The sequence below is a fragment of the Vanessa tameamea genome, chromosome 16 (genome assembly GCF_037043105.1).
Source record: "Vanessa tameamea isolate UH-Manoa-2023 chromosome 16, ilVanTame1 primary haplotype, whole genome shotgun sequence".
NCBI lineage: Eukaryota > Metazoa > Arthropoda > Insecta > Lepidoptera > Nymphalidae > Vanessa > Vanessa tameamea.
In genome coordinates this window covers 7,021,298-7,246,994 of record NC_087324.1, presented here as the reverse complement: position 1 = coordinate 7,246,994, position 225,697 = coordinate 7,021,298, and the positions used below count along the sequence as shown (strand labels likewise).

At 32.8% G+C, this 225,697-nt stretch overlaps 19 protein-coding genes across 30 annotated transcripts; 7 read left to right on the top strand and 12 right to left on the bottom strand.

Annotated features, from left to right (window-relative positions):
• Positions 1–5,920: 5,920 nt before the first annotated feature.
• On the bottom strand, positions 5,921–11,601 carry LOC113403067 (SNF-related serine/threonine-protein kinase). The gene is made up of 10 exons (XM_026643510.2): positions 11,358–11,601; positions 10,849–11,075; positions 10,458–10,663; positions 10,049–10,384; positions 9,674–9,964; positions 8,643–8,763; positions 8,374–8,532; positions 7,192–7,495; positions 6,709–6,890; positions 5,921–6,068 (listed from the first exon to the last, which is right to left on the bottom strand). The coding sequence occupies exons 2-10, from the start codon at positions 11,062–11,064 to the stop codon at positions 5,937–5,939; spliced, it is 1,947 nt and encodes a 648-aa protein (XP_026499295.1). The 5' UTR covers positions 11,065–11,075; positions 11,358–11,601; the 3' UTR covers positions 5,921–5,936.
• An 813-nt stretch (positions 11,602–12,414) lies between these two features.
• Positions 12,415–15,972, top strand: LOC113402963 (probable ATP-dependent RNA helicase DDX20). The gene is made up of 3 exons (XM_026643354.2): positions 12,415–12,719; positions 12,838–13,008; positions 13,583–15,972. Exons 1-3 carry the CDS (start codon positions 12,539–12,541, stop codon positions 15,448–15,450), a joined length of 2,220 nt encoding a protein of 739 aa, XP_026499139.1. The 5' UTR covers positions 12,415–12,538; the 3' UTR covers positions 15,451–15,972.
• Positions 15,973–18,764: 2,792 nt separating this feature from the next.
• On the bottom strand, positions 18,765–23,164 carry LOC113402977 (protein disulfide-isomerase TMX3-like). The gene is made up of 8 exons (XM_026643379.2): positions 22,922–23,164; positions 22,425–22,674; positions 22,084–22,267; positions 21,058–21,202; positions 20,633–20,855; positions 19,909–20,125; positions 19,534–19,729; positions 18,765–19,012 (listed from the first exon to the last, which is right to left on the bottom strand). The coding sequence occupies exons 1-8, from the start codon at positions 22,959–22,961 to the stop codon at positions 18,990–18,992; spliced, it is 1,278 nt and encodes a 425-aa protein (XP_026499164.1). The 5' UTR covers positions 22,962–23,164; the 3' UTR covers positions 18,765–18,989.
• A 2,069-nt stretch (positions 23,165–25,233) lies between these two features.
• Psa (Puromycin sensitive aminopeptidase) lies at positions 25,234–32,532 on the top strand. Its single transcript, XM_026643338.2, has 12 exons — positions 25,234–25,769; positions 25,872–26,833; positions 27,236–27,425; positions 27,492–27,605; positions 28,346–28,480; positions 28,825–28,917; positions 29,109–29,258; positions 29,397–29,674; positions 30,680–30,899; positions 31,138–31,260; positions 31,450–31,666; positions 31,771–32,532. The coding sequence occupies exons 1-11, from the start codon at positions 25,371–25,373 to the stop codon at positions 31,660–31,662; spliced, it is 2,877 nt and encodes a 958-aa protein (XP_026499123.1). The 5' UTR covers positions 25,234–25,370; the 3' UTR covers positions 31,663–31,666; positions 31,771–32,532.
• A 2,922-nt stretch (positions 32,533–35,454) lies between these two features.
• On the bottom strand, positions 35,455–40,222 carry LOC113402974 (F-box/LRR-repeat protein 16). 3 transcript variants are annotated; one of them, XM_026643374.2, is made up of 7 exons: positions 40,158–40,222; positions 38,108–38,771; positions 37,916–38,038; positions 37,663–37,831; positions 37,240–37,435; positions 37,025–37,173; positions 35,455–36,746 (listed from the first exon to the last, which is right to left on the bottom strand). In XM_026643374.2, exons 2-7 carry the CDS (start codon positions 38,681–38,683, stop codon positions 36,598–36,600), a joined length of 1,362 nt encoding a protein of 453 aa, XP_026499159.1. In that variant the 5' UTR covers positions 38,684–38,771; positions 40,158–40,222; the 3' UTR covers positions 35,455–36,597. The 3 variants fall into 3 exon arrangements, with proteins under 3 accessions (XP_026499159.1, XP_026499157.1, XP_026499158.1); XM_026643372.2 differs by lacking the exon at positions 40,158–40,222 and adding an exon at positions 39,854–40,009; XM_026643373.2 differs by having other exon boundaries at positions 35,456–36,746; positions 40,016–40,203.
• Positions 40,223–40,615: 393 nt separating this feature from the next.
• On the top strand, positions 40,616–55,289 carry Nup160 (Nucleoporin 160kD). 2 transcript variants are annotated; one of them, XM_064217272.1, is made up of 27 exons: positions 40,616–40,915; positions 40,993–41,098; positions 41,298–41,514; positions 41,593–41,698; positions 42,245–42,440; positions 42,528–42,697; positions 43,103–43,266; positions 43,504–43,597; positions 43,768–43,919; positions 44,068–44,207; positions 44,467–44,548; positions 44,618–44,756; positions 45,109–45,305; positions 45,388–45,514; positions 46,015–46,111; positions 46,186–46,326; positions 47,128–47,340; positions 47,478–47,596; positions 47,783–47,955; positions 48,125–48,220; positions 48,315–48,447; positions 48,778–48,939; positions 49,095–49,261; positions 49,486–49,567; positions 52,235–52,368; positions 52,846–53,058; positions 55,148–55,289. In XM_064217272.1, exons 1-27 carry the CDS (start codon positions 40,822–40,824, stop codon positions 55,259–55,261), a joined length of 3,828 nt encoding a protein of 1,275 aa, XP_064073342.1. In that variant the 5' UTR covers positions 40,616–40,821; the 3' UTR covers positions 55,262–55,289. The 2 variants fall into 2 exon arrangements, with proteins under 2 accessions (XP_064073342.1, XP_064073341.1); XM_064217271.1 differs by having other exon boundaries at positions 46,186–46,335.
• Positions 55,288–57,301, bottom strand: LOC113403024 (peroxisomal membrane protein PMP34). The gene is made up of 3 exons (XM_026643437.2): positions 57,021–57,301; positions 56,877–56,937; positions 55,288–56,734 (listed from the first exon to the last, which is right to left on the bottom strand). Exons 1-3 carry the CDS (start codon positions 57,072–57,074, stop codon positions 56,013–56,015), a joined length of 837 nt encoding a protein of 278 aa, XP_026499222.1. The 5' UTR covers positions 57,075–57,301; the 3' UTR covers positions 55,288–56,012.
• A 1,037-nt stretch (positions 57,302–58,338) lies between these two features.
• Positions 58,339–64,585, top strand: LOC113402953 (WASH complex subunit 5). The gene is made up of 11 exons (XM_026643333.2): positions 58,339–58,497; positions 58,714–58,816; positions 58,914–59,105; positions 59,236–59,447; positions 59,855–61,272; positions 61,355–61,614; positions 62,141–62,268; positions 62,373–62,768; positions 63,329–63,555; positions 63,779–63,929; positions 64,351–64,585. The coding sequence occupies exons 1-11, from the start codon at positions 58,376–58,378 to the stop codon at positions 64,490–64,492; spliced, it is 3,351 nt and encodes a 1,116-aa protein (XP_026499118.1). The 5' UTR covers positions 58,339–58,375; the 3' UTR covers positions 64,493–64,585.
• A 559-nt stretch (positions 64,586–65,144) lies between these two features.
• LOC113402990 (leukocyte receptor cluster member 1 homolog) lies at positions 65,145–66,497 on the bottom strand. The gene is made up of 2 exons (XM_026643393.2): positions 66,333–66,497; positions 65,145–66,243 (listed from the first exon to the last, which is right to left on the bottom strand). The coding sequence occupies exons 1-2, from the start codon at positions 66,353–66,355 to the stop codon at positions 65,409–65,411; spliced, it is 858 nt and encodes a 285-aa protein (XP_026499178.2). The 5' UTR covers positions 66,356–66,497; the 3' UTR covers positions 65,145–65,408.
• Positions 66,498–67,785: 1,288 nt separating this feature from the next.
• On the top strand, positions 67,786–74,047 carry LOC113402955 (uncharacterized). The gene is made up of 5 exons (XM_026643337.2): positions 67,786–70,299; positions 70,375–70,550; positions 70,680–70,887; positions 71,091–71,234; positions 72,866–74,047. Exons 1-5 carry the CDS (start codon positions 68,077–68,079, stop codon positions 73,022–73,024), a joined length of 2,910 nt encoding a protein of 969 aa, XP_026499122.1. The 5' UTR covers positions 67,786–68,076; the 3' UTR covers positions 73,025–74,047.
• On the bottom strand, positions 71,233–72,233 carry LOC135193693 (uncharacterized). The gene is made up of 3 exons (XM_064217283.1): positions 72,138–72,233; positions 71,756–71,935; positions 71,233–71,678 (listed from the first exon to the last, which is right to left on the bottom strand). Exons 1-3 carry the CDS (start codon positions 72,231–72,233, stop codon positions 71,244–71,246), a joined length of 711 nt encoding a protein of 236 aa, XP_064073353.1. The 3' UTR covers positions 71,233–71,243.
• A 661-nt stretch (positions 74,048–74,708) lies between the features above and the next one.
• On the bottom strand, positions 74,709–84,793 carry LOC113403021 (uncharacterized protein). Its single transcript, XM_026643435.2, has 2 exons — positions 84,664–84,793; positions 74,709–75,051 (listed from the first exon to the last, which is right to left on the bottom strand). Exons 1-2 carry the CDS (start codon positions 84,681–84,683, stop codon positions 74,736–74,738), a joined length of 336 nt encoding a protein of 111 aa, XP_026499220.1. The 5' UTR covers positions 84,684–84,793; the 3' UTR covers positions 74,709–74,735.
• Positions 75,000–82,775, bottom strand: LOC113402961 (general transcription and DNA repair factor IIH helicase subunit XPB). Its single transcript, XM_026643349.2, has 15 exons — positions 82,752–82,775; positions 82,554–82,636; positions 82,170–82,317; positions 81,869–82,009; positions 80,025–80,219; positions 79,730–79,884; positions 79,177–79,328; positions 78,437–78,603; positions 78,177–78,347; positions 77,795–78,015; positions 76,882–77,065; positions 76,475–76,818; positions 75,829–75,971; positions 75,650–75,733; positions 75,000–75,432 (listed from the first exon to the last, which is right to left on the bottom strand). The coding sequence occupies exons 2-15, from the start codon at positions 82,609–82,611 to the stop codon at positions 75,250–75,252; spliced, it is 2,346 nt and encodes a 781-aa protein (XP_026499134.1). The 5' UTR covers positions 82,612–82,636; positions 82,752–82,775; the 3' UTR covers positions 75,000–75,249.
• A 2,332-nt stretch (positions 84,794–87,125) lies between the features above and the next one.
• Positions 87,126–125,372, bottom strand: LOC113402996 (protein TMEPAI). Of its 7 annotated transcripts, none has more exons than XM_064217375.1 (5): positions 125,126–125,372; positions 100,688–100,803; positions 93,144–93,244; positions 90,272–90,456; positions 87,126–89,860 (listed from the first exon to the last, which is right to left on the bottom strand). In XM_064217375.1, exons 1-5 carry the CDS (start codon positions 125,231–125,233, stop codon positions 89,588–89,590), a joined length of 783 nt encoding a protein of 260 aa, XP_064073445.1. In that variant the 5' UTR covers positions 125,234–125,372; the 3' UTR covers positions 87,126–89,587. The 7 variants fall into 7 exon arrangements, with proteins under 7 accessions (XP_064073445.1, XP_064073444.1, XP_026499188.1 ...); XM_064217374.1 differs by having other exon boundaries at positions 90,276–90,456; positions 125,126–125,317; XM_026643403.2 differs by lacking the exons at positions 100,688–100,803; positions 125,126–125,372 and adding an exon at positions 98,789–99,231.
• Positions 125,373–125,640: 268 nt separating this feature from the next.
• Positions 125,641–183,087, top strand: LOC113403010 (uncharacterized). The gene is made up of 6 exons (XM_026643424.2): positions 125,641–125,716; positions 180,348–180,443; positions 180,648–180,754; positions 180,830–180,943; positions 181,439–181,577; positions 182,761–183,087. Exons 2-6 carry the CDS (start codon positions 180,361–180,363, stop codon positions 182,885–182,887), a joined length of 570 nt encoding a protein of 189 aa, XP_026499209.2. The 5' UTR covers positions 125,641–125,716; positions 180,348–180,360; the 3' UTR covers positions 182,888–183,087.
• Positions 168,761–171,331, bottom strand: LOC135193698 (uncharacterized). Its single transcript, XM_064217330.1, has 4 exons — positions 171,190–171,331; positions 170,705–171,097; positions 169,988–170,386; positions 168,761–169,621 (listed from the first exon to the last, which is right to left on the bottom strand). The coding sequence occupies exons 2-4, from the start codon at positions 170,733–170,735 to the stop codon at positions 169,233–169,235; spliced, it is 819 nt and encodes a 272-aa protein (XP_064073400.1). The 5' UTR covers positions 170,736–171,097; positions 171,190–171,331; the 3' UTR covers positions 168,761–169,232.
• Positions 183,088–183,805: 718 nt separating the features above from the next.
• Positions 183,806–191,603, bottom strand: L(3)72dn (lethal (3) 72Dn). Its single transcript, XM_026643356.2, has 11 exons — positions 191,368–191,603; positions 190,917–191,296; positions 190,649–190,830; positions 190,368–190,558; positions 189,857–190,012; positions 189,307–189,646; positions 188,545–188,728; positions 188,208–188,431; positions 187,253–187,435; positions 184,341–184,430; positions 183,806–183,966 (listed from the first exon to the last, which is right to left on the bottom strand). Exons 1-11 carry the CDS (start codon positions 191,466–191,468, stop codon positions 183,850–183,852), a joined length of 2,148 nt encoding a protein of 715 aa, XP_026499141.2. The 5' UTR covers positions 191,469–191,603; the 3' UTR covers positions 183,806–183,849.
• Positions 191,604–195,333: 3,730 nt separating this feature from the next.
• On the top strand, positions 195,334–205,260 carry LOC113403001 (type 1 phosphatidylinositol 4,5-bisphosphate 4-phosphatase). 3 transcript variants are annotated; one of them, XM_026643410.2, is made up of 4 exons: positions 195,334–195,507; positions 195,719–195,900; positions 196,434–196,643; positions 203,824–205,260. In XM_026643410.2, the coding sequence occupies exons 1-4, from the start codon at positions 195,465–195,467 to the stop codon at positions 204,106–204,108; spliced, it is 720 nt and encodes a 239-aa protein (XP_026499195.1). In that variant the 5' UTR covers positions 195,334–195,464; the 3' UTR covers positions 204,109–205,260. The 3 variants fall into 3 exon arrangements, with proteins under 3 accessions (XP_026499195.1, XP_026499197.1, XP_026499196.1); XM_026643412.2 differs by having other exon boundaries at positions 195,335–195,507; positions 195,734–195,900; XM_026643411.2 differs by having other exon boundaries at positions 195,336–195,507; positions 195,731–195,900.
• A 2,924-nt stretch (positions 205,261–208,184) lies between these two features.
• Positions 208,185–221,360, bottom strand: LOC113403007 (tubulin polymerization-promoting protein homolog). Its single transcript, XM_026643419.2, has 4 exons — positions 221,173–221,360; positions 213,420–213,570; positions 212,090–212,371; positions 208,185–209,954 (listed from the first exon to the last, which is right to left on the bottom strand). Exons 2-4 carry the CDS (start codon positions 213,552–213,554, stop codon positions 209,763–209,765), a joined length of 609 nt encoding a protein of 202 aa, XP_026499204.1. The 5' UTR covers positions 213,555–213,570; positions 221,173–221,360; the 3' UTR covers positions 208,185–209,762.
• Positions 221,361–225,697: the final 4,337 nt, after the last annotated feature.

Sequence of the window (225,697 nt, the reverse complement as noted above, 5' to 3'; positions counted from 1 at the left end):
TCTATCGTGATCTATCTTTTAACTTAATACTATCTTTATTTTACAGGATAGCCTTTCAGTAACTAAGTTTCTTATGGGCTAACCAGTCACGTGTGCTTATTTTATTTAATCTCAGTGATCAATGCTCGACGGCAATGGATGCATCAATAGGCGACCAATGAGCGTTCAATGTTCATTAATAAATTAACATTTACTCGTTATATCAGAAACAGACCTAATCTTTCTTTTAATCCTATAGACGTGACCATAATTTTGTAGTGACATTGTATACAAAAAAAATTAGCACAAATGTATATGTATTAAAATAAAATAACACAATTCGTTTCTTTTTTGTAATATAAAACTCTTAAATTGTCTATCTAATATTTGTTTACTCATCATCTTACCTTTGGAAAACTATCGACTATAATAAATAATCATTTTGTTTTTATTACTAAGAAGCTTTTGTAATAGCTGATTGTAATTATCGTAGTGGTCATCACTCACTGACCTACAACATACAATGAATACGACAACAATGCGTTTAAATAAAACTTATCCTAGCTAAAGACTAAAGCACGTACATAATTATTTTTACAACTTCGAGTCTCACGGCTGTTTTGCTGTTTTTACGATACACACAATGTAACCATATTTCCATGCGACCACGCTATACATCGGAAAACTAACGGCTATTTGACTAGTTACAATGCGGTTATATAAAGAGGAATAATATTGATATTATAGTTACATATGAATCATTACGTAAATATTGCAAGTTTTCAAATGCAATAAAACTACGAAATTAATTATGTAATAGCAATAGCACCAAAACAGCACAACAATTATTTTACGAGCAGGATGCGGAACAGTAATTACATGATAGTATCATATGAAATTAAAATTGGACGAAACGTCAGAGCTATCTTGAATTATGCGACTTATGACTGGTGGATGGTGATTCACTATTCGTTTTGTTATAAATTTAAAGCTGTTAATAAAGAATGTAAAAGTATATTGTGTTATAAATTTTAAGTAAAAATGTTAATTTTAATTTATCTTCAGAAAAAAAAAAGATATTCAATGAGTGACTTACACCATTAAAATTATTACAGTTTAATTTGGTTTCTATATAGTTGTGCCCGTAATTTTCTTTGCATCGGCTTTTCTAGCTGAAGACAATTTTTTGCACAATTTCTCTGACTTGCGAACAAAGTATGCGAGCGGCAAAACGTCGATGGTCATAAAATTTATATTAAAAAAAAAACCGTTTTCTTCTACTTTTAAAAATATCGGTATTATCTATGAATTGTACATAATTTTATGAAGGAGACGATTTCATCCTATATGTTTGAACCATCAAAACCGTAAAAATGTTGATCTATAAGGAAATTTGTTATATTATCCATTCAAATCTTTCCAATAATTAATGGTGGTGTTGCATATTAAATGTCTATGTAAGTCTGTCTAATACGGTACGTGTACGTGATCCTTCTAAAAATGTTTATAAAACTTTTATATTTTGAGATAAAAGTTTAAAGTATTTGGTTATAGTTATTTTACGAATTTTATGATAATTTTGAATGCTTTAAATTAATTGTTAATTGTAATAATATTTCCATTTCATACATCAAATATATTATGAATTGTAAATAGAATATCATTGATTATTAAGGTGACTAAACTGTAGGTACTGTTAAATTATATAAAGATACTTTTTTCCCAACATGCTTTCAAATTTGTTAACTCGCTAATAAACAACCAAAATGTCAGCTTCGATACCATGCATATATGTACCCCATAGGTTACCAAGCACGATAAACGCAAAATCGAACCTGACCGGATAAACACGCATTGAACAATATAACACGGCATATGAAGTGATACGATTATTATTTGCTATATGAAATGAAATGTTTGTTCGACTTTACATTCGATTAGGGAAAAAAGGATACAGAAAGTTAGCTAGTCATAAATTGTCTAATTCATTACTAATTTGTTTTTATTCATCATCTTATTTTTGGAAAACTATGAACTATAATATATAATTATTTAGTTTCGTCTGCGATCGAGCACGAGAACATCGTTGCAAGCAAATATTATTACTTATATAAACTACATTTCTCAATGTTAACGATATGGCAATAAATTATTCCAAGGGACCATTCATAATTTACATTAGTTTCAATATTTGACGATATTCTTAGATTTTATTTTATCAGCTGACTATAAATTTTGACTGTAATTTGCTCATATTTATCACATCAAGCAACTCTTAATAAGCATAGAAATAAGCCATAGACGCGATTCCAGGTTTGAGGAGACGCCCGGAAGTTACAAGTTAACGTGATTGCAACGACAGACAATTAAGGTTCTGCTTGATCGATTGAAATAATCAGCAAGCAAAAAAACTACGGAAAGTTAATTTTTTTATGGCAAAGGAGTACAAATAGTTTGTAAAAAAAAGTGATCACAAAAAAGAGCGACATTGTCTTGTACGTTCTATTCTATTTAAAACTATGTCGTTAAGACTATAGAATAGATGATCAGTAAACAATAAAACTATGGCATGGTATAACGTAATTATACCATAAACTATATACCGCGGGAATAGGACGGCTAGGTCATAAGCTAACTCTTGAAAACGACCGACGATGGTCGCTTCCCGCACAATAAACGTGTTTATCCAATCCTTAATCAAGGCGTGATAGTTAAATAATAATGGAAGTTGATATATAAACCGTATCCATTTTTTCCGCGATCGAAGCATTTTACAAGAATTCAACTATATTCAAATTTATACCCTTTTTACTTTCAAGATGAAAATATACCAGCACTGCGTATTTATGTATAACGAAGAATTGTTATCCGTTTAATTTTTATTACTAGGTATATTTCAATTAAAAATATATATTTTTGACATAGGTATTAGAAAAAATTCAATGAACACGTTATAATGTTAACACGTATAGCCTATTCCAATCTATGAAGGAATAAAGATAAACAAACCTTACATTTACGTTTGCGTTAAGATTTGCTTGTAACGCTAATATATTTATGCACTATAAACAGTTCTTGATTAATATATCTGTAAGCATGTATACTATTCCACTATATACTTTAATTTTACTTTCAAAGTTCAAAAAGACATTTTTTTGCGTTTGCGCATAAATTCGTTGTTGTTCATTTGCATTTATTCCTATTGTGGTTGAAATAGACTAAAGTAAGCAATATTACTGTACAAAGTTATAAAAAAAAAAGTCTTTATAAAGATGTTTTCTTTAATTTTCCTTATTTTTTCATCAATTTGTTTATAAAATTTCGATTTACAATTGTATTAAAAAAATATAAGTTTATTTAGATAATTAATAGTTATTAATATTATAATATACCTAGTAGATAATAGTACCTATAGTGGATATTTCTTTACAAATACTATTCCTATATTTTTTTATATTGCGTAAGATAAAATTGAATCTTTAAATAATTAGTTATAACATTAAAAAAATAAGTTACAAACTACTTTCTGAAGTTTGTCATAAAAACATTAATAAATAATTACTATTCTTAACAAATTAAATACAAAATATGTAAATAGAAATTTCAATTATAATTTTTTATTCCAAACTAATTCAAGTGTAAGCAAGTTAGTTTTTGAAAAACGACACATACAAATATATTTGTTCCAGAACAACGTATAACGTATTCCAAATGCCACAATCACTTCCACCCTAAAACTAACGTCTAATTTTTTTATTATGGAAAATGGCACAAATGATTTCGTCATAAGGGAACGTGTTAATAATTGATTAACATGCTAACACTATATAACGAAAATATATGTTTAAACATTTTTTATAGCTCGAATATTCAAAATAAAATAAAAATTAACTATTACTACAAAAAAAATACTTTTCTTGCGTTTATTGCAATGGACTGCATCAGTCATCATAAACTGTGCATAAATACCATGAAATAAAAAAAAATATTTTCGAGAAGATTACTTAACATAACTGGATATACCACCAGTGGTACACCAGTGTTGTGTACCCTACTTGACCTGTCAAGTGATATGTTTACTTTTATTTCATCTTGAAAGTGAATAAGGTAAGCAACGTGTTACATTTTCTTGAAATGTTATGAAATAATTGACAAATATTAAATAACAGTGAATTTTATATAACGGGAAAGAGCAGAAAAACAATACATGATTGTTAAGTAAGCTATATAAATATAACTGTAACTATAGTAATTAATAATTTGATCGAAGATGTAGTGTTCAGTAACGTAACGTCCAACGCAAAATTATATAGGAAAGCAGTCCCATACCACTTTATGGACATATATGTCCATGCAGTTAGTAGTTTTTTACAGGTATTCGACGTTTTTGTTATTTCCAGTTGCATTTAAATTTATTATTTTCATGTGCAACAGCGAGGAAAACATAAACGATCATAAAACTTTATTGATTAATCCATTATTATTATTAGTTTGAATAAAATCGAATACGTTACTAAATATTATTAATAATCTGTGAAAAATTAAGATTTTAACTTAAAATTGCGTGATTCACGAGATCGAGAACTGGTACTGGTAGTTTAACAATACTTTTTTAAACGAAACCTTTAGAAAATTAGTAGTCTTAGCACAAGTGGAAGCATTGACGGAAACTTGTGACAAATTCCCTGGGATTTCCTTAGGAATCATGTAGCAAAAAGTTTTAAAAACAGACTTAAATTTAAATCGGATTAAAAAAACAATTTAATTTCGCATAAGCTTGGATTCAAAAACTTTTCCACAAGCTAGGTGTAACAAAACTTGGCCGCACACGTCCTACTGTATGCTTCGATAAGGCACTGCGTAGATAATGCCTGGCGGTAAAATAGTGCTCAATAATTAAAGAATTACAAAGTTAATGTTACAGGTCGTCTTACGATAATGATTCAGGTTAAATATTATATAAAGATAAGTTTACACTACATGAAATATATTGCATTTTAGTTATATTTAATGATTAATATTACTAGTAGAGCTTGAAACTTCCTTTGTTGATGTTAGCGTTTCTTAGATAATTTATCTTGGTGAAAAATGTTTTATAAAATTCAGTTCTTCATTACTTCGTCACTTTAAATTTTTATCGTCGTTAGTAAAATTAGTAGATACCCATGAACTGAATTGTAGAAACCCTGTTGACCTAATATTTTCTTATAAATGTTACAAATGCCTTTTATTGTTTGTATTAAAACATATCCAAGATATAATGGCCCCATGCAGATTGTCCATGATTATATTAATTTAACGAAAATTCTGAATTTGTTTTATTGATGTAAGAAAAACTGCTTAAAAAAAAGTATCAGTACAATTATTTGGCGTTTTGAGGGGCAATTACGTTTCATGGATTAGTCAAATGAAGTCTTATTTTATATTTTAAAAAATATTATATACCAAATGCGATAACCTTTTGTTTTGTAACACGAGACGTGATGAATACAAAACGACTAAAATACGAAGTATGGGACAGTTGCCTTAAACGAGGTATAAATTAAACATTAAGTTCTCTTATAGAGTATAACATCATCGGAGATTGGAATAATACTCATTGTCAGTCTACTTTCTTACTTTATACCAAGTGTATACACACTTCGCCTCTTAGCCTTAAATATAACGTATGCTGTGACTCAAACAATCGTAAGAAACGGAGCGTTAGCACAAAATATCTCAACACGTGAAGTGAATCTTTTCAATTACCCTTTATATAAAAAAAACACTAATATATCACGCATGCTAAACTGTGAAGAATAATTTTTAAAAAAATTATCGATTACGATATCCAGCATTTTTCGTATCTTCACAGAAATCATTCTCGTATATAATTGATGGATGAACGCGCCGAATCTCTAGAAGATGTGGGGGGCGGGAGGGAGAGCGGGAGAGTGGGGAGTGCGCGGCTGCGGCGCTCAGCACAGGCCGTGCAGGCGGCGCGCGGAGGGCGCGGGGCGCGCGGCGGCCAGCAGGCGCAGCAGCGGGCGGCCGCACAGCGCCACCAGCCCGCCCGCGCCCGCCCAGCGCGCCGCGCTCGCCTCCTCCACCTGCGGCCACGACACACTCACGAGTCTCGTATTACCCTGCACAGAAGCTGTTGGGCAGACGGTCCCGAGCCGCCACTTTCTTGACGCCGACTCTCCTTAACAATTCTTTCGCTACCGAGTCGGTTCCACCTCCGATGATATCGATAAGAAGTAGTGTGGTATCGATAGATGCGTTTAGCCAAGAGTCTATTATTCCGCTCCCCCCGGCCCGCCTATTTCAACCTGTGGGTGTCCCCTCGTAGAAATAAGCTGGCTCTATTCTACTCTAGCCGTCTATACATATATTTTAAACGTGTTCAGGTCCAGTTTAATGATAACTGACTACTGATTTCTTATAGTATGGTTTTTGTATAGTTGAAATCATTACCATTCTAATGGGACTACTTAAGTACAAAGAAAAAGGTGTGATCCCGATAATGTGCTTGTATTCTGAATACACTCTGTAAGTGTTATATTGTAACATATTTATTTATATGACTGCACAAATAACTAGGAGTGATTGAAAGGATACCATTCTGTTTAACTTTACATAAAATAAATCCAATCACACTCGTTAAAATAATTTTGCTATATGCAATAATTGCAAATTTTACTCTTTTAATTTGCATTTCGATATGCTCACAATGAGTTTTAACACTACCTCAGCGATGCGATTGAGCGAGCGCGACTCCCGCAGGCGACTCTCCTTACGAGCAGCGCGCCTCCGCCGGCCCCCCGCGCCGCCGCCCCGCGCGTCCCCCGCCGCGCCCGCGCCGCCGCCGCCCCCGCCGCCTCCGGCACCGCCTCCGCCGCCACCACTGCCACTACTGGATGAGCTTCCCCCTGAATTGTATTGATAACTTTTATCAATGTTTAATTATGACCCATAATACAAGGATATGTCAACCGAACGATTCAATGTCAATGACGATCTGCATCAGTCATCCAAAAACTATGTTCAGTAAAAATGTAAAACGAAACTACCCAAGAACCAGAATAGAGAGTGGTCGGAGAAAGTGTGGGGACAGTGTTATACGGCATCACATAGTGTACCAAATGAACTACAGCCTACATCTATTCGATAATCGCTGACTTCACCGGTCATTATTTTGGAGTTAAAATATTTGGATATGCAGAACAGTACCGTGCGCCGGCGCGGCGGGCGGCGGGCGCGGCGCGGGCCGGCGCGCGGCGCCGCGCTCCTGGCTGTCGCTGGAGTCGTCGTGCGAGTCGCGGCGCGCGCGCTCGCCCGGCGCCGCCACCTGCTCGCCCGCGCGCTTCTTCTTCTCCGAGTCGTCGTCGGACAGATCGGACGAGGAGCACGAGCCGGCGCGCGCCCGTCTCCGGCGACACTCGAGCCGCTGGCGGCGCGCGGGCGCGGGCGGCGGGGGCGCGCGGCGGGCGCTCTCCGCGGGGGGTGCCGCGCACGCGTCTTCGTCGAGATTCACCTGCCGTAGCGACGCCGAATATAAAACATCATGCACGAGTGTGAATATTTTAATTGTAATATTAAGTGTGAGATTCGTATTGTATCCATATGTATAATATTAGTATCCAAAATTTGGGGGGCGGCGGCCTACTCCTCTATATATATGTATATATACAGAGTTATTGGTAAATCGACGTATTCCCGTTGGGAGGTGATAGGGGTGATTATTTGCGACAATTTTAACCCCCATATGCATGATACAAAAGTGAACCATTTTTGAGTTATAACGTTTTTTAGATTTTTTCAAAATAAGTCAAAAATGAAACTTCAAAAATTTATTTAAAAAAAAGTATCAATTAAAATATATTTTTTTCTTCTGATTTATAAAAACGAATAAACACTGGTTATTTGTCAATATTAAAACAATCATTATCGGTGCAAATTTAATAATGCGAGATGGAAAAAGATATTATTTCAATTTTTTTTTTCCACAAAAATACCTTAAAAACAAAAAAAAATCGTTATGAAACTTGACCTGCAGATTATTTTAAAAACATAACCGTTTTATCAACTCTCCGACAATGTATAACAACTAGAAACTTATTTCACAACAACCGAAATAAAATGACCACAAAGGACGCTGGTGGAAATTCGTAACCTAACCTAACGGGAATACGTCGAATTACCATTAACCTGTATATAAGATAATGCTGCGCTATTCTCGTCGTCTTTTTTATTTATGACGTTATTAAGCAATATAAACTTGTTTTAATATTAAATGAATTGTTAAATATTTTTTGGACTAAATTCTCCTAACACTCGTGGGTTAGTGACGTTAAGGTATTTCAATCGCAAACGATCTTACCGTCTCGTCGCGCAGGATGCAGCGCCCCATACCTTGATGAGATTGTCGGCGAGCTGCGCGGGCCGCGCGAGGTGCAGTCGGCCCTCGGAGCGCGACCCGCGGCGCGCGTCGGCGGCGCGCGCCGCGCTGGCCGCGCCCGCGCCCTCCTCGTCGTCCTCCTCCTCGCGCACTATGCTGCACTTGCGTGATCTCTGTTCGGTGATGGATAGTATACATTTCTAACAATTTTCTTTCTATTTACATTTTAAATAATAATCTTGTTTTTTCTAATATTAAATTGACTGGACTATTTAAATTGTACCGGAGGTACGTCTTGTGGAGTGCGAGGAGCGGCAGATAGCTGTGGAGGAGCTAACATCCCTCTCGAGGTCCGCGACACGCCGAGTACTTCTGGTCGTCGAGCACTCTGTCGCGCCTCTTGCCTGGGAAATATAAATCGTCACATCTATGCCGTTAAATTACTAAAAAAGATATCCATGAAAGTTATTTAAAAAAAGTTATATTTAACCAACACACTTCACAAGCCCTGTTAGATATCTTAATAACTAGACCTTTAATGAAACATGATTGTAACTATATACAGAAACATATAACTATATTATTTAATTTTTAATAAAGTCAAATTTTACGCAGAAAAACATTTAAAAATGTTATACTTTGTCCACCTTATTTACTTTTTGATAGTGGTTGCGGCAACGTAACATATTTATTATCGATTCGAATATTAGCACAAATTGATATGTAGCACCGATTATCGATTTTTGCCGTTGAATAAAAATAAATATATTTGAATTTAAAATGTCTTCGTTTTGTTGTGAGCTTATGTGCATTGTGCTTATTATTAAATGAAATCAAATACAGCAACTATTTCAATTTTATATTCAATTTTGCAGGTTTTTATGACATTTGTTTTTCGTATCAATGATGTAGTAGAGTATAAACATTAATATACTAAGTATTAAATCACGATGTTTTTTTTAATTAAGCTTTTTTTATTTAAATAATATACATATATATAAGAATTATCTATTAATTTAAAATATTCAAAATTATTAATTATAAATTCATTTACTTGATGCGATTGTGGAAAAGGCCGTCTAGGTAGTTACCACCCACTCTTCCTATATTCTATTGCAAACAGCAATAGTTTATATTGTGTATAAACAGGCACAAGGGACATAACATCTTAGTGACTAAGGTTGTTCGCGCATTGGCGACGTACTTCTTACAGCTACGATATCTATTGGCGATGTTGACTACTTATCATCAGATGACCCGGTTTCCCGCCCACCTACCTAAACTATGCACAAAAAAACAAAAGTCATATACTACCTTTTAGACCTCAATTTTCTTTCTGCTAATAAGTAATATGTAGCAGTAATATGATTATATTCATTTTTCTCTAATTCTTCCAAAATGTGTTCCTTGGTGCCAATAGCACCATTCACCATCCTCTGTAAGATAGCAGCACGATCATCTTCTGATAAATCTTGTTTGGCTACTAATGGAGTATCAAAATCTTCTACAGTTACACCTTCGCCAGCTGTGACCCAAGGATCAGTCGCTATTTCTGATAATGTTGCCCGCTTTTCTGGTTCTCTTACTAACATTCTTCCAATAAGCCTGATAAAATATATAAAAGAATGAAAGGACTATGTTAAATATAAATCAAATTAATAATGAAAACAAAGTTTATTTATTTAATACCTTTTACATGAATTTGAAACATGATTTGGCATTGTGTATTTACAGTCCATTATCATTGTCAAAGTTTCACTGTCATTCGCTTCTTGAAAAGGAGCTTGTCCACACACTAACATGTACAAAATAACACCAAGGGACCATACATCCACTGCAGGGGCATCATAGGAATCACCTAACAAAATCTCAGGTGCTGAGTAAGCTAAAGATCCACATGATGTTTCAAGTTTTTGTCCTGGACAAAATTTGTTACTAAAACCAAAATCAGTCAATTTCACTACTCCTAATTTTTCAAAAAACACCACATTTTCTGGTTTTAAATCTCGATGAACAACATGTAATCTAAAACAAAGTGAAAAATTTTAACAATTGGTAAATTAGAAAATAAACATCACTTAAAAACAGTTTATTTTACCTGTGACAGTATGAAATAGCACGAACAATTTGACGGAAGTAGTCACGAGCTAGAGATTCAGAGAGACCAGATTCATGTCTCATAATATAATCATACAAATCACCCCCATCACCTAATTCTAATATCAAATATAATTTAGTCTGTGTATCAATAACTTCGTAAAGTCGAACTACATTGGGATGTTGAACTAGTTTCATGCATCGTACCTGAAAGAATATGCAATATTTAATTATGAGCCAATAAATAGATAAATCATTAAGCAGATTTCTATTATGTTTTGTTACTTATATGTTTATTTGCTTTATTTCACATAAACATGAAATCATAGTCAAAATATTCTGGGTACCAACTTATTAATTAATGTTAACTTACACCTTAAATTACAACTTACTTCTTGGAATAGATGTGATTTCGAGACTTCATCTAATTTACTTTTATCAATAACTTTAACTGCAACTTTTTCACCCGTAAAGACATGTCTTGCCAATTTAACAACAGCAAAATGTCCTGAGCCAAGCGTGTCTAGCAAATCATAAAGGCCTGCTATTTTAGCATCATAAGCTCCTCCTCCAGTTCCTACACCACCACCAACACCACAATTATTCATGTTTTTGTTACCTAAAAATAACACTTTATTACAAAAAGTCTGTGAAATGGACTGTTACAAAACGAATTTCAATAAGCTATTATAAAACAAAAAACAATGTTTTATTAAAAAATATTTAACATTTTTTAGCGTTTTTATAATAATAAATATACTAATAGTTGGGCACTGTGATGACCTATATGATAATTCTGAATGAACTTCAATTCATAATGTATATTAATAATATTACAGAGCTTTTGAAACAAATAATATGTGCTTTCTATGCCATAACACCAATATACTTATATACTTACGAGGATAAATTTGTAAATTCGAAATTGTACATGAAGTCCCAACACTGATTTCTAATACAGTCAACTGGTGTCATTGATATAAAAACAACTGTGCAATGTTTTTAAAAGTAATTGATGTCGTTTTATAATACAAATAGGCTGTCAATTATGCTTTATTTCGATTCAAATTATCAGCATCGAACACAAAATACATGTATCAAGATCTTCAATTTCGCCATTTCTTATACGTTTTTCGTTTAGAAATTTTTATTTTGTTGTTATAAATATTATAATTTTGATACAATGATAAAATTTGTTATATATTTTATAACAAAAATAAAATAAAGCAAGATTTCAAACTTATCTGAAAAAAATAATGCTTAAGCCAATGATTTTTTACTTTAAGTTCAGTATTTCTAAACAAATGTATTAACGTCAAATCTATCGAATATAAAAGATGTATAAAATATAAATAAGTAACTACCAAAGAGTATATATTCAATACGTTCTACGTATCAGTTTTATAAATAAGTTTTAAAATTTGTAATTTGTATAATTTAAAAAAATATATATATTAAAATAAAAAACTAATAATCCACTCTACAAAATAATAAATTATACTCATTTATTATTTTGTAAAGTGGATTTACTAATCCAGTATTTATCATTTACGTTTTTCATGAATCGTCGCGATTTTTACTGTTTGCTAATTCAACCTTAATCTCAAAAATTCACTCTAAAAACTATCTTAAATAATCATATTAACCTTATATATAGGGAAATTTAATTTAATATATTTTTCTACAAACCAATCTCAAGTCCAATATCAAGAATACCGAATCTGAAAATGTAGTTAAATGTTTAAAAAAAAAGTAATACAATAATTAATTTAAAATCAAATAGTAACATATACATTTTAATAAATGTTATGTACGTCTGGCTTCTTAATTGCTCATTAGCTCCAGTCCAATTTTTTTGATAAGTTGGACAATTTTTTTTATTTAAAATTATTATTTAGCCTTGCCATTAATTGTAATATATTTAATCTGTGCATGTCAATAGTGTCATTATGTATGTAAGTTATGACAAAACAGGATAAACACCGGCAAAGTTCTTGTTTCGTACTTCTTTTTCGTAACTACTGTCTCTAAAGATTGTCAATATTCAGCTTGATTAAATTAAATTGGCCATAATCAGAGAAAATGGTGTTAGCTCATAATATTTCTAATAGAAAGAGGACAACTGACGTACAAATATACCAAGATGTAACATTCGATACCATGCTTCTTTCTAATGATACGTTAAATGGGCTTAAAGAAGCAGGTTTTTTCAAACCTTCTCCAATACAATTGCATGGTATTCCCTTAGGAAAGTGTGGATTTGGTAAGTAAATATTTTATGGATTTACTAGCGAACTTGCTAGATTGTAAGATTGCCCGTTTTTTATATTGATTGCCTTACATACACACTTTTGTGGTTATTGAACATTATTTGTTTTTAGATTTAATGTTAGAAGCAAAATCGGGAACTGGTAAAACTGCTGTTTTTACCATAATTGCATTAGAAAAATTAGACCTTAATAAGGGCATACAAGTTATAATTCTTGCACCAACTCGTGAAATAGCGGCTCAAATATGTGAAGTTTTGAAACAAATAGGATGCAAATATGATGGTAAGTTAGTGTTCATAACTGGGATTTTCATCTTGTAGAACTTAATTGTATAGAATTCAGCAACTTCCAATTTGCAATCAGTACAATTTTCTATACATATAACAAAATTGGAGTGTCTGTTTGTAATATTAAAATAACCCATTTTTACTACATGAATATGTATGTATACACGGTACATATACCAAAATAACATTTTTTACAATTTTTGTCTGTCTGTCTGTCTGCCTGTTTGTTCCGGATCTCTGGAATGGCTGAACCTATTTTGACGGGACTTTCACTGGCAGATAGCGGATGTAATAAGGAGTAACTTAGGCTACTTTTATTTTAGTATTATATATAGAATAAAAATAAAATCACGCTACAATATCCAAATAACTTAAATTCAAACAACGCGTCGCAGGGACAGCTAGTAATAAATAATATTGTTTCAATTATTTTGTTTTGTAGTATTGTATTGTTCAAAAAATTTTTAAACTGTGAAATATTAAGATATATATTAATTCTTAAATAAAAATAACTTATAATAAATATTGAAATATTTATGTGCTGATTTTAATTATATTTAATGTTTCAGGCTTATGTGTTGAAGTTGTAATGGGTGGTCTACCAATTCAAGATGATATTAATAAATTTAAAGAAAAAAATGTACATGTTGTAGTTGGAAGTCCAGGACGGCTAAAACATCTTGTTCAAGATAAACATATTGATATAAATTCAGTGAGACTTTTAATTCTTGATGAAGCTGACAAATTAATGGAAAAGAGCTTCTTGACAGACATTCAGTTCATACATACTTTTTTACCAAAACAAAAACAGGTAATATTAAGTAGTGCTACATATCCTGAAAACTCTAAAGAGCTTATTAGTCAATTTGTTTGTGGTGCCCAACATATCTGCCCTAATAGTAATTGTGTCCTATTAGGAGTGGCTCAGAGAATAACGTATGTAAAATATAATAACAACATTGTAAAACAAACAGAATACAGATTCAAAGAGTTGTTAAAAATTTTAACAAAAAAACAATTTAAACAATGTTTAATTTTCTGTAATTATCAAACTAGAGTAGGAGATTTACATAAAATGTTGACTAAAGAAAAGTGGCCTGCAGAACAGTTATATGGTAAACAAGAACAAACTGATCGTTTAGATGCTATTAAAACTTTACAAGAATATAAATGTAGGCTTCTTATATCTACTGATTTAGCAGCTCGGGGTATTGATGCATCAAATGTAGATCTAGTCATCAATTTTGAACCTCCCTTTGAATGGCAAACTTACTTACATAGAATAGGAAGAGCTGGAAGGTATGGATCTTATGGCATGGCCGTAACTATACTTAGTGAAGGTATGGAAGCAAAAAAGTTTTTAAATTTGCTCGAAGCTTTGAAAACATCTGTTAACTTAACATGTCTTTGGAACGATGATGACACAAATGAGGATGTTGATGGAAGAGAACCAGTTGAACCAACCATGTCTGAATATACATCATTGTCTAATATTACAAAAGATAACAACTACATAGACTTTTGGGAAATTTTATGTGATAAAAAAGATCTTTTAGAAGTAAATAAAACTGTAGAAAGCTTTGAGGAATTATTTAAATCATTTGAGGTAGTAGAAATGGACAATATAAAATCATTTTCTGATTTGCTTATGTCTTTTAACAACAATAATTTACCAGACTCTAATGAAAACTACTGTTGTCAGTACAAATGTATTGATGCTCCAAATATACTAGCTAAAGATTACCTTGAAAGAATAAATAAAATAAAACAGAGTATTCTTAATACCTCCAAAAGAAAACCTACAGAGTCCAGTACTGAACATAAAAAATATCAAGCTGCTAAAAATCTTACAATTAGTGAAATGGATATAGAAAATGATAATATTAAAAATAAATGTCAATCAGAAACACCAGTTAATGCTTATAATAATAATAATAAAAATCTAGTTGACAATAATAATAGATACTTTGAAAATAAAAATATAGGACTAAATTATGAGGCAACCATTAGTAATGAAGTTTTAAAATTGGGACTTCCAGAAACTTTCAGTGGCTCAAAAAGTAAAACAAAATTAGGAAAAAGTTCAAAAGAGACGGTATCAAAAGGTACTCAAAAAAAAAAGAATTCTATTTCTGATGAATATTTGAAAAATGAAAAAGAATATGTTTTAAATAGTCAAAGTTCAGAATCTGAATATAACGAAATGAATACAAAATCCAAACATAAGGCTAAGTATAATAGAAGAAAACAATCCAATTATTCTAAACAGAATTTTACATCCAAAGATTCATCTTCAGATATTAGTAATAATGTTTATTATGAATGCAGTAGAAGAAATAATGGAACAAATTCCTATACAAACTGGTATAATCAACTAAAATTTAATGTAAAACAAATTGAAATAGCAGTTTACATTGATGAACTTAGTAAATTATAGATTAAATTTATGGTTATTATAATACAGCTAATAATATGGTAATGGAACCTTTTATTGTTTACACAAATGTTTGTTTGATGTATGAAAGCATAAATTCGTTCAACAGCAGCACTTTTGGTTATATCTATAACCTGTTCCAACCACAGAAGGTGTGAGGAGTAAAGGCAAATATATCTTGGGTCAAGATGGTGAATAATCTATGGCAGCCATTCTCAACTTTTTTCTTTAGTAAATCATGTTTATGAGACCAGGTTAATACATAAATTGTAGGAATTGTCTCTAGTTGAATTTATTACATAACTATTTTTATCGTAAAATGAGTCGGAACAGTATTTTGAGAATAACTCCGATTCTCAAAATACTGTTTTTGACCGCCATTTTTCCAACATGGCGGTGCGAGCGGCAAAGTAAAAATTTGAAAAGAGCACGTCGAAATCTATAAAAACACCAATTTTCAAAATTCCCAAAAACTTTCCAAAAGGGAACATTTTAGCACCAAATGACTGTCTGCTATAAGTTGTAACAACTTTTAAAAGAGTTTACTAAAACATGATTAGTCATATATAAATTAATAAAATGTTAATAATTGGCAAAAAATAATAAGTTTTTAAAAACATCCTGTCTTGTTTTCTTTAAAATACTTGCATCTCTCCTGTTTATATTTTAAATAATACACTCACATTATAAATTATTATATGTTTATTCATTTATTTTTTCAATATAAAAACATTATTTTGAGATATAAATCGCAATATTTTTTATATTGCGATTTATAATTTGCTTTAATTCACAGGAATAATCAGGCGAAAGCTGTAGTACCTGGCGAATCGGGCGATGAATGTATTCGTTACTAGTCTACCCGGCGTTTTGCTATCTGTCAAGCGATGCAAATATTCTATGCGTTTCGCATACATACTATTCTAAACTTGTTATATTTAATCGTAAATTTCTAAAGTAATTCGTCAGTTTTCTTTCTTTTACTTCCATACTTATATTGCCACTCTCTGACTCTCGCACTCAATTTCTTTCTCTACGTTTTGGTTTGTTTTTTTATGTTCGTGTCATATGAAATGAAGTGGTGTCCATGTCCTTTAGTTAAGCAAAACTACCATTTTAAAATTAATATATTTACCTTCTATTTGTATGTGTCCCAATGATAGAGCTTTTCCGTACTGTCAGTTTTGTCACAGGCCGACTGTGGGCTTTATTTTGTACACACGAATTTAGAGGTCAGACCTCTAAATCCCTGTGCAGTTCCAATTTTAGTCAGGTTGTTTCAATAATTTATTGCAGAACAAATAAGATTATTTAACAACCATATTAAGATATAGTAAAATAAAAAAAATACACGAAATTAAAAAGAACATTAGGAACTTTTTCTTTCGACAAAAAAATCGTTGATTATTCCAATGAAATCCATTTTCAATGCTGAGTAGTAATAGAAACTGTTGTACTTCAAGGTGCAAACTTTTTGTGAATACGCTAATAATATTCGACTCGAAAAATCGCGAAATTTCGGTAGGTTAATCAGAGCCCTATGTTTTTTTAATTCTGTTATAACATACGCCAATACACATTTGTCGGGACGATCTTGTCTCAGACCAGCTTTAAGGAGTATAAAAATAAAAGGCGTTAATATAAAAACGTATTTAATACATTTACATTTCTAATGGATTAATTAAATTATTGAAAGGACTAGAATTCGCCTTATAATACATAAATTATTATTATTATATTACTTACAATAGATTATCCGAAATATATGATTTAAGTGATCCAGATCAGGTCTTTGAAAATAGAAATGACATCACACAACTAAGTACTAACTTCCTATTAATCCTTTTTTTATTTTTCCTTATTAATTACAATCGATTATAAAGCCACTATTTCACAAATCTGAAATTTTGTTACAGATGTTTGTATCCTACAAAACAAGTATAGATGTAAATAACAATATTAAATGTTTGTATCTAGTGCAGAATAATAAGTTTTGCAAAACTTCAGTACTTTTACTGAAATACAGTATTGTTAAGATTCCACAAGTTTTATTGAATGTCCAGGAAACGTCGTTAAGCCCTTTGGATCAAATACATTGCTTTTCATTACTCCCAAGTAAATTTACAGATTGTTTCGTCATGATAAAAAGTATTTATAAGTATATGTATCATATCATAACCGGGACGAAATAAGGTTTCACCACCGTACTGTCTGATGGACTAGTTGACGAAGAAACAGTCGAAACGATGAATTTCTTCTGGCGAATTTGCGCCAAAGGAAGACAGCAGTTTTATTAAAAATATTTCTTTCACTCTTATAACATTGCCAGTGCCATAAGTTAACCGAAGGTACCTGTGAGTCCACCAGAATGTAAGTAGTATTCTAATGGTTTAAGAATATTACCTATATACCCCCTGCGCCTATTCCGTTTCCATATTTTAAGATGCTGCGCACTGGTTGGGAAAAGTATAATGAAGCGATAAAACACGAAGGAAAAGCCTGATGAAGGGCTGTCCAAATAATTTAAATGAAGATACATAGCTGTAGGTTCTCTCATTTTAGCTTAGTATACTTAATTTAAATTACGTTGAAAAACATATATTTACTTTTTTTTAAATCATATTCTTTTTTTTAAATTACTTATCATGAGCTCGATTATTTTATAGTATTATCATACTACATAAAAATAAATAGTAAGGTTTTTGCCTTCTTATGATCAATAAGAAAAATTATATCTATATTGAATTTATATAAATAGACGACATAAAACGAATACACATTAATATACGAAAACATTTAGATTTATTTGTAAAATGATAGACAATTCACACTTTGTGAACAATAAAACAAATGCAGTTTTAAAATATAAGAGATCTTAGTCTATTTAAACAACAAAACCAAAATTACCTTTATATAATTAATAAATACGTGTCAATGATATATATGACGACGTAATACGTCGTCGACTGAGAGGAAATAAATTTTATATATAATAATAATATTAATTAATTCTACGTGTTTTTAGTTAAGTTTATTTTTGAATTCTGGTCAGATCCAGTTGCAATATTTGAATGAAAAGCACTCTATGTAAACTCTAGTAGTACCTTACCAAGATTTTTCGATATGACACTTGTAATTGCAATTTTGTTCTTGTTATCTGTACCAAAAATAACGTCCAATTATTTTAAATATCAATTATTATTTTTATTATTTTAAGTACATATCTATATACGAACAAAACATACCTCTGTTAGGTTATATTTTGTAAAGCTTTGTGAATTTATATTTATTCGTGAATTTGACATTAATGATGATGATATATGAAATGGTGATGCCATTTCATAGCTTCAATATTGTTTGCACAACATGCAATGTTAATTACATGGTAGTTATTAATTAAGTATAATTAATCAGATTTCTGCTATTAGCATATTTTGGTGTTGCTTATTTGATTTTCTACAATAAATACAGTTCTGTAAAAAAACTAAACTGGAACATCATTTTATCTTACATAGCTATTTTAGCGTATGCTATCATCAACTTCAATCCTTTTTCTCGTGGGTTTCTGTAAAAAAATAATATCGTTATACTATTTTGTAAGTATTAAAGATACATATTTTATATCAAAATTAATCCGAGTTACTGGAATATAAGGAAAATTTGTAAAAATCGTTATGTTTAGGAAGTACTCAGAAATATAATTAAAATATTTTTTAAATAATCCATTGTTTATTGCCTTTTAGTTTCAAAGCGAGAGTATTGTTATAAGATTAACAAAGACGCAAATTAAAAAACAACGTTAGATTAAACTAGAAACTAAATCAGCATATTGTTATTGAGGTTTATGGACATTTCAGTAATATAAAGTGCTTATCAATAATGTACTGTTTAAAGAGTAAATTGAACGAGTATTGCACGTGATCGAAATTTGCCCTATTTTGAACCGAATTCGAATATTTTTTTTATTAATAATTCGACAGTATATTTATTGATGTTAATTTTATTTAAGGTTTTTAATAAGATATTTTTCAAAAAGTATTAATAAAACTTTTCGTTTTAAACTAAAATTTATAACTAAATAGTTACCGGGAGTTTCCTCCTCATCAGCGTCAAGTATGTCAGCGCAACATATAGAATAACAAATTAGGGAAAGAAAACCCAGAGGCAGTCCAAACACGAGAGCTGTTAGTACAGGATTGCCTTGCCACATATTTATAAGAGTCGTCCTAGCTTCAAAGAATCCTCTGTACATCCGAACTAACCAACTATTGCCACCATATGTCTGAAAGTAAATACAATATCATAATTATTCATTCTATAAATGGAATAAATATATAGTAATATATACTGGTCACTTATATATTACTATATACATCTTAGTATACGTGAAACAACTAAGAGTAAACGGAGCAAACAAATTTAAAAAATAAATAAATTAATATATTGTAAAGGGGTACTTACGGGTGCCATTTGATTATGTATTAAATCAAGGAATATCGAAACTGCTTCTGGGGTCATAAGCACTGGGTCATCATCTGGCATATGGTGATGACTAGTAGTGGAGTTCAGAACTATCAAATGAGGTACAGTCAATTCTGACATGGCTATAGAGTTAGCCAGCTCAGGATTCCCCATCCAGCCAAACTGAAATCGATGATGGAGTTCATGTTTCCTATTTCTGCAATGCAATATAAATGGTTTTTATAAAACATTTTTTTTTTATTATCCAATAAAGTCCAATTAACAAATTTCAAATCAATGTTTTTCAGTATGACAATTAATATTGTGTTGTGTTGACATTTTACTTGGCTTATTGTGTATGCATGCATAATTTTTGGTTACAAGCCAAAGAATTCAAATATTTTGCCTTTGCTATAATATAATAACTTGACCTTTAGTAGCACTGCACTGCTCTTATATTGAATGGTATTAAGTATAACAAATTTGATAACAAAAATAAAATTATAAAATATTTCATTTGAATGAATTGCATTAAATTGTTATACAAGCAAAAAAAAAACCAGATAATTGCATAAACACCTTTAAGATTATTATTTGTAAAACTAAAACTTCATCACTGACTTTGCACAAATACTTTCAACTAAGTCATAACAAATAAATGGCAAAATTTCATCAATATAATCACAATAAATTAATAATAGCAATGCAGTAAATATATACAAACCTTATTATATTTTCAATCATATCCTTAAAATCACGTTCAGTCTGAGATATTTCTTTTAATTTATTTTCTGATACAACAGCAATAACAATGAATTTTTCAGTATCCATCAAATCATTAATGTTCGATCTTGTTATTTTTGGGAAGAAACCAAATCTTTCTGAATTAACCCACTTGTTTAAAGTAACATTTAAGGTATCCCTATCTTGCAGCAAATCAGCATTAGCTAAAATCAATACAATATTTACAATACATTCCAAAAATAGTTGCTAATGTACTAAATTAAACAAAATAATATATTATTTATTTTTTAATAACATTAACATTCAAGGGAACTTATAATACATTATACTTTCAATTATAATCAATAGCTGCAGAAAAAACGAAGTAAAGGTAATATTTTTTGTAAATGATAAAAAAATACTAACGCTTAAAGTAATAAATTTCTTCTTCCTTATACACAAACACAGCAGTCTCGTTTGGAGGTCTTAAGTCTTTTTTAGCTATTTCATAAGACAATGCATAAAACCAGCTATGTGCTTGATATTTTTCAGCATGAACAGAAAACATTTCCTAAAAAAAATGTTAATTAGAAAATGGTTGAATAAGGTTGTCTCAAGTCATTACCAAGAACAGCAAAGATCAGAATAATCACAATGTACTCTTAAACATCATAAAGGTTCCTTAAAAAAAAAGTCAATATTATATTATATCATGAAGGTTTCATTACAAAATCAATTTAAATCAACCAAAGATTACATTGATCACAACAAAAATGTAAAATTTATTGCAGATTAATCCAACTTATATGAGAGATACATGAACTTGTAGGGCTTTGTGTTTGATTAATTTAATTTATTTCACTAGCTCTTTCGATCATAAATCAAAACAAAGCAATACAAAGCTTTCAGCTACACTCAGATATATCTAATAGTTACTTAGAAATCTGGAGTGCTGTATATAGATTTTTCTAATTTTACTCACAGAGTCAGTTAATGGATCTTTAGGATCACGAAATAGTAATTAAAATCAAACTAACACTTTGACTCATATTGATCTAAGAAGGAATAACGATAAAGATACGAAAGTGCCAATAACTACTATGCAGACTATCAAGAATGTTATCATATCATAGTTATAAATTAACTGCTGCCAATAATATTGCATCAATTGAATGTCAAAGTTGTTTATTTTTCTATATACCTCTAGTAGTTGAAATAGACATTTAATGGCATATATGTAATTAATGCTAAAATTATGTCTCTAAGATTAATCAAGTTCATCAACTTTCTAATTGCTTAAATAATCATTGGGACTAGTTTAAAGAACACTTCCAAGTATGACTAATTACTTTTTTTATTAATAGTAGAATAACTAATTAATGGATGGTACCACCACAAGCTCTATTTATGCAACAGTTTATAAGTAAATTAAAAAAATTAAGAAAATCATACCCATAATGGTCCATGCTGTTTTCCAATGTAACCAAAAAATACATTGTGTGTTTCCTTCAAATATCCCAAACTGTCAGCATGAGATACTTTTTGTACTGCTGGTTGTGCCATCCTCATTGCATAATTTACCATATCATCCTCAACCCTCTCACCTGAGTAAACATGCCTAAATTCACCTTTTATACTGGAAGAAAAGACAATAAAATATTTGTTTTTAGCATGATTATTAAAAACAAAAAAATATAAAATTGCATTTTTATGAAAATAGTACTAGTAATAGTAGTATTAAAGTTAATTTTATTTTTCTAAATTAAAATATAATTATACAGAATGGAACTTACAACATTATGGTTGGGTATGCTCTTACTTTAAAATGAGTGGCTACTGCTGTAAATCTTGTACAGTCTACTTTTGCTACTTTAATTGGGGTGTTGTACAAAGACTGTGCCACATGTGCCCAGATAGGCTCCATCCTTCGACAATGAGCACACCAAGGTGCATAAAATTTGACAAACCATACTCCATCATTGCTTATATCAATAAATTTATCACTTAGTTCTAATACTCTAGAAGATGAGGTGCCAGTTAGACCTACAAATAAAGTAACGAAATACATATTCAAGTTTAATAATAGACATCCGAATTAAATTCTAATAAGTTTATATTTATCATATGGATAGGCATACAAGAACTAAAATTCTAAATAAATAATTTTGGAAAAATATGTACATTCCCTTATATACAAATTGTTTCAATCACATTAATTATTCTGCAAAGCTAAAAAGTTTTTTTTTTATAATTTATTATACTAATATTATAAAGTTTCCAACATACGTACCTAATAGAAAAATTAAAATAGCTCCCACAACTAGATTCATAGTTTCATACAAAATACAGCAGTTAATTGGTTATTTAGTTAACTGCAATTAATTAAAGCAAATATTTATTTATGATATTTTGAATATTAATAGGATCGAAGACAGCAAAACAAAACACTTAAATATGAATAGAAACTAGAAAATAGAAATACATCTAACAAATATCTTGTCTTATAGCTGTCAATAAGACTAATTTAATTTAGAATTTTAGACTTCAATAGGGTTGCAAGTAATATCGATCTGCCAACATCGATAATAACAAAGCGAAGGTATCGAATATCGCTAAGGGCACGAATAATAATTTTATATTTTTATTATTGCCAAAACGCTAATGTTGGTAATTGGTAGTATTTTTGATATTGGCGTAATTGCCTCCTCTATGATGTCGACTTTTAAAGAGGCAGGAACTGAGGTGGTAATCTTCAAAAGTAAATGGCAAGTAGCTAAGTAAACTATTTTTTTTTCTATGCTATACGTGGCAAGCGTGCCGAAAATGATTACCATCCTTCATGGGCTTTTGCAACATCGTGGGGCGTTCAGGTAAGTTAACGGCCTTTGAGACATTAGAAGACTCTTTTCTTGAAAGTTCTTTAGATATATCGGCTTGGGAAGACCACTGGCGAAATTTAGCTCCACAGAGTGGATGTGCAAGGCAAAAAATGCCTTAAAAATCGCATTGTTGTTTATTTCCGGACATTGAGGTGATGTGGGTGAAATTTGGATTTCTGATGCGATAACCGATGATGGAAATTTGCGGCTGGGATTTAGCCAAATAATTCCTCGGGACATTCTCCTAAAAATGCGCTAAAGGAATTAGAGTTAAATCAAATCTCTACGAAGAACCAACGATTCCAGCCTATCGGAAACAGTTTAACTGAATTTTGGTAATGTGTTTTAATTTTATTATTATTCACAAAATTTAGATTTAGACATAAAAGCCTTGGACATTATCGTTGTCTGTATGTTATCGAACTATCTATCTATCGATATTAAAATTATACGATTTAGATACCATAAGCAATAGAGCAGTAGAGCACTTATTTTACTGATTTGCATGCGAATGATAAAAACTTCTTCCAAAAAAATTAAAAGTGTTTAAAAATTACAGGAGCATTGTTGGGTGATTGTATATATACCTACTTTTTTAAGAATATAAGATAAATCCAAAATAGGAAAAATATTATAATAAAATAATGTATTATGTTAGTCAACTCTTCTGCATTGTTGCTACCCTTTAAGAAATTGAATAATTAGAGATGTTTTCATGTTCTCCCCAAGGACATCCCTCAGACTGATGATATGTAAGATGGGGGGCATTCGGGTAAGGAGGAGCCAGGGAGTTCACGATTGAGACAAGTCTTTCTATTCCTTTGAGAAGTGTTCTACTAAATAGGCGCGTGTCGTGATAAGGAAAAACATCGGGAAGAGGAGTTGTTAGTGAGCAAGTCTCATTTTAGCCGGATATTTTCGTAGGGAGCCGGGTGCCTAATGAATGATTCTTTTGAGTAATTAAGTAACCCACTTGTGTATAGTAGAGATGAAGCATATATAAGAAGGCTGAATGTTACCTCAGGGTAAGCTCATTATTGTACTTTGGCACATCACGTTGAATCTTAGATTTAAGCACTAACTTCATATATTTTCATCTTATAATTTAACTGATATCAAAGTTACAGTTTATCTGTTTGCGCCATAAATGTTAATTATATCCTTTGGAAACCTAAGCGGCTTATTTTTGGAATCATTAAAACTGTAAAAAAATTGTAATGTCCTCTTCCTGAACTTTATCGAATATATACAATCTAACTGATATTGTTATACTAGCTATCCATCCCGGCTTCGCACAGGTAGAATAAAGGTCTACAGTGTATACTATAATACCGACATATAATTACCAAACCAGTAGGATTTACGTAGCGTACACAAGTAAAATTCATAATGGCATATTTTTTTATCTGATATCTTCTAAAATGTATACAAAACATTAATAGATTGTACGCAAAAACCATCCTTGTGAATCACTCCGTTCATTTGAAAAAACTGTATGAAAATCTGTTCGGTAGTTTTGAAACTATCGCGTTGAGACAAATAGACAAACACGAATAGCGGGCACCTTTTAATTGTATTTCCGCATAATGTAAAACTAGACTTTATATACATGTTACTATCCTAGACCAATTCAAAAAAATTCGCTTGTATGAGTTTATGGTTTCTATTTGTATTTATACACAGATAATTTATAATCAGTTATTCATAACCACGTGAATGATGGTAAATCGAGAAACATCAAAATCGAGCTAACCCTATTGTTTAAACTGCTTTAAGTGAAAACTGTATCTGGCAGTAAAAAGTTCTAACATAAATATAGATGGAATAACTTTCACTGATAACGTCATTTAATCACGTTCCATGACGCTGCAACTGCTACGTGGTGTGCATAATTCATTTGCATTTCGTTTTCAAAATTATAGTAGTCATCGTAATCTACGCCGCCATTGCAACTTATTACGTAGCCAATACCGTTATACGGAGTGGGGAGGGGGACACAGACGTGCGAGGGGAGTTCGTATCAACGGTGCGGGTGCGGTTGGAGGCGTTGGTGCACGAGTTTACTCTGTCAGTCGGTCATTACGGTATTTCTCTGTAGCGCGTCCCACATTTACGATTTTGAAAGAAAAAGTGACAATGCCAGAAAATAAACCGTTTCAACGTCTTCCTAAAAATGTTGTGCCTAAACATTATGAACTACATTTGGTACCAAATCTTGAGAAATTTACATTTACAGGAAAGACTAGGGTGAAAGTATCGGTAAGTGGAAATTTCATCACACTACATTCTGTCGTTATTGCAAACATCTTATTTCCGTGTTAGGTACAAGATATAATGCTATAATGGCGCGTATATTTTCAGATTGTAAGTTCTACCAAAGAAATCGTGCTAAACAGTTTAGATTTGGTATTAACGAATGTCAAATTGCAATACGATGAAGGTGATTCAATTACTACTCTTAATCCGGTAGAAGTACGATTAGAATCGGCTGACGAAACTGCAGTTATAATATTTGAAAAAACTCTACCCGTCGGCGACGCTGTACTGCATTGTGAATTTACTGGTGAAATTAACGATAAAATGAAAGGTCTTTACCGTAGCAAGTACCTTACTCCAGGCGGTGAAGAGCGCTATGCTGCCGTCACACAATTTGAGGCAACTGATGCCCGTCGATGTTTTCCGTGTTGGGATGAACCTGCTATTAAAGCTACTTTTGATATAACATTAGAAGTTCCGGCCGACCGGGTTGCTCTATCAAATATGCCTGTTAAGGACGAAATAATTAAGGAGGATAAAAAAATTATGGAATTTGATACCACACCGATTATGTCAACATATCTTGTAGCAGTTGTTGTTGGTGAATATGATTATGTAGAAAAGACTTCACGCGATGGAGTTTTAGTGCGTGTTTATACACCTGTAGGAAAAAGTAAGCAAGGCTTATTTGCTTTGGAAGTTGCAGCAAAGGTATTGCCTTATTACAAGGAATATTTTGATATAGCTTATCCTTTGCCTAAAATAGACTTAATAGCAATAGCAGACTTCTCTGCTGGTGCTATGGAGAATTGGGGACTTGTTACTTACAGAGAAACATGTCTCCTGGTTGACGAAGAGCATACATCCGCAGTTAGGAGGCAATGGATAGCTTTAGTTGTGGGACACGAATTAGCTCACCAATGGTTCGGCAATTTGGTAACTATGGAGTGGTGGACTCATCTCTGGTTAAATGAGGGCTATGCATCATTTGTAGAATTCCTTTGTGTCAATCATTTATTCCCTGAGTATGATATTTGGACACAATTTGTAACAGAAACATATATAAGGTAAGACATTTATTTAATTAAATATTTTTATTTCAATTATGGTAAAATGTTGTTTATCACAAAATGTTTTATTAGTTTCATAATTACTGACTGCAATATTTGTTTAATTCTTATCATATTATTTGTTATACAATGTAAAGACTGTTTGTTATTGACATATAATGATAAATATGATGTATGAAATATCTCATATTCTTTATTAATTGTATAAATTGTGAATTTGCCATGTCATGTACAACAAACAAATGAAATGTAACGTGGAACAGTGCCAGAAGTCAGTAACTTAAAGGGTCAATCACCTCAATGTATTTGGCAATTATTCAATTATAAAGTATGATTACAATGACAAATTCAATACACAAAGAAAAAAATAAGTTTAAATTGTTTTTGTTATTGTTACAGAGCGTTAGAATTAGATTGTTTAAAGAATTCACATCCTATTGAGGTGCCAGTGGGACATCCCTCAGAAATTGATGAAATTTTTGATGACATTTCATACAACAAAGGTGCTTCTGTCATACGCATGCTACATAAGTACATCGGTGATGATGATTTCCGTAGAGGAATGAATATTTATCTTACAAGACATCAGGTATTATATGAATGAACAACATGGATTAGTTTTTTGTAAACAAATAGTAATCAACTTTTCTTTTAGTATAAAAATACTTTCACTGAAGATTTATGGGCAGCTTTAGAGGAGGCTTCTAAAAAACCTGTGGGCGCAGTGATGTCAACATGGACTAAGCAAATGGGTTTCCCAATGGTTGAGGTATTATTTCAAGTCATTACATTTCTGTCTTACCTTGTTTATTATCTAATAACATTTTACATGACATTGTTATAAATACTCATTACATTATCAGAGAAAATGAATGGCCTTGAATAAATGATTCTACATGTCAAATGTTAATCACTCATTGTTATCAAAGCATGAAAGTTATTTTATTGTCGAAGGCTAAATATATGTAATCATGAATTGGCAATGGCATAACTATACATATAATAATTTTAAATAAAAAATAGTAAATTTTTGTTGTCCATTAGTTTAATTATTATTAAATTCTTTAGTGTAAGTTCATACAAACAAGTATCTTGAGAAGTATAACATTATTGTATATACATTAGAATGTTCAACATTTAGTTTAATGGTAGAATGCCTTGAAACTAGCTGTATAAAGCTTGGATTGTAGTAGAATAGATTATTTGAGTCAGGGTCATGTATGTTGAAAATAGAACTCCTTATATATACGAAGTGTATGAATCAATAATAAATAAATAGTTTAAAACATTCCTCCACCTAATGAATAGTTGAAAAAAATCGAAATAAGTAGTTAGATATAATTCCAAATATGACAATGTTTTCTTACTTTAACAATTATTGCACTTGAACAAATTATAGCCATTATGTCACTATTAATAAAGTAAACATAATTTGAATTTAGTATAAGACATAAACTTCATATACAGTATGTATTTATATTTCCTTACCTAATTTATTGTTTATTTTAGGTCAGTTCAGAACAGAGAGGTGCAGACCGTGTTTTAAAATTGAGTCAACAAAAGTTCTGTGCTGATGGCAGTCAAGGAAATGATATATTATGGATGATACCAATTACAATCTCAACTCAGGAGCAACCTTCAAAGGTGATTTATATTTTATCGATGATATTATTGTAATTTACTATATTCATGGTCAATACAAAATTATTCATATCTCATCACTGATGTAGTAACATTGACACACTTTCTCTCTGATTTCCTGTTATGATAAGAGATTGTAGATATGATTGTTAAAGTATGTACTTTGATAAGTAGTACAATTTAAAAAAAAACCTTTCTAGATTACAAACATTAATCAAATTAATCTAGTACTAGGAAACTTTCATAAAACTGATGATATTTCGTAATTTCAATAAATACAATATTTTGAAAGATTATATTCGATGCGAATGAACAGGATTTATCTAAAAATTATTTTATTTTGATAGGTAGCATTATCTACAGTTTTGGAGAAACAATCGCAGGAAGTTGTACTGAAAAATGTTGCTGAAGATTCTTGGGTGAAACTCAACCCTGGAACAGTAAGTTATTTAACTGCAATCAATGGTGCTGCAATCAAACTCTTTTCAATTATACCATAAATTATAACATTTCGGATAAATATAAACTTTAATAAGTTAGTTCATACATTTTGCAAAAATTATAGGGATAGCAAATAATTTATTAGCAAGTCATCTATGAAAAATAAATAAAATGAAAATAATAATAACAGGTGGGGTATTACCGGACGCGCTACCCGGCCGCCATGCTGGAGCAACTCGTTCGCGCCGTGCGCGACGGGTCGCTGCCGCCGCTCGACCGCCTCGGGCTGCTGGACGACTGCTTCGCGCTCGTGCAGGCCGGACACACCAACACCGCCGAGGTAACGTAGCCGGCCAGTCTCTGGCGTGGCACATGTACACTGATCTGGAGGTGCTCATTGTTCGTTCTTTATCGTATTGTGCCTTTTAAATGTAATATACTAAAACATTAACAATGAAAACAAATATGTTTCTTGCAGTCTCTTAAACTTATGGAAGCATTTACTGATGAAAATAATTTTACCGTATGGTCATCAATATCAAATTGCCTGTCAAAGCTGAGCGCGCTGTTTTCACACACGGCCCTCGACAAACCTCTTAAAAACTATGGGCGAAAATTATTCTGTAATGTTACCCGGCGATTGGGCTGGGATGCTGAAGAAAAAGAAAGTCACCTGGACACACTGCTTCGGAGTTTAGTTTTAAATAAAATGATAAGCTTTGAGGATCCTGACACCATCAAAGAAGCTAAGAGTCGGTTAGTAAATCTATTAAATATTCAGTTTTGACCAAGGCTCAATTTTCTACATTAGATAACTTAAGCGCGTTTATGTTGGATTAGCCGTTTTCACGAGTTTTTAAATGTCAGTTTCATAAACAAAAAATATTTTACAGAAGTTTTGACTTATTAACAGAATTCTATTGAAAAAATCCTAAATAAACATAGATATTTCACAATTTATTTGTAAAAAAAAACACATACAATTCAGTTATGATTTAAACATTGTTTTACTCATAAAAATGGGTTTTATTTTATTTTCATTAGGACAACCAACAGTAGATATAATATCACATCTAAATAAAAAATATAATACATTTCAAAATTATCCAGGCAAAAGTTCTACTACTTACAGGTAGTCTCACCATGCATTATCATATTACACAATGTAATTATTGTAAAATTTACGATTATTACGAGTGACAATCGATTATAATATTTTATTCACAGTTTTTTATTTTTTATATATTATTATTAACTGTGTGTATATCAAATATATTATAATTATTTCAGTAATTTATTAGGATACGTATGTTATTTTATTTTCTATACAATAGGAAATAAAACTCATAAAAAATATATACAGAATAAATAATGTAATAACTTGACGATGCTTTATATCGATTGGATTGTCTATAGTAGTTGTAATTATACACAAAAACGAAGTTACACGCAACAAGTTTAAAAATGCCAAAAAATTACAACCGGCAATTGGAATAAGCGCTCTTAAAGAAAAACCATTTAAAAATACTGACAATATATACAGGTTTTTTTTGATAATGTTAGTAATATATACAGGTTTAAACCATAAGATGTAAAAATTGAGTCTTTGTAGTAACAAATAGTAATCATTCGAGTTTGTGTAAATCGTAATCATTTAAACTAAATAAAAGATATATAGAAACTATGAAAATTGGTTATTTATGTAGTGATTACTGCGTTCGAATGTTCGTACTACGGAGTAAATGAAATTCAACTTCCCAGGTTCGAGAGGCACTCGTCGGGCGAGTGCGCGCTGCCGGCGGACCTGCGCTCGGCGTGCTACCGCGCCGTGCTGGCGGAGGCCAACGAGGCCACGTTCCAGCGCTTCCTGCAGCTGTACCGCGCCGCGGACCTGCACGAGGAGAAGGACCGCATCAGCCGCGCCCTCGGCGCCGTCAAGGACCCGGCGCTGCTCAAGCGCGTGCTCGAATTTGCCGTTTCGGTAATTTTGCTTTTACATTGCATATTTAACTTATACTAGAAATCTTCAAATCTGGTATTTTAATGTTAACAGTTAAATAGCAAAAAAACAGCAATAGCAGGCTAGTTTTCTGATACATTAGTGGATTAAGAAACCGTTAATTTCATGTGCAAATAACTTCATTTCATTTAAAGTAAAGATGTTCTTCTCAGCAAAAAATAAGACAGAAAACTTCTAACGTTTTTTTTATTCCTTGAAGGATGAAGTCAGGGCACAAGATACTGTTTTCGTTATTGTGTCGGTGGCAGTTAGCAGAAATGGACGTGACCTGGCCTGGCAATTTTTCAAGGATCATTGGCAGGAATTTATGGATCGCTACCAGGTATCTAGATTATTTTATGAAAAAAATTTGGTGTATTTTTAAACTCAAATCATTTTGAGAATCATATATGAATAGAAACAAATTTATGAAAAAGAAGTCCTTATCCTTTCGGATTGCAATTTTCAGAGGACTTAAAAATATTGATCATATACATATATACATCGATAAAACGATAATGAATTTGTACAGGGTGGCTTCCTCTTGGCGCGTCTCGTGAAATCGACAACAGAGAATTTCGCATCAGAGGCGTGCGCCCAGGAGATCGAGGAATTCTTCCGCACGCACCAGTCGCCGGGCACCGAGCGCTCCGTGCAGCAGGCGCTGGAGACCGTGCGCCTCAACGCCGCCTGGCTGCGGCGCGACCTCGCCTCCGCCACCGCCTACCTGCAGCCTTACCATTGAGCCCGTAGGTGTTTCGTGTTTTTAATTCGCGTAAAGTGTGAATCATTATTCCAGAATATTTTGTGCTGTTGTAGATTCAAAATTTAATTTAATTTATTCTTTTTACAGGACCAAATAAGAAAAGACTGAAATTTCAACGAAAATCGCAAGTTTATTTCATTCGAGTAAAATGTATCTAAGGAAAGTTAGCTTATTAATTTAATTATTGACTTAATAATGTTAACTTTTAAAGTATTACAGAATATGTAACTCGAGTTAAGTTTTATATCAGTTAACTGAATTATCTTAACATTAAAATCTCTTTAAAACTTCTGGGTTTGTAATAAAAATAAAAAACCGTAGTTTTGGTGTCACTATCATCGGAATTCTAATATTTCTTTTTATCATGTATAGCATTTGTTATTGTTATTAGATTTGCTATATTCTATAATTGTATGTAGTCATAAAATTGTTTTACATATTACATTAAAAGAGAGAATAAACTTGAGTCTCTTGATTGACGTTTGTAAGGCCATACCAAATAGGCATATTGTGTAAATGTGTAAAAAATAATGTTAATCTATAATTATTTTAGTTTTGTTGGTGCTCAGTGCATTTCTAAGTTTGTTTCACTAAAAATGATAATATATGCATACATTGAAATATGTCATAGGTTTCTCTTTTGAAATTGTTATTATGAAAAATATTTTTCTATAACTTTCAATATTCCTTAAGAGAGTTATTGTGTCGCATTACAATGGAATGTCTTCAAATTGTGTGATGTATGAAAGAATTATGTTGAAAGTTACCATCATTTAGGTTCTTGCTTGTTGTCATGATTTTTTTGTAAAAGCTTGTGTTATTGCAATAAATCGTACAAAAGTACCTGCACTTGGCTTTTTTAATTTTTAAAATAGATTTTATTTTAATTTTACATTACAATAGACATGTTTAACACAAGATACAATGAAAAATATAGAAAACATTTACTTACTATAAAATATTTTAAATATGCCACCATAGCTCTTAGATACACAAAGCATTATTAGAATACATATGAACTGAAAACAACCCGTTTCTGGTTTTAATGAATTTTCGAAGTACCCTTGGTTCTAAATATTTTTTTTTAGTTTTATTAACTGCACCTCAAAATCTCCAAAAATCTATGAGGTTAGACATCAATGCTAGCTATTTCGTTAATACAAACATGCCTTAGTAGAAATAAAACGCTCCTTAAAACAGTACATCTATATTGCACTATAACATCTCACTTAGCATTGTACAAATAAGGTGTTCTTATGAAATTTGATTGAAAACATTAAATACCTACTATACACAAACATCACACAACAGTACTAATACTATATATTAAGTGCATTTATTTAACAAAAAGTCAAATAAATACTCTTAAAAGGAAAAAGATACAAAAGTTTAAACAAATTATACAAAAAAAAAAATACGCTAGCTTAAACAATTTGTTATTAATCACACATTTATATTTATAAAAATATAATTATCTAAACACACAAAGTTTGAAATATACTCTTCCGAAAGCATTTATTTTGTAAAATGAATATACAATGAAAGTACAATTTAAAAAAAAATGTTTAAAAAAATTATAATTTCGGGAATAAAGTTTTATTGCTTTATTGTTTTCATTACAACCATCAAGAAGGTATAAGTCACATCTTTTAACAACTTTATATCTATTATTTATTACAATATTAGACTAATTACATTTTTCAGTATATAATTGTATATATACATAAAGTGCTTTTAGTATTTTTTTATTTTTCTAAATAAAACAGGGATTTCCAAAGTTGCAGCCACTTAAATCATATACACTTTTAGTTTCATAAGGCTAATATATTAATTCTCAAATTTTGAGATGCTATGTTCTAGCTAGCTTCCGAAGGCACAGCTAAGAAACTAGATACGTCGCTGTCTTCCGAGTGTTAATAAACTTTGTATTATTAAATGTGCTTTCTATAGTTATGACTAGGTAATCTTTTAAATATTACTTGTTAAAAAGGTCTATAGCTATTCGCAAATTCGCATTTATGGATAGTCGATCTGGGAATCATTTTGTCAAAGTGAAATACATACCTTTTTTTTAGACTGACTCAAGAAAAGCTTAAGCTATATTCTTAAAGACGTAGAGAACATAATATTTTTTGTTAAAAAATTACATTCAAAATATTTTATAAATTGTAGATTAATTATAAAAATCTTTTGGATTATAATTAAAAATATCCACTATTGGTTTAATTAGTTGTTGAGTATTTATATCTTCATTTATTAATTGATATAATGTGCCCTAAAATTGGTAAGATAGGGTTGAATCATATCATTTATATTATTTTACCCAGACCTAAGTTATAATGCACTACAATCACATTAAAACTAAACACAATCAATTTATAACAGACAGAGATCTTTTTTGCGGGAAGCCAATTCACATAAATAACTTTTATTCTATTTGTAGCTATAATATCTGTAACATCTAAACTAGAAATGCGATGGTTTTTGTGCTTTTCTTCTAGCTACGTCTATGCTCTACATTATCAGAAATTATTCACCATACACAGTCATTAGCATTCGGTTAGGTACTCATTATATTTAACACCAGCTCTTATAAAATTTAATAAATTAAATTTATCAAAGGAAATTTTTAAGTTACATCTAGAATATATGAATATACATTTAAAACACACGCACGGACATGCAGAAATTTTTCGGACGGTATAGTAATTATAACACTTCAAAGGTTACAGAACTGGTACATACTATATTTGAGAGAATATACAAAAAAAAAAAAAAAACATTTTCGTAGTAACGAAAGTACTCTTAAAGTATAAATATGTTAACCGTAAGCGTGTAAGCCGTACTGCACTATTACATTACCGAAGATATTTACGAATAAATTTAAGTAAATATATTTTAATAAAATTTATCAGAATTTTACTATAATTAATACCTATCATAAATTATAAGCGATGAAACTTGCTAAGGCAGAGTAGTTATAACTAAAGAAAATTTCCTATCTATGTCAAATTTCGTAGAGATTATATTAAAGCCAGCATATTAGGATTACATATTTCAAATGCAGCCTCTTACAAGGACTTGTAAATTACGATGGGATATCAAATTTACACCAGTTTGACTAGAAAAGAACATATTAGTATTTAGTGTAGTTATTTTAGTCTTTTGAGTTTTGTACGAAAATATATTTATAACATATTATAAAACCTCGTTATCTGTATTATTATGTATGTATAACATACTTTATGTAAGTTAGAAATTCGACACAGCAACTGCAGGAAAAATAAGACGCTTTCCATGAAGTTTGAATATATTTTTGTATAGGCAGATGTTAAGGTCAGCACCAAAATTGGCAAATCTTTTACAATTATGGAAATCCAATATACTTCTCAAATTGTATGATTGGCAATCGAAATATCTTCAAAATCTATGGAGTATTATATAACGGTTTACCTGTAACAATTCACGGTTGATCTTTGATCTCAAATTTCTATCTCAACATAATAAACTTAAAAATATTTTAAAGAAATGCAATTTATTAAAAATGTTCTTATTTATGATATCCAAGCATCACTCAGTTTAAATGTAAAAAAGAGGGTCAGTCCTAAAATGGCGAGTGTATTATTTCTGTAATGTACTTTATCGTTTAATATAGTTGAAAATTATACGTTACTAAATAAATGTAGGTAGGAAAAAAAGGGATTCAATGTAAAGAAAGTTATTGTAACTTTTGTTTGTAAAACACCGATTAATTATTTATAATAATGTTATGACTGTTACTTTTATTTTTATTAGCTCAATTTTCCAAAAATGACGTTTAAACTACGAAAGTTTAAAAAGAGTTTATTTGCTAATCTAGTTTCACACAACTTAAGAAAATCTGAAACATATTTTGCTTATTAAATTACTTTTAAGTAAATAAATATTATAAGAAAAAGAATTGATTTCGATATGATATTATTGTGGACGAGTTGCATAATGACCAATCGTTAAGATGTTATATTGCTATAAACATAAATAACATTATTTTATTCACTTTTGACCTTCTTGAACTGATTTCGTAAAGCTTCGGTCACAAATCGATTCATACAATAGTTCAGTATAGTTTGAAGTTATTTGGAAATCTTACATCCGCCATTCTAACCGATATAAAAATAAAATTATATGAAGGAGAATCCATAAATTAGATGCATTTACACTTTTTATAACATCGAATTTTCATTTTTGTTTTACATTCAACCATCAATTACATAAAGTTTGGTATGAGTCTTTTGTTAAATGAAATAACTTAACATTATGTTTTCATATAAATTACTTTTTATAATAATTAGAGATTATATTTTAAGTTAAAGGAGAAATTGAGCAATTATTGGGTCTTTATTTATTATGTTTGTTAGATTATATTCAATAAAATCTTATAAACATAATTAATAACTACAAAACTTTTAAACTTCTTAATGCTTACATCATTAAAAGATCTTTTTGGCATGTCTAAATCAAAAATTAAAGAAAATAATAAAAATGTATTGAGATCAAGGAAAAAATTAGCTTTTAAATTACCGAGCTAGTTACTCATTTGAAAATAAATTTGGTAGTCGGAAGCTTATGAATATCAGGTATACAAAGGACGACTGTGTACAGTCCCGTGCATCATATATAATCGATATCCACTAAAGCGGAGATGTTATTTCACCTTTTCTCTCTCCTCTCCGCCTGAAGTAACTATCCCTACTATTCGTTATTTATGATACATTCGTCCTCCCCTCTCATTTCCACTTTGTTGGATACAAGTCTACAACCGAACAAAATCTTCAAAAGCCGGTAAACGCGCAAACGTTACAAATTGACTGAGATTTTCTTAGTGTATTATGTACAAACAGGCCTCTATATACATATCGACTGGTCCGTCCGTGCTCACTCGACGATGAGACACCGCGGCAGGTGCTCGTGCAAGTAGTCGAAGAGCTCCGGAGACGCTCCCGGGCAGTTGGTGAGCTCCAGCTCGCGAAGCTGGCGCAGCTGGATGAGGCTCGACAGCCCGCCCGACGTCAGCAGCGGGCACCCTACATGTTGACAACTCCTCATTGTTAGGGTTTAAATACACATTGTAATATATTTATATCAATAGTTGTTTTGTTTTTGTTATAATGATCGACTGAGGCAATAGTTTGCTTTGTTATATTATTCCGTTGTTTTTGCAGCCATATATTAAATAGAAGCATGTTTAAAAAATTCAACTTTAGTCTTAACCTTAACCGTTATTTTAATAAATCTTTAACGAATGGAATTTTATAAGTTTACTGTCAACCTCATATAATATAGAAGAATGAAAATCACCGACCGGCCAGAGACAACAGCTGCAAGGACCTCATGCCGCAGAGGTGTTGTACGCCGAAGTCGCGCACCTGCGAGCACCAGCGCAGGAATAGCGCCACCAGCGACTGCATGGTGCTGATGTATCCGACGCCGATGTCCGTTATGTGCACGCATCTGAAACGGAAGGGCGATATGATTTCAATCGTTCACGATTCTGAATATCCGGTGGCTGGGCGTCACCTGTCCAGCGTGAGCTCCTCGAGGTGGTTGAGGTCGCAGGCGATGTACTCGAGCGCGTTGTCGGTGACGCGCGGGCACCAGCTCAGGTCGAGACTGCGCAGGCGCGGCAAGTTCTCCGCCAGCAGCTCCACGCCCTCGTCCGTCACCTTGCTGCAGCCGCTCAGCGACAGCACGGTCAGGTTGGGCAGCGAGTGCACTGATAGGACGGGAAGATGTATCGAGCAATTCGTTTTCGAGAGGATTAAATATCTAGGAATCTGTTCGTAGCCCTGTAAGTTACTATTTAAACAAAAAAAATCTGCGATAGATGTTATAATTGAAGCGAATGATTTTAGTTTTTTCCGTGTTAAATGCAAGAACATTAGAACTTAAAGTTACAAAAATGTTTTGTTTATGACATTTCTAAAAAGCGACAATTATTACCGATGTTAACGACACCATGGTTAGTAAGTTCCCAGCAGCTGTGTAATCTCAATATACTGAGTGAAGCACTTTGCTTTGGCGAGAAATAGCCGAGAGCTGCATCCGTCACATGGTATGCTTGTAATGAAAACTCGTACAGAGACGGTAAAAGCTGAGCCACCGCACCGACCTGCAGTTGTTAATTAATGAATGTAGATATAATTATTGTTAAGTGACAATCGCGTCGTCGATGAAGTGAAAGAAATACACTTACAGCCTCGTCAGCAATGTTAATGCAATCAGTAAGCGTGAGTGAAACAATCCTCGGAGTTAGACATGCCCATAAACCAGCCTCTGTTATCTCATTGCAGCCCGTTAGTTCAAGTTCAAAGAGAACCTAAAAATAATGTACGGTTTAATAGGATCTTTATTTTTGTAAGCAATATTCATAAGACATCTGTCTCACCTGTAAATGGTCCAAAATAGCTTCTAATCCTCTATCTGTTATTGTGCATCCTTTTAGTCCAATAGCGTGTAAGTGGTGTGCTGATAGGGGAAACTGCTTAATAAGCTCATTTATATCGTCATCGGTAGCAGATATCAAAATAACACCTCGAATACCTCTTCTAATCACTGAATTATAAAACCTTTGCATACAACAGCCAGATTCGGAGCGCAGTTCGCGACAGTCTAATACGGCAGCCAACCCGGACCACCATCGCGGGGACGAATAGAGAATGTCGCGCCATTTCGTGCACACTTGGGCTAACGTTTTTCTTTCATTAGGAGTGAAATAAAGAAAAAACTTCTCTAGAAATCTTTCTTCTAATATAAACTGACTCCAAACGAGAGGTCGAGGAGATGGTCGACGCCGGCGGGGTATTCTAGGTGCTGCAGTGGAAGCGGGACCGCACAGCGCATTCGCCATACGTTCCACTACCCCGGGAGAGCGCTTCCGGCCGCGGAGCCCCAGGCCGGTAATGCGCCGCGACAACTCGGCCGAGGCGCGCTCGACGACGCCTTGCGCGGATACCGACGACATCTTCACCTTGACGCGGCGAATGGTGTCGGCGGGCCGCCCGCCGCCCGAGCTCGCCCCGCCCGCTCCGTGCTCGCAACCCGCCACCGTGCTGTTTCAAATTAACATTGAATCAAACTAATCTTTTTAAAGTTTACTCGGGCGAGATTCGACCTCCCACATATTTTATTCAATTCACAAAATTTCATATGCCTTTTTTTAATATTTTTTTACTAGAAATTTAATGACAAATACAAATATTATACAATCACTATCTTGCCTCAAGCATTTAATCCAGCCATCAAACCCAAGCTATTAAGTCACTTGATTCATCAAACTACATGTTTATTTATGTTTTCAAATTTTTTTCATAACTATGGAATAATTTAAAAGAATTTTTGATTTGACTGATTAGACTGGATCATTACATTTTATCATACTTACATAATATCTAAAATACGGTGAATTGTAATTGTTGGATTTCTTTAACTCTCATAATAGCAGATTAGTACTAGATTATTAATTAATAACATTACTTACATTTTGACTTTAAAATTTGTAAAAAAAAAATTAGGTCTTAGACAGTACATTACAACTATGATGTCAAGCTTTAGTGGTGCTATAAAAACTTGAAAGTGAGTTGTTATAATGAATGAAATGATCTCATGGTAAACCTTTGATTTCTAGAATTAATAATAGTATAATGATTATTACAATCCTTTGTTTCGTCTGAATTTATCCAAATGTATCAATATGATAAGGTTTTTTTTTTATGTCTCATTAAAGTAGTTAGTAATTTGCAAGCAAAATTTAATTCATATACATTTAGCATCTAGTTGACTTGAAATATTTATTTTAATTTTAAATGGCACTTTTGTTAAAAAATAAGTGGCGATGAAATGTCAAAACAATAAGATATGGCAAGCATTTCAAGTTAAATATCTAAATGAAAGACACAACAATAGTAGAAATTGATATTATTTAATTATTCATTCGTATTGTAAGCTTTTGATAATAATAAAATACCAGGTATTTGTATTCAAAATAAGCCATCTAAGATTTAAAAACTAGTTTCTAAAATACATTAATTAGATTTTATTAGACACAAATTGAATATGCAAACTACTTCATTATTTTTCTAAATAATAAAGAAGATTTTCAATTATTTTATCATCGATGTAGAGAAAAACTTACGTAAATCCTTCCATATATTAGGACAAAACGTAGTCAGCATATTTTTTGAACCAAATTTAAATAATATATATTAAATCATTATTATTCAAAGCTCTGTAATATTTTAAAATAAATGGACTTTGAAAGCACGAAATAAATACAAAAATCGATGGCTTTACAAACCTATAAATTTGTGACTGGGGTTAAAATCACCATATTATTATTTAGTGGAGAACTATTTTATTATTTGTTACCGTATATAAATCCATATACAAAATTATTATATTTTGCTGTTACTTAGAAACTAAAAAATTAAATCACGAACCAAAATTAAGAAAACTGAGGAAAATGACGCTGTCATTTGTGCACTATTCCTGTCTCTTTCTTTTATTTAGAGACTGTATAGAGCTAAGCTATAGTATAAATTGTGACGTCAAACTTATAATAATTTAAATGTTGGATTGAATTTGTAATGTTAGATTACATTGTTATATTATTTATCCACACTACTAATAAATAGTATTATTTCATAGTTAATAAAAAAATATTCTTACATTTATATTGATATCTTGTATCGATTTTCAAAATCTAAAAATATTTTATAGTAATAATATTTGTTAAGTTACAAATGTAACTTAACAAAGTATAGAAAAATTCAAATAAAATAAGTGAGTAATAATTTTTCGTAGTTAGTTATGGTCAGTGTTTACTTACTGTACATATGGCTTACCACACTAAAAATAATGTCAACTGATATATTGTTTGAAAAAAGTCAAATTTAAAATAGTCAATGTCAAATCGTCAATGTGCCCGCTTTAAATAAATCCGACTTCGTGTATATTCAAAAAACTTTTGTAATAAACGATTATTATATTATTAACGCAATTAAATGTACCACAAAGCATTAAAGTAATTATTCAGTTTTACGGTATATCTCGTTCTATGTGACAACTTCTTGGCACATTTAGTTCATTGTTTATCTTTTTACAATGGAGTTTGTGGAAACCATACCGGTTACTTTTAAAGAAATCACACCAAATTATAATATACCCGAGAAATGGAAAGAAATTGTTCTTAATACAGGTTTATATCATGCGTGAAGACTGACTTTATATTAAGTTTCAATGTAACTCTAACTAACATAAAATTTTGATTTGCAGGGGGCACACATAGTACGTTACAAGATATTAAACTACCCCATAAAGCCGGCGGTTATTGGTACAGAGACTCTAAAAAAGCAAATACAAGAAATCGATTTATATATTGGTAATAAAACAATTAAGTTTTGATAATTTGAAAGTAACAATTACTATTGTACACTTTATTGTATTTAACAATGCATAATATCCATTTACATAAATATCTGATTTTACATTTCAACTGAGTGACATAAATAGTCATTGAAGTAAATAGAATGTGTACACCGATAAATAACATAACAATATCATATTAATTTATATTTTAGGCAGACAACATCAGATTCTATAGAATTATCAGAAGCTTCATTGGATGTTAATTTATCATTATGTAATTTGAGATGCAAAGTTGCAGCTGGAACGCCACCTCTAAACAATTTAGCATTCTATGAAAGAACCTCAACACAGCAATTGGTTATATTAGCTGCTACAGTATCTTCGGTACATAGATTAATATTTCCTCACCCTGATGTCTTAGATCGAAAAGTAAGAACTCTTTTTACAATATTAGATTATTATTCTACAAAATCACTAACTAGATTACATGTTTGTTCTTTTTTACAGTCTACTTTTGGACCAATCGGCAGTGTCTCACCTTCAATTTTTCATGACACAAATGCTGTTAATAATCCAAATAATTACCACATTCTTAATCAGTATTCAAATACAAGTAAGTATAAATTTCTATATATTACATATCTTTTGTATGTGTGTACACTCCATTCCAACTAAAAAAGGTAAAAACCGATATAAACAACATTTGATAGCAAATTGACACTATAACATTGGTTGAGAGCTTGATTAATCTATAATATTCAGTATATATTTGTGACAAAATGGCATTTTGAACACTGAGGAAACTGTTATCAGAATTTTGGAAGTAAAATTAAAGTGGAAATAAGTGGTTAAGTCTAATAGAATTGTATTATAATTAAAGATATATTAATCATAAACTCTTAGTAGTGCACAATATAGCTGAGTTATTAGCAAATGAAAAATGTAAATCTAAGATTTGTTTATTTTTTTCCTACTTCCATTGGAATAGGCTATATGTAACTGAATTCCTAAATGGTTTTATATAATTTTTTTGTATGTATTTGAGTGAAGTCAAAGTTGAGACAGGCAGTTAACAAATATATAGTCATATAAATTTGACTCAAAAACAAATAAATGTATATCAATATTAGTATATATCCAATATTATTTATTGTAACAGACACTGGGGTAGCTCATTCCTGTGCTTCTCTACTGCGTGATAATGGTGAAGCTGTATTTGCACTTGCATTTGGTTATGGAGGAGATGGAGGATTACTGTTGGTTAAATTACCAGTCACTGGTTCCGCTGTGACGACAATACTTAAAAGAGAATCCACTGTACCTAGATTTTTATCTGGAATTACTGGAGCATTGAGGTAAAATTAAGGAACTTTTATTTAAAAAAAAAATGATACTAATAAATATTGTCATGGTTATTTTTAAAATGTCCTATACATTTTTAGGGGCAAAAGTGGCGATGGAGTTGATACTTATGGAGTAGTGCTAATAAATGGTTTAGCTGTAGCTGTGTGTGGAGATACATGCCTGCGTGCTTGGCTCATAGATGAAGGTGGATCTCCTACTGCAGTTTCAGCTCCTTTATCACAGACCCTAATGAGACCTAAGCCTCCCCGTAAGTGAATTTTATTTTGTATGTAAGGATGAGTTTTTGTTACTAGCGAAATAAGAGAAATCTATTTTTAGATTTTTAAAGCCGAAGCAATTTCTCATTGTTATCTTTGTTAAGTAATCTTAAATAAACTGTTTGTATATAAGTTTAAGACATAGATATTTTGATTTAAAATATAAAATAGTAAAGAGGCTACAAGCTGGATAATTGACCTCAATAGTATAGATTTCAACACTATTCATAAAAATTGGACCTGAAACAACTCAAAGGGAGTTGTTTTACTCTGTTCTTTTTGTATTCCTCATGAAGTAGGATTGTGTCAACTCTGGGAAATGTTAAGAATTTACTATCTTGTTGTGTACAATTTAATATAGATCTATTACAATGTATGACTCTAACTTCCTGCAGCTCATGGACACATGCTGCAAGATACAACTGGGTCTGATGGAAGCACTATCCTAGTGGCTTATTTATCATTCCCAAATGAGTGTGAATTTGTTGTGATGAAAATGCATGATGGAGGAGCTGGTGCTGTGAAATTTTCACAGATATGTCAAATTTTTGGGCCGCAGGTATATATTGATATTATTTGAAAATTGTATTTATAGTAAGAACAGATGTTAAGATTTTAGTTCTACACCTGATTTTACAAACTACCTGAGACACAAACATGCAATTATAGTCATTAGTAGATGTACTATTTTGTTATCTGTTTGAATGAAGTGTAATGAGTTTCGTTTTTATAAAATTCTGCACACATCTGTTACAAGGATAATTATCATAATTTTTTTATTTTTGTTTCATTTTAGTTAGACCTTCTTGATTACAAAATTGGGTATGGTGAAGGTAACCATGTCATTTGGGCTCTCTGGACACAGCCTGATGGAGACGCCGTTGTAACAAGTAGGTTTTAAACAATGAAAACTTATTTTAAAAATGATTTATATTTAATTTACACTGTGTTGGTGCCCTTGCTGGTCCATTACGTAAGATTGACTCGAGTGGCAAGCCTATAGCGTCAGTATAGGCAGGGATAGGGGTGTTTACGTATTGTAATATTAGTGTGTGCGCAGGCAGCGCGCTGGGCGCGGAGGTGAGCTGGCGCGCGGTGGCTGCGCGCGAGCCGCCGCCGGCGCTGCCGCAGCTGTCGTCACACCTCCACTACCGCGACCGCCTGCTGGCGCCGGGCCTTTTTCCCACCGCCGTCGTCATGAAGGCTCTCGTGGTAGGTTACTCGCGCTGTATAGCGTACTCCGAGTATGTTGACCATAGTGAGAAACATTAACAATTGGCATTGAAGAAAAGCATTCTGAAGATTTTTTTTATGTATACTATTTTCTGAAACTTTTTACTCGTGACTTTCAAATCAACAGATCTATCGCCGAACTTGGGGAGGCAGTGAGGCAGGTGCGGAGATCGACCTGAGCGAGTCGTGTATGAGTGCGGTGCAGGCGCGCATGCGCGGCCTCACTGCGCGCGCCGCGTCGCAGGACCACTCGCATCTTATGCATAAGTAAAAATTTCTTATGTAAAATTTTTAGCTTACTTTATTATTCGGCTATTTGAACTTTGTCGTTTAATGGCCGTCCATTAATCACATAATGTTTTGGTGAGACTTTCTTTACTAACAAGTGGATATGCAAATCAGCTGTTGGCACATTGCTTTATTGAAGATCTACACAGTACAACTTTTTTTTTGTTGCACTGCTTATCATGTCTTTCTAAACGTTTTTTTTTTCCTTTAAATAAAAAAGGCCAATTATCCATTACAGATGCTGGTCAGATTTATACAGTTGGTGTATGCAATATATGGAGGGCCTTCAAAAGCCGCTCGGTCTCATGGTATCGAAACATGTGAGTTATCGTTTTTGAAAAAATGAATAGAAGTGAAAACATAAGTTGAGTGAGTACGTCGGTGCGCAGAGCGGCGAGGCGGAGGGCGGCTGGTGCGGCTGGTGGTGCGCGCTCGTGCGGCGCTGCGGCGTGTCGTTCGTGCGCCAGCTGGAGCCGCTCGAGCGCATCATGCTGTCGCCCGAGGACACGCTGCCCGACGTCGTCATGGGTGAGATCCCCAAATTATTTGAAATCCTTATTGGATAGATAGATATTTCCAGTTTATGTAACTAAACATTTTCTCTAACTACAAGTATTCTTAATATTCTTAATTCAAATGATATCGTTTCAAATGTTGCTGATATAAAATTAATGGCAGTATGTATAATATTTTTGTGGAAATCTTAGTGTAACGTCAGTAAAAAAATCACATACTTTCATGAGAATAATTTTGTTCAATTTATTAAGTAATAAATTTGAGTTTATTTCAAATAAACTACCTACAAATGTACACCACTAAACGGCCCGCACGACCTGACTCGAGAAACATCGGTCGTCATGGTATTTGGGTTTCCGTGAAGGCGGCGAGGCGGGCGAGCTGTCGGCGGACGCCGTGCGCGTCGTGGTGGCGGGCGCGCGCTGGGAGCGGGCGGCCAGCGCGGGCGGCGCCGCCGACCTGGAGCGCCGCCTGTTCGCCTGCGCCGCGCCGCAGCACCGCCTGCTGCCGCGACTGCTGCACTTGCTGCTGGCCGCCGCGCCGCAGGACCATCCCGCCCCGGTAACGCTACTAATGAATAATTACTGGTGTTTGTTTTGGCCCTTCTTTTATGATGTGATATGTAATCGTATTTATATCTCAGGTTCTGACATCAGAGCAGATTGATGAGATAACATCAATTTTGGAGCCCATCAAAGATTTACAAAATGCTGTACTCGAATTGAATGACGCATTGAGATTAGACGTACCGGAGATTGATACCTGCAAGAGTAAGTTTATGTTATTATTATAATTTATAGATTTATATAAGCATGTTGCTGATAGTATACTAGTAATAAGTACCAATATTGTTAGAAAATAACATAATCAGCCTGTAAATTTCCCACTGCTGGGCTAAGGCCTCCTCTCCCGTTGAGGAGAAGGTATGGAGCATATTCCACCACGCTGCTCCAATGCGGGTTGGTGGAATACACATGTGGCAGAATTTCGTTGAAATTAGACACATGCAGGTTTCCTCACGATGTTTTCCTTCACCGCCGAGCACGAGATGAATTATAAACAAATTAAGCACATGTAAATTCAGTGGTGCCTGCCTGGGTTTGAACCCGAAATCATCGGTTAAGATGCACGCGTTCTAACCACTGGGCCATCTCGGCTCTTTAGAAAATAATAATACATAACTGAAATATATATATATTATATTATTTCGCTAGTATATTTTCTACGCAATAAGGAATATTTATGTAACGAACGTGAGTAACTTTTCCAGGTGATGATGATGAAACGAGCGAGTACGATAACTTATTCGCTAGCGACTTAGGTGTCGCCGTCGTCACAGAAGCCATCCGTCAAATGGCCGAAATGAGGTAAAAAGTCTAAATTACGACAAGACTGGACTCGCGAACGCTACCGAACGTATCTAACGCGCGTGGTGTCGCAGGGCGCGCGTGGTGCGCGGCGCGCTGGCGGCGCTGGGCGCGGCGCGCGGCGCGGGCGGCGTGCCGGGCGCGGGCCACTGCGCCGTGCACTGGCAGGCCTACCGCGCGCTGCTGTGGCTGCGCGCCGCCACGCCGCAGCGCCCGTCCGTACCGTGAGCGTATACTTCCCCGATCACATCATTTGCCGCTATTTCAGCTTTACCATCATCCAAGTTTATTTTTCCAACTCCATCGTGAACCTTTGATGAAACATTTTTTTTGACTTAATCCGATTGAAGTATTACGAGACCGCTACTAGCGGTGGTCCCCCTCCTCTTACCTTTGTACTAGCTGAACCTTTGTGGCGGAGTAATTGACTTCGATTGAGTAACGATCATCTAAACGTCTGATGTTTTAATCACTATGGATAACATCAATTTTCCGAATTCGCAAAGTTAATACATCCTTCCTGGGTCACGGTATTCGTTTCTATAATAATATTCATTTATTTTTAACATGGCTTTAAAACTTAACTTTTTTAAAAATAAAAATGCTTGGAGTTAATATTTAATATTTTGTAGGCAGAAAATATAAAAAAAATGTACTTTGTGGACGGATGTCCATAAAATACAATTTTTTCTCTAATTAAAATTGTGGAAAAGAGTAACTACTAAGTTTCTTGTCGGTTCTACTCGGTAGAATTTACTTTTCGAACCGGTGGTAGCTATAAATTAAATTCAAAACCAAATGATATGGTACTCTGTAAAGGACTAAGGGATAATTTTATACCATAAACTGACATTATCACAGTACTTAGCCATGTGAACCCACTTCCAAAACCTCTTCTTTTCTTTTCTGTTTGACTGAAAATGAATAAATTTAAGCGAAGACAGAGCGGATACATTATTATAATAGTCGTCGGTAGCTAACACAAAAAACATGGAGGTAACAGGCGATAACAACAGGACGGCGGGGTCGTCGGAGGCGTTCCGGCTGAAGCTGACGGCGCTGGGCGGCGAGAGCGCGGAGGGCGCGGCGGGCGCGGCGGGCGGCGCGGCCGGCGCCTACGTGGCGGCGGCGGGCGGCGCACGCGCGCGCGCTCACCTGGCCGCCGCGCGCGCGCCCACGCACTGGCACCAGGCGCTGCCGCTCATGGCCTACCACCTCGCGCACCAGCTGTATCCTTTGCCCGACGGTCTTCTTAATTCTGTTCATGTCGAGTACGTTCCGGAAACGGTTCAGGAAAATATGATTCGATATTTTTTGGAAGGTCATAAATGTATCCGTAGCGATAATGGTTCCTAAGCAAAAACAGTTGGGCGGTGAGTGGTGGATTTGAATTCGGCTGGTGGTTGGCTTCGATCAACCAGCCGCGTCTGGTCCAGAAGTACGTCGCGCTCCTGGAGCCCTGGTGCGAGTGGAACGCTTGCTCGCGTGAGTAAAATATTAACACTATTCTTAAGCCAAGCGCGAGTCGGACTCGCACTTGGCTGGTTTTTTCTTTTGTATTGTTGTTGCTTGTTTAGTTCTTCTTTAATTGTCATAGATCGTTCGTTAAACATGACTTTGAAGTATATCATTTCACAAATTATCTATACAGTTTAACTTTGTCGCCAACAGGTCAATTTGTCCTGGGCTTGGCTCTGCTGGACCTGGAAGACGCAGAGGGCGCGTACACGGCGTTCTGCCGCGCCGCCAAGGGTGTCAGCACCGAGCCCTTCCTGCGCCACCTCGTGGCCGCGCCCGACGCGCGTCTCACCCAGCACCAGGCGCTCGTGCTGTATTACATGAAGGTGACACGCGCAATGTGCCCGCTTACTACTTTTTCCGTTTCGCTACTTTGATTTTGGTCTCGGGTAAGGCGGATCTTAAGCTGTTCATTTTTTTAAGATCCAATTGTTTGATATTCTTCTGCGATACACTGAAATTATTATACAATTTTATTATATATATATATTTTAGGTTATCAAGCTATTCGAAATACACGACGCGGGTGCATGCGTGGTTCGCCTAGCCGAAACTGCCATAAGTATTGCCGATAAAGACGACCCCAATCTCGTGAGTGCAGAAGAACTTTATTTTTGTTCATCGTGTTTGTCTGGTCATTTGCCATACGATCTGCCTGCGTACTGACCCGCCCGGTGCGTCGCAGGCGATGTTCCAGTGGGTGGTGTTCAAGTGGCACCTGTCGGGCGGCCGCGTGTCGCGCGCGCTGTCGGCCGCCGCCGCCAACCCCGCGCCGCACGCGCGCGCCGCCGCCGCCGCCGCGCTGCTCTCCGCCCTCGGTATGGCGCGTTCCCCTATAGCCTATTCCAACAATATTTATGAGATTCATAGATTTTATTCTAGATTTTCGAAAAAATTAACGATAACGAAGCTGTTATCGGAAGTTTGAGAGTAAAATTAAAGTTAAGTGGAATAGTGTTGTATTATTAATAATGACATATAAATTATGAATAATTAACAAACCGCATTGAATACGTAAATTTAAAGTCATCTAACGCCGATGCGTTTAGTTTCTTAGTACTGAGTGTACAGCACACGTATACCTAGTACGATGGTTTAAAGTAAACTAACGAGAGAATGGTTGATTTAAAACTTTAAACATCGCGTAGCGGAGCGCAAGCAGCTGGGGGCGCTGGTGGCGTGCGGCGCGCTGGCGGCGGAGGCGGAGCGCGCGGCGGCGGCGCGGGCCAAGCTGCACGACCCGCACCCCCACAACCCTTACTACGACTTCCTCTACGCGCTGCACGTCTCTCGTCACCACTACAGGAAAGGTGAACATTTTTTAAAAATGTGCTTTCGACACTTCCCTATACTATTAAAAAAAGCAATGGCAGGGACCAGTAATAACAAAAATATGTAAATGCAATAATACTAAGATAGTTATGGAGTAACGTGTAACGTGTAACGTGTGGTGTGTGCCCGGCAGCGGCGGCAGTGATGTACGAGCGTGCCGCACGCTGCCAAGCGGAGCGCGGTGGGGCGCGGCGGCGCTGGCTGGCTGCGGCGCTCACGTGCCTGCGCCTGGCGCGGCCCGAGCACGCCTTCCTCGCGCGCCCCGCGCCGCCCTCGCCCTCCGCCACCGACGCGCTGCAGGTTTGTGCTCATCATCGTCATATACCTATGTACTGTATAGATATCTATACACATGTTGTATGTCTAGCATACTAATCTCGCATACTGAGGTTTTGTTCATGTGCAGATAATTTGTTTTCTATCTATCCAACAGAACAATGTGAAGTTCTTACTTGGGACATATATCATTTATAGATAGATTTAACGAATATTCCATATTTTTAATAACATAATAACTGCCATAGGTGATCGGGCCCGAGGATTTAGCAGCCGAGTTACGTGAAGAAGTTCCGGAATCTTTAGATCCAGTCCAGCAGGCATTACTCCGTGAGTATAAAATATTTTATTGAATATATTACAGTATTATTCTTCATTAAAATTGGCATAAATTTCGTTAGCATATAGTATAATTCATTCTGCAATAAACGAGACAATAGCTCTAACCTACAAATTATTATATATTTAAAAAGTAAATTAACAAGGAATATTCCACTGCTGGAATAAGGCCTCCTCTCCTTTGAGAAGTATACATGGAGCCTACACTACCAAGCTGCTCTAATGCGGTTTCGTTTCGTCACGATGTTTTTTTTATCGCCACGCATGGCATAAATTAATGAAATGAAACAAATTAGGCACTAGAAAAATCAATTATGCTTGCCTGGGATTGATCTCGCATATTATAGATTTATTTGCCTAAATGATACATTGAAATTATAATTATGTGATTAAGAGGACTACAAGAGCTAAGTGCCCTTGAGAATCGCACGTACACACTTACAAAATCGACAAAAACGGCAAGCCCGTGAACTAATGGTTAAGCGAGGTAATGAGGTTACGCCCATATATTCTAATAGATGGCGCCAAACCGAGCGAAGTAAGATCAATCATAAATCTCAAAAAATAGATAGGACAACAGAATTATTTTTATTTCTTTCGATGTTAGTTAACAAATGATTATAAAAATAAAACTGATTCAATTAAACTTACAATATTTTTATTTATATTTTGTATACAATAAAATAGACAGTTAGTTTTAACCTTTTTTTTCTTTTATTTATATTATTATACCACAATTAGTTCTTATACTAAATATTAAAACATACCAATTTTTAACATTTTATAAAATTTTGATAATCTATTTATATAATAAAATCGTAAGTGTTCGAAATCGGTAGTGTAGTAACCGTGGGGTAACATATAGCGTAGTGTTTGTTCTTTTTATTAATATCGGTTCACAAAGAATATATATATATATATTCAATTAAAAAATAAAATCTAAATATTTACTAGAAAAAAATGTCGTCAAGTCGATTTGGTTGAATCATTGGTTAACTAGGTTAATCATACTAGGTTTAATCATAAATCTCATAAAAATTGATAAGATATTAGAATTATTTGTATTGCTTTTGACTGTTATTCGAAAATGATTAAAAAATAAAACTGATTTAATTAAACTTAAAATATTTTTATATATATTTGGTACTACAAAAAAAAACATTTAGTGTTAATTTTTTTATTAAAATCTTTTATTTAATTTCACTTGTATGTATGAATGTATGTACGTATGTCCTGGAATCTTGCAATCAATATTACACCCACTTCCACTTAAGCTATGGAGCTAAAAGTTGGCACACGTATTTAGTCTCGATATTTGTTACTTTACTTTTTTTTTTATTATTAAAATTAGTTCATACATAACTTTAATTCCTAAATAAACAAAATCGATAAAATTAAACTCTTACACAATATAAATAGCTTCCGTGTTATTGTTTTCGACTTTCTTTATTCTGTAAAAAATAAATATATGTTAGTAATTATATTTTTATTAATTATAAAAGTATGTATCTAAATATGCCCCATAGTACTTTTAATGAAAAATATCATATTGCTTCGAGTTCATGGGGATCGAATGTATGTAGTCACTCTCAATTGATGTTTTCCTTACTTTGACCAAATACTCTATTGTAATATTTAAAGAATAACTCGAAAAATCTGATTCTATGCGAACTGATTGCACATTTTTTTCTAATAGATGTTTTCAATATTCATAATTTATAAAAAAAAAAAATATGTTTTCAAATAAAATACTCTTACCTTTTAATATCGTTCATATGTATGTGCGGCGCTTAATTTATATAAACGTTTTTTAGTTTTCCTCACGCGTTTCACTTTATTTCCCATATTTACATAATTTAAATTTATAACAAATAATATAATAAAAAATAAATGCCTAATTACTACTACACTATTGTAACTTAATATATTTATTTACAAGAAAGAATAATATTTATTATAAGAAAACATGAAACAATGAATTTACAATTAAAATTACAAAAAATATCTCGTAACGTAATGATGCTCGTAACGAAAAGATCGACACGTCTGTATAGCATCAGGCCTCGGCCGACAATGTCTGTACACGGCGTTTACGCACACATGCGTACGCATTTTCTTCGAAAATAAGAATATCTGATTTAAAAAAAATCTATTGATTTTACTAAAAAAGTGACGCAGAGGTAAAGTAGTACATTGCTTGTAGAATAATCTGACAAAAAACCAGAATTATTGAATGTATATAAGTATAGTTATTATTTGATAAAAGATTTTGTTAGAGGTAACTTTGCGATTTTTTTTCTATCGTACCAAATTAATTACATCATGTTTTCAAAATAACAAATAACTAGCATGTATCCTCAAGATTATCATTTTTTTTTTTTTCATTTGGTTTACTGCATTGGATCATATACTTTTTTGCATTATTAAACTTGCATTTAGCTCATGTAGAGTCCCCTTAATAGAAATAAGTGCGACGTTACTAAATAAATATAAAAATATTGTATTTTATCAATTACCAAGTCATCCCTTCTTTAAACATAGTTTTTTCCCACATTGATAAACAAAACGTAATGATAAATAACTATTTGTAGCTTCTATTTTTTTTTTAAATGAAAACGTTTGTAAAGTATATTAATAAGACTTAATCTTTTGTTTTAGGAAATGAAAATATAGATTTCGAGGTCTTGTATCCAAAGTTAAAAATGGCAAATGCGGAGACTTTACTGGCCGTAACAAAGCGGGCTATCAGTACCGGACAATTCTTCCCTCGTTGGTTTCTACAAAGGTTCATGGTAATAAATAAATAAGTAATTATTCATAATAGTATTTCATATATTTTCTACAATACCAGGTAGGATTTACCAGGTTTAAAATTAGTGTATTAGTTATATATTTCAAAAAATATAATAATTGAAGCTAATTCAATTGTATAAACTTTTATAGACCACAGAATATAGATACAATAAATATGGATATATAAGACATTAAAAGTTTATAATAAAAAAAAAACAAAAATAAATACTTACTGCTGAAATAGAAATCTTTATGTGCAAGATCAGTTTATTAAATAATGTCGTAAAGTGTTTACAGGTTACTAAGGCAATAAAAGATATTTTATAATTCTGTTTAACATATAAAGTATAAATTGCGTATTGTTCGTGCAAGTTAAAAAGTACACACACACTACACAATGTACACACTTTTCCCACGTGACACGTGGGCGTGTCCGTTATGGAATGTCGACATAAGGTGTGCGTGTGCGATAACAGGAAGTAGAGTGCGACACGTGCGTGCGCGCCCTGCTGCGCGGCGGGCGGGCGCTGGAGGCGGCGGAGTTGTGCTGCGAGGCGCTGCGGCGCGCGGCGTGCGCACTGCAGCCCGCCGCGCCCCAGCCGCGCGCCTCGCCGCTCGCCCTCGCTGACCTGCTGCTACTGGAGCTGGCGCAGCAGCCGCGACACGCGCAAAACGCGCACGCCGCGCAGGTACTACAGTGTAGCTTCCCCTACCTCCATAAGAAATTCGTGGCTTCAAATTCATTTAAGTTTTCTTTTACATACATTGTGTTCAACATCTCCTTTTGTTCATTGTGTTTGTTTGTAGCTGTGATCAGATTCTGTTGGTCCATTCAATTTAATGATTTAAGAGCTAATTGTTTTCATTAAATAACTGTCTTGCGTTTATCTTTTCAACAAATATAACTTAAGGAACAATATCTAAATCGCTAGGATTTTGGTAGTATTGCATATCGATAGTCCAGTTAAGGTGTTAGCGATAGTATCGATAGCTCCGATGAGCAATACTATCGATAGTTTTGCAAAAACCATTACTTTTAACCTAAACTATCGATAGTCTAAATGTATCGATACTAGCGATAGTCAAACTATCGATAGTTCTGCAACGCTAGATTGTGGTCAATGGCTAGGTTAGAAGATGACGTCAAAAAAATAGTAAACAGTAAAATTATATCTCTAATACCAATAAAAATATAGGACAGTATTTTTTTATATATATTATATCTGGGCTAGTGGTAGTTAAGGTAGGTATAAAATAATCTAAATCTGGATACAAATTACCTGTACAGATCGGCACCCGTATCAATACACCCATATATTTATACATATACCCATATATATTTGTATAATTTTTTGTCAACATTTTGTAGTGGGTGTATGTGATCTTTTGACATTCCAACCTTTGCATTTATAAGGTTAACCTAGCATCGAGCTTGGAATATTTTACCTCACCATTTTCAATAAATTATAATAAATTAAAAACTTACATTTAATTGAAAATAAGTAGCAATATATATATATAAATATAATTTGTTTCCGAATACTATAAGTCAAACTGTTTTTCAAGTAAATAATTAATAATACTAATTTTACACAGTTATTCCTCGATTGGGCGCCTCTTTCTTATATATATTTATAGAAACAATAAAAATGTTTACAGTCCTGGTAGAAAACAACCATAAGATATAGGACACGTGTTGATGGAACTTGAGTATCAGTCCTCGGTTTACGGACGTATATGGCCCCTTCTGTATGTTTAACGCATTCGGCTGACTTTCAGTATGCCTTTTTAATCGTTTTTGCATTGGTAGAGGTAGTGTGGATGGAATAATTTTCGCTTTGCTCTATTTCGCTATTATGATCACGCACTATTACTTCATACTCTTGTTCGTTTTCGGATGCACTATCTTATCTTCTTTTTCCTATTTATAATTATTTTTATGTATAATATACTCCTGTTGGATGTATATATATATATATATATATATATATCTGTGTTCCTACCAACAGGAGTATATTATACATAAAAATAATTATAAATATATATATATATATATAATTTTAAAAAATCATCTTTAAAAACACATCTATTTCATGTATAGTAAAAAAGATATATCAGAAGATGACATATGTTATTTAAATAAAAATAAAATAAGATTTTTAGTCAAAACTTATAATCTTAAGATATAATTTTATCTATTTATAAATTAAGAAAATTAACCAATTGAAAGTCAAGGCAAAATTAGCAACTACAATCAATTGTAATTATATAAATTAGCAAGATTAAGTATTTATGTACCTGGGCGGTTCAAATCACGATAAGATAATTATAAAGTGAAAAATTGCATTTTTTAGGAAATACTTGTTGTCTATGTACATATAGATTGGAAAAGCGACACAACCTTAATCCAAATTTATGAACAAATTTGACCCAAACCCTTAGAGCCATTTCTGACATACAAATTAAATTTAGGTATATACAAGAATTGTTCATCTGATATTATAAGATTAATTAATTTTTTACCCATCAGTAATGAAAATGCATAAATAGATAATTCAAACTTATAAAAAAGGCAATTTATGTGAAAATGATATGGTCAATGAGAATTTTTTCTCAAAGATAGTTAAATTATAATCTTCTGGGAAGGCATTATCAATTTATTCTTTTTCTTAGAAAAGCAATGTATTTATTATGTTCACCAGGAAATAAAGTGAAAACAAACCTTAATTAGATTATTTTACATACATATTCTAATTCTTAACTATTTCCTTGTTTCAGGTTTATAACGAATTAAAATCGGTAATAGAAGAATATACCAAAGTAATCATTCGTACGTCAGATGACATGAAACTCGCTCAAATAAAATATCCAGTTATGAATCAATCAAATTAAAAATCTTTTTTGTCAATCATTTATTAAAATTAAAGGAAACAATTGTTTTAATTAATTAATTTATCCCCTTCCTTATTTCCTTAACCCGTACAATATTACATTTTATAACTAATTGTTATTTTTTGGAAAAAATATTTGGTTTTAATCACAGTTACTTTATAATTTGTAACATTTCATTTAACTAAAAGAAATGCATACATTATTATAAATTTTACAAGAGCCCAAACAACTCCTACCGCCTTATATAATTGAAAATATTTTTGTAATATGTCCTGTTGGTCATTACTAGCTGGTAAAGGAAAATGTGTATTATATACTATAACATTTGCATTTTATTTGTACATAAAACATAACAAACAAGCACTGTAAGTATGGTCTAAATGATTTACAACTTATATGAATTTGTTTTAAGCTAGCAAAGTATATAAATATCATTTTTAATTTAACTGTTACAAATATAGATAATTTATGGCATTAGTTTTCAACTCCACCGTAAAAAAAGGTATTTTAACAAACAAACATTTTATAGGTTTGTCTTATGAATATAACTTCGAACTTGGACCATATTACAATAAAACCATAGAAACATATTATTTATTTAAATATTTCACAACACCCATTCCAAAAGCTAAAATATTTGTACCAGCCACCAATAGTTTAGGTAATTTTTAATATTGATAGGAAAATTTTCATATAAATTGACACAACAAATACCAGAGAGCTCAAATTGGTGCTTAATAAATTATTTGATTCATTTTTTTGCTACCTTCACTCTCATTATAGTTATAACTAAACCTACAACCTTCTCATAAATTAAAAACATCAATGCTGCGGTCATAACAGTTTGCAACAACTTAGCTTCCAAACCACGGAACATTGACAAAGGTTTTGATTTCATGTTTTTGAGCAAAGGTTTAACACTTGTACCAGCTCTAAGTCTTGATTGAATGAGCTGCAAGGGATATGTTAGAGTTGTAGCAATTGCTTTAGCTATGGCACCAAGTAAAAATGCAGTGTAAGAATCAAAATATCCCTTAGACACAATTTTTCTCTTTAAAGATTCATACACCATGAACTGAATAGCTGGATTTGAAACTAATAATAAAGATGGGACTGTACCTGACCATAAACCCTTACAACCTTCCTCCTTCAAAATAATGTATAGACCTTCAAAAAGATTTGAGTAAGAGTTATTTTGAAGCTTCATCCTGGTGTTTACCACCCAGAGGGGAGAGGTAAGGAGAACATTAATACTACCAGCTAACATTCCAAACATTAAATCTCTTAGTGCTGAAGTACTGTTCATGGCTGCTCGTCTCAAAGCATGGAATGTATAAAAGTAAACAAAATTTGAAATAGATAGAGATTGCAGAACAGGATATAATCCACGATATAGGGAATGAATACCCTCTTTATGGGCTATTTTGATCAATAGCTCTAGTGATGAGCCATGCAGTTTAATGGAATCGTCAACTGTAAAGAAAAATACTTTTTAAAATATAACCAAGAATTATCATTGTATGGATACAATATTTTAATGAATAAAAATTTCTATATAAGATATTGAAGTAATGATACCATGCAATAAGTAAAATGTAAGGAAATTAAATATTACCTTGTATCCTTGATCTCAATGTATCTAAAGGATAAAATGCAGCCATTCCAACAACACTGCCCTGAAATTTAAAATGTTTTTTTTGTATTTAATTTATTTAATAATTTTAATCAATATAAATATAGTAAAAATATATATACAAACCGTAGCTCCAGCAATCGCGTGGACAAGCGTCTCGTAACTTAATAATGACGACATAGTAGTAGTAAATAGTAATGGTAAATAAGGTAAAATTATATATTAAATATTTTTCTCAAATAAAAATTACTAATGACTTTGGCTTCATATATTTTTTAAATAAATACCATCAATAATAAGCACTACATCATTAGACAAGCTTATACGTACAATAATTTTAATGCATGCATAAATGGCTTCAACTCATATTTTACAATAATATTAAACTGAAAACACTTAAATACTTTTCAGATTTTCAACTACACTCATGTCTCAGCAAATGAGCAAATTATATTTGTATTTCCTACTTTGAACTTTCCTAGCCATATCCTCAGTGTTGCAGTTGTATCTAATCTAGTAAATTTCGAAACAATTTTTATGATGATAACATTCATTATTTACTTTAATAGATGAATTCAATATGAAAACTTTGTAAGATTTAATACCACTGTCCAGTGTCCATTATTGGTTGCTAGAAACCTCGCAGTTTACGTCATGAGTAACATTACATGATTTTTAGGACAGTTATAATGATTGCTCCAAGGTAAACGAACTCTTAATACTAAAATCTTTAAATAGCTTGTTTGATAAACATGTCGAACAACTTAGCAAAATAAGAAAATAATAAATAATGTCTGCCAAATTCTGAATTTTATTTTACGTCAGTAAGCCTTTATAGCAATTGACCAAATAAATCAAAAATATTTTGGTATGTACTACATACATACATTTTAGTTAATACAAAAGTTTTCTTATATTATCGCCGTTTGTACCATTATGATCACCTTACTTCATATAGTAAGTTGATTCAATTCACAATAGCACGTCAAAAACTATAGAGTGTATTCCATAGTCCATAATCCATAACTACAGCCTAATGTCAAATTTCGTAAACTTGTGTGACAATAACTGTCAATCTTTGACAAATAAATAATCAATTCCATGCAAACATCATTCAATACAAATAAAAATCATCCTAAGAGTATATAAATTTTCTATGGTTAAATAATTATAAGATTATGAGATAGTGAATATACTTGTGTAGATACATGCTAGAAGAAAAGCTAAAACTTAAATGTTAAGATATACTAGAACAAACTGAAATTGTTTTGTGTTTGATCCTATATATGTGGATGCTGTTTCATGACTCAATAATAAGTTTAATTAATAAAGTATAATATTTAAATAAAATAATAATTTTTTTCTTATAATAACTTATAATTTTCAATATATTTATGTGATAACTACTGCAACACAACATTTATGGTTTCATAAAGTTCATAAGTATAATTATCATTATTAGTAAGGACTCAAGGAGAAAAATGAGGGTATTTTTAGCGGAAGATAATATTTGTGCTCAAAATTTACTCAAGTTAGTGTCTCACGGAAATGCTATATTAGCTGAAATATTAAGACTGAAAGACCATATACCAAAAGTTTTTCTGTAAGTAGTCATGATGATAGTAAATAAAAAATATATAAAAAAAAATTTTTCTTAACAATATATGTCTAAGTAGTTACCTTGAATTACTATTTAAATTAATTTATATGAATATTATTATTTTACTAATTTTATAGTGGTTATCTCATAATTGTCTATTTCAATATTTTTAATACTTTTTTTTGTATTGACATTTGTATTAATAAAATATATTTACAGATTTGATACTAAGGAAATTCAGCAACAATATCAGGATGTTCTCATGGACTTTAGCTACTTTAAGATCTCTGAAGCACAAGAAAAAAAAATCAATGTTAATATTGTAAGTAAACTAGGAAATAATTAGTTATAATATGTATGTACCATGAATAATTTATATTAAATAGTTAACAAATTATATATATATTTTTTCATTTTAGAAACTACAAGATTTGGATGATGATCTTAAAGAAAAATATTTAGAATTAATCACTCGTTTTTATTTACTCTTTGAAAATATCTACCAGTATATTGTTGATCTAAATACTTTCGTGGAACAATTACACGATGGAGCATTCATTCAACAAACAATTGAGACAGTAATGAGAGATATAGAAGGAAAACAACTTTTGGTACGTATTTCAATCTTTAGATCAAAGTAGATTAAGCTTTCTAAGTTTTTTATTAAATTTATGTATGCATAATGTATATATAATCCAAATTTATAAATTTTCCTTATAGTAATGATTTAAAATTTTTCAGTGTGAGTCATTATATCTATATGGAGCTATGCTCCTTTTATGTGACCTTTATATACCTGGATGTGTGCGGGAGAGGTTATTAGTTGCATTTTATCGCTATAGTACAAATCAATCACAATCTAATATTGATGATGTTTGTAAATTATTGAGAGAAACTGGCTATAATCAAAATCAGTCCAGAAGACCACCGGACTACCCAGTTGAATATTTTAGGTAATATAATGTAATTGATTCTGTATTATTAAATAGCATATTGTTTTATATTTTTAAATTTGATTAGTACATTGATACCTAACTTGACTAATAGTTAATTTGACATATAAAAATAGTAACAGTGTCTCAAAAAATGTATAAAATAATTTTCTTCATTTATTATAAGTATTGTAAATGTAAACAGTATCACCACCTTTGTTGCAGTTAAGTAACAATTAACAATATGATATACCACTGTCACTGTTTGATGTCTGTATTATGTTTCAGTCTGAAAATGCTAGTATGAATTATACATAAGTTGTACTGGTTTCCATGTAATTATAAACAGAAAATTTTAAATTTAGTGAGCTTATAAACCGAAAATAAAAATGTTCTATATTTGTATTAAAAAAATATTATTTTTACAGCCGTGTTCCAATTAATCAGGATTTTATTGAAAAAGTAGTTGGAAAGTTAAGATCTGAAGATATTTATAACCAGCTCGCTGTGTATACTATTCCGGAGCATCAAGCTTCTGCTCTTGCTTCACAAGCTAGTATGCTTGTAGTATGCTTATTTTTCACACCACACTACTTACATAACGATACTACAAAGATGAGAGAAATTGTTGATAAATTTTTCCCCTGCAACTGGATCACGCCAATTTATATGGGTGTCACCATGAACATAATTGATTACTGGGAAAATTTTAAAGCTGCTAAAAATTCACTAAACAATACCTGTAATGCAAAAATCGTAAAAGAAATATATTCGAAAAGAGGCGATGCAGTTCACTTGCTTATTAATAAAACTCATCTCTTATCAAAAGAAGGTACATTAACTGATGACTTTGTTTTAGACAATATTGGTAAAATAATTAATGTTATTTTAAATTGTAACCATGTCTTGCGCTGGTTGCTGTTACACAATAGCGATGTTATATTTTTTGATAATAATAAAAAGAGCAAATTGCTAAAAGATTTGGTTATTAAGGAATCAAATTACGATCCGCTGAAACTACTGGAATTACTTATAAGTACAGCTGAGCTGGAATTAAAGATTAGAGAGTCTCTGCAAAATGTACTGGCATCGAGAAGTGAAAATTGGAATAAAAATAAAAGTCTTGCTTTAGAAGCGATTACTAATTTATCCCAGTTATTTTCTGGAGCTAATCCTTACACAAAAGTTACTGAAAACGAACAATTGAAACTTTGGTTCGAAAAAATAGCAAAACAGGTTTCATCTTTAAATGAACCCATCACATCGAAAACTGTGAAAAGCGTAACTCAGCTCATACAAGTTCTAGATAATGTTGAAGAATTTCACGGTATAAAGAGCACTTCAACTGTGGTTCAGTTTCTTTGTGAAAGCAAAGAAGCGTTAAAAAATGTCTTAAGAGCAGCCTCCCTTAAAGAAGATGCTCTAGTTACACTGGAAACTGTAGCAGATTTCAGTTATGCTTGGTGTACAATTGACTTATACACGACATATATGCAAGACAGCATCAAAGAGAATCCAGCAGTAACCAGTCGACTTCGAGCTCTGTTCCTTAAATTGGCAAGTGCTATGGAAATACCATTATTGCGAATAAATCAAGCACAAAGCGATGACTTAATATCCGTGTCACAATATTACAGCAGCGAGCTAATAAGATACATTCAAAAAGTGTTACAAATTATTCCAGAAATGGTTTTTAACATTGTTGAGAAAATAATTGAACTGCAAACTTGGACAATCAAGGAAGTACCCACAAGAATAGAAAAGGAAAAATTAAGGGAATATGCACAATTAGATCACAGAATGGAGGTCGCTAAGTTAACACATTCAGCATCAACATTTACGACGGGTTCGTTTAAGACATTTTTACATTTTTTTTTCTCATTATATTGTGCAAAACATTATTAAAAAGTAAATTTATTTATTTTTAGGAATTCTTGATATGAGATCCACGTTAGTTGGCGTTATAAGAGTAGATCCAGCACAGTTATTAGAAGAAGGATTGTTGAAAGAACTTGATGGGCATATAAGCAAAAAAATCTTTGAATTTATCGAGCCACAAGTAAAAAAAACTAACAGCTTAGTTCCTCGACTTCAAAAACTTGCGGAAAGCATGGACGGTTACAAGAGATCCCTGGAGTATATTCAAGATTACATTAATATTCATGGTCTGAGAATTTGGCAAAAACAGGTAAAAGTCGCTTATTATTTATTCTATATATATTAAAAAAGGTTTTTTTTTTAAATTACATTTGCTCATTATAATTACTCTGACTTATTACAAAGTATATAATTTGGAAAGTTTGAGTAAATGTGTGCAAGAGAATATTATTGCAATCATTGACTCTAACTAATATTATAAAAATGAAAGTAAGCTTTTTTATTCGTTATGCTTTCGTGTCATAACTACTCGACCGATCATCATAAATTTTGCAAACACGTTGAAAAGGAGATACCTACCAAGCAACTAATTCCTTCAAAGAAGGGTGGCACCTATTTCATAATAAAATATAGAATTGGATTTTTAATCTATAAGTTGTATGAAACACACTTAGGTTTAATTTCACCCTTCGAACCGCAGCACAACAACGCAAAGTATTGCTGTTTGAATATCTGATGAGTGGGTGTTCCTACCTAGATGGGCTTGAAGAAAGCCCTACCACCTAGTAGATTATCATTACTATTAATAAAAACATTAATTTTTATTTCAATCGCAGGTGTCCGCTATTATAAATCAAAGCGTGGGAAAGGAAATAAGTATTCGAAAAGGAGTGACACTATATGGACCGTCAGCTGGCTTCATGGGAAGCCTCGCCCGTCAAATAGCTCAACTGGCAGATGCAAGGTGAATATGACAATAATACATATAAGATTGGGTTCAAAGCAATATATTTAATAAATTATTCGTAATTATGTGTTTGTACTTTCTAATTTGAAAAATATTTACAGAACTTGCGTTTATATAAATATATGCGCCGCCTGGTTCGACGTCAAGAACCATAACGAGGTGATAAACACGAAAACCTTCGCTAAACTAAATAATGCCATTGGTGTAGTTGGATTGCATGGATTAGATATTTTATACGGCTATATGATTAAGAACCAGTTACATAATGTTCAAAGTATATTCAGGAGTTCTAACGACAAGCTTTCTATGACCAACTTCGATGTTAAGGACCTGGATCAAACGATCACAAAAGGACATAAAGTATATCAGCAATTGTCTGATATAATAATTCTTATAGGAACACTACAACTCCTCAGGAAACACATCGCATTTCAGTTAAACACCAGTTGTAAATTTGACTCAGCACATTTGGAAGCCTCCTTGCGGACCATGAACGAGTTCGTATACAAATAGTTCATTCATTAAATCTTCTTAATAAATTTTTTTTTCCTATCTTTCTGAATAAGTCACCCTTCTCCGTTTAAGGAGAAGGTTTGTATCCTATCCCTCCACGCTGCTCTACTGTTTGTAGGTGCATAGTTTATTCCAATCGAAGAAGGTAGACATATAAACAAACCTTAGATTTACGTATACCATGCGATTTGCTAATAGATCAGCTATATTGTGTACTACTAACAGTTCTTGATTATTTTTGTTTATAATACAACCAATCAACTACTTATATCCACTTTCGAAGTTCCGATTACAGTTTTGTCGACGTTTAAACCACAAAATTAAAATTTCGCAAATCCAAATTAAATATGTAGATTATGCAAGCTCTGGACCAATTATTATATCACGTCAATCAGATGTCAAATGCTGTTTATTTGGCTTTTATCCTTTGGTGGTTGGAATAGACTATAGTGGAGAAATTGATGTTTTCCAGTACCTTTCATGAGATGAAAGTAAAAAATTTTCAAAGCTACATACTTTTTAACGATAACATTGATTTTTATAGATCACTACTAAATGAGATAAAAAATAATAGCAAAATCGACTCGCAAACGATGCCAGTAGCGCTTATGCGAAATATAGAAGAGTATTTGATTCGATGTGGCATAAACGAGCCTTTTGAGAAAATATACGTTAAAAATGCTCATGAGCTCGTGAACGCGGACATGGGGCGCATAATGGCGATTGTTTTGATTGCACAATTGCCTAAATTACAATTATGCTTAAATACCGGTAAGTTACCGTAGTTTTATACCTTATAAAATTAATATAATGCAAGATTTTATTAGTCAGTTTATTAGTTCAGAATAAAAAAAAAAATTCAATTTTGAAATTTTACACTTATTCGCTCATAAAATAGGTAAGTTAATCTTAAAAATCTGTATATATATTTTTTATTTACATTGATCCTAAGTAAACTAATTCACAATAAAAATCATATATATCCTTTTTCCAGGAGATTTAATTACGAAAAGACCTGGAGAAAATATAGACGGTTATCCACTTTTGGTAGGAATTTATACATTACTGCGCCAGTCCAAGACAGAAAATGTTGAAATTTTCATTGATTTCTTATGTAAATCAGCTAAGACTATGACTATTGCAAAGTTAGTACAAAATATATTGATTAATAAATTTAGACGAACTGGCGAGCATTATTCGTGCTGTCACTACAGTAACCTTTAATATTTAAGATACTAAACACGCGCTGCCCACAGATTCATAAAACAAGGAAATTGTGTAACAATAATTAAATAGACTATTAAAAAGTTTAGAAAGATTTAGTTAAACCATAACTTGTACTGTGCTTAGTTACTTACATTTATTTATAAAATATTGTCTAAGATGTCCACGGAGTCCATACTATTATGCCATTACTTACATAAGGTAAATTGCACCTCTACAATAATTGTTTAGCGAAAAGCAGCGCTTTGTGCTGTTCACAAATATTCTCACGTATAATAAGCTAATAAACGGATATTGTTCGTAATTTTATAACAATATAACTTGTAGTTACTTATTTTGCAGGTTGAAATCTGGGGAACCTATGACAGAAGGGCTTCTTATTATAAGGATTTTACAATTATTTTGCGAAACATTTAATTATTCCTTTGGTAAATTAGAAGATAAGTTACCAATGGTTTTGTTGACACACGGACCGCCAAAATGAAGATTGAATGTAAAATGATCTTGAAACAATTGTTGATTATTCAAATTAAAGATGTATATTTGTTTTATTACATTAAATATTTATGTTAATAGACCTATTTTTCCCTAAATAAGCAAATAAAACTTGGCATTCGACTTGCAGCATAAGAAGTGTAGTCTTAAAAATAAGAGAGATATTAAATAGCTTTAAAGTGTAGCTAATTATATAACACTATTCTTGCAATCCTACATATAAAAGGGTTTATTTTTGGGAAAAGTTAGAAGTGTCTGTGGAGCCCCACCACCAAGTAAGTTATAATTACTTCATTGCCTCTTCTCATTTTTATCACATATGGGCCTTTAATGGGTGGTAGGGCTTTGTGCAAGCTCTTATGGTTAGCTATTCATCTTATATTCTACTGCAAAACTTAGTATTGGTTAGTTCCACTTTGAAAGGTGAGTAAGGGATATAATGTCTTAGTTTCCAAAGTTGGTTGCTCATCAGTGATATGAGGAATAATACCGAAACTTATATTGGAAAATATAAGTAAAGAAATGCTATGTTATATTAGTCATATTTCTTTTAATTCTCATTTATATAAATTTATAGAAATTAATTATTCACATAGCTCTTTGTAATTATTGTATTATGGAAGTACAATGAAGCATTATTTTTATTAAGTATATGTTGTTTTGGTATTTTTTATCAAAAGTTCACAATTAATTAATATATGACTTTACAAGTATATTCTTATATTAAAACACCTGTATTGGATTCATCCAAAAGGACAGCAGTTATATACATGTTAGGATGAGGAATCTTTGATATTATGCTTTATCAGCTTGTTGTTAAATTTATTTACAAAATAAATTAATTTGTATTTTTGGCTATTAATTTAATAAAATTGACAGAATGTACAAACCATTTGGTCCCACTTTTATTTATAATTCTGCCTTGCAATTTCTGGATTGAATTGTGAATTATATTTTGGTTTAATTTTAGGGATTTTGTCATCTTTTTCATTTTCTGGAGCAGTACCACTAAGCTTGGATAAGAACATCTGTGTTCTATACTTCTCTTGCTGTTCTCGCTTTAACCTTGCTTCTCTTAATTTTTGCAATTTTATTTTGGAATCATCTTTTTTATCTTTATGCTTTGATTTATTATGATTTTTCTTTTTATCAATTTTCTTTTTTAATTTTTCCAGGTTTTTTGAATTATGGCAGAATGACTTGAATGAATTCATAGGATCTAACCGTTGTTTTGCACTCCATGCTATCTCTCCATCTTTTTCGTCGATAACCTTTTCTTTAATTTTACCATCTTTATCTTTTAATGTGAGTTTCTCATATGTATCTTTAATGTCACTAGAACGTGAATATCTTGTTGACTCTGGGACTACATCATACCAATTTTTCTTGCCTAAAGCTTCATTTGTATCTTGTCCTAAATATGTTAAATATCCAATTTTCTTTTCATACTCTTCATTTTTCTCCTTAATTTCCTTATCATGATCTTTATTGGTTGTTTGAATAGCATGCTCTAGATTTGCAAATAAATTTATATGCTCAGGAGTAGCAGTGACCTGATCAACTGTTTGAGGTTGAATATCAAATTCTAACAACTTTTGTTTACTTTTCTGTTTTAAAACATTAATTCGAGCTTCACGGTTTGCATTCTCAATCCTTAACTGTTCTTGTCTCTCTTTTTCTGCAGCTTCTGCTTCATCCTTTCTGACTCGTGCAATATTTTCCTTTGTCCTTACATGCCATCTGCAATACCAAATATAACACAGAATTTCTTAAATAAAATCGTAATATGAAGCTGTTATAGTTTTCTTTTATTGAATGCCATACTTTACCTTTTCTTAGGAAGAATATTCATTTTTTGTCTTTTTTTATTTGGTAAATATTATAATGAGAAATAATATTTGTTAAATTAAATTTATAATTATTACATCCATTTCTCATTCGTTCTATATAATTCAATTCTTACTTTAAAGTTCCTTTGTATACATTTAATATTTCTTATGTCAAAATTCTGTCAAACAAACTATTTCAGATGTTAATTTTATAGTGCTAAGTGCTAACTATTATAAGATTTCCATGCTAGAAAAGGAGCAATACAACTAATATGTCATTGTTACCACATCATAATGAATATATTATAATTTAAAGATTTTATTCTTTTACATATATAGTTTAATTTTACTTTTTCATAAATTACGTTAAAAGAAAATTAATAGTAACAATAGCTTGGGAGTTATTGATTAATTATTTGAGCTACCAGTTGAGCCGCCGTTGATCAAGTTTATGGATTCTCAAAATTAATAAGTAACATATAATGGAAGTTGCCTTATTATTTTAATGATACTATGCATCAAATTAAACTAAAGGAAGCATTAATATTATTGAACTAAACTGAAGTAAAATTAAAATCATATAAAAAATATGAATAAAATTTCTAAAGACATTTGTCTGGATATAAAAAATAATTATTATTGATTCATTGATTTTTATTGATGGTAATTATTGAAATAATTTGGGAGCAAAGTACCCATTAGTACATTCCATGCAATCGAATAGAATAGTGGTAACGTATTATGTGGAATCTAAGTTAGCTGAGCCCTTGAATGTCACGCCTCTAAAATCGCAAAAAAATAATGAATAATGATTATATTAATAATAGTTAAAATAAATATATCCATACATATATATTAGTCAATTAAGAGTTAACACTAAATAAAACGATTTTTATAAATTAATTAAGAATAAAGAATATTACATAATATATATGTATATTATAAATAAGATTATCATATATAAATATAATATATTATATAATAGTTGTATAATAGGTTTATAGCTGTTTTTATATTGCATTATTTATTGTTTAAATAGATAAACTTAATTACTTTGATCATTAAGATATACTTGAGACAAAGATTAGATGTCGCTAATCTAAAAACATGATATCATAAAATCGTAAAAAAAATTTCATACTATCTTAACCAAGACAATTAAGATAAATAATTAAAGATTGAACATGTTTTTATGTCCCATCCCTAACAATAATGTGGTTCTTCCACAGACTAACAATTACAGTAAATTGACATAGCTACCAACGTGTAACCAAGAATTTAAAAGAATCGTATAAAAAATATGGCTAAGAAAAATAAATTACAATAATAATGTGTTGTATTTATTAAAAATGTGATTATTATATTTTTTGGGACTCTAAAGTTACTATGTTTTATTATATGTAATTAATACCAAGTGGATTTTTATTGGCTATGTTAAATACTATGAACTATCTTTCATTTATCCACGTATATATGGCGACCCTTTTGCTAGGGCATTAGTTAGACCGACGCTTGATAAATAGAAAATTGAAAAATCTAATGAGATTTTTAAACCTATCAGTACAGTGTTTTGCATTTGTTTAATTATATTATAATTGATTTATGAACTACTGTATCGTTAACGATGTATTTATATATTATAATGTAAGCAAAAATATCAAAGTGTAATTGCGTTTATTTGATTTATTTATCAACACATTAGGTTATACTAAAATTTAGTGTCGCGAAATACACAATTTATGAAATGGAAACTTTAGAAGAGCGTCCAGTAATTAGCTCGGTGGTTGAAATTATAAAAACGAATATTGTAGAGGAAAACAATGTGGATGTTGAAGAAAATAATGTGTGTCACAAATCGAATGGTGTCGATACCGACAAAAAAGACGACGATGGAGTTCCAGAATTAACTAATGATGTTACAGAAAACGAAACAGTTGGAGACATTAGCCACGAGAAACATGAAAATATAGATGCGTCAACTACACCCACTGTTGTTGGGTGTACCCAAGAAACTGATGTTTCTTTAAACACTGAGGTGACAGAAGTTATAGAAACTCCAACGGAAAACGAAAAGGTTGTACAGCACGAGGCTGAACTTCCTGAAGTGGTAGAAGTCGCTGCTGAAAATGTAATTGAAAGCATAGAAAAAGAGCCCTGCAATGATAGTGAAATTATAACCGAAACCATAGTTGAAATGAATAATATCGAAACAGTAATGAGTGACCAAGTACAGTTCGAGACTGAAATATTAGTTGAGAAAAATGATAATGACGTGAATGAAAATTTACTAATTGACAACCCAGAAAATGATCCTACTAATAATATCTTGAGTGAGTTAGGGCCAAATATAGAATTAAGTGAAGTACTTCGTTCTTCAGATATTTCTGAGAACAACAATAGTACAGTCAGACAAGAAGTATTTAATAAAGAAGAGCTGCTAGATATTTTGGAAGGCAATGATATGGAACACACTGTAGAAAAAGTTGTTGAAATCTCTCAAATTAATCAAAATAAAATGTCAGAAGCTCAAATTGCTTTGCAACAATTATCTAGGCTTAAAACTGCAAAGAAAAGGAAACCTTATACAAGTAAAGGAAAGAAAGTGGATAAAAAAAACATTAGCATTGACTTATCAAAAGACGAGCCACAAACTATATCTGATAACACACAACCATCAGTTGATGTTAAGTCTGAGATTGTAATTGAGAATAAGGCTCCACAGACAGAAAATATTGTTAATGTGCTGGTCATGGATTGGCAAGATGATGAACCTATCGAGAGTAATTCTAATAATATCCTAGCCGATGGTGAACATTTATTAAAGGATTCTGAACAAATTAAAGAAAATCAAGTCCAAATCATATCCTCAGAAGAGTTAATAGAACGCACTTCTCTAGATTCTACATTGAGTGAGGATCAACCACAGAAATCAAGCAAAAGTGGAGATGAAAGTGCTCCACGCAGATTAAGCAGGGTAATAAAGAAAAAAGTTATATTTGACCCAGATAATCCAGATACTTTCACAAAAGGCAAGTCTACAACAAGGATCAAAGAGATCCAAGTCACAAAAGACCAAACTCCAGCTAAGAAAGTAAAAATAGAACAAACATCACACAGGTCAAAATCTAAATCTCCATTGTCTAAGCTACAATGGAAAAAACCATCTCCTAGGAACAGCAAGCAATGTAAAAGACTATCAGAAGTTGATAAGCTATTAATGGATGAAGGAGCAGTCAATATGATATATCAACTTACACCAGAGGCACCTAAAGGTAGGAAGAATATGAAAACCAAAGCTGAGTTTATTAAAAAACTCCAAAGTTCTACTCCAGATGGTAAGGAAATGAAGTTTAGAGAAAGAAAAAAAGAATCCCTGAAGTATGAGGATGGCGAAGCTAAAAAAATTTTAGGTGGAAAGCATCGAATTTCTTTAAATAGTTCTGTAAAATCTCCTTCTGTTAGTGAAGATTTTGAAACTCACAGTGCAGATGATTCAATTATTTACAGACGCCATTCCTCTAGCTCATATTCTAGTAGTTGCATGAGTCCGCGTCGTTTGAGTGATGTAGACACTAGTGGTGCACAAAATGTTCACAGGTCATCCAATCAACTCATTTCCTCGGACAATCAAAGTCACACAAAATCTAATTTGAATATTGAAGTTGAAGAAAAAGGTAGAGAGGTCTTTAAGACTGAAGCAGGGATTATATCTAATAGTGAAATTATTAATAAAGATGATTGTATGTCCATTAAAGAAAAATTAAACTCAAAGTTATCACTTGCTTTAAATAAAAGAAAACGAGAAACAACTAAATTTGAAAAGCCAGCAAAACAAAAAAAAGCTTCTAAGCCAGGAGACAACGTAACTCTTATACATATTGACCAATTCAAGTTTATATCTGTTAATATTGATCAAAGACTAGCCGTCATTAGTGTACAAAAAACTCATCTCAAAATTTGTGTAGAGGTTTGTACTCATTTCTAAAGTATGTATTTATGTATTATTTCTTTTGCAAAGTACATACAAAAAATAAAATTTCAGGTGTTGAAGGAGTTAGAGGAAGCCCTTAATTATGTCGATAGCCGACAGGACATATCAACTACCCTATTGGTGTCTCAATGTGGAACACTCTGTTCAAGTCTCGATTTAAGTCTTCTGTTGGATGAAAATAAAGAAATAAGAGCTAACCACGCTTTCGAACTGGCTGAATCCGTGAGGTAACTCAAACTCAAAATATTATTATTGGTTATAATTATCATACTGTGTTACTGATACTGTTACATGTGTAACTGTAGAGAATAAGCGAGGCTACCTATGGCTAGCGAGATATCGGTATACGATTGCAGGTGTCTGCTGAGCTCGTTGGTGCGGCACAGCAAGCTGGTGTGTTGCGGCGTGTGGGGCGCGTGCGCGGGCGTGGCGCTGGCGCTGGTGGCGCTGAGCGACGTGGCGCTGTCGTCGGAGCGCGCCTCCTTCTCGCTCAGCGCCGCCGCGCCCGTGCAGCCCGGCGCCGCCGCGCTCACTGCGCGTTGCCCGGCCCTCCCGCAGGCGATGGTATGTGTGTCACCCCCCACAGGAATGATTCTTACTTTTGTCTTATTGGAACTGACGACTCAATTACTCGACAGCTCAATGTTTAAAATAGCTGATGAAGGTTAAAATAAATATGCTAAAGAATTTTTTTCTCGACATTTATTGGTCTTATATTACAAAATTTTAAACTGTAAAAGTTTTGCTCAGTGACATTCTTATTTAAGGTTAACGACTTGGTGATATTCGGGCAAAGACTCTCTGCGTCGGAAGCGCTCCAAGGTGGTCTAATAAGTCGCGTTTTGTGGCCAGATCGATTCGACGAGCAAGTATACAACATCGCCAAAGACATCGCCGCACAGCCGACACAAGTATGTTCATCAATAATCCTCGTAGTCGTAGTCGTCGCTTACAGGTTGACAGTAGGCTCTCCAGCCCTTGCCCCGATATAACAATTCGGATATTTGCAAGTGAGTGGTGCCGCCGTTATGAACGCATATGTGATTCCTGGGACACAAACAAGATTGATACAACGAAAGCAAGTCGTAGTCGACATTACCACAAAAATCACCCGATTTGCACGGCGGCAACGAGGCGCACTGATAAGACATGGTATCGTTCTCTTCCCTCTTAAATTTCCAATAGGTCGGATAGCGACAACGGCATCTGAGCGTTATATTCGGCGGAGTCAGTCGTACGCCTCGGTGATGCAGCCGCTCCAGCTCGTCCGGATCCATCCGCTCGTCCGACGCCCGGAGGGACAGCGGAGTCTCGTCGATCGCACACTCGGGCCAGTCGGACACGGGACTACAGAACTGAGAACAGAAGACGACACGAATGTTAGGAGACGGATCGCGTCCGGCGTCACGCGGCGCGTCGAGTTCGCAGCGACCTGCAGGTGCACGCGGTCGTTGACCGGCAGGCGGCGCGCGGGCGGCAGCGCGGCGTCGCAGCGCAGGCGGCGCGCGCAGCGGCACAGGCGCAGCAGCGCGGGCGCGCGCCAGTAGCGCCGCAGCAGCGCCGCGCACGCCTGGCGCGCCGCGCACGCCGGCAGCCCGCGCTCGCTGGACTCCTGCCGTTGAATAAACATACATTCATGTGTCAGCTCTCTCTCACTGTTGAGGTCGATCGGAGAGATATCCGAGACGTATTACTTTAACTCAATATCGACTCCTGTGCATTGCGACCATCGTATTAAATGTTAAATGTTGTGCCCCTTAAAGTATCGATTACCGGGCAGTCTAAAGCCACGATAGTCGAATATTGATACTCACTAGACCATAGTAGTATAGAATCGGCTCTTCGCTTTCGATGTCTGTTCGTACATAAGTAAATAACGATAGTGGAATTAAGAAGTAACGTAAGTCCATTGGTACGTTTTAATGTATTATTTGACTAATATTCAGAGGCAGACCTCGTGGGTCATAACCTACATTTGTAGATAAGATAATATTACGTTGACCGTGTACTGTTGTTAGTTCTGATAAATATATATTATAACTAAGTTTACGAGAATAAAGTTCAGATGAGATTTTCTTATTTTTATAGATATTGATATTTCTTATATTCATTCATTCAGCCATCTTTAGCTCTAGTCCAAAAGTTCTAAGGCACTCAGCAACGCGTAATATCTTCATAATTATTAGAGCAAACAAAGTAGAGTTGGTTTTAGTGAAATAAAGTGTTTTAATATATTATATTACTTACAAAGATATATCAATGTTACTATTAATAAATTAGATAAAACTTAAAGTGTTACCGTGGCACACCTGTATAAAATTGTTTATAAAACTTTTCACGAATCCATAATGAATATCACAGATTATTCATACTCTCGACCAATGATATAGCGTCAATTGAATGTCATAGTCGTTGATGTCTTTTCTCGACCTGTAGTTGGGAGTAACTATAGTATTTGTACATTACAGCCTCTTCCAACATATATACTACTCTTATGATTTGGTTTACATACGTGCAGTAATACCGGTTTTTTTAATTACAGACTGTGTTGCTAAAGAAGAAACTTCTTAGTTTGAAAAAGAACAGCGAAGCCGAGCTTACATTCCTTTCGTGTCTTGAAGCAGAACGAGATCTTCTCGTAGAGTATTGGACTTCAGTAGAAGGTCAAGAACTGCTTCGAGCTACACTTGACGTCGCATGATCCGTTGAATAAAGTAACTGTAGGCTAAAATACCATTATTTTTACACCTTTATTATTCTCATTTTCTTCCTTTCACCAATATTGTTACAACTTTGATAAACATCTGTATCATTTTTTGTTGAATCACAATGTCTGCAAATAAATTTTTAGTATAATGTAAATAATAAAATTATACAGCAAATTAAGATATTGAATGTTAGATATTGAATAAATAATTTTTAAAAATGCAACATAAGTAGTAGTGTTCTGTGGTGATAAAGGTTTAGTATAATATTTGGTAATAATTTAGTTAGTCGTATCACGTATGGCACTTGACTGTTAGTTAAGTTGGCGTGACTTTATTTTTGTCGAGAAGAATAATTGTATGAAATATAATGATTATATTCGACTATTGATAGAGGCATTTCGGACGGGCTAAATGTTATATAAAGTCTTCTATCCTATATTTTAATCTCACTTTAATGGGAATATATTATAACAATAATTGGCTGAAATATTCGTACTACTTCGTACTGACTAATGAAATATAACTAAATTATATACACGTATATATGTATGTATGGTATTTTAATACGCAATTAATAATATTTAAAGAAATGTCTATTTACAAGTTTGCGATTTATGAAAAGTAGTTTTGTATAACTGGTTAAATTAAAATAATTGACTTTAAAGTTATGTTTAGTGTTAAATTGTTTATGTCTTTGTTTTAGATGTTTGAGTTTATCTATATTAGGTAGATTATATACTTCTTTTTTAAGCCAAAGTTCAACACTGAATTTAAAATTTAAATAAATGTGAGCACTTATTTCACATTAATATAATTATTTATGTTTTGGTAGGTACAATTTTCATTCCTTTTTACGTACAAAATTTTCTATTACTTTAAATAATGTATTGAACTTTACTTTTCGAATTGGACTAGAGTTTATTTAGTGTTTAATTAAAATAGGTTATATACATGTAAGTGTAGCAATAACTTATTGTCTGTTTCTTGAAAAAAAAATAAAGTGCCTTTCATAGTAAGTTTTATACTATAATTTAACTCGAACCTTGAGTTCCAATTAATAACGTTAAATGAAACAAGTTAAATATCAACAACTAAAATCTCATAACTAGCTAGTGTATAGTTAAGATTAAGCATAGAATATCAACTGCAGATTATTGTTATGCCAGTCTCACTTGATTAAATATAATTCTACTAATATTTTTTTTTAATAATGAGATATAAATCTGACTTCTAAATAAAATATATTTGCATAAGAACAACAGTTTACAGCTTATATCAACAACGTAGCTGTGTTTTGTAATATTTGTCACTCATAAGCTTTGTCACATTGGAGAGAATTGACTACCGCGTTTTGATAAGGTTCTTGTGCAAGCGACGACGAGTAAAACGTAATAAGAGATGGAAGCTGTTTTCAGTCATTATCCTTCGTCTAAGTTGAAATTTTATTATTAAAAAATGCCGGAAAAGTAACTGTAATTGTATAATATGATGCTGTTTTTATCTAATAATGTTGTGCTGGGGAAATTCATTGCAATAATGCTCACGCATATTGAAAATCTTTCACTTCGTCAGACTTTTAATCATTTATATACTTTGAAATTTTGAATAGTTCTTTATTATGTTTAAGAACGAAAACTCAAAAGACTTTTACTTATATCTCAATTAAAAAGAAACAAATGACTTTTAATACATATTTATTTAACATTACACTCTTTCACTTACATTAGAAATTATAGGTTTTGGTCTCGATTTAAATAAAAGTTTTTTCTTAACAATGGCCTTTACTCTGTAAGAGACTTTGTCTTCTTCGTTTACTTTTTCCATGACGGCCATCGCCTGCTCCAGCTTAACCTCCTTCCCATTGAGCACGTGGTGGCCGAGCACGAGCACCGGGTGACGGCTCCTATTGAAGTAATGTAAGTCGCCGACTACAGTAGGTCCGTTTCGTTTCTCCTCCTTCATTTGAATGAGACCCTGCAGTTCGACTAATGCCCATTCCGGTACGCTTCCTTCCGACTCGCTGGAATCGTTAAAACAACTATAGGCTCACTCGATCCGACGACATGTCTGGCGAGGGTCAGAGACGAAGGAAACTAAATGAAACAAAGAGACGCGTCATAATTTTATATTCATATACGTTCGGAACCAGCATCGATCCCTCCATCGAAACGCTCGACTGGTGCGGCGGCTGCAAAACAAAAAAAAAACGGTGAAGCGCTCAGTATCGGAACTTCTTGAAGAGCGGGTGCTTGTTGTGCTGGCCCGAGCGGCGGTGCTCCAGGTACAGCGCGTCGTCGGCGCCAGCCAGCGACGCCAGCGAGCCGCCCGCGCGCCGCGCGCCGCCGCCCGCCAGCGCGCCCTCGCGCTCCTCCTCGCAGTCCGTCTCCGACGCCGCCAGCACCTGCAAGCGGCACCCTCTCCGTCGCCGTCAGTGATTCGCAGGCAGAGCGCCATGTTCATTTTATTTGTGTATTCGCAAGATAACTTTACATAGTTAATGTTATGGCGATCTAAACTTGTATAAAAATCTTATTTTATTTTTGTCCTAATGGGTACAAAAATATCAGCACCTCCGCGAATAAAGTACTAGTGACGTTAGAAATGTTGACACAACTCACTTGCTGTAGTAGCATGCCTTGCTCTTCTCTAGTGCCATAGAATAAGTCTGGTTCTTGATCCATTCCTTTTAATTCTGTAATAACCTGTAAGAAAGTTGACATTCATTATTATTATATCGAATTCCTCCTGTTTAAAAGATAAAATATTCACAAATCGAAGTGATTTGTATAGAATATACCTTGTAACTGTAACCTTGATTAACGAGAAACCGTTGTCTTTTACGACTGTACGCCATTTCCAAAGTGTCCTGTGACACTAAAGTGTAGAAAAATGCATTGTATTCTTCTGCTAGTGCTCCTTTTTTCGCTCTCAAAATTCGACCTGTAATCAATTAAACACGTAGTCAACTGTGACAGATATACATACATACATACACACACAGATGTGAGTGTAAAGCTAATTACTTTGCTGTTCTTTAACTGTTACTCGATACAGCAGTGCTAATATATAAGAATTCACTTTGATTCTCACTTGTAAAATGCTGATTTTATGAAAAACCGGCTTTTTTGCTTCGATCCTTCCTTATAATACATATTTTTAGATCGTTTATCTATAATATAGCAAACATAATGTCGTGTCTATTATATTGTATTTTTCATAAAATTGACTCGTTTAGTTTTTCGAATGGTGGTAGTTTAAGTTGACAATCAATAAGTAAGTGCTCTTATGTTGAATAAAGGAATTTGATTTGATTTGAATCGAATTGAAAATATAACAAAGGAATTCAATGGTATAATCAACCTGGTCGAGTTTAATTAGGAAGTCAAACAGCTTGCTAATTTGCTAATTAAGGGGTAGTCTGAAATGATAATATGACAGCTAACCTAATCGCTGCGCCTCTTGTCTTCTCGAACCTCCGTGCGAAGATATCTGTATCAAGACATTCGCTTCCGGTAGATCAAAGCTGGTATCGGCGACTTTGCTCACGAAGATCGTATTCACTTTGGGATTGAACTTGAAATTTTGCAATATCTGTATCCTCTCGCTCTGCGACGTCGGCCCATAAATGTACGGCTTATTCATTTTGACGGCGTAGTGTCGCAGCGCAAACACGTTGTCCGAGAACACTATGGTCTTGTCCCCTCGTCTCTCGTGATAGCGGACCAGGAACTGGCACGCGCGGAACTTCGAGGGGTTCATCACGTACAGCAACATCTTCTTGTTTATCCTGAAAGTACGGCGCGTGTTACGGGGGAACCACAGCGCATGCGCACGCGGGTCGGGGGCTCACTTCTGCACGAGGTACTCGCGGTAGAACTCCGGCGTCATGGGGCACCACACCTCGGCGCACTGCACGCGCGCGATGTAGCCGTTGGCCTGCAGCTCCAGCCAGTTGGCCTCGTACAGCTTCGGCCCGATCAGGAAGTTCAGGTCGGCGATCTTGTCGTCCTCTCGCAGCAATGTCGCCGTCAGACCTGTGCTTGGACAGACAGATATTTCATGAAATATCTGTATGTGTATTTCATTGTTGTAAATTTTCACACCAAACTTTGGTGTGAAAATTTACAACGATACATTCTCAATACACTCTCTCTCTCTCTGATAGCTGTTTTGTTATGAGTTTATTATAATTTAATATACTATATATTATAACTATAAAATAATTTGTAATTATGCATCTTCACACGGTACATATACGATGATGAAAACTACGTTATTCCCAGTTCTTCAAATCATTTGTGGCCATTTTGATTAAGCAAACTATAAGCAATATAATAGTTTTAAAACTCTGAAAGTGTTGCACGAAATTTGAAAGCGATGCTCTATCCTCATTGAAGTGACGGAATTACCCTTTAAGATCATTTATACATTTTACTTATGTTTGCGGTGGTTATTTGTGTTTTATTGGTTGTTAAATGGGCCACCTGATGGGAAGTGGTCACCACTACTATTAGACATTGGCACGGTAAGAAATTTTACCATTCCTTACAACGTCAATGCAACACCAACTTTGGGAACAAAGTTGTTATGTCCCACGTGTGTTATAGTTACACTAGCCCACTCATCGTAAGCCGGAACAACAATGTTAAGTATGTAAGTAGATGATTTCTGCTTGACAGTATATTACCTACTGTACCTACTGGTACCTACCCAGACGGCCTTGCACAAACCAACCTCCTACTGCAGTCTCGTGAGGTACTGACCGAGCTTGGCGTGCGAGTGCACGATAGTGAGCACGCGTCGGAACATCTTGGCGGGGATGGTGTGCACCTCGTCAAGCACCACCAGCCCCCACTCCTGCGCCTGCAGCCACTTCATGGTCTGCTCGGCCTCCCACGAGCGCCGCTGCCCGTGAGTGATCATGGAGTACGTCGTGATGAGGATGCCGGCGCCCATCGGCTTGTCCTTCGCCTCCGACGTGAATCTGCAATCGTGTTATACATAAGACGATCACATACCAAAGTTGCGACACAATCGGGAGTTCGAATTTTAACAAAAACGAGTATTTGTGACCACAACGGTCACGAACTAGAATATCGTTAAAGACCGTTATTTCAATCGAGTCAACCGCGGCTCGGGACCGACCGGCAGATCATGCTGTCGTCGGCCGTGGACCAGCACTTGAACTGCTGCTTCCACTGCTCCACGGACACGCCGGAGTTGCACAGCACGAGCGCGCGCTTGCGCACGGTGCACACGGCCGTCACGCCCACCAGCGACTTGCCGGCGCCGCACGGCAGCACGATCACGCCCGACCTGCGCGCGCCACGCGTTGCGTTATTGACGTAGAAACGACGATTCGACGACAAGTGGTTGTTAGTATTTAAATTAAAAATATAAAACACCTCGCTCTTCCGTTTCCGAACATTTTCCGAAGACTCTTCTCCTGGTACGGACGAAGTACGGCGGTCGGTTTCAAGTCAATATTTATATCGGGATTCACTGTATCGTTGCGGAAATCGTATTCGGCTAGCAGCGGGTACTCCAGTTCGATGCATCGTTTTTGTATCACCTGGGATAAAATTAAATCGAGTTTATTCAACGTTCACGTGGCTTACTACGTGCAAATTGAGTTGGCCGTCCTGAAGTTGGCTTTTCGAGGCATTCACAATTATACATTTATTAAAACCATTCACAGCATCGATGAATACTAGAGATGCGCAACTTGCTACTTATATTAATTACGGAAAATGTCGGTTATAAAAGAAGGAAACAAATTAAACCGAATTACTAATTATACTAACTAATTATTCAAATACACAGCTTTATTAAATTAGTACTGGGATATTTAATTTATAATAAAGAACTTCTCAAATATGTTATTGAATAAAGATAAGATTGAGAGTAGGACAGCACCTTAGATATGTTCAGTAAAATACTGAACGTCATGCTTTCGTTCATTCAAAAATTTAAATTTTTTTTAAACACCAATAAAATATCTCGATTTTTAATCGATAATAAACGACTATTGAACGACTATTGCCCCTACAAAATAAGTATATTGCATATAACATACAATAATTGGTCTTAAGTTTTTGTCTTATATCTGAGTCTAAAGGTCACAAGTATAAGTTAAAATAAATACTTCAATCTTGTCGGGGTCCACTTCGAACGCTACGGCGGTGTTTTTGGCCGTAATGTCGGTGTTCTCATCGTCATCATCGTCTTTGTCCAGCTGCTGGTAAAACTGACTTATATCTTCTGGAACAGCTCCGTTGGCTGCCGGCTTTTCTTCACCTAACATTTTGTAATCATCATTATTATTATTGACAGGGTTCTCGTGGCGTACGGGAGGTGAGGTGACCCAGTGATTGGAAAATGCGAGCACGACAGTTTTCATATGATCGTGTTTATTTATCTCGTCCTCGGTGAAGAAGTGACATATCGTGGGGAAAAAGGCCCGTGTCAGATGAGAGTCAGCTAATTTCTCCTAAAGTGAATGCCTTTGTCAGGCAGTATTCCACATAGTCTCTCTCTCTCTAACTCATTATTCGTAATTGATACGTATTTCTAGCTGCACTATTATTTTTTACGGAACTACTTTGAAAATTGCTTTTAACACAATTTCGATCAGCCGATTGGAGAAGCAAATTAGTTGTAATTGCGGAAAATGAATCGTGGCGACAGTGGCGGCGTACCGGGCTTGCCGGGCAGCGCCAGCGAGGCGGAGGGCGCGGGCGGCGCGGTCGGCAGCAGCTCCTGCTCGCCGTCGCGCCGCAGGCGGCACTGCTGCACCACGGGGTCCCGCAGCAGTTTCTGCAGCACGTCCACGTGCTTGCTCTCCACCAGGTATCTGAAATTGATATATTTTTACGCACTTAAATAGGGCTAATTTGAGTAACAGTAGATAGCGAGTGCATGCCTGCCTGCTTCGATTACGTGTAATTTAAGCAAGCATTTTGTTGCGTTTGTTTAAATGAACTTTTAACTCACCTATTATGTTTTAGGACGAGCTTCACTTTGCCGTAAGACAGAGTACAGAGTTGAATAAACTCTATAATACCCGCAGGCACAGTGCATTTGCTGAGCCTCTGCAAGTATTCTACGATATCATTCGTTTGCAGCCCCACCGATACGGCTGCATATAAACTGTATGCTGTTAATTTGTACTCATGAATATGTTGAGGTCTAAAACAAATTTTATAATTAATTATTTCATACTATATATCACCTTGATTTTCATATTATATTATAATTAAGGATTTGCTCAAACGCGGCAACTTCACATAACGGAGGTGTCCTTGCATCATGAAGAGTACCTGTACCATCCGTAAATTCTTTATATAGTGTCTTGCGTCTAGGGTAGCCCATGGGAATATTAAAAAAAAAACGATCGTTAGAAATGCTCGTATGAAATACGGGATGAATTAAAGTGAGTTTAATCACTAGCTGAGCAGTGCACATTTTAATAAACGATCAAGATTTGGAGCGCAGCGTAAGAGAATAGGCTATTTGACTGATTTTTAAAATCAATTTTATATATTTAGTAGAGGTTAGGAACCCAGTAAAAGTTGTTTTTTTTTTTTTAATTCTAGTACATATTTTCTGAAAAATATCAAATTAAAAATTCCTAATTTTAAATAGCGCGCGAAAACGCTACTTTGACAAAACGGCGCTGCACTGGGGTCGGTGACGTCACTTGCCTGTATTGTAATCTGTGGCACATATAATCCACATACAGTAGACAAACGAGGTTAAAAAGCAAGTGACGTCATCATAAACCCGACCAATCAGGAGCGTTTTGTGTCACGTGACAAACGTTTAAAGAAATGCATTTTTATTTATGGATTTTTGAATAAATTGATTATTATTTTCAACTTTCGTTAATAAATAACCATTTTTAAACTCATAATATATACTGATTATAATAATTGACACTTTATTTTTCGCATTGTCAAATAGCCTATTGGAGTAATAAAACTTGTATTAAGTTTGTGAACCTCCAAGGGTAACAAAAATAATATAACCTGCCGATTTCCGCAAGAAAATAATCTTTTATAAAATCGGGTATAGTAGAACAGACTATAGTGTACTAATCGAAATACACTATTCCAATTGAAGAAAAAATAATAACAATCAATAAACCTAAGATTAACATATTCCATGAAATTTGCTTATGTCTCTGCTATATTAAACACAACAATCAGTTCTTATTTAATATATTTTTAGATATAATACAATACTATTCTACTGCACTACTAATATCCACTTTAATTTTACTTCCATAGTTCCAATAACAAGATCTTGACAATCAAAATGTAATTTTTATGAAGCGATAATGAATATCATAAGATTATTTATTGGAGATTTTGACTAGTGATATTACATCAATTGGTTAGAATAGACTATAAATATTTTATTATATATATTTATTATATACTGTTAATATTACTAGACTTTTAATATATATGGCACTGTAAGATTACAAATATCATTAGATATAGACTGTGAAATATGATTGCAATTTAATACATTATTTTTATTTTTATTCTATTGATGGGAAGCGGGCAATTCACGGTTCACAATATTTCGACAGATTACAATCTGATGACATAGATTGTAATCTAACGATGTTTGTAATCTTACGGTGACATATATAGTAAAGTAATATTACAAAAAGCAAATAACTCTTTAAAGGTTTTTAAGTGATGTCAGTCAGTCTTTTATATTACATTAATAACATATCTAATAAATTATTCACAACTTTATCCTAATTTAAAATTATTAATAAAACACAGACAAAATTTCAGGAAATGAATAATACATAAATGACATACCTAGAGACAGGTTCCGCAATAGCTATGAGGAAATCATGAGCATGTTTATAAACAGGTGAAAATGCTTCAAGAAATATGTGGCCGTTGGGTGCAACCCACAGGGGGCGACTTGCATTATCCGGTTTAAGTTCCATTTGGCTTCTGTTAAGAAACATATTGAGTATTATCAATTGCATTCAATCATAATTTAAGAAATGAATGAATGAATAACTTTTGCTATGTCTATCTAATGTCTATCTTCATTTAAAATAACATGTGGTAAGGTAAAATGGTTATTTTCCAAATAATTTCTAAAACAAACCTGTAATCTTTAGCACCAAATTCATCTTCTGGAACTTGATCATTTTTCTCTGCATCTTGCATAGCAGCACCCGGTACACCAGCATTTTCTGGATTATCATCATCTACAAGGTCTATTGTTACGTCTTCTTCGACTTTCTTTTTCTTGCCTAAAACATAAAATTAAGTCTGAATTAATCAACTGACAAAAAATATAAGTAGTCTGTAGAATGATTGTGAAACTCTTTATCTTTATTTATTTATTATTTTATTCTTTATGATTCGAGTATTTTTATAACATTAAAATAGTAAGAACTTTAAAATATATTATTTCATCCATCAAAATGATCTCCTAATTCTAAACTGGTGTAAGATTAATAAACATAATATTTATGAAGAGGCTTACCTGATCTGTCACTTCCACTTTTAGAATCGTACTTTTTAATTTTTTTAGGTGGTCCCATAGTTTTTTTTTACGACTAGAATTTGCTGAAATTGAATTGTATAAGTATAATTGTACATTGTACAATTAAATTCAATACTATGTAGTGCTTTTTAAAATAATGATATAAATTATTTATACTACTAGTAAAAAGGTACTTACGTCAAAATCGTAAACTTGTTAAGCACAGTTGGAAAGTGCAATAATAGTTATTCAATAAACTCTAAAAACAATAGAAATAAGGAACTTAAATAAAATAACGCAACAAATTGTAAAAACTTATTAAATGTTAATATATTTTTTTGCACTTATTCTTCTTTACTATGTATCAGACATAAGAGTTCCAATAAAATTTTATTTTTATTTTGTAATAGTTTACAATGAACTCCTTATATCAGTAATCAAAATATTTTTGATAAGACAGTTCACAGTCAGTGTCACTTGTTATATTTGGCACATACTTCAGTGTTGCTGTTATCTAAACGTCCTTTAGCTCATCAAATCATTGACGAAATGTAAATTTACATCATTCGTTATATAATAAAAAACTATTGGTATTGAAATCAATTTTAGCAAACAAGAAAACATTTATACTAATATTATAATTTAATAATAATATTGAGGCGAGATGGCCCAGTGGTTAGAAAGCGTGCATCTTAACCGATGATTGCGGGTTCAAATCCACGTAAGCACCACTGAACTCTCATGTGCTTAATTTTTTATTTATATTTCATCTCGTGCTCAGCGCTGAAGGAAAACATCGTGAGGAAACCTGCATGTGTCTAATTTCAATGAAATTCTGCCACATGTGTATCCACCAACCCGCAATGGAGCAGCGTGGTGGAATATGCTCCAAACCTTCTCCTTAAAAAGGAGAGGAGGCCCTATCCCAGCAGTGGAAAATTTACAGGATCTTAATGTAATATTATAATTGCGAGAGTAATTCTGTGTGTTTCCTCTTCACGCTTAAAGTGCTGAAGCAATTTCGATGAATGGAGATAAAGGCTCGTTCTAACAGCCCTCAAGGGGGTAAAATGGAGGGTAACGGTTTGTGTGCTATAGGTAAATTTTTATAAATTTTGCGGGGGTTAAGCGACAGGTTCAGCTAGTATATTGTAAATTAAAATATAACAGGCAGGCATAAGGGGCATATAAAAGAAGGAAATATTTGATCTGTAACAGATCTATTAACCTATGAATTATCATATACCAATACTTGTCTTATAGTGAAAATAAATAGATATTTTCAACTGTTTTTGATTAAGGTGAGTTGAACTCACTTATTTATAGTTGGTATTTGTAATAATAGAAAGTTCTTAATATAAAAATACCATACATCATATAATCAGTATTTGCTGATCCGGCATTACCCCAACATATTTTACCAATCAGAAAAATACTGTCACATTGAATTATACAATAAAATTTAGTCACATATGCCCATTTTTGTATGTATTTTTAGTAGTTATTTTATTATGGTGTATCCTTAATAAATCATGGGAAAAGTTAAGGTGTTTAATGTACAAAGAAGCTTGGCAACAAGTCAGAAAAAAAAATATTGTAAGCCTCTGATGAAGCTTAATTGTGTTGTTATGTATGTTTACTAAAATAGTTGGTATTACAGATAATTATTTTTAATTACCAATATCAAGTAAATTAAAAAGTTTGATACCACATACATAATTACCTACGAAGTTTTAATAAAAGTGAGGTAATAAATGTTTTAATGTAGATTAAATTTTAACATTAAACATCATCAAAGATTTGCAACGCTAACACCACTGACTATTCATATGCTTAATATTTGTGTAAAACTTTATATAAAAATAGTAATAATTGAAAATATACTACAAAGTAATGTTAAGTGGACTGTATTATTATTTCTGTAGTATTATTAATGTCTCTATATTAAATCATTAATATAGCTACTATTATTATATTTTCTACTAGGTACACTACAACACATTCTAGTATTTTTATTATTTAATCCTAGTAAAATATATAATGATATATGATAGAAATATGATTTGTAGGTATAATAATACATATATTAAAATAAACTTTTTTTACCTACCACTTAACGAAAATCTGCATCTCCTCGAATAAATTAGTATCTTACTAATTTAATTTGTAGTATTATTAAAATTCTATTTAATCTTAAGAGTTCAGGTAAATAAGGTTATGTATTTAATAATATTATTTCAAAATAAATAGCAGTTGACATGTGACAGTTAATGTCAATTTTCAGATAAATATACGGTCAAACACTAACATGTCAGCTATTAACGACATATAAAGAAAAAGTATTAAAGTGACCTACGAATGCCATTCAATTAAATATAAAGTCAAAATTCCGAATTTATTTGGATAATGGTTAACCATTATTCTAATGGCACAATAGCTTAACAAAACAATGTCTAAATAAAAATAGTAATATCGCCACTTCTTATACTTTATATTATATCAAAACGGCTAGGCACGGTCCTTTTTTTATGGTTTTATGGTCCTTTAATGGAAAGAGAGTGACCAAAGTCTACTACGCTGTGCCAGTGCTGAAGCAAGTCATATCTTCGAAAAATAAGTTGTACATGCAGAAGTGGGATCAAACTTATGAGACTTATTAATTGTAATAGTGATAGTCTACTTCCTACTAATTTAACTGTTTATATATTGGTAATTCGACGTATTCCCGTTAGGAGTTAATAGGGGTGATTATTTGCGATAATTTTAACCCCCATATGCATAATGCAAAAGTGAACCATTTTTGAGTTATCACGTTTTTTAGATTTTTCCAAAATAAGTCAAAAATGCAACTTAAAAAAAATATTTAAAAAAAAGTATCAATTAAAATCTATTTTTTTCATTTGATTTATAAAAACGAATAAACACTGGTTATTTGTCAATATTAAAACAATAATTATTGGTCGAAATTTAAAAATGCCGGACGGAAAAGATATTATTTCAATATTTTTTTCCACAAAAATGCCTTAAAAACAAAAAAAATCGTTATGAAACTTGTCCTGCAGATTATGTTAAAAACATAACCGTTTTATTAGCTTTCCAAAAATGTATAACAACTAGGAACTTATTTCAAAACAACCGAAATAAAATTACCACAAAAGACGCTGGCAGAAATTCGTATTCGAACAATTAAAAAAATATATCTTGATAAATTGTCTGCAATGAATGAGTAGCTTTATTTATTTTAAAAAATAGTATTCGACTTTATCCAAAACTACGATTACGTGGTGGCATTTTATAAATTGCCATGGAGTGGCGCTGAATTTGAATTCAGCACTGGTTACGAATAATATAAAGAATTTTCAAAGGCCTTTATTAAGGCTCTCTTAGAACTTTAAACGGATATTTGAAGGTTTATTCCTGAAGAGGTTCGAAAATTAGATGAAAAGTAGTCAGTTTTTAAGGTAGAATAAACATCAGAAATGCCGTTTAACCATCTTTTTATATATGTCGCAGGCAACTAGCTTAATTAGAAAACCGATTAAACGCCTAGCTACTTTACTAAACGGTACTGTTCATACAGCGTCTTGAATGACACTCAGCCGGTTCATCTTTCGTTTATAGAACAGGGTAACTTACTTTACTCTCTTCTTTTTAAAATTGGTTAAAAAAGCTTGACTCTAACTCTATTTGGTTGTTTATCAACAATTTCGAAACTAAGCGGCCTTCGAGATGTGCATCACTTTATAAATTCAAGCCTCCGAGAAAATGATCAAAAGAAATCTCAACAAAAATATTCTTATAATCAGGGGACAGGGGGATTTTGTACGGTGAAGTATGTACTTATATTTGTCTCCGCTACTAAAGCATAAAAAACTAGGACTTTATCAAAGGAGGCCTGAGATTCAGCTGATGGAATCCGCAAGCCTAAAACTTTTACAAACTAATTTCAAAGCTGCTAATAACGTGATATAGGTTTTTTACCCAGAAGAGTCAGTAATATATAAAAATCATTACGTCATAATTACGAAGGGTAAAGTTAGCAAAAAATTCGCTAAAACTAAAGCGGTCGCTGTTAAACTCTGAGTGTACGGTGTATTTACAAATTGCGAGCACAAGTTTACAGGGACTGCATCTGAACGACGTTGAAGCATATACTAGAAACACGAGACTGTTTTCCGAAAAATTCTGCTATTTCGTCACCAGTTACTTATTATTCATTTATGCCTCTAGATCTTAGCGTGGTTGTATAGAGTGGTGGATTTATACATCTTATTATTTGCTATTTAATTTTTTGCCGCAGTTAGCCTTTTAATTGATTGATTGATTTTCTTGGTGATAATGAAATATTTTTTGGACATATTTTTACAACTGTCTAGTGTTTCAATTATTATTTTACAACTTGAATTACTTAGGCGAGTATTACAAAACGATGAAAAAACGTGAATTTGTGTAATATATGTCATTTAATAAGATCTTCATATGTTGTACTTAAACCACGATGAAACTGCAAATAAAACCCAGTATTGAGTAAACTGTACTCGGAGGTAGGTTTTTCAGAAATAAAATTACATGTTAATTATTGGTAGGTCATAATTTAATGTAATTTTTTTTTATTAAAAATTTGCTTTTGCTTTTACTTATTAATATGACAAATGGAATATTGTTTGATATCTAGATTAAATATCTATTCTGTGACACTATTTTAAACAACTTTTATATTATACCAGCATTTTGTACAAGGACAGCTTTACTACCACCTCTAAAAATTTAAAACTATTAAGATAGTAAGGTACAATAAATTGGAGACACACATTAAAAAAAATAGTTTACAATCATTTTTAACTATATCCTTCATGACAAAAATTTGTTTAATTTTTAAGTTAAAAATAATCATATCTTTTTTACATTTACGATTGATTTTATTAATTAATATTTTTGCCTTGCATAGGAAATCATATGACAGGATCTAAAACAACATTCAACATCATGTTCCTAATTATTTAAAAATTATCTCAATTCTAAGAAGATAACAAATTTGACAACAATTTTTGTTACCTACTTAACTAATGAATAAATAACAAATCAGATGTCTCATCGCCATTTTTAAAGCAAGAATATTTCTTTAGTATTCATGAAATTAGTGCTGTCTCTGGTTTAATTTGGATATATTATAAATATTAAAAAATAAAAGACACTTTTCAAATCCTTTATTTTCGTAATTATTCTTGAAAATAATTTAAATTTTTGTTTGGTTTTCAATTTCAGGCTATGGTCTGACAAAAGTCAAGAAATTAGAATCTTTCTATATATTTATATATATCTATTTACTTATACATTGTAAATTATGTTTAGTATTGCATTTTATCAATATTATCAACAATTATTATTATGTTTTTTGTATAGAATATTTGTCAGACAATTGAATACAGGGATACAATTTAAATTTTACAAACTGCAACTTATGTCAAATTAATACATATTCACCATAGATATGACCATTTAAAAATTTGTAAGCTTTACCGGTAATTATTATTGGTTAATTACTGTTACGATATTATCATCATTAAATTATTTTAAACATTCGTAAAAATTAAATAGGAGACTATAATAAATGGCAATGGGTAAAATGTTTTACTTTTAAAGAAATAAAGCAAATTCACAATTTAAATTTATATTTTCATTAAGCACCAGAATTTTTCGAGATACAGGCCAATTACTATTATCTAGCTATGCTTACAAGTTTTTATAATTTATGGACTAAATTACAGGCCTATAGCAGAAAATATGCGAGTAATTTAACAAATTTTAGCTAGGTATATCACGTTTTTAGATGACTACAGTGGGAAGTTTGAATAATTTATAATAGGAATACAATTATATGTTATCTCAAAATATATTTGAGCCTGCAAGCAGGCCTCTAATACCTGACCTTATGATATAATTAATAAATACATATTTAATTTAAAACTAATTCAACCAATTTTTATTTAATTAATGACTATTCTCTAAAGAGATTTATCTGCACTGAAAAAATTACTCACTATTTAATTATTGTCAGCATGACATATTTTTAGTTTAATGGTAAAGACCAAGACGGCAAACTATTTAATCAGTTTAGTGGGTTGTCGGTTGTCGGCAGATAAGCAAGAATTTAAAATATTTCAACATAAATATGGAATGTAATAAACACTCAATGAAAACGACCTTCATATTTTGACATTCGGTCATTGCATAATCTAACATTAAATTAGAGACAATATTTACAATAAAATAGTAACTATGCTTTGTAAATTAATATTCCTTGTGATTACTGTACTGATATGCATTATTTTATACATTATATTTAAATAAATATAAAAGTTGTTTAAACACAGATTTTAGCTGCTGGATAGAAATTAAACTTTAAAATAGGTTACTTAAACATGAACTGTACATTGCAAGACATTAATAGCATACTATTGACTGACCTTTTTCATAATATACAATATCATCGAAGGTTACAATCGAAAGATTCTTTAAATATTTTAATTGTTTCTATTTGAATTAATTTTACCTAAGACAACATATTCAATGTAAACTTTAAAGTGTTATCTTTTTTATTTATTTCAGTCTTAGTTTTCAAAAACTCAAAGACAGTGCGAGGAACACAGACGCACACTCAATGCAACGCCATACACACCTATAACACGAATAGCGGGCAGTGAAACCTCGTCTAGTTTCATAAAATTTCAATAGAAACAATTATCTCTACGTCTAAACCGATTAAAGTATCAAGACTAGTTACGCTCGCGGCGGCGGCGGTCGGTCGCCCCGCCTCACTCCGTACGGTCTGCACTGTCACTACACGACCCTGTCGCACATATCACAAAGCACGCGTACGCGCTCCGCAGCCCGGTCGGGCGGGCGCGAGTCCCAAATAAATAAATTATCAAGTCTATAATACTCCGGGACGCGCGTGCACTCCGACGAGTCTGATCGTCCCGATAATGGAATGTAAGCGTGATATGATAGAGAGGTGCGGAGATGCGGCGACGTCACGCGTCGGGCGGCGGCGAGGGCGCAGCCCGGCGTGGCACCATCACGCAGGGCGGCGGCGCGCTGGCCGGCAGGAACGTGGGCGGCGGTCGCGCGCCCATGCGCACCCACCATCGAGTCGCCTTTTGCAGAAGGCCGTCTTTCTTGCCGCCGCCCCCGCCGCCCGGACCCCGACGCCCCGGCGGCGCGTCCGCCATTCCCGCCCACTCGGGCACGTCGCTCACGCACTTGTTCGGTGGAGGTTGAAAACTGCTTCTCGTCAGCTCGGCTTGCTGGAAAGATATTGCACATATAATCATTTTGTTGCCAGCAAATTGTGATTCGATTGGTGTGTTTTAGTATTGTTAGCTCTGAACAAACAAGTCCAAAAAGTCAAGATTGCGGTAAGGATTCGGTGGTCGGTTTAGCACTGCCTGATTAAAGCCTTTAGCTAAAGTGTATTTGGAGAATATACTTATTCCTAATTTTCTTTTATTTATAAGTAGAGAAAAATAAAACGCAAGTAGTGGCTGCAGCAACATTAGTTATGTTAAAATAATGAAGTATAAGACGAACATATAAAACGACTGTCATGTCTTTTATATTGATAGGTTTGTTTGATTTCTCAAAAAAATAATAATGTTTAAGAAAATATTGATAAATGGCAATTTTTAAATTAATAAAAAAAAAAAGTGAATACTTACGGACCTGATAAGGGACACGTAACTGTAGATGCGCGTCTTGACCGTACTCGCCGTCGGGAAGCTGTATGCTGGGTGGTAAACCGAGGCGTTCTGCGGCGGCGGCAGACCGCGCGCGCGTCTCCTGCTCCACCATTTCTTGCAAGCGACCAACCATCGCTTGTAACCTCTGTTGTTTCTCCCATTCCCTGAAACAGAAATGTTTGTATTTTAAATGAAAAACATTGAATATGTAAAAATAGGTAAAAATTTCATTTAATTTTGATGTTTATTACTTTAATACTATTGCTTATTACAATTTACGCCATTTGTATGTCATTTAATTAATAATTTGTTCAGTGCTGAGAAAGAAAAAAAGGAGATGTTCTTTTTCTGTAATTTCTTGCTACTTGTAAAGTGGTACGCATTATTATGTTATTATATAGATCGGACCAAATGGTAGACACTAATGCATATCTAGTTATTATAAATATTGTGTGACGTTTTATTTTGACGCCTCGTTGGTGTATTTACTAGATTGTTTTCGAATCCCAGGTCTTCATTGGGTTTTCTGTCAATAATATCGCAGTAACAGCTCGGTATTTGGGTTCTACTTGGAAAGTATTTAGATTCCCGTAAACGCTTCGTCGTTAACGCCATAATTCCTGCGGCTGAACTCATTTTGATCGTCTCGATAATGAGAGTGATTAAATGGAAAGAGCGTATAAGGCCACCGTGCCTGAAATCGATCTGGAGGACATTATCATGATATTAAATATGTATATTGTATAATATCGACTCTTTTACTAAGTTACTTCAGTTAAACATTTCAGTGACACAGGAGGGAAAGGGTAAAAAGTAGTACCAAATAAAGTAATCGATAACAACATACCTTTTTTATAAACAACTTGCTCTATAATTATAACCATAGGTAAAACATCATTACTTTAAATGTTTTATTTTTCGGCTATTAATATAATAACGTGGTGTCGTAAATCTAACACGTACCCACTATTTATACTTTGAACAGAACGGTATAGATACTACTGTGTTATGTGATATATTTTGTAACAAAAAAAAATCAATATCAAACCGGAGTGAGAGAGTTAGCAAAGTTAGACTGCTGTGCCTCGGAAAGCACGTAAAACTGTTGGATTGCCTCTGATAGTTCTCCCGTCGGATTCCCGCCGCATAGGATCATGAGGGAGTAGAAAGTTAAACTGTGTTCGCGCAAGGAATTTCACTTTGACATGCCATATTAAACGGAAACGAAAATTCTACGAAATCGATGTATTTGTATTCAACATCTCAACCGTTGGGCAGTTAATTTGGTGGGAAGTTTTGAGACTCCACTGAGAAAAGTGTTTTAATGATATGATATTGAGATATTAAAAATAACAAAATCTTGATTATTTCCTATTCTATTGTCATCAATACTGATAATTATAAATTTCTAGCATTTTATATTTTAGCTTCAGGTAAAACTTCTAAGAAATTAAATAGTATGCTGACCTCGATGAACAAAACATTGTGCTTCGTCGTGATTTTTCTTGGCATTATCGAGCAACAGGTATCTTTAAAAAAACAAATGACTATATTTATGTGTGTGGTGTGTATATAAATAACTTTGCATATTACAGAGAAACGGTAGATCTCTGTGTTATCCGTATTAACATGACAAGTGTTTGCGAAATGGAGTGACCGTAATCATTAAACGTTTCGAACTTTTTTTTAATACTTTTATTCAAAATTTATTTGACATCGCTAAAGCTCATCAATAGTTAACAAAAAAAAAATCGGTTTACAAATAGAGGAGAACAAGGTAATGAACTGTCTTTGTTTGTTTATATATAGATATTTTTAATTGAACAAGTTTTAGATACGTACTCTATGGCGCCATAGTTTTTATTGAATGGACGTATTATGTACCTCGTTAGCCCACTTTCTACGTAAATAATAACTATGTTGTTTTTATAGTAATCTGCTTTTACAGGTCACGAGTACGCAATGTGTAAAATTATAAGTAACATTTCATAATACACTTAAGAATTAAAAGAGTATTATCCTGATTAATGTAAATGTGTGTAACAAGAAGTTTCTGATAACTACCGTTGCCGACCAAGACGCATATACGAAGCTTGCAAGGATCTGACATATCGAAACAAGTCAACACATAGCTAAAACAAATATAAATAAAGCCCAAGTTTTATTATGTCGAAGTCTTTTTGGTCGTATGTGATTGTAGCCACGGCGGCCTTTGTCTAGGTGAACTTTGCGTGGCATACTATAGTTCACAAATGTGTGTACTATATATATAAGTGCAATCTCTATTCCTTAACTCTCATAATCAGATTTGAAAACCGCCACGACCGGAACGGGTCCAACGGGTCAATCGGTCTGGGAATCCAAACAGTGCCAATTTCCTAATTCCAGGCTACGAAGAATTTATTGACAGGAAAATCTCTACATCTTTAGCCTTATAATTGCTAGATCGCCAGTGATGCTTTTAAGCCTAAGTTAATATACATAATATGTGTTATATATGTTCCTACCACCATGATAAATCGAGTCGATACAAGCCTCTTTTTAAATATCTGATTTATAAGCCTACATTTTGCTCATAATCAAATCTATCCCTGATTCTTCTGCAGTAGATTTTTTTTAAATGTCCTAATTTTAAAATATAGTAGTAGTTATATAACAAGGAAATTTCTGAAAATCTGCTTTTTTCCAACATTTTAAATAAGAATTCAAAGAAGAAGGCACGATTATTATCAAATGTAATTTTCACTGATGTTTTAGTATTTAATTATTGGTTGATTTATATCCACAGAGATTATTGGAAAAAGAGGTTTATAAAAAAAATAATTGTAAAATTTGCAGTGATGTTACTCACAATGTGGAATGATGGTGTCTGTGGTCGTGCCGCAGGCGCGGTCCCCCCGGCGCGCCCAGCCGCTCCATGCCCGCGCACCCCGGCACTTGTACCGAGAGCATCTGTAAATCACAACACACTGCTCTCACTTATGTGGCCCTCCTCACAGTGAACACTATATTCAATAAGCAGTTCAGTAGCAGACTCTCAATATCACTATGAATAATTTAAAAAAACTCGTATTATTATGTCTTTTTGATTGTCTTCTTTGGCAAAATACAAATAAGATTACTATATATAAAAGCTTGGGCCATGTTTCTTTTAAAAACCTCGATTATAACTGAATTATTGTTGTATTTGTCGATATAAAAATAATTTTGTTAATGTATTGTTTTCTAATTGTTTATATTAATGACACTTATTTTTTTAAATAAGTATGAAGTCACTGTTATGGAGCAAAGGCAATGCTATAATAGAATTCATCAACATTTCATGTTTTGCATATTGCACATAATTTTATCTGTCGACGTGTCCAAAATTTTGAAAGCTTCGTATAAATATAAATAATATGTTCTTTTTGGTATATTTTTATTAAAAAAATTAAAGTGGTATTGCGACTCTGGCATTAACCTTGTTATTTCTTTATAAACTGTTTGAATGGCTAGGGAATATTCCACAGGCGACTCGAAGAGGCAGCATCCGACCTCTGTGGGGTCCAAAAAGACATGGATGGAGTGTGAGGAGGGATATGAGAGAGATGGATGCGAACGATCAGATGACTAATAATAGAGGAGAATGGAAGAAATACACATGCTGCGCCGACCCCATAAGTTGGGACAAAGCAGGGAAAAGGATCGGAAAGTGTAAGAATGATCATGGGCTAGAAGTTATCTGCAATACTTCACATGTGAAATTATTACAGACTACATCTACGAAATCCTACTTTAATTATTTTTTATAAGGAAGTAAAAAAATCCGAGCATTATAGTGATAAAGAGTTCATAAGATATTTTTTTCTTTCGCTTTGGCATCTATCTACACAGTTAAGAGTAAAATAATCGTTCATTTGTCATTGTCACGTGTGATATAGAAAACAATATATTAAGTAATAAAATTTGTTCGTCAATAACGGTTTTACTACAAGACGACCCAGGTCAATGGTATACTGATACTTAGTTCATCGTATGAAACAATTATATTTTTCTGGACGATAATCTGGTAAGCAAAGGGTTTTACTGTTTATTTTTCTGAGTACACAAAGATATTACTTATTAGCGCATTTGAATGATGAGAACTGAGCCTAAATATTGTATATATTGATCGTAGTCAGCATTAATAGTACTCGACCCGCACATGTTGGGACATCCTGTACCATCGTGTAGAGTATTAAAAACCATGGTTACAGGATCTACAACGTTACCATGGTTATTGCCATCTTTTTAACATTTCCAGGTTGACTAATAATTCATAATAAATAAATAAGTCTTATTGTTATATCTTATGTATTAGGTAACAGCCAGTATTTTAAAATAATTACGTTTGCAGATTAATCATTAATATTGGGTAAAAAGATGTAGGATTGTTGACGCCTTATAGGTTGAAGTATCATTATTAATTTTTGCACTGACATTTAAGAAAGTTGATTGAAATCGCGATTTTCGTTTTCTTACGATAATTAGAGCAATACCACATCCCTAGGCGTCGAGGTGTACAAATCAGAGGTTGAAAAGGGTTATTAAGAGATTAAACAAGTTACAATAGTGAGAAAAAAAATTACATACTAACTTTATACTTTATAAAAATAATAAATAGTTAAATTTTAAGGACTGTTGGTTTAAAATCGACAATAAAAAGTAAGTATTGGGTGTAAGAAAATCTTCATAGAAAATTTATACAAATAACACATGTAAGTTAAGTAAATAAGGGAATTAATAATATAGGCTAAAGATATATATTTATGTTATTTTTATCGAAACTAAGCAACTAAAGTAATTAATTTAATAATTTAAAAAAACATTAAATTCATTAAAAAACAATGTATTAATATAAAATCATTTTTTGTATTTTGGGTAGATAGTATAATGTATATGGGTGGATAGTAAAATATTGTAATATTTTGTCCCATTTAATTTTTAGTAAACTATTTGATTTTAAAGATATAGTATGTAATAAAAATATATCAATTAAATAAAAAAATACTTTTTAGTAGTTTTTCTTTTTTGTTTTTTAGAAATTTAATACTACATAAAGAAGAAAATTATTTCTGTAGGTATAATAAACTTGTAATTGATATAGATTTAAAATAATTGCAAATTCTATTATAAAGTAATAATGTTTAAGGAAATGTCCAAGTAACATTTAAAAAAAAAAAGAAAAATATACTCAGAATTACTTCAAAAATGTACTTTTGTTAAATATTTTTTATAAGTATGAATGTGAATGAATGTATATGCATTATTCACCATGACAATTGAAATGCATTATTTGAATAAATTGAACATAACATTTGTAGCCTGGGGATGTATATATTGTATTGATTGCAGTCAGAGCAGATGGCAGTCTGCCGTTTGTGTAAAAGACAGTGAAATGAGAAAGCTTATTTAAAGAATTATGAACAAAAAAGTTTAATATTCTTTATCAAATATATAATAAAAAATCTAATCTTTAAATGTATAGGTTATTGGTGTTAGTGACAGTTCTTTTTAAAGACACATTTTATAATTATTTATTACATTATAAATTAATTTTTTGTTGAAAAAAATTCATTTGTTCTTTATACTTAATATAATACCAAATAAGGTGGGTGGACCGTGGAAGGCCACCTTAACGAGTAAACACTTTTTATTCGTTAATTAACTGGATAAATGAAGGAATCAAATTTTTAAGTAATACTTTGTTTTATTGTGTACCATATAAATCACTTTTTTTTAGCTAGCTTTAATCACTTTTTATTAATATTAAGTTTTATTAAGCTCTTCCAAATGGCCTTGCAAGGAACACAGCTCCAAACAAGGCCAATATTATAATATTCATATCATCAGTCGTTTGACTTAATAATAAAATTGTAACAATGAATATATCTGCTTTTACTAAAATTACATAATAAGCTCTTTCATTTAAGCGAAACATTAAATGCTCAAAATGTTTTTATCATCTATAAAAAATTCAACGAACATTACTTGAACACCATCCTATAACTAAGAATATATTAAGGGGAATTATTTAAAAATTGTATTAATGAGTATTATATTGACATCAAATAACTTGCTAATGCGTTTTATAATAAAATTTAAAACTTTTTTTTACCTAAAATGACCTTCTTATGGGTCCGTTCTTTGTAAGGCCAAAATGTTCCTATGAAGGCCAAACTAACAATTATTATCAATTACTTTTTTTAAGAAGTGAGATTCTTCAAAATGGTGTTTTACAATAGGCTTATTCATTTCTTGGGATTATTTGTTGGGGTTTTCTTTTTGAAATAGATGGGTTTCGAGCCAAAAAGATATTGAACCATTTGTGTACGGCCATTCTTGTGCATACATATTGAAAGTGTTCTTGATTTTTAACCTCTTACAAAATAAAAAGGCTCGTTTTCTGTTAAATTTAGGCATAAGCGGTACACCCAGTTTTGCAAAATGTTTGATTCGCTGTGATAAATCCTCTTCTAATAGTTTTGTCAAAATAATTTTGAAAAAGAGTATTCAATATGACTTAAAAAATTTAATAAACCTTATAAATAAAAATATTATAAATATAAAACATTGTTTTAACTGTAACAGTACATATTTATAACTAAAAAGTAACTGTTCATATATTATATGGTTTGTAGAAGTTCCTTGTAAGGCTCATGTATCCTAGCAAGGCTAACATTCAAATTTTTGATTGGCCTTATAAGGAACCAACGACTTTCCTAAGAATACCACCAATATTTTAACTTATATAGAGGCAAAACTATTTTATTTTTCTGAAATACCATAAACATATCCTTATATGATAATTTACAGTAATAAATATGAGATAATAATACGTTATTAAACTAAAAACCTTTGTTTTTCTGTGCGCGCAATTAACAATTGTAACGTCGACGACAAAGGTAGACTTTGTCGAAGCATGAGATCGCATAGCCACAAAAGCAGCGCATGCGACTTGCTGCTGCATCTGTGGCCTTGATTTTGATGCATCTTAGTGTATAACAGAAGGAATATGTCTTTACATGACAATAACTACGAATTTTCAATAGTTGGCTTTCAAAGGAGCATGGCCTTCCATGGTCCACCCACCTTATGTATAATAAAAAAATTATATTAGAAACTAAAAAGACAACTAAATTGTAATAAAATCAGGGCTCGATTTATGGTTAGCAAACTCCCTGTTTGAATAAATAATACCACTCGTTTTTAGATATACATAGATAAAAACATGTAAAGACATAATGACTTTGATATATTGTTTATACAAAGGTACCATTGGATTAACAGTGTGTCAAAGAATATATCTTTGAATCATTTGCATTATTTCTATTAAAAACATATGGTTAATTGTTGTATAAAGATTTAAGTTTACCGAAATTGATTATTTGAATTTATTTTAGTTTACAAAATTGTTAAAATTCCCAATCTTTCTATTTTTTTGTGAAAAGTAATATAGTTTTTTTTTAAATTTTGTGATTGATCCATATTATTTAACTCAAAGATTGAAATCATACTCTTTCTTAATAAAATGTATCATAATCATACATATATAAATAATCATATCCAAGGGTTTCATGTTTTAATGCTTATGATTATTATGTCTAAAGTAGGTGCACTTAGGTAAGAGGCATGTTATTATTATATTGAAATAATAATATTACACATTATTGAATAAGTACTTAATAAACTTACAGTATAAATATATATATTATTAAAATTTAAGTTAATGTTTCTTTTTATATTACAATTATTTTGGTTTGATTTTTAGGACATTGATTATGAAAGAAAGTTTGTCAGTGCAAGTAGTAGTTTTTAGAGTGTTGAATTTTGTTGTTTAATTATTATTCAAAGTATATATTTTAAAATAACTAATATTTTTAAAATATATTTCGTAAATTCAATATTGTAAAGTATTTTTATCAGAAATATATTATTTTATTTATAGTTAGAACTATGGTAATAAATGTTAATTGATGTTGATAAATAAAAAAGAAATAAACTTAATTTTTAACAATAACATATTTATTGAATAAGTTGAAAAATAAGTAGATCCAATCGAGTATAAGAAAGCAAATGTTATCGAGTTGGCATGTCACGACTATCGCGAGAGGTGATTACGGAACTGTCTGTCATGAAAATTTATTTAAATTCACACAAACAACGTCTGGGCGTGACGTCGCTATCGGCGCGGCTCTTATCACTTGGCACGCTCCCGCCGTCTCGCGGCCGTCCGACTCTCAGCCGCTTTGACTCGCGTCTCGCAATCGGTAATAATGCAAACATTTTACTCAACCTCAATAAAAATTATCGTCTTACAATGTATTTGTTTTGACTAAAATCATTACCAATCATGGAAGTTGATACAGTAGCAGATATACGTATTAATATAGTGTTTTCAATATACTTAAATGAAAACACCAGTTTCATTTGGTGGTGTTAGAGAAGTAAACAAGGAGATGTATGCTTAAAACTTACTATTTGAATTAGTGTTGGCCACAATTGTGTACGTTTCCAGTACTCAGGATTGTTTCTATCAACTCCGATGACACGCCGTTGGTTTCACTCGTAGATAAATCGATCACACTACCATGGTTAGAACGAGCTTGTTTTTTATTACACTGCCACTCATTTTGCAAATTTGTTTAAAAAGATTAAAATATTTTAAACAAAACAATCACAGGGCAATACACGGAGATTACAACACCCGTAAAACGCTTTTACAATAATTAACTATCATTCACTAATAAATAAAAATATGGTTTTCAATGTAATAACACTATAAAAATAAATATTTTATAAAACAAAGATAACATATAAATTCCACTATCGCGAATTTTGTAACAGAGTTACTTAGCACTCTTTTTTTCATATTGGCAGGAAGACGCCTGCCATCGAGCGAGTCTTGTTGTTCAATGACGCGGACGCGGCCGCGCCGCGCCGCGGTGTTCGCAGTCGCGTAGCGGGGAGATCGGGCGGGTGACGGTGCACCGGCTGCCCCGTGTCGGCGCACACAAAGCAACAGCGTGTAGTGTTAATTTCGCACACATTCAAAGAATCTGTCTAGTTGCATTCGTGTGCTCATTCGAAGGCCTGATGATATGATGATGTAAGAATGTGTGAGTTGTACCAACGATAGCGAGTGTAGCACATGTGTACATAAAGGAGAGCACACATGTATAAAAGACTCGATTGCTGCCAGTGCCACCGCCTCGTTTATGTATGCGCACCTATAATTGTAAGCGATGACGCGTTTTGTCGGCTCGTGAGACGAGACGGTTGGTATTGCTCAATGATTGAGCTGTACTCGGGAGTCGTACGTAACAACTAACAAACACTAACATAACAGAAAAAAATTAACATTGCTCTCACATTGAACTGAATAAAATGACTGAAAAGATTTACAAGATTGTGTAGAATGCGACACTAGTCTTCTAAGCATTTTCTCGGCATTTTGCCAGGGTTTGCTTATTACTCTAATCCAAATGTAGCATAACATGTCACTAGTGTTTTTTATTAAAACAATTGTTATCTGACCTGTGAAATTATTTTATTAACAAACTATTTAAGAACATAAATATATTACGAATCACCTACTTTCCTTGGAAATAAATATTTTTGAATTTAACATAATTATGTTTGTGCTAATACAACTAGCAGTGGGACACAGAGCCGGACCGTAAGTTTAGGGGGCCCTGGGCTAACACTACCTAAGGCATATCTGAACGTAGACTTGAATTAAATTAATTGAAAGGGTTTGATTAATTGCAGGATTTGCAGGGCTGTAAACCATACGATCTGTTTAATTTAATAACTTTATGGATTCTTTTGCACTATCATCTATTTTTAACTTTGACTTGACTTAGTTGGGGCCCCCTTGAATCCACGGGACCCTGGGCTGAAGCCCAAAACGCCATATGGTAGATCCGGCCTTGGTGCGACTAAATATATTTAGAAAAATACACGATAAAATTACTTAAAACATATTTATAACTCAGACCTTTATTTATTGTGTACTTTTTTTTTACAAAATCATGGTTTAGGTTTTTATTTAATTTAGACGACTTTTAAGATAATAAATTAGCTGTAATGCCTTATGAATTATGATCATTGAGTGAATAATCTACGGTTGGAATATATATAGATGATATAAGCCGTTGGGAGAGATCGCTTGACAGTTTTAAATAAAAATATAATGTTTCCATGAGTACATTGCATTAATATGTTTTGTTTTATGCATCATATTGAAAAGTAAAATATTGATTTTTAATAGTATTAGAAATTATTAGATTACGCAGTCAGTTCAATTTACAGTATTTTTTTTAAATAGTTATACAGCTATAACTATTTAAAAAATAAGAATGTTGTATTACTTACGGGGTTGGCAGCGGCGGCTGCGGTGGCGGTGCGGCGGCGCAGGTGCGGGCGGACCAGCGCGCCTGCGGCGCACAGCAGTGCGGCGCCGCCCACGCATGCGCCTGCCCACCACCACCCTGAAACCGTAAACCAAGACAAAGCTTTAATACCACGTACATAATTATATTATCGATCAAATCAATGGCCATGCACCATATTTGCTAAATTTTTGAGTACAAACAGTGCCAGGTGTTTTTTGTTTATAGATCAGCATAAGAATGATTGTAATAAATTAGGCATTCGTGTAAATGAGCAATCTGGTACCCGATGATAAGTTATCTATTTTGTCTAAATATTAATTTTGTACATAACATCAAATCACTTTTACTCTATGCAATTCTAAGAAACGCTTGTATAATTTAATAGGTACTTGTTCTTATTTTATTATAGTGTATATTTTTCGTTATATAATATTTAGGCGGCGCTTAGTTTCAGCCTTTAAGTGAGGCCGTACATTCGAAAATCTTATCTATTCTAAAATTATTTTATTAAGTCCTAATTAGGACTCAATAAAATAATTTTAGAATTAAAAAAAAATTAAAAAAAAAATGCTAGATTCCTGAATTTAGGAATCTAGCATTTTCTTACATTACATTATTTGAGAAGAAATTTTCATACATTTGTGTTTTTATTATTTCAGCTTAACGCACAAAAACGTCAACGATTACTTTTTAAATTAACCTATATGTACATAAATTATATTTTAATAATTTATTATTAGACGTTTATGATAGCAAACCCGGATTTACGGTTTACTCTTTTTTTACCAGTTTATTCCTTGATTTGTATTATGATCGGTTCTGTGGTTTAGACGAAGTATATGAGGTAACAAACAGACGGAGTTACTTAAGAATTTGTAGTCTGATTATCGGAGGACAGTAGACAGTCAAAACAAATATCTTTAAGACCAAAACAAATAAGAATGGAGTTGAACACGCCACTCGGCTTTTAAATACAAGTTCGCTGCGGCATCGCCAGACATTGCTTGTTATAAAATAGTATTTATGAGTTTTTGTACTTATTGTTCATTTTCTAAGCATTCTCTTAGTTTAAAAAGATGAATTATTTATTTATATTTGGAGTTTATTAGCTATTTTTATGGTTTAGCTTCGAATGTTTTATTTTAATTGCGTACTTACTTTATGCAACTTTAATAATGTATTTACTTTACCAACTCTACGTATTTTTGTTGCTTTATTATAGAGTATAAACCCAGCACATTTAGAAATAAATACATGTAATTTATTTAAAATATTAGTTTGTTTTATTATTTTACTTAAATTAATTATAAATTGAACTTATGTAACTATTTAATTATCTGTATCTGTATAGATATGTTTATAATACATATGTATCGGTACTTATTGTGTTGGTCTTATAGTAAAACGTTGTTCTGAGGGTCATATGTAAGTTTTTAGATACAAAGTCGTATACATTGATTTGTATTTAATTTACCTTTTATGATTTTTGTGTGAAATAAAGACGTTTGTATTCCTAGATTCTACACCCACTTCTTAATAATTTACATGTTGTTTTTAAACTGATTGCAAATTTTCAAATATAGATTTGTTTAAGGTACTCAGTTACCAATGTCAAGAGTCTTTTCAGTTTAACAGATACTTATAAAGATAATTTTAATCAGTGAATACGTCATAGGTAGCATTTATATGATACTTATATGTTGCAACCAGATTAATTATTCGCTTATATTTAGGATAGGTAGAATTAATATGCTTATTACGGTTAATATGTATGTTATTTTTTAGTCAGGTCGGCACTTGAGAAAACTATTGGAACAAAAGTCGGTCCTCTGTCGAAAGCTGCCCAAATGCTATACTTATATATATTTGGAAAAAGTATTGTTTAGGTAACTAAATTGTCTGCAAAAAGATTTTTTTTATTCTGTTTAAGTAACAGTAATTTTATGTTTATAAACGTGTTAATAATAATATTTACGATAATATTAGCTCAATTTATTTGTCAATCATATTTATCACAATCTTTGTCTAAAAGAATATATATTGAATTTAAGTATATTTGTAAGCAAAAAATAAATTTTGAGTACTAAATTAATTTCAGAGATATTTTAAGATGTCAGAAGAAATAAGATATGCAGCAATGTTCTAAGAAGTTGAAAATAAACTTTGAAGTAAATATAGCGTATCATTTTGTTATATGATTTAAAAAAAAGATACTTTCAGTAATTTGACCATAATTAAAGCAACATAGTTTTGACCAGCATCGCAGAGCTATGGGTCTAAATAGACAATGGTATGGTTTAGAGTACTACCTTGCATTTTGTGTATATGCAAGCCCAGCATAATATAATTCGCAACATTCTACGTATAGTACAGTGCATATAACGTTCACACCGTCTTGGTTAAGCAAGACTTTAGAATGCACTGTGATATATGAATGCGTCATACTTTCGTATCTATTATGTTGTCCGTCTTGTAGTTCCCTCATCTGAGGCGAACCTCGAGCGCAGCAGTTATGTCATGTCAACTGTCAGTATCAGCAGCTATGAAATGTATAGTATATGGGTTATCACAATTGAATGCGTATACAAAAAACCGTGTTTTTTTTGCAATTGCTGAGGAGTTTGTTAGTCAGGAGCCGACATTTAGTGCAGTAGATATCCTTCGTCTGGAACTAATCCTGGGTATAGTATCAGGTCATGGTTACTATAAAAATGCATTGTCATTAGAAACAATATCAGTTTTTAAAACTACAGAGTAATGGGAAGTGGTTCTAATTCAATTTGCAACATATTACCTCAACAAAAAATTGCAAGTTAAATACCAGCTTTTGAAAAATATCTCTTAACATCCCTTACATCATTTATAGCCTGACAAAGTAATTTCCATGGAATGTCACTACTGCACTGACCTCAAATAAAAGTGATCAGGCAATGATACGTAAGTTTCCACTAAAATGAATTACCAAAATCGGCCCACAAACAAGCTTACTGTTCAGGTATTTGGATACATGGATCTTGCGGGAATCATATAATATACTATAGACCAGATAGTGTTGAGAAGTTAAATAAAATGTATGTGATGTAATTTTAAATGTAAAAGCAGGTAGGTTATGTACCTAGATAACGATTGCGAGGCTACGTTTCTTAGCGAAATATAAATCTCTTAGAAATGTTTCATTCTACCCGCCCAGGCTATGGACGGGTGTATATGGTGATTTTATTCCATGAAATTTTATAAATAATGAGGTAAGATATTAATAATTATAATGAAATTGTAATTGCGTTACATATAGGATGACGAGCAAATGGCCACCATTGTAAGTCTTCCAGTAGAGATTTTCCATTTTCCTTTTTTATTAAAGAGAGCTATTCTATCTACTACCTCTCTATCCTCAAAGTTATTCTCTTCAAACAGATTCATTACATTTTCATCAAATGAAAAAAAAATCAAGACCTTACATTACATATGTAAAACAACTGACGAATCTACCTTTAGAGTTGACATTTTTCTTTGAAATACATCTTACATCTACTACTCAATGATCTATCTAATAAAAAAATGACTACAAAAACCGATTCAAAAATATACATAATTTATAAATGGTTACTAAATCGGTTAACAAATCACCAACTAAGAATCTCGAACAATTTATAAAAAAAAATGCTGTATCAATATTTTTCTGTTGTTTGAAATTGGCTAATCCCAAGGTCCTGGGTTCAAATTTTGCGTTGGGCTAAAAAACATTATTTTTTCTATAAAGAATTTTTCTGCAGCAACCCGAAGTGTTGAAATTGGTAGAGTTAACGCTTCTCTATATACCTAGCAAAATATGTAAACCCGTTGCTTCTGCTCCTGAATACTCTACACCAGTGATTCCCAAAGTGGTTCAGGTGGACCCCCAGGGGTCCACGGGAGACTTGCTGGGGGTCTACATAGGCGTGAATAAAAAATGGGGGTCCATAAGATTTTTAATGGGGGTCCACGAAAATTTATCTGTTTTTGATAGTAAAGAGCAAAAATGTAAGCATAGTTTTTATAAGGGCCTACCTACTGTTACTTGTCCAAACTTGCGTATTCGATATTACGTACAATTTCGTGTACAGACTTGCAAAGTGCTATCCGCCCGACAATGCCAAAGGTTACCTTTTTTTTTTGTAAGCATTATATATCCTTATAATGCTTACAAATATTATTTTGAATTAATTTTTTTTTTACTTGAGAAGTCGACGTTGGCAAGCTAGTGTTATATTTATTTAAATATTACAATTTATTACATAATTATAACAAAAATAGCAGAGTAGCGGTGCGGTGTTGTACCTACATGTTTTTTTTTTATTTGCAATATCTTTGTCTATAGTGTAAAAGCCAATAATACAGGTTTTAAAATATGGTCAATCTGTTTGGAGACGCATCGCGCAGAGGCCACGGGATGAATGAAAACTCTCGGTATGGTGATAGTTTTATCAAACTCAAAGAAAGCTTCTTTCAATCAAAACATTTTTTTCCATATCGAAATTAAAACAAATTCACAGACATAAGAAAAGAATCGGGTGAATATTGAATAACTTTATGATTTATTTATTTGTTGATCTAGTGTTAAATTTTATTTATGAATTCGTTTGACATTTTGACGATTTTTGTCCTCATGACCTTTTTCGGTCAAGGCGTCCATTAAAACGAGAATAGTAAACTGAATAAATAATTTATTGCACAAATGTATATGCAAACACAGGTGCAATCTCTATTCTTTCAATTATCAAACAATCTTAACCCGATGGGGCGGCAATCCGGTACGACCATACTTATATTTTTTTCAAAACATGCATTTTAATAACAGTTAACGGAAGATTGCTAAATCGTTCCTTAATCTAATAAAATTTAAATTATTATAATTCTTGTAATTTTTTTTTCGATTAAAAAAATGAAAATAAGAACCTGCGAAATATCCACCTGAAGTGGATATTTCGCATTTCGGATTAACTTATTCAGTATCTCAATACTGTAGTTTAAACAAGTGTATTCACCTTCAATTGTATTTTTATTTAAATGAGATGCATACTTCATGTTAAACGGGATTTGAGGAAAAATAGCACTACACGTGCCTGTGTCATTCAACTTTAGGTATATACTTTCAATATTGAAGAATAAAAAAAACTTTTGTATTCTAAATCTATTTTGAAATCTTTTAAAATGTCTATAGACATAATAAGAGGTCTGATTTTTTTCTATTCTGAGTATTTTTCAATACTATTTATCATCCAGTTTTAGTAAATTATTTTATAAGAAAACAAATACTGAAAGGCTTAAAAAAGCCTAATTCATCTTCACAACTATTAGGTACTTTTAAGCTGGGTAGCTTTATGATTATATATTAAAAGTCTTAACATAAAATTTTTACTTTTTAAAGCTTTCCAATGTAAATCATGTCGGTTTTATTATGTTTTATTTTATAATAATTATTCAAACTATTGTACCACACTTTGAAAAATATATATTAAATTTATATTTAAATTAACTTCTTCATTTTCATTTAGAAATATTTTATTGAAGATTTTCTGCTTATTAGTTCAATAAGGTGTCCCAAAGTATTAAAGTATCGAGCCCTCTTTACTAATACCTTCTACACGATACACGTAAAAGACCTACTCTATGTCAATAATGAATAACTAAATTTACAGCAAGGAGTTAGAAAAATATTTCCAAGTTAAGAGCCTTATTTTTTGAAAACATATTAAAAAAAATGAGTATGGATTTAGTTTACTCTTTTTAGCCTATGTTGTTAGGCATTCGTTTAATTTAGTTGAGTAAGTAGTTATACACTTATTATGATGAAGATGCCTCCTACATGATTTTGGTGGCATTCTGATGAAAGGTATATAATATAATATAGTATTATCTGCTGCGCGCATTTATATCGGTACGGTACACATCGTTTATGCAGACGTGCGTGCGAATACAGGTGCACTCTCATAGTTCGATGAGATGACGCGACAGAATCGGACGGAAGAATGATCGCTTTACATCCTCTTCGTGGTTTATTAGCTCTGCCAATATTTCTACTCTATAATGCTACTAAGTATTTCCTATCATAAAATACCCAATATTTTTTCAAAGCTCGAATCTCATGATCTACATTCGTTCAACCATGTAGCTACAAAATTAACGTGGCATTTATATGAGAGTGTACCTATTGGCATTGTGTCGCATTTTACAATAAAGGATATTGTCTAAAGCCACAATAGTTACACAAGTGCACTGCCTTAAAACAAAGGCGATAAACATGGACCAATAGTTAGCCGTTATAGCCCGATCAATTGCTTGAAGCTTTTAAATTTGTATTATTACCATATGACCAATTTAAGCTATATGATCACAATAGAAGAAAATTTCCAACAACTCACTAACTGTAGACAAACCTGTAGCTATTTTTCAAAAAAACCTAATAATTACTCTCGGTAGGTTAGGTAAGTTATTAACCAAAGTGGTCTTTACGATATTGTATATATCTCTTAAAAGAAATCTTTAACGAAAAGACTTTTTTTATACGAGGGTAGTCCCTCAAATTAAATAGCTTAAATAGCATATTTGATTCTAGTCTTTGGTAATTCAGTTTTGTGTTTTATTATAATTAAATGAATTAATATAGTGTTAACAACCTTAAATTTTATTTTGTTATGTTAATAAATTAATATACTGTTGGCTTAATATCTCGCAATTCGAAAAACAAGTAAAGTCGCTAGTCTCGCTAGGCTAGTTGATTACTCTTCGGTTGTGTCGGATTACTGAAAATTCTTTTTTTTTTGATGAAGCTTTTGATTAAAATAATAAAAAAAAAATGGAAGTATATAAGTTACAATTAAATTTATATATATATTAATAATAACTTCGTTATCATTGTCATAAGACTAGTTTTACCTTAAAAAATGGTCATTCTAAAGTAAGGTTTCATAAAAATGTTCCAACCAGCAGAAGATATAAGTTCTTTTTGTATCTGAATTTTAATCACGAATGTTTATTAACGAAAAAGACAGTTTAAGGTTAATAAAAATGTTTTGATTCTTCTTACTGCGACCGCAACGGATTCGTTTTCTGAACGCGCGTTTATTTCGATTAGCCGTTATGTATAATATGTGACACGTCTTGCAACATCGGCGAAAACAAGATCCACGTGAACCGGATGTTAAATGAGATCACAGTAGCTACAGTCCCGCGGTCGAAGGTTGCGGCCAGTCTCTTACGCCAAAACAAACGGCATGAGGACGCGCGTACTCGACAAAAATTCGACATCGTTCGCCCAAGAATGCACAGTGCGGCTATTTTTAGAGGTTGGAAGAGCGCGGGGGCGGCGGCGACGTCTGGTGTCGGTCTGCCGGGGCCTGCCAGCGATCACCAAAATAGCTTCTCCAGCTGGCAATACCTGGCCACGTGGCAAGCTCACGCTGCTGCTTACCTGCTTCTGGGCGATTCAGCTACCTTGTACCTTAAATGTACACTTGGTCTTGCAATTTTCACAGATAAATGCTTGTATATATCTGGACGAATTCGAATAATTCAATTGATCGACCGTAAAATAGTTAAATTAACTTTATTAAAAATAAAGATCAGTAATGTAATCGTATATTTAATGAATGTTAAACGAGCTGCTTGAATATTGATGGTACAGGTGGTATAGATAATAATTATTTATGAAACAACTCCGATTCTGTTTAAATTTTGTTAACATGTAGGTATGCATTTTGTAAATATACAACTAAGATAAGATGATAATCATTAGAATGAATGAAACTTTTAACAGCGTTGTAGGCCCATTTTATTATTAATTGCCTGGTAGCTTAGAAACATATTTAAGATTAATTGAAGAACTCTTTTCTACGACGAGGACAAGAGGGGTATCCGATTCATATTAGTCTAGTTATTTATTTACATGTCAGTCTCGGTGGGATTGAGGGGCAGGCGGAGATAGCTTTACAGATTTACTATTCATAAGAAATATAGATTTAAAATTAAAATACATACATCAATGTACCATATATTTTATTATAGATATAATTTAAAAATGGTTAATCAAGTAAAGGTAAGTATCAAGAATTTTTTTTTCAATGTGAAACACTAAATCCAAATGCAAATATTAAAAAATAAAATAAAAAACGTTCGAAATGATGTTATGCAAACAAAATAATTGATCTGCTAATTGGAATTTAACCTGCAACTCTGACCTAGAGACCTATGTCTTACCAGAGCGACAAATGTACGCTATGATATATTCTTAAATTATCCAAGCTACTATACGATTGCACACAGAAGAAAGCTTAGCTAAATAATTTTAATATAAAGCTGTAGAAGCACGGTTGGGAATGAAGATACAATCTAATTATATGACATATATCTTACAACAAAATCAAAAAATACTAGACCCGCGCCTTTTTTAATCATCTCTATAAAAATGTTATTTTGACCAAATATGCTTAATATATTAATGTTTTATAAAATTAACAAGATTAAGAGCTTTGTGCTTCAGTTAAAAAGATATATAAACAAGACAGTTATAGCGAGACTTCGGACTGTACGCGCATGTTTTTGTGTTCTGGTGAGGAAATAAAATTGATAGTTTGGTCCAGCATTTATTTAAATATTACTTTTATGTTTACTTTTTCAACGAAAAACATAGCGAGACAATGTTATTTTCTGAAAAGACAAGCACCATTATTTCTCAGAGTACCTATTGAAATCAGGGTAATTTTATTTTAGTGTTATAATGTTTTCCTTTTACTATTAGTGTCACTTTTCATTATTGAAGATTTGAAAAACAACGTGCGAGCGTCTTAATTTCATTTAGTGTTTCTGTTGGTATGTGAGTAATTTCTAGTGATATTTGGTAATAATTCAAGTTTTATTTAAAATTTATAATTGTGAGAAAAAGTTCAACCATTCCTTATTACTAATACTTTGTATTGTGGTAGTTAATTGCAGTCACTTTAGATTGATAAAAAATATTTGTAAGTTTTTTATGATAAGATATACATACATATACTACTAATGGACTAACAATATGAATGTACTTATCGGCTATATTACATGCACGTGGCAATTCGTTTATCAAATGATATGGGGTGGTCAGAGGGGAAGGAGGTGTCAGGCGGGACGCTGCGACGTCTGTCTAGACGGAGTGTAATTAGGAAGGTGAGCGTAGGCAGCGGCGGCCGGCTAAGCGCCTCACTTGCGTCATATATTCTAATTAATTGTATAACAGGTAAATTGGTCATACTTCATCGTATGCAATGCATGACTAGTTACTGCACAATAGAAAAGCGTTGCCCAGTATTATAGCTGTACCTTAAAGTGTCCACATGACGATTTTGTTAGTCAAAATTAATTACTGCTCTTCTTAAATAATATAATGTTAGGATAAATAATCGAACAAGAATATACTTGTTAATTTTTAAAGTTTAATGTTTATCCTTCAGATGTTGAATCTGGAATTTTTACTTATAAATAATAGTTACTTTTAAAAGAACTGAGTAGTTAACAGTAGTTAAAAAAAAATCAAACTAGAGTGAGACTACGTATCTTGATCGATAATAATTCGTATATGACTTAAAGTCTAAGTTTAAGTAGTACAATTAGTAATCATTCAGTGATGGGCGTGTCTCAAGCGCGCAGCAAGAGTGGTGGAAGTTTGTGTTAAACTTAGGGTTGTTTGTCAACGTCGAGTAGTGCTGATGTACGCTGTTACTCGCTTTCTATAAATAAGTAACATGCAGCCGTGCGCTGCGTCAGCTCGCTTGCCGCAGCTGCGCCGCGAACAATTGTTTACGATCAATGCTCCGCTACTTACTTAGTCTCTATTCAATGATATCAATACGTTTATTGATTGATGTGTATCAAGTATTTCTTCTGGATAACAAAAAAAAAGGTTACATTGTTGTTACTTAAATCAAGGTTTGATTTAATGAAATGAAGCAACATTGTAATCAATTATGTGCTGTGTTGCTTATTAAATTAAATATTAAGTAAGTTCAAATATATTATTAAGGTTATAAATTTAGTATACGGAATATTTGTTATTTTTAGAGTTTTGTATCCTTTAATCTTGTAAACAGTAAGAAGTTGTTTTGAATTTATGAAATTGAAATCATATGTTACGTTTCATGCAAGTGCTATAACTCTTCCAAACCTAACTCGTATCGCCTGTTTTGGTTAGTAGAGTATTCAAGGATTATTAATATAGGAGTATTCTTGTTTTTTTCAAACGATTGCCAACGCCTGCTACTGTATATTTAAGAGGAGATACATATGTACATATACTCACATACATACATGTATAGATATATTTATGTATAAGTCACTCCTTAAATTCCATTGCACTTAGCTCGCAGAATAGCGTTTTAATCTGGGAAGTCTGTAACCAAAGTTATTTCTATCAAATGCGCTCAGTCAACAATATATCTTTCGTATACGATAACATTGTTCTCTGCTGCAGGACTCTATAAACCGCTATGAATGAAATTTATTTGAATATAAAATAAAAATTGAAGTTTAAGCTTCACTTGTGAATAAAAGAGTCTCAATTTAAAAACAGTTCAAGTTTAATAAAAATTAAAAACCTTTTTTAATGATAACAATAATTTTAAATTATAAAGGTACCTCGTTTATATTTATTTGTATGTACTTGGAGGCAGTCTGGCTAATGAGAACCTGAAGTAGTCTCTCAGATAGGCGTCGTCATTGTAGGAAGTGTTAACCATTCCATAACCTGTTAATTTGTTGCCAATTGAACTTAGATGATACGCTCTCTCTTCTGCCTCTACTCCACTGCCTTCTAACAACGTCACATTTAAGAGGGTAGGAAGTACTGATGAGTGGATGTTATCTAGGATAACGGGCGTCCAGATAATGACCTATAAAACATTTGTTTTTGTAAGAACCAGATTCACTTATAAATCAGTAAATAAATAAATGGAATTGTGCTCTATGATATTGTATTATTCACTTTTACTCTCTATAAATTTGTATTACTTAAATTGCGTTAAGTTATTGTTATTAGAGTGATACTGTTTTTTAAGAGCGACAATTGTCATCTCAGGTGCTTTCTAAACGAACGCTGCCGAATTTATTTTCCATAATCATAACTAACATCATTTTGTAATATACATATAATATGAAACTATAAGTAACAAGTAAATTGAAATGAAAGTCTGCTGTTTATACTTTGTACCTAATTGAAACCAATACTTTCGTAACCCGCTGATCACGAAATGAATTTTAAACACCAATTTATCACATGAAACTTCAGTAGTGCTTGCCGGGCTTGTCTAATCTTAGGTTAAAAATCACGTGCTCATCAATGAATCATCTAGTCTTGTGGAATAATTATATGAGATACAATACATGATATTGGTGGTAAGATATTTATTACTATTAGAAAAGTACAGGGGAACAGATTGTTTGACTCGATATTTATTGTGTAATATTTGTTTATATCATCATTATATGGGGTATAATAGTTGTTACTGCCTTCAGGGCCAGTGGATAGTTTTTTTAAGGTTAAAATACCAGTATAGGATGTTATGAGAGATATTTTTCCTATTTTTGACAGGTAGGGCACCATAAATATTTATAAAAAATATTAGTTTAATGCTTCAAAGAAATAAGCGCACGAATTTCGTTACTAGTAAATATGAATATTGTTTATGAAATGATGGTTTGTAAGTTTTTATCACATGCTAAGATCATAATATATTCATGTTTTCTATACTTAATGTGGTCTACCTATGCTTTAGACTCTTCATGAACCTTACAGATGATACGTTCTGGGTTAAAGCTTAAGCAAACAATAAAAATTAAATTGGTTTTTTTTTATGTTAGGTGAGACATTTATCAACCATAAAACGATTTTTAACGCAACAAATATAAATGAATGTAACATAGTTTATATTTTATCTTTAAAATTTTGCTGATAACAGTCTATAGAAATAAATATGATTCAGAGTTTTTATCTAATTCCTGAGTTTCATTGTATTTACATTAATAAATACAAAGCACAATATTGCCATAGTATAAACAAAGGCGTGGGGGCCGAATTTTAGAATGATATCTTTGACCATGCAAAGTATAAAATGTAGTAAGTATTGTTCGTAGCTAGTAACGGTATACTAAAACAAATCTTAATATTACTTGTAATACTTAGGTGTTTTTTATAGTACAATAATTGTTAATTTTCTTACATTAAATTTTTAAATTACTGTGATATATGAATACCACGAAAAAAATATAGTTCACAAGTCTATAAACTTTAGTGTAGCTGGCGATCTATTTTAAAGAATGCTTTACTTAGACTACCATGAGGCGAGCATACCAGACATTCATTGAACGAATACATGTTTACGAACTGTTTACGGTAGCTACCTACGTGCGTGCTGTTATACGCATGTATGCTACATAAATCCACGATAAAATAATCTTACATGAATACTTATAATGTGTAGAAACATGAGATGGGGCAAGGTTAGACGCAGGAAAATGCTCTTAAGAGACTATCCATCAATTTTCAAAATTATCAGGCAGAGATTCTGAAAGAATAGTATGGTCAATCGGCAATTTCCATAAAACTTTACTAATGGTATTGGAGTAGGAGAAAATTTGAAATCAGTATAAACTTTTGCTACTTATTTTAATGCAAAATAAAATGAGAGTGATTATGAAGTGAAATTGTTTTTTTATGTCTTGGAGGCAACTGTTTTAAAATTCGAGTATTAACAGTTATATGTTTTTAAATACTCAAATAACATCGTTAAAAAAAAGTTTCAATTTGTAATTTTTCTAGATAGAATGATTGATCTCATATATTTTATGTACATCATATATCAGATTCTACATGAATGACACTGATTTCTTTAGGTAGTTATCCATTAAAGTTCAACGAAATCTTGAAAACAATTATATAACACAAAAAGTAAAATGAAGTCATGGAAAGGACTTGCTAGTCTTGCTTTTAATGAAAAAGACCAAAACGAAATATTATTTAAAGTAGCTTAACTCTAAGATGGTGAACTCTCTAACCCATATAACTATACTATCTAGTTTAATTGAGGCAAAACTGCTAAACACTGAGAACCTATTGGTATTGCTCGTACTAAAATACCTTGCGTTCAACAGCTTGTAAGATACATTAATAGCTCTCACGACGCCGCTAGAGAGTATAAATAAGAAGTTGTAAACAAATATTAATGAAGCCTTATATATATTGTCCTCGTAAATAAAGTAACATTACTCTTTTGTGATATTTAAAATTTACCAAATTAACTACTTGTATGTCGCAATAAATCAATGAGTTATAGTTTTGCTTTCTAAACCGAATTTTTAATAGATCCTGTATACAGCACACGGGTTCAGTTCTCTAACGGAGCTTCAGACGTTGAATTAGCACTCTATCTGTGCATATTTCCCTGTCATTTTTGCGCTCTCGTGAGGGCGCAAGCGCGGTCTCAATTGTTTTCGTCGTGTTTCGCGGGTTATTTCGGGCGCGTGCGGCGGCGCAGCGGTGCAAGCCATTCGTATGTCCCACTGTCCTCTACAAAACGTTACCACTACACCTTGATATTCAATCATCACTGCTATTGACATATTACCATAGAATTGTCGCATTAAGATACTGAAAATGTAACTGAAATATTTCAAATTTAATTTAATTCTTGATATTGTCTAGTGTACATAAAATTTTACGTTCTAGTTATATAATATTATCTCTGTAACCACAAAAATAATGGATTCAAATATTATGATAAACTAAAAACGAAATCGACAACGTACCGCAGTGACCAATTTTCTGATGAATGTTATTTTTGCGTTCATCTACGTCAGTTTTTTAATGTATATTTAATGTATTTTAAGTTTAGGCTTATTATAACCATAGGTTTTAGTGGACGTAATGACGATATAAAAATCTTCGGCGGTAAAAGTCGATGAAATTTATAAAATACTTATAAAAATCAATGATAATGATGATGTCGTCCTAAATTACGCAGGACATAATATTATCCTACAAGTGATAGCACAAACATAGGTGCACTATTCGTATACTCTCATTATCAGATATGGTACGGCAAATCCGACAAGGCCGGAAAGAGTTCAGGACCAGTTGCTTCTTGTGCTTTCCCAGTCAGTAATCCAATAACATTTGTCGGCACGACCTGGGGTTTAAAACAATAATATAATTTATAGGAAAACTTATAAAAAACCTGCATGTATCCAGAGGATCTTGGTGATTTGTTTAATCCATACTCTTTAATTTCTTAATTTGTGTTTAGAATTCATCCCGCCTTGAGCTCAGCAGTAAGTCATTTAAAAGCAATTAGTTTATTTATTCTTGCATTCACTTTTCAAGCATGTGAAAAAACTTTGCTGTAAAATATTAATTTAGCAGAGGAGAAGGTTTTTAGACCATATTCCACCACGCTGCTTCAATGCGTGTTGGTGAAATACACATGTGGCAGAATTTCGTTGAAATTTGGCACATGCAGGTTTCCGATGTTTTCCTTCAGCGCCGAGCACGAGATGAATTATAAACACAAATTAAGCACATGAAAACTCAGTGGTGCTTGCCTGGGTTGAAACCCGAAATCATCGGTTAAGATGCACGCGTTCTAACCACTGGGCCATCTCGGCTCAAAAACCTTCTCCTCAAAGGGAGAGGAGGCCTTAGCCGAGCAGTGGGAAATTTACAGGCGGCTAATGATTAATTTAGCAGACTCACGTTCTTAGCATGCTGTTTTGTCACTCACTATTCGCCTGGCAATTATTTTATTATGAACGTTACTGTTTAGGGGTGGGCTTGTACCATCTGGGAATATCTTTATTTTCTTTTTACCCGATTGCATCAGAAGAAAAGGTATTGTTTTTCCGTGTGTGATGTGGATTGAACCTACAAGAATATCGGCAACTTCCGCAACCTGTATAGATAACGTGTTTTGTAATTGTGAGGCCGTTAATAAGGAAATCTTGTCAAACCTAACATCGGATCACTGTGGCCAAATGGTGTCAATAGGTATAAAAGAAAAACAAAAGAAACGGAAAATCACTTGTAGGCCAATTAAACGATCAAATACAGTTCTCAGACTGGGCCACTACCGGTATCTATATAAGTCGAAATAGATTATATGAACTATATGAACTTAAGAAATATAATCGTTTTATAAATTTCTCAATTTTGTTAAAAAATATTCCAAGTTATTTAAACAAGTTTGTCAAACAGCTCGTTCGTTGCATATTAAAAGTAGAATCCTAAATTCTAAAAATAAAATGAAAACTACTTGGGATATTATAAGTTCAGAGACAGGCAGAATGAAGTTTGATGCAGGGCAATTAACCCTTAATATAAAAGGGAATATTGTAAGTGAAGATTTAGATGTGGCCAACTAATTCGAAGAATATTTCTCTAATATTCCTTTGAATACTACTAAAGGACTTAATGCGTCACCCAATGACGCCTTAGACTTAATTAAATGTTACATTCCCCAAAATGAGTTAGAATTTTCTTTTGAGAGTATAACTCCGTACGATGTATTAAAAAATTTTAAACATTAAATCTTAAAAAAACCGGGGATCTATCAGTTACAATTATTAACAACGTAATTGTCGATTTGGCTCCTTGTTTAACTATCATCTTTAATAAATGTATAAAATCTTGTATTTTTCCAGATCTATTAAAATTAAGTAAAGTAATCCCTTTATTTAAGTCCGGTGATAAAAATGACCCAAACAATTATAGACCGATAATGCTTAATCAATTGTTGTTATACTTTTAATTCAAATAAGCTATTGCATTCTCAACAGTTCGGTTTTACTAAAGGTCGCTCGACTACTGATGCGGGTATAGCATTTGTTGAGCACATTTATGATGCGTGGGAGAAGTCACAAAATGCTATTGGAGTTTTTTGTGACTTATCAAAAGCTTTCGATTGCGTTGGGCATGATATTCTTCTAGAAAAACATAAATATTATGGAATCAAGGGCCCTGCATTGAAATTAATTTCCTCCTACCTTAATGAAAGAGTTTTGAAGGTTGTTGTTAACGGTGCAAAGTCAAATGGCGCTCTGGCGCAAATGGGTGTACCACAGGGTTCAATTTTAGGACCTCTCCTGTTCTTAATATATATAAATGATTTACCTTATTTTGTAAATAAGACTTGCGACATTGTACTATTTGCAGATGATACATCCCTTATTTTTAAACTCGACAGAAAAATAAACAACTATGACGTTGTAAGCAGTGCTCTGTCGTGGGTTCTTGGTTGGTTTGACATAAATAATTTGGTACTAAATGCCAAAAAGACTAAATGTATTTTGTTTTCTCTGCCAAATGTCAAATCAAATTCTTCTGCCGTCATTTTGAATAATGAAAGGCTTGAGTTTGTTGAGTCGACGGCCTTTCTAGGAATAACCCTTGACTCCAAACTTCAGTGAGGCACCCATTTGTATGCCTTAGCAAGGAAACTAAGACAATAAAAACAATAAGAAAACTCACGGACATAAGTACTGCTAGACTAGTTTATTTTAGTAATTTTCACAGTCTTATGTCATATGGAATGTTGTTATGGGGTAATGCAGCAGATATTGAAATAGTATTTGTTCTGCAGAAAAGAGCTATCCGAACTATTTATAATATTAGCTCTAGGACATCATTACGCGATAAATTTAAAGAAATAGGTGTATTAACGGCTGCTTCACAATATATTTATGATAATATAATGTTCATACAGAAGAATATACAAAAGTATCCCATAAAAGCTGATATACATACTATTAATACAAGAAATAAGAATAAACTTGTAACCCCTACTTTCCGTTTGCATACGGTACAGAGAACGTTTTTGGGCAATGGTATACGCATATATAATAAGATACCGGGAAATGTAACCAATTTACCATTTACGAAATTTAAAAAGTTTATTAAGACTAAATTAATAAATAAGTCTTATTATTCATTAAATGAGTACTTTTTAGAAAAAAACGCCTGAATTTAGGCTCGGGTTCCATAACAAGACACTCATTTTTGTAAAAAAAACAGCATTGTAAATCTGTTTATTTGAAAAGAGCAACTATGCGAGTTTCTTGCCGTTACTTCTCGCTGGAGGCTGCTTTCCGAAACGGTGGTAGTTTTTTAATATCGACGATTCTAAAACGCTTCGTTGTGAAGTTTACTTGAATAAAATTGATTTGATTCGATTTGATATTCATATTATGTGTTACTTTGAAAAGTTTTGTGGCCTATATAACTTGAAGGAGTATGACATTTGATGATTCGATTTCGACTGTGGGTGTGACAAGACGGCGATATTGGATTTCCAACGGAACTAAAAATACTAACAGCGTTCAAGCGATTTATCATAGTAAATTTTATTTCCATAACATAAACACAATAATATATAATTTATAAGATAACTTGAATATTACAACGGGCGTAAAGATGAAAACAAATTAAAAATATAAATTATCGTATTAAAAAAACATAAAAGCGAATGGAAATATATAAACTATATAGCTTTAGATTCTTGATTTAGAAATGTAAGAAGCAGTTGAAGTCATGAGGGTTTGCGTTCTAGTTGATTATGTCGAACTAGATACGAAGTGCATCTGCCTTCAACTACAGGTTTAATTTCTATCAATATTTCCAAATCAAGAATCTAAAGCTTGTTTTATCTTACATCTATGTGCGCACTCCGGTATTTTGTTTTAAAAAAAAATCTATTTATATTGTCCTGGTATCTAAGTGTAACTTTTGCCCAAAGGAATTGAAAATATAACTTGACTTTAGCACTTCTTATATCAATATAGCAATAACTAGTATTATTGATTTGTAGTAGAACAGCTTATGATATATATATTCCTTGATAGACTTGCAGTATTCTAAACTATAGTTGGTGATATTTATGAGTTGTGGTTGTAAGAATATTTACACGCTACAAAATAAAACTATGAATGTTATTTATCTTAAAGCCTTATAATAATTATGTTTTTTAAATTATTATCTTTTTAATGAATTATATCAATTTGAATTCGATATTAATTTGTAGCAAAGATACAGGGCAACGTCTGTCGGGTCAGTCAGTTAGATGAAGATTATTATGTAAATTGAGTCTATATATATATATATATATATATATATATATAGACTGAAAGTAGAACTCGTATTAAGTTATTCGATACTTTAATATGTAAGTATAGGTTTCAGGTATATAAGGAGCATAAACAGTTCTGGAAGAAATTAGATGAACGACCAAGTTATTGGAATTAAAACAACAGATTTATTGCGTATATAATTAAAAAAAAATTTATGTTACCATACTATATATGTTTTGTTATGGTATTAAATATGTCCCTTAATATAGAATATCTCAACAGAATAATTTACTATACATACACATCTTCCCGAGTGTCTTACTCGAAATTTACGCAGAGGTTACGTTTTTATAATAGGAATAAGATTGTGACGATTTTCGAACGTAGCGCGGAATTGGCGCAGGGGTAGCGAAGCGGTTCAGTCGGCTGGCGGTAAGGCCGAGCTCGGGCGATGGCCTCGCGACCTATTTCCCCCGCCCCCTCACTGCTAGGCCTGCCCTCCCTCATCCTTTATCAGCCTGATAATAACAAGTCTCCGTACCTCGACGCACGGTCGATACCACTTTCTTGTATTACTTCTATATTATTTTATTATTCATACGACCAGACAAGTGTAAATGCGTTAAACTAAAATAACATAATCAAAAACCGAACTCTTTAGGTATTAGGTGATAACAATTAAGCGTCGTAATCAAATTCAAATGTTACATCCAATTTCGCGAGGAATTTGTTTAGCATGACGTCGAATTGAATAGTGCATTGTTGCGATGACCCCGATGTTTTGTTTATGAGACTGACTGTCGATGAGAGAAAGAGACACATTTGTATTTTAAGTGATATAAGAATGTACAAATCAATGCAAAAATACCAATTTCTTCAGAGTGTAAATAATTAAAAGAAACGTGTCTGCAAGACTACAATAAATGTTATCTATTTACGATGCATACAATGAATCCATTAGACCATCGCCAGTATAAGACGATTGTTACACGTTTATATATATTTCTCGTATAAGCTAGATTGGGAGATTGGCACAAAGGCTATGGTTTCGCGGGTCTATCGTCCCTTGGGCGTCGCACGTCAGGCGGCGGCTGCGTCTGCCGGCGGCAGCGGCGCGCCGCGTTCGACGACCTGCCGTCTCAAGGCCGCTCTTACACGTGCCACCGGCCGCTTCCTGCCGCCGCCATAACAAACCTCTCCCCTCTCCACCACCCCGTTTTATTTAATGCCGAGACACTAAAATGTACCTAATCCCTTATTCTAGAAATCCGCTTTCTAAGGATTCGAAGAAGTTAATTTCCACGAAATGGGCAGCATTTAGCAATATTCCATTTCGTTAATATCATTCAGCGTAGGATTATATATTTTATGCTCGGCTACTGATTGAAAATTTATCTTTTATTATGTATATTTATTCGGTGACAGAATTAGAATCAAGTCAATGAAGTTTTGAATTACTAATATTACAAGTTATGAATTACACATCACAATAATTATTCCTGTAAATTTGAATATTTTTTTACAAAGTTCTGTCAAATGTATTCCATGTTATGACGATGTTGTTAGTCGTATAACGCTTTAATATTATTTGTGATGATTCATTATTTATATCATTATTTCAGCTGATGTAGTTTAGGGTAGTATTTAAATAAACATGTATGTATTCCTTTTTTGTGTTTTATGTACAATTTCAGGTAGATGGCATAATTCTGAAGTGATTGTCTTGAAAATATTAATCCTAACTTCAATTTTATTCGCATGGACATGGTATGGTATCTTGAAATAGGATTGCTGTAAAATATTGATTCACAGGGCCGGACCGTAAGTTTAGGGGGCCCTGGGGTAACACTACTTAGGAGCCCACCTAAGACATATCTGAACGTAGGACTTGATTTAAATTAATTGAATGGGTTTGATTAATTGCAGGACTCGTAGGGCTGCAAACCATACGATCTGTTTAATTTAATAAAGTTATGAATTCTTTCGCATTATCGTCTTATTTGACTTTGACTTGACTTAGCTGGGGCCCTCTTGAATCCACGGGGCCCTAGGCTGAAGCCCAATAAGCCATGTGGTAGATCCGGCTCTGTTGATTCAGTTACATGTTTATAGGGCTTTCTCTTGGTAGTAGGGTCTCTTTGTGCAAGTACGCCTGGTTAGGTACCACTCAATACTTAACTGAAAGGTGAGTGAGCCAGTATAACTACAGGCAAACGGGACATAATATCTGAGTTATAGAGGCGGGCGGCGCATTGGCGATGTAAGTAATGAATAAAATTTCTTACAGAGTCAATCTCTACGATCGGTGGTGACCACTTACAATTAGGTTGCCCATTAACCCATCCGCATTTATATAAAAAATGGAGTGTAAATAGATTATTTTAAGCACGCATTCACATTCTTAAACTTTAAGTATCGAATACAGTTTTATTAGTGTCGCTTATAAGAATCAAATACTGGAAAGATTTTTTAATCACACAACGATGTATATTATAACCGCCATATCATGTCTTAATAAATTCTTAACAGAGGCTGCAGACTGACAAACAGCACAACCTAAGGTGGTGATCTTAGAAGCTCACTTTAGTGCGTTAAATAAGGGAGCGGAGAAGGTTTGTCCTTTTTGAAATTCGTGTATAAAGTACTATTTACATATTGAAGTTATGCAACATAGTATATGTAATATATCGGGGGTCGAATAAAAACGTATGCTTGTCTTGAATGAGCATTATAGTTTTAGTAAGAAATATGAATCCTTGCAATTTGTAATTGCAATTTTGTATTTTTTCTTATATATTATAATAAAACAATGATTTACACTCAATAAAACAATTGAAGAGATATTGCACCAATGTTTGACTTTTTATTGGATATCCAAGCAATTGCTACTGTTTGGGTACTGTTTTGTACCTTCGTAAATATACCTACTTTATAGTAGATGAAACATGAATTCTGTAATTCCACATTGATTTAATAAATGGTGAACTATTAGATCTAGTAGATGTACTATTTACCGATGAGAGTTCAGTGAACTTCTTTTTTGAAATGGTATCGTAAGTATAAAAAAAATCACTCGTGAAACTACAAGCCGCTAATGCGGCGCAGACGGCTCGCAGTATTAACGATGTGTATAGACTACGAATCACTGATGAAAGCACTGTAGTTTTTCAGGTTTGATTTCTCTTGTTCAGGAAATACCCTCAACGATGAAACTGAATTGAATGTGAATTAGAAGCGGACTTATAGAAGGTAAGTAAGGACTTAATTTATAGCAGCCCTGGCACTTTATCCGTGAGGTTTTATTATTAAATTTATCAATTTTTAGATGTATGGATTTACATGTAAAGATTGATAATTATATGTATTATATATATTCTTCATTATATTTATTTATTTCCTCATTTAGCGAAGTCCAAATAAGAATGAAGCTTTTTGATAATTTTTACGCGAAAGCTTTTGTAGTCATAAAATAATATGACAGGAGGAATTGTCTTGGTGGTGAATTAGGAATTTAGATATTTATTGATTTATTCAAATCGTCCAACAAAAGTAACAATAATTATTCTATATAAATCTCATAAAAAAATAAAGACAATTAGTAAGAGTAAAAGACAAATAAGTTTAAAATTTAAATAAAAATCTAAGTTTAATTTAATTTATGTATCATATTAATATAATGTAAGTTAATTTGGATAAATATTAATCGTCAGCACTGGAACTGTGACGGATCAAAGAATGGAAGTTAAAGTGAAGTACGTTATAAGAAATATATAGCCTCATTTGTTATTTGATGATCACAAAGATTATATATTAGGTACTACAAATATTAATAAACAATAAATGGGTTGCCTAACTAAAACACGGTCCAATACTTATTAACTAAACTTTCAATTAAACTTGAATTAAGGTAGAAAGATTCCTAAAATCCTTACTATTTCTCAGTACAAAGTCCTCTCTGGACATTGGAGCTGTCATAATAATGTGATCGATGTGAGCCGATTTTGTGTCTAAAATCAAGCCCATATCCCAAATTATCTTATCTGTATCTCTATGAAGTAAGGACATAATTGCGTATTCTTGTAACATTGTGTCATTAAATACCGCTGCCAATATACCTTCAGTCTTGTTTTTCCTTTTGCTTGCTAATGTAAGTGTGAATTTTGTTTATCTGAGCTGTTATCAAAATAAAATTATAATTGATGTGTGGTTGTGACTTAATAATAATTCATAACCAAGTGATTATTTTTTGTACGCTCGGGATCACTATTTTTCATTCCGACTACCTAAGCGTAAAACGAATATTTACGTATATTACACCCATATTATGATAAAGCGCTGTAAGAAATATTAACCATTTCTTACATTGCTAAATCGCCATCAGCTTGAGAGCTAAGATATTATGTCCCTTGTGCATGTAGCTACAGTGGCTCAATCACCCTTCAAACCGGAAAACAACTATACTAAGCATTGCTTGGCGGTAGAATATGTAATGAATGGGTGTTACCTACCCAGATGAGCTTGCACAAAGCCCTGCCACCAGGTGGTTTCCGGCTCAACTCTAGAATTCTGGATCTCAGGATCTGCAGGTTTATTAGTTAGCTACTAGAACAGTGAGAAGTTAGTTTTCTCTTTTACATGCAGTTAAACTTTCTACATTCTTGTGTTTTATACTAAAAAGCATATGTTAACTATTGAAATAAACTATGTAATTTTATGATAGTTTATTATCAGGTAGTAATTTCATGAAGGAACAAAAAACGAACCGCGAAAACGAAAACTGACTTCAGTGTCTTTGTTTAATCTTTCGTTCACCAAAGTTTTATTTTTGTCAATATAACCATTTGGATTTAACTCTTATCTCATAATTTAATGTTTTGCAACTCAAAACAAGCATAGCTAATATATACAGTTAATTTACGCGTTAACATCACCACCACGTAAACGTTTTCTAAAACTGTTGTTCATAAATCATCATACTTATAGACAAATGAAAATACATTTGTCCAAGTGATTCATCATTATTTTTACAACTTAAATATAAAGAAGGTGAGAAAGACACTCGTACAATTGATTTTAATCTGTTTTTGTTTGGCTTTAGAGTTATCAATATAAACAATTTGGATATAATAGTAGAAATAATATTCGAAATATGCAAATTGAAATATATATTGAATAAAATATGTTTTCCAAAAATTTTCAATAACGATTATTATTGATTTTCGTCCACTCGACGAATTATAATCGCACAATTAATGTAGTGAAAACATAAGAGCTTAATATATGTACATTTACATTGTTCCCACTTATCACAGCAGTTGAATGGTTATCGCAGCCGCTTAATTGTCACTGTGACCTGTCTACGTGATAATATAACAAGTATCGAATTCCAAGAAGCATTACGCAGCAATATTGTAAGTCTAGATATCAAAATGAGCTCCGAGCTCTTGTGTTGAGGACCTCGTTATCTGCGCAATGTGAAGTCAAGTCTTATATGAGGGAAGAGGGTGGCAGGCTTCTTAGTGCGAGGGGTGTTTGCATGCGACGGAACCTTCGCTCTGATAACCCACATTGGTGAGCCCTTTGCTAAAATACTGCGTGCTTTTATCATACACTTTTTACTACACCTTTAAGATTACCTTCCCATCTTATCGCACAATATTGTTTTGTCTTCGACCATTCGTTATCTATGTATAGTTTTATTAGGTGTAGTGTCAGTCTTGATAAAGTCAACCGACGTGTGGGCGGTGACTGAGGTTCGTATTGATTTTTTTACAGTAGGGCGCGAGCGTACTGAAAAGTTACTCTGGTTATACATATGTATATAATTTTAAATCTTTATACTACATCTCTATACAATGAAATTACTTTCCATTTCAAAGCTATGATGAAGATTCTTTAAGGTGGTTATTTATGTTTACAAATTGGCTAATCAACATAAATTAAATCAGAGAGTTGCTGAATGTTTTTATATTATATACTTTTTGGATCTCGGAGAATGCTAAATCCTTTGCTGATTGGTGATTTTAATAATTTGTTGAATCGTGGAATTTTTTTATCTACTACTAAACTAGCATTATATAATATTAAGATTTAAATTTAAATGATGTTTCTAATCTTAATATACTCGTTTATTCATTATTTGGTGTTTGTAACGTTAAACTTTTCACAATTTCTCATTGAAAATTTTCAGGTAATTTAAAAAGTGTTTAATGTTGGTCACATGTTGATACGGTACGGATTTTTTATGAATATTAATGACATGATATGAGTATAGACAGTTTGAGCGGACAGAATTACTGACCGGTGTGTGAGGGCGGATCGACCGCAGGCGGCGACGTCGGCGGCGTCGGTTCGGTAGCGTTGGAGGACGCACCTGCGCAGGCCGCGCAAGCCGGCGCCGAGGGCGCATCTTCCGCGGCGCGGGCGGGGGAAGGCGGCGGCGGCGCGCCGACGCCGGACGAGCCGGGGGGAGGCGCGCAGAGCGCAACCAGCCGCAGCAGCGCCACGCACCACCACCAGAGCACGGCGGCCAGCGCGCGGGCAGCGCGCCCGACGCGGCCCGGGGCCTCCTCGCGACCGAAATACGCGCACCGTGGAGCCGTGCAGTACGTTCGTGCCCTCGCTCCGTCGGGCGGGCGTGCGTGCGGTGACGCAGACGGCGGTTAGGACGCGACGCGGGTGCGCGCGCGCTGCCACAAGGCGACTGGGGCGCCGCTTCCGACGGCGCACGACCGCGCCCGAACACTATTTCGGGAGCGACGCTCCGCGCCGCCGCTGCCCGCCCGCCGCGCGCTGCCAATTTTACGTGAAATTGCGGGCGGGCGGTGATGCGATATGTAGCGCGGCCGCACGTATCGACGACTTAACTGCGGGCGTCGATGTCCTCTTACAGGTTGATTATTCTTTCATTAAAAGAGCTTGACCAACGTCCAGGCTTTAGGAGGACCTGCAACGCGTTTTACCGCGCGACATGTGCGCCGGTTCTCCACTTAAAATAGTCGTCGGCAAACGTGGTTCGGTCCGTGTCAATAGATACAATGTCGCAGCAATTGGCAAGGAAACAGAGACTCGCACTATCTCACTGTCTCGCGCACTGTGTTGTGAATTCTTATGCATGGTTTATATTTAGACGTAAAATTATTTCTGATATAGATAGGTGTTTGACATTACGTTGAACTCTCATACGTCGGGAACTTCCACCTGTATAATTATTCTTTACGAAGAAAAAATATCTCTATTTTAATCAACTTTTTTATCTGAATTTACATTCAGGTTTACAATTTATGAAAACTTATAAATATGGATACGTTGTGATAATCCATTGATGATTGTAGCGAATATAACTTACAATAATTTATTTATACAATCAGAATTGAATTAACGGTTTTACTCATATTATTAATAATTAATTTTTAAAATAGGTTTATATACTAATCTATTAACTGGGGTTGTCCAAAATATGCTAGTTACTTCTCAGTTCCTAATATTTATAACGATAATATTAATATGACAAAATATGAATATTACATTGTTATAAAAAAGCATAGTATGATTTGGTATGCCAACAAAGATGACTTTATATTTAAGGGCCTTAGAGACACTATTAATACGGTATCATGGTTTGCAAGAAATATCTGCTCGATCGTATTTAAAGAAAACTTCGCAATCCGTCTTATAATTATTTTTTTAGTCGTTTTATTTATTTTCCAAATAATGACTAGTACTGATGTATTGCATTAAAATTTACTTAATTACGAGTACATAAGCTTCTTTTACTATTTTTACATTATCTGGTTATTCGTGTAGCCCAGAGCTTGGAAGTTGGCAGTTCGGGTCTGGAAATGCAAGTAGAGCCGTTACGTAAAGGCCCAAGTCCATAACAATTTTGTCGTCGTCTTATATAGATGTACCTATATAGTTTCTTATTTTTTAAATTTTAAATAGATAGGTGAACTGACAACCTAGTTATTTAAAGTGAGACAAGGATGCAAGATTGTATGATATAACATGTCGACGATTATATGACAACTCTTAATGAATGTGGCAGTGTTAGGAATTTAATTAATGTGTTTGTATCGTGTTGTGTCATTATTCAAAGCTTTTGTTTCTTTCGAAATTGATGACACAGTTTATTATTATGAGGTTGGTTAAGGTCGCAATAATGATATATTTATGATATATTAGCATCATCAATACATAGTAAATAATTATTAATAATATCTCTTCTTATTATTCTAATATTTCTATCTTTTTATTACACAATTATTGCCTATTATTATTCATTTAAATAAAATTATATGAGACTTTCAGCAAATTATTAATATGACCGTCTACTTTCAGAAGAGCCGAATGCAGACTATTTAAGATATTGGCTGAATGTTATTCAGCCCACTGATTGAACAGCGCCGCTTAGTAAAAATGCAAAGGCAAAAATTATGATAGTTGCCTTGCGACTACAGATTTAGAGTAGGCTAGATACCACAAGTCGTTCGACCAAGCGTGCCCGAGGTTTGTGCTATGCACAAACTCGACGCGCTATCTTATAAACTCTTCTAGGGTAGTAAATCGAGTCAAATGGAGGTAGGGCTTTGTGCAAGCCCGCCTGGGTAGGCCTTACCATCTAATCTAATAATCTAATCTAATAACTAATGAGTGGATCCACTCATTAGATATTCTACCGCTAAACAATACTATACGTGTTGTTGTGTTCCGGTTAGAAGGGCGAATGAGCCAGTATAACTACAGACACTAGGGACATAACATCTTAGTTCCCAAGTTTGTTAACGCATTGGCGTTGTTAAGAATGATTAATATGTCTTTGGGCTGTGGTCACACTTAGCATCAGATGGTCCAATTACCCTTCCACCTACCTATACCATTAAAACCTTCCATCGGTAATAAATTTTGTTACACAAATGGCTGTAAGTAATTTTATAATCATGTTATGATGCTCAAGTGTAGCTGGAGTGACGTCATTGTAGTTTAAAAAGGTGACACGCTCGGTTTTCACTCTATCTAATGAACATGCGGTATCTTATAAACGGTTATTGTCTTATTAACGTATGTATTAGTGAGAAAATAATGACATTTTTGTATAATCGATATTGTAATACTGTACCTACAATTATAATTAGACATACAATTTTTTTTCCCTACAAGCACGAGTCTATTTTCCCTATAAATTAAGAAGTTACTTAATGAACGTATGCCTTAATTTAGTCAACTTAAGTTAATAACTTTCAGACATTATTAAATGTTATTCTTATTGAAGAATAATATTTATTTTTAAGCGTCGAATCAGCAATGTTATTGTTTTGAGCTGTGCTATTTCTAAATGCTACGAGTATGTTGCCAGTAATTTTAATGATATAGAATATACATATTAGGCAATATTAATCTATCAATATTTAAACATACGATTATAAAATCATTTTTGGCATATGCACGATCTACACGATTCTACGTGTTATTCACAAAAATATGAGGATGTTCCTTACAAAATTTACTTCCCGTTCAAATATCGAATGCTGAAATATTATTTTTAAACTTGTTGTTATAGAAATATAGATATTTTTATCATGTTCTCTTTGATTCTTCTAATAAAAAAGTAATAAGTCGAGAAAGCAAGAAGTTTTACTAAGATTTTCATAGCTAATTTTTGATATCGTGGGAATCTGGATCATTATATTGGTTGTCATGGTAATTGGTTAGTTATAGCGTTAGTTACTTCGTAATCTAAATTTAACATTTGTTTTTTATATTAAACTAAATTTACCATTTGTTTTTTATAAAATTTTACTCGTAGTAGGCAGATGGACATTACTTGATGTATTAAGTTTTACGTGATATGGATGTTTCGTATCTGTACATATACATGCGGGCTTGTGACATAGGCTACAAGCTGCACTAGAGGGTCAGTGCACCGAGGTCGCGATGCACCGGAGCATGTGGCCACTGCCCCCGCCCTCTCGCCACCGCACACCCTTTCACGATGTCTGACGCAATTCATAAACGATACGTAATTTTGACTAAAATAATAAACAATGAAATAACCGTCTGAAAGCATTCACAGTTTTTACTAACTCGTAGCATAGTTAAATTAAACAATATCATTAAACATATACGGAATTATTTTATTGATAAAAAACCATTTTTTACATTTTTAAGTGTAAGATAATTTAATCTTAAGGTAAATAATAATTTTATTACCAAATAGCTTTTTCTAAAGGTTATGTAATAAGAGCCTTCTCATGAGGAGAGGAAGCTTTGTCTACGAGTGGGACGGTAACAGGCTTTTACATTTTTATTACACATAAACAATATGGGTTTGATTAAAGCGTGCTCAATTTGTAGCTTATAACTTGGGTAACAATGAGTGCCCGCACCGGTTACTTTAAATTTTCATTAGCACGGGTGCTCGGCGCGCCGCCGCCGCTCGCCGCCAGCGCCTGCAATTACATTTTGCAATTTACGAATTGTCTTTTTATTTACGACGCTTTTACGGACACTTGCATTATCAATGTGATATGCGAACCCTTATCTGTAATTATTTTCAAGTAATGTAAAGTTTTATATGCAATAATTGAATATTTTTTAAAATAAAATACCCTCATTTACTTTTAACCTTAGCATTTATTTGAAATGTATCATTTATAATTCGTTGGTCATAAATGATACGAAAAACTATTTAAATATGAAACCATATAATTAAGTAATTAATTAAGTAATTGAAAATCGTACATTTCTATAAATAATAATGTGTAAACCTTCAGCTATCGAATATTGTAAAGGTTATTTTATGTTATACATTATTCTACCTTTAAATGTCAAAAATTTTAAACCTTAATATGTCAACTCGTTGATGTCTTTTATACGACACATTACTATTACGCTTAAATACGTGCAAACCAAATAAAACTAAATATATATAAAAAAAGCAAGAAGAAAATGAGAATTTTCCTAATGCTACAGCTATATGATGACTACAAAGAACGGCGAATAAATGCGCTATAAGGTACGAGATTTCTTTCTTAATTAGATTCTTGTGACCTAAATATACCTTCAGTAAAACTATTACAAAATTCAATAATCTAATATTTCATCTATTTACGGTCTAGTCATCTACATGTATCCACTCGTAAGAATACGTATGCATATTAACAGCGTATAGTAAAAGTTTATATCAGATTATTAAGAGTATTTTCAACATTTATCATGATCGTGAATTGTAGAATATATTCAAAAACTCTTAATTTTTTTTAATTTAACTCAATAGGTTTTCTCTCTACCAATTGATAATAAACTTATTACTTTATTAATAATGGGTATCAATTAAGTTATAAGTTATAGTTTACAAAAATGACCTTATTAAAATTTAACTAAATATTATTCTTTCAAATCTTGACCGTATATTATTAATCAAATAAAAACACATGTTTAATGAAGCGATGAAATTAAGTGATATGTAACTATGCCGTAGCTCTGCGTAACCCGATGCTACGGTAAAGTTTTGGCGTCATGCTGAAACGATATAAATTATCAATTACTACAACGAAACAGCAACATACAATAACGTACAAGCAGATTGTCTGACAAATAAAATCTATTAACGGGAAAGCTACGAAAAGACTTGCAATAATTTATTTAAAAGGTGTTCTTAAAAACATATCACAGTTCAATATTATTTAATGGTGTTACCATATAGAGAAACTCAGAACACAAGTGAATTTAAAGTGACAATATAATTTTAAATACTAATATTGTATAATAATATGTTGTTTATTAGTATATGCTAGTATCTTAAATTTATTAAAATATTTTGAATATTTTCGTTTACACAACTAATGGTAAAAACTAAGACAAAAAAATAATAATGCGTTAAAAATATGTTGTTGTATTTTTTGTTTTTATTGATATCATGTTTGACGATAATAAGGTGCACAAAATTATTCGCGGCGTATTTCGTTTTCACGGTCTATGACGCAAAAAAAGTTTTATTACTGGCACCCAAGCTAAAACATGGCGGTTTTTTTACTCGAAAGTAAAAGTAACATTAAACTTTCTATATATTTTATTCATTTATAGATCAAATATTTGATAGCACATTTGTCAGGTAACAAGTATGTTATGACAAGAACAAGAATATGGTAAGAAATTTGGGCACTTTTATCTTAGTATTGTTCCTCAATGCAGATCACTTTTATTCATCTACTAGCATGTGCACCGGTTTTGTTAATTATGGAACCATTATTTATATTAATATTAGCCGAACCTGCGGCTTTACTCACGCGAAATTTATCAAACACAAACTTCCAAACCCCGTTTCACTCCTTCCACCCTTTAGGGGTGGAGTTTCATAAAAACAGTTCTTAGCGGATATCAAGTTTGTAGGTGTTATAGTTTCTGAGATTTCGTGATTAATCAATGGTATTTAGATATAGATTTGTGAAATGGCAACAATAGCCTGTAAATGACTCATTGCTAGGTTAAAGCCTTCATATATATCAAGGAGAAGGTTTTCATTCCTTTATTGGATTAGGTGAAAGACACATATGGGACATTTTTGTCTGAAATATACAGGTTTCCTCACGATGTATTCTTTCATTGTCGAGCATGGGAGAAAAGATATGTGGTGTTTGCCCGGGCTTAAGCCCGCAATATTTGGTTAAGACTTATGTTTTAGCTATGACTTGGTTATATCAGTTCTGTGACTCCTTATTCAAGTTTTTTTTTATTAAAATATATTTATGTAAGCAAGATAAGAGATAAGCCCGTAAGGTATTTAAAAAGTAAATATTCAGGTGGAGAAATAAGATAGATTTAAATAACATAAGAAAACCAACTATATCTATCATTCTCACCGCTTCAACGTTGTGATACATACGAATTTAATATTTGCAATTATTATTTATTTATTCGCAACAGGTATCACAACACGCCTTATTTTTTGCTTTGACAAAATATATGTGCAATAAAAGGTTAGAAATTACACAATGCATAATAATAACTATAAAGGCGTTCATAAATAATTTATTGACTTAATGGATCCATGAATAATTCAAATAGTGCCCATAAGAATGAAGAAAAACATTATTGTTTTATAAAAAGATACTACGATTTCATGTTTTAGATTTTACTTTAAAAAGTAATGAGTTCAAATTGTGCGAACGATAGTCTTAATTTAACTTACTTTTAATTGAAAATGTATAAAATACACATACCCATTTATGAAATTTAAAAACAGGATACAGAAACTATATTTTATACCAATATTTCATTTACTTTTACGAGATACACTTTTTTCTACATTTTGGATGGTAATAATTAATTGTCTTAAAGAATGAGTTATACAATATTCACCGGTTATATATATTTTACTGCGAAACAGGAATACTTTATTTCGCTTATGTGACAATTTATTTATATTTAGTAATTAGACAGACAATGCTTTCATTATCAGTGATTAGGAGAACCTCATATGATCAGATGATCTATTTGATCGACTGCCTAAAATTTAAGTATGTATTTTCATTTCAAATGCTAATATTAAATAAAAAAAAAAAACAATTTAACGCAAAAACAAACATTAACGGCTTAACCTTTAAATATTGTTCAGTGGTTGATTAGTTAAGCAATGCTGTGTCATTTTATTTGTATATAGGTGTATATATAAAGGGAGAAATCAGTGTTGGACTAAATCATCCGCTAAAGAGCCATTATATCTAAGGTAATGATGATGATAAAACACAGATGGATAGGTTATTACCTATAATTACGTCATTGAACATGTTTCCATAATAATAAATGTTCAGTCATTACTCTATACACACAGATAGCCAATACATACAAAACTATACATGTAACAAAACTGTCTGTCTGTGCACGCATGACGAAGCAAACTGGTTGGATTCATTAAAACTCGCCATCGTGAGTAGTATTTGTATCCCGCGAAATAAAAGTTTCCAGGCTATAGCGAAAAAAATGTTTCCTAGTTTACAAAGTGACCACGGATAGACTAAAAGGATGGTATGCTGACAACATGAATCACAATTAAAACGTACTTACATAGTTTATTTGTTATTTCTAATCGAATAATATTTTTGAAGAAGTGATCTCAAGAAGATGAAATATTAATATTATAGAGAATAATAAAAAAAAACAAAACGTTATAGTTTGTTACGCGGCTATATTGAAATGTTTTGATTTTAATGCATACATTTTGAACAGTGATTAAAATTTTAGACAAGTGTCTTTAATAATAAATACCATCACACTTTTTTATTAGTAAGATCATAGTCAAGCGTACCACTATTGAAAAAAAAAGTGAATTATATTGAGAGTTGGTAGCGTTAATCAATCCACATTATCTTTGTGGCGAGCATCGACCCGTTCGTCGCCGGTCTGTGTTGCAACCATGGCATTATCGTGTAGCATTCTGTTGTTGTCTACTTATACAGCACTAGCGTTGAATGATAAAAATGATATTAAATGCACTTATTTAGTTTTTTAGGAATCCGATATCTGATAAGAAAACTAAACTCTTTCGAAATTTCAAATTCTAAAATAATGAAAAATGTATAATTATTCAAACATATTATTTTATTTTAAACCATATAAATACAAAAATTTAAAGTGCATTTTAGAAACGTTTACAATTGAACAGAATTATAACAATTATACGATATTATATATACACTAAAGAGATTATATTCAAGTTGCATCGCATTCCAAATGCAAGCCTATACCTGCCGGAGCAATAATGAAAAAAGTATAACCAACCAGACTTCCTGTTCAGATTCCAGCTCAGTCCCGACTTCGCAATGTGATACATCCAGTTACGTATCAAAATCTATAGATCTCTTTTAATTTGTGAAAAAGGAAACGAATCGTTCTTTTGTTCTTGTATTTTTACCATACACACAACATATTTTTATTGTTTCTAATGTGGCAGTATTAAGAATGTCCAATGCATTTTGCTTTTAATATTCAAGATTCTACTTTAAAAAGTTTAAAAGTTATTTATAATTTATCATAAAAATATTTCATATTTACGTATTCATTACATTAGGTGATTAATATATTGGTGATTAGTATTTGTCAATTAATATCAAAAGTCTAATAGGTAATTAAGTGGACGATGGATCATCTTTGAGAAAAATAGTTTAATAGAGATCAAAACTGATACATTTTTAGTCCGTTTCGTAGGTACTTCATATATTTGTCAATTGACTTTCTAAATAATAAGTGTGATAAAAATACAAATTTTAAACAGTCTCGAATGATAAATATGTCTGTGGTTCAACTCTTCGTCATTATTCACAATACAATATCGATTCAAATGCCTTACTTATACACGTTATTTAGCGGATGTTTATTTAAACAATGCTGTCTCTTTCTGTCATCATTGATGTCAAATGACAGAAGGAGAGAATTCAGTGTCTATAAGTAATACCTTAAGTGAATAAAGAAAATAAACATTCTTTAGTACTCTGATTAGAATACAATTTTGTATTGGCTTAATTCGTTTAATTTTTTCAATTTAAAAGTAGTTTTGTAAGACAAGGCATAATAAAATGATCATGGAATAAATTGAAAGTTCCGTTGTTTTGCCATCATTGAAGTTTCTGCGGAATATTAATTTTTTGTAATATTTTCTGCTTTTCTAATGTGATTAAGTCGTACAATGAAAACATGTTTAGACGTATTACATATATAGACAGATACTTATTTATTTTCAGTCGGTTGCTCAGAGTTTAATAAGATGACTTCGTCATTATCACCTCTTGAAATCATACCTTTAACCATACAATTAATATTTCACTTTAGTAAAAGCGAGTCATGCGACTGAAGTAATGAAAATGTAAATATAATAAGCGGGATAATTGTTCATTTATGTTCATTGTTCCCTTTAATTGAAATTAAATTTACGGTAAATAAAAACTATTTATTACAAGTTCTTTTTCAAACTATAATTTAGTAGAAAACAGTGGTAAATAAATTGCATCACTAATAAATAACCTTTATTAAATATATATAAAAAAAAAAATGATGTGCATTCCAAACATGAGATATCTAATTAATCGATTCTAGATGCATTGTACTTTGAGTGGTAGAGGTCACTACAACGTTCTTGTGTGCCACTGTGCAATGTAACAGAGCGATGCAACGCGCGAGTGTGTGCGTGAGAGCCGGGCGCGGCGCAGCCTCCGTGCGTCTGCGGCCTGTCTAGACGACTCCCTTCCCGCGCTGCACCGCTTCGTTCCCCACATACTAACCTCACCTTCCCCGTCGCGAGCCCCTCATTCCCCACGGCCGCTCCTTTCACTGCACCGACCACCTGCTGTTAGTGCTGTCCGGCCGGCGATGCCGCTTCAATGCCAGATGAGCATATTATGCAAGAAACATTTAAATTGTCAATGATATTGTTTTTTTTTCAATGGATTGAATACAGTTTTCACAATTTTGTTGATTATAATTAAACGATTACCGAAGTATATTTTTATTAGTCTCTCGTGGTAGTACCTATGGTATAATATTTCTTATCTCATACATGATTTAATTTTCAATGAAAACTTTGAATGTCAAAACGAAAACTTCTATAATTGCTTAAATGAGTTATCATGAATAATAAACATCATAATTGTGTCTAATTCTACAATATAATAAGTATTAGATATAATACAATTGAATCGCTTTTTGCTAGAACAATCGATGATAGCTCCGAGCACGGCAGACGGACAAAAAAGTAAAATGCAGAAATTATAAGATACGAGACGGCTCTAGCGAGTTGGACGACCACACTGCGCTAGCACAAGTAACGTAATAAATAAAGCAAGCCAATGCACCACAATATTGTATGTGTGGTAAGGCTATAAATAAGTGGCATATTAGTGCATGAGTGAGAGGAAACAGCCACCTGCCGAAGGCACTCGGCGACTAGACTGCAACCAGGCAACCATGAACACACAAGGATTAAACTCTATAAAGGTTTTAAGTGATAGTTATTTAAATACATAAAATAACTTTTCTTGACTGAGTTACTGATTAATTAATAAGTACAGACCAAACCACTGGACCTAAATAACTGAAAATTTGACATCACTTTTTTATAATGAGTAATATAACCACTAAAAAGATTGTTTAATGTTTGTGTATAAAGGTTTCTTCATTATATATCATCAAACATTGTAGTAACGTTACTTTATTTTTTTATATTTTATGACAAATTAAAAAATATATTATAATAAAGTAAGGTTATAGAAAAATTTAGTTTATTTGTCGATCACAAGTGTTTCCTTAGTCTGTTTTATACAAAAATTATTTCATTTGAGTCTGCTAAACGCGTTTCTCTGATTCCAAGAAAATGCAGTCGCATTACGTCACATCGTGCGTCATATTCGTATTTCTTTCCACATAGAATGACATAGTACATCGTTTTATTTAGGGCAAAGTAAACATCGCACATTGTTTGTTAATTACGTCACGACTAATTAGGTCGTAAATTGTATGATTTGGCTTAACACGTGAAAGCGGCTGGCCCATGACCTCCAGGAACAGACGTCTAGACACATAGTCATAGTCTAGAAACGCGGTTGGTAAATAGCCGGGCTTTCCCCCGCCGCCGTCCGTAAAAAGCTGATCCACGTATGAGCTAGCGCACGTCATATTGTGACTACAGTATTATTGGTAGATACAGGTTTACACTTACATTAGGTTATATTATCATATTGATATAAAAATAAATTAGGTTAAATGTATGCGTTCATGTATGTATTTAATTTGTCGGATTACAAAAGTTTGAAATCTGTCATTGTATACAACTCCTAGGAAATGAATAGAAATCCTAAAATAGGTAGGAAATATATGACTTGTTTTTAATATGCACTTTTCATAGGAAATCATATATTTTTTAATTCCAATAATAATTTAATTCTTCAAAATGGCGTCCGAATCATATATCTCGCTTTTGAAAGAACTTTTTTTTAATGCTTTAGCATAATCGAGGTTTTAAAACTTGGTAGCCTTCGGCGCTAGCGGATGTGTAGCACATTCGCCTTGCGTAACAAAGTACTGGCATGCTGCATATGTGCACCCTCTTCGTTCCATCGGTTTCATAAAAAGCACTATAGTGATAAGACCGACAAGACCACATAGAGTTAGAGTTAACAGAGTCGATATTTCAGAGAAGATTCAGTTTATATATTTCCTAGTATCATCACGGAATTGCATTACATTTTCTAGGAAATACGTACATTTCACATAAAATGTGTGTATTAAATAATATTTGAAACATTATTTTACACATATCCTAAGTAGGCTGTGTAGAATTCCTAAGTTTCATAGATTTCTAGTAACATATTGCAATTTCATTGTACGCAAAACAAATAGTCTAATAGACAGATTTACTTCGAATGATTCAGTTTTTAATAAAATAAATGTAAAATTAATTACATGTGTTTAAATAATAAAGTACGTTAATTATAATAATAGTACGTTTTAGGCGAGTTATATTTTGTATTATTCTAAAAAGTATAATAATTATTTTGCCTCGTGTCATCGATGTGGCGTGTCAAGAAGAATGCATGCCAATTAGGTAAAAATAATATATACAACTCCATATATTATTATGGAGTTCTATCACATTCGACAATTGTCAAATATAAAAAAAAATATACCGATATTTATTTGTTTTGGTATGTTTAGGAACGCGAACGGTGGGATTAAGATAAGTTGGAAATGACGAGGGTTGTTTATGAAATGCTTCTTTATTACGAAAATAAAGATTCCTCATAATTAAAGTGACTATGTCAAGTGTGCCTGAACTCTATATGAAAACTATAATCTAGAAGATAAATGGTATCAATAATAAAATTAGAAAACCACGTAAGATATAACGCTAGGTGCCTTGAAATTTCAATTTCAATTTCAACGCACCTAGCGTTATATCTTACGTGGTTTTCTAATACACTACATATATTGAAATTGAAAGGAAATATTACTTAGGATAAAAGTAAACATTGATAATAATAATATAGCCCTTTATTCGGATCATAGAAAACAACATATCAAACTTAAACTACAAAAAGTATTACATAAAAATAATATTAATCTAGCAATTACTTGATAATAGATAAATAAACAACAAATATTTATTTACTAAATATTTTCCAACATTTCTTGTTTATTTATCGTTTGCAGATCCGTCTGCCAATCGGCAAAGGCCTCTTCCAACCTTTTCCATTCGGCTCGTTCCTGAGCCACTCTACTCCACGTCACTCCTGCCACTTGTTTGATGTCACCATCCCATCTTTTCTGAGGTCTACCTCTCGTTCGCTTACCTTCTCTAGGATACCAAACGGTTACTCTTTTACTCCATTTATCTTGGCCTCTCAGTGTGTACCCTGCCGATCTCCATTTAATTCGTTTTTATTTTTAATGTAATATCAATAGCTTTTGTCTTGTTTCTAATGTCGCAGTTTTTCAATCTATCGGATTTCTTAATGTTGAGCATACTCCTCTCCATTGCATATTGACAGGTTGCAACCTTATTTGTCATTTTTTGAGTCAGTGTCCATGATTGGCAGCCGTACATGAGAACAGGTAATATACATGTATTAAATAATTTTATTTTCATGCTTACATGGAGTTTTGTGTCTTTCATAGCTTCTTTTAGTCCCTAGTACCTCTTCCCGCCATTAGTAATTCGTCTCTCAACTTCCTTTTGCATAGGCTCTCGTTAAGTTATTAGGTGCCCCAAATAGATGTATTCATCTGTGTAATGAATTTCCGTATGTTCTAGTTGTATTGCCCTTTAATTTCCATTTGTCATTATTTTAGTTTTTTCTGGGTTCAGTTTTAAACCTACTTTATCACTTTCAATCGCAAGTTCACTTATCATTCTACGTATATCTTCAGAAGTTTTGACGAAGAGCACAATGTCATCAGCAAATCTCAGATGCGTCAGCATCGTCCCATTTACATGAATCACAAGATGTTCCCAATTCAGTTTTCTGAAAATTTTTTCAAGTACCGCTGAAAATAGTTTTGGTGACATAGGTTTATATGGCCGAGATGGCCCAGTGGTTAAAACGCGTGCATCTTAACCGATGATTTCGGGTTCAAACCCAGGCAGGCACCACTGAATTTACATGTGCTTAATTTGTTTGTAATTCATCTCGTGCTCGGCGGTGAAGGAAAACATCGTGAGGAAAACTTCATGTGTCTAATTTCAACGAAATTCTGCCACACGTGATCCTGACACATTTTTGATCACTTTTTATTACAAGATTTTTATAGGACTATAAAAACTTTTAGTTGAGAATATTTTTAAATCAATAATAAAAAACCCGCATTTATTGCTGTATTTATAAATTATTTATAATTAGATTTCATGCTGTGGATGTTAGTCAACACATTAGATATGCTAATGTACATAGAGGTTTGAAGTTCAATTATCACGGATATTGTGCGTGCCTTTGTGTGATCCCCAGACACTACTGAATCATATTTATTGATTATGTAGTTATTACTATATACACTTTTGTTTTAGCTGCACTAGGTCATTGCATGATATTAACGTGAAGGGAATATTCGATGTATGTGTGTATGATATACACGTGATATTATATTGCAATAACTGCTCAAAATTACATGTAAACCTAACCTATATATTTTACATATGTTTGCTGATTTTCACGCTATTATTTTCCAGCTACTGCTGTAAATTTACCATCCCACTTGGATCACCACCTCCCTGGATCATCTTAATAGAGACTAATCTTTAGTATTTGTATATCTGATGGAAGGAAATCCATTTCCAAAACGTACTACACTTCCGAAGTGATTTAGTTATGGATAGTCTAGGAGTACTGTCTAGGAGTCCCGTATAGCCTAAAAGTGTAGGAATGCTGCATAAATGCATTTTCCGGCTTGTCATACCAAACTTTTCAGTGGTTCGATATGCCAACCAAACGCGTGTATGGTTCAGCCGTATCTTTCGTGTTAGCTCTGTATTTACCTGGCTCACCTTTCTCTTCAGGGTTCACCAATAATAGCACGCAGTCATATGGCTCTTCGAGTTCAACAACACCATTTAAGCTCGTTTGTACTTCTTATACAATTAATGAAGTGATATTAACCACGTACTTTTGTCCTCCTTTCAAAACTTACATATTCCTACCGGAATTTAACCGGATCTGTAGAGTAATTCTTACTCTCTCCATACTTGTTTCTTTCATTATACCAATATTCATCTTTAGATTTATAGTTGTACCTTTTTACAATTTGCTAGCCATTTATTCTTTTCTTGCCTTTAGGTTCCAAGTCCTAGACATTCAAAATAATCCGTCCAACGCTTATTTATGCCGTTTATCATCCCGTCTTTATATTTTTCAAACTTTTGGCTAACTAGTAGACTTTATTTTAAACTTATAGAGTCTCTGATGAGCTGAAGAAAAGCCATATTTCATTAAAATAAAAAAAGTAACAAAAGAAAGTTGCAATAAAATAACATTTTAACTGTAAAGATAAATTTTCATCAATTAATCAATCAATTATTACGATTTCTGTTAATTAAAACTGTTTCACTTATAGTAAAATTTTATAATCATCAGTTTATTTGCGCAGACTTCAGATAAAAAGTATTAGTCCAGACAGCTTGTTATTTACATATATTATATTGCGTGCGCATATTATCGTTTTAACTTTAACGATAATGTAATGGGCATTATAAACACTCGGTTTTTATATTCAGTGACTAGACACGTATGTATTTCGCAGTTACCTAGCCGGGGACCGCGGTCGAGTCCGTATTAAAAATTCGTCTGCAGTCTGTCTAGACGCGCTCCGCTTACATTGTGACGTGACACCTTGAATACTTAGAACATACCTACTTATGTATAACTCACTAAATCGTGACAAAACAAAATTATTATTTCGTGATATTTCCTGTAGGTACTATGTGTATTGTTGCGGTCGAAGACATTCCTGTTTAAACTATAATTTGAACACGAAATATATAAATAATGATTATAATATTTGATACTTAATAAAATCTAAATTAGAATATTAGTAACACTTGCGTCAATGGTGTTAATAATGACGTTACTTTCTGATAGGTATATTTGAAGTGAAATTAGTTTTCAGAAACAGCAGAATACAAATTGAATGAAACCTTCTTGTCGGTGCTGCACTAGATGTGGCAGGTAATTTAAACTCTCTAGACGTTGCAGAAACGCAGCAGTCGTTCTCTCCGGACAGCTGTACGTTTCAATTAGATAGTTTTGTCTATTTACTCATTAGAATATTGTAAACTTATACACTAACGAAGAAGTTTAAAAAAAAAATCTCATATTGTTATAATATTAAATAACATTTTAACAAATTATGTTTATTTTACTTTACATTTCATTTTTAAATAAAACAGACCAGCGTGTTTTCACCTTTCTTATCTTAAAAGGGTTCATCGTACTTTTCGTATCAGTGATTCAATTGTTTAAAAGTATATTTACAATGTATTTTAAACGGTTCCATACGACATATAAAACTATTCGATACATAACAGTATTATTAAATTATTGTTATTGTATTAATATTTTAATACTACTTCAATTAGATTAAATTACTTCCAAATAAAAAAAATAAAAAACATTTTTATCATTTTACTTGCTGGTTTTATGCAAGCCTGTCTGGGTAGATACCACCAGCTCATCACATATTCTACCGGTATATAATAATGCCTTAGTATGTGTTCCGTTTCGAAGGATGAGTGAGCCAATGTAACAAGCGCAAGGGACAAACGTCGTAGTTTCCAAAGTTGACGGCGCATTGGTGATTTAAGGTATGGATAATATTTCCTACAGCACTAAAGTCTATGGGCGATGGTGACTGTATTGTTATTACTATTAAGTTATTGCCTTGCCTTTAAATACTAATTACATTATATGTTAATTATTATTACGTAGTCCTCTGACATAAACTACTCAAACATAGCCTTCTGACGTACTGTTAAATATTATAGGTACTATAACTATCTAACTATTCAAAGAATTTGATTTAGAAACAGGCTTTACTACTTTTTACTAATTGTTATATTTCCAATGAGACCACTTATTATTAGCTAGCCCATTTACCAGCACGCCTAGCAATTTTATAGTAAATATTATAATCAATTCAATATTTCCTGGGCTCTAGGCTGGTCTGAATGTGAAATTCATATATACAACTGAAAGTCAATTAAAATTGATATGGACATGACTTGATAAAAATGTATGTCATTAAGTTTTATTTTACTATTGTATGTGGGCTAAAGGCCTACAATCTGTTTGGCTTCCAATGTTCGTAAACAATCAAGGTTCATATATGGTTCATATATGCGTTTCCGTGACTTGCTACGCCTGTATCACAATTACGATAATTTTACCCGAATTTTAGTTTGCGAAACGCATTTTTCAAATGAATAATAGTTCATTATTGCTATTATATTATTTGTTGTTTTATCGACTTTAACTTGAATGTCTCTTGTTAAGTATATTATATCTATTTGCAAAATATTATATCTGTAATAAATTGTTGTAATCCGTGTAAATACTTGTATTTATACATTACGCACTAGTTATATCGTTGTTTATTGTGTCGCTTTACTTACATTCCATGCAAACTAAGGCTAATTTGTTTTCGTTCAGAAAGAAATTAAACAAAGTAATAATAACTGCGGTATTACAAAATAAAAAACAACAATACATTTTATTTGTCAGTTGTAATTAGAGATAAACGAAGGATTTACTTTGTATTTAAATTAAGCTTCTCGAATATAATCTCTGTGGAAAATACTACACAATCACACAATATGAAGAGTTATTTTTATTCCGGCCCCTTTATGTACGTGTAACAAGTCGGTTTTCATATGTTATACTCACTAAGTGTCTGGCAGGTGGTAGGTATATAGGGTTAGCGGCTGCGGGCGCTGCACCTTGTGGTGGAACTGGTCGTGAGGGTTGGAGAGGGGCGCGCGGGGCAACTCAGGGCTCATCGACCTCTCGGCGGCGCTCGCGCATATATCGGCGCCCGCTCAGCAAAAAGCGCCTAACCTAAATTTCGGTAGCTGTCTGGCGCAATCTCTCCCATCACAGGTCGCAGGCGCATTCTTTTGTATGTAATCGGCACGCGCGTGCACATTCGACACCGCTAATTAAGCGAGCAACTCGGATTTTATTTTCCACCCATCAGAATAACTTATATCAATCAATAAAGGTTATTCATTTATATTATCTCACCCATGTGTGTAATAGAGTGCAAATATTAGATACGCAAGAAAATGACTTTCGAAATCTAATAAAATATTTTAAGTATATTTGATAGTTCAATGAAATTACCGTTGATAAATTTCATGACAAAATTTGGTTTCTTCTATTCGGAAGTTCATCCAAAAGTCCTATGAAGCTTACAGAAATGTCTCATGCCAAATATTATAACACAATAATACTTATTATAAAATAAATTTAGACTTTTATAAATAAGTAAGAAGTAACCTAATCATTTAAATTATATTATTTGTTATTTAATTTAATATTCATAATATGTTTAATACTTAATTCATTTATATTTGTTAACTAAGAGTGACTCACTTAACAAACATCCGCCTCTGGTTTGAAATGAAATTAACAACATTGTACAAATATTGTAATATAGTGACCTAACTGATTTTAAAATAATTTTTGATATAATTAAATGTCAAAATATCTGATTACTACCAAGTCACATCACATACATACAAAGACGTAACGAATGTTCATTATCTCAAAATGAGACGGTTATCATTTTTAACCTTGAACTTGTATTGAACCGACGACGTCTGCTTTTGAACCTACGATTATCGTAGGTATAATTTAGCATTGTCCATTGTGCTTGACGCTAGACGCGCGCGTCAGCCTAGACTTCCGCGCAAATGGCCTTCATATTTGGTCTAATCAGGTGACATCCAAGCTTGTAATAAATTAATCCTAATGTAAATGTCTGCTAAGATATATAAGGATCTGAATTTAAATAAACAATAATATTTAGAGAATTAAACGAAAATACATTTTAGCAAGTTTTGCTATCTATGAGTACGTTTTGTGTTTATTTATTTTGATGTTCAGAATTAATCACCTGTTAAATACTTTATACCTAAGAATATACATAAATCTTCAATAAAAAACGAGATTTTAGATTATTAGTTATCTCTTATGTATACCAGTGTTTACTTTACATGAGTATTCTTGTAGTTTTGTCACATACATAACTGTCAATCTACATGTAGATTGTGCACATGTAGATTGCCTCACGATGTTTTCCTTGACTGCTGAGTATGAGATCAATAATTATAAACAAAATTGAAAAGCAGTAGTGATCGCCTGGGTATAATCCATCTTACCGTACTTTATATCATGATTCTAAATAGCACGGTTGGTATTAAGTCTTAATCTATCCTTCCAATATTGTGACGATAAGTTAATTTGTATACTTATAATACATAAAGAAAAGTATTGTTTTACATATGAATTACACAATAATCTAAACTTGTGAATGGACACAATTAGTTTTGATGTATTCGATAGAAAGGTTCTTCTAATAATTATACGAATTTAATTTTTATATCGTATTATAAAACCTGAAGAACATCAACAAGCGCAGAAAAACGAACATAATATGTAGTTTGATTTCTTTAATTGTAACATTTAAATCTTGTTGGCTGACAATCTTCTTATATAATGATTACTGTTAAATATATGACTGAAAACGCTTTTTTTTTATTATTTTCATACACCACTAAAATGATTTTAGCGTTTTAATCATCACAAGTGTATCTAATATGAAATAATTCAAAAATGTATTTGAACGCGGATAGTTTAATTGTCTAGCACACAATTATGGCCCAGACAGACGTGATAACTGACTGTCTAGGTCATTCGTTTCTGCCTCATATTATGAGCGAGAATTAATGTTGATGTTTTCCCATTGTGATTGTTGATCTCGTTACAATAAAGAGGTGGCCTGACTTATTACCTACTTTGATTACGTTTGCTACTTTTATCTCTTCAAAGTAATGTAATTTACAAAAAATATCTTTATGACTCATGGCATGATAAATGGTGAGCATTTTGCTTTAATTTGTGTTTGTATTCGCCATTAATTTCTGTCGAGACTGTAAATTAACGTTTTAAGCCTTATTAAATCCAATTACGATATCTTAAATAGACAGAAATCCTAATGATTCGAGTAGTCTATATACTTAATGACGCGAGTCAAACTAGATTGAGTTAAGACGTTGATATATGATGACAATTACAGAGAGCGCAATTTGTTGGTCTCTATCATCCCATAGCTTATTATCATTTTTATTGCTCGTAGTTTCGCGAAGTATAATTAAGATGATTAATAAAATAAATTTATTTATATTCGTGCTAATAAGTAAAAATTCTTAGAGGTCGTGATATTTGTCGCGGTCGCAATTCAATAAAAAGTAGCCGATGCAACTGACAATACCAAGAAAGTTTTTATGAAAATCTTGAGTCCAAGGCGTCACTTTTTCATTTAGACTCTGGTAAATATTCCGACTACTATATTTAAAGCGATTTTAATGAGCATCTTTTTCTATGTACATTTATATCGTTAGTTACCATCGTCAATAACATGTTGTCATTGCAGCAAATATGAAAACTCTTTGCACTGTAAATGTTAGGTTGTGTACCTTTTGTCCGTAATTACATGGTTAACTTAATCTTCTAACCGGAACACCGCTATACAGAATATTGACGTATGACGGTAGAATTATTAATGACTGGGTGGTATCCGTCCAGGCGAGCCCTAAACCGTAATAGGTAGGCCTATGAAGAAGATACATTTTTTTTATTTTTTAGGTTTATTTTAACAAGACTCATTGCGGATTTGTAAAGAGTACCCATATAATTTATTTAAATTCTACATTACTCGATATACGATTGCTATTGTGGTTTTAGCATTTCAATCCATCCGCCAGTCACCCGTTTGTTCCGGAAATCGCTCCGCCGTCTGCCCCAGATAAAATATTTGTAGCATTTTTAAATATACTTAAATTAAAATTTGATTTATTTTAATATTTATCATAAATAAAAAAAACTTGTATTTGTAATTTTGTCTTAATCTAGTGCAATATATTACAAAAATATTAAAAGGTATATTATAGACGCTTCGAATTTTGAGTTATGACTTTTAAAGACACAAGTCGTCAATGATGCCATAACTTTAGTGGTTGGCGAAACATTAATTTACACCCTTGTAAGGAATGGTTCATATCTCTTGCTGTGCCAATGACTAGGGGCTGTTGTGACTGACCATTGACTATCAGATTGCCTTCCATTAAGGATTAAAAACATTTATAATTATTATCTTATTAAACAAAATATTCTAAAAATGTGAACCAACTTTCTACATGTCCTACCTTTATAGTTGATTAATCATTGCGATTGCAATTACTGTATACTCGAACTATTCGCATCAAGGGCGACGATATTGAAACACTACGTAGCTTTTTATTTTTTTTTTTCTATTGAGAAACATACATCATTTTACTTTAACCTAGCAGACTCAATCAAATTCTACAATATATTAAACAATAATATTTAATATATAAAAATACAAAATTAACATAAGAATTTTATTTAACACTAAAATGTATCGCGTTCGAGTCAGATGAAATGTATCGACCTCGGAGTGGCTTTACCTAATTCGTGTCTAGGCCGATCGGTGATGCATCAGAGGCTTTATGTTGCAGCATTACCGTTTGGAAAGATAAACCGGTGCTCGAGTGAGTGCATGGCGGCGGGCAGCGGGCTGCGGGGGCGAGGGCGGTCGCCGTCTAGACGCTACGTCACGCGGCCTCGCGATACCGCGTCTGTAAACAACAGTGTGCACTGACCGAATATGGCACCCGGCATCCGCCACGACCGCCCGCGCCGATCACCCTGCGACCTGCACAGTGCACGCCCACTAACTGTTCTCTGTTCACCATCACTTTGCCCTTTAACCTGCACCAATGTGTAATTGTAAATTGGTGCAATTTTGCAGGCACCAGAAAAGACGACAAAAACAATACTCACTCTCCACACATACAACCAGATGCCTATATCTTTCTATTCGTTAATTTAATTTTATTAAACTATAAAATATTGTTATTAATTTCAGTTAAAATGACGGCCATGTCAGTTAAATAACTGTACTCCGACGATCTCTTATAAAGATAAAAAAATATATAATGACAGATTTTTTAATCAAACTTGTTTATATAGTATATATCTCCATCTCAGTATATATGTATGTATCATTTATTTTTCCCAGAATATGCGTCAATGGCTTTTGCAGTACGTACGAATACAATCATTTTATAAATATAAACACGGTGTATAAATTACTAAATGTATTATATAATGCAAATGATTATTATCTATATTTATTGGAAATGTATTATTAAATACCAGTCTTACAGGAAACCACTATTTAGTTATCTACAGCTGTGAGTGATTTTTTAAGGTGACGATGAATATGAAAATTTGTCTATTGTAAAATTTCATTTAATTAAATATTATCAACAACATTATACAAAATACGATTATGATTAATATATAATCACGACGAACGTATATGATATTTATGATAGATTTTATCTATTTATTAAATTACACGTATGCCTAAATATTTATATTTATGGATATTGGACGGTGGTCCTTTGACATGATAAGTATTTGAATTAAAAACAAAGGTAAACGTGACATTACAGTGACGGAAATAATATTTTTATATTGAAAGTAATAACTTTAACTTAATTATTATGAATAACGATATTAATAATGTAATAAACGATTGTATTATTAGTAGCGGAAAGGAAAATAAATAAAGCTATTACCTAACAGTTTTTACTTTTTTCGTTTCGTTTACTATGAAAAACGATTAAATCAATTTGAAGTGAAGGTTATTATAGCGTTTTCGAATGTTTTAACTGAAAGCGTTGGGATTTGCAATAGGGAATAGAAATCAACGATTTAATTAGCTTTCCAATTTCCATATATGTTTTTTTAACATTATTGTTGTGGACGCTATTATCAATACATGACGTTGGAATATATTGAGTACCACTTTAAATACACTTTTGTAAGTACTAGTCGATTGACTTTTTAATTTTTATAACTTTTTATTTAACTAACATCAATATTATTATTAATTAGGATCAGTAATTTTGAAGGTGCTCATCACTGGAAGTGTCACTCCGATTGAAGGATCAATTTGTGTTCGTTAATCTAGGCAGGTTGTTGAAACTTCACACTCCGATCCTCAAGGAAACCAACCATAAACAGCAACCGATACGACAAAATGCAATTACCAATTAGCAATAAATTTGTTAAAAGTCCGTATTAAGTGCAATTATTTAAATTAATTCCTTTTATATTTTGTGCTGGTCCATGTTCAAATTAAAGCGTTAACTCATTATATGTATCTATAATATAATATTTTTGAACATCAAAGAGGAAAATTTACATTTCAAATGTTCGATATCTCTGAATGAACGCATTTTCTACGGTTCAATGAACATGATCACGTAACTCACTTCCGACGTAGGTTTATTGAACATGGCACTTGTAGCCGTTGGACTGGATGCGATATGTATGCAATGAAGTGCACTCGCTGTCTAAACATATCCTATTGTAATCATTCTAACAATTAATGTCAACTAAATACAAGATAAATATTATTGATAGTTCACTAAAGAATTCATATACTACTAAGATACTGCCTGTTTATAAAAATGTGGAGCTAGAAAAATAAAAAAAATACCATTTAAAGATAGATACAGCAAAAGCAGGGGCAACACATCTGTGGAGATACAAATATAACAATAAAATATAACGATTTACAAAATAATAGTAGGTTACCTGGAATTTAGTTTTCCCTACGGATAAATGTTGTATAGTAAGTATATATAATTATATACAAATATAATTTTGAAATGTTTTGATGTTATTATTTAAACAGTGCAGACAGCCGTGACTTCACAGCTATGCTACGTGCAATCGAAATTTTACATTGTAATATTCTAGAACAGAAACATTGGATTTCTATAATTACGCGCTAGTTTTGTAATTATATTATTAATTATTAAAAATTTCTTAACTTCACTAACTTCATTTAAACTATCGATAACTTCTATCGATACCGAACAGATAAATTGAGTTAAATGTAAAATTAAACTAGCAAAAGTGAAAAGACTTTTACTTAACTTCATAAAAGAACGTATTTACGATTTAAAAGTTTCAAAAAAAGATTACCCACTCGAGCACTTAGTCTGTAATGAATTATAAACAAATTACGCATGAAAAGTTAGTTTGAGCACTTGCTGGATTTTAATCCGCCCTTCTCGGTTTTTTAGATTAATTTTACTTAGTTTTATGTTTGATTAACTATAAAATAACTTACACTCAAATTTTATAGTTTTATTTGTATATTACAAGCCGTATACCTGTTGCGATATCCGATCTGAAATATTATACATAAACCCGTCGAATATTCATATGTTGTAGTTTTTTTGTAACCTTCGTTGTCTATACACTATTTCTCATGATTTACATTTCCTACATGTCATAACTACTAACCCCAAACAAATCTTAAGGGATGAATTTTATAAAACATAGTTACGATTTTATTTCTTCATAAACAAAGACATCATAACCAATTCGTAATGACCAATTTACTAACTGCAAAAATTATGAACTTCCATATGAACTGTCATTCCCATTCCTTTATTATAGATTATTAAAATTGTCTGTCTTTAACTCATAAGCAGTAATTTTCCTCTTTTTTACATCAAAGATGACGAACAAGCAAACTTTCGTTCCCCTTTTGACCCCTCTATCTTTCAGAAGTCTAAATACCGAATTCCATATTAAAACTCCTTACACCCAAAAACGACAATCTTCTATACTAATTGAAAATTGTCATCCTAGATTTCACTCTCTTAGGAAATTAATTTAGAAAAATCCTTCATTAGTACTCAACTATATCCCATAATAAATTTCTGTGCAAAACGTCATCCTGTAACACCCACCGGCTTAGACATCACGTTGTATGTCATTGTGTAATTTTAAAATTTTATTAATTAGATAGTACTATAATTATTACCTATATAGATACATGTTATATATGCGTAATATTACCTCATTTAGCTGATTGCCTCAATGATTTAGTGGCTTAGTTCAAATCTCTGATCGGGTCAATTAAAAATTAATTGAATTTTTCTATCAAGAAGTCAGCAACAGGTTGGAGTTAAGAAGCTGGTAGTTTACTACACTCCTGTCCTCAGAAAACATGCGAAGTTTTAGTCGGTCTATGTGCTGATATCAATATCATCCAGACGGACCTTCCACAGTCACAGTGACCGATGTTATAATTTTCAAAACTAAACTCTTTTAGTCACCGTAGACAATGTTATCAGCACATAGATTTCATATTAAACATTTTTTTTAAATCTGAATAATATTCCAACATTTTCAAGATATCGAATATCGATATTAGTAAAATGATATATGTATGTCATGATATAAAGATAGGCAAAATTGACTGTTTCTATTTTAGTTTCTGTTTCTATTTTGTCCAATATAACAAATGTCACGCACTTTTGTTATCACTATCATCAAATTAAACAAATATATTTTATTACTCGTATATGACTATTATAGAAGACGCTAGATAGATCGCAGTGTCACTGTTACGTCAAGTCAAAATAATGTTTGCGTTAATTAGTTATTTAATTTATTCTTACTCAGTATGATCCAAAAAATATACAGAAAAGGTAAAAATGTATTTGTAATGTAGGTATATAATGATTATCACAATCTGTTGTCCTCAAATAATTATAATTAAACGTAATTAGAAAAACCCGATAAGTATGACACCGAGGCCGTAGCGATGAGTTTTTTTATAAAGGCATTAGCACTAATTAAGCAAAGATATAGTATAGAATAAGTATGTACATATTAATCATAATTTTTGTTGTACTTGATTAATGGCATTTTATAATTGCAAATATTTCCTACTGTATAGGAATACGCCTATTTCGTCATATAATATAATATATTATTGAAATATTTTAGTACAATTTATTTAGTTACAATTTTACAAAGCGATTTGCTCTGTTCGTTACGCTTATTTACTTCGGCTTCTAGTAAATAACGTGTGCATGGAACTAACGACCTGAACACCGCATTAGTATCTCGCAGTCAATTTAACATTCACATTACATTTAAGTATTTTACAAGATATGATTCAGAATAGGAAAACTATATGTAATAAATTTAAGTAAATTATATAATTACAGTAAACAAGTGGTAAGTACGAGAAAAAATGTAGGTACACTTGTTCATAAGGACATTTCGACACCGTTTGGGTGATTAATAAGAAAGTTGGGATATATTATGTTTTACACGCATATATTGTTTTTAAACTTTACACTTTCTTACAACCATCTGCGAGGGCATGGCAGCATATCAAATTCTATATCGTTAAGCCGATTGCCATGTGAATTGGTAGATACACATTACAAACGCATGAAAACACCTGCCAGATTTTGGTAAATATACTCGTATATGTATATGTATTATTTCTGTTGTACTTGTTCCTATACTATTCATCCGGTTGAGTTCCTTTTCACAGTTGTTATTGACACCTGGGTGAATGTGTCTTTTAATATCAATAAACATACATTGAGTAGCACGCGAGTCGTATCGGATAATTGATTGAAAAAATGTGTCGGATAAAAAAAACGATATTAACTGCACCAGAGCGATTTAATAAACACAAAAGTGCCGTAACAAACATTCCGATGCTTTTTTACTTTTTAGTATGGGTCATTAGGCTACACGCTTTTAAGGAAATCAGGCGTGACCAGCGTGACAAGAACTTGTCTGAATTGATTAATTGTTCAATTTATATACATCTGAAAACTATATTTTCAATTGTCTATAACGTAAGTGTATATTCTCACTATTGATATTCATATAAATTCATGTCATTTCCATCCACGTCCCGTGGCTAGACGATACGCTTCGGCGCCTGGGAAAAATGAGCCTAGCTGTTGAACATAATCAATAGAATAATAGTAGAACTATGCAAAAGAACCATTTCGTGTGTCAAGAGGTCGTTCACTAGTATTGTTGTGTTAAAACATTAGTTTGTGAGATATACTGAGTCACATTAATAAATGTTTTTATACATGCTAAATGTACATGTATATATTAAATTAAATCTTTATAAAGCTTTTTAAATCCAAGACTTTATTTGATTTAATAAATTGTATTTAAATTTATTATCAACCAATAGACAAGATACTATTTTAGTTATGAGTTTTAGGTTATTTTGCTTTGTTAATGATGTATATTTAACATAGTAGCTATTATTGTTGGAACATGTATTGCACACAAATGATAATACAAGAAGTAAACCTAACTATGTATATACGAAAATAGAAGTGGACAAAGGAGGTATTTTCTCAAGAGATATCTTCCAACTTTTGAGGTTCTAAGACGAGAGTTCTCGGGAATAGTGATTTAGAAATTATTTAATTTTTTAATGAAAAATAAGTTTGCTTTTATTCTCAATTTTATAAATAATATTTATTGCAACACTTGTTCAATATAAGATTGTTGAAAAGTTTAAATTTTTAACTTGAATTCCACGTTCTAGCACAGTTATCTCAATGTTACATAACTGTCTCGAAACATAAAATATATATGTAGATTATCAAGTTCATTTTTTAGATTTACGATAATGATAGTTTATCTAATTGTAAAAAATGAAGGACACATAGTTATCAATACAATTACGTGGTACAGAGACATATGTGACGTACTAGCATGATTGTATATTAAAAGTTCCTCGAAGATAAATTATATTCATTTTGATAAATAATATTTTTGATAATCGCAGTTTTATCAAGCAGGTTAATGAAACAAGTGGTTTCAAGGGTAATTGAGTCCATAATATTTATTCAAATACACAATAGGTATTCTTCATGTGCTCAAGGTATCACGATATCATGCCAAGATATTTAATTATCTGTTATCGTAGTTGTCTTCCGATAAGATACTTAGAACACTAGAACACAAATATAATGTAATGCTACATTTTTTGTAAGAGATTTATTATCTAAATTATAGAAACTGTTTCTTTTAGTATAATAAGTTAATAATAAATGTATCTTTTAGTAGCAGTAAGTTCATAATAAATCATTTTATATGATTTAAATTGGATTTAACAGTTTTTTTAGAACATGTCTAATCAGCACTTAATTAAACAAGTTCTATTTTTGAATATATATTTAGAATGCAGCTTGGGAGAAATAGTATATCTGCGATGTTAGAAAGGTGATTTTAGCGATAGAGTTTTGATTAGCATAGATAATTTAATATATGGCAATTTAATCGGGTATTAAGATCGTATTTGGTATGTTAATATGTTACGTTGTTATGTATGTTGATCATGTAAAGAAAATCATTTTGAATTTATATATTTACACGTTGTTATTATTTATGTATTGTATTTTTACTTACCTACTTTTTATATGATATATAGCCATTACATGTTTCATAATTTTAAAAGAAACAACGATATTGTTTCTATATGTGGCTAAGAACTTAAAATAATCTGTCACACTAAAATATATTTGTCTCAATGACACATTTAAATAACATTTATTATCGCTGGCATTATACCACAATATAAGTCTATACATAATAAATATATCTTATATAAGTATATCACATGATAAATTAAAAAATATATCGCTGCATAAATTTCCTTTGTTTTGAATTTATAAAATTATGTAAATTTCTATTTTTAAGTATAAATATTTTATTATGCTAAAATATGAACTGTGTATAAAAAAATAATGATTTATAATTTGGATATATTTTATTTTGCAGTTGGTAATTCGAATGAATGTGCTGTGTGCGATGTGTGCGATGTGCGCGACATATGGTAGGCGCCAGACGTCTAGACGTTGGCTCCGGCTCGTCACCTGAAGGCTCTTCAGGCAGCTAGCACCCAGCCGCAGACGCGACGAATAACCAGTCCCACTTTCTAAGTGTTATAATTTCGACAGTTAACGATTCGTCTGAATTTAAAAGTAACTTTTCTAGCTGTATTTATTAATATTAAATTAAAACAAAATATAAATATTTGAAATTAGCACAGTACTAGACATAAGTATTTTTAAAAATAAACTAGTAGCACTATTCACTATATAATAAAAGTGCAGTGTAAAAAAAAATATTTTATATGTAGATAAGAATTTAAAAAGGAGAATATTTTGAAATTGTAATTTATTTAATAAAATTATTGTGCTTATTTTTTATATTATATTTAATACGAAAAACGTAAACATTCAATTCATTTAAAAAATATATAATAAAATAAAACGAACGAACGTACTTTGAAATTGATTTTTTATATGTATAATGACGAATGTAAATTATACCAATCTTATCTCTCCTTTTAATTACTGCTATTTAATCCATAATTTATTATAATATTTTGGGTAGGTTATAAATGTCATAATACACACACGCAAAACGCAGTAATTCTTTGTAACATGAAATATACATATATACATTAATTAATGTCTTCATATAGTGTATATATGAATACGTTTGTTTTATTTTAAAAGTAAAAATACAATAATTTGTTTTACTTGTGGTTATTAGGGGTTGGTCATCACGTGCTAGCGTCAGAGTTCAAATTTGCTTCAGTGGCTACGTCGTGAAAAAGTAACAGACAGACAGACAGAGATACACTCGCATTCATATATAAATAGTTTCGCAAATATTATAGAATAATTTTATATAGCACATGTTTTATTTAAATTTAATGTGTGTATGTATCAGGGCAATGACCTATTTTGAAACTATGAATTATAACAGCTGTTGTAGAGATATACGTAGATTTATCTATAATTTTAAATATGATTTAAGATAAAGCGAGGAATATGTAATCATCTAATTTATTACTATCGAGTAACTAGAGGATAGACGAACATACGTTAATGTGAGCATACAAAATGCAGTAACCGACAATTTAAAAATTTTAATAAATAATTAACAAAAACAAAACAGATAATTATTAAAATTAAAACAAGATTAAATTGATAAAAAAAATGTTTACCGTCTAACTATAGAAGAATAATATTTTTCATACTAACTTCTTCATGAAGGATTAGCAAGTAGGTCGCAAGAAATATACTCAACAATCACAAACCACTTGCATAAATTTATTCGGAACATAATGAATAGGAAAATACATAAACAATCAAAGTTTTACATATCGTCTTGTATTATGAAAATTCGCACCAAGCATTGTTCAACTTAAAGGAGACTAAGTTGGGTTTAGATGGATAAATGAATTAATAGAACCAAACTATAGCAAACCATATCATAAAACGTAGAAAGATTATGGTAGAAAAGGGAGAAAGTGCTTACAAGATTTTGATTAATTGAAATGCGAACTAAATTTTCGAGAAAGTTTTGTTTTATTCATCCACGTTGATCGCGGATTGATGGATATTTTGATAGAATAAAGTCCGCAGATGCAGATTTAATCACGATGTTTTCTTTTCACGTCAGACATTTGAACTATCAACATGAATGAAAGCATTTATTTAGTTCTCGGCCGTCTTTGTTCTTGTAATCTTCAATTGAGAGCCACGTACTCTATGTACTAGACAATCCTTAAGAAAGTAGAGGATTGTTGATAAGATTAGGATACATCATTAAAATTGTTGTTTCTTATGTTTACTCAGAAACCGATGAAAAAAGCAAAATTATATTAGGAGTCTAATAAGATTGACTACTGGCGATGACTGTGTACCAATATTATAAAGATGAAGAGTTTACTTGATTGTTTGTTCGAAAGACATCCCGTTTAGGCTCTTCAATTGATCAGTTTTATTTACCTTCTATTGTATTCAGTAATAATATAAATACATATAATATTTATAAGGCAATTTCTTTGCTCAGCAATTGTTCATGCAATAATAGCAATTGTTCATGCAATAATCGCATGATTGTTGTCTATTATAGAAATATGGCAACCAAAAATTATTGCGGGATTAAAAATAATGCTGATTGTGTTGTGAACTTGCAATAAATATTTAAAAAGAAGAATATTTATGTTCTTCACTAATCATTATCTCCATCAATTATGTGGTCCTCAAATGGTTAACTAGGAATTTGTTTAACACTCGATACTGATACTTGAATTCTATTCTAATAAAAAAATATATTGAATAACTTAAGAAGTTTATCTTATTTGGCAAAACCCAAAGCGGAAAAACAAACATTAAGGGATTTATCGAAATGAAATGTATTTCCAAATTGTCACTACTTTAAATTTATTGAGATTGAATCGTACATGTCAGTACATCACGTTCATTTTTGTGCCTATACGAAGGACAATGATTTGTAGTTGATATTGGATTTTGAAGATCAAGGGCAACGACTATTTCCGATATATGTGTCATTCATTCTAACAACTTACCGACTCTCAGTCAGGTATATCTTGGACAACTTCAACTCATAATACGTTGATGTGTCGCAGAAATAATTATACGCTGTATGTATAACTATATGAAATAGGTCCGCTATACTCCGTTGACTTATCGTGAACAGATACGGCGGTGAGACTAAATCTTCGTCAAAAGCCCAAAGAGAATCAAATTACTAACATCTCAAGAATGACAGCGATTTTGTCACTGCAGAAAGTATATACTTACAACAGCAGCATTTTCTCCATGATGAAGATGCGCCACCAACCTTAGGAACTAAGATGTTACGTCTCTTGTGCCTGTAGTTACACTGGCTTACTCAGCCTTCAAACCGGAACACAACAATACTGAGTACTGCTGTTTGGCGGTAGAATATCTGATAAGTGAGTGGTACATACCTAGACGGGTTTGCACAAAGCCCTACCACCAAGTAAGTCATACCTTTTTTAAATCATTGTTTTAAAACATGTGTCGTGTAAAGCAATTTCTAATGGAATAACTTATTTATCAACATTATTATCTTTTTTATTTGTTGTCATTGGTCATGCAGAGTACTTTCCAAATAAGTGTTTACTTACTGCGATTTAAAAAAAAATAGTTATCTAAACATATTTGTAATATAGGTAACATCATTGCTCCTACACTACATATTCATAAAAATAAATATGTAAGAAGTAAACATAATAAAAAATACTGTTTATTTTCGCAAAGGAAAAGCATTCATTCAATAATTGTTTCCGCCATGCATCCTGGCAGATGTAGACAGGTTTACCTCGGGGAAGGTTCATTGTTTCTTCGCTGTAAAAGAAGTTCAGTGGGGAGTATAATTATTTATTTAATTAGGAGCAACATGTCATGCGGGTGCGGGCGTCATAAAGTCGGACGGATCACAGTGAATTGTAAAGAGTAATTGGAAAGAAACCCCGCTGAGCTCCGGCGGCTCTTTATTCTCGGGGACGTATTCAGATTTGCATGCTAATGCATATATGCATAGGTACTAAAATATATAGTTATTGCAATTGGTTATTACTTGCGCATAATATTTCTTTGTCTTTGTATTAGTTTGCTCTTCGTTTTATCTAAGTTTTATTATTCTGTTTATTACAATTTAACGTACAGTAATTATTATTATCAAAATTATTATAAATTTAATAACTAAAATTATTAGTCTCCATTATTATAACGTTATTTAATAACTATTTACGAATTATTAATTAAATATGACGTGATTCTCGACTTCGTTTCGTTAATTACTTATAAATTACTTATAAATCAGATTTAAATACTTATATATTAACTGTTATTGATTAAATTTAATCCCAATAACGTAATCTTTTAATTTCGAAGCTCCAAAATCCTATAAATAAATATTTTACCGCGCCTAAGCAAATCCATTTTTATTTTATCGAAGTTAATATCTTTACTATTTTCTAACGAGATAAGTATTATAAATATTTATTTAAATAAATTAAAATCTTTAAATTATATTGGCTCTGTATTATATATCTACATGATTGTGTAACATAGTAATTAGCCAATATTTAAAAATACTGAACGTAAACAGTGTGTTGCATGCTCTATAAATACACATTAATCGAGATGCGTGTACGTTAGACACATACTTGGTAATAGATAACCTTATAACAGGTGAAGTTGACCTTATTAGACAGAAACAACTATGCTAACATTTACCCAGACAAGCTAGAGTTGTCTGCAAACGAGTCGTATGGGCTTATCAAGTGTTATCACTGCTGATAACGTGATATTGACGCTAAAGATAACACCTATCGAGACATACTGAGCACTTGCAATAATCTACATGCCTGCGGACTACGATATGACTTAATCACGTGTTGGAACGATTTCATTGCTCTTCAAAATTGCGTGACGCGTTATACTGCTGTTATAGAAATACTTTCCGTAAATAGCACATTCGTGGAATTTATTATCAATCAAACGAATTACTTTTATGAATTTAATATAACACTAATAATCGATGGAAAATATGTATTGACGAGTTGGTTATGGTTAACTTGCCTTTCCTACCTACATATTGTTAGGAATGCAAAAATTAGTAAAATGTCTAAATCGCATTGTTTTTTATTCGTATGATTTATCAATGAAATAAATAAAAATAAATAGCCGTTTAAAAATTAAAAGTCATTCAAAAACTTATTTGAACAAGTCACAACACACAATACGCGGTAAATGTCCTCCAGGTGGGCAAAGGTCTCCTTGAGGAGAAGGTTTAAAGGTTGAAGTTTATTTCATCATGTTTCTCCAATTTGGGTTTGTAGATGCACATTTGTAAAATGTCATCCAGTACACGTGGCCGAGCACGACAAGAATTATAAAAACAAACCAAGCACATGATAATTAAGAGGTGTTTGCCCTACTTCGATCAGCATTTTGTCCAACTAGGCCCAAAGTTCATAAACACCGTTGCCGCCCTGGACCGCCTTGTAACCATCGTAGAAGGACCGGAAACACCTTGCGTTTATAAGCCAGTGTGGTGCGCTACAGGATTCTGTTTGGATCATTCTAAATGAGTGCACATTTAGGTCGACACTCTCACTGCTCGTAACAGAGCTGTTCTCCGAGTCCACAGAGAGTCATAGCTGTGAGAACGATGCGAGGCTACCGTACGGTATCATGGGCGGTGGTAACACTTCTCGGGGGCAATCCACCCGAGGGACCTCTACGTGGTCGTCCTCGCGGAATTGTACCAGTTCCGGGTGGAAACGATAAACTTCCGCGGAAGTTGATGGAGGTGAACGAGTCTGGACTGCGGCAATTATCAGCTGAGACCTTTCGCTGCCGAGCGTGATAAACGCGATGCTTGATAGTGTGAGGAAGGAGTTGGTGTTTTTTTGCGTAAATGTTATGTCGCAGAAGAGGGCCGCAGAGCGGGTGTGAGAGACGATGCCTCCGTGACCTGCTCCAGCAAAGAAGACTTGGCAGTGAGTATCGCTGGTTTTTTAGTGGGTATTCCGGATTAATCAGCGCCGATGAGTCGCACATACTTTATAGGAGAACCGCCTACAAGCGTTTTTACAGCAAAAAAAGCCACGTTACTTATATTAATATTTTATCTATTAATAAACAAGATTCACAAATACATATAAATACATTGATTGACTAATTAAAAATTGCATATAATAAGAACAATAATTTTAATTAGTGAGAAAGAAAATATAAGTACGAAGTATCACGTTGGTTCTTCGCGTTGAAATCTAGATTCCGAATCAATATGGCAGCTTTATATTTAATTATGATGTCTTACCAATTATGATGGTACTTATATATTGCTTTTACGTGAGGCTTTACTTGTGTCTCTAAATTTAGATTTTTTATATACTTTTATATCTCAAAATGAGCGATCCTGAAACCGGTCTCGGTATTGTTATACTTCACTAACTACTATCCACCAAGAGACTATAGCTATCTACCTATCTACTCAACGATGTATCCATCCATCTGTCCATTCAAAAACCTATCTAATTATCCCACTAATAAACCTATCCAACAATCCCCCTCTACTTAACATTCGATTCATCCATTCTCCCCTGTAACAGTCCACTGTTTAATTCATCCCCATATTCATATAACCTGCTATCTTGCTATCTATCTGACAAATCCATTGATATCTGATATATTAATGAAAGGTGATAACTTTATGACAAATCATCAACTGACGTAACTTATTTATCGCTAACCGATCCATTATTTATAGCAACTTTTATTTATTATCTATTAGTATAAGACTAACTTTTTTCACATAATAAAAAGATATATTTTTAGAACCAAAACAGACATCACGTATGCAGTTACATAAAACAGAGAATATCATGTCTGCTGTTATCTTAATAAATACATACAAATAAATATTAGTAAAAATTTTAATAATAAATGATGAACGATATACACGTCTTTAAATAGAACGAAAATGCTTAAATTATTTGTGATATAATTACGATTGAATGAAGATGAATCGGTTGTTACACAAACTAGACGAACAAAATAATGCGAAAAACGAAATAATAACGAAATATTCGGACATTGTTAATATAGTCTTAGGAACATCAATCAAAGTTGTAAGGATCTTAGTTGAAAAAAAATATCTTAATAATATCATTAGCGAAAAAATTAAGACTACAGTTGTATTTATTATAAAATCTGGATAACAGTTGATAATTAAAATAAATAAAATAAGCTTTGTGTGAAAAAGTTATAATAAAGCTTTCATTAATATGTAATGTAAGGCTATAAGATTATCAATAGACTTACTGAGTACATTACTTAGATGACACATTTAAATAATTTTGTAGTAGTCTTTATTAGTTCTATTTATATATCATTGGATAAAATATCACGACATCAGTGTATAGTCAAAAGTTATATTCACAAAAGTTAATATTCATTAATATTATTAAAATAAATTGGCCGAGATCAATCATCTGAAGACTCGCCACCCGATAGTAAGTGGTTATCACCGTCCATAGACATTAGCGCTGTACCAATGCGCCATCAAGCTTGGGAACTAAGATGTAATGTCTTGTGCAGTTTCACTGGTTTAAGCCGGAACACAGTACTAAGTATTGCTGTTCGGCGGTAGAATATCTGATGTGTGGCTATCTGCCCAGACGGGCTCGCACAAAACCAAATAAACTCCTGTAGAATCTTTGCTTTTGTTAGAGACTGTTTGACTACGTTCAAGAAGATATTAAATTGTCTATCACAGGATACCGGCTTCCATCAATCTAATAATAAGTAATGTTTTATCATTTTAATTTTATTTTTGTTCAATTCCATTGAAAAAATAATGAAATAACTTGATGTATTTTTAGTTTATTATAAAATGCGTGCTGAAACATTTCCAGTTCAACAAAAAAAAAAAAAGGACCTACCTATTTGTATATTTGTTTTTAAATATATTCATTGTACATGCATAATTTCCTGTTTTATTTATATTATTTTATCTGTACTTTATAAGATAAACGTAAATATGTTAACGATAACATTCATTTAGATATTTTTAAGTAAGTACTTAAAAATACCAGATTACCAGATTGTGGCCACGACGGTCCAGTTCTAAGATTAGAGACTGCGCAGGAGATATTATTATAATTCATAATAATAATAAAGCAAGTACATACCTGCGTTTGCACACGTAGTTGTGTAGCAAGCAGACTACATGCAAATGGATAAGTCCATTTGACAATGTAAGAAGTATAAATTATTTCTGACATCGTATGTTAAACATATTTTTTATGTTATTAATTGGATAAAGTATAGTTGTCTTGGAATTTTATTTTAGAAACGACAATCTTACTCTGAGAAGTATATATTGACTTCGTAGACGTGTATTATAAATTTTATTATAGGTAGAATTTCAAACGGCATATACCGGTTTCCGGACAATGTTTTTCTTCATCACTTTTTTGTATATTTTGTGTCTATCTACCTATCTCTCTACCAAGACCTATACGGTTAAGATCTACATATTCCGACTCATCTCGTTTCGCATTTTACAAACTACTAACCAAGTACGCAGGAGATATTGTGTCACCGGTATATTGCATAAGTGTGTGCACTAAGTGTGTAAATACCGGAGACATATCAGGTGCAGTGTGAGTCGATTCGACGGGAGTCGATTGTTTAATCGAATTTCCAACTCCGAACTACTGAGATTTTATTAAAAGCAGAACCCGTAATTACTTTCATTGGCGTGGTCCAGCAATTGAACACGAGACTTTATAGCTGCTTTCGTGGGAGCAAGACACTAGGAAATGAGGGATTTAAAAGTAACAAGTTTAATATGACACTATCATAACACACTAAAAAAACTGAACCTTCTTTATATCGCATATAAACAGCACGTCACGTAAGGCGCTAAATAATAATTAAGAGTAAAGATCTCATCCTGAATCACGTATGTAGGGCTTGTTATTTAGGTCTCGAGACATCAATTTAGAACTTTGTTGCAGTTCATCATAATCACTTTGTTTGTGTTTTTTCTGTATACATGAATGCTTCTAGCATTTTTGCCAACATTCCACGCCGTCAAGATTTATACAGTAACTAGTTTTAATTAATATTTGTATATAATTAATTAATTAAACTCATTATATACTTTATTTAAGTTTAAACTTAAAACTTAAAAGAATAGAAATAATCTTCGAAATTTAATTACCAATACAAGTATAATTTAGGTACATAAATTACTGTCTGCAAATAATTTCAAACATTTTTGTATACCTGAAAGTCATTATTTAATTTAAATAAATTGAAGTATTTCGATTTATTTTAGCCAATTTACTTATAAATATTTATTGGTGAAACCTATCTAGGCTGTCGCGCTGCGCAGCGCGGTGCAGCGAGACGCGTGCTAGTTGACTCACGTCTGTCTGCTATTGTTTGTCGATGCCAGCACCGCGCCACTGAATGTACACGGACTATTCACATCATTTGCTTCAGTAAATAAAGCTAAAATAGTCAACTATACAAACAATTCAATATATGTATCCATCGTCATAACTTAGAACGTACTTTGTCTTTCACGGTAGAATATTTATTTTTACTGAAACAATTATAACAAGGATGTAGAAATAATAATCTTATTGTCTTATAAATAAGGAACGTTGATCTTATATTAAAATATTATTGTTAATTTGTAATTAAGTAGATAGAAGTAGATAGCGTAATGTTTATAAGGAAATCCCATATATTATGTATACAATCCCTTACGCAGTCCGTAAGAAATGATATCGAACGGTCAATGTTAAAGAGGCGGCGCGGCGCGGCGGCGTGATGTGCTACGCGAACTAGGCCCGCGCCCTCCCGCCGACCTTGTCGCGATACGGATTCATTCGTGCGTCACCCTAGGCCGTACAGTGTACACTGTTACGGATTACACTTCGAAGTTCGAGTTGCGTGCGAGTTTGCAGAGATGATATCTACTAGAACGAATTTTATATATGACGAATCGTTTAACAAAATTTGACCGGATCGTAAAAAACTAACGAATGAGATATTATTCGCCAATAGAATTTTACAAAACACAAATCAGCTTCAAATTCTAAATAAACTATCTCTCATCCGTTATAAAATAATCCTTATGTTATCAAGCTTAAGTTTCGTTTTTATTTTTACATGTATTTTACAACGTCCAATATTTACATACGGATTTTTTACGTCATGAAACAAATTTCAAGAAAACAAAACTGCTCGACTAAGTCGTTGAAATGACATGAATTTTATAATAGGTCTTACAACACATGGTAGCTGCCAGACGTCTAGACATTCTGTCGCGTCAGCCTGAAGGCTCTTCAGGAAGGCCGCCGAAAAACCGCCTCAACCCCCGATATTCTCCTTTCTCGCCCAGGCCACTCCCCTACTACGATTACGCAATATCGGCGCGCTCAACTTGTTCTAAATTTAGGGTAGAAAGTTTTATGAACGAAACAAGTCTGAGATACAATTAATTTACGAATAAGTTTATTGTTAATGTAAAGTTCAACTTCATTTTTACGTTCTGATACTCTTTCACATATCGAATAAGTATTCATTGATTCAAATTTCGATATCGTTTCATTCATTATAATATATTATATACAATTTCTCATTAATGATTTAGGTTTCGAACAATTCAAAGAAAACTCATAGAAAATGGTATTTATATAATAGTTTTCTTGCAATATTCTTTCGGTTGAGACAGCAGAAGGTATCTTAATCTTAATATAAGTCTTTAACATGTTTTGATTAACTAAAACTCAAATTACAGTTTTGTGTAATTACATGTCGCTCCCTAATTTAAAGCCACAGATCCTGATATTCTAACTTATTTGGCTATTTTAATTTTTTTTTGTAATGGAATTAAAAACAGACAATTTTTGCTTATTACTTAAAGATATAATATAAAGAGGAAAGTTAATAAAATAAATAAAAATAACAACGGTTCTTTGCTCGTATAAGCGCATGTTGCAAATGAGAGCTGTCGGTGTTGGTGACGGCACCCAACGCGATTTTCTGCATTCGCAACGTCAATGTACGGATTATTCGAGAACTCTGAATTGATGTATGGGTATTTTTATCTTTCGCTTAATTTTTTTTACAATTAATATTATCATAATGATTAATAAGTGTTAATAAGTGTTACAATGTTACGTCATCATTTTATTCCATTATAAAAAAAATAGCTTTGATTACTTATAATGAGGTCTATACGTAATTTTTTCATGATATCATCAAATTGTAAAATATAATATAAGTAGATCGAAATGTATGTAAAATATATAATTATTTATTGTTTTAGCAATTCAAATATAAAGATAAATAAATAAAAAACAAACATATTTGTCTCTTAGAGGTAAGACTTTATTTCATTTTACTTTATTTTTTATTCATGTTGTTATTGATACTTTATTCCTGAGAAAGATATAAAGAATTAATGATTATTAAAGAACATGTATATACCATATAATTAAGTATGAAGATTAATTAAAAAATATAATTTTATGCACCATTATAATTTAACAACTGTCATATTGACTATGGATGTTGGTGTTAATTTTTTTAAGATATTATGGATTGTGTCAAAATCTGCAAGTTACAAAAGGTAAATGGATTAACGATGTATGTGGGTGAGAGGGTGGAGGGAGGAAGAGGGGGTATCGGTGCATTCGTTGCACCGTGTGCAATGCACCGATCGCCTCCACTGGCCATTGCCACCGATTTCGTTAACATATACAAAATTTTATCCACATAACCAAGCGGTACAATAAAGTGAATGTTCTGCACAATTCCAGTTTTATTCATTTAATACGCGATCAGATTATACATATATAAATAGGTATCAATTGTTGATATACATAAAGCATAGCCTATGTATACGTATTTCATAAATCATTTGATACAATTTCACTATCATATTACAGACGCGATAAACGCATTACCCTCGTTAGTAGTGTGTTTATCCAATCATTATAAATAAATTAAACTTTTCTTTATATTATATAAATATGTAGGCACTAGCTGCGGTCGTGTAAAATAAGATTCTACGTATACCGTTTATATTGAAAGACAAATTTCAATCATAAAAGTAGAAAAGTTTTGTTTTTTTTTCTAAGAACTTTCGCAAGCGTAAACGGAAGAAATCACAAATTTCAACACAATCGGATCAATAGTTAAGGCAATAGGAAGGCATAAATGTCCAACAAACAAACATTTTTTACTAGATAAAGATACATAAATAGATACGAATATCTTGTGTGTTTAATTTCCAATGTGTCAGTTACTTGTTCTTGTATCGTCCGTTCCAGCTAAAATTTATCTTTTATTTACGCTTCCGTGATATTATTATCTGATCTACGCAAAATATAAACGTATATTTTAATTTTGAGGTAAATATTTAAAAAAAGTACAAAAGCAGTTATACGGCCTGTATAACCATAAAAAATGATAAGGAAGTCCGTTAGTGGAGCGGTGAGATCGAAGTCCTGTTTGGGCAGTGTCGCGTGAAAATGTGGTGAGAGGCCGGATGGCGGCTAAAACCTGAGTTGTGTTCACCGCTGTACCTACGTTGTGCTACTTTTATGTTGCGTAAAACAAAGTCTAAAAATGATGTTATTAATGTGTGTTTTATCCACCTTATATTATAAGTGTTCAATAGAAGAAGAGTATGCGTTCGACAGTATAATTCAATTGATTTTTTTCTATATTTTATGGAATTAATCCATTTTTTGCTATATCCAGTTGTCTCCAATGGTTTTAAATTTTGTCATTATTTAGCTCTGATTTTCGGTACCTCAGATTGCGTTTTTCCCGAAATATAGTGAAATAGACCAATAAAAGAATTAGCACATAGTGAACAAAACAGCGACAAAGGGCTCCTTATAATGTTGAGAACATTATAGGGAGCCCTTTGTCGCATATAGATTAGATAAGCCTAATAATATTTTCTGCCCTGGTAGTGTACACGTAGTGGATGATTAACTTAATACAGGCAATATTTATTACACTACAGCCAATCCATTGAAGACAAAGGTGTTGGATGAAGATGGTCTCTTTCTGCGAATGTTGTTTGTTACGGAAGGAACTGCGGACTGGGAGCGTGAGGTGAGTGCCACCGCTAACCCGGTACGTTTACATGTGCATATGTATGTATTATTCTATGATATATTTACTAATTTCGTAAAGAATACGTGACGATATTAATAAAAGTAAAACGTTCGGTTGTTCTATTATTTGCAGGATATAATAAAAAAACATATGAATAGCCATAGTTTTGTTGTAATAAATATTAAAATTTAATTAAATAATATTTTAAGTTAATAACATACAAGACATTTATTCGTATTTAAAACTTATTTTAAAGGTAACACACAAAAACAGCCTAGCTCTAATCGCAAAATCTAACGATTCCATTTTTTACCAGACAAAACTTAGACCGAAACTTTTGTCTTAATGTAACTTAATGTTACTTGATATTACAATAAAATTATTTACGTATTTTAATTTGGTCGGCATTATTTAGGTAAAGTCCAAAAATTGCAATCGTTCAGAAGATCTCAAAGTAACAAAAAAGGACAAGGCTGCATTATGAGCGAACGTTAATATGATGCGATTGCAATACGGTCGTCGCCGGTGATCTGATGACCTTGTTGTGACACCGGTACAGTCACCAACACGTCTCATTTAATACAATAAAGCGAATACCAAGTAATAAAACTAAAGTAACAGCCTGCTAATATCTTACTGCTGGATGAAGTAGGTTTGGATCTTAATCCACCAGGCAGATCCAATGGGGTTCATGGATACATATGGCTAATTTAGATCATGTTATCCTGCACCGAGCACAAGGTGCATTTTAAACACAAATTAAACACATGAAATTTCAGTGGTGCCTGCCTGGGTTTGAACTCGCGATCATCATTTAAGTTTACATGTTACCAGTGGGCCATCTCAACACTTAAACTGTTTACGTACTATTATGTCGGAATTATTTATTTTATGAAAATTTTGCATTGAAGTAATGACAATCGTATTTTAAGGACAATCATGAATCATGTGAAAGTTACTGAAATATTAAATATTTAAATGTATTTGAATCGCTAACAAGACGATAATGAATTAGAAAGAAAATTAATTTAGTTGTAAAATTAAAGATTTATAAAAATAATTTATATTTATTCCTTTGCTAGGATAATAATTTTTGTAATCAAATCACTCATTTCATTATTGTTTCGTTTTGTTAATTGTATTTACGTTTTTGTATATTAATATTTCTTATAATAATTTCTTAACGGTTATGTTTTCACAATTGCAAGTTATTCAAGTACTAGTCCACTTGGAATTTAGATGTCCAAATCGTCTCAGGTCGCGGCCCAGAGGTCGCACGGGCGTGGCGGACGGCGCAAGGGCGCTGCAGGCGCCCCCGTGCCCTTGCCGCCTTGCTGCCAGACGGTGCATGCACTCTGCACTGACTTACCCGCAGTGTTACTGCATTTTATAACTGTTTGTTGTGGAATTGAGATTCTTAATTTTGGAGACCACCATATCTTTTATTTTTATTTTGTTTTACCTCTACATTGGAGTATCTTTGTAAGGACAATTAAAGGTCAGACATGAAAATCATAAAGCCTCGGTAATTTTAATATTTATTTCAAAATAATTTAAAAAAAAATATATATATTTTGTGAACAATTATGAATTATTTATGACAATGTGGAATAACATTGTTCGCCTGTTTGAATTTGAATATTTGTTTGTTTGAAGTCTTTAATAATCTATAAACTCCTTCGAGTGCATTGTAACTTCATGCAACGAATGTCTGAATAACTAATGCCATTTTACTTTAAGCCTTCATAAAAGTTCAATTTCCAATCCTTGTCTGGCAGACCGGATAAATTTATCGTTTTGTACATTTTGGCCGAGTGCGGTTCGTCATGTGTTATTTAAAGTTCGAATGACCAAGTTGAAAACTGTGAATTATTTTATTTATTACAGGAGATTTTTTATGTTTATAACAAACTAGTTTTCACCTGCAGCTTCGCTAGCGTGTGTGCGGGGAGGGGAGCTGTTTGCAGTCTGCAGGTGGTAGGTATCCTATGTCCTTTTTGTTCAGAATTTAAAATTCTGTGTCATAAAAACTTTTAGTCAAGAATATTATTAGCCCTATCAAACATGCGCTTAAATCAATATTTTTGTGTGTGCGTTGAATGTTTTAAAATGCTTGTATTCCAACTAAGTTATATAAAAAGTCAGCATATCAGATTTAAATATTGAAATTCTTGTTTGACTGAATAATGTTAATCGATTATTATTTAATTAAACTCGATATTAAAGACAGAAACAAATATAATATTTATTATATATAAAAACATGTTCAAATTTTTGATGGTATCTTTAGGTTTGCCGTAAGACTTTGCTGTATGATACTCATATGTCAAACATATCACGTTCAACAAATTGATGTCAACGGCACCTTGAACCTCTACTTCACAAATTTAATTCACAATAAGCAGTAACACTTTTGTATGCGCCCGCGCACAATACCTATTCAGATTTATTGAGGAGCGCTGAATCGGTAATCGGCTATCCGCTCGGTCGCTCACCCTAAATTATAAGGATACTTCGAAGAGGACAAGTGATTTGGATACTTTATTATAATAACATTACATATTATGTATTAATAAAAATTAGGGTCCTACATATTATACTATTATTTTATTCAGATATTTATTGTGTTTTATAACTCTTGGAAAAGGCTTATAATGTCATTTGCAGGAGAATTAAAACAATACCATAGCGCCTATTTGTTAATAAGAGCATCACTGTAAGTTATTGATTCATCAATAGTTTTAAGTAAAAGTTTCGATTGTTTTACTAAATCCAAAATGTTTTTAATCGTTGATCTAGGTGCGATATTTTTCAGGTTTTCCAACCTTTCTCTTTCCTCATTAATAATTTGCACAACAGCTTGTTGAATAGGCTTTAAATGAGCTAAATTGATGTCTTCTCTTCCAACTTTATGTATCAATACATTTAAATCATTAAATATTTTTTGCCAATCGTTTGTTATTTCAATAGCAGTTTCATTGAATTTGATATCGATCAGAGTATCTACGATATTCTCTGAAGACTGTTCAACAATTTCTTCGAAATGTTCGTTTGTTCTTCTCGTATTTCGTATGAGAAACTCTGGAAAATAAAACATGTAAACATTACGTAGTCAATAAATTTACACGAATAATTTAATAATGTAAAGATATTGTATTAAGTAATTAATTTGTGTTTATAAAAAAATGCATAAATGTTTATTAATCTGTATAATCGCCCCTTTTGAGACAAAAAGTTTAATTTAAGTCCGAGGAAAATTTTGCTGCATATCTGTTTTTATATAACGATATAATAAGCTATCTCAAATTGTTTTATGATGAAGGCATACTTTATATATATTTTAAGTCTGCACATCGCGAAGGTTTTATTTCTAATTTTTACAAATATTATTTTCAGTGACTGTTTTTTATTGTTTCTGTCAATTTAAATAAGAGAAAACTAACTCACCTTCGCCACAACTTCTACAATATTGTCCGTATTTTTCAACAACTTTATACATTTTTAGTAACTTTTCATCTATTTGTATGCTTAATTCTTGTATAGAAAATACCTCTGTTTCTAAGGTAGTTTTGTTTAAGTCTTCTGCAAAATGATGATATTCATCTTGTAGAATCAAAATATCGTACATAGTTCGTCCAAACTCCTGTAATGCTTTATCCTTTAGGTTGTTTTTAATGTTATCAATAGATTCTTTATAAGTTTCGTTATAAATCGACAGTTGATCAACCATAATATTTTTCATTTTTTCAATAATTTCCATTAATTTTTCAGTGATTTTATCGTGTAGTTCCTCTAATGAACTGCAATAATAATCATTCTGTATTTCTCGTTTGACTATATGATGATCTGAAATTTAAAAAAAAAAGGTTACAAGCATTCCAATCGATACTTAGGCATCCAAATGACACTGGGGTAATGATTAAGCTCCAAATCTTCTCCGATTAGACCGTTACCGAGCAGTAGAATATTTATGGACTGGCAAATACGCTACCTGATGGAAAGTAGTAACCACTGTTCAGAGATATTGACGCTGTAAGAAATAGTAACGATTCTTAACATCTCCAATCCCTTGTGTCTGTAACTACTGGCTCACTCACCTTTCCAACTGCAACACACAAAGGAAGGCTCTTAATTTACTATTATTTATTTGTAGTTTCATATTACCTTCTGCTCCCCCACAATTGAAGCTGCACATAGTCTCATATCTCTTTTGTACGTTGATCAGTTTACGCAATTTATCTTGTTTTTCGCTAAAAACGTTTGCTAATTGAGGATAACTTTTCAATAAGTCAGCTATTTTGTTGACATTCGGTTCTATATGCTTTATCCTTACTTGTGCTAAGCCATATAAAACATGTTTTAGATGTTCCGGCTGATGTTGAAACCATTCAATGAATTGTTTAAGATCTTGTATATATTTATCTCGCACTTCAGCTGCTTGCGATTTATAAGCTTCAGATAACTGTTCATCTACAGATAATTCCTCATATATGTAGTCTATCAAAACTCTAATATCATTTTTGCTGTGCAAACTCTTATCCGGGGAACATTTATTTTCTGAAATAAATAAATATATCTTGCATATAAACGCTTAGTCTTAAAGACAAATGATGATGATTTATATAATTTTAAAAGAAAAACATCTGTACCAGTCACTATATCGTTTGGAGCAATCTTTAACGTTGTACTTTCACTGGCAGAATTATTTTCGTGTAAATAATATTTTTGAGTAATTTGCCCGCAAGCAAAACTTTCAATCAAATAGTAACAAAACACCACCTTCAACGACAACATTTTGTACATTTCAAATTGCCAATTTCAAATTCTTTTTATATGATTTTCTGGAATTTGAAAATTCCAATGATATTTATTACTATCGTTAAAAGTTAAGATATTTCATTTATTTTAAATAATAAAAAAAACATAGAATTATTCAAATGTTTCCTCTATTTGTGTTTATTTTACAACTTACTAAAACTTACCAATAAAATACATCTATACACAAATATCGAGAATATATATAAGTATGTCCACGGTTATTGTTAAAGAAGCACATTATACAAAATGCGTATCCAAACACTTTTTAAAGTGTCTATCTCTCTGCGTACATCCTAGAGCGCGTAACACAGAAACCGCTAGAATTTTAAAGAATAATCGAATCGAATAATGAATTGGTCCGACAATTCATCTCATAAATGCAAATGATAAACAATATTTCATATACAAAAAAAAAATAAAGACTGGATGTACGCGAACAAACTCGACATAACACTTAACCGCAGCGTAACTTTCAAGCGCCTCTTCTCCTGTAACGGTGGTTTGAAACTTATTCCATCGCGTAAAGTTTCATCCGACATGTAGGTTTACTCCTCACAATTGTTTTTTCTTTCCCAATTTGCGCAAATTAAGCACATATACCAGTGATATTTGGTTAAGATCCACATAATACATTCCCCTGGCTAATATAATAATGGTATAACTAAACTGTGGGTATATTGTTCATCATTATAAAAAATATAAGTGATCCACTTTTTGCTTTTATTTTACGCAATATAATAAGGTTCTACATAAAACGTTCACATATATTTCTTATAACTCTATTGTTTCACGCGGAGCATGCCTTTGGAGCTCCCAGTCTGCACGATTTTTTTAGACATCTTTTACAATCATAGTTATAATTCAGCTGATTTCCACGAAACCTTAACTCATCTTAGCCTACCACATAAATCATTCCGTCCATTGATGAAAACCGCATGAAAATCCATTAGGTTGTTTTTAGTTAATCGCATTCAAACAGACAGCTCTGTTATAAAAGAGACATGTTGAAATTTTAAAAAGCATGCCAAATTGTGTATAATTTATTCTCCTAGTAAAAGCATCTTGGTACGCTACGTGTTGGAAAATGTATCCAACTGTCTTTTCCTAGAAGCATGCAAATTCCTTCACTCAATTGCATTTCTGAAGGGAAGTTCATTGAAAAACTCTAGAGGAATTTGGGGCTAGCAATAAACCTCTTAATATTTTATCTTTTTGAAAATTAAAATTTTTATTTTAATAATAAATAAAATTATAAATTAGGTCTTCTCAAAGTCTATGAAGTACATTCCTATATAGTCAAAATTTTCTTGCAATTTTTCTTCATATTTCTCATAAGATATGTATTTGATAATATTTTTTATTTAAAATTCAAAATATTTTTGGCATGATTATATATATTTTAGGACTTTATATTTTTATATTGAGTTAATTAATACGCTTGTATGTATTTATTAGTTTCTTCAGATCTACGTCATTTGATCAATTGGAACCATAATTTTCATTTGAAAAATGTAATATTTAAAACTTTTTTTTTTGTTTAATTTATTTACTAAAATTATGTATGTATAATAGGATTTTAGTAAAAGGATATTTTAATAATGACTAGAAAACGTGAAGGCTTAACAAAACGAATATTGAATTAAAATTGAATTTCAATCGAAACCCTGACAAGCGTCATAGTCGATGGCCTTTTCTTTTCTCCTCTTGAGGAGATGTGGATCGCAGACACATGCAGGCGACGTTCTCCTTATGCCTTTGAAAATCAAATGACAGGATTTTAAACTTACGAGTACAATCATTGTTTAAAATTCAGGTTTTCTAACCTATCATCTAACCTTCCTACATATTGGCTATGAATATCTTATAAAATCTAATAAATCTCTTTGTAAACGTAACGTATATACACTATAGACATACATTTATGCTAAGAATTTTGATTCTTACAATGAAAAATTAAAGATTAATAAATACACCTACGTTATGCAATATTGCTCGTATTTGACATTATAACACTGTTCATTTATGGGTGTAAGGTATTGGGTGGTTGGTGGTAGGAGGCGGGTGGCAGGGTGGCTGGGACGCTGGGGTCAGACGGCGGCGTTCAAGGTGAAGGCCAACCTGCCCGCCGCCACGCATATAATACACCTAACTATATAATGCACCTGATATTTATCTTTTACAACTTTCCAAGATTAGCTTTTAATATATATTTTTCTAAAAATTGTTATGCCTTATAATATATACATTTTATACTTATTTTATTGTTCAAAAGAGAAAATAATATCAAAATCAGTGCTGTATCCGTCAGCTCACGGTTTGAACTATTTAACCTACATTGATTTGTTTTAAATTAACTTTTCTATAAGGTTTATAGATATAGCTTGTGATCGTATCATTATTTTTAATAACATCAAGTTCAATGAGTATAAAGCGATAATAAAAAATAATTACATAATTAATAAAGTTCAACGAAATTATTTTATTTTTATTTACCTAAGTGTTTAAATTAGACATCGCAATAAAAATTAATGACATTCAAACAGTTTTCACGCCTATTTATTCTACAATCGACATTAATGTATTTAGACATTCGACCGAAATTATGGTCGTGACGGTCATTCAAAGAAGTAATCAAACGTACTGAGCGCGAAGGGCGCTAGTGACAAGCACGATATTTGCCAATCGTTGCAGGAGTCACGTCTACAAATAAACAGTAAATTAAAAATATATTCAGATTTTTTGATCTGAAATATTACGCAAAAAGGACCCCTAAAGTCAATACAAAAAATCAAACATATAGTCAACCAAATCATATTACCATAATTGATAACAAAGTTATTTATTTAATTATTTTTAGTGAAATAACAAAAAGTGATGTCGAACAATAATTTATGTCATTTAATATATATTAAGAAATTAATATTTTTATTATTAAATGCGTTTCTGAAGCTAAATACTTAAAGTGGTTAATTGAGAGTAGGTTACTATTTGTTATACTGTTGACAATTTATGTTTTTTTTTTTATTATTACTATCACACTAAGTCACATATATCATATCATAAATTTTACATATAGGTAAGTTTAGATTATGTATAGATTACTTACCTATATATAAAATTCTATATAAGAGCATCCGCACATATCCTATCCACGTAACTTACTTGTTATACGAGTAAAATAAATATAATCTTGACATACATACTAAGATAATTCTGTAGAAAATTATAACGTTTATTAATTATTTGGGTATATTCCTAACAATATTGTTTATAAAAACCGTCTAAATTTCGTTAGTTTATTCAAATATTCAGCGCAGCTTTATTTTATATATTTGAATTGCCTACTTTTTATTCGAGCATATCACGTAATAAGAATGACCCATTGAAAGTGCCTTTGGAATTTCTCCCAATAGGCTATTGATTTGCACTTGATTTTGACTGAAGTGTCTGTTATTGTCTCTTACATAATTCGTGTTTATAATAGATACTTATAAAATGTAAGTCATATTTTTTTCTATCAGCTGATGTAAATGTCAACCTGAGGACAAATTGATAATTAGTCAATATGTATTTGGTAATACTGCTCCAAGTGAATGCGTCATTATTAAAAACGATTTGTGACGTTAGAGATGCATGCAGGCGTGTCGAGCGAAGCGGGCAGACTGTTCGACGCGCTCAGACAAGAAGCTATTAGGTATAAATGTATAGTGAGTACGTCACAGGCGACATTGTATGGGTCATGACTAGGGCTGCCATCGTCCAGGTCTTCCCAATTTTGCTTTAGTTCAAAAGTATACTGAAAATTTATTTCTACTTTAAACTTTAAAAATTTTCCTCTCTTTATGTTAATAATATTATTCATGTGAAAGTTTGGATAGATGGATGTTTGTTACTCAATCACGCTAGTACGGCTGTACGGATCTGAATGAAAATTGACATAGACACTGATCATAGTCTGAAACAGCTCATAAGTTAATTTTTGATGCCGGAAAATGTACTTTATGTTTGCATAAATACCCCACCGACCGTCTCACGCCAGCGAAATCACGGGAGGAAATTGGTTTGGTATTTAAATTGTACGTGTCTTCATCTCTAATTTAATAGAACTAATCATTGTCTTTGATTAGTTCTATAAAATTTTACAATAGACCTTACTCTTACTTAGCCGCTTGGCATCACCACATCACAGCCGACGGAACATCACCTTCCGATTTACGGAGATAATGACCGGTCATAATCGTTTTTGAAAATTGACGACGATGTGTCCCGTCTGTGTTGCAGAGTTCCGAGTGAATTGCAGAGAGGTAGATCCTGGCCTATGAGGTTAGACGAGACCTGTCCCTATGAATCGTGGCGATGGTCCGCAGGAAATCGGCGTGAAGGGCCGTTTCTGTGAAACCGTCATGGTCCATAAGGAGACGAAGGAGCGGAAACGGGAAAAGGCTCGGCGGAGACAAAAGTCGAAAGACCACGCTTCTTCATTCAACATCAACAATCGTTAAAGAACACAGTCACATTATAATTCTTATTTTAAATTGTCGAGACTAAACTGCATTTGACAACCTTAGTCTAAAGGGACGCAATAGTAGAGCGTTTACCATTAGTTATGTAAGTGCGTACACAATAACAATTATTTGATGCTCCCATTCAGCCTTACTTTGATTGTTTCATTATTATTCAACCGTTTTGTAAAATAGACCAGATATTTCCAAAAAAAACAATTTGCAATGAGAGTAATGATGTCGTGCGATATGTGTTGTGTTTTAGTTTTAGATAATTAGGGATTTGTATTAAATATTGATTACCTTAATGTAATAAATATAGTCATTTATTTTTACTGTGTAAGAACGTAGATCTCTTAATGAAACCTATTTTGTTTTATCTATTAAATATAAATTAGTGAATATAACCGTTTATGCCATTTCAGTTCCTTTAAACGCGCTTCGTATGAAAGAGTCATGCTCATGGGGAATGCCGGGACGTGCGTTGCGCGTTCTTTTCCACCGTCCCGGGCGACGTGAGTCAGACACGAGCTGGCACGACGGAAATGAGTCCTTCCTCCGCGCTATCGGCCGGCACTTTTGTTAAATTAAAATGGATGAGGTTTAAAGTGGAGCGGCCGTAACTAACGGTTGCCGCATCGTCAGTTCGCGATTACGACAATCTGCTCCACGGCAAAAAATAGGACGTTGAGCGACGCGTGGGGTCGAGCTCCCTACTTGTTCGTCCTCACTGCGACCTATTAAAGAATATGACCCAAATTGTCCGATATCAACAAAACCACAACTTATTTTTCAAATTCTTTAAAAAGTTTACAGTGTACCTACATACGGATATTTTACTACTTTAATCGTAAAATAAAAAGCATTCGTATAATATATGACATCATTTTGTGGAATTGTGACCATTAATTTATTATTAAAAGAGTCATAAACTTTCTACATCTGAAATGAAATATTTTAAATATTTTTAATTCTACATAAATAAATGTAGATAAAAAATACAGTATTTAAGAAATAAAAGTCGTAATATTTTGTACATTGGTTACTATTTGTGTAAATCGTCTAGGTATATAAATTTTCATAATGCAATTCGTCTAGACTGAACAAAGTGCTCGCTCGCGCGCCTAGAAAAGGCACCGTCTGGAGGTGAACCGAATAATACTTGCAGTGCGCTGCACTTTTTACTTTACGTTATGTCTGTTTGAAATGAAGTTATATCTTTGTTTAACCTATACAAAAAACGATCACGTCACTGCGTATGCATTGGTGATACATTGTCATGAATATGTAAGATTGATTGGTGAAATGTAATTGTACCTTAATTTTTACGATGAGATGGTTACCATATATTTGACAGTATGACAAAGGACGATAAGTGAATATATGCGTATAGAACTTTAGTTAATTGTCATATATTCAGATATACATACATATATATATATAAATTTTACAATATCTTTTACCCTAAATATATTTACAATCTAATATGTCAATCTTTAATGATTTTTCTAAGCATAACAGTATATCTCAACTACATTAATAGAAGATATGTATTTTTATGATATAATATATAAACAAAACCGTCTTTTTATTTGAAAAAGTACATATATATAGATACTAAAACCTGCGAAACGTGCTGCATCTTCTGATATAAATTTTATGAATGATGGTTTAGTGTCCAAAGTCACAATATAGATTATAATATTGTATTCACACTAAACGAAATATCCAGACTATGACATCCTTAAACCAAACAATTCGTAAAAAAATCTATGTTATTTTATAATGTCACCTTAAGGTATTACTAAAAAAAGTGTTAAGGTTATAAAGTCGATTGCATATCTCTCGATTATGAAGCTGACGTAAAGAAAACTCAATGTTCTTTGTCTGCCTAGTCTGTCTAGACTAGACTTTACATGCCGGAGGACAACAAACGAGCCGTGCAAAGCGTCTGGAGGTGAGACGAAGGCCTCGGTCCTGCGTTCTAAATGCATCATAATTTTGTTTGCATGAAGTTACAGCTTCTACTTAAAATACACAGCTACTCGAAATATATTCCAATTTTTCAATAAATTATTCATGTCTTTTCATATTTCTTTCAAATTATCATAAATGCGGTTTGAAATATGAAGTAATGAAAGCTCTCATCGCTTTTTCAGTATTCAAAATTTCCGATATGCATAATGAATAAACTTATGTGTTTATATATAGCATTTCGCAATGAAATCCCCCAGAATTCTTACCAAGCTGTAAAATATATAGAAGCTATTTTTATTTTTAGAAATATAAAGACCAGTAAATAATTTTCGCCTCGTTGTGTGGCTTGCTTATAAGTCTACATATCTTAAGAACCTGGCTCCAGTCTCGGGGGCGGGCCACTAATTACCTCAGAAAGCACGTTGGATCGCCATTTAATTTGATTATGAAAGTGCACTTTTGTTTGCGCACACACCTCTGCATTTTGTAGTCTCTCTTGAGGAAATAGAAGGCTAGAAGGCTTAACATTATTCTTAACGAAATCAATATTATTTAAACAAGTATTACTTTTTATATTCATTTATTCTCCAATGATTCTAATTTTAAAATTCAATGTCTGTAAAACTCTTAGTTGTTAAACATATTCAAGCTCGCCATAAAATGAAAATATAATGTTATATAAAGTTACACGTACAAATATATTGCTACGTATGTACGTGAAACGTGACCCAATTCTGTAAAAGTCTGCGTTGAAGCGAAAAGGTCGTGAAATTCTCGGTGCGTACCCACAGAGCATTGTAACCTTTTCCGCACGCCCCCGCGTCTAGACTAGACCGTTTATATTACACACCCTGTCTATGTATACTGAATCGCAATCAGTATAATTACCAACGTGACCTAGAACAAAGGCTCGAATTATTTTCACGATTAATATAATAAAGTTTCACAATTATACTTAAAAATATAAATACTTAATAATAATTAATTGATTATTGCTTCTGTTATAAAAAAAAATATTTTTATTCGATTGAACTGTATTGCATTGAATAAATGTATTACTATAAAGTTTTAATAAGTTCGAAACCAAATAATTCGTTAAGTTTATTTCCTACGACCTCATGATAAATCACGTATTAATGAGGTTATTTATTTATTCTAGGAATATGTGTACTCAATTGAAAAACATAGTTTAAGTATAACCTAGTAATTAGTAGTAGTGTAAAAAAAGTAAATGTTTTACTGCTGGACAAATACCTCCATTTCTCCTGAGAAGAAAGGCTTGGAGGTTATTTAGCTTCGCTGAATAAATGTGGGTTTCCAGTAATGTCGTGCACAAGATGGGAATTAAGCACATGAAAAATCAGTAGTGATTGACCGGTTTTGAATCCGCAATCTTCGTTTAAGATTAACGAGTTCGAGGTAGCGGGCCTTCAAGACTCTTTAAAAATATATTGTTTAATAAACATAATTAAATAGGAAGTAACAAAAAGCTGCATTATAAGGTATGATAAAATTATAGAAGTTTAAACACATATTATTTTATGCCTACGTCTAGACGTGCGTAATTATGAACCGTGTAGAGCCGTTGTAATGATATTAGATGAACGTTTTGCGCTATAATAATTGCAGGAGAATTATTAACATAAGACCTTTTTACATCTAAGTTTCTTTGATTTTATAATAGCCTTGCCTAATTTTATATTTACCTACATCTTTGTCAAGAAAAAAACATTACATTTAAGTTATTGTAATACATTTTTCTTTGGGAGTTCTAGAAACGATGGTCAAAATAATACACCTTTAGTATAATTCACTTATAATTTGCTTTAATGAGGTTTTTGCGGGTTTTACCTTTTTGTGTAGGTAATTAGATCACGGGTGCGAATTAAAATGATAGAATTTTCGCAATCATTTTCGCGGGGGGATATATATGTTAATGGCGTCGCAGACTTTTTCCAACCACATTAAATGTTATAAATAATTGTTTAGTAAACTGCGTAATACCCTTGTACCTAAAATCAAAGTATTTTGTGAATTATAAATAAATAATAAATATGTACCAAATTCAATTTGCATTAGGTGTACAAAGTCACGAAAACATTTGCATACAAATTTAAATCGCGCCCGTGATCTAATTACGATTAAATACCGACGAGGTAATTTTTATATAGCCAGAACCCGAAAGTACCAATGACATAACATTTTAATTTGCATCAACGTTAATTTAAATTGGCGAACAGTGCAAGTTGAACATTGATAGGTTTTAACATAAAGGCTAACAAAGGCTGTTCAAAAGGATAACAAAGAGGTTTATGTTTTGCTTTCATTTTCTTTAAAGAATTATAATTCGGAACGAAATACACTTTGGTTCGTTTCTATATCCACCATCGGTAGGGTGACGAAATCGTTTGATCAATATCTATTGTATTCGTAGTTAGGAAAAGCAAAATAAAACAGTCCTAATACAAATAAAATACAGAATTTAATTTTAATCAATTACCTATTTATAGCTAACAAGTTCAAATGGAAAATACTACACAAGCTCCTACAGGTGTTGGCATTCGCCGAGAACCTTCTATCGACCCAGTGAAAGCACAGGGAATTCTGTAAGATTTTTATAATTTACTAAAATGTATATAATGTAATAAATCGCTAAAACATGCGTGTTAATCTCTAAGGCTTGCAATGAACTAAACTGTTTTTCACCATACGATTATATTTAATATTTAAATACCAGTAAGGAACATTCGTTAATTATTTTATTTTTATGCCAAATAATTATATTCAGAAAATGTGCGTTCGTTTTACAGTACATCAGTGAGTAAAAAAGAGAAACACGCTGCGCGCCTTTGGCAGCAACGATGGGGTTTCCATAAACACGTTCGAGAAATGCAAGAAGAAGAAGCACTTAAAATAGGTCTGTTAAAAATTAAATGTTGGTAATATATGAAAGATTACCCTTTTTTTACTATTTTTTTAATTTTATCTATAGGAATGTCCCTTGACGATTACCGAGCAGCAGTTCGTTCAGTCAGCTGCAAGCCTGATGAAGAGCTCGCCGTCAAAATAGACCCGTCTCCATCACAGCTACCAGCTACTAGTTCTGGTAAGCTATGTTTTCTTAAATTAGTAATTATGTATTCAAATCTATTGTATTGTTTCTTTCAGGAAGGCAGACAAACATGCAAAACTTTATATGGTAATAGTAATAACTTTCGGCAAAGATAGAACCGTCAAACGCATATACCGTCAATGCAGCAACCAAAGGATCTTAAATTCATAATAGTGCCGTTGGGAATGACATATAGCGGATGTTTGTCAATAGAACCGTTGATGACGAACTGAACTGACAGATGATCCTGCACAAGGACCTATAACTAGACCTAATTTCATTAATACGATTTATTTAAAGTTAACATGAATATATGTGTTATTGATAAGAGATGATCTAGAAATAAAACGAGCTATTGGCTTAGTGAATTTCGCGCAAAGATCGAGGATTCAATTTCAGATAGGCACCTATAATATGTATTGGGGCTAAAGTGTTTTTAATTTGTGTACATGATTTCAGTGGGATATTACATTGGTTGACTTTTACTAGGTGTTATTGGTCGACGCGCACGCTGCTCGCTGGAGAAGTTTGGACCAGTAGTGAAAACTTGCCGCGACTATCCTATCCGTTCTCCGCTACCGCGCGGACAATTATATGACCCTTACAAGCAGACCGTCATGTTTTTAGGGTTAGTATGGAATTTAAATAAGTTTACTAAGTTATTAACTTTTCATAATGCTGACAAATATATATCTAGAAAATTTAAGAAAATTGTAATACTGTCGAATTCGTTTAAAATAAACACGATATACGTATGTATATAGCTCCCAGGAGACGTCGATGTGTTCGAAATGAAATAAGATATATATATGTAAATTAATCATAGCTTCTAGTTAATTACAAGACTTGCAAAATAACTTTAGGAACAAAATCAAAACAACAGAAGTGCTGCGTGTAATACATGACACGTTTTCTGTGTACCTTCTCTAATAGCTCTACAAGTCTTATTTTATATCCCCTATAATAGTAACATTCCTCTCTCTAATACGGAGCAGTATTTCTTATGAGTAATCATTGTACATCCGTTATCAACAACGTTTAGGAAAATATCAAATATTTATCATTTATCACATACCTACATAGAATTAATATCATCACTCTACATTAAAGTTGCTCTACTACATTACAAACTCTTTGGTCTACGATTACTACGATTGCTACTAATTAGTTATTGATGAAATGGACTCTCTAATATTTTATACGTATACGTGAATTGCCATCATTTAATTAATATTAAATGATGGCAATTCATTCTCATCACATCATTTTTTTTTTAATAATTTAAATTAATATAAATAAATGAGTGAAGTAATAGATAATTACGAACAAAGATCTGTATTTCCTTTGTTCTCCAAAGCTATCAATTTTTTTTATTGACATGTGCATTTAAAATAATATTACACCAAGAGAACATTTGGTTTATTTTTACAATATATATTTCATAAAAATGTAAACCACTATTTTTATGTAATCTTGTTGCAACCCATCTGATGCCTAATAAATCAGTGTGTAAATTGACCATAAGCATTTTAAAATCGACTTTTGACTTGATCATAAAAGAAAATGAAATTAAAATATAGTTTATTTATGAAACTTCATAGTATCACTGGTAAATTATTATTTAAAAAGTAAATTGTAGCCATTATTGGTTCGGAATATATGTATTCCACCGAGGATCGGGAAGAAATTAAGCAGATACTTTTTTTATTATCACACACTTTATTTATTACTTACAATTAAAGTTACAAGTTATATATCAATATCATATTTTGTAATTTGTTGTTACTGTAAGATAATAACAATGTTTTCAGGAGTGTAGATGGAGATCCAATATCCTACAAGTTGCCGCCAGCGAGGTGTGACGTCACAGATAAAATTTGGGGATACCCGCAGCAACAAGACGTAACAATATTCGATTTTGATTCGTTATTGTCATGATCAGGCGTCTGTTGGGACTTCCCCACTTTTGTAACATCAGTGACCAGGGATGTTCAAGTTGACGCGGTTAATAACTATTGTACTAAAATTCGCAATATTCCTTGACGTGTATTAATTATTAGAAATGACTACTCATACATTAGCCATTGCCGTGCTATAACTAAATTGTATAGTGATTAGTTAAGACATCATCCTATTAATTACATTCTAAGACGCTAATATAGACCAACAAACGTGTACTACTTCGGCTTTTTTATAGTTACAAAATAAGTTATACTTTTACAAGCTTATATCTAACTTAAGCTGTAAAGTGTATGTAATCTTGTAATTGAATTTTATACCAGACTCATCCGAACAAATGCGCTGAGATTTTGCACAAGTTTTCGGTACTAGTGACAATACAATCTACCTGTTCGGTCACTGAGAGAATTCGGTCCTATCGTGTGGCAGTAGGTCATGAGTCAATGAATATACACTTCAAAAATATACAGTTGTATGTCAACCTTGTACTAGTTTATATACGTATATTATGTATAACAGTATATGCACACAGAATAAAATAAAAATATCGTTATCTTATTTATTAAAAATAAATTTTAGCGCAAAAGTATATATGTGAATTATTATAATTTTACATTACTATAAATTTTATAACAATAATAATTATTCGAAAATTCTAACCATTTTCCCTTCAACACGAACTTGTCAAAAATGCATTCTATCAGCGGCTCGATATTATGTGTACATTTTATTTATTTTGTAACATAATTAAATTAAATGTCATTCTTCAAAAGATTTTTTAATTAGACAACTCCTCAATGTTTAAACTTTAACCTATCTTTTAAATTAAAGTATAATACTTAAAATAATTGTTGTATTATATAATACATTTATAAATAAACCAAAAAATCAAACACATTTTAGAAATAATATAAGTACCTATATTTTAAATATATTTACGCTTATACATTATGTCTCTTAGTAGCTATCACTGGTGGGAGCTGCGATATAATATTTTCGGGTAAAATTTCTAACGTCACAGCTTCATCGTCTCCAAGCCAGTGGAAATCAGCCAAGTACTGTAACAATTAAGAAAATACTTGCTTTAAAAATTCAATCTTTTATATAGAAATTTTGTGAGTCCCGTATTCTGTAAGTGCATTTTAATGCGAATTCAATGTATATGAATTAAGCATTTTTTTTTTAAAGTATATACATATGTTTTCAAATATATGCAATGTATATAACACTGAAGATATTTGTTTATTTAAATGCAATCTTCCCGGAAATTACCTGACTGATTTAAAAAATCTCTACTTTATAGCTCACAGATATACATCCCATCACGTTACGGTCGACAGGTCACGACCCCATAATGAAAAACGCGGGTAAATATGTGCGGTGCGTAGTTTAGGTAAGTAATATTTAGAAATATAATTTTGATTAATATTACCTTTATGGGAATGATTCTAATTTGGGAGTTAGGATTTACAGCGTTCTTTTTTTTATTCTTTTTCTTTGGTGTTGGCCCCTCGGCATCAGCCTGAAATTAAAGTAAAAAAATAATAAATTAATGTATGACACACAGAAATATTATTTTAGGTGTTAAGTTGATTATGCCTACTGATGATGTCCTGATCGATTGCGGCCATGGTGGTCAGTCTCAGGGAAGATCAGTCAACTACGCAGGACATATTATAGTGCACGTTTGTGCGCGAACACAGCTGCACTCTCTATTGCCTCAGCCTCATATCCGATGGGATGGCAAATGTGACACGAAAGAGTTCAGGAACAGGACCAACAGCAGATTTTTTGGATAGAAAAACTTAACAACTTTTTTTTTTTTTTTAGCAAGGCCAAAGAGAAGGCCAGGGAGGAGCTTCTGGCGGGTCTCAATCGAGACCCGTGGGGGCGCCCGTACCGCGGTGTGCGTGGGAAGTTCCGCACCCAAGGCGCCCCCATCACCGAGACGCTGCCGCCGGAACTCCTCCTGCGCCTGGTCGGGGAACTCTTCCCCCTTCCAGGCGAGCATGTTCCTCCACAGATGGCCCCCCGCTCCGTGATCGAAGACGCAGTAGCTCCACCACTGATCACGGAGCGGGAGATGGAGATGGCCCTCGGCCGTTTGAGGGCCAAGAACACGGCGCCGGGTCCGGACGGGGTTCCAGGGCGTGTTCTGTGCGACGCCCTGGAATTCCTCGGTGCAAGGCTTCGGGAGCTGTTCGACGAGTGTCTGTGCAGCGGGCAGTTTTCGAAGCCTTGGAAGGAAGGGAAGTTAGTCCTGTTGCCGAAGGAGGTTCGGCCGTTGGATTCTCCTTCGGCATACAGGCCAATAGTGCTGCTGAATGAGACGGGCAAACTCTTCGAGAAGGTCCTCGCAGCCCGTCTCGTTCAGCACCTCGAGGAGGTCGGTCCGGGTCTCTCAGACGCTCGGTACGGGTTCAGGGCGGGCCGGTCGACGGTCGACGCCCTGGACGCCCTGAAGACTCGGACGACGGAAGCGGTGGCCCGGGGGCAAGTCGTCCTGGCGGTGTCGCTCGACGTGGCGAACGCCTTCAACAGTCTCACTTTCGAGACGATACGGGAGGCACTCCGATACCATGGGGTGCCTACCTATCTCAGGAGGCTGCTGGAGGCGTACCTCCAGGACAGGGAGGTCCTCTGGGCGGGGGTCGATGGGAGGTTGGTCCGGCGTCGGGTAGGCTGCGGCGTTCCACAGGGGTTGGTTCTCGGCCAAATTCTGTGGAACGTCGGGTTCGACTGGCTCCTGCGAGCTCCCGTCCTTCCCGGGATGGGGGTGTTGTGTTACGCTGACGACACCCTCGTCACGGCGACTGGGCGGGACTTTCGGGCTCGCCTCGCCGAGGTCGGAACGGCTCTCACCGTGGACCGTATGGGAATGCTGGGCTTAAGGGTTTCCATATCCAAAACGGAGGCCCTCCTAGTCCACGGTCCACGGAAAGGACCCCCACGAGGGGCGAGTATCACCGTCCGAGGGACGGTGATCAAGGTGCAGGCCCAGATGAAGTATCTGGGCCTAATCCTGGACGGTCGATGGAGCTTCGGGCAGCATTTCGTCCATCTCGGCCCGAGGCTCATCAACGCCGCCGCCGCTCTCGGCCGCCTCCTTCCGAATGTGGGGGGGCCGGGATCGCTATGCCGGCGTCTTTATTCCGGCGTAGTGAGGTCGATGGCGCTGTACGGTGCCCAGATCTGGGTCGACGCCCTCACCGCTGACAATCGGGCCCTGCTGCGGAAGCCGCAGAGGGTCATAGCGGTGAGAGGCATCAAAGGGTACCGTACGGTGTCGTGGACTGCGGCGACACTTCTCGCGGGCGATCCGCCCAGGGAGTTCCAGGCGGAGGTGCTCGCGGAGGTGCTCGCGGAGGTGTACCGGTTCCGGGTCGAGGCGAGGAACCGCGGCGACCGTCCAGGGTCGGCGGAGGTCGGGCGGATCAGGGCTCTAGCCCAGCGAGCCCTGATCGCCCGATGGCAGGAGGATCTGGGGTCACCCACGGCGGGCCTGGCGACAGTGGAGGCGATCCGTCCCCACTTGAGTCGCTGGGTCGAAAGGAAGAAGGGCACACTCACCTTCAGGATGACACAGGTACTTACCGGGCACGGAGGCTTCGGTAAGTACCTGCACGGAATAGCGCGGCGGGAGGTGTTACCCTCCTGCCACGAGTGTGGTGCGCCAGTCGACACGGCGCTCCACACCCTGAGTGAGTGTGCTGCGTGGGGGCCCCAGAGGCACACCCTGGCGGCGACTATGGGCGGAGACCTCTCGCTGCCGAGCATCGTCAACGAAATGCTCGGTAGCGAGACGTGCTGGTCGGAGATGCGCTCTTTCTGCGAAAACGTGATGTCGCAGAAGGAAGCCGCGGAGCGGGAGCGGGAAGAGGACGCCGCTGCAGACCCGCTCCGGGGAAACGACCGGGGAGGAGGAAAAAGCGCTACGCGCACCTTCTCCCCCCGCCTCAATAGGCGTCGCAGGGACTAGGGGGGGTCTCAGTACCCCGAGAACTAGACCTAGACCGTCAGGGCGTCACGGTAGCATGCGCAAGCGATCCCGTGGCGCCCGCCGAAAGACGGAGTGGGTACCGCTGGTTTTTTAGTGGGTAAACCGGGCGTACCTGGGCGCACTCGGCGTCCAGGGCTCCGGGGAGTCCCACACCCCCCCCCCCACCTTCCATCACGTGGGAGAAGCGCGTAATGCGTTTTAACAGCGAGAAAAAAAAAAAAAAAAGAGTTTTATGTTATAGAAACTTATCTTCACAAATTAACAATAATTTAATTACAACACATACATGCATAGTCGCGAAAGGTGTGCGTTTGCACATCATTAAAATGCCAGTTCCGCCTCACCTGCGGCGCGTCGCTCCGCAGCAGCCACAGCGAGCTGTCGTCGCGCGCCAGCAGCGCGGGGTGCGCGGGGCGCGCGGGCGGCACGCACAGCGCGGCGGCGGCCACCGAGCGCGCGCGCCACGCCGCGCTCTCCGCCACCGCGCTCTTCGCCGCCCTCGCCTTCACCAGGTCGTACTCGATCAGCTGGAAGTTGTCGTATGATTATCGACGCACACTCCGAACGAACGCGTCGTAAGAAAACACATCGGAGTTGCGATATCTTTTAATAATTGCGAAATCTTATTTCATACAAAACGAACACTTTGCGGAGGCGCAAACTTGGTGATAAAATCTTAACATTTTTTTCTTCTGTTCGTGCGGTGAATTTTTGAATTCTTTGAATGAAATATGACGCAACGAGATAACCACTTCGTTCTCAACACGGTAACTATGATTTATTTATCTAATTTTATTATACCCCATAAGTATAACTTTACGAATAAAGACGGCAGTATCAGTTTTAAAGATTTCGAATAGCTAGCGCACTTGACAACGGTACCTTTAAAGTCTCTACCATCGCCGTTATACTTTACGCGAAAAAAAATTAAAGCTTGTATTACGCTTCTATATATATTACACGAGTTTTCATATAGGCAAGCATATATTACCAACAGAAACAAAATTTGGGTAGAACATTAAATCTTTCTCTATTAGTAGGGTTGTCACATGAGGATATTTATAAATAATTATTTATCTGATTATTTTACGTGCATACTTTATTAAATGCCCGAACCTGGGAAAACAGGTTTTAAGCTCGGACAGTGAGGGAGCACACATACCGCTGCATTTCGTAGTACCAATAGTTGCGCGATTGTATAAAAGTGAGGAGGTATTTACTCATGTGGTATTATTGTTGGCCTTAAGCGTCATACTCGAGCCGAATGCTAAGACTAAGTAAACTATCGACAGAACGTACCTCTTGATCGACGTAGGCTACGATGAGCTTCTCCTCCTCGTTATCGAATGTCAAAGCGGAGGGTACGCATCTGTATTTCGGCAATGAGACATAGAATCTAAATTTATTGTCTTTCTTTATCCAAACAGCGATATCGCTCTGCGTGTCGGCCGCCACTAGGTATATCGTTTTTGATGGAGTATCTTTTGATATTTGGAGATGGAGAATACATTTCGACCTGAGGTCTGAAAAATTCATAATTTGTTAAAGCCCAATCCACCATCACAATACACTTGATTAATAATAATTAATTATTCTGCAATTTCTATTTTATATATTTTAGGTAAATGTTACTTACATTTTTCACAAGCTATATTCTGCACTATAGTAGCGCCTGCTTCAGGGTCCACTTGTAATACTTTCAACTCTCCATCCTTGTAAGCGACCATCGTGCGCGAATCCTCAGTGAAGGCCACGCGGTCACAACATTCAAGACCACTCACTAACACTTTTGCTAATGATATATTGGTTTGGTCATCATCCTGTAATTAATTAATATAAACTATGACTATCTTGAATCTTCAACAATGTAATGTATATTGACACGTAAATGATAAGAATTTTGTACTAGTTATTGAGTGCTTAGAATTATTATTATGAATACAATACCCGGAGTATGTGACATGGTGGATTATAGCAATATGAAAGTTTTTTGAAGAAGTCATCGAACAAAAGTTGTGCTGATAGTTGTATTTCGTATTAGTAATTTGGTCCAGGGATATTTAATGTCTTACTGATAACTCTGTATAATTTCAATATCTGTATGTGCAATTTATGTAGGAATTTCAAAAGAAAATTACTAAAAGATGTAGATTCACAGCTTTGTTATGTTATAATTATTCATTTAATAAATATTTTATTACAATTATGTATAATAAATTATACAAAAAATATTTTTTCTTACAATACGAAATAAATATATATTGAGACCTAAATAAAATTAGATCATATTGATTTCAATTGTATCTATATGAAAGATTAGCAAATCATATATCAAAATGCTCACCAGCTCCCTAGTCTAGTCATTACATTTTTAGGTTGATTTTAAAAAAGAACTTACACATTCTAACTTCAACAATGTCATGTTACTGTCAGTGGAGTACACAATCAATTCCCCACTTGGTGAAAAGTCACAGCATTTAATTTGTTTCTTTCCTTTCATTTGAATCGACACAAGTTTAATTGGTGCTTCTGTTAATTTCAAACTCTTTGCTTGATGTTGTTTTTCCGATTTATTGTCAGTTATACTTAAAGCATCTATTTCAGAATCTTTTTCTAGTTCATTAGTACTGTCTTTTTGTTTTAGACTCTGATTCAAATTGACATTTGTCACTGTTACATTACCACTTTCATTTACCGCATAGGAACCAAGTTTCCAAACTTCAAGATAGTTGCTGTACCTGAAATGAAATCTAATATGTAAGGAACTCAGAAAAAAAACCTACTGAACTAAATGAGAGAATTCTATAAAATAATTGTAATTTAAATTTTTGCATCACATCATACATGTAATTTAAATATAAATATAATGATTACTATTAAGTAAATATAATGATCAATGTTTATAACAGTATATTTATATATTTTTAACATAATGTTTAATGCTATACCTTAATAAAAGTAATTTCTTTTGAGGACATACAGCTGATCTTGGAGCTGGTATCATAGGCGGAATCCTCATCACCCATTTTGGTGGATAACTTGAAAGAGTCAGATAACCATCTGCTCCAACAGATATCAACTTATCACCATATATCACAAGAGCCCTGGAAGTAATACAATTGCTTCATATACACATAAATAAAAAAAATTAAATTGATCCACATCATAAATGTTTTCCCAATAAATGAAAAGCCTAAATTATGATTGAAATGAATTTGTGTATATTATTCTAATTTTTAGTGTTAAAAGGGTTTTGGAACTTATTCTACCATTATGATCTCAATAGATTTATTGATAGTCAAATTCTTTTATCCTGGTTTCCTAATATCTATTAAGCATACTCATTGCACATATAAAAATTTAGTGGTTCTTGCCTGGATTTTGTGCCGGGGTTATGAACTACATGCTACATGGACTATCTTAGCAGGCAATATATGAGTATTTAATAAATATCAATACCTGACATCATGTTCATGTATATTTCTTTGCACATTTTTCACCCATTGCGCACTCGATTGCTTTCCAGAACTACAGTTAACTTTGACAAAATTCATAATAACTGGATCAACTCCACTGCAGTACAAACTGTTTTCATCATCAGAAACTGCTATTGATAATATATTAGATTTGTGGCATTTGTATGACTCGATCTGAAATTAAATAAATATACTTTGCTATAGTTTAATCATTCATTTTAAAAAGGTATGACTATTGTGTTGGTATTGCAGTAGGTCTATTACCTGATCCCCTAGATTACCATCCCAAAAAGTAAGCCTTCCGTGACTATCTCCTGAAATGACAGTATTATCAGACAGGACAGCGAGGCACCACACAATAGTTTCCTTTGCCCTTCTACTAACAGACATTCGACTTGTTGCATGACCAGTTTCAACATTCCACACTCTGATTGTGTCAATAGATCCTGGAAAATTTAGTAATATCAATAAATACTATTCTGTAATGTAAACATAAAATATACTTTAAATTTATATATGTTTGATAAGTTACCTGTTACTAACACACTGCCTGTGTTATTAAATTTGCAACACAAAATCCTTCCCTCCTGTTTATCAAAAATCTTTTTGTAAACAATCTCATCATTTTCCACTGAATATAAATTGATATAGCCTTGTTCAGTTCCTACTGCTACCAGAGTATTACTGGAGTTAACATCTAGACACCATGCAGCATAACCAGTTAGAATCATTGTAAATTTTATTGAAAGAGTCTCCATATCCCATTCTAATAAAGCTCCTCCAAGGCCTGTCGAAAGTAATCTATGATTAACCCATCCCAGAGCTTCTACAGAAGTATTTGCTTCACCTGGTTTGAATTTAAGAAGGAAAGGTGCAAAGTTTAAGTCCCATATTTCAATAGATGCATCCTGCCTGTAACAATAATGCAATAATAAACACCGCGTTCTTAAATTAATAATGGTCTATTTAGAAACAAAATTTACCTTGCTAGTGCTAAGAGTTTGCTTTTTGTATTAAAAGATACACAGTTTATTTGCTCTGGTTTTGGATTATAAAAACGAACACGGTGTAGTTTGCAAGCCATTGTATATTATTTTTTGATAAATACAAATGCGAATACTATTATAATGCCTCTAGGGCGTTATATACTATATTTAAACTGCTCAAATTAAATAATAATCAACATGCGGTGTCGCACTGCGCACATGATAGTGACAGCCTGACAGAGGACAGTCAATTCAATTCTTAGTTTAATGGCTTTTAGTTGTGCCGACAGGGCACAGATTATTTCGCCAATGTCACGTAGGATGGAGAAGACACGAATGAGATTGATCGATATGGGTGAGATAACAAACTCAATTAAATTTTAAAGCCAAGTATAGTAGTAGTAATTTCCTTGTTAATCCGTAACCTAGAACAACACAAACATTAAGGGTTAATAATAGGATAAATTACAAATAATTGTTAGTATTCTAAACTATATATAATAAGATATATCACTTAATTGGACTATTCACAACTTAATTTTTTTACATTTAATATATTTACACAAAAAAGAACAAAATGGACTAAACACAAACGTCAACAAACATTCAACATTTATAGGACGAGGAACTTTAGGAGGGAGAACGTCGTAAATGGGATGAAGAAGTTTAGGACAAAGGAACAGGATGTGGGTAGCGGAACCTTCGTCTAGGCCACATTCACACAGCGAGTGATCTCGAACTCTTATCTTTGCTAGGTGGGTAGGTGTGCAAGAATGGCCGAGGCGTAACCGACAGATAGTGGATGTGACCCAACGGTCAGCGTGCCTGTGAAGTGAAAACCAAGGTCGCCTCGGAATTTCAGGTTGTAACGCCGAATAATACTTACCTTTAACCGATTTTGATGAAATCCAAAAAGCATTCCAGGATTTAACCATTTGAGCTTTCGCAAGAGTGAGCAGGTCTCGAGAGGAATTGACAAAATGCTCAGATGAACCAGATTGGATGGCAATCTTAGCATATGAGTCAGCCATCTCATTTCCAATAATACCGGAATGACTTGGAATCCAGACCAGCAAAACCTGAAGGCCTTGTTGGTGACAGGACAACAGAGCCTCTCTGATCTTAAAAACGATAGAAAGTCTTAATTTGCTACGAAAAGGATTTTCTTTAATGGCCAACAGACAGCTTAATGAGTCACATAAAATAACTGATTGTTGTATGTTGTGTGACTGGGCATACATAATAGCTTCCAGTAAAGCAATGGCCTCACCGGAAAATATAGAGGTTTCAGGGGGGCATTTAAATAAAAGGGCTATTTTATATTTAGGTATCCAACAAGCTGCGCCAACGCAGCCGGTCGGTGAGAGTTTAGAGGCATCAGTATATATAGGGAGGTGATTTGGCCAATTTTGATGAAACATTTTTTGAAATTGGACACTAGTATCAGGGGAACCTTTTATAAGACCAAGGTTTGTAATAACGGGGGTATTATAAATAAGAGCTTTAAAGGAGGTGGAAAAAAGAGGATTAGAAGGAAAAGTGGTAAGGGGATGAGGGAGGTTGGTATACTTGAGGAAACTGTTTAATAGGAATGAGGATTTCGGTCTGTCTGGGTTGTAAAGGTGGGATAATTTGTTTAATCGGGCCAATAGAGGATGGGAAGATAGCTGTAATCATTTGATGATAAAGCGGTCACATAAGTATTGCCTCCTTATATGTAGAGGAGGGTCAACACACTCAACCTGCAGAGCATTAGTAGGAGTGGATTTCATCGCACCCAAGATTATGCGCAAACATTTAAATTGAATTTTGTTTAATTTTTCTGAAGCTGATTTATTGAATGGATCTAGAACAAACAGTCCATAGTCCAAACGACTACGAACTATTGCGTTATAGATCAGCTTCAATGTATAAGGGTGAGCTCCCCACCAAACTCCAGATACTGCTCTAAGGGCATTAATTGATTTTTCACATTTCTTGGCTAAATAGTCAGAGTGTGAAATTCCGTTCAGTCGGTGATCGAGAATAATACCAAGAAATTTTGTTTTGTCTACAAAGTTAATGCGCTGACCCTCATAAAACAAATTAAAGGTAGGTATATATGGGCGCTCGGCAGTGCTGCCATCTGTTGTCAATATATGTAACAAATCGAATAAAACTTATAATCTGTAAAGCGACATCTATCAAATAATTTGGGACTTAATAATACAGGAAATATTATTATCTACTCTTAGCAATAAAGTAATATGTAGAATAATAAATTGTAATTCGCATTTTAGAATCAATCTTAGATAATACTAAGTTATATTTCTTATTTTGGAATATATAATGTATCAAGCAAGTCATTAACATTTGTTTTGTACCTATGGCGTTTTAAGCCTATGATTTCCGGACAGATTTATTATAATAAGTAAGGAATTAAATAAATTAAGATTTAGTAGAAGTTTTGGTTATGGCAATTATTAACTAATACTGTTTAAATAATTTTGAAATATAAATATGATTTCTTTTTGTCAAGAAATGTGTGAATTTGATGTGTCCGCTATATTTTTAATATAGATAGTGATAAATAATTAAGCTAATTACAATATATTTAGATTTTTAATTAAGATCAAAAATCATTTTATATTATTTTTTTATTATTATAAGCCATTAATAGTTACTATGTTTGTAACAAAATAAATATGGTCTTGTTGTTGATATAAAAAAAGGATGTTATAGTTTAGTTAGTAGAAAAGTAAGTTCAGGCGGGCATTCCTCGGACAATTGTAGAACCAATCACTATACAATTATTACTATTAATATTAAATTTATTAATGCAAAACAAAAAGTGTTTTTCTGGATTTCTACATGAATCCCGGGGAGAATGCTGTCGAATCGCCGACATATACGTACACAGAGGACAGTGCTAGTGACATTAGGCTGACATCGAATAATAGCTGTCAAGACTCAAATATTATTTGGGTTTTTTATTTTGGTCTTACATTTTTTGACAGATGGAACTACAGAGTACGCAACTTAGCATTTGGAAGATTTGATTAATGGCATTTTTAAATCTGAACCGATAATTATTGTTTTACTATTGACAAATAATCAATATTTAATCGTTTTTAATAATCAGAAGAAAAAAATAGATTTTAATTGATACTTGTTTCAAATAATTTTTAAAGTTGCATTTTTACTTATTTTGAAAAAAGTTAAACACTTGATAACTCAAAAATGGTTCACTTTTGCTTTATCGCAAATATCTCGCATCTCTATTGCCTCCTAACGGGAATATGTCGAATTACCAATAACCCTGTATATTAAAATAGAATATTTTTGGCATTTTATAAGTTTTAAAATATCAGAATGAAACCAAAAGTAGAGTATAATGAAAAAACTATATCATTGATAATTTCGGATTGGACAACATAACATAATTAAATTTAGATGAAGACTCGTCATCAGACGAAAGGGCTATGTGTTTTAAAGTTCTGATAAACAAATAGCAAATGTTGGATAAATACAGAAAAACTATAATTTAATTGATTAACTATATAATATAATTAATTACATTTTATTTTAGAAACTACTATGGCACTACGGGAGTTTTTTTTTTTTAGTGTCGATAACATTTATTTTCGTGTCATTTGCCGTAATTTTCTATGAAATACCTACTATTCAAATATATATATGTACAATACTATCAATAATAAAATTACAGTTAATACTGCAAAATCATTAAACATAATATTATTGTTATAATAATGGGTTGTATATTTCGCAAAAGATTCGTATTGGTTATAAGTAAATAATTCACGGTCTTTTTATTCCTTATTTTTAACAAATTAAAAAATAATATTTTGTAATAAAACAATTATTCATTATTAAAACTTTCACCGGTTAAAATAACTAACTATATTGCTACGAATTGGATACATTTTTATCTGTGCTTTTTTAAATTTCTATAATACTATTTAATTTTCACTATCTGTGAAATGTGAATTAGTTTTACGATCGTAGTAAAACTGGTATGTTAATTTTTATCGAAAGAATTCTTGATTTATATAAAGTTATTTACATCTTGTGCTGTAAATCTGTAGAGTGTTAAAATGGGCGACGGACAAAGCGAAAGTCAACCACTTCTAAATGATGGTAAGTAATTGCGATTTTGTTGTTTTGACAGCTGATGATTCAACCAAATTTTTATTTATTTTATTTGTTGCTAAACAAAGTAATAAAGATAACTTGATCATGAGCAAGTTGTCTAGTAACTTGTTAGGATTATGCAAGTTCAGGTGTTACTTAAAAAGTAGTAGTAACAATAGTTACGTATTTTTATATTATTATATTTTTATATACACAGGCTTTTTCACAGAAGAGGAGAATGTCAGCACAATCTCGCCAATTGGGCCTGACGAGCTCCCTCCGCCGTATAAACAAGAAGGGCTGCCGATGGTAACATGTCGAGTTTGTCAAGCTATGATAGATATTTCTGGGAAAAGAGAACAACATGTTGTAAAATGTTCTGATTGCAATGAAGCAACGGTGAGTCTTTGTAGATTTAGTAAAGAAATTTTGCGCATGAAATGCATGCCCTAAATATATACAGAAAATATTAGGCTTGTAGATTCATTTTTACTAAATTGCCTCATTTTACACCTCACATGCTAAATATTAAATTAAAAATTTAAAGCTAAACCTATAATTAATTTAAAAAAAAGCAACTATTGTGTAATATTTTTGGCTATTAATGTGTGCTTCTACATAATCCTGCCGATGTAGTCCTATTTTTACATCATTTAATACATAAGAAAATCTTTCTAAAACCAAAACTATGTAATAAAATTACCACATTCTATAAATAAAAGGATCTAAAAACAAATGAAAGGCAATTAAATATAGATTAATAAACAATTTTACATGCTACTTGCCAAAGGAACTGTATTTTTCTTTTTTTTTTGGCCTTAGAAACATAAGTCATACTTAAGTTACTAGGATGTAGATTTGAAAAAATATAATAATTTGAAAAAAAATATAATAAAAAGTAATTGTTTAAGAATATTTTTTATGTCTTGTAGCCTATAAGAAATGCACCACCAGGAAAAAAGTATGTCCGCTGTCCTTGCAATTGCTTGCTGATCTGCAAGTCGTCGTCGCAGCGTATTGCATGCCCACGAGCTGATTGCAAGAGGATCATCAATCTTGCTCCGTCGCCTGTGACACCTCCTGTGCCCACTTTACCTGGGATGTGCAGGGTCATCTGCGCACATTGTCAAGACACTTTCCTAGTAAGTTACCTTTGAAGTTTGATAATAATTAATATATTTTTTTAAGTACATATGTATACCCATTATGCCACAATAAAAGCTTTTTGTTTTAAAATTAACATGCTTATCTACTTTTTAGTCACATTGTCACATTCAGACCAAAAGATATAAGGGTCTTAACTACAAGTGGATAGAACGGAAATCATATGTATATAATTAATACAAAAATATTCAATTATTCAATAGACATGAATCACAAAATACTTGGAAAATATTTTATGTTGTAAATTGCAATATTGTTTTTCAACCCATTTTCAAGCCATAATCTTAAATAAATTTAATAGAAAGATAATGAATAGCATGTGTATTAGGTTTGAAACTACTTGTCTGTTTATTATTTGACAACAATACCATTTAATGAGGCTGTATAATAATATGACTTAGACTTCCATAAAAAATTTAATATATTTTCAATAGATTATTAATGCTTCTAGATATTATATAACTCTTTACTGTTGTGTATATAATCAATATGCAGTATTAATATTGCATGGTTTGCTGACCACTGGAATTAATAGCGTGCATTGTTATTTAAGCTAACTAGAAAATATTATAGATTTCACTTTCATATTGTTATTAAAAGGTTTAATATAAATATTGTAGTTTGAGAAATTTGTTATATACAAATAAAAATTACCGTTCTGTAGTATCTTGGTTCAAATTTTGTAATCGTATTTTCACGTTTTTCGTATTCATATAAATAGTGTACATGTTAGTCATATCGGTTCGGAAAAACCGCCGGCGAAAGCTGTTTCCATAAGTGGTTGTGCGAGGCAGAAAATGTCTTAAAAATCGCGCTGTTGTGGATTTTCGGACATCTAGGTGGTGTGGGTGATATTTTGAATTTTGGCGAGATGTCCGAAGGTGAAATTCAGCAGCCGGGATTAATCGGAACAATTCATCGGAACATTCCCCGTGATAAATTCTGTAGAAGATGCAGAGCGATCCAACATCTCTACGCAAAGCCAAAGGATCAAGCAGATCGGAAAGGGCTTGATCGTCGATAATTCGAGCCGCTCTACGTTGGATACGGACGAATGGAAGTAGCTGGTACTGGGGAGCACCCGCCCAGAGGTGAGAGCAGTACTCCATGTGTGGCCGAATTTGTGCCTTGTAGAGTCTTAGACGATGGGCCGACGCGAAATACTGTCTTGCCTTGCTGAGCACACCGAGCTTTTTTTGATGCCAATTTGGCTTTGCCTTCCAATTGAGCGCGGAACTGAACGAGGCTTGAAATATCGACGCCAAGTATTCCTATACTAGCTGTGGCGGCTAATGGAATGTTCTCAAATAGTGGCGATACGACAAATGGTGTTTTTTAGCAGTTAACGCGCAAACTTACGTCTTTTTGGGGTTGAATGTTACTGATTTGCAACAAGTCATTGATATGCAGAAGAAACAGAGTGGGTGATAGAACGCAGCCTTGTGGAACACCAGCATTGACGAATTTTAAGTCGGAGCATGCACCGTCGACAACGACTGATGCTCCGATCTGCCAAAAAAAACTGTTAATCCAATTGCATAATTTCCCGGGAAGCCCATAGGAAGGAAGCTTCGAAAGAAGCGCTTTGTGCCAGACGCGATCGAACGCCTTCGCTATGTCCAGACTGGCTGCTAATGCCTCCCCCTTGCTCTCAACTGCTTCCGCCCATTTATGAGTCAGGTAAACTAGAAGATCACCGGCGACCCCGACGGAAACCGTACTGGTGGTCGCTAATCAGCTGGTACTCCTCTAGGTACCGCAGGAGCTGGCAGTTAATAATGGACTCCATTACCTTGGAGAACAAGGAGGTGATGGCTATAGGCCTATAATTAGACGGGTCTGAGCGGTTGCCCTTTTTAGGGATCGGATGCACCAAAGCAGTCTTCCAGGAGTTCGGGACGACGCCGAATGCATAGGATTGCCGGAAAAGACGCGTTAAGACCGGTGCTAACTCGGGAGCACAAGTCCGTAGTACGATTGGAGAGATGCCATCGGGTCTAATGGACTTATGAAAATCCAAGGAAAGAAGTGCTTTACGAACTGCACTTTGCCGGAATGTAACCTCCGGCATCGTGGTATCACACCGCGGGATTGTTGGTGGTGACTTTCCTCGGTCATCTAGAGTCGAGTTCGCCGCGAAGAGAGAGCCTAAAAGATCAGCTTTCTCCTTCGCGGTATGGGCCAATAACTCACCGTCTCTGTGCAAAGATGGAAAAGAGGACTGACAGAAATTCCCTAACACAGCCTTAGCGAGAGACCAGAACGCACGTGTTCCTGAAGGGAGGCGCATCAATTCTCTCGCCAATTCTGCCAACGTACTCCGTCTTCGCCTTAGCAATCACGTTTTTGAAGAACCTAGAGGCACAGTTATATTCCTTTCTGAATGCGCTGGTATTTACATCACGAGACGCCGATGCGTTAGCCCAGTCTTGGTAGCGTTCCCATTTTCGGCGTGAAGCCGTTTTGGAGAAACGACCAAACCAGGGCTGGGACTTGCCACCGATGGGGACCGCAGAATACGGAATGAACAGTTCCATACCCTGAAGTACCACATCGGCGACAAAGTCAGCAACAACGCTCGGATCATCCGGCGAGAAACAAACCTGCCCCCATGGGTAGGATGCAAAGAAGGACCGCATTCCATCCCATTCTGCTGACTTGTAGTGCCACACTCGGCGGCAACTCACGAAACGAGGACGTGAGTACCGCGCCACCGGCACTGTACTCCGGACGAGACATTGGTCCGACGAGCCCAGAGGGGGATCGACGATAACCTGGTAGCCATCCGGATGGGAAGTCAGCAGAAGATCCAACAGGGAAGATATATGATCCTCCACGTCCGGTATTCGCGTTGGCGAGGTGACCAGTTGTGTCAAATCGTATGCTAAAGCGAAGTCGAGAACAGATCTACCCGCATGATCGGTAGTGCGTGATCCAAGCCATTCGGCATGGTGGGCATTAAAATCGCCAAGAATTACGATCTCTGCGGATGGGATCTGCTGCAGCATGGAATCTGTAGCCACTTGGACGTGCTCAACCAGTCGGTCGGTTTCGGCATTACCGCTATGGGACCTATAAAGGCACGCGTAGATTCGCGGATGGTCGTCGCAGTCTACACGGAGCCAGATAATCGATACGTCCTGCCCCTCAAGGCTGCCGAGGCGTCGAGAGCAGATATCATCTCTGACGTAAACGCACACCCCAGCTCGTGGTACAGAGGAATGTTCCAATTTGTACCCGGGGTAAGAAAGAAATGTCGTATCGGCAGGAGAGGATATCTGGGTCTCGGTAAGAAAGAGCAAGGCCGGATTGCCTTATGATGCCTGCTCCGCTTGCCCCGAACAGTGGCGAGCGCAAAATTGCCCCCCCCCCCTAGAATTCGGAGGGCACCCTGGGCATCCCTGTTCAGGTGGTGTACGTCCTGAGCATGGATGCCCAGAGAGGAATTCTCCACCACAGTCGCTGATGGTACCCTCCTGGGGTAATGAAACCAAATTCTGCACAACCATTATGTTTTGGGGGGATGGGGATCGGGCTTCCGGGACTCTCACATACCGGACGAAACGCGGTAGCATAGCTACCACTTTACGCCGATTTTGAGTGAGAGAGTGGTACTTCCCCGGGCGTGCCGGCCCATTCGGCTGCAACCCAAAGGTATGCAGTGTGGCACTACCACTAGTGATAGATAGTCTGGTCGTGTCGGACTTTCTATCTTATCCGATGGATGGCTAATATATACCCTGGTCGAAGTCAGTCGGGAGGAGGGACCAATACGATAATATACGATGTATAATATACGATTTATATTATCGTATTGGTCTTAGTAACAATCTTGATTTTGGAAGTAGATTTAGTTCACATGCAGCTCATGAAGCTTTTGGTCCTGCAGCTGAATTGTTATTGGTTATTCTAAGGCCGAATTAGGACAAAAGTAATAAGTATTATTGTTTATTATTTTATAGTTATACCGGAGACTGATGTCATGATTCTAATTTATTAACTGTAAATGAAGATTCTTGAAACTTGTCTATGGTGTTACTTATATTAAAAGGACATTACATCACACGTATCAAACGTATTATGACATTTAGAGAGCAATCGTATTTCTGCGTGCAGCAGCAGCAGGCAATTGGATGTCATCATTTTCATAACAAAGCATCCTAATTATTTGGCCATTTGATGAATTGCTTCTAATCTTATTGATTGATTTATAATTTTCCATTTTCATTATGTTTTTTGTAACCGTAAGTACATTTGGTACTGCATTTCTTTCAAATGCACTATAAAATTTGGCGACACCCATCAGTAGCATAATTGTCATTGCTGGCGAAATTACAGAACAGCACCACAGTAGCTGGCATAATATTTCAAATAGGAATTTCTTTGTTTTAAAAAATCTTTTCACGGTATTAAATATGTACAGATTCTCTTATCCAGATTCATGTTTTTATGATTATTTTATCCGAACGTTTAATACCTATAATTATAGGAGACCTTCGTTATTTGGTAGAGTTAATTTGTCAAGTTGGAAAATTAGCAAGTATTTAATCGATCACATAATTCGGTAGAATCATGTGATCGATTAAATACAAATATAATAATAAGAAACGATGAAATAACATAACACGTGGTAACGTATTATGTTATTCATCGTTTCTTCTTTGCACTGACTGATTACTGAGACACAATAATATCTGACAGTGTATTACGACGAATAACTTTTATTTCGTTGAATGGTTTTCTTATTATTCTCTTTATCAGTATCTATGTTTTATTTTATTTAATTTAGCTCGTGGCCTGTCGTGGTTCATATATTAATTTGGAAAACTTATCAGCAAATTAAATGGTTTGTAGAAGGGTACGTATATACATACATAATTCAAATATTCAATACTGTATTGTAGGCATATGTTTTAGCATTGTAGATTTAGACGTCTGCCATAAAAATATAATGTAATGATTTCTAGCACTTATCAGACTATTAACCACGACTATATTTATCACGGCGAAGTATATTAAGAATTAAAAAACATTGCTAGTGCTGTCCCTTTGATCTTGTACGCTTATTTACTGCATTGTCATGACGGCGCATAGCTTCGCCATCAAGTCATTTCAAACTCTCAAATTGTCGAAACATGTCGAAGTGAATAAGCCGTGTATGCTCCTACCAACCTGCAAGGACTTGTCAGCGGTAGTCTTTCTATTCAAAACCAAGATAATTTAGGTATAGGGATACCTCGTTAATTATATTTGATATATCGACAACAATAACGAGCAAAATAATTATTAAATAAAATAAGTCGTAAATATTCGGAAAAAAATTAGTGATTTATAAATTAATTTGATATCAATAATAAATGTTATTGAAATCATAGAAATAACCATGATGGCCGCACGCAACCTTCTTAAAAACGCATAATATTTTTTTAATTATTTTAAAAATGTTTACAATCGGAGACCAAAATGTGAATATTTAAGTCAATTGATCGTCGGGTGACTTAAAAAATAAGTTATTTGATAATTATTTTCCTTTATGTGGTGGCTCGGACGAGGCTTCGAATTTATCGGACAAAGGTTAAGCTATGTGTAATGTCTTGTATATCAAAATGAAAGTACCCTCCAAATTTCAATTATCTATATCTAGGCATTACATTTTAGTTTGTTTATTCCATATCTGTTAGTCAATTACGGTATATTGTCTGCGGCTTTAGGAAATCTCATTGCATATGGTACATTGGACTCTTTGCAAAAAACAAATATTTGAAAAATTTTTAGGCAACTGGTATTGTTTTACAGTAAAACAATTTATATTTCTATTGGTTCTATGGAATTTGACGAACGATTCGTTTATTCTTTATTCAATTTGAGTCAAAAATAAATATTTAAATTTTATAAGATAATAATAACGCCGTTTCCACTAAGGGGAATTTACATTCGTTTCTGTTGCTTTTCTATAGTATATACCGCGCGCTCCATTTGCAATCTGTTCTATAATACTGATCAGAGGTTTCAGATATAGAATTGTAATTGCTATATAGGATGCTCATCGATGCGTGTCGAGTTTTTTAAATTTCACTCAAGAAATAAAAATAATATTTCAAATCTAAATTTAAAGTGAAAACAGCATACCAAATGATTAAATATTTTACACTAACATAAGTTATTGAATCGGTTATGGCAATTCGGTCACAAACCATGACTAATAAACAGCATGCAAACATTTAAAAAATAAACATACTTATGTCCTATAAGTCAATTTGCTTAAGCTTAATTCTTTTATTAATACGGTAATTTTACAATTTTATTATTATGTAGGCACTTATACATATATTAGCTACCGAGTTACAAATTGACCTGGCTTGGAAACATAAAATAGCATTATTTTTTTCTAAACTGGTTTTATCAAAAACCCGCTTAGCTTAACTTGATGTTTTGAATTCCTGCAGTCATTATGGTATAATAATATTATAATCTACACATAGAACATTTCTTTTTGAAGTCCAGCCACTGCTTGTTTAACGAAATAGGTTAAGGCTGTTAGCCGTTGTACACAGAAGTAGGGCAAATACATTACCCTCGTACCTGAGCTGTTGTCAGATTAAAAGTAAAGCGTATTATTAAATACTAGTTGTCGCCTGACGCTTCGTTTTTGTTTTAGGAACTGGTCGTCAGGTTTTATGTATAAAAAGTAGCCTATGTAGCCGTGTGGTTCAAGCTTACTTCCTACCAAATTTTATCAAATTCGGTTCGGTGGTTTGACATAGTAACAGACAGACAGAGTTACTTTCGCAAACAATACAGTAAAGAAATGCTTAAACTATTTAATTAACACCTATAATTACGATTTCAAACAATAGTGACACTGTGTGTGTATGTATTACGGAAAATAATAAGTAGAATTAGATATAGGTACTTTGTATTTTGTCGTCGTATGTAGGAAATGATATCGGGGCCTGTGTTGATACTTCTAAGAGTTATCTATTTATATTGTAGATGAGTCTAGGAGCGCTGTCGTATTTATAGTCCGCAATTTAATGATTCCAGTATAAAACACACGTACAAACAAATACACGTATAAAATTTTTATTCATCCTTTGAACTATTATATTATTAACATTTCTTTAAATACTTAAACGAAACTGTTTTATTTCATTTCAGTATCAAACTATGAAAGACTCACCAGTGCGGTGCCCTCACTGCCGGAAAGTATCTTCGGTGGGTCAGAGCGTGGCCCGAAAGCGAGGCATTAGATTCGCGGTGCTGTCTCTGATGTCCTTCGCCATCGCGCTGGGGGTGACGCTCGGCACGCTGTCGGCGGCCAAGACGCACGGAGGCGGCGTGTACGTGGCGTACGTCGGGGCGTTCTTAGTCGCCTTCATTCTATTCAGCCGGGCCATATATTATTTCGCTATGAAAGTGAGTAAAATCGAAGGCCCGATGTAGATCCTCAACGGAACGGCTTTGGTTCTTGTGATAGTATGACTAGGAAATGTCTGGATTCCATATTGCATTATGTATACATATATTTTATAGGATTTGTTAGATAAAAGTGTAACCATTTATATTGATAAAGTGGACTGTGGTATTTTGTTTCGAATTGATTTTATGACAATTACGTAGGTTTGTATACTTTAATCGCTATAGATATTTGCTTGGATTTATAAATATAATTTTAACGCTTTGACTGCTACCGAAGTAAATTATTTGGTAACCTAACAGTAGTTAGTATGCATTCCGACATTAAAACTATGTTAAAATAAAATCTACATGGGTGATGTAGAAAACGATAGTACTCGATATTGTAAAGAATATTTGTTTTTGCTAAAGTGTGCAGATTAAAAATATTTGCTACAGAAATTTGTATGCGGTATAAAATAAGCTCTGTAATCTCAGATAATTGGTATTTTACAACTAGATAATACTTACGTACACGTTTCTATAATTTGTAGATTTATTTATCGACTTTGAAATTATTTAAATGAAACTTGTAAATTGAGATACGTGTAAAGTACATCTTTTAAAAATACCTTTAAGGTTTGTGCACACGAGAACGTACATAGATTCGGTATTGAATTCAATGAATGTGTCAACAAGATGAAAACGTGTCTTATAGTCAGCGAGATACGTTTCTAATTTGTATGAAGTATTCACAAAATAAAAAAAGTTGTCAGAGAATATCTGAAAATAACTTCCTTTACATATAATACTTGTTCACAATAAATAATATATTGTTAGTTGTCTTAAGATTAATTAGTTAATTTCATTCGACTCTAAAAATAAAACTATATAAAAAATTAAGTTTATTTCAAATCAGTTAGATGAATTTGATAAACAAAAATGAACATAGTATATGTGCTAGGTATTAATGAAAATATAATGTATTGTACTACTATATACCTGTATGTTATTGTATTAAGTAAACTGAACTTTATATTACTGAATTTATTATTCTTTTTAACATAATCTTCGTTGTGACCATGATCCGAACGGATTTAACCTGAAAATTTAAGCTTAGATTGTAGTTAGTCAAAATTTAGCTTCGATTTTGTATTCATGCTAACGAATAATTCCGAATATTATATTGGATTTAATCTGCATTGCCTATTAATTACAAATACTTTTTTCTTACAGATTATAAGTTTTTTTAAATTTATGATTTAAACTAATATTAAATGCAGCAACAAACATTTTAGTTATACAATTTGTCATTTGATTAAACAGCTACAAAGTATAAATCGATATAATAGTCGAATTAATCAACTGCTGACTGATTTATCATTCGATTATTTTTTGTCATAATTATAAAATATTTGAATAAAGACATCTTTATTCAAACAATTTTGTGACTAATTAATTTTATCAGGCGTCCATTAGACTAATGACTAAATTATGGTCTACACACAAAACTGAAATTGGGCGCGATGCAAGAACATAGACAGATGCGGCGTGAATTGCTGCAATTTCGTACTAAAACATGTGCGCGTAAATATTTACATTACCAACGAGTTAATCCGCAAGTTCTTGCATTGCATTGCTTTTTATCAATTAAATTTATCAATGAAACGAGCCAAACTAAGCAAAATTTACACCTCTTTCCAACATTCATTTATGTCTTAAGACTGCTGGAGTTGACTGACGTCGCCTTCCTAACGCACTCGACACATTGTTTATTCAGTTTTAATTTTATCGATATCGAATATAATGTGATAGCGTCGATTTTTTTTTTAATTTGTTGCCGGTACCGATCGTTTTTTTTTTAATATATTCAAGAATATTTGCTTAATGAAAATCGGATGTAGGATGACGAAAAATCGATTGGTATTTGATATTAATGAAATTAATTTACACTTGTCAATTTTTGAAACACAAAATATAATGCTTCCGCAAGTTGGCGATGGAACTGATATGTTTATTAATTGACAAGTTTGTGACTATTCATTTATTATAGAAAGGAGTCTTAGTATTAAGAGTGCCATTTCAGTACGTACGTCTATCGATTTTTGTCGATAAATGTTAACATTGAATCTTTACATGTTACATGTTATATTCAATAATAGTAACAGTTCTAAATGTTAGGATTGAATCTTTTGAAATAAAAGACGTTAACAGTGAATTCGAGTTATTTTTTTTTTGTATTCTATTAATTAATATTATGTATATCTAAAAGTCGTCCTCGAATAATATCTGTAGGGAAAGAGAGTAAACTGGAATGGAATGGAAAAAAAGGAATGTGTGCAATGAGTTGAATAGAAAAAAGTTAATTAACTTTTACAAATGATTTTAATATTGTTTTTCCCTTACTAACGAAAAAGGTATATTTTGTGTTTTTCTAAGCCATTGAACAGTTTATTTATTACACCATTACATTTAAAGAATTATATGTCCGTTTTACTTTATAAATAATAGTGCTATATTTCCGCTTATTTTTATTGACACTACACGTATCACTGCCTCGTAAAGCAGTTTCAAAAGAATATATCCCTTTAGCATTTGGAACAGATAAAACACAAGTCAGAGTCGCTATGATGAAAGTTATGTTTAATATTGGAATATTAAAGTAATATAATGTTCGAAATCCACATGAGAGCACTCGTTCGAGGTGAATTGGTTTTAAGTTAATTGTCATTTATTATAAATTACTATAAATATTTTTTATTTCGTTTTATGTAAACTTTCTATAATTATTCAATCATGTATTGGTCTTCCTATAAAACATGAGTCGAACATGCGTCACCATTCAACAATAGTCACAGGTGGAACTGACTCATGTAAATTGCAGATCAATAATTACGTGTCATAAAAAATATTTTTATCCTTAGTTTGTTTTAATTGCAAAAATGTATATAAATAAACACAAGAAACCTAGTGTTTATAAACATTCTAAAGAGATAGATTAAAATTGTCGGACTTTTTCAATACTATGTAAATCAGCTGAAGTTCCATATTGAACAGATAATACATCCTATTGATCCTAGTTACATTGAATTGAAAAAAAAAAAACAATTCTAATGGATATCATATATCTCAATAGAAAATTTTAAGAAGCTTTATGGTTTAAAGTAATATATTCAAAATATTTAAAATTAATTATGTTATTTTAACTAATACTAAATTAAAGTTCTCTCGTCGGAATTAAAATGTTTATTTTAGATATCACTTGGTTGCAGCTAAAACGATCGCTTTTAATCTTTTTCCAGAAAATATGTGAATTTGTTTTTTGGTTTGTTTAAAACTAAGCCAAGTTTACAACAACAAAGCCTTAATTGATATATTTGACTACAGATTATATATTAGATTTGTATTATATATATTTTTAAATAATGGCAATTAATCTTATTTTTATCGAAGATAGTAGAAAAGTCCAGGAAGCACAGTTGAATTTTCATGTGCTTATTTATATTTCATCGCATCGAGGGTGAAGGAAACTCACACATACAAAAGTTACATACAGGTATCCTCACACCTGTATGTAACTTTTGTCTCATATGTATCCAAACAATCTGATTTTAAAGAACCTGCAATAAGCCACAAAACCTTGAGAGAACCCTTATCCAGCAGTGAGATATTAACAAGCTGTTACTATCATATTATACAATCGAAAAAAAAATTTGTTACTTTAATTTTACCTAAGTAATCTGTGAATTCTATGATTTTTTTTTATTATTATTGACAATTTAAATAATTTATGACGACTCCTCTTTCGTGAAACTCATTTTGATCTCTTGAACCCATTTTGCTCTTCTATTTCTCGTATTTAAAGAAAAAAAGTAAGAAAAGTTCGCAATAAGATTTGATCGAATTAATTGCAATACGTTCATTAAATAAATTAACTAGATTGTATTGTCACCTGCACTGAAAAGTGTATGAAATTTTAATGGCTCTCACTAGTTAAGTAGACCTCATGTAAAATTCTGTTGCACATTTGACTCACGTATGTCTTTAGTGACGTCAAGTTAAAAAAAAAATCTTATAATAATTAATGACTAGTTTTCAAATCCAGGTCAACGTGAATAAATTACTTGTTATTATTATGGGAATAAACTTTATTTATTAAATAAATATTTGATGAAAATGTGTTTAAAATAATACAATATTTTCAAATGTTTTATTGTACATTATATGGGTACCTACAGATACTTATAATATACTGACGAATCATTCGTCTTACAAAAATATCTCATGACATTCAATCGTAATTAAATTCACTTTTGTTTTTATTATAATAAATGTTTTTGAAATTGTTGTAGCTTTACGTATAATTAGATTTAAGACGATGAAAGTACCTTAATAAATTTCACTTGTTTTCACTTACAGATCAATAAATTATGGCTTATATAAACTGAGCGTTTTACTTGTACTTTCAATTTCAATAAGTATTCCTTATTTGTTTCATTGGTTTCTGTGAAGAAAATTGTAATAAATTTCAATTTATTACGAATATCCTTCCGTTTATATCGTTCCGATTCCGTTTAAATAAATTGTGGATTTTGTATATTTCGCCGTAAACTTTTAAATGTATCCGTTAAGCACTAGAGTATCATAGAAATAAGAGAAAATAATTTTGTATGTCGTTTACGTTTCATAAATCCAGGATTGATAAAATCCGGCTATGGCTCTTATGTTGCTTCGGGTAATGTTTAATCGTTTATTCGTTTGACATTACGGCTGTTTCCAATTTCCATACGGCCCGCACAAGTAACGACACTATTATTTTCGTGTGATTTTGCAACGGTCGTAATTCTTAAAATTTTTGAAAGTTAAATTTTTATTTTTTTACGGGAAACGTTACAGCGCCGTATGAAATGATCCTTGAGCGCTTTCGCGTAGACGATAAAAGGGTAGATACAGATAGTCACGAAATATCATAAGCGTGACTTATATTAGATATTTTGTCCATGCTTTAACAAAATTTTGACTTTATTATTTTTGGTTTAATATTGTTTACCATAAATAATGGAGTAAAGTTTCAACCACGATCGTCTACCGTCGTCGATCGTTACGTGTAGCCGGACCACAATTAGTCTTACATTGCACTAAGCTTTGAAATACTTATCGTGTTGTACTTTAAGATTGTTTGAACTATTAATGTTATGACGTTCATACAAAAAATAAATAATACATGTAACCCAAAATTTTCTAGCTGATTAGTGTTTTAAAAATACCTGATTTTGTACAACACTTTTGCTATTAAATTTGTTTTAATGTAAAATCTAAACTACTCACGACTAGACATTTAAGAGACAAAAACAGTAGTATCTTAGATCCTAATTAAATATTGAAATATTTACGTCATAAGGAATGTTATAGCAGAAATAGAAAACATGCAGTGCATCGAAAACAGTATCAAAACAATATAAGTATAACAATACAAAAAATAAAAGGCACGTAACGTTTTCGTCAGCTCCTGTCGTATATGTTTCTATATCCGGCCGTAATTATTCTTTTTACATTATCTCCTTTTTGTCATAATAACATTTATCAATTAAATATTAGGGCCTATAGTCATTTAAAGATTCACATAAAAGTTCCTTACATACGAAATCATTACCAACCTACGTACATAAATGAACGGGATTATGAGGATAAGATTTATCAAGCTAATGAGACTTATTGTAACTATCCTTGTGTTGGTAGCCGGTAACATAGCCGGAATTGTCGACGAGCTCCTTCCTGCCGGCTATGCCTTTTCCTTTGCCTGCTTCGTCAAATCGTTGTTTGTGCGAGCCCGTGTATTTGGTCGTGTCTGTCAATCTATCAACGGCCGCTGCTGCAGCTGCAGACTTTGTCAGCTATAAATGATAATAAAATACATATTACGACAAGTAATATTATCAGCAAAATGCAATGTTTTTAGGTTATTAATCTTAAATTAAATTACAGTGAAGACGGAAAATGGATAAAGCTAAAAACGATAGAGCTTATGTTTGTTAGGAAACTTGAATTATTAATTAATTAAGCGTTTTTCGAATTTCATAATAAAAAATATTTTAATAATAATTAGAATTTTTAAACAAATATTAAATATATCCACGAAACGACGGATACCGACAGTCAGGTATTTTACGACCGCTTTCAGTGTCAACGATATTAATGTATTGTAAACGATATTATGTATGTATAATTATGTATAAATATATATATAAATTTTGAATATTTTTTGAAAATATTCTTATTTTGAAACTGCTTTTTTATCGTTTAGATTGAATTGCTTTTTAATACATTAGTAAGAGTTCTAGGCAATAAGTACGTATGCCTCGAACACTTCCATAAATAATGATGTACGTATGTGTATATAATTAAGTACTTTATATCATAACAATAGCTAAACAAATATATATTCCCATGACTACTTTTATACAATATGAGTTACAACATTAATATCAATAGAAACATAATATGAGGTGACCGCATTGATGACTAATTATTGCAACATTTTTTTTTTTCCTTAAAAGTTAATTTGTAATAAACTTATGTTTACTTTATAAAATGTAGAGCTACTTTCTCTAAATCAATCTGCTTATCTCGAAAACCACTTGTCCCTAATCACTCATTGCTTTAAACGTGTCTAAGTTACCGTTTGCATAATAAAACTATCATCTCTAAACATGTATGTAGTTTCAAATCAAATCAAATTCCTTTATTCAATATAAAAGCATTACACTTACTTATAGATTGTCAAATTACACACTACCAATGGTTCGGAAAAGATAATACCCTGAGCATATAAGAAGAACCGGCGAAATATACTCAGCGGGTCTTTTTTTGACAATTTTATTATTTACAAATATTCAATATCAAAAGAAATAGCCTGTAGGGAATCGTTTCATTAGAAATAGCCAGGAGGAACTTGTTATATAATGTATTACCCAATGTAGTTCAATACACTAGAGAAAATAGCATGTTGACGAAAATAATATTAATTATATCAATCGTATTTTGAAGTCAAATAGATTAATATTTTAAGCAGACATCATGACTATGACCCATAGTTACCTGGTTGGCCAACGACGTAAACTATTGTATTATGCAGTTATATAGGTTTGAAATAAACTATAGTTCGTGTCAAATTAACGTTACGAAATTTAACACCTATTCTAGCGACGACATTATAAATATGTACTACTTTGTTCAATCAGCATTTTACTAAAAAATAATATGAAATGAAATGTTAAAATAATTAAACTATACGACCACTGATTCGGAATGTATCTTCTGCTGAAAATAACCTATACTCTATTCTAACCATTAAAGAAAAAAAAGCCAAATAAACATTTGACAGCAAATTGACGCAATATCATTGGTTGTGAGCTTGATTAATCTATGATATTCACGATTTGCGAAAAAATGGCGTTTCGAACTTCGACGAAACTGTTATCGGAATTTTGGAAGTAAAATTAAAGTAGAAATAAGTATATAAATAAAGATATATTAATCATAAACTCTTAGTATACAATATCAGCTATATTGTCGTTATTAGCAAATCGAATGAAATATGTAAATCTTTGTTTGTTTATCTTTTTTCCTACTTCCATTGTAATAGGCTATACAATCACTCATCTATAAAATAATATAATAAAATATATACACTCATCTATAATCTGTTTTTTTTTTTAATGTAATTTTGTTAAGCATATAGCAATTGATGACTGATAGTGAACTGTACGAAATATTAATCATACGTTATATTACAAATGCGGCGTCAACCTTGGGAACTAAGATGTTATGTCCCTTGTGCCTGTAGTTACGCTCACTCACTCACCCTTTAAACCGGAACACAACAATACTAATTTGGCGGTAGAATATATTATGCCTGGGTAGTATCTGGTAGGTGATACCCAGACGAGCTTACTTAAAGCACTACCACAAAGTAAAAAATAGTTTTAATGTTATGTAAATTAGGTTTTTTAACATAAGAAATACTTACGTGTGTTGATACTCCTGGTTGCCCACAGGTTGTTAATTTTTTCTTTATTTCTTCCAGCTCAATTTTCTTGCTCTTTGCCAAATCCTCTAAGAATTTCTGGTAATCTTCAAGACCAAGTTTCACCGACTTTAGTTTCTTAAAATGTATTGCAGTGTCCGTTGTAGTAATTTTTTTCCCGTCGATCACTTTAGCTTGCTTCATCCATTTATCGCTTTGAGACAGCGTTATTTGTCTGCCATCTGATTTCGGGTCTCCGAATTTTGAGAACATTTTAAAAGCATCCTAAAAATAAAAAAATAAATATTTTTTACAAATTTAATTGCTATAATAATAAATTGAAAAAAAATGATCCTTAATATTTTGCAAGATGCTAAGTGTATTCGTAAACTTGGTGTGGTTTGAAATCTTTGTCGTTACATTCATCGTCTTTCATATATTTCACATTTCTGAGCTGCTGATGTGAATATTTACCTTTCCAACACGTAACTACAAAGTATCCGATAATAACCGAGGGCGAGCTGTATGCACCAGTCACGACTCGTGTTAGATATGCAACTTGATTTGTTACTGTTGTATAAACGAGACTACGTTCTTTATAGTCCACAATATAATGGACAGAAGTAACTTAGTCAGGAATAATGACAATGTAAATTAAAAGATGTGATTATTTTATGATTATTATCTTGTACACAAAAAAAAGTAGGATACAAAATGTAATATGAATTGGCTTTCTATAAAGTATATAAATTATGTTAGTAGTTGAATTTTATTGTACATAAATACTTATATATACTATTCCAACTTCAACAACGGTTAAGTCTCAGTACTCATGAAGTATAAATAATATATATAAGTATTTTATCTACAATAAAATATGACTATATATATATATATATTTATGTAATAGGTAGGTCGGCAACCTGGTGATATAGATATAGATATATATAGACATTGGTGCTGTTAGAAATTTTACCTAATTTTCTTACATCACACCAATGAGACACCACCTTTGGGAGGTGCCTGGAGCGATTCACCCTTCAAACGGGAATACAATTATACTAAATATTGCTGTTTGGCGGGAGAATATTTGATGAGTGGGTGCTACCTAGCTTACACAAAGCTCTACCGCCAGTACAAACGTAAATACGTCAATATTACATTTGTCTTATAAAACAAAACATTGTTCACTTTCTATATAAATACTCTTAGAAGCGATTAATTTATCATTGGCATATTATCTTTGTGGCTTGTGCGGCGTGAGCTATTCTATTACACGTCGGTTTTGGTTATATTTGCTTTCATTGACAAGGGTAATAATAATATAAATAACCTTAAACGGTATGACACTGTCATCGTTCTTGTTCGGTGTTCCGTTGGCTGCCCCTGGAGCCGTCCCGTTTTCGAGCTTGATGTCCTTCACATCCTCTGCCACCTGCTCCACGGCTTGCGCGTGATCTTCAGACATTATTGCCGCTGGAAAACTATATTATTTTTAATGTATACACAGCGTTTAAACAACTTCATTACATGTAAGATACTACTTATAAAGTCTTATCTAGTTTCTATTTGAATAAGTTAATTGCTAATTGTAAAACGAAAATACATTGTTTTAGCATAACTTGTTATAAAAAGATAATATTAGTTTGTATATTAGAAGATTGCTCATTGGAGCCCAGACAAGCACCAGAAAATTTTCATGTGCTTAATTGGTGTTTATAATTCATTTTGTGCTCGGCGATGAAAAAAAACATTGTGAGGAAACCTGCAGGTGGCGGATATGAGCCACATTTAAATATGTCCACCAATTGGCATTGGAACAACTTGTTGGGATATGCTTTAAAAGCCTTTCCCTGTAAAGAAAACTCCTTAGCCCAGCAACGGGACATTTTAAGGCTGTTACTATTTTAGTTTGAAATTATGAAAATGTATAAATTATATAATCTTGTGCTTTGTTATATGGTTAACATATATTTATTATTTGTATGTTTATTACCTCAGAAAAAAATTACTTAATATTACTAGAATGCTGTTTTTATTTTAAAAATATCTTGATATACAAGGAATTTATATTTCAAGAACATTATAGAAGTCAATATTAACAAAGTTTTGATGCGTTTGTTACCTTCAACTTCAGTGTTGCAAAGTTTAACATGATGTCATAGAAAAATAATCAAACAAACGTTACTAACTTAGCTGTTAGCATTATTGACGAGTTAGAATCACTGCGTCTTATTTTCGCGCTAAAAGCGGCAATTACATCACCGACCTTGTCGAATAAACGTTATACTACGTATATACGTAAATATCAGCTGAGATTTATCCTCTTACGTGAATCTATAAAACATGTCTAACGAAAAATTGAATGGTTTTAGTTGCTAGTAATACAAAACCTGTTCGTAAATTCATGCCTCGGAAAGCAGGTAAGCCGTTGGTTCTGAGCCTGAACTGTACTTCCATCAGAATAGATAGTGCATCATGATTTGAACAGTATTATATTTCTCCATTGCGAATATAATTCGGTCGCCATGACCAAAATAAAACAAAGGAAATCATCAACTTTATAGAGAGATAGAGTTATAATTGTCTAAGAACGTCTGGTTACTAATTAATTGGAAATAATAATAAATATAATATTTTTGTTTGTGTCTCCTTAGTTACAAAATTAACTATTTATATAGGTGTGGATTTTGCGTTATAATATTGATATAAAGCAAGTATATTAAATGAGAACCTATCAAATATTATAAACGATAATTTCAAAGTGCTTTTATTATTCCTTCAGATATGATTGATGACGTAAAGATAAGTTAATATGGTTTAAATTCTCCACTGTATGTTTATCAAGCTACCTACGAATACTATACCTAACAATTTGTAGCTACGCAACAATTTCCTTTATTTAAATGATATCAATGAAATTCGTTAAAGCATATTTATATAATGATATCATTCCCGGTTTGGTAGTTAACCTTGAAGACTAAATTTGTTTGATAAAATTGAAGGTGTATTTGCAAAGTGAGAATTTTGTTATTACACCTCCGCGAAGCTTGCTGTGGGTGCTCTGGTCTATTAAATCTAGACTAAACGATCTGACCCAAGAGTGAAGGTCGCACATATCTCAAAATAGTACATGACACGCATCCACCGTAATAGTATAAACTACAGGAATAATAGAAAAAATTAAAATATAACTGTTTATCATATAAATACTATATAGAAGTTGGTATATAACTTTGTTACAAACATGTTATAGAAAATATAGGTACTAAATAAAATTATTCTTAACCATTACGCAAGAGTTGGATAGATACATAACAGGTTTAGTTAAGAATTTAAAAAAAAACTATGTTTTTCTGCTGTTTAGATAATTTTGTCGCTAAATATAATTTAAAATATCTAAAATTATTTTAGTAGATACATCTATGTTTAAATTGTCATAAGTGTTTTGTTTAAAATTATAGATAAACGGTTGATAAACAATATAAAATAGTATAATATATATTATACATAGGGTACGTATGGTATATTTAAAACACACAAATCAAATTGCAGGAAAGTTTATTTTATCAACGATTTCTAAATTTCGGTTTTTAAAAAAATACTAAACTTTCATGCCCTGTTTATCCAACCCTTTTTATGGGATAGATTTTTAAACGGCTGGAAAACTGTCAATTCATTTTATTAATAGAAGCCTAACTATTGATTTTTATATTTCTAACATATAAGACGAATTTCGAAACAAATTTTACATCACTTTATGTTAGTCAGTCATTTTCAAATTTTATTAATGATTCTTATATATTATATAAAGATATAATGATTGAAAGTAACTTGCTAACTTCTGTATTATTAAATTTCCTATAATATGTACCTACTACCTTATGTTGTAATAAATAAATAGATAAAAAAAAACATGACATATACCCACACTAAATTAGTTTTCTTATGCCAATAACACGAAAAATATTTTTTACGTATCCCTACACAATTTCAATTTACCATCCCCTAATGGTTAATTACGTTTTTAATATAAATATTTCCGTTAGGGGTGTGAACGAGACGAGGCGTCACATCACCTCGTGACCTACTTACTAGTTAAATATTAATGCAACTTCAGCTACACTTCACGTTTATTTTCTTGTGTTTAACTAAAATACAATAATACCTTGAAATTATACTAATTAATAATTAACTTGCAGCTATGTAGTGTTCTACATCAAAGAAGTCGGCTGTAAAATAAGTGTCTTAAATGTTTAAATGGTAATTTTTCTAGTTCATAACATTTAGAATAATAAAATTTGGTCCTTATTTGTTTTACGTTATTAATTATGAGAGCGACTAAATTCTTCTAAGCTAAAACGTTTATGCAGTAATGACTGTTCCCAGTCTTTAGGGAAGCCTGAAACATACAATAAACAAATTCTGACCTTTATGTGAAACAAGTCAAGCAAAAATAATAATTTTAAGAAAACATAGGTATGCTATATGCTATATGAATTTGCATGTTTCGATGTTTTTTCTATGCTTATTTCTAAGGTCTACGAGACGGAAAGTGACTACCGCCCCCCAGTGTTGCACATGTATGTAACATGTGCAATACTGGGGGGCCTGTCGGTTCGTTACCAGCATTTGAGAAATGAGTAGGCTCAGCTAAAGCGAGAAGTTCTGCTAAAGCTTACTACTGCTAAATAGGTACTAAAAATAAATAAAATCAGTTGACAAGCATATTAAAAAAAATAGATGGCGTCTAAATGAGAATACATGTTTTATTTATAACGGCAAGTTATAAGGGAAGTACTAACTCTATACACACACACTACACAGTTACACTTGTTACATATTTAGTTTTTTTACTGAAATAAATGCGGAAGTAACTCTGTCTGTTTCTCTGTTACGCTTTCTCGGCTAAACTACTAAATTGATTGTGACAAAATTTGTTACGAAACAACTCTCAGGACATAGGCTACTTTTTCACCTAACTTTACTTCTTAGGGAGTAATTAAAGATTTATAAACATGTATTGAAGCATTTTTGTCACAACTAAATCCAAAGCGTGCAAAGCCAGCTAGTATTAATACAATAATTATATAAATGGAAAATAATTAATTGAAGCATTATTTAAGTATGGAAATGAATAATGTAAATGTTTTGCGCGAAATAACACAAATCATATAGTAAGGATAGCACGTGACCCACGCCCTAGGTGACGTCAGTGCGCTCGTTAATGCACTCTTATTTCAGAGTGAAGTACATCTACAACAGCACAATATTGAGCCACTAAACAAATGATGTTTACCTTTATTTCTATATCGATTTATTGTATTTTAATTATATATAATATCAATACTATTTTTTTTTTAAATGTATACCACAGGTTCAGAAAAGCTAAACTTTGCGGTTGTTTTTCTATGTATATGGAACCACTTCGAGGCAATAGTTTTATTCTCAAGGTGTTACTACACTCTAACTAATCATAGTTCAAATACGAGTAAGTATAAAATGATGTACATTTCATACGTCTTCAGGGATTCTTTATAAACCTGTATACATTGTGCTCCACAAAAGAGTTACTGACTCTATTCAATCAAGTAAGTTTGCGTTTGTTTGTTTCTTGTTGTATATAATACTAGTGACCCGCCCCGGCTACGTTCGGGTGCAATGCTGATATTACAGAGTGTCTTAATGCACACCGTTCACAGCTTTTTTGTCATTAGACAATAGAAACCGCTATGTCCCTGCGTTTTAAATTTTAATATCTTCGAAAATATTCATTTAAATTAGTTTTAGAGATCTAAGCATACATAACGACAGACAGACAGCGGGAAGCGCCTTTGTTTTTTACTATGTAGTGATGTATTGAGTGACTGTTGCTAGACAATAATATTAACTTTCCTTAATTTATTCCTAAATAAATCGCTAGGGTAAAAATTACGCAAATAAACAAATATCGCATAGGTAGTTCCCCCAATGTAGAATGTATGAAATTTGGTATATTATGAGGTATTCATACAATTTTACCGTTTTTAATCGGAAAATTATTTTTTCTTTCGAATCAAATTATATTAATATTTTATAAAATTATTATAAATTATTCACATTATGACGGTGTATAAGATTCATTGTTTTATTTAACAGAGCATTTGTAAGATTAGCACGTAGCTATTCGGACCAAAATGGAACACGCAATGCCATTACGTCATTATACACTATAATTATAAAGTTTCATCATACATGAAAAAATCACTGATATAATAGTGTGATATGTTATAAATGTAATTTAAGACATTGGTTTTGTTATACAACACATTATAATATATCGACTTTACTAATGTATAATTATTATTCATGTTGTATAAAACGGCGTTGTTTGTTTACAAACGCACGCTAATTTGCTACTAACGCAAAATGTACAAATCTCAACGAGGTTTTTTGTAGTAGCCTCATTAAACCCCCGTGATTAAGAGTGAAAGAAGTAACAATTAGTGAATTAATTACTTGATACCTTCGCCGGTTTCTAATGAAAAAGTTTTACTTTAAACATGATCCCATGAAAATTAAATGAAAAATATCCAATAAGTATGATATAATATTTCTAATAATTATACAAAAAAAACTTCAAAAATGTGTCGCTATGTACGATGAACTGAAAATGTATATTTAATTATATACAATAAGTAAGTTTCTAATCAGTTACCTATTGTAAATATACAATATAACAAAATAGAGGGCCCTCGACCATTTGCCTTTGGCATTTTACAAATCACTGAGTGTTTGTAAACAGACGACCTCACGTTTGTATAATGTTAAAATATGTCATTTCTACCGATAAATACAAAGACAAATACAATACCCGTCAAAATATGTGTAAATAATTAATTATATACATAATATTTCACATTAAATAATCAGTACGTGTATATATTTACAATATATTAAAATCAGAACACATCGATAGATACTAAAAACTACAAAATATTTATATAAAATCTATTAAGGTTGAGATTGTTTGAATCGTTTCAAATTATAGTATTTATTATCTTAAGAGGTATATTTTTATCTATACTAGAAAAAGACACCGTACATAACATTTAACGTATTATGTGTTTTGTAAAAAGACATTCTATAGATTGATGGGAAACTTGAAAGTGAAATGACGTGCGAAACTGATGTTAATGGCCTCGCTGTAATTATCGTATATTAGTTTATTGTAGTTTTATGACCACTTTCACAACAGAAGAGACTTATAAAGAGGTCAAGGATGAATCTGTTTTCATGGTGTATTGTGTACTGGAAATATGGAAATGGCACAGTAGACGATACCGATCGCTTATCTTTATTTTATATTCGTTTTAATAATGAGATTTTTAGACAATGTATATTTAAAATATAAGAGTTCTTCGAGTATAATACGTTCTGAAAACTATATCTTACTTTATATCATATCAACAATTCTCAAAACATTTTTTTAAGGAAGTTAAAATCGGTAAATGTTTTTTTTTAATATATTTTTCTAAGTTTTCTCCAGAACACCCATCATAAATTAATAGTTAATGTTAATAACAATTATTCTTCTTCAAATCAAAATCTTTAAAGCGTTCCATCCATCCATTCATAATACTACGCCATAAAAAATGTTTATAAATACTACGCCACTTTGTAATTATTGTTAATTATAAGATAATATATTACATATTACTAAGAAGTTAATCTATTGATTAATTTTTAATAAAAATATTATCATTAATATAAGTCCTGAATATATTAAACTTAAGTTAAAAATTACTATTACTATAATATAAAAACCTTCGAAACAATTGCACAGTGATGTTATTTATGACATCACTTCTAAAAATTAAGTATACGTAATATACGTCAAAGTCAACACATTACCTCGGTAATTAATATTATTTTAAGTCATTTGAATGCCTTTACTTATCAACCTTATTTAAGCTATTGTTTCCCAAAAAAATTGCTCTTACATCGTGACAATATCATTTTAGCATTTAGTGAATAGACTAGTCATATTTTTAAGTATTAGATATTAGCATAATCTTTAGTTTACTTGGGGTATCTTTTTTGTGTATTGTAACATACCGTAACGAAGGAAAATCCATTGGGAACTATTCTAATTTTGTCTAACAGCCCGTCCCGATTTCGTGCAAGTAGAGTTTATAGAATGTACATACTGCATCCATTATTTTTAAAATTTAAATTTCCAAAATTACTTTCTTAGCTTACTATAAAATAAACCGATGTCTCAATTTTTATACTCAGTAATTTTGGCTGTGCATTGATTTGACAGTCAGGACTTAGGTCAAACGATTATATATAAGTATAGATGTTGATATATATTTTTTTAATAATATAACTTAGTATTATTCCACACACAGGTGAATATTTTCTTATCACATTTTGTTTATTTTTTGATGAAGGTCAGTGCAGCCAAGCCACTGTGACTGTTGTCTTATCACGAAATTGCATGAAATTGTTATTATTGATAACGTCTATCGCCAGGAAATTTGTTGTTACATATTTTGTTATTAATCGTTTTATCTATAAGATATAGAGACGAAAATATAACACATATAAAGTTAATGCGCTGAAATCCATAGGAACATTTTATGACGAGCGTTCATTCGTTGTGCGAAAACTCATTTCAATATGAATAGGGGCGCCATGGGGCATACGCTAGCATACTCTTTTACCCTTTATTTAGCCACAAAGACAAGCATACACTATGCATCTAAGATGTTTATTATTCGATCAAGAAACCTAGTCGTTTATGGTACATATTTCCTTTTGACACAACATTAATTCGATTGCAAAAAAATTTTTGTAATATGTTTGATTAATTTTGTTAACTGTTCTGGATGTTTGCGTAAATTTGTTTAATTTGCAAAATTCTCACGTAGTACGTTTTAAAAAAATATTACATTATTTTTTCGTCCTCTTTAAAACAATAGTTATACCTAAATATATGTCTACAATTTCTGGAGTACCGCAAGAACATAAAAATGATATTTTAAACTGTTTGCTACATTAATAACTAGTTGTAAAAATGTTAAAAATATGTATTGACTCACATGAATATGCAGTGAGGATTGTTCTGTGACAATTGTAATAGATGATATCACTAGCAAAGATCAACAGCTCGTAGCGGCGCGCGTCTCTCGCGGCTAAACTGAAACTAGCGCGGTCGCTGAGTGCCTCCAGCTTGTGGAGTGTTGTCAAACCGCCAGATTGAGCGCTGAGCCACAACACTACGCATGCGCATATTCGCTCCCTACGTTCCCACTTCCCGGATAGTAACTACATATATTCTATAATATAAAATTAGTGCTGTACTGTTCATTGTTAATCTACTCAATTTTAAGAAATATTTATTTTTATATGTAAAAATGGTATATACAGTTAATCCATATTACTAAATAATCATATTTTTATTAAACATTTATAAAACTCATAAAATATAGGTAGGTACTTAAACCTATTTCGTTTTACATCATTATAATCACTTCCTATTTAATGTTTTATGTGAATGGCATGGAACTTCACTAACATAAAAGGTTTATATCGGGTTTTCCATTATTATTTATAGTTAGCTATACTGGTAAAACTAAAATATACCACCATCCTCTACCTCTCATAAATGCAGGTTATCTATCCTAGAGTGTGGATCGAAAAGTATCGTCTATATTCAATATAAATTTAAGTACTACTATAACTGAATAAATTACTCATATAATAATTTTCATTGGCCTTCATTCAGTGATCTTTCTGAGGCGACTGTCTGACTCTACTACGTTGTAAGATCCGTGGACCACACTAATTTGTAGTCTCCTGGGCGTCTTTGTTAACAATAAAAAAGCTATATATTATTCGCTTATAAAATTTTCTAAAAACTCTTGTTTTATACAAAATGTTATGTAAGAATTATGTAAAATTTATTAAACAGATTAAGATTGCAGGATTCAATCGCTTCGACGGTCACATATGCAGCCCAATGTCTACGGGGTTTTATGCTACTGAGAACTGGTGCCGGGGAAGGTGCGAATGGCGAGATCATTTTTATCCGGGCATCTTTGGCAGATTGGATCAGCAGAGGCATCATTCTCTCGCTCCTCGTTCTGCCACGTAAGCCTGCTTCGTCACCTTCAATAAGACCTTAATTCAACAAAAAATATTTGTATATGCTAATTGCTACGAGATATTTTGATATTTCCTGTAAATATATTTATAATAATTCTCCTAGAGGTCCTATGTTGAAGAAAAAATGGTGCCTCTATGGTTGCAAATTGTAACATGTAGACAATTGTAACAAGGTGCTAATTAATATATGAATAATATATAATATAATAGATACAACAATGACTGTGTAATGCGTAGAAAATTACCTAATTAATTAATTAAATATTGATTATTTATGTAGGTACTTAATCATAATAAAAGAAATAGACGTCAGATATATGTTTCATAGACAATATAAAAATATTCAATCGAAACTATTTTCGCTACAAACTTGTCGACTTCAAAAGCAGGCAGAGATATACCCGACCTACAGAATACTACTCGAGAACAGATGACCTAGTTTTTATTTGTACATGAACATCACGTAGCTATTTTGCCAAGCATCGACATCGTTCTTAATATTAAACGTCTCTGTATCTGTGTTATCCAACTATAAACCGACATAGAAGGGTGATGCATTTATCCTGTATATAAATAACAAGCCTATGTCTTAACTATTTTCAACTAATGAGGTGTCGCTGAATTCGTACTTTGAACTTTTAAAATGACTACCGACCATCTATAACTAGCAATTATGTTATTTTTAATAATTTTAAATGTATGCCTTCAACAATACTGATAGTTTTTTAAAATTATACAGCAACGTTATTAAATGCATATATGGCAGGCACAGATTATATTGTAGTCAATTTGAAAGACCATAGAGAAATGATCGGCTAGCTTGTGGCCTAGCTGAGTTTGTATTTTACAGCGAAAGAAATGTAGAAATGAAATACAAAGAAAATGAATGAATCAGGCAACCATACCTCTTATACACTTTATAATTTCGATCGACAACATATTAAGAGATCTATGCTTATAACTAGAAATTTCAAAAACTTTATAGTTAGCCCCAAAAGCATACATGGTGGAATGATTGGATTGGACCCTTTTTTATAAACGATTTCAAAAAATGGTGAAAATCAAAATATATATTTTGTTTACATAAATTTGTTACCTCAAAACTTTGTCATTTATGAACCTATTTGGTAATTGAAATTGCCTAATAAGACTGTTTGTCAGGATTTACGAAAAAACACTATTTCCAAAAACAATCGCCTAGTACGATAGTAGCTAATCGCTTTGTTCTGGTTACATTGGAGTTATTTATATACTTATAATATAAAACTGTATACATATATTTTTTCATTTCATTACAGCACATGGTTGTCCTAATTCGATATTACCCTACAGCACGTTTATTAACAATATTACATATTATTGTTTATTTAGTTGTCGAGATGGTGTTGCAGTACAATATTATCTGCGGAAAGTCCTAATTCTACACGGTCTGTCCATCTGAGTGGCTCATTCGCGTAGATGACCGCCAAAGGAACCAGGATGAAATCTTTAGGCCTCCTGCGCATGTCTTACGAGAGAACTATAAGGTGTTTATAGTGACAATGATAATCACCGACAATGCCCATTCAAATTCAAATATATCTTTTTTTCAATTATGCGTTTCAGAAATGTAGGTAACTTTAACGTATTATGACGGCTTGCATCTATTCAAATACTTCTATTTAAACACTCAAACTTCAACCCCAGAAAATATCAAAATACATAAATAATTATAAAATTATTTGTGTTGTCAATAAGATTACTAAATGTTTTATCTATCAGAAAATTAATATATAGGTCAAAGTCGAATGTCACTCATAGATATGGGGAAGGACCGAAACTAATACCTACCACACTTATATTAGCAATGTCTAACGACTGTGAACGCGTTGCATATATTTAGGAAACATGAAAATTAAATATTTAATAATTATAAATGATTTACTTAGTTTAGGTCGATATAGGAAATATATATCAAAATATTGATCTATATGTATACATAGTCGAATTTATTTAATTAATACGCATTGATGATTGTAAAGTATTTTTAGAGGGTATTTTATTATATTTAAGAAGAAAGAGATGATCAAAGAAGCACTCTGCTCAGGGCCGGATCTATCATATAGCTTTTTAGGCGTCAGCCTAGGGCCCCGTGGATTCAAGGGGTAAATTAAACAGGTCGTATGGTTTCAAGCCTACGTTCAGATATGTCTTAGGTGGGTCCCTAAGTAGTGTTAGCCCAGGCCCCCTACACTTACGGTCCGGCCCTGACTGCGATATTATCATCATTCTAAAACTGGGACGACGCAAGAACGTAACTTCGCTTAAGCGGTCGTTCTAAAAATTATTGCATTTTGCTAATAATTAAGTATATGGATTGTCATGTAATGTCAAGCCATACAAGTCATCTTTAAAATCTGTATTATTATGACTGTTGAGTTATTTGTATTATTTGACAACTATTTGTCTATATAATAAAGTAAATATTTGGAGATTTTATATATATGAAAGTGAAGTATTATTTATGAATAAGGTCTATGCCGAAATACTTATAATAATAATTAATACCTATATAGTGAATTACATTATTATCATCATAACAATTTTATTATGAACCTTTTAAAAATTGATATACTCCTAACACTAATTAATAGTTAAATAAGGCAAATAAAATAATAAGTAGTAAATTTAGCTGGACAATTTTAAGCTTATTGACAATGCTAACCTGACTAAACGGCACACACGGTGGACTAACGGCAACTTGGAAAATTATAGAGAATCAGAAAATGCTAACCTAATCTAACCGTCGCCTTTAGCACCTCCGAAAAGTAGCGAAGACTTCAACTCCTTTAAGAAAAACATATAAAAGAAGTCGAGTGGTTGCATACCCGCCATCGCCCATCCGTTGCATCGTTATAAATTGCATGCACTTGGTTATATGCATAAGCATATGACCGATGTCCACTAAACAATACAGTATATATTGTGGTAGGTACATATTAACGTAAACAAAGCTATGAATCATTATGTTTATTTAGTTTAAACACTGAATCCTACCGGGCAAGTCCTGGATTTTGGATGAGTTGTATTTTACTGATTTCTGCATCAGTATTTTGTGTCGTCAAATACGATAATTAGACCGTTGCAAACCATCCCAGCTAGGGCTCAACAATAATACTCCGGGTGAATTATAACAAATTCCATGAAAAGGGAATGTGTGACCGTGATATATATAGCCTATTCCAATCACAAGAAGGCTTAAGACGTGTTTTAACATTGAATCGACGTGATACCATTGGTCGAAAAGTTAAAAAATCTATAGTATTCATTATGGATTTGTGAAAAAATGGCGGTTAAATTGGTAAAATTTGGAAGGAAAATTAAAATGGCAATAAGTCGTTAAGTCAAATAGTGTTGTATTCTAAATAAGGATATATTAAGAACTGTTTTTGTTGAAAAATCGCATGGAATATATAAATC

Excerpts from the sequence above, each read along its gene's own strand:
- LOC113403067 (XM_026643510.2), bottom strand. The coding sequence starts at position 11,064 with ATGAATAATTGTGGTGTTGGTGGTGGTGTAGGAACTGGAGGAGGAGCT. Across the intron at positions 9,965-10,048 it reads GTTTCAAATTCATGTAAAAG|GCTTATTGGAAGAATGTTAG; the intron begins GTATTAAATAAA and ends ATATTTTATCAG. Across the intron at positions 6,891-7,191 it reads GCCCGCCGCGCCGGCGCACG|GGGGAAGCTCATCCAGTAGT; the intron begins GTACTGTTCTGC and ends AATACAATTCAG.
- LOC113402963 (XM_026643354.2), top strand. The coding sequence starts at position 12,539 with ATGGTGTTAGCTCATAATATTTCTAATAGAAAGAGGACAACTGACGTA. Across the intron at positions 12,720-12,837 it reads CTTAGGAAAGTGTGGATTTG|ATTTAATGTTAGAAGCAAAA; the intron begins GTAAGTAAATAT and ends ATTTGTTTTTAG. Across the intron at positions 13,009-13,582 it reads AATAGGATGCAAATATGATG|GCTTATGTGTTGAAGTTGTA; the intron begins GTAAGTTAGTGT and ends TTAATGTTTCAG.
- LOC113402977 (XM_026643379.2), bottom strand. The coding sequence starts at position 22,961 with ATGAATCTAGTTGTGGGAGCTATTTTAATTTTTCTATTAG. Across the intron at positions 21,203-22,083 it reads AACAGCATGGACCATTATGG|GAAATGTTTTCTGTTCATGC; the intron begins GTATGATTTTCT and ends CATTTTTTTTAG. Across the intron at positions 20,856-21,057 it reads AGAAATTTATTACTTTAAGC|CTAATGCTGATTTGCTGCAA; the intron begins GTTAGTATTTTT and ends TATTGATTTTAG.
- Psa (XM_026643338.2), top strand. The coding sequence starts at position 25,371 with ATGACGCTGCAACTGCTACGTGGTGTGCATAATTCATTTGCATTTCGT. Across the intron at positions 28,481-28,824 it reads CTCAGGAGCAACCTTCAAAG|GTAGCATTATCTACAGTTTT; the intron begins GTGATTTATATT and ends TTATTTTGATAG. Across the intron at positions 30,900-31,137 it reads TGCTCGAATTTGCCGTTTCG|GATGAAGTCAGGGCACAAGA; the intron begins GTAATTTTGCTT and ends TATTCCTTGAAG.
- LOC113402974 (XM_026643372.2), bottom strand. Across the intron at positions 37,832-37,915 it reads TTAACATTGCTGACGAGGCT|GTCGGTGCGGTGGCTCAGCT; the intron begins GTAAGTGTATTT and ends TAACAACTGCAG. Across the intron at positions 36,747-37,024 it reads GCAGCTGTTGTCTCTGGCCG|GGTGCCCGCTGCTGACGTCG; the intron begins GTCGGTGATTTT and ends GTCAACATGTAG.
- Nup160 (XM_064217271.1), top strand. The coding sequence starts at position 40,822 with ATGGAGTTTGTGGAAACCATACCGGTTACTTTTAAAGAAATCACACCA. Across the intron at positions 41,699-42,244 it reads TAATCAGTATTCAAATACAA|ACACTGGGGTAGCTCATTCC; the intron begins GTAAGTATAAAT and ends TTATTGTAACAG. Across the intron at positions 47,956-48,124 it reads TCGTGCTGTATTACATGAAG|GTTATCAAGCTATTCGAAAT; the intron begins GTGACACGCGCA and ends TATATATTTTAG.
- LOC113403024 (XM_026643437.2), bottom strand. The coding sequence starts at position 57,074 with ATGTCGTCATTATTAAGTTACGAGACGCTTGTCCACGCGATTGCTGGA. Across the intron at positions 56,938-57,020 it reads ACGCGATTGCTGGAGCTACG|GGCAGTGTTGTTGGAATGGC; the intron begins GTTTGTATATAT and ends TTTAAATTTCAG. Across the intron at positions 56,735-56,876 it reads ATTGAGATCAAGGATACAAG|TTGACGATTCCATTAAACTG; the intron begins GTAATATTTAAT and ends TTTTCTTTACAG.
- LOC113402953 (XM_026643333.2), top strand. The coding sequence starts at position 58,376 with ATGAGGGTATTTTTAGCGGAAGATAATATTTGTGCTCAAAATTTACTC. Across the intron at positions 59,106-59,235 it reads TAGAAGGAAAACAACTTTTG|TGTGAGTCATTATATCTATA; the intron begins GTACGTATTTCA and ends AAAATTTTTCAG. Across the intron at positions 61,615-62,140 it reads TGAGAATTTGGCAAAAACAG|GTGTCCGCTATTATAAATCA; the intron begins GTAAAAGTCGCT and ends TTTCAATCGCAG.
- LOC113402990 (XM_026643393.2), bottom strand. The coding sequence starts at position 66,355 with ATGAATATTCTTCCTAAGAAAAG. Across the intron at positions 66,244-66,332 it reads AATATTCTTCCTAAGAAAAG|ATGGCATGTAAGGACAAAGG; the intron begins GTAAAGTATGGC and ends TTGGTATTGCAG.
- LOC113402955 (XM_026643337.2), top strand. The coding sequence starts at position 68,077 with ATGGAAACTTTAGAAGAGCGTCCAGTAATTAGCTCGGTGGTTGAAATT. Across the intron at positions 70,551-70,679 it reads GAACTGGCTGAATCCGTGAG|GTGTCTGCTGAGCTCGTTGG; the intron begins GTAACTCAAACT and ends ATACGATTGCAG. Across the intron at positions 71,235-72,865 it reads TCGCCGCACAGCCGACACAA|ACTGTGTTGCTAAAGAAGAA; the intron begins GTATGTTCATCA and ends TTTTAATTACAG.
- LOC135193693 (XM_064217283.1), bottom strand. The coding sequence starts at position 72,233 with ATGGACTTACGTTACTTCTTAATTCCACTATCGTTATTTACTTATGTA. Across the intron at positions 71,936-72,137 it reads TTCTATACTACTATGGTCTA|GAGTCCAGCGAGCGCGGGCT; the intron begins GTGAGTATCAAT and ends ATTCAACGGCAG. Across the intron at positions 71,679-71,755 it reads ACGACCGCGTGCACCTGCAG|TTCTGTAGTCCCGTGTCCGA; the intron begins GTCGCTGCGAAC and ends TTCTGTTCTCAG.
- LOC113402961 (XM_026643349.2), bottom strand. The coding sequence starts at position 82,611 with ATGGGACCACCTAAAAAAATTAAAAAGTACGATTCTAAAAGTGGAAGT. Across the intron at positions 80,220-81,868 it reads ATTGCGGAACCTGTCTCTAG|ACCTCAACATATTCATGAGT; the intron begins GTATGTCATTTA and ends AATTTGTTTTAG. Across the intron at positions 76,819-76,881 it reads CGCGAGTACCTCGTGCAGAA|GATAAACAAGAAGATGTTGC; the intron begins GTGAGCCCCCGA and ends CCGTACTTTCAG.
- LOC113403021 (XM_026643435.2), bottom strand. The coding sequence starts at position 84,683 with ATGCAGATTTTCGTTAAGTG. Across the intron at positions 75,052-84,663 it reads ATGCAGATTTTCGTTAAGTG|CGAGTCGGAAGGAAGCGTAC; the intron begins GTAGGTAAAAAA and ends TAACGATTCCAG.
- LOC113402996 (XM_064217374.1), bottom strand. The coding sequence starts at position 100,784 with ATGCGTGGGCGGCGCCGCACTGCTGTGCGCCGCAGGCGCGCTGGTCCG. Across the intron at positions 93,245-100,687 it reads CAGCCGCCGCTGCCAACCCC|ATGCTCTCGGTACAAGTGCC; the intron begins GTAAGTAATACA and ends TGTGATTTACAG. Across the intron at positions 89,861-90,275 it reads AGTTACGTGTCCCTTATCAG|CAAGCCGAGCTGACGAGAAG; the intron begins GTCCGTAAGTAT and ends ATATCTTTCCAG.
- LOC135193698 (XM_064217330.1), bottom strand. The coding sequence starts at position 170,735 with ATGTGCAGCTTCAATTGTGGGGGAGCAGAAG. Across the intron at positions 170,387-170,704 it reads CAATTGTGGGGGAGCAGAAG|ATCATCATATAGTCAAACGA; the intron begins GTAATATGAAAC and ends TTTAAATTTCAG. Across the intron at positions 169,622-169,987 it reads TTGTAGAAGTTGTGGCGAAG|AGTTTCTCATACGAAATACG; the intron begins GTGAGTTAGTTT and ends TTTATTTTCCAG.
- LOC113403010 (XM_026643424.2), top strand. The coding sequence starts at position 180,361 with ATGGAAAATACTACACAAGCTCCTACAGGTGTTGGCATTCGCCGAGAA. Across the intron at positions 180,444-180,647 it reads GTGAAAGCACAGGGAATTCT|TACATCAGTGAGTAAAAAAG; the intron begins GTAAGATTTTTA and ends TTCGTTTTACAG. Across the intron at positions 181,578-182,760 it reads CAGACCGTCATGTTTTTAGG|GAGTGTAGATGGAGATCCAA; the intron begins GTTAGTATGGAA and ends CAATGTTTTCAG.
- LOC113403001 (XM_026643410.2), top strand. The coding sequence starts at position 195,465 with ATGGGCGACGGACAAAGCGAAAGTCAACCACTTCTAAATGATG. Across the intron at positions 195,901-196,433 it reads CTGATTGCAATGAAGCAACG|CCTATAAGAAATGCACCACC; the intron begins GTGAGTCTTTGT and ends TATGTCTTGTAG. Across the intron at positions 196,644-203,823 it reads ATTGTCAAGACACTTTCCTA|TATCAAACTATGAAAGACTC; the intron begins GTAAGTTACCTT and ends ATTTCATTTCAG.
- LOC113403007 (XM_026643419.2), bottom strand. The coding sequence starts at position 213,554 with ATGTCTGAAGATCACGCGCAAGCCGTGGAGCAGGTGGCAGAGGATGTG. Across the intron at positions 212,372-213,419 it reads ACAGTGTCATACCGTTTAAG|GATGCTTTTAAAATGTTCTC; the intron begins GTTATTTATATT and ends TTTTATTTTTAG. Across the intron at positions 209,955-212,089 it reads AACCAGGAGTATCAACACAC|CTGACAAAGTCTGCAGCTGC; the intron begins GTAAGTATTTCT and ends TATCATTTATAG.